The sequence below is a fragment of the Anolis carolinensis genome, chromosome 5 (assembly GCF_035594765.1).
Source record: "Anolis carolinensis isolate JA03-04 chromosome 5, rAnoCar3.1.pri, whole genome shotgun sequence".
In the NCBI taxonomy this organism is placed as follows: domain Eukaryota; kingdom Metazoa; phylum Chordata; class Lepidosauria; order Squamata; family Dactyloidae; genus Anolis; species Anolis carolinensis.
Genome location: NC_085845.1, coordinates 191,345,976 through 191,634,333, shown reverse-complemented (window position 1 = coordinate 191,634,333; position 288,358 = coordinate 191,345,976). Strand labels below are relative to the sequence as shown.

The following is a 288,358-nucleotide window of genomic DNA, read 5'->3' as shown; positions in this document are numbered from 1 at the left end:
CAAGTTCTAGGCAAGAAATAATGTCTGACAGTATTAGCTTTTTCCTATAACTTCTGTATAGCCAGAGTTTTGCATGACTCAATTAGCTAGGTCAATTGAACGGGACATGCTCAGTTACCATGGGCAGCATACACATCCCAGCGAGATGTCTGAGATTTCAGCACAGAATGGATCTGAAACCAGACAGTGTCCCACTAGCGTTTATGCTGGCAGATACAGGATTCAGGCTTTGGCTTTGTCTCGTCTGCTTTTCTTTTTATTTCTCCATGGCAGACTCAGCGTGCTTCCAAGAAAGTATCAGTTTCCATAAGTGGACTATAGGATCAAATTCTGTTTTTACTCCTTCTCACTTGGAAGCATTTGCCAATATAATACATCTTACCAGCAGCTGTGGAACATGCCTGTAAGGGGATATCTCATTAACAATGAAGAAAATCAAAATCTAATTATTAAGGAGCAGTGTGTGTGTGTGTGATAGGAATGGAATGATTTTTCTAATTGCCTTGCCTTTGGAGGTATTCCAGAAGTCTTTTACATTCTACAGCTTTTGTCTTCCAGATCTAGTAACCCCATTGACAATACAATTGAGGGTCAGAAAGTTCCATGTGTCAAAATTTCTTCCAGCCACTGAATAAGATGACAGCATACCCACTGTTCAAGAATGGGTTGTGAGCCTAGAGGATGAAAGCCATCTCTATGCTCTATGGGCTTTATCTGTACCATTTGTTGACTGAGATTATGCTTAGACTTTTTCATGCTTAACACTTGTAGTACTATGATTTCACTTTAACTGTCATGGTGACATCCCATGGTGTCCTGGCATGGGCAGTTTTTGTGTGCTTGTGTGCCTTCAAGTCGCCCGTCAATTTATGGTGACACCTATGAATTTCTTAGGGTTACTCAGATAAGTAATTCTCAGAGATGGTTTTGCTAGTTCCTTCCTATGAAATACAGCCTATAGCATCTAGTAGTCTCTCATCCAGGTTCTAATCCTGCTTCATTTCCAGGTTCACTCAATATCTATGACCTTTAGGGTATTTAGGAATATATATTTTCAATTGAAAATTTTGAGCCATATAAGTTCAGTGCTTTATCAAATCTGGCATTCCATAATACTATGCAGCCATGGCAGTAAAAAAGAAATCATAGTGTGAAAGGGTCTTATATCACCTTATATTGTCTATTTTGGAAGCATTATATTTTTTTTGGGGGGGCACCTCTCAAAGGAACAATTTGAAGCCATTTAAGGGTTGGCTGAATAACATGGCAATTTTGTTCGTATTCAACCAAAAACAAGGGAGGGGGTGTCGCAAGGGCCACAATGTCAGGATGTGGCACACAATTTTCACCCCTGCCATTGACTGACAGTTTCAGCCAGATCCATTGTGCCTAGGGTTTCAAGGCTAGAGAAATATTAGACCCTCCCACCACAAGTGGTAAGACAAAAAGATGCATGTCTCCCTCTTCTACAGCATCTTACCTCACAAGTTATGTCAGACCAACTCTTGTCAAAAAAAAAAGAGAGAGAGAGATAAGGTTAGTCTGGTGTGACTTGTTTTTGAAAACCTACATCAACTTTTTATGAGTATGACATTGCTTTCTAAGTTCTTACAGGTCTGCTCTAGAATCTTTCCTAGTATTGATGTCAGGCTGACTAGGCAGTAATTATTTGGGTCTTCTTTCCCCTCGTTGAAGTTGGGGACAACATGAGAGACATTCAAGTCATTCTATTATCAACAGCCTTGCTCAGATCTTCTAGGCTCAGGGCTTCCTTGATTGAGCCGTCTTGTGTGCTTTCAAGTCATTTCTGACTTATGGGTTCTTCTGGGACTGAGGTCATTGATTCATCCACTGTCATCCAGTGGGTTTCCATGGCTGAGTGGGGAATCAAACTTTGGCATCCAGACTAATAGTTCAATACTCTAACACTATGCTGGCTCTATCCACCTCTAACATAGCCTTTCTCTTTTCCTAGAGCAGTGGTTCTCAACCTGTGGATCCCCAGGAGTTGAAGGCCAAACATCTGGGGACCCACAGGTTGAGAACCACTGTCCTAGAGCCTTCTGTCTTATCAAATATCATTGTATTTTTGTCTTCTCAAATATATTTTTGTCTTCTCATCTATGTTTGTCTTCTCATGATTTGCCCAATATATGGATGGCTCAGCTTAGTCATCTTGGCTTCTAGGGGAGAGTTTAGGCTTGAATTGTTCTCAAACTATTTATTTGCCTTTTGGACAGTCCATGATATCTTTTTTCTGTGCTACGTCTCAAATGAATTGATTCTCTTCCTATTACTATTATCTTTAATAACTGTCCAGCTTTTACAACCATGTATAGAAATCAGAAATGCAATGGCACAGACATGACTGAGTTTGGTATTCAATGATATACAGTAATACACCTGCCTGCTATGCCTGCCGCTCATCCTCAATTAAAAGCAGATGGTTTGTGCTGGCTCGATTTGAAAAGTTCTTGTTCAAGCAAGAGGGAAAGAATGTGAGACTTTAAAAAAGGATAGTGGGGGAAAGCAAAATGGACTGATACAGCAACTACAATCCACAGGATGTTTAAAAAAAAATCAGGATGTTGGGCAGTCAGCTATATGAGATCAGAATTGAACTTTACAGAGCAGTCTCAAAGGGACAAATAAGCAACTCTCAGAGATGAAGAAAAATCCTTCCACCATTTAAAAGGACAAGTAATTATCCAAATTATCTTTTCCTGCTCAGTGATATTCCCATCTATTCTCCCCACCAACACCAAAAGGTGGGAGTAGTCTAGTTTTTTTCTTCCAAATGTAATTCCCCAAAGCTGGATGCTTCCAATATAAGAAATGGGTGAAATAAGGGTTACATTTTGCTGAGCTACTTCATGCTTGCCAGATTGCAAATGTTGTCAGATTTAAAGAATTAGGGATGCAATTACAACTAAAGCTCTAAATGGATGGGCAAGTCAGATGGGAGTATTTGTTCAATTTCCACTTACACTGGAGACATATCAATTACATTCTTCATTCTGGATACATCGCTCAGCTCATAAAGCTGGCATTGGAGCAAGGCCATCTCTAACATCCAAAAGAGTGAGCAAATGGTTAGTTATTCACATTGTTAATTTTTCACATTTATTCTCCCAGCAACAATAGTTGGCACCCAGTTAGCGACATACACGTGTGTACATCATACTATTTATGCTGAATGAATTATTCACCATTGTGCAACAGACATAACGGTGATGGAAGTGTGCAATAGTGGGCGTTATGGTAGGACACAGCAATTTCGCTTTGCCCATTATGTTTTCACAATTCACACTGTAGTTGCCCATTGTACCATCACGGTTACACACTGTATATGCCAGTAGTGCATTGCACAATGGCCCACAGTCATAGACATATGTTGTGCAATGTTGCTACTCTTCATGGGAATTGTATAGTGTAGGGAATATTGAATTTCAGCCAATGCCCTGCCATAAATTGTTCTTGTTGTAATCCAACAGGGATAGCTGTTGCATGATATGGGATTAAGTGGTCAAGAATCATTAGCTTTACAAAAGAACCACTCAGGCTAGAGATGAGTGTCCTACTCGAGATCAAAAATGCATGGAATGTCTTTTAAGAAAAAAATAGATGATAATAATAATAATAATAATAATTTATTTATAACCCACTCTATCTCCCTGACGGGACTCAGGGTGGAACAAAAGAGTCGTGTGTATTTTTGAACTGTTCTTTAGGGATATCATGATGAACTTATACACTTTGAAAGCCACAACTACACCACTGGATGGCACTATCTGTTTTTCCTACTCAGGCAGCAAAACGTCTTGGACTATCTGAGCTGGTCATTGACCGTAATAAAAGTTTACCAGTTTACCAGTACCATATACGTAATGCCTTTCTCAGCTTGCAATTGGCCATACAGGTAACCTAAATAACCCAAAGGCACCAGTTCCTGGCTACTCTTTGTTGTTGCAGGTGCTTTCAAACTATTTCAGACCAAGAAAACCAATCATGGGACTTTTTTGGCAAGATTTGTTCAGAAGGTTTCGCATTGTCTTCCTCTAAGGGCCCCCAAGTGTTTTGGCTTACAGCTCCCAGAAACCCCTTCCAGTTTACCTATGGGTCCCCAAGTGTTTTGGCCTACAACTCCCAGAAATCTCTACCAGTTTTCCAGCTGTTAGGATTTCTGGGAGTTGAAGACCAAAACATCTGGGGACCCACAGATTGAGAACCATTGCTCTAAGACAGTGGTTCTCAGCCTGTGGACCATGGCCCAGCAGTGGGCCTCGAGAATGAAAATCTGGTCCACGAACCTCCCTCCTCTTTATTTTATCTAATTTTATTTCTGCTCCTTTTCACAGAGCTGACCATTTCATTGGATAGGCCACATCAGCTCTAGATAGTTTTCTAGGTGGTTTTCTGTGGACAAGCAGATAGCAACTACCGGATGGCACATGTTCTGTATCAGAAACTTGAGCTGATGTGATCTATCCAATGCAATTTTGAACCCTGGTCTCCTCATTTGTTGGTCCAACACTCAAAACTACAGAAATACATTGGCTCTCCAATAGGATTTAGGACAGGAAGAGGGAATTCTGAAGTTGTGAACAAAACAGAGCAGCTTATGAATTGAAATCGGCTCAGGTTCAAAGTCTCATTAGACTCAGCGCAGCCTGAATGGAATTATTACCATAAGGTCAAAAACACATCAGAAATCATTACGACCGGAGGAAAATGCACTTCCAGCTGCATGAGCCAATTATGTTTCATTCACTGTTTTTATGTTTATTAGGACTTCTTGTGCTGTGTCTTGTGAAAGCCAATTTTTCTAACTAGAATCAAGGAGAAAGGTGAAGCAAGTTGCTTTCCTTCAAGAAGCACTTCTCTTCCAATGATTAACTTTTCTAATCCGAATCACCCCTAACCTGAAATAAATGGTTGGCAGGACAATTTATACTTTCCAAGCACACATTTCCCTTTCATCTGGCAGCCCATTTCAGAAACATTACTTAGTGATGGCTCATTACGTCCAGGCTGATATATGTACTAAGAAAAGTGGCATAAAAATGGCATAAACCCAAAACATCCGCTGCACTGCCCACACTAGTGTGATATAGTGCAAAGCATACAGGATTTAAAATGGTTCCAGTCCCAGCATACCAGTAAAGCTCATTGAGAGAGCATTTACACTGTAGAATTAATGCATTTTCAGATCACTTTAACTGCCATGCCTCCCCCCAAAACCACAAATGATGAAATTGCCCCCAAGGCACCTGGAAGGCATTGGGGATGTTTGGAGTCATTGACCTATACATGTCTCCATTCACAATTTTATTATAATCAGTATTGGAGGGGGAGAATTTCCATCACAAAGTTTTGTTCCAATGTAATGTATTTTCTTTTTAAAAATATTACTCTATCTTTCGCATTTTTATTCTGCTCCAACTGTACTGGATAACAGGTCAACAGATATTTGAATGTCTCTCTGACTAATATTTTGCAACCCAACGAATTTACAATGCACCACTGTTATATAAACAGTCCTTTAGCTTCAAGTAATTATATGCAGCTGCATAAACCTGTTTGCTGAAAAATTCGGGAAGTGACAAGCGTAGCTTTTATAGACGTTCCTGGATTCCTGTGTTGTTTATCCCAAAGTGTTGGCTGCTCCTAAGATTGCTCGATTTATTTATTATTTTTTTCTCCAGGAATCACTGTTCAGTTTATTTGACCTAATGTAGCACGTTCATGACACCTGGATCTTGTATTTTGGCACTGCCTTTGAAAAATCCTTTGCTAGCTTATAGAGGGAAGTCGAAAGAATGAATGATTCCAAGTATACCTAACATGTCTCAAGAAACATAGCATGAGTGCATATTTTGTAAAATTCCACCCTTTTTATCCTAGGTACGCTTTTTAAAAGACAGTAGATCCCATTGAACTGAATGCGCATCTTCGCTGCAGAATGATACCATTTTAACTGCCATGGTTCAATGCTATAAAATCATAAGACTTACACAGTTATTTATGATGATGTATGCCCACTTTGAGATTATTTTTCTTTGTCATGTTTCCATAATGGTATGTCTATGAATATACACTGTGTGATTCGATTTCCACTGAAATACAACATGATAGAGTAACATCTTTAGTGGTTAAGCCATAACAATTTACCAGCAGATATTAGGGGGTGGGAGAGAAAATCGAGTAAATTCACTTCTGCAGCCCAGTAGAAGATCACTTTTAATGAATTCAGAAAGTCCTATGTATTGCACATAAAGGATTGTTCATGCTAGAATTAGGAAAACCCCATGCTTAAGATTCTGAGGAGGCATTTCCAGCTCATTGATTTAATGACTCGGTTCAAAGTATGTTCTTGTGTTCAGTAGAATGACTCGGTTCAAAGTATGTTCTTGTGTTCAGTAGAATGACTCGGTTCAAAGTATGTTCTTGTGTTCAGTAGAACTTGAAAAAGTATGTTTCTGGTTCAAACTTCCAGAAAACCCCCCAACCATCATAGACAGGAAGAAGAACATTGAAAGGGAGGACAACTTTATGAATTAGAGATGGGCAACCTGTAGCCACAAGCAATTGGAAGCTTGTGTATCAAACCCATTTAAACAACAGAGGGTGTTCAACCTGACTGCAGGCAGATCTCAGCTTCCTGGGATGAGTCTTCTCTGGCCAACAAATCTGGAGCCACTCCGGAGTAGAAAGGCTCTGAATTGGTCCTGGAGGCAGCCGTATGCACACTGGTGAACTCACTGTAGTGGCAGGTTGGCATCTATACAATCCAACTAAGCCAAGGCCACATTTCCCCTACTGGATTGTCACCTCAACCTTTGTGCTGCCATTGCCATTGTCATCGCCATCCTAGCTAGCCACAGAGTTCTGTGTGAGCTCCTAGCCATTGCGGCACCTCTTTCTAACCTAAGCAGAAGTGATGGTGTGCTGGGAAGGCTTTCCAAGGAGCTGCTAGGCTAATGAGGAAGTTGCAACAATTACACCAAATGTGATGCAAACCCAACTGGCCTCTATGGACGACATCATAAAATTCAGCCCAGTGCATATGGCAACCATCATGGTCAATCTGAAGTATGCTATGGACTGGCGACAGATTAAGCACCCAGAAGAGGCATGTCCTGAGTACAAGGTGCAAAAGTAGTTTGCACTGAATAAACTCAGCAGATGAAAAGGAGGAGAGGAGGCTCAGGCAAAAGCAAACTGCTGCAGCCTCTCCTAGCTCGTGTGTTCTTCCTCTTTTACAATATTATGCTTTTGACTACCTTCTAGTGCTGCTTGGCCACATGGGTGCCTGTTTTCATATGTGACATTTTTTGAATGAGAAAATGTGATCTGTTATTAGGTCAACTAGGTGTGTGGAGATAGAGGAGACCTTTCATTCCCTCTTCTAAAAATTTTAATACAGATTTCTCCTTCAGTGCACTGCTTATGGTACGAATGAAGGCTCAGTGATCTTTCTGAAGGAGGAAAGAGAGTCAAAGGGTTAAAGTGGGGTTTTGCTGAGGTTTTTTTTTTACGCAGTAAAACATTTCAAGAAACAGAACACGAGTTTAAGCAGCTGTTAAGAGTCACAGAAAAATATGCACTCCACCTTTTCAATACGGCTTATATTTTGGATGCGAACATGGATGTTTCCTGAGCCAAACCTAAAGGATAGACATTTTAAATAAATATATTGAGTCTGGAATTTGGAGGTCATTTGCAAGAGGTTGCTTCTTAAAGGCCTCCTTCTCTTCCCAACAAGCTCACTGCTGTGGCCTGGCGCAATGCACCAAGTGACCTCTTAGAGCATTAAAAAGTCAAACAGAAAAACCAACACAGGTGTGATATAAAACTCCGTCTCCAAATACATGGACCTTTGAGAAGGTTACGGCGAGGGCTAATTAACTACAGACCACGTTTTGATTCAGGAAAGTAAGTAAATAAATATTGTTCTCTTGCTGACCCCATTTACCTATAAAACATGCAAAATCCAACTTCGTGTATAACATCCCTTAAATTTTCCACATAAAACCGTGCCTTAATTGCTTCCAGCAGGAAGTTTGGGCTGTGCTGCTCCTCTTCAGCATATTGATACGACGTGTGCCGTTTTGTACTGTAACACATCCTTCCCCAACATAACACTCAGCAGATGTGTTGGACTGTAAACGCTTGAAATGCAGTAGGCATTCTCCATTCACTGGGGTTAGGGATACAGGAGCCCCGTGAAAGTGGGGAAATTGCAAACAAAAATATGCTACTTTATTTTACCTGAGAGGACACTGCTCTAGGAATCTCTAAGTCATCCAGCTATGGTCAATTTCAGTCTGAAGTGGAATAAGGCTGAGCATGAACTGGAGGAGAATATGACACCTAAGGTATGAAAGTAGTAAAAACCAAATAACATTAGGGTTCAAAGACCATAATAGAGAAGCAAGTCAGAAGACATGATAAAAGGCAAGCAAATAGATAAAGCAGCGTTCTAGATATAGGAAGAAACCCGAAGACCAAAGATGGAGGAAGACACCAGAGTTCAAAATGAGGACCACTTCAACAGAAAGGAGGAAACCATGAAAATGAACAAAATCTGGCTACCAGTATTTTAAAAAACTCAAAAATCAGAACAGTAAATAAGAAGCAACACTCTGAGACATGGGAACTAGGGGCAGCTAACAATGGATGCCCCCAGGCAGAAAGCAGCCAGTAGATGAAGACATTCAATGCAAATTAGGGTGATTAACTGCAACATTCACGCTGGCCTCCAACTGACAAGAGTTCTTCCCTCACCCTGGACTTCCCACAATATATAAACCTTCCTAGCTGAGTTTCTCCATGCCTCACAACTTCTGAAGATGCCTGCCATAGATGTGGGTGAAACTTCAGGAGAGAATACTTTTCGAGCATGGCCATACAGCCCGGAAAACATACAACAACCCTGAGGACCGCACTATTTAAACAAACCTTAGGTCAGTGGTGTCCAACCTTTTGGTCCACCTGGTGTTTTGGACTTCAGCTCCCAGAATTCCTGAGCATTGGACAAAGTTGGCCAGGAATAACAAAGGTTGGTTGCCACTGTCCTAGGTAGAACAGCAAGTATGCTATATTCCTTCCAGTCCAGATAAGGTGGCTGTGCACACATGCAGTAGTTCATAACATAGGCAGATACTTAGGAAAGAAGACAGGCACAAGATGTAGAAAGAAACAATGGATAAGAAAAGAAATAGAGAAGGTGATCAGAACCGGCTCAAAGAACTGCATCCATGCCAGAGTGGGTTTCCCCCCACCTGAAAAGAAATTATAGATGAGGTGCCTCCAGGGCAATGGCTCGGAGCCCGGTTGGAAGTGCCACATTAATGTACTTAATCTCTCAGGCTGGAAGCAGTTACTGATTTCGATGAATAAGGCATACTTCTTAATCGACTTGAATACAAGCCTTGCCTCTAACCCCTCATGTATGGAAATCCTAGGATTTTCAACAATGAAAAATGTATGGGAGTGTGCCATTCATAAAAACATTCAATTACACATATAAAGCATATCCTGCCATGACCCACATATACACTAGGCTTTGGGAAATCGAACAGGCCTGTTTTAGACACCCTATCCTCACTATAAAGTGGTTAACCTATTAGGCCAAGGCCTTGGGTGCATTGTTGGGGCAGGAATCAATAAGCAGAACACAGAAGTTTAATTCAAAATAATTAACAATTGCGTCTAATTTTTTGGCAAAAAGTGTACCCGGTGACCAAAGGTTTTCCATTGTAGTGTGAGTCATCATTGGACAAATATGTGTGGATGTGCACTTCTCTCCAGCGGTGGGGGAGGAATCAGGATGTGCTTTCCAGAAGACCTTCACTCTTTCACTTCCTCTCCCTCTTTTCTTCTTTTTCCCCCCTGTCTTTCTTGTCCTGTGGGGTAGGAATTGTTTCCTTTTCTCCTCTTTCTTAGCTTCCAGCACAGCAAGGACTGTCTGGGGAAGCTTTGGATTTGCTGCTGCTATTGGAGAGAGTGGCTGGAAATGAATGGGGAGAGCAGGAGAGAGGAGCAGAAGGACAGGGGGAATCGGAGGAGATAATCCGGAGCTGACAGGGTGAATGGGACAAGGAGAGGAGTGGAGGAGCAGGGAAGGGGGAGAGGAAGGCAGGAAGGGGCCATGGCAGCTGCTCTTACAGTGATGGTCTTTTGGAAAGGCATGACCTTGTTAGGGATCGTAACCTTTTTTGAAAACCAGCATCTCCAAAGCCACCTGGAAGCGTGACCCTTTTTGGAGATTAATTTGCATTCACATTATTTGGAAAAATCATAAGCTTTTTATACAGTACTAGCTGTGCCCGGCCCTGCGTTGCTGTGGCGAAGTGTGGTGGTATGGAAAATAAAGTATTGAGGAACTGGTGGTCGTTAGTATATGTTATTTCCTAAAGCTTGTGAATATACAATATTTCTGGTTGTTCTTTTTTTGTCTGTTGGAAGCAAGTATGAATGCTGCAATTAGCCAGAAAGATTTGCATGTAATGACCTTTCAGCTTTAAAGCCTGGCTGCTTCCTCCCTGGGGGAATCTTTTATTGGGGGGTGTTAGCTGGCCCTGATTGTTTCATTCCAGAATTCCCCTGTTTTCATTGTGTTGTTCAGAGTGAACCCTGCCTGTCCCCTGGGTGCCATTGTGGCTGAGGGGGTTGGTATGACACAAAGGGGTTGGGGCCTAAAGGGGGCGGTCCTATCCTTTTTACTGGCAGCCAGGAGGAGAATGACTCTTCCTTGTCCTTTGTAATTTGGACTTTATTTTTCTGGGGTTTTTTTTATTGAAAGACATCAATTGGATGACTATGTTTTTTATGGACAAATTTGGTGTGATTTGGTTTAGTGGTTTTGTTGTTTACTCCATGGGAAAAATGGAGTAAATATGTATATAGATGATCTTCCTGAGAAGAGTTAAAATCTTGCTTGAGTCAATCTTCTCTAGTGGTAAACATCCACTAATATTCATGTAAGACAATTTAGGCTTCTCAGCTGCTAGACTGATATCCCTGGTTATCTCTTTGAACTGTTAAGAACAAAGATATGCCAATGCATAAAATGTATAGCAGAAGTGTTATTTCAGTTGCCCCCACCCAAAAAAATCTACTCTTCCATAAAATATATTGCTTTCAAATCATGCTCTCAAGAGATTAAAAATAAGTAGTTTTCGTTAAAAGTTAACATAGTTGATTTACTTACAAACTTCATGTATTAGCATACAGGTATATTGCTTATTAGTTTCATGTTTAAACTGAACATTAACATAATACAAACTGACTACTCATTGCAGCATACTGTACTATACTTAACTATACTCAACTGACTTCTTACATCAACTAATGCAAACAGACTCATATTCCACCTGACATCAACTGACTTAACTGACTTCTGATTCAAACGGATTCTAAAATGGTCTCACTCTGAACATTCTCATATCTGGGTCACATGGTCTGTAGTCCCTCCCACAATTTCAAACAACATAGAGTCAAGGGGAAACTGCATACCAATTTATTATTATTATTATTATTATTATTATTATTATTATTATTATTATTATTATTATTATTATTTCATTTCTATCCCGCTTTTCTCCTGTGGGTGGAATTCATATACATACAATATAGTAAGCAATTTCAATTATATACATAACAAATAACTAACATAGAAGGCTTGTAGAAGGTTGCTATTTCCAACATAGTCTCGGTGAGTTTTGCTATAAGAAAGGGAATTGTCTGATAACCAATTTTAAGTAACTGTGGAACTAACATTGGAAAAGCTAGGCCCGGAGTAGAAGCAACTCAAGCCTGAAACAAGAATGGTTTTTTGCCTCTCAGATTGCCACTTTGTTATTCAGCATTCTAAGGTCACCCAGAATACTATAAAACGTTACGTGTATTTTAGTAAGCTGCCTCTGTTCACCTCTCAAAAACAATGTTATCAACATCTCCTGAAACCACTTTGTCTCCTGTGCTAAGTCCTTTACTGTAGATTAGTCTGTTATTCATCATTAAAGTGCTCGGGTACAGTAGCTCTAGCAGAAAACGGGGGGATTGAGAATTTCATTGCCAAGTATAGAAAAGGCCATGGTATTAAATAGCCAAAGATACATGCATATCAAGTACAATCGCTCATGCAAAAATGATCATGGAAGATTACCCGCTTACAATCATCAATAAACATTTACCTTTGGTTGTTACCTAGATGAGGACACCAGTAATTTTTCAGGAGAATAGTACTGAGCAGGGAGAACTACATGGAAAATCTGAGCAATTTACTCCAAATTATTATCTTAAACTAAAAACAGCTGGTACCATCCACACTTGATTAAGATACAGAGTCCAATGGACTCTGAAAAGCATCTGAAGTCTTACTAGGACTTTATGTGGTGGACAAATCCTAAAAATAAATACAATATCCAAAATTGGATTTGAGTACATCTCAGGGCATACTCAAAGCAGAGCCCACAAGTAAACTGAGTTTGCACTCTTAAAACATGTCCCCAGACTCTCACAATTCACAGGGCTTCCTCTGCAGCAAGATCGGTGTAAAAAAAAAAAGTTGAGACAGGAGAGAAATTGGTCATACAATGATACTGCAGATAAGGTTGCTAGATCTCAGATCTAGATTCCATTTTTGTGAGGTATCTCCATTTGGGAGATGAGGGTGCAAATTTCCCAGTTTGGGTAGGTTCAGTTCTAGTCAAAAGGGAAAGCCCGTGTCCAAATATCCAAGCACTTCAGATAAGAGATACTCAGCATGAATTGTAAACAACTTTGGCACCCACTGAGAAAGAAAGGCCTGAGGGGGGTGTCCAGGACTCACTTGCCTCCTCCACCCCCAATGCCAGCAAGACCACCACCTGATGTCTTACCTCTATACAAGTGGGAAGAGCCGTGTTGGCCTAGCTCCGTGAAGAGAAAGAGAAGGATGGAGAGAAGTCAAGAGAGACTGCGGAGCCTGGTTGTAACAATGACAACTAAGTGCATGAGGAGGGCTTGAGGCAGGTCAAACTAAGGGTCAAAGCAACAGGCACCTTGACCAGAGCTGTACACAGATATGGAATCATAGAATCCTTGAGTTGAAAGACACCATAAGGGCCATCAAGTCCAACACCTACCATATAATAACACACAGCCAAAGCACTTCCAACAGATGGCCATCTAGACTCTAGAAGTTTAATAAATTGATATTAATTGAAACTTCCCTTTTTAAAATATGATTTGTTTAAAAATAGTAGATGATGATGATGATGATGATGATGATTCCATAGCCCACTTGTTGATGGATGTCCAGAATCAGCAACATCCACCGTGGTCCTTTTTATCCTGGGCGACGACTGAGCCAGTATAGACTTCGTTTTGGTTTGATTCTCCATAATGTTAATGGGTTAGGTGCTCTTAGTTCCACTCCTCATCTGAGACCTCTCTGGCTTGGTTGGACCTGCCGGAAGTTACACTACTGCCAGCACAGCCCTCAGCATCATTGGAGCAGTTAAGCCCCCCCACCACGACAAGGTGGTACGTACGGGGGGTATGGGATCATTGATGTCGCCAGACCAGGTGATAGTCACATTGACGAAAAACAACAGGAAAAACTCAGCCACTATCAGGACCTCAAGATTGAACTTCAAAGACTCTGGCAGAAATCAGTGCAGGTGGTCCTGGTGGTGATCGGCACATTGGGTGCTGTGCCAAAAGATCTCAGCCGGCATTTGGAAACAATAGACATTGACAAAATTACGATCTGCCAATTGCAAAAGGCCACCCTACTGGGATCTGCGTGCATCATCCGAAAATACATCACACAGTCCTAGACACTTGGGAAGTGTTCGACTTGTGGTTTTGTGATATGAAATCCAGCATATCTCTCTTGTTTGCTGTGTCATAAGAAAATAATAATAATAATAATAATAATAATAATAATAATAATAATAATAATAGTAATAATACTTTGTTTATAAACCACCCTATCTCCCTGAGGGAACTTAGGGTGGCTTCCAGATAAGAAAGAAAGGCAAACATCCAGCGCATAGTTTAATCAACTATATTTTTACTTAGAAAGTGAGGTGCTAAAATCCTATCTGTGGCCCAAAGAAGTTTAGTGTGTTTTAGTTTTGGCCCCTTACTACTGCCGTGTTGTGTAGGCCTGCCATTGAGCTTGGGTAAATTCTGTTTTCTTTTCTTTTTTACTTCAGTTCCCCAAATTCCCCAAGCAGCAGGTAATGTGTGCCTTGGCCTTATGTCTTTGTGGTTTGCACACAGCCCATCCATTAGGAGCAAAGGTGATGGTGACCTGGGACAGAGTCTTCCCTGTGAAAGCTCATAATTTTACCTCTTCCTTAACAGTCAAGCATCAAGTTAAAAAGAAATAACATTGCATTTCAGAAGGAAAGTAGATTAGATTTTCCCATTCCATTTTACTTTCAATTTCTCATTTGTGTCTCATTTTAAAGTTTTTAATTATAAGCCACATTAATTATTTTACATAAACAGAATACAAATATTCATGATTTTTTAAAACGTGAGTAAATAAGTGGGAAAGATGCCTCCCTAATAAATCCGGAAAGATGTTGGATGACACTAAAACCTGGAGATGCCTTTTCGAATAATTGTGGCGGCTGTGTAAATGCGCTTCTGGTCCCCTCTTTCCCCAATGCGCACTCTCATCCTTCCATGTTAGTGGTCTCCATGACAATTTTCCATCTGTTTTTGACTGTTTTCACAGGCTTTTTAAATTAAAGCTTAACTATGTCAGTGTTCCAAGATTAGCTTTCTCTTTGAATAAACCATATGCCTCCTTGACAAAGCTGCCTATTCCAATAACATGAAGGGGAAATGTTTAGAGTCGGTTTTCACACATCTTCTCTGATTAAAAACAAAGCAAGTGGGCGACAGAGAGGATGGGAATGTTTGCACAAAGATTCATTTGTCATCATCCAATAAAGCTCTCATGCCCTGCACATAATTGATCATTGTATCAGTTAAACACAGTGGAAGAAGAAAGTACAAATTACAGACAAATCTCTTCTCGAAGGGATTATACTTCTTTCTGTGAAAGACATAGATCTTTTTTCAATATGTGTTATGATTTGGTTCTCAAAATCTTTGGTTCCTTGGGCAAAAAGAAGGTTGAGATCACCATCCTGAGTTACTAGTTTGTAAATCAGATGAAGATTAAACAATTGATTTTGCAGAACAAAATTGTGGAGAAATTTAAGAAGAAAATAAGAGAATTTTTCAAACACAATTTGGAAAAATGAACTGAGAATGGTCTTAAGTGTGAATGAAGAGGGTATATTTTATTGAACATAGCAGTAACCATTTAAAAAAGAGGTATCAGAAGGTGTAATTGATTTTTGATGGGATACAAAAAAGAAGAATTACTTTTTAAAAATTTCTTTGAAGACTTTAGTTGATGTACAAATTAAATTTCTGCAGAGGCAATTATCAATTCTAATGGTGGATGAGATGGTGAAAAGGTTGAAATATGCTAAATATTTATATTGTAAGCCGCCCTGAGTCCCCTGATGGGTGAGAAGGGCGGGGTAGAAGTGATGTAATAAATAAATAAATAAACAAACAAAAATGTTCTGAATTTTCCAAAAGGCCAGGAGGATTGCTTTTTGAAAGTACAGAAGGATAATACTATGACAGGGCCGGTTTAACCTATGAGGCCTGTTAAGCTGCGGCCTCGGGTGCACGACGCTAGGGGCGCTGTCGATGCCTCCACAGCGCCCCGTAGCGACGCCGCTGCCGCCGTGCCGCCGCTCTACGGCAAACGGCAAAGCGCGGAAGTTGCTGGACGCAGGCGCAGATCGGCTGGCCGATCCGCGCGTGCGCCCAGCAACTTACGCCGATTTGGGCGATCTGAGCTGTGCGCATGCGCCTGTGCAGACAGCTCAGATCGGCCATGTCGCCCTAAGTTGCTGGGCGCACGTGCGGATCGGCCGGCCGATCCGCGCGTGCGCCCAGCAACTTGTGCCGATTTGGGCGAACTGAGCTGTCTGTGCACATGCGCACAGACAGCTCAGTTCGCCCAAATCGGCATAAGTTGATCTAAACAGAGCTAAATTTACTTGGTGACATCTACGGGCTATTGCTACACAGATAAGCACCATGTGCCATCTCAGTTTGTTCCTGCACCTCGGTTGGGAGTTGGAAGGAGAACACTTGGAATGGGACAGAAAGGGGATCTTCCAGTTTTTGAGAGGAACACCATGCTGCTTTCTAGCTGTAGTTATGGACAGGAAGTAGTTCTGAATGACAAGGAAGGAAACAGGAAATGTAAAACAAAGAACTTTTCATTATGTTCTTTTAAACAGCAGGTGGGTGGGAAAGCTTGATCTATGTTAATTATTATTATTATTATTATTATTATTATTATTATTATTATTATTATTATGACAAAAGCTGGATGGCCATCTATTGGAGGTGCTTTGATTGTGCTTTTCCTGCTTGGCACACTGGAGTTAAGCTGGATGGCCCCTGGGTCTTCCACTGTTAAATTTATGTTGATTAAATTTGTTCTTCATATTAAATATTGTATTGTTCTTTCTTTTTTTCCCTTTTTGTTTTTTTTGCACTACAAATGAGATTTATGCAGTGTGCCCAGCATATATGTGTTTTTTTTTCCCAATTAGTCTGCTCAACTAATTGTGGTGGCACAGAGGGTTAAACCGGTGAGCTGCTAAATTTGCTGACTGGGGATTGGAATCCAGGGAGCTTCTGCCAACCTAGCAGATCGAAAACATCCAAATGTGAGTAGATCAATAAGTACCACTCTGGCAGGAAGATAATGACACTCTATGCAGGCATGCTGGCCACATGACCTTGGAGACGTCTACAGACAATGCTGGCTCTTCAGCTTAGAAATTGAGATGAGCACCAACCCCCAGAGTCGGTCACGACTAGGCTTAACGTCAGGGGAAAACCTTTACCTTTCTTTTTACCTAAGCAAATGTGAAATGGCAGTTTCTGCACCCTCCATGGGAACCCTACAAAACTGGTGATTCAAGAGAGGAGTGGCAGTATTGTACTTATGTCATGCTTAGGAAAAAACATTGTGAAATCTGGTATGCAATGTGTTTTTTTTTCTAGTTGTTAGCATCAGGAGCAAATATCCTCCTTCTTAAAGTAAAATGAAGAATGTAGTTACTTGGCCAACCTTTATAGCTGCAACCATTGCTTTCTATAGGCTCAGATATCAAAGATACACATTATTATCTGTAACAGACACCTCTGGTCTGGGCCCATTTTTCTTTTCACCACTGACTATTTTTCCTGATTAATTGCACCCCATTCCACCTTCAAGCTTTTCCCCTTTCATGGACTGGATTCCAGACTTGTGTGTATACTTCTGAACACAAGCATCTAGAGTTTTGGGGTGATGAGAAGAAGCAGCTTGAAGTAAGGCATGACAGAAGCAGAGCAAGCGGCTAATGAGGAATGGGTTTACATGCAATGTCACAACCTCTGAGGATGCCTGCCATAGATGTGGGCAAAACGTCAGGAGAGAATATTTCAGGAACATGGCCACACAGCCCGAAAGACATACAACAACCCTAAAGGGTAAACGTTTTCCCCCTGACATTAAGTCCAGTCATGTCTGATTCTGGGGTTTGGTGCTCATCTCCATTTCTAAGCCAAAGAGCCAGCGTTGTCCGTAGACTCCTCCAAGGTCATGTGGGATGACTGCATGGAGCGGCGTTACCTTCCCGCTGGAGCAGTACCTATTGATGCACTCAAATTTGCATGTTTTTGAACTTCTGGGTTGGCAGAAGCTGGGGCTAACAGTGAGGGCTCACTCTGGTCCCCCAATTCAAACCTGCTGCGGCCTTTCGGTCCAGAAATTTCAGCAGCTCAGTGCTCTCACACGCTGTGCCATCAGGGGATATTATTTCTTAAAGGTTGTGAATATACAATATTTCTGATTGTTTTTTTTTGTCTGTTAGAGGCAAGTATGAATGCTGCAACTAGGAAAAATGATAAGGCTGTAATGGCCTTGCAGCTTTAAAGCCTGGCTGTTTCCTCCCCGAGTAATTTTTTTATTGGGAGGTGTTAGCTGGCCCTGATTGTTTCCTGTCTGGAATTCCCCTGTTTTCAGAGTGGTGTTCTTTGCGATATGTTATGTGCTTCTACCATCTGTGGCCGTGAGAAAACAGAGGATTTACCAGACTTTGATGATGGGAATACTTTGTTGGGAGGTGTTAGCTGGCCCTGATTGATTCATGACTGGATTTCCCCTGCTTTGCTACACCCATTACAATGGTCCACGCTGGCGTGGCACTTCTGAAGGACAAGAGTTCACTTCCTGAGAAAGGAAGTGTCTATTCTCCTGGGGCTGCGTTCTCCCAAACAAAACTGATCTGAAGCTAGTCCGAAGTCTGAAAAATCTTCTGAAGAGATATCATGACCAGGAAACCTTTGTGTAGTACTTGTAGACTAGAAATAACAAAAACAAATTAAAATTGTTGCAAAGTTTATTAAAATATTTATTTATTAAAATGCAAGATTGGCGTTAATTCTATGTAATGTTACTATATGAACATAATGTTGTTAATAAACTTCTGGTTGTAAGGTAAACTCTTTTATCCATTCTATTCACCTCTACCTTCTACCTTTTATTTCTCGGTGATTGGGTTTTTCTTTTTTGGGGGGGGGGGGGGGCGCCAAAATCCTGTTTCGCTTACACTTGAAAATTTCCTTGGGCTGGCCCTGTACTATGATTATTGATAATGAGCAATATGAAGATGAAAGAGGAAAAAGAATTGATGGGGGCAGGTTTAGAGCGGAAAAGAAACTGTATCTTGGTATTATGACAAAATTAAAATGTATGTTATTTCAAAATAATTATATTAAGGCACAGAATGAAACTAAGAAGGATATGTAGAAATGAAGAGTTTAAATTTATCTCCCTCTGTTAGGGAGAATCTCAATATAAAAATGAACGTGTTACTAAAATTACTGTTCCTGTTTCAGATAATACTGATTATTTCAAAAGCTTCGTATTTTTGTTCAAACAATTACAGAAGGACTTTATTATGTATTTATTTATTTCATTTATATACCACTTTTCTCAACCCCTGGGAGGGGGTTCAGAACAAGTAATGGCAAGATTCAATGCCTCACAAAATATAAAATACAACACATAATTAAAATAGCATATAACAATAGATTAAAACCAGTAAATTATAAAACATCAAATATAGACAATCTAAAACAGAACATTGGACATTGTACCATTTCTGAGGTTATCACGGCTGACCTCATCTCATGCTTCAAATGCTTGCTTAAAAAGCCAAGTTTTAAGTAGTTTCCTAAGCATCAGGAGGGAGGGGCCAATCTGATCTCGCTGGGAAGGGAGTTCCACAGCCGAGGTGCCACCACCGAGAAAGTCGTTTCTCGTCCTTATCAGTCGCATCTGTGAGGGTGGTGGGACCGAGAGCAGGACCTCCTCAGCCAATCTCAATGCTCTAACTGGCTCATAAAGGATAGGTAAGCTGGACCAGAATTGGTTAGGGATTTATCTTTTATATTTATATTTAAGAGATTTAGATTTATCTGGCAACATAAAAAGCAAGATTTCAAATGATGCCCTAGGCTAGTGGAAGCAAACTCAATACGCTTTGATACCAATTCTTATTTTTAAAAAGTTCTTTCATGAGTATGTACCTTTTGTTATTAATGACTTATTTATTCATTTACTGCCTTATTTTAGCTATTTTATTTGTTTAACCTTCAGCGTGGTGAAATGCTAGTAAATCAGGTTAACTGAAGCTGACATGGAAAGAATCCTTGAGGTATAAACAAATATATTATTAGGCGCAGTGCTGGGAAGCAACGAGATGGAATACAACATTTCTGCAGAAATTAAAGTTCAAGCATTTATCTCTGATATACTGAAAAATGATGAATTAGCAACTCTTTTGGTGGTGATATGGACTAATTTTGGTGCCTATTTTCATTTTTTGACTCTGCATTTATCCACTATAACATTTTGATTTGGTACCTTCTTGAGCCATTCTTGCCTAGTATTAGAAGCTATAAACTGGGATTTAAATGGTGGCAGATGGGTAAAGCAGATTCCAAGGGGTTGGAATGGTTATATTCCTTCAAGGTTTTTAAAAATGGTTCATTATTTTGTTGCTAAGAGGAAAAAGAGGGAGACTGTCCTACAAAATGGATTAATTCCATCAAGAAACACATCTATACTGTAGAATTAATGCAGTTTGGCACCACTTTAACTGTTATGTTTCAAAGCTATGGAATAATGGGATACTACAAAATCTGGTGAAAGTACAACTCCCAGGATTTCACAGTATTGAGCCATGGCAGTTAAAGTGATGCCAAACTGCATTAACTAACAGTGTTAGGGTATATTGCACCCTAAGAGATGTAGAAAGATAAGTAACTCAAAGACATTTCTGAGAAATTCGGTGGCATCTCTTTGGAAACTAGAGTGTGTGATTTTTTGGGGGCAAGGATGTTAGCTGAATGGAATGGGACTTTCCATCCCAGTAAGTTTGTGATACAGGGCAAATATAGCAAGCAGACAAAACCTTACCAGAATTCTATGCGGAATTGTGGTTGTTTGCCAAGGACAAGGATTAGTTACTTTGAATTAGGCAATGTCACTGCTGATTAAACAGTTTGATACACATTATGCATTATATGATGGAGATAACTAGACTCATTGAAAGGAACAATACTTAAGAAAAAAAGACAGTAGAAAAAGAGGGAAACGCCCTACAACATGCATTGATTCCACCAAGAAAAGCCATGGTCATGGGTTTTCAACACTGAAACAGGGCAATTGATGACCAGAGAACTTGAATGCCTGCCATTCATAGGGTAACCATAAGTCGAAGTCAAATGACATAACAACACCAAGCTCAGGAAATAGGTTTCTCAATGATTGGGAGCTAACCAAGGTTCTGAATCTACTGGGGGTATAAAATTGCACACTTCAGACAACTGCTGTAAAGTCTGGACTAAAATTTTGACTAGGTTTACCACCTTGATTGCATGGTATCCACCAGATAGCGAATAAAATGTTGCAGCCTGCCAACAGAAACAACCACCAAATTTGGTCAGATTGCTAGTCAGGTCAGCAGGGATGTTATGAAGCTCAAGTCACCACCAAGCTGCTCAAAGTTACATCTGACTTTCTCATTTCCCTGCTAGACATTATTTATAATAAATAGGCCAAAAACAACAAATGCTATATTTTTCCAAGAGGTCTGTCCAAGGCTAGCATCTAAAACACTATGTGTAAGGAAATTCTTGAAGGAATGAAAAAATACTGTGGAAGGGAGCATAGTCATGTTTGTTTTTAAACAGAAATAAGGCAAAGTTATAAGCACACTGGCCATATATTAGGAGATATAACAGTGCTGGGGAACTGGAACCCTCTAGACCAGGGGTCCCCAAACTAAGGCCCGGGGGCCGGATGCGGCCCTCCGAGGTCATTTACCTGGCCCCCGCCCTCAGTTTTATAATATAATATATTGTATATATATATAATAATGATAATAATATTATAATGTAATACGATATAACACTAATAATAATACCATATAATAATATTAATTATATATTCTATATTACATATAATATTACTAATAATATTACAGTATAGTGGTATAGTTCAATATAGTAATATATAATGCTAATATTGTGCTATGCTAATAATATAATATATTGTATGTACATATAATTTGTAAGCCACTCTGAGTCCCCTTTGGGGTGAGAAGGGTGTGATACAAATGTAGTAAATAAATGCAGTAAATAATAAATAAGTAAATAAATTTTAGACTTAGGCTCACCCAAAGTCTGAAATGACTTGAAGGCACACAACAACAACAACAACAACAACAACCCTAATTAACTTGACTATCTCATTGGCCAGAAGCAGGACCACACTTCCCATTGAAATCCTGATAAATGTATGTTGGTTAAAATTGTTTTTATTTTTAAATATTGTATTGTTCTTTCATTGTTCTTGTTGTTGTTGTTGTTGTTGTTTTTGCACTACAAATAAGACATATGCAGTGTGCATCGGAATTTGTTTATATTTTTTTCAAATGATAATCCGGCCCCTCAACAGTCTGAAGGATTGTGGATCGGCCCTCGGCTTAAAAAGTTTGAGGACCCCTGCTCTAGACATTAAATTCTAGGTCCCATCAGGCCTTGCCAACCATCTTGTACTATAAATCTGGTGCCTTGGCAGAGAAAGTTGTGTGGGTCAGTGTTTCTTTTAAGTTCTCCTGGAGTTGATTAATCTCTTGCTTTTTGACACTTTACTCAAAGAAGGGAGTGGTCCCTTTTTATTAGACTTAAGGAAAAACAATACTCACATTGACCTAAGGATGAGTCAACCCAGGTTTTGCAGGTTGACTCTGATTAAGACAGTTGCTTTATCCTTTGGGCTAGGCTTGATGCATTCTGCGCTTACTCTTCCTAATGGAGAAAAATGTTACACTGCTTATGTTTGAAACTGGATTTTAAATAATTTAGTCTTTCCTCAAGTTGAGTTTTTAAAAGCTTGTATTACAAGGTACCCTAAGCATCTGGAGAAGAACTGTTTTTCTTGAACAGCGCTTTTGTGGCTCTGGCCAATTACTAGCTCATTTCACTTTGAAATGGAACAGAGGCACCATTGTGATGCTGTTGTTTTCTTGAAAGGGCTCCTAGCCTGAAAGCAAAACAAGTGGACCTCCTTTTGGGTCAAGAACATTGATTCTTGCTAACTACCACCGATCATCTGGAATGACCTACAAGAGAACCTTTACTCCCTTGGCATGCTCTTTGGAACAGACACTACAAGAAGTCAAATAAATAAATCCACACAGCCTGGGTAGACCTCCCGCATCATTCGAGCTGGGATAATTGTTCCAGGGTGGGTGGTCCCCACCTCACACACATATTGCTGCTTATATTAATATTCCTAAAACTGCAGGCTTGGATTGTTTTAAAGAAAAGTAAGATGTGTGAGATGGATGGAGTTTGGAGGTACTCTATACGCCAAAACACAAGGCAAATAAACCTCAGCAGCTAGTGAGGGTTGTTTTGGTGCCTGCATTGTAGTCCCCGTCTCCCTGGGGTTGCTTCTGCCTCCATGTTAATGGCACTTTGGTTTTCCTTCGGGTAGCGTTGGACATCAAGCCTTACTTGTCCTTAATTACTTTCAGATGTGGTGTTGTAACTCTCAACTGGAATTGTGTAGTTTCTTTAGTTCTAATGCAGTTTGGAGGGATGCCTCAGATGTTAGTGACGTTGTAGGTTATTTGTGGAAATGGCAAAATGAAAGGCTTTTTCATGAATCAATAAAATAAAAATAGCACTATTCTATTTCGAGTAAGGCTGGGCCTTCCATCCCTTGGAGATCTGGCTGGTGCAGATGATGGCTTCATTATGGAACCAAGTTAAAATGTGTGTGTGTGCCTTCAAGTCGTCTTGTCAATATATGGTGACCCCATGAAAATTACAGGGTTTTCTTAGGCACTGAATAGTCAAAGGTGATTTTGCCAGTTCCTTTTTCTTTTACTTGAGCCTCTAGAGAAAACTAAGATTCTACGCCTTCCTCTCCTGTGGAATTATATCAATGAAAAGTACTTTTGTATTTTGAACTCATTTGTAGCAAGTGAAGTAAACAGAGGATCAAGGGCAGGGGGGGGGGGGGAGTGAGATTTTAAATATAGCTGAAAAGGCGATATTCATCAGGGCTTTTCTTATCAAAACCTTGTTTAATGTGTAATTGGAGGTTTCTGGGAGTGGCAACTTACCTTTTAGGGCCATTGCCCTCCAAAGGGAGGTATGAGGCATATTTTGGAGAGGCCTGGTCCCCCAGCATTGTCTCAGAGAACCATACAAGTTAAACTTGACTTCTGCTTGAGATCTTAAGAGATGTAGAGGGAGCAAAAGCAGCCTGCAATAGTGGAAGTAATTTACTTCCTTGACTTCTTCCTGCACTATAATACATGTTTGTGTATACACAGGCCTTAATTCAGGAGCACAGTCTGTTCCTTTTCATTCTCACTGTTCCTCCATTTTAGGGCATAATCAATCCACCCAAACTGAAAAGCTGAGAGCCTCCTCCTCAAAGAAGCAGAAACAAAGGATTCATCACTTTGAAGGTGACTGTCAGATTAAACTGTAGTAATTCTGCCAAGGGTCTTGGTTCATTTGGAAGACAGTAGCAGAGTTAAGTGGACCATCAATTGCATGTCTTCCTACCATCAGGCAGAAGGACTCGCATACAAAGGGTCATTCCTTAGAAGAAACTTTTTTCCTTCGCAGAAGCCTGGATTTTCCTGAGGTTGTCCTTTTTAAGTATTCATGAGGAACAGCTCTGAAGTACAGTACAGCAAAAGCAACTAAGGGTGCATCTACACTATAGACTGAATGCAGCTTGGTACCATTTTAACTGCCACGGATCAATGCTGTGAAATCCTGGGATTTGTAACTTGGTGAGGCATCAGCGCTTTTAAGTAGAGAAGGCTAAAGACCTTATAAAACTGCAACTCCTAGGATTCCACGACAACAAGCCACGGAGTTAATGTGATGTCAAACTGCATTGATTCTACAGTGTTGATGCACCATACATTCATTTATCCAAGCCTTTAAAGAGAGCACAGATATAGAAGGCAACTGCTTCCTGCAGGAGGAACAGATGAAAAGTTTGTGGATCAGTTTCCTCATGCTTGCCTCCTTTCTAAATATGACACATAGTGATATTCTAATTCAAAATATGTTGATTGTAAGGGATTTGTGTTAATCGCAACCTGCAGACAGAGCAATCTGCCAGAAGTGCCCCAAAAAAGTAGTGGGGTGTGACGCTAGTTTCAAAGCTCTTCCAACTCAGGGGCATAGCCACAATGCTAGGGTATGTAACTGGGCCAGGGTAATTGGAGGTACATTCCAACAGTTCTTGGATTTGTCCGTTTCATTGGGCTCTACCAATGGGAAAATAATGCATTACTTTAGAAAAAATTAAGGGCAACAGTAACTGGGACTATAATATAAACTCAGTGGGTTAAACCCTTCTGAACTGCTGACCTGAAGGTTGGGTTGCTGATCTGAAGGTTGCTGGTTCGAATCCATGAGACAGCGTGAGTTTCCGTCTATCAGCTCTAGCTTGCGGGGACATGAGAGAAGCCTCCCAGTAACACATCCTGGAGTCCCCAGGGCAACATCTCTGCAGACAGCCAATTCTCTTACACCAGAAGCAACTTGCAAGTCACTTCTGACTCAATAAAAAATTACTTTTAAAAGCAAGCTTACAAATTTCAAAATGGCTATCACCATTGTTATCTTGTGGGAAGATGAGAGTCATGGAAGTAGAAATTCTGGAAAGAGAACCATAAAAGGAACCCCAAGTTCCAGCTCTATGCTATGCAGGAAGGCACAACTAAAGCAGTGTATGTATCCAAGTACTGTTCAAAGACCTCCAAATAAGGAGAATCTGCTATTCTCAGAAGTAGTATATTCTGCTATTGAACAACTCTTACAATCAGAAACTTTCTTCTAATGTTTGGATAGTTTTTTCATGCAAAAAGAAGGGGACTAATTATCTAATCATTTTACAATGAGGAATCAATAACTTATGGATATTTCAGTAACTTATGGATAAACACAAGTGAGTTCTGCAGTTCCATAGGCAAGAGCCAGAAAAGTCTACCCAGTTTGGAAGCTGTGGGACTCCCTGAAATGACATCCCTAACCAAGGCCTTTGTTCTATCTAACTAAGGGCTGGGGCCTGGCTATGTGGAGCTGAGAACTATGGACCCATAAAGACAAGACCCAGGAACTTGGGTCCTCGTGCTGAGACTGCAATATATTCTGTATTTCTGGCAGAGAAGCCTAGCAAAGGTAAATTGCACCCTCTTGTGGCACTGTTTATAGGGACAACATGAGGCCCACATTTTTGTATTTTATCTGTACTACTTGCTCATCACTGTGAAACTCTACAAAGTCCTAGAGAATCTATTTTTTACTTCTTTTGAGTAAATCTGATACAATAACAGCATTAAAATGCAATGGTTACTGTTTAAAGAAGAAGTGGACAATGGTGGATCTCTAGCTATATTTTGGGGAGAATGCAACTACTTTATTCTACTTTGGGTGAAAAACTAAATTGAGTTGTTACGCCCAGTGTTTCAAGCTCTGACATCCAAGATTGCTGATGTTTAGTATTGCAACATGGCTACCCATTACCAAAACAACTGCTGTTGGCTCTAAGCTGTAACATGGTACCCAGGAAGTTGGCTTTTGATAATAGTTCATTGCCTCATTAACATAATAAATCCAATATACTTGACCATGGGCCATCTAGGCTTGTGAGAACTGCAGTTCCCAACATTTGGATAGCATTAGGACTGTGTTAAAGACTAGTTCTAGATTATTATTATCAAGGTAAGAAGAAAAACATCACAAATCACTCCTGGATTTTTTAAATACAGCAATACTCATAGTTAACTACACTTGTACGGATTATTCAGAACTACCTCTCACAAGCACTCTTCATCAGTAAGGTAAGTTGTTAATAGACTGCAGGGATATATAGGATTCTTTAAAACGGTAGTTCACTTTGCAATTATTTTCCAGTGATCTTAGTACCATTCCTTATGGAAAGAACAATAATGCGTAGAAATACTGTAAAGCAGCAGTGGGCATGTGGCTCATCAACAGAAGGCTATTTTTGGCACCTTGGTGAACTGCATCAGCATAGATGGCAATGAACAGGAATGATATTTCTAGTGACCAGAAGTTACTTCCTGTTACTGTATGATTTTATTTCAAAGGTGAGAGCCAAATCAGCAGGGTGTGTATTTATTTTTGGTTGAAAAAAAATTTATGGTCCTCAAAAGCTATTTTTGGCCAAAGAATGTGTTGGTGAAAGGCTTATTTTTAAAAATGAGACATAAGGGAGCCAAGGGGCACTTGCAGCCTTCAGGTCATCCCATTCCCTCCCTCATCACAGATCCACAATACACAACTGCTTACTTTATCACCATTAGTACTTGGAGGAAATCTAACAGCAAGCATTTGGAAGGAAGTAATTGTGAAAATTATAGCACACTAAATATTCGGAAAACTCAGAGAAGATTGAGTAGGACCCTACTATTATTTATGCAGGATACAGTAGCACTGCATTCAGTAACTTAAGATTGCATATGATGGATAATATAATGGATTAAATGAAATGTTCAGAAAATTCAGGAGTGTTCACGCTCAAGGATGTCAGATAAAACCTGGGTTCTTTCAAAGGTAGTGGAAATTGCCTTACAGCACAGTAAAACCAAGTTCTTTCTTGAATCCTTTGACTATACTTCATTACAGCAGTAAGAACTTTGGACAGACTTTCATTTCATTTGTCTGAATAAGGTGACTCAAACCTACGAAGACAGAGGTGATAATAATGTTAATGTAGTTTTTGAGCTTAAAACGGCTAATACAACTATTAAACATGGGAAAATTCATTTTCAATAATCCCATTTGAGAAGATGCAAGGAGAAGGATGAGGTCTCTACATTCAGTGTACTGGAACATTTAGAAATAATCATATATAATCTCCTTGATTATCGCATAGGATTGCAGCCTATATTACTAGAAGCACACCGTTGACTAACATTAATTTTAATAGTTCCCGAAGAGAAACTAATTATATACTGGCCTCTAAATTCTAAAACCCTGTTACAACAAAAAACAATGGGAAGCTTTAAAAGTGGTTGTATTTGCATGGTTTTATTAGAAAAAATACTTAGGCAAGGACTACAATCATCTGTCAATTATGCATGGCATAGAAGAAACTCATAAAGCAATAAAATTAAAAAAATACAAATACAAACTATATCTGAAAACACCTATTTGGCAATTATATATATATATATTTTAAAAAGAACCAAAGCAATTGCAGATGACCATAAGATAAAGATTAAGCAGTAACTGAAGTGCTCAAGCAAAATTAAAAACAAAAAAACAAACTGCATTTGTTTTAAATAGTTACATTGCTACAGATCTTTATGAAATACCATTGTTCAGTGTTTATTCCAGACCTATTCCATGTGAGCAGTGCTTATAAGATGCACATAAATATGGAATTTAAATGTTTATAGAACATTCTAAACTCACTGGGAGCCAAGAAAGCATCCCATTTTCATTAATGTAGACCTTTTGATGGCTTTGGAAAAAGATAACATCTCCAACCAGAGAGTTTATATTTATTTTTTTGCTATTTTATAAAAAAAATTAGTGTAAAAACAGCTGGTATTTATATTCACTGTAGTAATGCAAAAAATCCTCCTAAACAGGGAGGGTTAATCATGCAGTTTGACTGCATATAGCCACCATTTATTCATTTTTACATTTGTTCCTTCCAACAAGTGAGGAAAAAACTGATACATATCCATTATCAGCAATGAGTGCCATAAACCTCCTATGGATACTGAGCATACTTCAAAGACTTCTGGAAGGATGTTTCGTGTGTTTTGTTCTTACAAACAGTAGTATATAGCCTCTTAGAAATCCAAAAGACTTATTTTATTGTTAAAAAAGGTGCTTGCTTTTAAACAGATTCTTCTGGCAGCACTAGTGAATTACAATATCCTTCAATATTATTTCTACCATAATATATACATTTCAACTTCCATGCCTCTAGAAAAACATCTACATTTCTTAATATAAAAATATATTACAAATCTGCAAAATTATTTACAAGCAATGTCCCATCTATATGCAACTTTTTTGTCTCCTTACAAGACGAACAAGGTACACACATTTTTTTCTATTCCTGTAGGTTAAGAAAATCCATAATTTTTTTTGCTTAGTAAAGCGAGGAAGCAATTTAAATTTTTTTCATACCCAACTTTGGTGCATAAACGATTGTATTTTTAGATGCTTCTTTTTAAAAAATACAATTTTGACAGCTCAAAATATTTAGGCCAAGGGGAGGGGAAAAGGAGATAGGAGATTCTTTAGAAGCAAACAGGAGTTTTAAAGGCCCAGTAGTAAACAAAACAATGTTCTTACCTTTTATTTATTTTTCTGAAGTGATTATTAAAGTAAGTCTTACTAACATACAGTAATAGCCTTATGGAGAGGTCCGGATATACAGCAACACAACATTTAATCACCCTCTCTTGAATATATATTTCACTAGAACTGCAAATATGCCACCACCATTTTGCTTAAACATGATACCACCACTTAGGGATATGTGATATAACACCACAAATTCACAAAAGTGACAATTGATACTCTTCACCATACTTTTAAGAAAAGGATTCTCTCTAGTGTATGTTCATGTGTGCTAACTGTTTTACCAATGACAAGATCGCAATAAACTTGTTTTAAAAAAACTGCAGGGAGGGCCATACGTGGCAACTTCGTACTGACATCCCATCCATACAAGCTATAGAAAAGTATTAAAATAAAAAGCAGTAAGCATGCAAAGCCTTTGAGAGCACCCATTATATTGCTGGAAGAGCGCTTGCCCCATCTTCCATCGTACCATTCCATGAAGGTATGTCAATATATTATATAAAATATATTCCACGGATGCGTCAACTTCATTTTCAGAAAGTTATGCCAAGCATAATCATCACCTAAAGTTGGCAGCCGTATGGTAGGGGCAGAAGATGGATGGAAGGATTTGTCTAATGTGCAATTTCAATTCTAATTCCATGGTCAATGAATAAGATGGTAAGATGAGGTGCCCCCCGTTGATTCTACCTCTTCAACCTCTTCTGTGGCATTGTTCTAGGAAGGAAAAGGAAATACTGCATCGGTGGAGGAAAATCCAAAGAAATTCACCATACAGTGGTTTAAAAATTCACAAATTATGTTTTTGCTATGGTGGGAATCAGTCTGAAGTATACAGAAATGCTTCTATTGTTTGGCTATGTAACTGTGCTCTCTGAAAATACATCTGGATCTGAAAATCAATACACATTTGGTAAAAAGATATGTACGGTCAGAGGTGTGCATTTTTGACTCTTGATAATTCCATTATTAGGAAACAGATGTATCTCATTAGGATACTGCAATGGTATCCAACTCTTTTGAAATATTCACATTTTAGACCAGCAAAGAATTCCTTGGATTGTTCTGAGGAATTTTATTCCAATTCTGTTCCCATGGAATAGTTCCAATTATATAGCCAAGTGTGAAGAAGTGTAAGTGCAACAGTAAGCGCAAAGGTAGGTGAATGAAAAGAGAGCCAGTGTGTATAGTGGCTTGAGTGTTGAACTATGATGCTGGAGATCAGGGTCTGAATCACCAGTCAGCCATGGAAAACCACTGGGTGATTTTGAGCAAGTCACACTCAGCCTCAGAAAAAGGCAACAACAAACCATCTCTTAATAGATCTTGCCAGGAAAACCGTAAGTTCGCATTAGGGTTACAGTACGATAGAAACAAGAAGATTCCTGACAGCAATATGCACAGAAAGTGACTGCATGGTGAGATGGTAGCATTTCAGAAAGTACTGTCCCAGAGCTTCTACTGACCTTTCAGGAAACTTAAGAAAAAGTGGGAGGATTGAAAAGCCCCCATGAGTACGTAGGTAGGTAGGTAGGTGTGTATATACACACACACACATATTATAAATATGTATAGTTGTAGACAGTAGTCTGGGGCATAATCACTCATTTCAGTAGAAGCTTGATTAGGTTTGCAGTCTAAACCTTTGTACAATTTCTTTAGCACAGTTGCACTACATATATACCTGAAAACTAGAGAGCGTATGTTACAGGACAAATTTGCTTTGTGATTAATAGCTATGATTATTTGTGCTATTTCTGTTAAATGGCATTAGTGCACAGAACACATTTTCACAAAGAAAAATTTAAGTTGATTAATACAAATATGGAAAATAAAAGGTAATCTGAAAGGCTGTATCATCATCAAAACCTCACTCCAGTGTTCACTGTCATGTTTTGGATCGACTCTGAACATAACTTTTTTTTCTGTATCAGGAGTGACTTGAGAAATTGCAAGTCGCTTCTGGTGTGAGAGAATTGGCCATCTGCAAAGATGTTGCCCAGGGAATGCCTGGATGTTTGATGTTTTACCATTCTGTGGGAGGCTTCTCTCATGTCCCCGCACGGGGAGCTGGAGCTGACAGAGGGAGCTCTCCCGCTCTCCCTGGATTCAATCCGCCGACCTGTCAGTCAGCAGTCCTGCCAGCACAATGGTTTAACCCATTGTGCTACTAGGGGCTCCAATGAACATAACTGACATATAGTCAGAAACGTATGTAGACTAACAGTTCACTGGTCACGGAGTTCTTTCAATTTACATTGAGTTCTTACAGCCAATTTACATGATTTCAGACCAAGGTCTTTCCTAACCCTGCCTTTCAGATTACCTTTGGAAAAATGTTACAGTACAATTATAAACACCTAGAGAGCATTAATAAAAAGGAAAGAAATCAATTTTTGGGAATGACTTCTCTCATCATTTTCCAAGAAAAACCTGATGTTGAAATGAACTAAGTGAGATTTGGTCCCCTTCCCAAAAGTAGAAAGAAAAAGGCTTTCAATTTTTAAAACCTGAATGTAGGTTTTAATACTACATATAGTACAGGCTAATGAGTAAAAATATAAATTTGGACTTTAAAAATAACTTGTATACAAAAAATTGGTATACAAACCAGCATGTGATCTTAACAGAAGTGATCTATCAGGATTCCTCTGTATGTACCTCCATTACTAGACTTTCTGTACACCAAGCACAAAAAAGTAAAATACACTCGGTAAATACAGGCATTCCCTGTTTTTCAAACCCCTAGAGTTCCAGTTTGAGAACTGCTCAATAATCTCAGGCCTCAAAGCTTAACTTCTGGATGGAAGATGATGTATTGGGATATCAATATTACTATCCCTAACTTTTGGCAAACAAATATAAGCAGAACTTAAGGAAATGTTTAGGGGGTCCAAATATGCTGGGTATATTATTTAGCTTAATATCAGCTTAGAAAAGTCAAGTGAGGCTTTAAGGTCACAATGAGAGAAGAGAACAAATACTGGGAAGTTACCTGTATATGTTTGGGTCCAGAAGCAAGGCAGTATCTTTTGGTAGTTTTGACAAATGAACTACTTTTGTTTTTAATTGATGTCGCTCACTTTCATTTACCCACACATCAGGAAGACTATAAATAAAATAAAATATTTAAAAGTGAGCAACCTCATTTTCTCACTATAATCACATGGTAAAAATAATTGCACTGAATGCCTTTTAAAAATACAATCCTTCACATCTGACTGGTTAGAATCTACTTCTACTTTTGAATACTAACAGCTGTGTTTTATTGGCTTTAACATCAAGGTTAGAAATATGGCTTTGGACAATGAATTAATGAAGCTTGTAATGATACTTTTATTGTTCTCAGGGTCTAATATAGCATGGTATGCTGGCTGTATCAATGATATTCCTGGCAAAAGGAAGTATCCTCTGGGATATGGGCCATGAGAAATTAGTCAAAAGATCAGAGAACTTATTCTTCCTCTTTGAAGCCAATAATCGCAATAGGCTAACAGAATTACGATCTTGTACATTTTAAAATCCATTATGTTGTACTGCTATTTTAACTTATCAGAATAGAAGTTGAATTCCAATATCACACAAATGGAAACACATTCACAACGTAGATTTCTCTCCTCTGCCTCCTTCATACCCTGGGATTCCCCTTCCGCAATATATCTATCTCCAAATGTGTTGTGACTGCGCCTTCGGGGATTATGGTTGATGGTGATGGAATTTGAAGAGGAAGAAAAAACCCTCGTGATGAGGGTTCACTGGAGGAGTTGCGCAGGAAGCGACTTAGAGAGCTATATGGGGGATCTTCTGAGGAAGATTCAGATGGGGAGATGGATGCTGAGGAACAGGTGGTGGCTGGGGAAGTGGGCACTGAATGGGCACAGCTACCGGAGATGTCTGGGGATTTGGGGCCTATGGATACTTCTGAACCTGGGGTTTCTGCAGGAGCTGATCCCAATTGGGATGCTTGGAGAAGGGAGGATGGTTCTTTAAGTGTTCATGGGGCTAAGTGTGGGCAGGATGATTGGGACTCCGACGAATTGCTAGGTACTCCAGATCCACGAGCTCTAGCTGTGTGGAGTTCAGACTCTGAGTAGATTTGGGACACCTGGTGTTTGGGTGTGAGTGTTTGGTCACCCAGGAGGAAGGGGAATAAAATGGGAATGTTTGGCCACTGCACTTTGCGTGTGGCAAGGTGTTGCTGAGGCGCCATTGGGATCTCTGTGTTTCCATGAAGACGGGACTTGGACTATGATTTGAATCTGCTGATATCACCTAGCTTGGCTCTCGCTGTGTCTTATCGTGGACCTGTTTTGGATGACTGCACCCTCTTCGGACTTTGGATTGAATTTGACCTGGCTTCTGTCTACACCCTCTGACTGACGGCTACTCCCGGCTTCTGACTATTGGTTTGTCTTTCGGAATTTCTGCTGCCTCCTGACCTGACCTTGGATTCCTCTGACGACGGCTATTCATCATCCCTTTGAGGCTTTCGGCTTATCTGCACCGTGGAAGCAGCTTTATTGCTTTTCTAGTTTGTTTATTTTCCAGCAATTAACTCTATTTGTTTTCCAAAGCTGAATTGAAGCGTTATTTAGTTTTTTATTGAATGCCAGCATGGGAAATTAGCGTGGCTTGTTTTTGAGTTATTATTGTCCAATCTACTCTCGAAACACTGAAAAGTGAAGTGTTTCAAGGATATTTCCTGTGTTTATGTTATTTTCTGGCTTATCTTCGGAATAAACTCTGTTTGTATGTTAACTGGCGTCTGACTCTTGACAAAATGTGTTTGGAGCCATCGCAAATACCTCCAAACATTAAGTTAACCTTTGTTTTGCTTGTCCTCTTGTTGCACAAATATATTTTAATCCAGCCTAATGTAATTTCAATGCATGAAGTTACCCCTTCATCGTGACATTAAGGTCAAACATAAATAACAAAATCAACCACAAGTCAAAGATTAATGAGTGGCCTTCTATTCCTCTACTTTGTCACAGACTAATGGCACAAGAAGATTGTAAGAGCCATTCTGGGGCACATCAAAGGCTTCTTTAGTCCAATATTCTGTTCTCTAATAAACTGCCTACGGAAAGCACATTGGAAGAACTTGTTACAGAGATATCCTGTGGGAAAGGTCCATAAAACTCCATGGGTGGCTGCAACTGTGCGAAGCTCTCCCCACAGAGCCTCCAAAACTGCTTATAGGTATCTGCATTACAATAAACATTACAATAACTATAATCATTGCGCTTAAATAATGTTTCAATATATTTTATGTGACTTTCTACAGTTTGGCAACTCTGTCAGAGGAAGCAGTGGCAAGATTAAAGAACTTTTCAGTTCTTTGTGAGCTGGGTATTAAGCACAACAAACATCCCAAATGACATTTTTCTGAACCTATTTATTATTTTTATTTAGTTATTTGATTTATATCCCACTTTTTCAAAATATGAGTAACTTACATGTCCTCTGGTGTCCAGTGAAGCAGCAGCTTTATCTTTCCAGAATCTTCTTTTCTCTTTGCCATTACCTAAGAATAACCATTAGTGCAATTACTTGAAACATTTCTAAATATTGTCTTCACTCAACAGCCTGACCTTGAAACAACAAACAAGGTTTAGAGGTAACTTGAGACTTAGACCTGGGTTTGCCACAGAGATTTCCTTCATATTCTATGATGACCATTTCCGTCAAACATAAACTATATCTTAGCGATTACTCTGTTTGAATCACCAGACCTTGTTCATTGCACCCCTTCGCAAAATGCTGACTGGATGTTTTCCAGAAGGTGGTTCAGCCAGAAATCTCTATTTTGTTCCTCATACTTTTTTCTCCAAGAAAGAGAAAACAAGAACAAAGTGATCTCAGCTGGTGCTTCCAAGAACTTACTGAGCACTGACTACAGTTGTCCTGGCAATGGAAGCTCTTGCCTTCCGTGCCAATAAGGCTGTTAATCTTCTCTCAGTTTTAGCCAAATTAACTATAAGGGACTATCCAAAGTGCTGTACCTATTCAGAAGACAGGTTCAGCACCTTGCATTAAAGTTCAGACTGCAACTGGAACAGAGTCAACATCCCACTGACATGGAAGCTACCAGCCAACACTGGCTCATGGAGGCTTTGGCTGACTGTGCAGCTGGCTTTGCAAACCACTCACTATCCAGAGAAGGATGAGATACGGCAGGGATTCCTGCTGTTATCTCCAATCCTGCTGTGGGAACTTCTCTTCTAGCTAGTCTCCAGGAGAGATGGCTTGGCTGGAAGCCTTCACAAGCATTGCTGCTACAGAGCGCTCTGCATTGTGTTCTCTCCATTCTGCAAACCCAAACTTTAGAAGTGTTATAAATTATACAACTCAGACAAATTAAGAACACATATATCGCTTTCCCAAATCTGGTTACAATTTTCATGTAACTATGTTTCAGCGTTCTTGTCTTCAAGTCTTTTCTCCTTGTGAAATACTTTAAAAAAAGTAAAATTGTTGATGAGAGGAGGGGGAAGAAAGAAAAATCCACCTCGCCAGGTACAAAGAACACATATAAATGAGGTTCTGCTGACCTCTACTGGAGTACAGGAGAAATAACTCAAAATGAGGATTCCGAAAAACGGGCTTTAAAAATGCTGGCCGATCCATAACAAAAATTGTTTAAGTAGACCAATTAATAATGTACTCTCATTAAATAATACTAATATTCTTGACATAACTATTTTTTCAAATTTATAGTACTGCATTGCCAATACACTTTCTCGGTTTTTAAGATGCTAGAGGGATTGTAAGCTTGTTTGCAACTTACCATTTACAATTATTTTGACATCTGCTTTCAAATCCTCATCTAAACAATACTTTGACAACATGAAACATGCTGATGGCTCACTTGTTATTTCCGTAATTTCATATTTCTTGTCTAATACCTGTCACTAAAGCTTTCTGTTTGCTATATATAGCAGGCAAAGAAAGAACTAGGTCATAGTAGATTGAGGTTACCTCAAACCTCAAATTTGTAATTTGAAATAATAGTTTGCAATAGATTTACGAAGAGCTACACATTAAAAAATAGTTTGTCTAATTCAGGAACCACAACACACATTCTCTGTGAAGGAGTGGAAGTGGAAATGTGCTCATTAGCTTCCCCCTTTCATTCCATGTTTTACATACATTGAGGATGAACTTTCTACAGCTTACATGTGTGTGTGTATTCCTATGGAAATGAGCCATCAGGAAAGAAAGACATGGGGCAGAGTCAATAAACATGGCCATATCTTCCATAGCCACATAGCAAGAAACACTTCAGATGGAAACAAAAAAAGGGCTGATTTTCATAGGAAATGAAGCACATTCCCAAAGGAGGAGTCTCAACATGTAACTATGCAAAGCTGGGTGTACTTCTCCTTTTAAAAACGTCATGGCAATTAAGATAGCTGTACCCATTTCAGCAAAACTTTTAATCTCATCATAGCCAGCACAGGATAGCCTTTTGATCAGAAATACAATGCTAGTTTCATGAAAAGCAGGTCCCAAATTTTGCTAAGCCAAAACCCCATGTGCTACATGTCATTTTAGCTTAACCAACCTAAAAAGTGTTGCTGCGATTAAAGGAGGGAGAGAAAAGTTAATGCTGCATAATGGATCCTGAGATCCCTGGAGGAATGTCAGGCCACACATTTACTTTTCAAAATATGTTTACTGATATTCTTATGCATGAAACAAAAAATGAAATTTGTAGAAGGTTATGCAAGTAACAAAGAGAAGAGCCACTTTAAGAATGTTGGACATCATATTAAAACACAGGACTATTAACAGGAAGTAATACTTACAGTACTGTGGAATACAACACTGTGTCCTTTTCCTAAACTTTCTATGTGAGCAGAGAGATTAAAGCAAATGGCTCGATGTCGTATGGCATCCAGAGTTTGTGCATCAAAGAAATCATGTGGCCTTGCTAAAAAGAAATAAAAACAGTATTCAACTCCAAAACAAGGCTTCAAATATTGCACCCACAATTGGCCTTACTCAAAACTTTTTCTTTCTTTCAGCGCACATGTTAAAATTGTATTTAAAACAGTTTCCTCCGAACTCCGTAAACCTACTAAGCAACTCACTTGCTTGTAGGGTGATATGTGTTTCACCAAAGGCCGGGAAAATCCTCTTACTATTTTTGCAGATCTCCACTCTTTCTGAGTCCCTGTAGTTCTTTGCCTGCCTGCCTCAACCGATTTAAATAGGTTGCCAGGTAGCATCAATTCACATAATGCCAACTTCTCCAATCCAGATGCTGATTTCGAGCCACCTCAGGGTGATGAATTGTTTTTGCGCTGCCACAAGGTCCTGGACCCATAGTAATTGCCCATCCCACTGTGATCCATAGGGCATCTGTAGACTGTGAGAAAGCAGTCACAGCCCAATTCCCCTTACATAGCAGCACCTTTTGGGTAGTCTCCTCGCAACATAGACCATGATGGCAATGAAAGAAATAGGTCATAGTAAATATAATTACTAAAAAATCAGTAATCAAAAACCCTCAGTGGAAAATAGATTTGCTTACATATCTATGTTGCCTGTAAAACAGTATATTTTTTAATTAGAATGAATCTCATATGGCAATTGTTTAAAATTATAAACTGTAAAGATTTTTTAGTAATTATATTTTTAAAAATCCCTCTTCTCAACCAAAATATTGGTTTTGGGGAAAACAATTCCTTGATCATTTCAACTTTATGTAGTCCTCTTAGTATATACCAATCAGATTTTGTTGTTTAAGAAATATAAAGAAACGCTAATGATTCGTCTCCAGGACAAATGTAATTTTCATAATAAAATTAGCATAAAACAAAACATAACAAAACAAACACATCGGGCAAGATTAACATCAAGGACACAGAAAATTCCTGTATGTTCACTGAATTCTTTAGTTGTTTGCATAAAGCTACATTAGTGAACTGTGACACTGTGCAACTAAATGCACCATATTCAAGCATGTATAATGGTGCCACACTTATGCATACATCCCTAGCAGGATTCCAATCTCATTCTATTTTTATCTCATATTTTACTAGAGATAAAACTTGATAATCAGATTAACTATCAATACTGTATTAATCACATACTATTCCCTCACCTATGTTGTCTTAACTGTGGTAGCAGTTGTCTAAAATAACTTTGGCCAACTTGTAATTAAAGGATAGCCAAGAAATATATCCAAAGATGATGTTTAGTTGGTTAGATATTCTTGGAATTTTATATTTACAAAACAATATAATTATAAACTATATGTTCTATACAATCTCATATCACACACAGCAAAGATAAATTAACATAAATTAACATTTGATGGTCGTTTCCATAATAGCTGTCTTATAACTTACAGTTTTAGCTGAAGTAGATTCAACATCCTTCTATGACTGAAAACTCTTTAGCTGCAATCTATGCCAATCAGTACAATCTGTGTTCATTTGGTATTAAACCAGGGGAGGCCAAAGTGCAGCCCGTAGGGTGCAAGTGGCCCTAATCTCCTTTGTACAGTCCCCAAACCTACACCCTGCAATATTTTTCTAATGAAAAGACACCCAGAAAAGATAGCTCATTCTTCCTGGCCAATAAATGTGATTGATTTACATAGAACACTGCTGTTCCACCAAACCAGAAACGGCAACCAGAAGTTACTTTTAGTTATAAATCAGCCGACTGCAGATGCACTGGGACAAAACAAAAACAGTACCCCCCAAAAGCTGCTCAGTCATATTGACTCAGTTGAGAATCCCTTATCTGAAATGCTTTGGAACAGAAGTGTTTTGGATTCTGCATTTTCTTTCCAGATTTTGAATATTTTACATAATGAGATATCTTGGAAAGTCTAAACACGATTTTAATGCATGCTTCTAATTTACATAGCCTGAAGGTCATTTTTTTAATTAAAAAAACCATGTTTAATAATTTTGTACATGACAAAAGTTTATGTATATCAAATTATTAAAAAATGAAGGTACAGTGTTCCCTCACTTATTGTGGGGGTTAAGTTACAGGACCATCCGAAATAAGTGAAAATCCGCGAAGTAGGAACGCTGTATTTATTTTAATATTTATACATTATTTTAGTAGTTATACACTATTTTAAGTCTTTATCAACCAATCATGTGTTGATAAATTGCCTCCTTCTCCTCCTGTTGCCACTTGGGCTCCTTTACTCTCCCTTCAGCTTCTCCTTCCTCTCTTCCTTAGGCTGTAAAATGTAATTTTTATGATTTATAATATTCTTTTGGAATTTATTGAAAAACCGCAAAACAGCGAATCCGCAAAAAGTGAACTGCAAAGTAGTGAGGGAACACTGTACTGCTATTTCAGCCACCCATGTAGATAGTTTTGGATTTCAGATCCCAGAATTCCAGATAAGGGATGTTTGCTCAATCTGTAGTACAAAAATGATCTAGTTACAGTAAACCAAATTAATTAAATCCTAAAGCACATATATAACTCAGAAATAAATGCTTGTTAAAAACAACACCTTCGTTTAGAAAGAAATTTAGGGTTTCATATCTATATTTTGTGCGCTATTCTGGCCTATACACAAACCACACATGTGTGTGTGTGTAGTTAACAATTCTGTCAAATACACATGCGATCTAAAGTGTATATTAATTAGATTCCAGCACTATGGAAGTGAAAGTATTGGGTATAAAGTTGTAAAAAAACTATACCATGGCCTACTGTATAGGTAGAACTGCTCTTCAAAGTCCTGACCACAATTAATATGTAGAAGGAAACAGTTGCATATGCCCACTAGAAATGTGAGTCAAGACTATTTTTTGTGTAGGTCAGAAAACAGATTGGGTACCTACAAGCTTATAAGGAACCTTAATAATGATACAGCTACTGTATACAATTATTTTCATTCATACCACTCTCGTTTGCTATAAACAGTTAGAAATAAAAAAATTGTTAAATGTTACAGCAAAAACTATACAGAAGGCCACTGTGTTTTTTTTCAAATTACAACCAAAATTCTACTGAATAGATTATCCAAATGTCTTGTTTTCAGTTCAAAGACCAGACACAAGCTACAGGCTCACATAGTCACACTTGGCATGGTTTTACTTTCAGTTTGACACTAATCATAGTTTGCTGTAGCAAATGGTTTCTACATCTGGTTATTAATGAGAACAAGAGCTAAGCACTATTTGCCATTTTGGAGATCAAACCTACGTCTCATGCTAAGTAGAAAATTGAACATGAAGCTTTATACTTTCGAAATGTATAATGATTATTGGAAATATAAGTGACAGCCAGCAAACTAGGTTTAGTGTATTAGGAACAGCAGATCTGAGACTTCAGCTACAACTATATAAACATGGTTAACATTTTAATAGAGCAAATATCCATGTGACTGCTTAAACAATCAGTTGTGAGGGTATCTACAGCAAGAGAAAAGAGAAAGCATGTTGATTCATCTATATGCAACACTTCTTTCATCAAAAGACAACAAACATATCTGACAGTTATTTACTTTAGCTTTAAGGAAAACTGAGTGTAAAATAGAATTAGCTTTATAAAAATTATGTGCTGGGAATATAAAACATTTGTAACTGCCATTCTATGTTGTAAACTTAATACAGACATTTAGAAAAACTTTCATTTTTGGTTCATCACAGGCTACACCTCGTGTGTGGTTGTTTTCATATTTGCAAACTTGTATTAAACACATAAGAGTGGGAAGCATATATCCTGGATGCTGAGTATTATCGTTAATATGTCTGGAAAATGTTAGTGATGGAGAGTAATTCAAAACAGGGATAATGAAATTAATCTTAAATACTGAGATAGTCTGTAGAATAATACCAAAGCTGCAAACAAGATCTATTGGGACTACTGCCTAAAGAATTAGAAAGTAGGTACAACAGGCAGTTTTAAATTTTATGAAGTAAACCACAGAACTAGTAAAGTTGCATGTGCTTACGTAAAGAGCGCCTTCGTTTGTTCTTTAACTTCCTTCTTTTGTTCATTCCAGCTTTCGAAGGAGATTCTTCTTTTGCCTTTGGCTGATTCGTAACTTTTGAAGAATTCTGCTGGCTGAAGTGTGTCGGCACATGTCGAGCAAGCCCACTCTGAGATGCAAAACTAGCATTGCAACCTCCGACAACGCACTAAGCAAAACGAGGAAAACTTCAATTGAAACAGATATCCAAAAATGTAAGCTTGTTCATTTTGTTTGTATCCATGTGTAAGTGATTACAGAAAATGCTATCTTATTCAAACTGCAAACTCATGTTGATTCAGTATTCAGTTCAATAAAGAGACTACAAAGTTACCTAAAGTGTAATAAAAAAATCTGTTACCTTAAATGGTTTGTCACCACTGTGTGTAAGCATATGTCGCTGTAACCAACTCTGACTTGTTGATGGTGTGTTGTAGACTTTGCAACCTTTCCACAAGCAAACAAATACCTAAAGAGAAAAAAAAACAGTGCTTAGAATAGAAGCAATGTAATTGCATGTTTTCAATTCTCAAAACTCGGGAACATTCTAATCTCAGCTCTCAAGTGAAGTGTGAAATTGTTTTCTTTTATGAGTTCTACCGCTGTAATTCATTTTTAACATACAAAAATGAGACTGATTATGTTAGGAAAAACATGCAAACCTTTATGTTCAACACATTTCACAGTTGAAACTGTTAACTTCTGTGGCCAGCACTCTCCACTGGCATCATGCCAGTAAGACTCAACTACCCACATTTAATGGGAGAAACACTTTTAAATTAGCAACCAAAACAGAAATGAGTATCATATTGCAGAGCACCTTCAGAGTTTACAGATACTTGTAAAGTTCCTGTTTTAAAAAAATAACAGTTGCAATAGAAGGAAATGATCCAGAGCACATTGTCACTGAGTTTTTTTTAATGTATTAAGAGATTAGAAAATCATATAATCTTGCTAGAAGGGTTGGGGGGAAAATCTTTAAAAAGCTACTTAAAAAGAAGCATAACCAGACTCAAAATAGAATCGGTAATTCCAGATGCTGCTGCTGTTATATCCTTTTCCCTCATGCACATGCACTCTTTTTGAGAAGCTGAGAAATACAAAGAATGTAAATCTTTGACTCTCCCAAAGTCCTCTGTTCTTTCTAGAAGGGATGTGTGTGTGTGTGTGTGTGGGGGGGGGGGGGGTTGATACTTGTCTTCTTTCAAGCATAAACAAAATTCAGAAAGTAAGCAGATCCAGTATTTGCAATCTTCTGTAACTGTGCAATGGCACCAAAGAAAAGGTAATGCCTTTGGTTGACAAGTCTAGCAAATGAAAACCCCTCTAAATTAAACTCACAAGGAATCTGTAGACTCCACAAAACAGTGAATAAAATATTATCTGAAGTGTACAATATCCAACAAATGGGAAATGAATTTAAATCAAAAGTAGGTGCTACCTATTGCTTTCCTTTCCATCTCTCTCACCCACCCACATATCAAAGAATGTCACCATTTCATCAGATGTATTGCCATTTTTTAATAACAATGTTGTATTGTTCAATTACAGACTGCAACCTTCTGAATGAAACTATCGGAATTTGTTTTTCTAACACCAATGAACACAAAGGAGGAAGTCATTCAACATCTGGAATCTGATATGAATTTGAGGTGTGTGCGTGTGCCATACAGAATTTAACAAATATTCGAAATACAAAATCCGTAAAATATATGATTAATAGAAACCCCTTTTGGAAAGCCTGCACAATCTCAGTATTGTGGAGTTATAATGTAAGATCAAAATATATTGCATAAAAACTTTGTATTGTGGAGTTTAAAGTATCAAGGTTTACAGAAAGGGATGCTTACACTGTAATCCTAAACTGGCAATCTTTCTGAAACAAAGTATTAAGATAAACGTGGAAATTTTCCCTTGGGACTGCAAAGCTAAAGGCAAGCATACTTTGGGTCTCTCTCCCAGGACGTACACTGTGGAAAGAGGCCACACCCTGGCTCCAACATAGTGGGAACACTGAATATGGCATTAGTAAAATCTAGAAGAGAAATATGCCTCTGAACTAAGAGTCCACTGACCTATCTAAATACCATTCTGTTAAATTCTCTGAAGAATCTGAACACAACAAATTATTATTGTTATGTAACTTCAAGTTGTTTCTAACTTATGGCCACCCCAAGGCGAACTTATTATGGAATTTTCTTGGCAAGTTTTATTCAGTTTTTTCTCCCTTTGCTTTCTAAAATTTCTAATTTTTTCTCTTTTGCTCAAAGAGAGAAAAAGAAATACTACGTTGAAAAGGCAAACACACACTATTACACTAAAATAATATTATATGAGAATGCAAACTAACATTTGTTACATTAAATGATGAAAACAGTTCTGAGATTGTTAAAAAGACAAAACATTCGAGTTTGATTGCATACTCACTAAGAAACCCATATCCACAAATATTACTATGGCACAAATGTCTCAAATATCTTTGAGAATGGCTATTTTGTCATGCCATTTTAAATAGTCACTTTCTGTTACTGGGTCCCTGTAAAGATTTTTTAAAACTATTTCCATGCAGCATCTGAACAACTCTGTAATTATGTCTAATTAACTCAACACAGACAATGAGAGGTTATTTTCACTATTTATCAACTTCTATCATTTGTACAAGTCAAACTTCAACTTATTTTGACAAAACTGAGATGGGTACATTCTGAAATTCCATGTTTAGACTTCTCTGGAGTGCCAGAGGATGGTATCATTTCAGTTGCTATTTGGAGTGAACAGCAGTGATAATGCATCACTTCCATTTGCCTCCAGGGCTAATTTGGATTAGGCTTTTTTGATGTTTTGGAGTGAGAAGCTCCCTGAAACAATCTGGCATGGCACACAGAAAATACAATTCTCACCCGTGGCCTGAATATATTTCAACCTTTTTAATTATTTCAAAAACACAGAGACACATAGAGAGAGATGTGGCAGTTCTCAGTAAAGATTTCGGCATTTAGCTTAGCAGCAGGAATAGGTTCATTTCCAAAACACAGAATACAGACATCACAGAAGAGCAAAAAGAAAACAAACAAACCCCTCCTCGCTGGCCATCTACATGTATGGCGCGAATATGATCTGCGAGATCTGGGCTGGAGTTGAAGCAAGCATGGCACTGGTCCCAGCAGCAGTTATAGGCAATACTTTTTGCTGATGAAGCAGTAACTCCTTGTCCATTCATCATAACTGGAGTTGAACGTCCACTGGAAATTGTGCTGTCTACATCCATTATGGTACTGCTTATGCTACAAGAAAGGTGAAGGGGAAATAATTAATTAATTACAGCATTCTTTTCTTTTCAGCAAAGCATCAATTTCAAGCAGAAATATATTGTCAATATATTGGGCATCGCCACTATTTTCATCTGATGCCCAATATCCCAACACCTGCTGGAAATGAACATATGTTATTGATATGTACATGTAGCAAATTTGAATGTTGGTTCTGACTCAATATAGGACAGTGGTTCTCAGTCTGTGGGGACCCAGATGTTTTGGCCTTCAACTTCCAGAAATCCTAACAGCTGGTAAACTGATAATCAGAATTTTCTATTCACTTCTTTCAATCTATTAACAACTCTATATATTTCATGCATATACTGTAAGTAGAAACAGCAAGAACTCACAAGAGGGCTATTTTCTTACGTGGAAGTGATGTCTATAAAAACCATTCACATTTAGGGCCTTGTGACATATAATGCTGCTATCTACTGATGGTTATTTAAAAACACTTCTGAAAGGAGGTGCCCCAGATGCATTATGTTACAACTCCCATTGTGCTGTATCATGTGGGAAATAGCAAAATAATTGGTCATAATGGTTAAGGAAGTCAACAGTAGTGGGAAAGCTGCTGAAGACACTGAGAGTAAGCCATGGGCTTACATACTCTCTTTTCCTTCCCTGTTTTCCATGCTATATGACATTACATGTGCAGGGTCATGATTTACAACAAAAACTATGAGGTAATATATACAGAAATGTAATACTACAGCATGGTTAACCTCAGGAAGTGAAGAGGGCAGGCGTGCTAGGGAAGGGGCCTACTAATCTCAATTTCTAAGATTAATTTTACTTCTACACCAGTTCAATTCTGCTGCTGCTGTAGTATGACACTGGATTTGAACCATTTATTAAAGCAATGAATGGCCCACACGAGCTAGTACTATTTACTCTGACTGACAGCATCTCCCCAAAGTCTAAGCAGATGTGCTATTCAAAACATTAAAAAATCTTTACATGAAACATAAAGATCATAAATTTATATACATGGGAAGATATGCTTCTCATGGGCCACACAAATGCAGGAAAATTACTCTCGGACTTTCAGAATGATACACAGCAAGATAATGTTATCCTTCAGAGAGAGCACTAGTCTATACAGAACAAACTACAAATCCAATACCAAGTCATACCAACGGTGACCAAATCTCAGAGCAAACTACAATCATTCCAAAGCTTAGGTTGGAATCTTATAATTTGTTGGCATTACTTTCATTGCTCCCTAGGAAAAAATGGAGAAGCCCAAAAAATGACTGGCATCCAGAGATTACCACCATTTCCACTTTGAATCTACAGATGGTTGAATCTATGGGTCCTGATCCCAAAGATACAGTGGGTCCACTGTACTTAGGGCTTCTTTTCAAGAAATATGAGTGGAATTATACTGCATCAATTACTTTCTTTTCCAACCTCCTTGCTCTACTTTCCTCATGAATTTATTTGATATTGTAAATCTCTTGGTAGGGATTTCCAAATCCAATTCAATTTTTTATACTGCATACAAATCAAGTAGTTAGTGGCAGCCTATGCTGTAAGGATGGAAGTCTGCCATGGGGGGAAAAGATGAGGCAACATAATCTAGTATTGCAGACACTACTGAACACAGTGGATTCAAAGTCAGACTTTCCTGGGGTCTCTGAAGACCCCCAGTAGCATGGTTAAACATATCAATGTTGTGTTCTCATATTTAATTGGTTTTTAATTTACCGGTATATCAATTTTTATAAATGAATGGTTCCTAAAAGAAAAGTAGAAGTAACATTTGTCAATTTAATCGGATCACATCAGTAAAACAAATATACATCTCCAGACTGTAGTTCACTCCTCCATGGGAGTGGGTTTCATCATTATTTCTAACAATCCCTTTAGGTAAATTTAATAAATAGTCCCGCTTTATAAAATTCACTGGTAGGAGCTTCATTAATATTATAAGGGCAAACCTCAACTGCAGATACTGTTATCTAAATGCTGCTAGGGAAGCTCAAATAAAACATTAGGGAACAAAACGTACACGAACCCTTAGCAACTTGCCATATTGTTGTTCTCCTGTAAAAACTGCCCTTCTAAAGAGCCTGGCTAGAACTGTTTTCCTTCAAGCGCTATTCAGACCTAACAGATGGACCATTGCACCAATGGCCTTGGAGGTCAGCATGCAGGCTAGATTTGATCAATAGGAGCTTATTTTAGAAATGCAAATCTTAAACTAGTAGCACATATAAATGTCTGCAACCAAAGTCTCATCTGCCATGTTAGAGGAGATCAATATAGAAAACAATCTTTTTTAAATAAAAAGTATCTTCTAGAAACTAGGATTTATAAAATGCCAAAAACATACATATGTGTATTAAGAGTACTTAGTGAAATTCCCTTTACAGTCCAGCTCTAGGCATATTCTAATTGCACTATACTCCCTACCCAGATCTCTGTAAGACCGAAAAAACCACAGCCATTCTATTTTTTGCATTAATAATGTCTATTAAGAGCCACTGAACCAACAACCAAAGGAGAGTATGTTTTTTCCTGAGCTTCCTTAAGGGGAATTACACAATCTTATGTTATGTTCCTTTCCCACTGAAATCAGTGCCTCCTATGAACAGGACAAGAATGAGCTCTGAATGAAGAGGACTCAAAGAAGAATTTACAGAGAAACTTGCTATAGTATTACTATTAAACACTAAATGGACACTGTCTGCTCATCAATGCAAATTTCCTTGTTTTTAATTAGAAAAAGTAATGACTTTACTTCTGGAGGCAATCTTCATTTGCATTACTGTGACTAAAATTCAGCAACACACCTGTTATCAAATGGACTATTATCTTTAAAAAAATCTTGCCAAGGTTTGCAAGCTTTTATTGTCACCTGCATAAAATTAAACTTTTTAAGTGAACTTAGAAATTATGATGAAATTGGAACAAATTGAAGATGTTTTTACATTTTTAAAATACAGTGATAGGCATTTGTTGCTTGGGTTATGGCTACAGACATTGCATTTTCACTGCTTCAATTAAAAAAAGAGAAAAGCAGCTTTATTTTGAGGAATAGTACAAGAAAGTGTTCAAAAAGTTATTTCAAACGTCAGTCCATTAATTCTGACAAGAAAAGTGGAAGAAAATTTTTCTTCACAACAGAGAAAAAAATCTGTGGTCTTTATGAACTACAACAAAATGAACTACTTATGGTAATTCCACATGACAAAAAGAAAGCTGTCCAAAAAAGAACCAACTGCTTCAACTCATTAATAAATACTTCCCCAAATGTATCAAATCCTGTATTCTAGAAACACAGCACTGATGATACAGTAATGTAATCAATTGTTGATGCTCCAAAGCTGGATATAAAGGTAAATACCCAAAACATATCACCTTCAGCACAATTTAGTATCACCAAGTCTAAATTGTGAGTCATTTTTGATAGGCATAAACCTGCATAGTTGCAGCCTTCGTCTTTTGTTTGCTTATGAGGTATGTGATGAGCAGCCGAATCAGGGGGAGATTCATGATAGTAGGTATACAAGGCATCATTTTGTTCAATTCAAGCATTTAGGTCACACAGCCATCATTATTGTAACTTCAGGGAACATGTTTGTCAAGTTTATCTATATACTATTCCAGCTTAGCCATTGTTTTCTACCAACTACTTTTCCATTGTGGTGAGATATATGTATTAATTAGTAAAAGGGTATATAATCTGCATTTTGCTAAGAGGGCTGTAGCAAAGTAATTTAATGACTCCAGGTTTTGTTTTTTTTTCGTGTCAGGAGTAACCAGAGTTGCTTCTGGTGTGAGAGAATTGGCCGTCTGCAAGGATGTTGCCCAGGGGACGCCCGGATGTTTTGATGTTTTACCATCCTTATGGGAGGCTTCTCTCATGTCCCCGCATGGAGCTGGAGCTGATAGAGGGAGCTCATCCGCGCTCTCCCTGGGTGGGATTAGAACCTGGCAGCCTTCAGGTCAGCAACCCAACCTTCAAACTCCAGTTTAACCAATGACACCGTAGTCTTGCCACCCCAGCTGACACAGCCCTCCTTTTGGTCTCCCACCCTTGTCGCTAGGGATCCCTGTTAGAGAATGAGAGGAATAACCATTAACAACTATGTTCACTGTAGCCCAGGTCTCTTGAAGAAATGTGATTTCATATTTTAATGAGTCCTATAAAGGAAGGATCTAACAACTTTTTTGACCACCCTGCAATATTCCAGGATAGAGATTATAGCTGGAGTCTCTTCTGGTGGCACATTCTTTGTCAAGGGTCCCCTCAGGGAGAGGGCAGAATATAAATAAAGTTTTTATTATTTAAGGGGCTTTACAGGCACTGCACAATAAATAGAAGGGATTTGTCTTCAGTTGCGTGGGGATGCTCCTTTATAGTTACTTTCCCTATCACCTGGGCATCTAGACCCACTTCTAAAATTTCAATCGTATCCACCTGTGGGGTGAGTTAACTGACATTTGACATTATTGATACAATCTCCTTTGGTGGTTGATATGCAGATTTGCTGTGTTCCATTTATTGCTCTAATTCTTGATGCTCCAATAATCTCACAATGGTCCATGAAGGGTGTCTTACATTAAGTGCAACTGACATAATCGCAAGCTGCATAGTTGTATGGATCGAAGTTATAGTTTCTTTTGCTCTTATGTCCAAAGTAGATGTTTTAACCTATTTTAATATCTACATCCACAGATTTTAATCAAGTGTCATGTATGAAGCCAATTAGGATGATTGCATATCCTGGACTTCCCACTTTTAATGTTTTGAATTTCTGATTTAAATGTTTTTAAAAACCTCAGATTTTAATGTTTTAAATTCATGGTTTGTGACCATATAATAAAATTCATTCAGCACTGACAAGGAAAAACTGATTAACATATGCCCTATTTTTTATGTACCAGAGAAGCACTCAAGGCCACTAATATCCAAAAAATATAACCATCATTACACTATAAAACACAGAAATAGTGTTACAGGAAACATAAAACATTCCGTTAGCCTGAAGAATCAAGTTAATGAGCATCTCACCTGAACAAATCTGTTTTCACTTGATCATAGAAACTAAAGCAAGGGACTCAAACAAACCTCCTTCAGGAGTGACGGAGAAATAGTTCTTCTTGCATTCAGAACAAAGTAGCATCGACACACATACCAAAAATACCAGAGCTTTCCCATCAGATCTTAGGGTGCAAGATAGCAGCCTTTCAAATACCTTGGGTCAAAGTTACATAGAGCTTTAAAGGTAACAGCCAGTACTATGAACTGTCTGTGTTCGCGCGCGCACAGGAAATCAATACTACTTACTATGTTCATGCATGTGTGAATGCTAGCTGCTGCATTTAAGACCAAGTGAAGCTTCCGAAATCTCGATGGCAAATATCCCCCACCATTCAACTATGCTACAGCAAAGACAAACTCAAAAGTGCATGCAAACTGTAACCTTACCATTCAAGGGGAAAATACCACTTCATGAGTAATCTGAAATCTCAAATAAGGAGAAGCAACCTACACACAAACTCCACAACCAGGAGTACCTCATACTTGACTAGATTAAAATTCAATTAGTTAGTTTTCATATAAATCATTACTCTTAGTTCAGGACTTCTGCCTGTCTCAAGCCTACCCTCAACATTAAGGTTGACCTATATACAGATATAGATGGTAGTTTTGGCAAGTTTTGCATGTACAGACCAAACATTCTGAGCTTTTTGGAAAGCACCTGAAAGCTTCCAATATGCATCCAGGGATTATTACTTTTATTTACACTAGCCTTCATTTTCTGAGTTTTATTTTGGTGGTCAAACTGAGAAAAATAAATAATAACTGAAAAGTCTGACCTAATAAAGTAGAGTAACTATTCTCCCTCCCACACACCTCCAAATTTTTAACTTAAAGAATGGCTAGCAAAGAAAAATACTAAGAACAGCATTGTGACATCTAAATGACATAATTTCAAAGTACAGGCAGTCCCCAAGTTACAAACATCCAACTTACAAATGACTCATAGTTATGAATGGGGGTAAGAGAAGAGGAAGTGAGAGAAATCTACCCCTCAAGACGGGAAATTCACTCCTGAATGAGTAATCAAGGAGAAAAGACGTCTGAAACTTTACCACCAATCCTTGTTTCCACAAAAGGCTACATATTTCAAAATCCAATTATCACAGGGACAGAAAGTGAAGTGAAATCTTCTGAACAGGGGCATAGACAACAAAACAAGCTTCACAGGAGTGTTAACCCTTCCCTATGCTATCAAAGCTCCCCCCCCATATATACACATAGTGACTAGTTACTCTTAAAAATGCACCTGTTCCGATTTACAAACATATTCAACTTAAGAACAAACCTACACACCCTATCTTGTTTATAACTTAGGGACTGCCTGTACTGAGTAATACTGTATGGCTCTCTATTACTGTGCCACCATTTTCGGAGTCAGTGCAGAATAAAATCCATACATTCTGGCCCGTTTCACAAGATGTTTAAAAAGCATGAACTTTTTTTTTGGGGGGGGGGGTAATCTACTTGTACATTTCAGAAATTTGTCACCAAAAAGTCCCTAAGTTTTTAACCGTCTGGCCACACACAGGGAATTATATGCAACGTGTAATACAACACTCTTAATTTCCCTCATATTACAGATTGTCACCACATTCCAATTAATATGCCTTAATCATTAAAAATGAGGCTGTTTCAACTCTATGAATATTATGCATTTATAAACTATGTAAACTGCCCAAGGATAAAAGTCTCTATGGGAGATGCCATTCTGTGTACCAGGAGTGAGAGCAATACACTGCGGGAAAATGTGGGAAACTGACATTTGGCTATAGCATCCCAGTTCTGAAATATCCTTCCCTTAATTACTGTCATTGATATTATTCTGATACAAAGTAAAAACATAGCTGATTTCATCCCAATGTTGCATGTACACATCATTTTAAATTTCTTTAAACTATTTTAATTGGTTTTAAAGTGTCTTGTTTTAACTTGTTAGATTGTATAACACATACATATTTAGTTTGTTTCAGTCTTACTGTTTAAACAGCAAAGTTAAGAAATGATTCTGGTAACCGATAGTCATTTTATATATTGTTTTTCAAAGTTCTGTTTCTCTATTTCTCTATTCATTACAAGACACAAAAAGTCAAACCATGAAGTTTTAGAGATGCCACAGAAATAAAGTGTGTCTAAAGACAGGGTAACTTCAATCCCTATGTTCTTAGATGATTCTCATTATTCAAATTTTCTGAACCTCCTCAACCTTCTAGCTAAACTATAAGTTCAGTTTTCTACAATATTAATTAAAGTATACTTATTATGATTTTGATGACCTTGCCGAAGAAAACCCTGTCATTTTTGGAGGGTTGACCGATACCTCGAAGACATGTACACACCCACAAACACAATATTTGGTACAGAACAAATGAAGTCTGCCTAAAACAGTAAAATATTCAGTGAACTTCTCTGTACATGCTACATGTTTTTCAAAAATGAAAAACAATATGGTTAAATAGACTCTAAGAGACAGCATAGTATAGTGGTTTGCAGGATCTAAACCACTGCTTGATCATGGAAACACACTGGGAGACCTTAAATATGTCACACACTCTCAGTCTCGGAGGAAAGCAAAGGCAAACTCCTTCTGAACAAATCTTGTAAAAAAAATACCCTTGTGATAGGCTTCTTAGGGTTACCATTAAGTTGAAAACAACTTGAAGGCATTTAACAACAACAAAGACAGCACAACACTTCAAAAGAACAATCTGCCTGACGCTCCCCTAGAAGCTAAACTTCACATAGATGCCAGCGAACCTGAAATACATCACATGGGCTAAAGCATTGACTCCATATCTAATCTGCTGAACATTTACTGTGTCGCTCTTTAGGCCATGGGGATTTATCAACTTCTGATTGTGAGACATAAGATTTAAATTATTTAGTCCCCAGAAGCACCAATCCCGAATGCTCCAATCATTGCAAAACCATTGCTACGGCAATTCTACTGATCAGAACTGGCTTGATCAATTTAAATAGAAAACATTAAGTGTTTTCATGCCACAAGTAAGCACCTGATTCATACACTCTGACTAAGACACAGCAGCTAATCATACAAATCTTTAAGCTCCAGACAAGGAAAAACTTACATGTAAATAGCAAAGACAAATTAAAAATAGAATCTGTTTTGGGAAAAATAATTTAAAATGTTCATTTATTAAAATTGGATGTTTATGCACTATATAAACAGAAAATTAGCTTACAACTCAATTTTTCCTTATTCAACTTTACGCATTGACTGATTTTCAACATTATTAAACAGACTCAATAAGGCAGAATTTTGCTAAAATCAAGGGAATGAAATGTAATACTGATTAGTATCCACTTAATGGGATTGTCCTGATTTATCATGTAAAATAAAAAGAAAACACGTGCAAATTAAAATGTTAAGTTAAAAGTTATGTCAGTATATAGCTCCACTTGAACATAAATACTCCAAAAATTAAGGAATACTTCAAATTCTATCAGATTTTAAGAAAAAAAACCAAGTGTTGCAGAGAGGATAAATGAGACAACTACGAACCAATTGCCATCCAGAAACTTGTCATACCACATGAGCTCTTCTTATACACTTAGCCTTTTGTTTGGAAGTACAACTGGGCCTTCAGAAACTGCCTAAGCCAACTTGTGTTGGCAAATTCTACAAGCTATGCTTGTTAGTTACAGGTCTCACATTCACACAATACTTGCTGCCCTTCTTCACTGGGAGCAGAATTACACAGAGTAACTCCCTCCCTTAAGATGCTTTGTGAAGGAGCACTTCGTAGAGCAATAAAGATACCAAATGCTTTGGCGATAAGAGTAGCTACCTTTGGCAAAGAAGGATATGGGAAAGGGATATGATCTAACAGCACTGAGGAAGGGCGAAGAGAATAAGAAGATACACAGAGATGGATATCTAAGGCACTTACTTTTGAGCCAGGAGGGGGTCAATTTGGGTTTGGCTAAGGGGAGACTTTGCTTATACTGACAAACCAGACCATCATATAAACTGGAATAAGCTACACATAAAAAGTTCTTTCACAGACATGACAGTGGACCCTTGGTATTTGCTGAGCTTGGGTTCCAAGACCTCCAGATACAAAAATCCGTGACTGCTCATGTCCCATGTGTCTCTCATATAAAATGGCAAAAATCAAGATTTTATGTAGTTTGTTTTTAAATATTTTCAAATGTGCAGAATCCATTAATACAAAGGGCCAACTGTATTTCTGAGCAAACTATGTGGGAAGTAATCTCTAAGTATTCTCCAGCAAAACAACATTTTTGCTCTTTCTAGTTGCTGGGATAATTTGGGAGAGGGATGCTATTTTATCAACAAGTTTATGTGTTTTGACAAACCTTGAGCAGCAAGTATTGATAGCAGAACCTATTCATCAGAATGATTCTAAATCTCTGAAGGATGTGGTTGGAAGGGAGTTTCATCCCTACAAAATGGAAGTAATTTTCAGATGAACTGAAAATTCTGCAAAGTCAGGCTGCTCCATGTCAATAACACAACTTTTGGAAAGGTCCTTTTTTGGTACACTACCTTTCTTCTAACATATGTATTGTAATTTTCTTCCAATGATCAAAAAGTTATAAACATGGTATCCCTTCTTCCCATTTTATCTTTATAAACATTATGAAGCAGGTCAGATTGAAATAAAAAGTGAGTAAGAAGTTTCAGTGGGAACTGGAATCTGGATCTCCCAGGTCCCAAATGAACAGTTTAACTACTGCACCCTGTTGACAGGAGAGTGATTAAACCTGGAATATCAATGGAGCTACTGAGGTTAGGAAAGGGCCAAATCAATCTACATACTCCAGCTATTTAGAAAAACAGCTCTGAGTTCCCACCGAGCCATGAATTTGGTAGCCAGTTTTTGGGCCATAAATACACACATACATACACTTTCTCTGTAGGTGTTTCTCCTGCTTCACGGGATTGTTATGAGAAGAAATGGAAAAAAGGGAGGAAAAAGATGTACAAGTTAGGTATCCCTTATCTGGAAATACAAAATTGTCTATGTGGGTAGGTAAGATAACGACATCTTTTCTTTTTGATGTTTCAATATATACAACCTGTTTTATGCACAAAACTATTTAAAATACTTTATATAAAATTACCTTCAGAATATACATATAAGGTATATATGAACCAATTAATTTGTACATGAATATACTATGTATCTCTTTATGTATATGCATGTACAGCACTCCAAAATATAGAACACTTCTGGCTCCAAGCATTTTGGATAATATTCAATCTGTACTTTGCTTTCTCTGGAGATAAGAAGACAGGACAGATTAGAAAGAACAAGTTGAATATCCCTTATCAAAAACACTTTGGACCAGAAATGTTTAGGATTTCAGATTTTGGGGGGGATTATAGAATATTTGGGCATTCTACCAAGTCTGAGCATGAAATTCACTTATATTTCATACACATGATAGTAATTTTATACACAATATTTTTAATAATGTCATCCTGAAGCAAAGCATGTGTACATTATAAAAGCAAAACTGTCACTTTTTCAACCACTCATGTGGACAATTTTGGAGCATTTCAGATAAGGGATAATTGACATGTAATAAATGACATCACAGCTGCTCACTCTGTGTTAAGTGGAGCCCAAATTAAGGCTGTGTCAACACTGCAGAAGTAATGTAGCTTGACACCACTTTCACTGCTTTGGAACCCTGGTAGCTGTAGTTTGGTGAGGCACCAGCAGAAAAGTCTAAAGACCTTGTAAAATGAAAACTCCCATGATTCCGTGGCAGTGAAAGAGGTGTCAAATTTTAGTTTAGATGCACTCTATGAAATTAATGGGAGGGCAACACATACCAGGGAAGGAAGCAAAATAAAAACAGAGGGCGATGGAGGCTCAGGCCCCCTTTGGACATAACAGCAGCTTTTAAAATGTCTCGGGGTGCATCTACATGGCTCAAAACTTAGGAAGTCTCGGTGCTGGGAGTTTGGTGAGCACTTTTTGGACAGAGGAGGCCTATAAACAACTCCCATGATTCCATAGCCTTGAGCCATGGCAGTCAAAATGATGGTCAAATGATAATTCATTCTCAACTGTAGATGCATATTAAACTCCTATGAAACTAATGGGCGGAAGACACAAATCAGGGAAGGAAGAAAAGCAAAAAATGGAGAGATGGAGGTTCAAGGCCCCTTTGGACCTTGTGAAATGACAACACCCAGGATTCAATGGCAGTGAAAGTATTGTCAAAGTGCATCAAGTCTAGAGGGTTGCTGCACCCCTGGTGTCTTGACCTACGATAGAAATAGTTCTGGCCCCTATTTTGAGCTACTGTCTTTACTCAAATCTAACACTCACCTTTTTTGGCTAAATTATTTTGCCAAAATTAGGGTGAGCATTAGATTCACAGAATACAGTAATCTTAGTACTGAACCAAAGCAATCTGTGGGTACCCAGGTGTTTTGGCCTTCAACTCCCAGAAATCCTAACAGTAGGTAAACTGGCGGTGATTTCTGGGAGTTGTAGGCCAAAACATCTGGGCACCCACAGGTTGAGAACCACTGCAATAGCGGAAGCTGTTTCAGGAATACCTTGAGCTTGTATTTGAGGGGATGTCATCTGTGATTTAATTGTTATAGCACAATGCTATGTAATCCTGGCATTTATAGTTTGGTGGAGCTTCCACACACCCCATGATTCTATAGCAATGAACCAAGGCAGTTAAAGTGGAGTCATTCAACATCATAGATGCTGTGTTTGCGTGTAGTGTGGAGTATGCACGCTACATTTAATTGCCATAGCTCAATACTATGTAATCCTGGGATTTATAGTTCCAAATCACCCATGATTCCACAGCATTGAACCAAGGCAGTTAAAGTGGATTCATTCAACATCAGAGATTCATTCAACATCACAGAGGAGCCATGGTGGCGCAATGAGTTAAACCCTTGTGGTGGCTGGACTGCTGACCTGAAAGTAGCCGGTTCGAATACGTGAGACGGGGTGAGCTCCCGTCTGTCAGCTCTGGCCTGCAGGGACATAAGAGAAGCCTCCCAGCAGGATGGTAACATATCTGGGCGTTGCCTGGGCAATGTCTCTGTAGACAACCAATTCTCACACCAGAAGCAACTTGCAGTATGTACTCAAGTCGCTTCTGACACACACACACACACACACACACACACACACACACACACAAAACAGATGCTGTGTGCGCAGCGTTATGTATGCACCCTAAATCAGGGAGCACCTTCTTGCCTAAGAAAACTGTACAAAATTAATGGGAGGGCAAGGAGAAAAGTGAAAATATTCCATTTTTAACATATGCTGGTTGCAAAAGTGAAAGTGCCATTTTTTAAAGCCACCCATGCGGACTATTCATTGTGGATACCCAGATATGGGATTTCCAATATGTAATAAATAAAAAATCAGAAAAACTCACTTGCATGTTAAGTCAGCCCTTTTTTCTCATGTCAGGAGCAACTTGAGAAACTGAAAGTTGCTTCTGGTGTGAGAGAACTGGCCGGGTTTTTTTTTGGGGGGGGGGGGGCACTGGATGATTTACCATCCTGTGGGAAGCTTCTCTCATGTCCCTGCATGGGAAGCTGGAGCTAACCCCACTCCCCGGATTTGAACCCAACCTTTCGGGTCAGCAGTCTTGCTGGCACAAGGGTTTAACCAATTGTACCACTGGAGGCTCTAGACCAGTGGTTCTCAATTTGTGGCTCGTGGCCCAGCAGTAGGCCATGAGAATGAAAATCCGGTCACGAACCTCCTTCCTCTTCATTTATTTATTTTATTTCCGCTCCATTCTGCAGAGCTGACCACTGCATTGGATAGAACACATCAGGTCTAGATTATTAAATATGGTTTTCTATGGCAAGCAGATGGCAACTACTGGATGGCATATGTTCTGTATCAGAAACTACAGTTGATGCAGTCTATCCAATGCAATTTTCTGAATCAGCACCCCACATAACCAAACCAAATCTAAAGTTGACCAAAAACTGATTCTTAACCCTTTTGGTACCAGTGTTGGAGAGTGGTCCCTGGTCAAAACAAGGTTGGAAACCACTGCTCTAGGCCCAAATTAAAACCGGGGTATATCCTGAGCAATCCTTGCCTAAGAAAACCCTATAAAAATATGTGTGGACAAACTTCAGCCCTCCCTCCTTCCAGGTGTTTTGGACGTCAACTCCCACCATTCCTATCAGCCCTAGGTTGGGAGTTGCAGTCGAAAACACCTGGAGGGAGGGCCGAAGTTTGCCCATGCCTGATTTTAAAGGGTTTTCTTAGGCAAGGACTGCTCAGAGATGTGCTCTGGTTTTAATTTGGGTCTAGAGAAGGGGTTCCAACATTTTTGGCCAGGTGTTTTGGACTGCAACTCCCAGCCTAGGGCTGATCAGAATTGTGGGAATATGGTGCCGAAGGCTTTCATGGCCAGAATCACAGGGTTGTTGTGTGTTTTCCGGCTGTATGGCCATGTTCCAGAAGTATGCTCGCCTGACGCTTCGCCCACATCTATGGCAGACATCCTCAGAGGTTGTGAGGTATATCTCACAACCTCTGAGGATCCCTGCCATCAGGCCTGTAGCGGGAGGGGGGGAGGGGTTCAACTCCCCCACCCCTGAAATTTTTTAGGTTAAAAAAAACTTGGTTTACTCATGAATTTTAACTGGTTAACCAAATCCCCATGCTAAATCTATGAGATGCAAAAAATTAAGAGTCCCTCCAGGCACTATCTCAAGCAGATACTGACAGGTCTGTAGCCCGGGGGGGGGGGGGGGGTGTTAGGGTTCAACCCCCCCCCCCGAAATTTTCAAACCCCCCTCCCAAAAAAATTTTCTGGCTACAGCCCTGCCTGCCATAGATGTGAGCGAAATGTCAGGACAGCATACTTCTGGAACATGGCCATATAGCCTGGAAAACACACAACAACCCCAGAATGTGTTGTCGAAGGCTTTCATGGCCAGGATCACAGGGTTGTTGTATGTTTTCCGGGCTGTATGGCCTTGTTCCAGAAGTATTCTCTCCTGATGTTTCGCCCACATCTATGGCAGGTATCCTCAGAGGTTGTGAGGGATGGTGGAAGTTTAAGTCCAAAACACTTGGAGGGACTGTAAAACCGACTTGGGGGGGGGGGGGTAAAGTGGGCATCTACACTGCAGAATAAATGCAGTTGGCCTCCAGCCCTCTTCAGCAGAGAAGGATAAAGCCCTAGTGCAGCTCCCATGCTTCTACAAGGCTGACCCCATGACAAACTCAGACCTGTCCTCGGAGTCCATGCGGCTGAGGGGCTCCCCGTCGGAGGAGGAGACCTCCAGGCTGCCCCTGCGGCCTCCCGACGAGGCGCTGCACGTACTGCCTCCTCCTCCGCCGCCTTCTCCTCCTGCTTCTCCGGCTCCTCCACTGCCGTCCTCGCTGCCTCCGCTGCGGGTGCTGTAGCCCTCGTCGCCGCCAGAGGAGGACGAGGCGGAGGACATGCTGCTTTCTCCGCCAATGGGGCCTCCGCCGTCGCTCTTGCCGCTTCCTCCTCCTTCGATGACGGTCTGGATTTCCGTCAAAGGCCCCGCCAGGCCTCCTCCTCCTTCGGGCCCAGCCTTGGCGTCGCCTTCGGGGCTGAAAGAGCGGGTGTCGTCGCTGCAGCAGCCGCTGGAGGAGGACAGGGAGGAGCCGGCGTTGCTCACGGCCTCGGCCTCCTCGTCGTCCTCCTCGTCGTCGTCCTCTTGCACTTCATCCTCCTCGTCGTCCTCCTCCTCGTCGTCGCCGTCGCCCGCCTGGCTGGCGCTCTCCGGGCTGGGCTCCGACATGCTCTCCGCCCCTTCGCCATTCAGCAGCGGCGTTGGCGCGGCCTCGGCCTCCATTTCCACCGGCGGCGAGGGATCCTCCTCAGCGGCGCCTGCAGGAGGAAGAGGAGGAGGAAAGAGCAGCGGGGTGGCGCTTTCGGCCGCCATGTTGTCACCGTCTCCGTCCCCTCCCTTCTCCGCCTCACTCACTCACTCGCTCGCTCGCTCACTGACTGACTGAAGAGGAAGGCGAAAAAAGGGGCGGAGCCTCTTCCCACTGCAGCGGACACAGGGAGGAAAAGGAGCGCGCGCGGCGGAGGCGGCGGAGGTGGTGGTGGGTGCGCATGCGTGCCCGGCCCGCGCGCGTTATGGAAGCCGCCCGGGGACAAAAGTGAGGCAAGGACAGCACGTCACGCGCTTGGGCGGGCAGTTGGGAGGAGCGCAGTAAAGGCAGAGGCAGAAATGGGATATCCCAAGAATGTATGAACAAGTTATAAAAAGGTAAAGGTTTTACCCTAGACGTTAAGTTCAGTCATGTCTGACTCTGGGGGTTGGTGCTCATCTCCCATTTCTAAGCCGAAGAGCCGGCGTTGTCCGTAGACACCTCCAAGGTCGTGTGGCCACTGGCATGACTGCATGGAGCTCAAGTTATAGGTCTGTGTATACTCCCTTCACATTATAGTTCAGGGTGGGGAAATATAATTATTGCTGGGTTGTTGTATGTATTCCGGGCTGTATGGCCCTGTTCTAGAAGTATTCTCTCCTGACGTTTCGCCCACATCTATGGCAGGCATCCTCAGAGGTTGTGAGGTATAGAGAAACTCAGCAAAGATGGTTATTTTGTTCTTATGTTGTTTGGGCCACTGTCCCATGTAAGCCGCCCCGAGTCCCCGTGGGGAGATGGTGGCGGGATATAAATAAAGTTTATTATTATTATTATTATTATTAATATAATAATAATAATAAAAACTTTCTGGGAGCTGAAGGCCAAAACATCTGGGGACCCACAGGTCGAGAACTGTGGGGGTTTGTAAAAGAGGCACCATGATGTGGTGAATTGACTGGAAAGGCATGTGTCGACAACTGATTGGCTGAGCCAGGGGGAAGCCAGAATTCCCATTTGCTCAGGGCCGGTTTGACCTATGAGGCCCATTAAGCCGTGGCCTCGGGCGCACGCCGCTAGGGGGCGCTGTCGATGCCTCGACAGTGCCCCATAGCACCGCCGCTGCCGCGCTGCGCCAAACGGCAAAGCTCGGAAGTTGCTGGATGCAGGCGCAGATCGGCTGGGCGATCTGTGCCTGCGTCCAGCAACTTAGGCCGGCTAGACCAGGGCACGCTGGGCAGGAGGCGGGGCACTGTCAGGGCGATGCCCTGCCTCCCGCCCAGCGTGCCCTGGCCCCGCCTCCCATGCTGCGTGGGAGGCGGGGTCAGGGCAAGTAGTGCGGGAGGCGGGGCCAGGGTTGGCCCCGCTTCCCGCGCTACACACCCTCATAGCAAGGCCAGCCAGGCCACAAGGCCAGCTAGACCAGGGCGCACTGGGCGGGAGGCGGGGCACCGTCAGGGCGGTGCCCCGCCTCCCGCCCAGCGTGCCCTGGCCCCGCCTCCCACACTGCGTGGGAGGTGGGGTCAGGGCAAGTAGCGCGGGAGGCGGGGCCAGGGTTGGCCCCGCTTCCCGCGCTACACACCCTCGCCCGTCTGGCCTTTTCCAGCTGTAATCTGGCCAGCTGGACCTCCGCTGTAGTCTGGCCAGCTGGAAAAGGCCAGACGGGCGAGGGTGAGTAGCGCGTGAAGCGGGGCCAACCCTGGCCCCGCCTCCCGCGCTACTCGCCCTGACCCCGTCTCCCACGCAGCGTGGGAGGTGGGGCCAGGGGAAGCTATGCGGGAGGCAGTGCCAGGGCGCGGGAGGTGGGGCCCGCCGGCGCCGCGGGAGGCACATGGCCACGCCTCCTGAGGCGCCGGCGGGGGGGGCGCTTTTCCCCAACCCCGCTTACTATTGTAAATTTTCTCCGGCCGGCCCTGCATTTGCTCTAGTTAGCTGTAGAGAAAACGATTTCAACTGCCAAATTTCATCTAGGAGAGAGAGGAGAATGCAGACTGAAATTGTCTGGGATGAAATGGCTGCCATACTCTCCAAAACCGAGTTATTTATAAGACAAATGAGGCATATTTAAAGCGACTGTTTATTCCCATGTTCTCTATGTGAATTCAGAAAGACACACACATACATATATATATATACAGTAGAGTCTCACTTATCCAACATAAATGGGCCAGCAGAATGTTGGATAAGCGAATATGTTGGATAATAAGGAGGGATTAAGGAAAAGCCTATTAAACATCAAATTATGTTATGATTTTACAAATTAAGCACCAAAACAACAAATTTGACAGAAAAAGTAGTTCAATACGCAGTAATGCTATGTAGTATTTACGAATTTAGCACCAAAATATCATGATGTATTGAAAACATTGATTACAAAAATGCGTTGGATAATCCAGAAGTTTGGATAAGTGAGTGTTGGATAAGTGAGACTCTACTATATATATATATATATATATATATATATATATATATTGTTGCCCTGTTTGAACTTTTGAAATAAAGATACAATTACCTGTTGCACACGCCTGAGTGACATTTTATTATACTGCAGGGTTTATCTTGCTTCAGAAACTGTGGTAAAACTTCTATTTATTTATTACTACAACCATCAACAAGAACCACTGGGATAGACTAAGGGTTTATGTAGTCTTCAAATCATTACCAGTAACTAATATAGAATCATAGAATAATAGAGTTGGAAGAGACCTCATGGGCCTTCCAGTCCAACCCCCAACCAAGAAGCAGGAAATTGCATTCAAAGCATCCCTGACAGATGGCCATCCAACCTCTTCTTAAAGGCTCCAAAGAAGGAGCCTCCACCACAGAGAGTTCCACTGCCGAACAGCTCTCACAGTGAGGAAGTTCTTCCTGATGTTCAGGTGAAATCTCCTTTCCTGTAGTTTGAAGCCATTGTTCCGTGTCCTATTCTCCAGAGCAGCAGTTAAAAAGTGTATGTATTTTGACGCCCTGTATAAGATATAAAGATGGAAGTAAAAAAGAAAGAGCAGGGTTTTTAAAAGCCTATTTTCTAACAGTCGCATCTGACACACTTTTAAATAAGGGCTAAAACAAAACATTTCTCCATACAAGCAACTCTTCATCTATTTCGCCTTGGTTCATTAACAAATACTCAGGGTGGAGGTTGATGCCCATGGAGGCAGCTCTTGCAATGTGGCGGCTACTCCAGCAGATCACAGACACTTGCAGATTCATTGCCCTGAGGTCTCAGCTTCCAGACCAGGCATGGGCAAACTTCAGCCCTCCAAGTGTTTTGGACGTCAACACCCACAATTCCTAACAGCCTATCGGTTGTTGGGAATTGTGGGAGTTGAAGTCCAAAACACCTGGAGGGCCCAAGTTTGCCCATGCTTGGCTTAGACTATTTATTTACTATATTTATACCCCGCTCTTCTCAACCCTGAAGGGGACTCAGAGCGGCTTACAGATTACAAATCCTGTCCCCTTTTCCTATGAGATCTGCAGTTCAGATGATAGGAACAGAACAGTTTGAAAGGAATGAATTATCAGATAATCTATGCTCCTTCAAATAAAAAAAGTCTCAGTGCTCCCAGTCTGTAAGGCCTGTTTTCACCACATTACTGTCGTTCATAGTTGAGATGAGGATGCAGATGGTTGGAGGTGTTGTCTGGAAAGGAGCAGCAAGCTGGTTGGGGAAATCATGTTAGAGCTGCAGATGAGTTTTTACATCCCTGGGTGCAGTTACAGATGCAGAAAATGTTAGAATCACCTGATCCCTGCCTGGAGGCAGCTAAAAAAGCCAATGGGATTTCAGCCTGCATTAAAAGGAGTATAGTGTCTAGATCCAGGGAAGTCATGCTACCCCTCTATTCTGCCTTGGTCAGACTACACCTGGAATACTGTGTCCAATTCCGGGCACCACAATTGAAGGGAGATGTTGACAAGCTGGAAGGTGTCCAGAGGAGGGCAACTAAAATTTATTTATTTATTTCGTGTCAAAAGCATTGCATAACAAATACATTTTAAAATGATAAAAAAAGGAAATCACAAGCAACTAAATAGTTTTAGACCAAAAACGGGCAACAGCAACCGCATTGTCTATAGCTTTAAACAACTCCTCCTCCGTGCATGAGGCAGGACATTGTGGGCAAGCATACATATGCGGAGTTGTTTGTTCTGTTCCACAGTCACACAAGGTGGAGGATTCCTCCAGGTAGTGCCACCTTGCCAAGTTGTCTTTAGATCTGCCCACTCCGCTTCTGAGTCTGTTCAGGGACTTCCAAGTTGCCCATTCTTGGTTTGCCTCTGGAGGAAGACCCTCATGGGGGGTCATCCAGTTAGAATTGCCAGGTTTAGCTGCCCAGAGGGACACCCTTGCTGTTGCTGGAGTAACATCAAGAGGAGTGCTGGTTCTCATGAAGCCCTTCCTTGATTTGAGTCTGGTGGGAGGAGGCTGATAGTCATGCAGTGGGTGGCTTTCACAGTGTTCAACCTTATTTCTCTCACCGTTAGCAGCAACTTCCCGTCGCACGTCAGGAGGGGCAATGCCAGCTAACTTGTAGAGTTTATCAACAGGTGTAGGTTTAAGGCATCCTGTGATGATTCTGCATGTTTCGTTTAGTGCTATGTCCACCTGCTTCGCATGGGCAGACTTGTGCCAGACAGGACAGGCGTACTCAGCAGTTGAGAAAGACAAGGCCAGGGCTGATGTTCTTATTACTTGTGGGTCTACGAGCTGCCAGTCAGTTTCCGCAGGATGTTGTTGCGTGCAGCTACTTTGTGCTTGGTGTTCATGCAGTGTTTCCTATATGTTAGTGTTCGATCTAAGGTGACACCAAGATATTTAGGATGGAAACAGTGTTCGAGCTCTTGGCCTTCCCAAGTAACTTTCAGTTTCCTGTTGGCTCCACAGTTACGTAGGTGGAAAGCACACACTTGTGTCTTGGCAGGGTTAGGCTTCAGGTGGTTCTCTTTGTAGTAGCTGGAGAGATCTTTCAAGGCATTAGTGAGTTGCTTTTCAACTGTTTCAAAATCTTTCGCTTGTGTTGTAAGGCCAAGGTCATCAGCATATATAAAACTCTTTGTGAGTGGTGGTTGTGGCTGATCGTTCGTGAAGATGTTAAATAAGGTCAGTGCAAGAACGCTGCCTTGGGGTAAACCATTCTTTTGCCTCCTCCATCTGCTTTTCTGGCCCTGAAACTCCACATAGAAGCTGCGGTTTTCTAGGAGGATCTGGACAGTTTTTGTAAAATCAAAGTCCCTGGTAATATGGTAGACTTTATGCAGCATTTTTCTATGTTGCACCGTGTCATAGGCTGCCATAAGGTCCACAAAAACTGTTCCCGTAATGCAGCCTTTCTCATAGCCTTCCTCGATATGCTCAGTCAGATGAAGAATTTGACCTGTTTTTCCCTGGTCTGAAACCTGCTTGTTGTGGAATAAGCTTGGGTTCGATAACAGGTCCTAGTCGATTTAATAGCACCCTCTCATAGACTTTATATAGATGACATAAGAGGGAGATTGGTCGATAGTTCCTGGCATTGGAGGCATCTTTACCAGGTTTTAAAATGGCAATGATCTTAGTTTTCCTCCATGCTCTGGGAATCTGTTTGTGGAATTTCAAAAGCCAGTTTTCAGCTTTGGGGCCCAAGTGTTTGATTTGCTCCATCATCAGGTCGTCTAGGTCAGGTGCTTGATGGCTTCTCTGAGTTCTTTCAGGTTTAGAGGAGAAGACAACTGGTGGGTTTCAAGTTCTGGCACCCTGTTGATTTTCATCTTTATTCTACTGTGGTTGGTTTTCCCATTCTGAATTAGCTGGTGAACTATCTGGTCTGGTGTCACATTTGCGTGTCCATGGTTGATCACAGGATCACTATCCAGGCGTCTCAGCAGTTGCCAGGCTTTTCGGCTACTCTTGGACATGTCAAGGTTCTCAAGCAGCTAAACTAAACTAAACTAAACTACAATGATTAAAGGTCTGGAGAACAAGCCCTATGAGGAGCAGCTTAAAGAGCTGAGCATGTTTAGCCTGCAGAAGAGGCTGAGAGGAGACATGATGAGGGCCATGTATAAATATGTGAGGGGAAGTCATAGGGAGGAGGGAGGGAGCTTGTTTTCTGCTGCCCTGGATACTAGGACACGGAACAATGGCTTCAATCTACAGGAAAGGAGATTCCACCTGAACATTAGGAAGAACTTCCTAATGGTGAGAGCTGTTTGGCAGTGAAACTCTCTGCCCCGGAGTGTGATGGAGGCTCCTTTTTGGAGGCTTTTAAACAGAGGCTGGATGGCCATCTGTTGGGGGTGCATTGGCAGTGGGTTGGACTGTTTGGCCCAAGAAGACTCTTCCAACTCTATGATTCTATGGAGAACAAGTGTGAGTGGCAACACAGTGCATTAATTTCCTCCTGTGAATCTACACATTGCAGACTTACCGGACTGAAAACTGGGGAGACCTTGGCATCTTTATTGGTTGGGTAGAAGAGAGGATTTCAGGTTGTGATGCCACCAGGTCATAAGCTACACCTGCTAAAGTCCCCTCCTGGGCACAACTATTAAAGGTACAGAAACCCTCTCCTGTGTTAGCTCTGGCAACCTGACATAGTAGTCTGTATTGTGAAGCAAAGGTTGCAATCATAACCCACTAAATAGAACACATCTAAACTGGTATTTACCAGCATTGAGTTAGATTAGTAGACCCCCCTGTGTCTCTTCCAGCTGTAGAAATCTGTGATTCTATGACTCCCAACAAGTGAAATCTTTCCCAGGTTCATGCTAACTGTTGCATAAACAACCCATTCTTTGTGGGGCTTTCTCGAATCTTCCATGCTGCACATGGTTCTATCTGTTAATTGGATCCCATAGACTTCCTTTATGGTGTCAGGTTTCTCCCAGCCAGTCGAAATTGGCCCTTGTCCATGGGCTTGAACTGCTGGTGACCCTATCCATCACGCAAGCTTGACTCTGTCTACACAGATTACTGGGCAAAACCCATGATTGGCTTGGATTTCATCCCAAAGGAGGAGAAAATGGCAGATTTCTACACTATTACAGTGGGAACGACTTGGGGCTTTACTTTCATATCTTGAAGTTGTTACAGAGTGCAACAAATCTTCTCAAACAAAGGGAAACAAGACACTCACTCATATCGTGAGCTCAGCAAATAACAAGGCCATATAGAAAAAAGTACATCCACATACACTTTAAAAAAAGTTATAGCCTACACCCATCTTCCATAATAGTTCAGACAGTGTTTCTATACAGATGTAATCAATAAAGTCCCACTGGACTTGCAGGATTTTGCTTGGAATAGGCCTGCATAGAATTTCATTGTAAACTTTTCATTAAATGGATAATCTAAACCTGTTATTTTAACATCCTTTGGGGGGTAATACCTCGGAGTATATTAAATGCTAACTTATTACGTAAGTAAAAAGTTCAAAGGCCCTCTTGGGTTTCAAAACCCTTTTGTCTTTGATCCCAGCCACCATCGGAGTGCCAACCATCTGAGAACTATTCTACAATTAAATGAGATTCTTGGGCTGAAACAAGGTCTCAACTGTTAAACTGAGAACCAGTGTGGTATAGTGGTTTGTGCCTGGACTACAGCTCTGGAGAATAGGGTTCGAATCCCCACTTAGCTGTAGAAACCCACAGGATGACTTTGGGCAGGTTGCACAGTCTAAGCCTCAATGGAAAGTTAAAGACTGGATGAATGCTGCCAAGAAAACCCTGTGATAGGTTTGCCTTCAGGCAATGCTGGACTCAGCATTGTAAAATGACTATGTTTCTACTGCTAGCATTAGTGCTGCTTTACGGATTAAATTAGGCCCCTTCCACACAGCTGAATAAAATCCCACATTATCTGCTTTGAACTGGAATATATGGAAGTGTGGACTCAGGGCCCTTCCACACAGCCCTATATCCCAGAATACCAAGGCAGAAAATATGCTTTGAACTGGGTTGAGTCCACACTCAAATAATATGGGATTTTCTGCCTTGATATTCTGGGATATAGGGCTGTGTGGAAGGGCCTTCAGATAATGATGAATGCTATAGATATTTCCAATGCTTTCTGTTCTAACACAAGTCAAAAGTAAACTACCCAGGCCCCATATAATAACAGGAAAAACTCAGCTGCTATCAGGACCTCAAGATTGAACTTCAAAGTTCAAGATTGAACTGGCAGAAACCAGTGCAGGTGGTCCTGGTGGTGATGGGCACACTGGGTGCCGTGCCAAAAGATCTCAGCTAGCATTTGGAAACAATAGACATTGACAAAATTACAATCTGCCAACTGCAAAAGGCCACCCGACTGGGATCTGCACGCATCATCCGAAAATACATCACATTCCTAGACACTTAGGAAGTGTTTGACTTGTGATTCTGTGATAAGAAATCGAGCATATCTATTTTGTTTTCTGTGTCATACAATAACAACAACAACAACAACAACAACCAGTCATAGTATTTCTACCCCAGTTTCTCTCTCTTAAAAAGAGATCCAAAGTGGCTTAGAAGAAAAACAGTATAATATATAATTTAAATTGTAAAAAAAAACCCCCATTAAAATGGAATTAAACAGCATAATAAGGCTGCTGGTCTTATCCTCACTTCAACCTCTTCAGCTAATTAATTTTTTTTGTATTAATGAGAGTTGCATGGGCAACTTTTTGTGCCACTTCTTGGAAATTCAGAGGAAACTTTTGCTTGGAAAAGGGCAAAGGAGGAAGGTGGAGAAGGATTTGGTGGAGACAGGGCTGAACTCCCCCTTTCTCTGTTTTGAAAGAGCATTTTTTACTTTTCCTTTTCTGAGCAGTGAGTGACCAAACACACCCTCCTTTGTCAGGGCCCTGATGCTCCGGGGCTGACAGGCTTCCCAGCTCCATTGTGCCTCCTGCTCAGGCTGTGGCAGCCACAGCTCCTGGGAGCCAATCTGCATTCCTATGTAAGGTGCCATCCTGTCAGCCGTCAACACGCACCAGCTTTCATTCCCCAAACTGGATGGACAATGGCAAACAGCAGGAGGACAAAAGCTCTCAGGGAGGGAGGGAGGGAGGGAGAGAGGCAAACTGCTGGAAAGCAGCAGCTGCAATTGCTGTTTTTTTCCCTTCAAAAGAGAAACTAACCTCATTCCTTAGGGCCCCTTCAACTTGTATTTCTTACAAGGCTCCTCTGCTTTCCCTCCCTACATGGTTTTTCAGCCTCTGCCATTAATCTCCTTGGTGCACAAACTGGGAATGGGCAGGGACTGACCCGCTTCTGCATGACACTTAACAGGCCATCCTTTGAGACCATCTCAAAGAAACAAGGAAACTTAACTCATTTTTAGCCCGATGATCTGGGGTTTTTGGGGGGAGGGAGAGAAGTAAGAGTTTCCAAGAGAGCTAAGACAAGCGAGAGGCCCAGCCTCCTGGAGAAATAGATTTTGAGAAGTGCTGATTTCCAGGCCAAGTCTAGCCGACTGATTCCTCCTCCTGAATTATGTGCAGGAAATTCAGTAAGTGTGGCCTCAACATGGGATTTTGCACAGACAAATGAAAGAAATGTTTTTAGCTCTGAAAGTGAATAGAAAAATAGAAAATAGTGTTTTTTTCGAGGCAAACAAAAGAGTTTATTCAGGTGGCTATCCCTAATTTTTGTTCTTCAGGGTAGCTCCTTCCTCCACAGGTCCCTTGATTTATCTGAGGGTTTTTTTCAAGCACATGTGCATACAGTCGGTCCTGTATGCTGCATCTATGGATTCAACCAACTATGGCTTGAAAATACTTGAAAAAATTAAAAAAAATCAAGTTTGGTCTGACAATTTTATATAAGGAAAGCCATTTTATTATGCCACTGTACATAATGGGATTTCAGCATCTGTGGATTTTGGTATCCATAGGGTTTCTGGAATCTCAACAAATACCAAGGGCCCATTACTTATTTTCCCCCACAGTTCAATTTCTATACAGAAGAACCCAATTCCTCTTTTGACCAACTGGCCCTGCTAACGTGGAGATTCTGAGCCTTGTCTTCCAAAGAACTGTTCAACATTCTCCTGCTTTGTAAATGGAGTGTTCTAAATCCTAATCCCACACCTTGTACACATTTGAATGCTGAGATGTAAGAAACCTCTACAATATAGGGTGTTGGATTGGGTTAATTAATCTGTATCCTGTGGACATCATTACTTCTGCTAACAGGGTTTCTAAACTTGTTGCCTTTGTATCTGTTTCCCACCTAGTAATCTTGAGACGTGAGAATAATCACAGGATGTCTTAAACCTACACCTGTTGATAGACTCTATAAGCTAGTTGGAACTGCCCCCCACCAATGTACGATGGGAAGTTGATGCCAATAGCGAGAGAAAGAAGGTTGAACACTGTGAAAGCCACCCACTGTATGGCTATCAGCCTTCTCCCAGTAGACTTAAATCAAGGAAAAGTTTCATGAGAACCACCACTCATCTTAATGTTTCTCCAGCAACAGCAAGAACATCCCTGTGAGCAGCAAAATCAGGCAATTCCAACTGGATGGTCCCTCATGAGGATCTTCCTCCAGGAGAAAATCAAGAATGGGCAACTTGGAAGTCCCTGAACAGACTCAGAAATGGAGATGGCAGATCAAAATCTGGCAAAATGGCACTGCCTAGAAGAATCCTCCACCTTGTGGGATGGTGGAGCAGAACAACTCAGCATCTGTATGCTTGCCCACCATGCCCTGCCTCATGCACAGAGGAAAAACTGTTTGAAGCTACAGACAATGCAGTAGCTGTTGCCCGTTTTTGGTTAAAAAAAAACACTATTTAGTTTCCTGTAATTCCTTTATTTTATCAGTTTTAAACTTATTTATTTATGCAATATTTTTTACATTAAATAAATAACCTAGTAATATGAGAGACAAATGCTTGGCTACACTGTGATCCTTACAACAACCCTGTGAAGTAGGTTTGGACGAGGAAGAGTTATTTTTCTTACTGGGTACGCTTTGTATCTACATCTCCTCAATCCTAGTGTCAAACTAGTTGTGGCAGTATTCCTGTTGTTAGCCTTGCAATTTCTTGGGAGAAAGGACAAGAAGGAATGGGACTATCAAAGAAGAGGATGGAAGCTTTAATTGACATTTCCCATAATAGCAAATGTACTACCCAAAGGAGCCCCCAGTAGTGCAGTGAGTTAAACCACTGAGGTGCCGAACTTGCTGACCGAAATATCGGCAGTTCAAATCTGGGGAGCAGGGTGAGCTCCCACTGTTAGCCCCAGCTTCTGCCAACCTAGAAGTTCAAAAACATGCAAATGTGAGTAGATCAATAGGTACTGCTCTGGCGGGAAGGTAATGGTGCTCCATGCAGTCATGCCGGCCACATGACCTTGGAGGTGTTTAGGGACAATGCCGGCTCTTTGGCTTAGAAATGGTTAACTGTATTCCAATGAGCACCAACCCCCAGAGTCAAACATGACTAGACTTAATGTCAGAGGAACACCTTTACCTTTACTACCCAAATTTGGATTGGAATAGTTAACCACCTACGCCAGTCTTAATTTATCTTTCTCCTGCAAGCCAGCTTTTAAAGTTTCACAAGGCAAAATGACTTGTACAATACCATGTCTAGTTTAATGCCTGACATTAATTACTATACTTCTCTGCCACACTTGGTGATGATAAAAATCAGATGAGACACTCTGTGCTAAAGAAGCCAAAGACACAACTAAACAGAAATTAACACAGCTGCGATGATAGGAGTCCAGAAGAAGTGGGCAGAAGTTTCGCTTGACTTTCTATGAAGACTGTAACGTGATCCTTACTGGATTTTTTAAAAATTACAAGCACTTCTAAAAACAGGTGAGCAATCTCACAAGTGATTTTCAATTTGGAGAAAGAATGAACACATGGAATATGCCATCAAAGGGAAGGCCTGATGTGAACATCTTCTAAAAGATATGTGTATGTACTGTTTAAAAATCAAGTATTTAAAAATCCCCACTGAAAATTTAAAAATGTTCTCATGTTTAATAAAGATCTATACTACCAATCAATTTAAGGTTTCTTTAATGCTGTGGCATAAACTAACAAACAATCAGAAAGAAAGTTACCATATTGCCATACAGTGGCCAGGCATAGTCTCACCTAGGATTTCATGGAAGGAAAAGGAGCTCTGCTACCTGGAAATGAAGTAATGCTCAAACCTGAGAACTTACCATTTATTAAGTTAGGGGGGAAAGCAGTCTTGATCATTCTGCAAATGTAGTAACATGATGGAGCCGAATCATCTCTGAGCACAGAATGCGGAATGACTTCTCTTCCCCCTCCCATTATTATTTTTTTTTGAGGGAAAGGGAAGGGGATGTATTTCCACACAAATGATGAAAGAAACAAATTGCTACCCTTCTCAGAACAATGAGTCCAGATGGAAGGAGATGTAATTGATTTTGAAGGGCATGAACATCTGTAGAGCGTGTGTGTCCCCTTACCCTAATGGGTCACTCACTGGAAAAGAACACCCGCACCTCCTGGTGTGTACTGTATGCAGAAACCAACACAGCAGTCAGTCATTTACTGTATGGATAACAGCATCCTAAACTTTTATCAAAAGGAGAAATATAGGAGAAACTGCAAATGTCCCGTGAATTTGATGTAACTGAGAGTCTTGGGATGCATAAAAAAGATTTCCATTTGATTTAGGTTGAGAACTAAAGCCTTTAAAAATAGATTCTGAAACTCTTTTTCATTTAATTTACAAATGGATAGTTTCAGAAATTAGTTCATTAAAGCTTTTTGTTGTTGTCAAAAATCCAAGTCAACAATGTATGTTCAGGCTCACATAAAGGAGACCAATTTTGATAAGAAAGGAAGTAAAAACCTTTTTGGAAGATTAAAAGCCAAGCTGACTTTCACCAACGCTGCAATTTGTCTATAGAGAGCAAAGGCCATATGGTCCTATTATCAGCTTTGGCTCTTATGCCAGCTGCACCCCTTCCTAGAGCTGGGAGATCTATAGATGATAGTGTAATCTCAAGACTGAACTTCTGCAATACACTGTACATTGAGCTACCTATGTATCAAGTTTGGAAACCAAATTAGTTCAAAACGTAGCAACCAGAGTGATATTAAAACCACTGCACTGGTTACCAATTAGTTTCTGAACAAGGAATAAAGGTTACATATTACCTTTAAACCCCTATATGGTTTACCTATGGGATTGCTTCCTCCAGTATAATCTGCCCATACACTCAGGTCCTCTGGGAGATGTTTATCCTGGATAGCCAGGACTAGGCTGGTGACAACTGACCAGAGGACTTTTCCTTCACCTGTCCTTAAACTGTGGAATGGCTTACCAGAAGAGATAAGATGGCTGAGTATACTGTGTGAATGTAAAACAGCAGTAAAGTCCTTTATCTTCCAACAAGAATGTACTAGTTATTTTACTATTTTGAGTGTTCTTTTAAACTGATGATTTAACCGAGTTATGGGTTTTGTGATATGGGATAGTCAAAACCTCAAGTGCTTCAAAATCAGCTGGGTGAAATTTATCAATTATCAATTGCACTTAAGAGGACTGCAAACTGATGTAGTCATAATTATACCTCAGTTCTTCATTGGGATGATAATACTGCTTTACTACTTAATAATGAATTACCTATCACCTATCATTTCTTCTGCTTGGAGGGCTGGCAATAGCAGCCCACAATGACACAGTCCCTCCCCAGCATTTTCACCCATGGATTTGCTGTATGATCGTGCACAAACCAGCTTCCCTCTATCCTGCCATGCAAGGATGGTGTTAGTACATGAAGCATTTTTAGCATTTAAAAGCCACTACACATTATAGATACAGGCTTAAATCCAACTGTTAGTCCCAACGGACCAAGAGTAATTGAATCATTGGATTTAAACTGCTCAAGAGATAAGTTTTCCAGAATACTCTTGGTTCTTTCTGTATATTGTGTGCTTGCAACACAGTAAAATTGCTTGGCCTTCATTACTTGACTGTCCTTACCACCCCATGCATTCTTCTGCACAAATCTAGGAGTCTAGCCACATTGAATGTGAATTCTCCCCTTTCTCTCATTTTGAGACTTGTCTTAGGAAGGAATGGTCCCCAGATCCCCAGGACTTGTCCATCTCTGCTTTAAGCGATTAGACTCTTACTGAGTCAGCCAACATTTAGCCAGGGGACATCTTATTGGTATCTGAACCAAGTAGTTTTCAACTTAATTGTAAGGTTGTGCTTCTTTTAGACATGGAAAATGCCACAGCTGTGTGTGTGGAGGGGAGAGTTTCTGATTCAGCCAGGTCCTTAATTCTAGGTAATAAGCATGATGCTCTGATTTTATTCTCAATTGAAAGTGCGCTAAACTGCACTTTATTCCTACTGCCTTCTCCTTTGAACTCCATGAAATGGAAGAAAAGAGTCTTCACCCATTTCCAGTGCTATGAAAAACAGATCCCGAGTCAAGGATACAACATCCAAACCATTGCTTAAGAACATCAACATTTATTTATAACATGATATAAAAGAAATGAGATATGAACATTTGCATTTGAACAATAGTAAGTGGCTCCTTATACTTACATTGGTTGTGCTCATTGCATAATATATACACAATGAACATAATTACATTTGTACACAAAATTAACTGGGAACTGAATACCTGCTTATTGCTGTACACACCCTTTTCCAACAGAGGAAGAGCCCAGTACCTCAAGATTCATAACCCTTCATTGTTTAAGAAGAAGAAAAAATAAACAACTAAGCTTTATGTTTATGTTGACAACAGTATAGCAGTAACGGACACTGCAACTTGACCAAGAAATAATTACAGAGTAGAAACAGGGCACACATGAACTTGGAAATAGCAAAAGAAAAAATGGCACATTTTAAATAGCTATTAAAACATTTACAAATCAAAAGATAAAGACAATACATGATCCATTTTTAAAACCAGAAATGAGGTTTAAGTGGTGATCTATAAAATAACCCATGAGGAAATCTAAAAAGGAAGCAAAACTTAATAGAAATGATAACTAAAAACCTTACACCAGGGAAAGCCCATAAGTGAAGGTTCTGATTGTAGGCCGCACATTGAAACAAACTCTTAAACGATGTGGATGGCATCCATAGCAGCAGACAACAGTGTTAGAAGAACGAATTCCAAGTTGTTGAAGGTACCGTGGGGGTATTTAAAGCTCTCTTGGAAGAAACATTTTCCATGAAGTGATAAAAACGATGCTCTGTGGCCAAAAGCATCAGAACTATGAATTTCATAGTTTTTATAAAACTGACTGTACAGTATCTTATTCCCACAGGCCCATGCTGTAATTCAGCCATGAATTGTTTCCGCAGAAGCTGGGAGAGCTGAAAAATATGAATAGATGTTTCTGTTTATTCCAAAGAAGTATCTGGAAGAGACACATTGTTCTTTATAACAGATGAGAAGCAAGAGTAAGAACCTCCAGCAAACTCTGATATACAGACAGCGCTGGGTAAACAAAGGACAATAGAGAAAAGAAGGGACTTGTCGCTGTCAGTTATGGGGAGAACAGGACAAAGAAAGAGGCAGCTCTCTGACCAACTGATTTCAAAATGATAAAAATATAGCAGGACAATAGAGAGTTCAAACCAAATGATGTAGTAAAATGCATTTACATTAATTTAAAGAGGATTGCAAATACAAAAACCAAGGAAGTTGCTACTACAGCAAAACCTTTCAGTTTTCTCTCAGTTGATGAATGGAGATCCAAATTCACAGTGATAAAAGAAAGATGCCCAACTATTCTCCACTGGAGTTTTCTGTTCTGAATCTAGCTCTCACTGAAAAACTGTGAAAGGGCTGCACTATTTGAGACTCACTAAATAGAATATTTCTCTGTAGATAACACAAAAAAAGCCCCGAAACCAAAAATGTCAAATACATCAGTAACTAGAAAGCTCAGGGACAAAATAAAGCTAGACCCTCTCTTCCTGGCATGATAGCTTTGTATATGGTAGGAGGTTTTTTTTTTTTAATGTACAAGTAGATTCAGCCACATGAGTTTACACATCTAGGCTGAAATAAACATTAACATGTTAGTCTTCCTGATCAGCATCTCATTTCCAGAAGTCCTGCCAATGAGAGACCAATGCGTCAAGTCCCTCCAGACAATCTGGCCTAAAATTCCCATCAGTAAAACTACCTACTCAAGACCCAGTCTGGAGAAATCTGGACTACATACTGGTAGCTCAGTGGTAACCCACATATTTCTCAGATTTAGTCCCTAGAACCTTTTGCTAAAATATCAAATAGGAAATGATGGGACAATTTTGAGCCTGTTAGCAGCAGCTTGTACGTTACCCTAAGGTTAACTGAACATTTCAGTTTTTACCTGGACACAAACTGATCTGCTAGTTTATGTATCTCACATTGGCACATGCTTATGACATTAATGAATTGTGCCAGAACTCAGGACAGATAAAAATGAAATTGAAAATGAATGTATTTTGAATCAAACCTGCTGCTGTTGAGTTTCCTCTTGAAGTTTGTGCAGAAATCTCAAAGGAAGACAGAGTATCTTCCTGAAACTCGGGCAGGCTAGTTTCTTCACTCTCTTCTGTGCTGCTTTCAGGTTTGTGATTTACAACTGGGGCCTCGCTCTTTGGGCTGAAGGGAAAATGAAAGATTAGTATTTCCTCCAACTCCTAACTGGATTAACTGATACTGTATGCTACCTAAATAAAGATTTATAATATAAAAATAACACTGATATGTAACCCAAGCATTTCTGAATTTAACGTTTTTGAGAGGAGAAAAAAACCCCACATTTTTATATTAAAAAGACTTCAGGAGGCCAAAAAATATCAGCTTAAGTCTTTCTCCACTTTATATAGTCTGAGAATAATGAAAGCAAGGCCCTTATAAAGTATTGGAACCTAAGTAAAGACAAGTGATATTCAAGCATGTTTGTCTTTCTGCTATGGAAAAGAAACACAGACTCAGAATGTTTTTAAAGAAGGGATGTATTTGTTCTCTCCAAGCTGTGGGGCAAGAAATTCCAGCAGCATGCGGAAGAATGAGGAAGTAGTCCATCAAGGACTCGGTGTCATAAGTGGATGGTGAAGCGGTAGCTCCCCTGTGGCCGGAATCGAGCATACCCTCATGAAGCCAGAAGCTGGAACGTTAAATTGCCTCTGTGTCTGTCTATATGTGTTTGTCTATATATGTCATACGTCTAATGGCACTGAATGTTTGCCATGTATATGTGCATTATGATCTACTCTGAGTCCCCTTCGGGGTGAGAAGAGTGGAATATAAATACTGTAAACAAACAAACAAACAATTTGATAGTAGTAATATGATGTTCTAGCTTCCAAAAAAACGTTAGTTTTCATTTGTCTGGAAGAAAAATGCCACCTGCAAAAACGTCTGACAAAAGAACTATAAAAGTTACTTTCTGTTATGAGAGGAGTTCTTGTCTAAGAAATGATACACCAACAAGACATCTTCTATGTAGTGCCTTCTCTTATCTTTTTGACAGCCGGCTTCAAGAAGATCCGTGTATTCAACATACTTGACCGTAGCTTGGCCCAAATGAAGTTTTTTAAATGAGTGGCAATGAAGTGAATCTGACTGTTTCATTTCATCACAATTTTTCAAAATGTTTCATAACACAGGACTGAGTATTCTGTTTTCTTTCATATGCCAAATAAGTGGTCTGTAACTGATTACATTGGTGTTTATTTTCAGCAAAACCACTTCAACACTTTTAAAGAAAACAAAACATTTAATGATTTAGTTACTGTGCCAAAAAAACTTGGATAATGTTAAAATGAAGGTATGCTTTAAACCTGTTCTACAAGACATTTAAGACCCATCTATAAAATGTAACAGGAAGGGACTAGATTACCCTTACAAGTTTTTAAAAATGATGGAACTATGTTGGATTAATGACAGCTTTGACTACAAATCTCAAATGTCTCCTGCCACCAATACATTAGGTTTACTCTACCTGTCAACATCCTGTGTGCCTTCTGTTTCTGTTGGCTTTTCATGAACTTTTTCCACAGTCTCCTCCTTTTGGTCTACTATATCTGGGGACAGCCGATCATCACTTTTTGATAACTGGAATGTAAGTGAAAATATTAATTAAAATGCAAATGATCATGGTTAATTATTCATGTTACTAAGTGAAAGGAGAAAAAAACAGCTTTGTTAAAAATATCACACGGACTGTAGATTTACTTTGCACCAATATGTCAATTTACCACTAGTAGTTAAGTTAACACAATTTCAAAAAGAAGGCTCTAATAAACTATCCCAGTTAATTCCAGACAAAACTAGAAGACATAAAACAGGAGTGCAGAGAAATCAAGGGTTGTTTGGGGGGGGGGGGGGGGGTTAAAGCTTCATGGACAGCTAGTAGAATACCACTGTGATAATATCTTTTCCATTTTAAAGAGATCATGATGAATGAATTTAAATATATTTGTACACTGAGTCCTTATTTCCTCTTTTTCCTCATGTTTTGGCCAACATTATGTTGTTTTTCCAAACCTACTCACATACATATTAACTGAAATAGCAATTTGAAACATTGGCCAGTTGTTCAAAAGCTTTATGTCCATTAAGGCCAATATAACCAAGGAAGAATTTTAGAAAAAGAGTTCTGAATTTTTTGTAAGTGCTCAGAGAGCAAGTCAGAATTCTGGCTGCATGATTCCAATGCCTAAAATATATACTGATATTATCTACTGCTAAGGAGATATCAGTACCTGTCTGCTAAAGCCACCTTTATGTTCATTTGCATGATCATTTTCCTTCAGCCAAGATATATCTTCAACACAATTCTGATGACTTTGGCTGACATCATTCACTCTAATGGCATGTTCTAATTCATTGGTAATGTATTCAAAATCATCCTTCCTTTGGTTCTGCAAAAAAGATTTTATGTTTTCTGAATCAAAAAGATTATCATAATGAGAACAGATATTGGACAGTTAGAATAGATGTACAGGTTGTTAACATAGTTGGGAAAGAAATCAAGGAAAATATGCATGCAATATTGGAATCTTTCTGTGTATGTATGTGGATTTTCAATGCAAACATGACAGAAAAACTACAGCACAGGAAATACAATGATAAATGTTTAATATGCACCAAATAATTGAGGCTTTCTTTAATATTATAGGCCTATAATGGCCAGTGCAAACATATCAAAGGTGTACTTCAGGGAAACAATAGGTTTTGCCTAACTTTTATTATAAAGAGTTATGTTAAAAGTATGCTCAAAATTCTCCAAAACGTCAGAAGCACCAAAGGGGGAAAATTCTTTGGTGGGGCACAAGCACTGGTCCTTCTTTTACAAAATACTTTCTATTAAAAAAATTAAAATACACTAGACTACATTGTGCAAAACTTTACAAAAAAGAAAGCAGCAACAGAAAACGAAACAGCTAGAATCAAGAAAATAAAAGAAAACCACAACTTCTTTCTATTTTAGCAATGATAAAATTAAGTATTAATCTGACTTCTTTTAATCTTACACAGAATTCCCATACCTTTTTGGTTAATACAAGCTTACTGATTATCAAAACTTACAGTTTTCATTCATTTTTTCTGCAAAAAGACAATAATGGGTTCCCAATTGTTACAAAATGTCTTTAATGACTTGCTCTAAATGTCTAATCACTCAAACTCAAGAATGTATCCATCAAGTCTTCATTAAAAATAATCTTTTTTCAGACAAAGTGTATACCAGAAACACCATAGTTTCACTTCCTTGAATATCAGTCTGGAGCCCTACATATCTATCCAGGTAATCCTCTATCTTTTCTGAAGATAATCACCTGAGATGGCAATTGTCAGGAAACCGTAAGCAAAAGCTTTTATTTTCTATTTCCCATCTATTTAGAGCTTGTTTTTCTTTTAAAGGGGGGGGGGGGTGTTTTAAGAATAGTGCTTATCTTCCTGTCAGGACCATTCTCTTTCAGCATTTGTGGGAATATAGTTTAACTGTTTAGGGACCAGAGCATTGGTCCCCAATGTTTCCCAATTTTGATGATTTCCACTTTTGGACAATGCTGTGGCCCCTAACATGTTGACTACGTGGGAGATGTCTGTAGCTTTCTCCCTTTCAAAAAATATGCTATGAAAGAACCAAACAAGTAGTGTACCTGGGAGCATCTAAAAGGATTCTCTCTGACAAGGGATGGGCTTTGTGATGGGGACAGATCTGTGACACCAATGATATTCAGTCCTCTCTTCTTCTCTTTCAGACAAGCCTGTTGGTGTCTCTTTATTCTTTCCATCTGCTCCTCCACAGTCATTCGAGGTCGAGTGGTCTCTGCCAAGCATAACTGCTCCACTGCACTTCTAGGCCTTTCCTTGAAATGAAATCAAAAGTATTGTAAGAATACATTTTCAAAAATAAATAGTATTTGAAGAGCAGGCCTCTGTCTCTGCACTGGAATGCATTTTACTGATATGAAAACTTTAAAAATGGGCACAGTTTGAAGCACTTAAAGCTAACTATATAGAGGGCAAGATTATAACATTTATGCCATGACATTTTCTCATCAATATGTTACACTGAACTGTGAAAAATCCCATAATCATTATTGCCTGTAATCACAACACATAATCTAAAATGATGATCTACAGTCTTGGAGAACTAGAACTTGATCACTATAATAATGAAAAATTTCTCATCCAAATGTCCAATACTGTACAGAATGTCATAATGTCCAATACTGTACATCTACACATATTGTTACAGAAATCATTGGACCATTGCTGCGATAATCAAACTATTTTTGAATTCTGTGCAAATAACAAAATGACACTGTACTAAACAGTGGTGGTGTTAAGAGCAACCAAACTTTGCTGCCCTGATGTGAAACCTCTGGCAGACAAGGTATGCTGGTGGAACATTATGATGGGAAGGAAGTTGAATGGTGTTAAATACCGTTCTTAGATCAATCTTCTTAGTTTTCCTTAAAGTCACATATGATGCTATCGTTGAAGACTCTGGAGTTGGTGACTTCGTTCTGGGAGGCACAACTCCAATAGGAAAATGTGAGCCTACAAAATAACAAAACAGCATTGAAAGTGCATTTAAGAGGTCGTAATACAAGGCAATCAATGTAATTAATGAGAAAAGCATATTTTGCAGCTATCAGATATCCCCACATGTCTAGCAGAACTCCTGGTTTTCAGGCTTTCATTATATTTCAGCCTGAAAACTAATAATCACAGCTAAAAGCTGGAGCTGGCAAATAAATAATGGACTATCCCTGGAAGCACTGCCATCCCTTTTAGATCTGTATGTAAGTAGCACAAGGTTGGTGCCAATGGGCATTAGATCATCGCTTTCTGTAGGACTCAGTTTCCATATGTGATGCTCTTCTACTGACCTTGCTCTGCCAACAGAGTAAAGAGAAGGACAGATGGTGATGGGTTCGCTATAGCAGTTACTAAAACTAGGGCAAACACATGGATTAAGCAAGGACTATGCAGCTATACTGGCTTGGGGGTTTAGCTGGATTAACTATAAAGTGAAAGTATCACTTTTATACCATGCTGTTAAGCAATTATTTGCTGAGAGTCACACTGTTTTTCTTGTTTCCTTTTAAAAAAGATTTGTTGTGATCTTAAACCTCCCAGTTATGACATTCAGTTTACATTATCCATGTTACAAAGTCCTTTCAGAACTACTGAAGCTGTACAAATATTGAAAAAATATATTATAAAATCTAGGTTCCTCCACACAAAAAGATTCTGGCCATTTTTCCTCTCAGAGTAATGTTTTCACACAATTCACTTCTTTTACCAGATGTTATCCCAGCATATCTCACTATTACATTGCAAGAGTGCTTTTCAGAATCCTTTCAGTTAAAAGAATGCAGAGTCTTGAGGTACTGAGAAGAGCTCCCCTTCAAGGAACACAAGCATAGATACCATCTTTCAGGTACACTGAACTGTTTGTACAATTTTTCAGTTCTGGTTAGAGATTAAAATGAAATCTATCAGTTATTTTATCTAGCCCTAAGAAAGGTATATTCAACATATCTGCAGTTTTCATAAGTGACAATTTTGCATTTCTTGCATGGATGCTACCATACAAGTAGTGTATCTCGCATTTCCTGAGAAGCCTAGAACAAGGTTAGCATGCAGCTTTGGCCTATTTTTGCCCATTTGACCCACTACTGCACATCCAGTCTTTTACATTAAGAAATATCTTCCCCATCACACTTTAAAATTAACTTCCTATAAGGGATGCATGCAATAATAATAAATAAAAAAGTCCCCACTTGTAGCTAATCATGCTACAAAGGCAAAAATCACTGGAATTATATTGAAAAAGTATTCAGCCCATTCCTTTCATTTACAGTGGGGGGGGGGAGTATTTAGTCAGATACCAATTGTACAAGTTCTCCCACTTAAAAAGATGAGAGAGGCCTGTAATTGACATCATAGGTAGACCTCAACTATGGGAGACAACATGAGAAAACACATCCAGAAAATCACATTGTCTGATTTTTCACAAATTTATTTGCACTGAGAAGGTAGGACAGAAGGTAGCTCATATTTTAAAAATAAGAGAGGACTGAGCAGCATTCATCAGCAATCATGGGATATTGCAACACAGTGTTTGAACTGTTAACTGTGAAAATTAATAGAAAAACATGCACCTATTGTCTGCAAACTACTATAACCGCAAAAAAAAAAAAGTTCAGGATTCCTTCATGGTCAGGAATGTGGAAGGCTAAGGAAGCTTTAACATGCTTTACTGCACTGCTTTATATTATACCTCTCTCAAGCTTCCTGCACAATGATTTCAACAGCTTTGTTGAAGTGTATGCATATAATTTGTTGATAACTGTTGGGGCTGTGAATGAGATTAGCAGAATAAATACACAGGTTAAGGTTTCCTACCTAAGCATCTAAATCTTTCAAACGAAGCTAATAGGATTTATTCTGAGCATTCAGCTCACCACTTCCTCACCACAAGCAAATGGAAAGGCAATCATCTTATTCAAGTATCAATTCTGCTTTATTACATTGTTGAAAGAAGTTGCATTTATTGGCCTAATCCAACAATATCCTCTAGGCCGGAGTGCACAGAGTTCTGAGATAAACAAAATCAACACAACACGTCCCCTTTTTTTTAAATTCAAAGGGTTCCCTGTAAAGTGTACTTGTTTCAGAAAGTCACACCGAAGTAGGTATTGTTTTATTATAGACTGCCATTCTTTCTCAGTTTAGATTCTCAGTGCAACCCCCTAATTTGAAAAAGGGCACTACTGATATCAGAATTGCTTTTTGTGTGTGTTACGAGCGACTTGAGAAATTACAAGTCACTTTTGCTGTCAGAGAATTGGGCATCTGCAAGTATGTTGCCCAGGGGACGCCCGGATGTTGGATGATTTACCATCCTTGTGGGGGGCTTCTCTCATGTCCCTGCAAGGAGAGCTGGAGCTGACAGAGGGAGCTCATCCACGCTCTCCCTGCATTTGAACTGGTAACCTTCAGGTCAGCAACCCAACCTTCAAGTTAACCCATTGCACCACCAGGGGGCTCCTATCAGAATTGCTGAGACTATAAAATTTACTTTTAGGAAAACATATACTAAAGGAATGGATAGTGTGACATCCTCTTAAAGGCACAATTTATACATCTTTCAATCTGGTTACCAAAAACCATATTCAGAAATAAGCAATATAATAGAACTCTCTCTGAATCAATTTTCGCTCAATTTTACTTATTCCAAGACACAGTTACCGGAGTTTCTCCATGCTATGTAAAATCTTTAAAATCAGACTGAATAAGATATTCATTAGAATATCTAATAAGGTCATTGCATTCTAAAATAACAGTAAAGACTCCAACAGTACACTTACAATCTGGTCAGTCAAAAGGGAGACAATGAAATTCTGGAAATAGTTAGGTAATGAATTGGTAGAGAATATTATTTGCCTAATGGAGTTGGAAAACTTGACAAGGATAACACCATATTTTTCTGTTTTTAAAGGCGACATTTTGTTTTCAGTTTTCTGACAAATCAAAAAAAACATGTGGTGATGCCTTTAGGGATATTCTAGCAAATTGATTCAGGAAGTTGGATGAACAAAACTGAAAAAGCATTCAAGGTTCAGAAGATGAACAATTGTTTGAAGGAATGATGTACGTAGAACATGAGAGCTACGATTAGACACAGCGTCAATATAGATTTCAGGGCTGATTCTCACTTAGCTGTGCTTTTCTTTCTTGCCTGAATGCCTTCTCTGGTCACAGTTTAAACTTAATGTTACTGCTGTAGCCATTTCCTTCATGATAAGGTAAAAGTTATTCTCTTTGTAAAACTGTAACAAACTGTGCTATCGCTCAATGAATTTACAGAGTTTCAAATTTCCTTAGGCAGAAATAAAAACAAATAATTTTGTGGCAAAAAAGTTCCTTACTAACCTTTCATTGTAGAAGTTTCTGACTCAGAAACTGGATCTCCTTTTTCTTCCCCATTGGATTCATCAACTTCTGCCACAGTTGTTAACTCAGGCTCACTTTTGTAAAGCCGGTAATCTGGACCCTAAAAGTTGACCACATCATTGTTACATGAAATCATCTCACAGTAGGTATATTAAGACATTACAGCAAAGTGGATGCCCACAACATATGGCAATGATGACATGATGTTGAAAAAACTTTATTTTAAAGGTTCAGGAAAACTCAGATTGTCTACATTCTGTATCGATTTATACCTAAATACTTTTTTTTCAAGTTAAAAAGGCTATCTTGATGAGGGTCCATAATTTCAGTGCATATTTAAGAAAGATAATATATTAACCCACTCCATTTTTATCCTCTGATCTTCAGATAGCTCAAATCTACCAAAGATCAGAAGAAGTATTCTAAAACAAATCTTGTGCTGTTTGCAAATAACATAGCAAATACAAGCCAAGAGGCTGAATTATTTTCCAGAACCTATTTTCAAAGATATGGAAAATATTTTTAGATTTTAGATGAAAGCGAGCTCTCTGATATAATTTAGAAACATTGGGAAGGTATGTTCTTCCTGCTCCCATTTCTTTTAATTAAATATGAAGTATTAACTGCAAAATGATCTGTTTTTGATTGCTTGACCTGCTTAAGTACTGTGTCAACTAGTGGCTCTGAATAAATGAACATTATTTTGCAGATGGCTTCAGAATATGCTCTTTAAAAAGCATTTCAATGACATATAAAACAGGAAAAGCTCAAGCTACTTCTAAATACTGGCATAAAGAGATATGAGTTCACGAAGACACTGAGATTTTGTTTAAACCTAACACAAAATGCAACCAAATCTGAGTAACTGGGAACACAGACATTCACCAAACACTGATGAAAATGTCACACCAATAATACAGCAAGAAGTTAATAGTTGTGCTAAGGAGGAAAAATAAATCACCACAACATAAAAATAGCGGAATGCCAAAATAAAAGGGCAATTGTGCAGGAGGTGGAATGGGAGGGGAATGCTTGATGAACAGCGTGGCAATTGTGGCCACTTACACAGTGAGCTCCGTTTCTTTGGTATCCTTGAACCTGGTGGATCTTCCTGTCTTCAGGTAGATGGACAGGGCCCCTGCTATAACAGAGCAAGGAGCTGCTATCACTGGGCAGAGGGGGGATTATGGGAGGATGCTCTGCAAAGTCATAGGACCGAGGGAGTGGAGGACGAGGTGGGACTACTTCCTCTTCCTAAAGATTGCAGAACAGTCACCTTATTTAGACATGTTCATCCATCACAAGACTTATAACTTATAAATGTTTCACAGCAGTTATATTACATTTGAAATTAAAGGGACACTGCTGTTGTGAGAGGGACAGGATGAAATCTGAACCAATACTATCATCCATAAAGAGCAAACATTTTATGCCATGTGAACGTTTTCCCCTTCCCTTCAAATAAATATCAGGATTCTCCAGCAGTCAAAGGAGCTTCACTTAGGAAAGGGTCGACTTTCTGCATGAACAACAATCTATGTTAATTTTTTCCAGGCAGTCATTTGTCACTTTCCCTATACTTTATGTACTGGTGGACCATGTTCGTGTCCATTTTATAACAACTGACTCATTGCACAGTTTTTATGAAAAAGTTAAAACATGTAATCACTAATAATATTAACTTCTATTCAACTTCTTTACACACTGGTCCTCACAAGTCGTTGACAGTGTCCCTTTAAAACTACCATTTTTGATGTTATTATAGTCTCAAAGATACTGAGCACTCTCAACTCCAAGTGGTTTCCAGCTCAGAATTGTGTGCTCAGACCTTACTTACACATATAACACAGCATTTTTTCTATGTGAAATGTGTATCATAGGGAGTGGGGGGGGGGGGGAAGGAGAGAAAGGTTCACATGTATGGAGTAAGAGCCTGGATAAAAGGAAAATCAGAAATGAGAAGAGATTACAACTTCATTACAATGAGAGGTTATAAAACAAACAGAGAAATTGTCACTTACACACTTAGCCTTTAAAACAAATCTAATTATGAAATGTTCTTATCTGAGTTTATCTAACACTATTTCATCTATATTTAGTGATTCTCGTATCTAAATTTAGTAAATACACATGTAAAGAAACCTTTTGAAAACTGACAAGTAGGAACTTCATCCAGAAAATGATTAAAAAGAACTTTTAAAATCCTAAAAACCTACCTCATTTTTATATTTAGATGTAAAGGCCTTTGATGTTACAATACCTATTTAAAAACAAACAAGAACATAAATGTTACAGTGAGCACTGAATTATAGCTTTGCTAATCACATGTAAGTTTGCAGTGATAAACAATGAATGTGAAAACAATGGAAATAACCTCATCATCATCGTATCATTTCACATTTCCCTTTCTCCAAGGACTGGGGTGGGGAATAGCAACATATTAAAATACATCACTAAATCAAAACAAGAATAAATTTGATATTTATTCCTCATATTCCCCATCAAGCAACCCTAGCCTATACTTCACATTTACCTGCTTCTGTGGTGCTGTTTCTTTGCTGTTTATGTTTACTGAGACCTTCCATGACATCCTGAATTCGCCAAAGCTCCTTCTGAATCTGAGCACGCTGTATGCCAGCTGATTCGCTCTACCAAAGACAAATGCTTGCATTGAATAGGGTTTCTTCAAGAAAATTTTGAAGAGACACCCAAGAATCATTACCATTAATTAGAATAATACATATTTGGTTCTAGCTGTACCTGAACTTCCCCAAGCCGCTCCAGCTGCTCCTGCATGTGGTTCTTTGTTACTGTTACATCGTACTCTAGTTTGTCATACTCTCGCCAAGCTCTTTCAAGCTCCTAATAATACATATAAAATATTACATAATTTAGTTTGAAGGGTCCACTGACTATAAGTGAGTCTTTTGTTAGCATGCAGGAGACGGGGGTACCTAGAGCAATCCTCCTTTCACAAATGTCCTTGCTCCATGGAACCTTTGGATGTAACTCATTGCCCACTGACATGATATGTACAATATTAAACTTCTTTAGAGTTAGTGAAGTCTGACCTCCCATTGAAGTGGAGAAATAATTATGTGGTCCCCAAGAATAAATAACAAGCAACCAGGGCCGGCCCGAGAAAATTTTAATTATTAAGCGGGGGGGCAAAAATTGCGCCCCCCCCCCCCGCGCTGCGGGAGGTGTGGCCATGCATGGCCAGACCTGCCCCTGCCTCCCGCGTCCTGGCCCCGCCTCCCACGCTGCTCGCCCTGGCCCCGCCTCTCACGCAGCGTGGGAGGCAGGGTCAGAGTTGGCCCCGCCTCCCACACTGCTCACCCTGACCCCGCCTCCCACGCTGCGCAGCGTGAGAGGCGGGGCCAGGGCGCAAAGGCCAGGAGGTGGGGCTCCGCCCAGATGGGGCCTTGCCTCCTGCCCCGCGCGCCCTTGCCTTTTTTCCAGATGGCCAGACTGCAGCGGAGGTTCCTCCAGGCCGCGATTGTGGCCTGGAGGAACCTACGCTGCAGTCTGGCCACCTGGAAAAGGCCAAATGGGTGAGGGTGAGCTGCGCGGGAGGTGGGGCCAACCCTGGCCCCGCCTCCCATGCTGCTCGCCCTGACCCCGCCTCTCACGCAGCGTGAGAGGCGGGGCCAGGGCGCACAGGGCGGGAGGCGGGGCTCCGCCTAGACAGGGCCCCGCCTCCCGCCCCGCGCGCCCTTGCCAGGCTGGCCTCCATGGCGCCCCCGGGACTGTGCGCCCGAAGCAGGCGCTTCAGTAGCCTCCGCCTTGGGCCGGCCCTGCAAGCAACTGCAGTATGAATTTTTGCACTTTTATTTTATTGCTTTATCTCAGGGGTCCCCAAATTAAAATCTGCAATCCAGATGCCCCCCCCCCCCAGGTCATTTACCTGTCTCTCCACCCTAAATTTTAGATTGAGGATCGCCCTAAGTCTGAAACGACTTGAAGGCAAACAACTAACTTGGCTATCTCATCAGCCAAAAGCAGGCCCACACTTCCCATTGAAATACTGGCAATTTTATGTTGGTTAAAATTGTCCTTCATTTTAAATATTGTATTGTTCTTTCAATTTGTTTTTGTTTTTTTTGCACTACAAATAAAATATGTGCAGTGTGCACAAGAAGTTATTTAGGGTTTTGTTTTTTTTCCAAACTATAGTCTGGTCCCCCAACAGTCTGAGAGACTGTGAACTGGCCTTCTGCTTAAAAACCTTGAGGATCCCATATTTATCTGAAGACTAGGCACCTTCTTCTCAAGTAATGAAAGTCTGATCACCTCTCAGGTTTTATGACATTTTTCGGTATGCTAGTGAAAAAAGACAGCAGTATGCAGGACTGGCATATGGAAAGCATGATTTCGTGAGGAAATGTTTTTGTGCCTCATTAATGGCAAGGAAGGATCAGTTCAATTCTCTGCTAATGACATTCCAGAATTTTCTCATCACTATGGAAGACCACCTGGTCCCTCCACATCTTTTCAGATATTTGCAGATGAAGGCTCGAGTACTTATTGTGCAGCTTTCTCATTGCTAGCCCCTTTCCAAAATAAAGACATTTTGTTGCTCTACTATACTGTACAAAATGAATGCTGCTCCTTCCCACTGCACTCTGACAATCATAACAAAGTAATGTAGGCTAGGTTGTAATAAAGAACAAACTTGTAGACAGCCAATTAAAAAAATACCTGCACAAAGAACCACCACTTAACACACTGCTGAGTTTTACTAGCAAATGAAAAATTGCATTACTTACTGCAGTAGCTCGAGACACTTCTCGACAAGTGCTAAGGAGTCCATTCTGTAAATCATCCCTCTGTAAGATGACATTTTGTATGGCAGCTGGGTTTTCTGCATTCATTTCTATCTCTTGGCTGGCTGATAGCAAAGCTTGCTCAAGCGTGTACTAGGGTAATAAAAAGAATAATTTTAATGTTCTGCATCATTGAACAGATGTTCCTTTTACTTCACTTATCAGTGTTCTGATAACAAAGCATGAAAAATAACATCCAATTGGGGCAATAAATATAATTATCCTACTTTTTCTTTGTGCAGCTGCTGGAGTTTCTCTTCAAGGGCTTGTACCACTTTGTCTTGTTCACATAATCGGCTGAGCTTAGTCTAGTATGGAGGAGAAGATGGGGATAATTAGAGTCAGCAGTTTCTTGGGACATTGACAACAGAGGTACTGCTTGCTCTTTTAACTACAAAGAAACACACCCTGATATATATCATACCCAAATTATTCACATATTATATACTGAAGCCAGAGTAAGTTACCTTTATTTAGTACTTTGAGCCAGCTGGAGTCTATGTACATATAGCAACTTACTTGTCTATTCTCCATGGTGTGTAGGGAACATTAGGCTTCCTACTCATCATGGAGGATCAATAGTGCCTGCACAAACTCTTCACGTAGGTGATTGTACACAGAAACTGGGACACTGCAGAAAACCAGAGGGTGTCCAGTGTTGGATGATAAAAGGGGTTGTAGAACCTTTGAGCTCTTCTATTTGCAAAAGGTTTCTGCAATCGCTTGTTTATAAAGAAAGCAGAGATATTCCAGTAAAGTTAAGTGGATGGGTAGCTATTAGTCTCGTGCATTTGTATGGAATCGCTATCCGTTTTTGTTTGTCCCATTCGTATTGCCCCATTTCCGTTTCCACCCACTGCTTCTGGAAATGGGCACCTATTTGAATGAGCTTTTCCGTCCAAGGTAAAAGAAAAGCGAAGATTTTCGGCCCATGGGCAGCAAAGCGCCAGGGCCTGTATGGCCCTTCCAGCTAGGGCCTACATCTGCATCCGGTACTCAGCTGTAAGCCCTACAAGCCAGGGCCTGCCAGCCGGGCTTACAAGCATCAAGCGCTCGGCTGTAGGCCCTGCAAGCCAGGCGTATGAACGTTGGGTGCGTAGTGCCTGGCTGTAGGCCCTGCCAGTATGCCAAAAATCAGCCAACCAAACGGCTACCTTTTGCACTTTTTTCCGTTTCACTGATATTTCTGTTCTGGAGGGAGTGTACTGTTTCGTGCATTCCGAATGAACGGCACAAAACAAAAACATGAATTAAACAAATGGGACAAATTTCGGGCCCATGACTAGCAGCTATGTATAATACAAAACTTTACACTGAAGGCACATTTACCTTAGCATTGCACACATTACAAAACACAAGGTAATATGGTTATTGATGATCTGGGATAGAATGATCAATGTATTGCTAATATATTGGATCAAATATTGCTTAGTTTACAAGAGGAATCAGTAACGTGCATGTATTCCCAATGGTGAAACAACATATCCTCATACAAATATTATTTCACATGCCTTTAGTACTGCAAACAAATGAAAATGTTTATTTTAAAGTATGGGTCTGGCCACCTAGTCACATAAAAATGTGTCTCAGAACAGTTCATTTTTGGTGCCCTGTTTCTGAAAAAGCATAGGGAGCTCTGGATGACATTCTACATTTTTACAATCTTTCAAACACAGATAACTCAGAGTACTTTTCAACTCTGTTGTTTCAGAAATTCTGGCAGATGTAACAAGCCAATGTCATCTTGATCCCTTACTTTTTTCTTTTCTTTTTTTTAAAAAAAGTAAAACATAGCAGTTTAAAGAAAGCATACCAGTTCCACATACAGCAATACAAAAGTACTCACATCAATATCCAGGTCTTCTGATCTGTATTTGTACAGAGTACCCCTACATTCATCTTGTGAGAGCTATAATAAGGAAGAACACTGCCATTAAATTACTTCACTAAAATCATGCAAAACAATGTGTTGTCAAAAGTTAGCATTTAATCAAGTGTAAATGACTTCACATTGAAATGTTAAGTCTGAATGCATTTAATCAACACACCACGTTAAACTCAATTTTTAATGGAATGCAAAATAATGATTGCCAGAAAAAGAAATACACATCCAGAACTATTTATTCTAGAAAGGAAGTTAATCAAAGCTGAGACAGGAATCACAGCCCATTTGTAATCTTTAGATATCACAGAAATGATATAAATTTAGTTTTGGTAATAGTCCAAACATGCAAGAATCAAATCAAGCAAATATGGAGGAGTGGATAAATCAGCTACACTAATACAAACAATTTGGTACCATGCAAGTGGAGAATGACGAATTGAACTCCTTATGAGAATTCTGAACACTGAACTCCATCTTGCATTTGTTTTATCTCTTAAGAAAAAAATCAAGCAGAATTACTTGAGAATTTCAAAGGATGTTATCTGTTTGGAGTTACAAGAATGGGCAGCATGAATATACTGGCTTTATCATGTAGATTCACTTATTTTGCTGCATTCCTCTCAGCTTTGTTTTAAAGACTTTCAACATACCAAGAACAGGTTTAAACTACAGACTACGTTATCCAAATGTACGGAAGATATAGAGAATTTTTGCAAATTACTGGATAGAGAAATAACATTTATGTGAAGTTACACGTAAGGCTGTATGAAGGATATACAGCCAACTCAGATAGTGGATGATTAGACAATAGAGATTCTGCTGTGGCCTGGAAAAATAATTTCAGATTTCTAAATGACTGTAGGAACTTTAGAATAATTACATTTCCCAACCTTTTGTTCTACTACGTACAGGCCCACTTTTGTTGTTTATACCTTCCTCATTATAAATATATGCTTAATGGAAAGGCGGAGTTGTAAAGACAAAATGTCTGCACATTGACTTTGTACCACCTCTATCCTTTAGACTGCTAGCAAGACAGTTTAAAAATATACAGGACAGAATCGCATGGACATTTTGAGCAATTTTCAGAAGAATAGCTGTTTTAGTTTATTGAAGCAAAACCTATCTTATCACACTGCAGAGGTACAGTGTCGTGACTTCACTTTAACTACTGTGGCAAATCTGGTGTTTGTAGCTTACCAATTAGCTAGAGCTCTCGCATTGAGAATTCCAAATATTCCTCCCTAAACTGAAAGTCCCAGGATTCCATAGGAAGTTATGATAATTAAAATGGAGTCATAGCACTATAATTGTGAGGCATGAAATAATCTCTTTATCCTGAATCAATGAATGGGGAATTGGTTTAATATAATTGGAATATCCACAAACTCCTAATCATGGTGAGGAGATTGGGAACAAGTTGCTAGCTCTATCACCTCCCTACTCTGTCCTATTGTTTAACAAAAATATGGTCTGCATCAGCAGAAAAGGTCTGCTTTAGTGAAAAAGAGTGCCATAGTAAACAATTTAAACTGAATGTGTGTAAACTCTAGACAGGAGACAATCTATTTAGTTTCACTAATGGGTAGTTTCAACGTAGACATAGTGTTATAACATGTTTAAAGCAGACTGGACAACCAGAAAGGAAGGAGAGGAAAACTGGAAAGCACACTTCTGATTGTTACCTTTGTATTGGGCCACTGCAATGAATATTTTTAAACGTTTTCACATTAAAACATAACTGTTCATTTCTCACACACTAATCACCCTCCCTATTGTCACACACACATACATACAGACAGATAGACATACATATTATTGTATTCAGAATAAGATTATACACCTTATCTCTACTTTTAAGGAAGAACTACAAAAGCAAGGATGAGGGAAAGGTTTAGCCATACAAGCATTCCAACTGCAGAATAAACCCTAAGAAAACTTTTTAAGTGTTTCATTTCAAGGCATATTCTCATGCAAATGCATTAGGTGACAATCTGACATTATGCACAGTGTATTAAAGCCATAGAAGTAGCCTTGATTTGAAATGAACATTTAATGGGATGAGTATCAGGAGGATGAAAAAGCCACAGCACTTTTTGCGTGTCATGAAGTTTACAAGTTTTAATTTGGTATTGGTATTATATTTAATACCTACCAAGACTTTCCCATTTATAAACCCATTTGAATATATGTATCATAGATTCCATTTGATAAGAGAAAGAATTGAAGAATGGAAATATTTATTTTTAAAAAATAATAAAATACATATATGCTCAAACATGGCCTATGTATATCTGGCCAATAAAAAGGTATGCACTTGTTTTCTAGAATCACACTGTGGATGTGTAACATTTCTGAACTGGCCTCTAGATCTCATGTTCAATGTTGTTATAAGTAATTCTGAAAACTTTACCAATTCTCACATTTTCAAAATTCAAGATCTATTTTTACATCAAAAATACTTGTTGATCAATTAGATTTCTTTAAAAATATATAATGTACTTATTTAAAAATGGCAGAAGCCTTGACTCGTTTTTTCTGTGATGGAATTTCAAACAGAATAATGTTTTTACCCATGGCTGATATACAATATATCATCAAATCACTGCTTAGTATTACATAAGAACGATTAGGTCTTATATTTATTGTTAATTCCCTAGTACACTAGACCCAATTAATCAATGGGACTTTGGTAAATCAATACAAATCACATTGATTCAATACGTCTACCTTTGTTGGAATTAACCATTCTTTGTATGCTCATTACTCTTTTGCACTTCGATTCACCTTATTGGTTTTTAACAAACCAGAGTTTTTAACTATACTGAAAGCAGCAAGTCACATGGTTTGATGCTATATGTGAACTGAACCATAGCTTTGGTGTCAGAAACTATTATTCCAATTCCTTTGTATGCAAAGAGTGACAGGAGGTTATTATTGGCTCCAAAACTGCAGACTGAATAAGCAGTTAATTTGCAGAAAATGAAAAGAGAAAAAAGCTTTCAATCATTCTCAGTAATTTATACTCTTTAATGGGGAACCATGGTGTACCTCTGAACAGTTATCAGATTTCTTGGTTTAGAAGATTAACACTGACAAAGATGTGTGGTAGCCATATACAGAACTTGCTCAGGTATGGAATCCAGGACATATACAACATGTATATCTCCATATCCCGAAACTGCACTTTCTTATTAAATCAAATTTTGTCCCACAAAATGCTCCAGAAACCTGTATAACAAAGAGGTTCTACTGCTGATGGTTCCCAAGTTCCATAGAAGCAGTACTGAAAAGTCTTACCTTTCAGGAAATTTGTCTGTTCAAAGACAGAACTAAATTCTTTCAATTGAAAGCAGCAATGAAAATATAATTTAATTTCAAGATCCTAAATCAACAAAGTAAAAATACTGGAAACTTTACAGGCTAGCTGTGGTAGATTAACACTAAAACTACAGTGGTGACTGACTTAGGTGACTTAGTTTCTAAGACAGTTTTTTAAAAAATAGACAAACAAAAACACAGTATTATGATTAACTGAAAGATGAAGGCACTGAAGATATCACATATGATATCCCATAGTAGAATCTAATCAAAAGACAGGCCAAGAATTTCATTCTATTATCCAAAATGCTTAGAATCAAGACACCTGAAGTTGATTAATTTAAAATCACACTGTAATAAAAACATATTTTAAAAAATTGAAGATCAGGATACGGATTTAAGAAACAGTGCCACCTAGTGCCAACACAGAAGCACTGATTATCAGAAATTCCGTTTTAATTCAAAAATCTCCCATCTTTAACTGTAGAGGATTTTGTTATGGTGCAGGAAGTCTCTAGAGACAGAGTTAGTTCTTTCAGTTCAGGAACTGTTCACACTGGAAGCAACTCTCTGGAGTTTCTGATGGGGTCTTTCCCAGCCCTACACAGAGATGATGGGGATTGAATGTAGGAACATGCCACTGAGGCATATTCCTACATTCAATCCCCATTTGCATGCCTAGTGAAGTATCCTGCCACTGAGCTGTAACTTCACATACTATGGACAGCAACAGTACATTAGGGCAAAGGAAACTCTGCATTATGTTGAGTCAGATCACTCGTCTGTTTCGCACAGTATTGCAAACTATGACTAGCAGTGGGTCACCAGGATTTAAGGAAGGATTATTTCCTAACTGTACCTGGAAATCTTAGGTATACGCTGGTGAATATAAAATATTCTTAAGTCAGAGTTTAGAAATGTTACTGGGGTGGACTACATCTCCTAGAATAGTCTCAGCTAATAAGGATATATTTTAAGTTTTGAATAAAATGATTTGGCAACTTGGAGAGGGAGTGAGGAGACACCAATATAAAACTCTGTGTGCAGTTGGAAAAGCAGCATGTATTGTAATTAAACTATTTTTTACTGAGCAGAATTAAAGAGACTGAGACTTTGCTAAGTGGCATTTTAGCTCATAATAATTTGATAGGGCTACAGTCTCAAAGATATAGAAGAGATGGTGGTAAAATATCTTACTTCAAAGTGATGCCTGAAATCTATGACCTGTCCTCAGTAGTTCTTAACCTTCGTCCTCCAGATATTTTGGAATTCAGCTCCCACAATTCCTAACTTCTGGCAAGCTGTCTGGGATTTCTGGGAGTTGAAGTCCAAAACACCAAAGAGGCCCAAAGACAAAGAACCACTGATATCTCATTCTGATAAAATGACTGCCTCTGAGTTCAGTGAAATAGAACACTATGTTTTTAATGTATTTTCGAAAGAAAATCTGACAACACTGAAAAGATGGGACTGGTAAAGGAACATGGCTCCTTCAGAAATGTCTATCCTTCCATTAGGAGGCTAGATAGATGTAAGCATGTACGTGGCATCCAAAGAGACGTGTTTTGGACAAAAACACACCTCTTATGATCATATCTAGTAACGATGGACAATGACAGGCACTTTCTGTGGTAGCAGCTTGAAAGGATCCCCCATGCAGTGGCTCTGCCTGCATGTGGAGTTGATCCTCTGTAGGCTCTAGTCATGCAGAGAGCACAGTGCTACCATGCACCTTCCCATTTCCATGATTTTCCAAGCAGTTGTGGGAGTATGATACTGGTAAGGTCAGGCTCACCATCAGGCTGGGGCTTCCACACATTACAGGCGTCCACCATATGGCAAGCGGCTGCCTGTTACCAAATTTAAAAATAAGTTATTTCTGTTTTATAACTCATACAGAAGTTTTACGTATCTAGCAATCCAAAACATGCAATGCAACTCAAGTAAGGAAGCTTCATGAAGTCATGAACAAGGAATAGAAAAATCTTTTAAATCATTTGGCTCAGAACCTTAAAAACCACCCAGAGCTCTGTGAATTGCTTGTGGAGTTAAACCTGTCGCACAAGTAAAGTATTTGCTTACCCCCTTTTTAAAAAAGCACCTACTGACTTTACATACCCATTTTCAATCTCTCTCTCCTCACTTTAACTGAACTCCTGATTTTTTCACAAAGCTGCTTTGTAACTCATGTTAAATTTTAGAATGGATGGATATTCAGTATAGGATATTTGATATTAATGAAGATGATTTGCTGGAAAGTTGTTGCTTCAAGTGTTTTTGGTATTTAAAAAACATACAAAGATAAAAACAATAAAACATTTCATACCTGTGTTTTAGCTAAATTAAGCTCCTAGAGGAAACATGCATCCAAAAATGATCAAGCATATCAACTTAGAAGAACTTCCCAAAGTGAAACAATTAAGTATGGATTAATTTACTTTAAAATGATGACAAGATTGCACTTTCCCTAACTTATGAATAATTAAACCCATGAATCAGGTTGGTAAAGTAAATGAGAAATACTGTGCTCTAAATGAATTTATTGACTACAATAGATTTAAATAATCTATGTAAATTACTTACCTATCAGGTAAGTGGGCCTATGTTTATTGGAACAACCAATTGAATTTAGGACTATTTAGGCTTATACAAAGACTCTTTATGTTTCTACTGCAACTTGAAAACCCTTTACTTTAGTGTTTATCTTCTATTTTAATAATTAACTTTTATATGTTTTAATTCTCTGGTTTTAATGTTAGTTGTTTACCAATTGTATGTTTTAAGGCAATGAATTATTGCTAATATGTGAGACCGCTCTGAGTCCCCCTCGGGGTTGAGAAGGGCAGGGTGCAAATTGGAAAATAAATAAATAAATGAGCCAAATTGTCTGTAACCTATGGATGTAATCTCTAGTGCCTCAGCCAAGTAGCAGATAGTGAAGCCAACATGTTTCCTCCATTTCAATAATATAGCACACTACGGTTGCTGTTGAATTTATATGAATTATTACTCACAATGGGAAGCAAGGAAAAACATGTTAACCTAAATGTTAACAAAGCACATGTTTGAGCAAAGTTGTAATGGCACAGAGAGTATTTCATCACAAAATTAGATACAGGAGGCACCCAACTGTTTGCAAAAACTGTGGACATTTTTTGCCCACATTGGAAAAAGGTTACCAAGTCTTGTCCCAATAGTGTGGCTTTTGTATTTAACAGCTGCTTAGTGCAGAGATATTTGGCAGATTCAGGTTCTCCCACCACAGCTGCAATGACAGAAGGTGCATCTGCCTAGTTCTCTGTGTCATGCATCAATTGCATGACAAGCAAATTTTCTCCAGGGACATGCATCAATGACCTTAACATGCTGGTCAAAGCTTGAGTTAAGAGATTTACTTTGTTTAGGAGCTGGCGAGCTCTTAGGTTGAAAAAATAATAATGCCATTCATTTTAAAAAAGGTAAAATCTAACAAAATGATGCCAAATATGTTATTTAACACACAGTAAAATCTGTTGATAATGCTACAGTGCTCTGGATAAATTATACTAATAGATTTCTAACAGATATGTTGATGTTATATTTCCATTCAGCACATTTCCCCTCTGCACATTTTAATCATGACTGAGACTGACTTTGTTTGCTGTGACTTTCTGTACACACTGCCCTCAGGAGCTATAACCCCCAGATCAATGTTTTGATCCTTTTTAACTCCCAAGGGCAAAAAAGCGTCTGGTCAGGAACCTACAACAATTAGTAAATTCATTGCTAAAATGAGAAGCTGCCAGAAATGACAAGGTAAACACCGCTGGCATGCTTTTGCAATAAATAAAACGAAGACGTTCCTTCAAAGGACAAAGAAAAGAAAGAAAACGGATTGCATAAATCCATGCTACAAATGTTGGAAGCTTGTTGGCATTTTGATTAATTTACTAGATTATCTTGCTGAAAACAGCAATTTCCCAAATATCCTGAAACAGATAAAACTTACTGAAACGGGTACACTCAATATTCAATGACAAGTACGTTCAGCAAAGCCATGCTAGCGATATTGCAACGTTTTATAAAGCACAGATGACTTGTGGTTTTCCAAAACAAATAGGAGGAACACCAATGTTATGGGTAAACTGGAGGGGACAACCAAAAACTGTCACTTGAGGAAAAAATTTGCAATGATAAAAAGCAATTTCATTCACTATCCAAGACCTTACTTGATGGTACAGTTGTGGTCTAAGCGCCGAGTTCTCAATCATAGTGTGAACCATGATGATTAAAGGTTCATTCTCTTTCATCTATTTCAAATCAGGAGGAGCATACAGCAAACATCAGTTTACAGCAAGGCTAGATTTGAAAGACGACACTGTAAATATAGCCTCTACTTTAATTGTTTTCTGTTAGTGTAGCAATTCAAACTTCTGAACATTGGAAAGGGTTGCTAAAGCCAAAACTGGAAACCTATGCATTTAAACTGGAGCGGCCTACAAACTAGAGTAGGTTTAAAGCAATTCATATCACTCAATACTTTAGATGATTCCTACAGAAATTTCAGTTAGAATTTTTGAAACATCTCTAAGAAGCTGGCAAGTGCTAGCTTCATTAAATTATTCCCTCACCTAAATAAATAGATTTAACAAAGTAAAAATAAACAAACTGTCTCAAAATAGCTACTGGGCAAAACCAGAATTTTTGAAGTCAATCTGATGAGCAATATGAGAAGAAACACAGAAGTCTATCAATGTACTCGGCAGGTTGTTTAATTCTGTAGTTTTTTCCCAATCAAAAGCCTATTAACTCCCCTGACCTTGTAAATATCGTATCACTATAATTTCAGCCCACAGTTGAATCCAATAGGAATCCAATAGAACCGTTTTTATGAGCAGAATTAAGAGCATGGAAGAAGGAGAAATTTCTGTTGCACTGGTATACCAGCACAATGCCCGATTAAATTCCAGTGACTGTGCTTCTTACATCTTTTCACAGTATGAACTGAAATGGATTTAAGCTTTTGTAGTTCATGAATGTTCATCTGATAGTAGTTCTCAGAAATACCTTATGATTGCTCAGTGTAATAGCATAACATGAGATTTTCCTAGCTACTATATTCCCTTGGCTGTAAAACCTGTCTTTTGCACATTTCCTATAACTATAATATTCATGACTGCACTATAATTATTTGCACTAACTGACTCTTAAAAAATGTTTGGAATGCCTGTCTGCTGATAAAAGTTAATCATAGATTTTAGAAGCAGCTACCAAGCTTCATGGCTGAACACCTCTCAATCATTAAAAAAAAGCAGATAGATACTTGGGCCTATAATACAGAATTAGGGCACGTATGGTTCTCCAGATGCTGTTGGACAGCAACCCCCATTATCTCTCACCACTGGATTTGTTGCTCAGATATGAGTTTTACATCAATATCAGGAGTAATTCAGGATACTCCCCCCACACACTCTTACTTTAAGGCTTTAGATCAGTTATAATTTTATATACATCTTTAAACCATTTCATTAAAATTCACTAAGTTACATTTAGCCAGGAAATGTTGATTATTGCTGCCCTAACCCTATTTAGAGAGCAAGTGTTTAATGGTTCTTATGGAAGTCAAATCACTGGTATAACTACGGAAACAGGAACGGCCTTAGTGGTCTAAATTTTGCTGTGGGTTCATTTATAGTTATACTGTCACAAGCCTGATAGGTCTTGACAGGATCCATATATTATTTTTTTAGCTGTACTCACTAATCAGGGATGGGAAATTGCTAATCTACTGACCATGAAGGGTTTCTCCACATGACTGGCTACTTCAAAACCATGTTAAGTGTCTCACAGGCAGAATTACAGTGCAAATATACATTTCTATATAAGATAACAGTTTTCCTAAACAAATTTATCTAGTGTAAATTATATTCCACATACAAACAATTACATATACTCAATCAAATGGGGGAAAGACTGGGTCTTACAAAAGCCCGTTAATATTTTTTACCAGGTTACTCTACTGTATGCAACAGGAAAATTAAGATTCTACCCATCAAGATGAAATTGAAAAAATAATTGAAGTTTTATTGGATTTTTATTCTACAGTTTATCAATTTCACTCCTGATTCTATGAGACACCCTTGACAATACTTAAACAATTAAGGGGCAGAGGTATGTGTGAAGATAATCCCAATATTACAATCAACACTGCAGTGAGCAGGAAAGCTTTAAGACAAGAACGCTCCATGATCTGTATTTCCATGCATATAAGTAGATTCTGGAGCAGGCTGCTTCTTTAACTTTAATGACATCTGTATGCCAATCAAGCCTAGGCTAGATTAACATTTTCTGAGATCCGCTCATGGTTATGCATAATGGCCACTACTTATGCAAAATAAGAGATAGCATTCTTTTCTGGATTATATAGAACTGATCCTACAAGTAATCACAACTACAATTTACTCAAGGACATTTTTAGAATTGTTCTAGGGTCGAAAGGGGAAATGAATATAAACATAAATATTTAAGATACCCAAAGATTAGTATAATTCTGACTTCACACATAATAATAATAATAATAATAATAATAATAATAATAATAATAATAATAATAATACTTTATTTGTATTTCACCCTATCTCTCCGAGGGGACTCAGGGAGATTAGATTATTATACAACAAATACACAGTATTAATCTAACCCTGATTCAGATCTAAATTTGAGCAGCAAAACTAAACATTTGAATGGTTGGGTACTATACAGATTAAACTTGGCTATGGAAACTTTCAGATGAACAAAAATAAATAAAAACATTAAAGACCTGCTATTGGCATGAACTAAAAATTATGAGCTTCCTCATATGTCAGCAAAAATTGGCAATACACCCTACTTTATGCTACTGTTGGATGCACAATGCACCATCCTCTGCACAGTTGCCATGCACTGGGTTGTAGATGATGTGCAACATTATGAATACTATGTGAAGTAAAATAATGCATTCTAACTTTAGGATGCAAATAACGGAAAAGGGAAAGTCTAGAAAAATCTCACAACTCCTTTGCTAATAGCTGGATAGAGATAAAAGATGGCAGCTATATATAACATTCTTAAAGTTTATTTTTCTTCAGTTTTCCTTTGATAGAAAAAAATACTATGATGAAAAGTATATACTTATGTCCTAAACAAAAATGTTAGTATTTTATTTGGAATGTGGAGATGACATGAGCAAAATCCAGATGTTTATGTATTTTTTTTAAAAAAAACCCTCAAATTTTAAAATGCAGTGTACATGTTAAAATACTAGGTATGACACAACCTATTCAATTATTGGACCTCAAAAGGCACATTATTTTTGGCATACTGCATACAGCAGTAAGAATTAGTAATTTTCTTAGTAACTAAAACTATACTGTTTAAAATTGTAAAAACATTTGTATTACCTCACTATAAAAATTTAAGCAAAGAACACCAATAAAGCTTAATAGAAAATCTAGAATCAACATTTAATTAGACATAAAACATACAAGAATAAGCTATGAATCCCACCTGATGGTCCAAATATATGGCATTCCTTTGAAGGTGATGAGAAAGAATCTCATTCTAGCAACCAGCATTCAAAGATAAAGCAGGGAAGAAAGAGACACATACAAAGACGTGGAAAAGTCAGTAAGAAAAGAGAAAGAACTAAATAGTTGAAATTAAATCATGTTTAGATTATACTCGCATATATTTTTTCACACACACATAGAAGCAGCTGTGAAAATTATCTGAATTCAAGGAAGGATTGAAGATGACATTTTGCATCTTCCTAAAATTTACATTAACAGCTTGAAGAGCTAATTAAGACATCAAGAATACAAGCAAATATGCAACCAAAGATCATCTCGGTTTAATAAAGCATTAGTTTGTAGTTGCAGATTTAGAAATTTTAGGAACAAACGCTTTTTTGTGAAAATTTCACAAAATGAAGGGAAAAAAACATAATGGTCATATTGAATTTACACAGACAACTATAAACCCTTTGATACATTTGTGACCATCTCCTGCTTTTCAATACTGATTGCAAGTTATTTCAAAGATCAGAAAACGAAATTGCCACAGTTATCACTGCTCTAACCTACTCTGGCTTCATATTTCTGTGCAATCGATATAACTTTAAAATTTAGACTCAACTCAGGTCAACTGTATTTGAAAGCATTCCTATCACGGTCACGGATTTTAATGTATTCACATATCCATATCAGAATTCAAAGGGTTAATAGTAGACCACCACAAATGCCAGGAAAACAATGATACTCTAAAAATCTACATTAGAGGAAGTCAGCACCATTGGTACAATGCAAGCTTGGATTAATGAATGGCTAAAATTAGTGAAGATGGCATATGACAAACATTACTTCATAGCTGACCTTTGGGCTGCTGGCCTCAAGTTTTAGTTGCATGAGTTGTGCTAAAGTGTGTTCCCGGATACTACTCAGTTCGGCTTGCTGCCTTCTCAGCTTTATAAGCAGCAGCGTGAGCTCCTCTGGCTGAAGGAGTGTCGTGTGAGAAGCCAAAGAGTGGAAAATAGGTTAATCTTTGTCCTGAACAAGATTTAATATTTATACTTGCATTAATGCTGTCTGTTATGCTACATCCAAACTGCATTAAACACTTTGATATAAGGGAACCAAGAACATTTCCGTATAGTATTTGAGGGTCAGATGGCGTGGCAAAAATTATATGTGCATATCATGTTAAGCCAATGTTTTGGTTGACACACATGAGCAGGATAAAATAACACTATGTAACATGACTTTTGTTCCTGGGTTATAAATGTAATTTCCTAATTAGTTCTATCATAAAACATGGAAAAAGTTTATTGCGGGACATCCTGCAGCATATTGTGCTATAGTTTTACAATGAATATCTCATAAAGTCTCAATGGATTCAATAGTTTGTAGCAGCCACAAAAATGAAGTTTCTGGAGTATAACAACTACTTTCAAAGTAAGTACTGCACAATTAAACAGGAATAACACTTTCAAACCAGGGGCAGAACGTTTTTCAAATTTTGTTACATAGTGTTATAGAAAGCCTTAATCTCACGCCCACCCTTTCCTTCTGTACACAGCTGAAAGAAAGTTTTAAAGTTTTGCTTTTGCCTAGCTGTGATTTGTCTTGTGGCCTTAAATGAAAAACCACGTTTAATGTGAACTCTTGATTATTTTCAGACCATGATTATTTCAATCCACTGTTTTCAATGCTAGGTTGTAATATTAATTCTGGGCCTATGTAAATTCTGTAAAAGATAAACACTCTGAAATTCCAGATCATCTGGCATATCATATATTCCATGGCTTTAGCATGATGTATGTGTGAAGAGGTGCCATGACTACATTAAAAATATAAAAATAATAATGAAAGCTGAGAAGTGCATTAACAAATTTGATGTTGTAAGAGAACTGGAAAATATAGAAACTAACAATCATATCTGAAAGTTTAATCAGATTGAATATTTTAAAAACAAGAATCTATAAAATGCAGCCCTGTAAAAATACATGTTTAAATTAGGATATGCAGAACATAGCCCACTTTGTATTTTGTCTCCACTAGAAGACTTACAATAAGCATTTTCAAAAATACATTTTTTTTGCTAGACCAATCAATTATCCCACTAAATTGTATGTTCAAAGAAAGCTACTGATATTTAAAAATCAAACATGAAGGAAAAAACACAATAGCCCATGGAGAACGAAGCCATGACCAGGAACGTATCCAATCACTTGCGCATTAATACAGCATGGATATAAAATTGGGTCTCCTCTGCACTGGAACCAAATCAACTATCAAATGCTCAATGATAAGTAATGTTCTTGGACTTGTGGCAATTTCTGAAGACGTCAGGATAGCACTTAGAGCAAGGCACAAATCAGAAATTTTCTCATCAACATTCACTATAGGAAACCACTGCAGCTTCTTGAAAACCTCAAAAATGTTTATCTCATTGGGATGTTCTTCACTTGTCTCTTTCCTAACAATTTAAAAATGTTTTCCCTTACACTTTCTCTTTCTCCCCACATACACACACCTTTTGCAGCACAAAGGCAAAACCGGACTTGTTTCATCAGCACTGAACTTACAGTGGAAATCTCAGTTTAAACTATTCCTTTTATGCTATGCAAGAATTACTTAGTGCTATAGCCTTATATAGGCAATAGGAAATTTCACCTTGTTGACTGGATTCGGTATGGCTGATCTGAGATGGATTTAAACAATTGATTTTAAAGTGGAGATAACTGATTTTAATGTTTATGTATTTACTAGCTTGGGGATCCGGCGGTGCCCGGGTCATTTGAGAATGGTATTATTTGTATTCTGTTTGGAGTGGGTGAACTACTATTCCCAGAACTGTGGGTCAATCCTCCCCAAATCCTGGGAGTATTTAAAGTTGGCCATTTTCAGGCCTGCGTAGCAAGCGTGGTCAAGATCTGTTGTTGGGTGGTCATCACCTGGCTGTGGTGCTCTCTGGATGGGGGAGAAGGAGTACAATTCCTAGACTCCCGGGGCAATTGCCCTGAAAGATCTGTCAGTATGTACAGTAGGCAATGTTCACTCTGTGTGCGAAGTTTGGTCCAGATCCATCATTGGCTGGGTTCAGTGGTCTTTGGATGCAGGTGAATTACAATTCCCAAAATCAAGGCCCATTCCCACAAACCCTTGCAGTATGTTCAGTTGGTCATGAGGCTTCTCTGTGCAAAGTTTGGTCCCGGTGCATTGTCGGTGGTGGTCACTGTTTCTCTGGATGCAGGTGAACTATAAATCCCTTTGCCCCAAACTTGTCCAATATACTCTTTTGGTTATGGGAACTCTGTGTGCCAAGTTTGGTGCTGGTCCATCATCAGAGGGGTTCAAAGTGGTCATTTATTGCTGGTGAACTATAAATTCCAGTACCTACTCCTCCCAAATGTCCAGGCCAATTCCCCTCCAAACCCACCAGTATTCAAATCTGGGCATATCGGGGATGCATGGCAAGTTTGGCCCAGACCCATCATTGTTTGGATTCATAGCGTTCTGGGCGTAGGTGAACTACAAATCCTCTACATTCCCCAGTAGGAGTCACAGGGCTCTGACTTGATGCAGGGTGAACTACAACTTCCACCATGTGCAGTCAATTCCCAAACTCCTCCAGTAAGTTTAGTTCCTGCTCAGTTCTGCTCTGTTTGTTATGCAGAGAGATTTGAAAGGGCAGGGCAGTAGGTGGGGTCATGCAAATTCCACAGCAATGGAGAACCCTGGGATGCCTGCCTGTGGTGCAAGGGGAGTGGGCAGAGTCATGCAAATTTCACAGCAGTGGAGAACCCTGGAATGCCTGCCTGTGGTGGAAGAAAAAGCAAAATCTAGGATGAAATGGTCCCCAAATGAAAGCATTCCTTGGGTGGTGGGCCGTAGTGTTTGAGAAGGACACTGGCAGGGGTTGGACTGCATGTTCATTGAGCTCGCTGTAACCACAATGTCAGTGGAAAAGAATGACTTGGTGGCTCCTCAGCACTGGGAACGGTAGCCTGTTTGCGGAGGCTGGAGGCTGTCTGTGTGAGCAGACACCTGTGCCACATACACACATATGGGTTTTCACTTTTATTATGGATTTAGATTTAGATAGATTTAGATAATTTATTTTATGTTTATGTTTCGGCATTGAATGTTTGCCATATATATGTTGTGCTCTGCCCTGAGTACCCTTCGGGGTGAGAAGGGCAGAATATAAATGCTTTAAATGTATTTACTTATTTATTCATTTAATTTATATACAGTACCGCTCTTCCCCCTAGGAGGGACCCAGAGCAGTCTTACACAATGGCAGAATTAGATGCCACATATAATGCAAAATGTAGTAAAACCAAACATAAAACACAATTAAAAGCCGGTATCCAAATCAAATTAAAACAATAAAAACCATGTGACCATTACAACAGGGGCAGTTTCGAGCCAAAGTCAGAGCCAGTCCATGTTCAACTTAGTATTAATTCACAGAATCCATCAGGTCATATCAACTCATATCTTAGGATGGGCCAAAAGATTGGTCCCACAGCCAGGTCTTCAGCTGCTTCCTAAAAGACATGAGTGAGGGGGCTTCCCTAATCTCCCTTGGCAAAGAGTTTTACAGCCACGAAGCCACCACCAAAAAAGCCCTGTCTCTTGTCCCCACCAACCGCACCTGTGACGGCAGCGGGACTGAGAGCAGGGCCTCACTCGAAGATCTTAATCTGCGGTAGGGCCCGCAGGGGGAGATACGTTCTGAGAGGTAAGTTGGACCAGAGTTGTTTAAATAAATAAATAATCAAACAAATAAATAAATAAGCTTTTAAATCCTTATTATTTTCTGAAACTTAAGCCCAAGCTAAATAGCTTGTAAATCAAATAGAACATTTGATTCTGATTACTAAAACATTGAACTAATAGACATTGAACTATAGACAAGAAGAATCTGCTCTGAGCTCTACACTGTCAGGACACCTGTGAATCCTCACAAATGGACTGATCCTTGAATGCAATGAAAATGTCATACTGTTCACAAGATGTACTGCAAAAAAAATTATGGCCCAAGTCCATTTCACATCCAAAAAACACACTGGATCCCCACAGAGTTTTAGAACAGTCCCCCAAGTGTGATATTCATAGCTGAACCACATGAGTTCTGAATTATGTAGTACAAATACTGAATGGAATGCCACAAAATATACAATTTTAGCATCCATGGCTGTGTTTAATAATATCCAGCAGAGGGAGCAACATTTATCTTCAGGAATAACAGGTTTCATAATGATTAATGCATATCCTACTTATATACATTATCCACAGATGCTTCATTTGGAGAAACCCTATTCGTAAACAGAAAAACATTACATAGAAAAAATAGAGGTTTCAGTTAGTAAAAGTAGTCACAGTTGAATAAAAGGTTTTCTTGAAAAAGTCTGCTAGTTAGTGAACTGTAAAATACTTTTAATGATGTGAATAAAAATGTGCAATTAACAGGCAGATACTTTCTTTTCCTGAGATAGCATAGTATATAACAGATGCCTACAGCACTAATTTTCTAGCAAACTGCAACTTCCATTCTAGAATGGTAAAAAGCTCCTCTAGAAATGAATTAATAATTTAGTGGTAGCTCAATTTGTGAAATGAACAGTAAAATCTCAAAGGTGCCTTGCTATTGTCCTAGACATAGCTAAAACAAATAGCTAGTGTGGGTAAAAATGATAATTTTCTTTATCAGAACCTGTGTTAATAAAAATGATCATTGCACCTAAAAAATAGCAGATTGCCCCTTGCAGAATGGAATGAAACTCTTTACTTATTCAAGCAAGCAAGATAAAAAGCTGTATTTAATACAGGCTCCACCATGAAAATAGCTGTTATATGCTGTATTTTATGGATTGTTCTTAAATAAAAAATGATGAGCTAAATATAAAAATGCCACTCACCGTTTTGCCTTGCAAGCTCTGGGGACTAATAGGCTGTACACTCAGACTCGCTGGCATCGACCTTCTGTCAGGCACAAAGACATGTTGCTATGGGAAGGAAAAAAAACCCATGTACATTATAATTCAGGGTGTTTGTCAAAGCTATTTGAACCAAAGGTTAAGTATGATATTCTAAATATGGTTTTTCCAGGGTTTATGAAAGGTGTCCAAAGTGAAGGTACCAGTTAATAAATTGTCAGTACAAACATAGTAAATTAACAAGACTTTCATCTTGAATTTCATAAATGTCAGGAAACCTCAACATTTATAGCTTTTTATCTACAATAATAAACTGTTTATTGTAAAACCCCATGACCAATCACACATTCCACTTCATTTTCAGGAGGAGCATAAGAAGGACAAGTGGAAAATAATATATATGCTGTATATAATATTTATAATTCCCAATACAATAACTAATCACAATAACAAGGCATGTGCAACTTCGAGATCCTGATGAACTATCTTTAAACACAAGTTACCAGAACTTGCTCCTATTCACTACTGCAACTAAAGCGAGACAAAGTTTTGCCTACATTCGATAAATATACAGCTTTAACAAATGATTTCTGTGCCTTTCTTTGAGACAGATAAGCTGATATTGATGAAATTCTTTATTGGGGAGCAATTTTAATCCCTGCTACCTAAAAACAACATGGGGAATAGCAGTTAAGGTCAGAGTAAAAAAACATGGTTGCTCTGGGAGTCAGTTCTCTTCCTCTGGGATCACCAAGGAGCCACAAGGACTGCAGAAAATATCTTTAAAAAATGTAAAACTGTAAATAAACAGAAATAAAGAATATAGGACAAAAAAAAGCTTCCAGAAAAGTCAGTTTATCCCTCTCTTTTTTGAACAGAAAAATGACACAGATGATAGCCAAGAGGTGTTAAGAGTGCCCCCCCACTCTGCTCATCCCTGCCTTAAAACTTCAAAGATTATGTGTGTGTGTGTGTGTGTGTGTATCGCTCATAGAGTAAATATTATCTGCAGAGTGGTAGATGAGGAAAAATACAAAACTGAAATATGGATTTAACTATGGTTTTGGGAGAAGATGAGAGGAGAGAATAATGTAAAATTTGTCCAAATAAATCTTAATTCATTGTCATGCAAATATACTTATCCTAAACCCAAAATACCGTATTTGTATTTGGTTATTCTTTTGTAAGCCATGTGGCATCAAAATGAAATGGAAATAATGTCTTCAAGTTATATACCACATCTTGTTAAAGCAATAGTTACTGCAGAAAAAGATCTATAGGAACATCAATCGCTCACCTTTGAATGATGTGACCTATGCCTGCGATCAATTGTTATATCTCCTCTTTGCACTGGTGAAGATACTTCTGACCTGTAGTTCCTCTGAGGGGAGTATCCTTGGAAACCTGCTATTGAACCATGGGAAGGTGATGTGGGAATCATATGTATTGATTGATCATTTATATTAATCATGGTTTTGGGACTACTTAAAGTACCATGTCTAGTAAGAGTTGATTGTTTATTGTAAAATTGCCGTTGTTGCCATTCATAGAGTTGCCACATGGTGTCATCTCGCATAGATCTCCTTTTGTCATCAGGAGGCAATGATCCAAGACTCTTGTCATAAATAGATGGTGTCACACTGCAGATGCTTTCTGGCCTAGATTTGGTGTTCCTTGGTAGGGTTCTGTATCCTTCTGGATACCGAGGTATAGCTTGGGCTCGATGGCTTGGCATGTTTCTTGGTAATGTCTGATATGAAATTATGCTGAAATAAAAATTGCTTTCAGTGACTCAAAATGTAAGTAGCCATAGACATAAGCATCACAAAAGTTTCTACTTCCTTCATCAATGTCTCTGGTTGATATGTATATCCCGTCTATTTGGGCATATTGCTCCCAATAATAAACAAATAAAATGTAGTACTTGTTCCTAATATACAAATGGTAAGTATAGGCAAAACAGAATTAGCCCAGTTAGAAATATAATGCCTATTATCACGTAATTATGCGAAGTACCCATACTCATGCTTGCAGAGGAACCTGAATCTTTGAAAGTCATATCCAATATTTAAATATATAGTGGTCTTAAAACATTATTTTCAAGTTTACAAGGTGATTTTATGAAAAAGGCGGCAAATATTGTAGGAGAAGAATAAAAATACGTATTTCAAAAGAAATGAGGCATCCTTCACTTCCTTGCAACCAATTATTAAACAATCAAGTGTCATTGGCAGTTGGTATATTTAGCACTGGCAATGGCTAGCTGGACGGATCAGGTTTTCACTATTTCTATTTATTATTTTTTTTAAAAAAATATTATGCATTCACTACATTACTTTTAATATATTTCAAGTATAATATACCAATAGTACATACAGAGATAAAAAATGTTCCTCCCTTATCCCAAAGCAATAAACAGTGGCATAAACGCTGCCCTTCTCTTTTACAAATTAGCTCTAAGCAAAGCCATAATTTCCAAGTATATAGCTTATGTTAACAATTTCATCCATATTTAACTAACAAGATGTTCTCCATGATCAAGAGGATTTGGATCCTGCCAGTTAATGTTTTCTTAATAGCTCTGGCCATTACAAAAACTCCTAGAATGGAATGAGCTTGTTTTGGAGCACAGCCAATGTAATAATGCTGTGACAAAAGCTAAAAGGGAATTCAAAAGGGATGTATTCACAGCTCCTATCACTAAAATTGAAAATACAAGCAATTTAATACAAATATAGTGTGATGAAATTCTCTACTGCAATGCCCAAATTACTCATTTTTTTGAGATGCGTTCCAATATGTATTGCGGGTTTGGCACATCTAACACTGATTGTATAATTGCAAGAATGGGGTGAAGCCATGACCATTTGCCTCCTTACATGCAATTTTCTTTTTTGTTTTTTTAAAAAATAAAATGTGGTTCATTGTTATTGCACTGATATTACTGATAAGGTTGGTTTACAACCAGGGCTTGTATTTTGCTTTCAAATCCTGGCTAAAGATACTCATAGCTTCTGTCCAAAATCTGTTCAAATATAATTCAGTTATCTCTCAAAGAGGAAGGAAGAGAAGTACGACAAGGAGAAAGGGATAGCTCTGCAATACATATCTTAAGTTCTAAACATTTTACAGAATTAGGCCATGCTATGTCTGTATCAGAATTTTGTTCTGACAGATGTTCAATTTCATTCAACAATTTAAATGCAAAAATTTGTACTTCACAAATACACAACAGCCTTCCAACAGTACTATTTAAAAATCCGACCATTCTATTAAATGCTAATGCCCCTTTCCCACCCAACCAGGATTATTTTCTCCGTGTTTATTAATACTTTTACCAAACTTAATCAATACAGCCTAATTTTCAAGACATCATTCTTTTAACTAAAACTGCTAAAATGTGAATAGGGTGATGTGGTTACTTATACAACTGTTTCATCTTGTTTATATGCACACTGCTCTCTATCACAAATATTTTATCATAACCTCCCACGCAAATACTAAAACTAGAAAAAAGGCCAAGGAGGTAGAGGAAAGCTTGAATGTGCACAGTCAATTTATCACACTGCTTAGAAAATAAAGATAGAACACAAGAAATATATTTTAAGGTCTGCAAGGCACTTCACTTGGTACATAGTCTCAGATCAGTCTGTGACTACTTAACTTTGACTAAGACTAAGTCACCTGACTAGTTTAAGAACAATATGCCATAGGTCTGACTTGTGCAAGTCAAAACAAAAAAATTCCAAAGAAAATTAATAATAATAATAATAATAATAATAATAATAATAATAATAATAAATCTGTATCACCATTTTGCATTTGATAGGCCAATTAAATTTAATACTCTCAGACTCTATTTAACTAATTGCTGGGCAGATAAAAACTGATAGAAATATATTTGAAATCTTTATTTTTATTTCCACTGGAGTCCAGCTACCTATCATTTGCTGAAGATCAATTGTTTTACTATGCCAATATTTATCAGATCTTACTTCTAGGGTGAAAAATACATGAACTGCATGGACAAACTCATTATCCTTTTAAAATATATCCAGAATCTGTAACAGCGGCTAGGAAATACATAAAGTACCACTGGAAAATAGGCTTGAGCATTTGTATAGAATCACTATTTGTTTCTGTTTGTTTCATTCGTAACCCCCATTTTAGTTTTCTAGTGCCTTCTGAAAAGGGGCATTTTTCTGAATGGGTATTTTTGCTCCGCATTCAAAAATATGAATATTTTTGACCCATTGGCCACTGTGGGTGGGCTTCCTCAGGCTCCCCTTCCTCTCAATTTTAGGGCTAGATGGGTGAAAATCGTCACACATGGAGAGCACATCTACCACTCTTGGCACACCAAGGTTTATAACGTTTGGGTCATCCCCAATTTTTAGGGATTTTTTTCTTTCTATAAATAAATAAATTCTCCTTAAAAACATTCCCTCTTTCCCCCTGTTGGCCCCACCCTCTAACTTTTCCAGGAGCGGCAGCAGAAGGGAGGCAGGCAAGATACCATTCCTTCCTGCCAAATGATGCACCACACACCCCACACACAGAGTCCAGTGCCCAGCCCTACTCACTTCTTTAACTGGCGGCAATGGGGGGAGGAATTCCCGTCCCCTTCTCATCATTTTTGGCAATGACATGGTTTGTCTTGGAGCTGCCGCCTTGGGACCTTGCTTGCTGCTGCTGCGCTGAGTGTACTCCTCCTTCTACCCTCTCTCTCATGCAAGGAAGTTGCTTCCATCCCCTCTCCTCTTCCTCCTTCATGCCTCTTACCCTCTCCTTCTCCCTCCTCCTTGGCTCTTGGAGCTGCCGCTGACGCCTTGAGTTATTGTAGCTGCTGCTGCCTGGCATACTCTAGAGTAAGAGGCGCAAAGGAGGAAGAGGAGGGGGCTGGAGGGAGGTGCCTTCCTTGCATGCGAGATGGAGGCAGCAGAAGTAGCAATGAATGACCCAAGGCGGAAGCTCCAAGAGCAGAGGAGGAGGGAGGAGGAGACACACATGCACTTTCCAAGGCATTTTAAGGAGGCTTCTCACTTCCAGATAAGGAAGAGTGATGACCTCCTGGAAGATGAGAAGAAATGAGGGTTTACTTTTTGTTTGCTGGGAGATTAATAAAAAAGATTAAACTGTGTTCATAAAAAGCAGGCAAGGAAACAGTACCCACTCCTGCTTTCTTTTGTTTCAAGCTAATTTTTGTACCAGAGGAGGGTGTTCCTGTTTCGTGCTACCATCTAAAATGAAAGGCACGAAAGAACGAATGAAACAGGAGAAACGGGTTCCGCGCACACCTCTACTGGAAAAGTCAGCTTTAATGGGTTTTCTTTCTTGCTGGTTTAGATTACACTCTTGTAGTGACATCATGAATGTTTTGTTTAAACTGAATGACCGTAGTGAAATATTTTATCACAGAATTGAACAATGAACACTAGATTCCTTACAAGGTTTTCTGCAAACAATGTCCTTCAGTCCCTTATCATGTATAACCACCAATACTCATCTCCAGTAGCCTTAACAATGTCAATCATCCAGAGAATTCAGTGCTTGAGGTTTTCTGGCATGTCCAATGCCACCCAGTTACTTTCATGCCTCCTTAGAGACTCAAATTTGAAATTCCAGTTAAATACCCTACCCAATAAAATGCTTAACTTTGAATGTAATGGTGTGAGAGAAAATAAAAAAGTAATATGCCAGGATCACCAACAATGACAGTAAGACCTTTATCTTTCACAGAGAGTTAGTGATAGAACTGCACTAGTGGATTTTACAGTTGAGGACAAAGAATTGGCATTAGCTTCTTCATGAAAAAATGCCTACTTAGAAAAGAGAGCTGGATGAAGCAGCAGATAAATATGGAAAGTCTTTCTACAGAATTCATACTGTTATTAGTTGTTTTCTTAACTTTTGTATTGCTGTTTGGAAATTGTTTAGTTTGGATAGCTGCCTGGAGTCTCCATGGGAAGAAAGGCGGGATATAAATAAAGATAAAGATAATAATAATAATAATATCATCTACTTATATTTAAGAAATGTATAAATCAAAATTAAAGTTAGTTTTAGATAGCATGTCAAGTTTATTTACCATCTTCTTTCTATGTAACCAAAGCCCTTACAACTCAATTTAGATTTTACATTAAAATGAAATTGAAGCACAGTATATACTGAGACTGTGAAAGTAGCACAATTACTCACCCTCTTGTTTCTTCATCATGTCCCTTTCCCCTCTGTATTTTAATCCACTGTTCCAACTGCAGCATTGAATTTGTTCTCTGTATTACACGTTCAGATTCTATGTGTGAGTGAATGGCATTGTGATGGAACCCATCTCCGGAGTCTCCCAGAATAAGGTTGACAGCTTTCTCTGACCCATTAAAATGAATAGGTCTGTAGTGACCCGGTGGAACTGCGCTTAGTGGCAAAGTCCCATAGTCTGAACCCAAAGAATTCAGTTTTACACTGTTAATTTTTGTTAAGGGTCTATCACACCCAACTTTTTGAAATCCATATTTTTCTGCTTCTAAAGCCTTTTGATCTTCCACTCTGCTCACTTCTTTGTTCCGTTGGTTATTCTGCGCTTCTGGTTTTATTAGCACTCGGTGGTTTGCAATGTTATTTGCTTCACGAGGTGATGTGTTTTCAACAGTGATCTTATCTGTTCTAAAGAGAGAGAGGAAAAACACACAATGGATAACAATTTCACGAGAAATTTCCTGAAATTTGCTTTCATTGGCTAAACAGTATGACTTTTTTTCAATCTTGCAGGTCACACAGTATTGAACAGGGAGCACAATAGTACCAACTACAACGTTAGAGGTCTCAGCAAAAGTGCTGACCTCTGAGCTGTCTTGTCTACAGCAAATTCTCCCTGCTTGAACAAACCCTGAATCACACTGCCTTAAAAACAGAAGGTGTGAGAAGTGAGGACTGATTGTGCAAATCCCACTGCTTGTACAGAGTTGGGGAGCATAACACATCCACATACTCTACCAATGTCTGAGCTCCTATCCCACTTCTGTGTTTGTGGGAAACATGTTGCCATCTAATTTCCATAGCATATACCCCCCTTGCAGTCTTGCAGGAGCAATAGGTGAAAAAAACATATTGGGGCTACTATCCCACTCTGAAACAAATATCGTTCTTTTGATATCTATATGCTAAATATAGATACACAGGGTGAGACCAATTTTAATGCATATATTTTCCCCTGTGACCTAGAACTTTGAATGAATGGGGTTCCAGAACCCATGGAAGCCTATGGCCACAAAGAAATCTATGATAATGTTGAAGCACAGGAAAACACATATAACTGAAGCAGGACTCCATTGGTGTTGAAAAGGCTTATATATGAAGCATCCAACATGGTTAAGTACACAAGTACTACCCCACATACAATCTAGGCCTAATAATTTTGATTTTTAATATGTAAGTATAATCTCATAGTCCAGTGGACCTTGAGCCCACTCATATATAGATGCTAAATTTGTTAAAAGGGCTCTCAACCACTACTCCATAAACTGGCCTCTTCCATTTCAAGGGGGTGATTTCTTAATCTGAATGTATGAAATTTGTATTTTATACATTTAATGTTATCACCTTCTCAGTACAGCTTACAGGCAGAAGTTTTCTTTTTTTAAAAGCAATATGATACAAAGAAATAAAAATAGAATGTTTGAATGAAGTGACCATTTACATGGCCAGCAATAAAAGTCGAAAGAGCACAGAGGATAAAAGGACGATGGCTGGTATTTTGTTTGGGATTTACATAATCTTAAATGGCAAATCTTAAACTGAACATGAGTAGTTCTGCAATGTCATACAACATATGGCCATTTGTTGTATAATGGCAATAAGAGGACTGACTGATTCACCATGGCGATACACATTGGGGTATTCCTGAGTGCACATCAAGACACTGGTCAGATCACAATGGGAGCACCTTACTTTTAGTATTATTTGTGTATTAGAAGTGTCCAATGTGCATCTTCACAATTTGGTATCAGGATTTCACTGTATTTCTTCAATGTAGCTATGAATCTGTAAAATTATGAAATGGTGGCTGGAATGAAGGAAGTTGGGCAACCACCAGTATTGTATGAAAGCCATGTGGTTTGAGTCTTGGACTTTGACTATGGAGACCAGGATTCCAATTTCCACCCACTGACCGGCCCTAGGCAAATTATACTCTCTTAGCTTCAGAGGAAGGAGATGGCTAACCCTCTCTAAAAAATTTGTCTAGAAACCCCAATAAGTTTGCTTTAGGGTCATCATAAATCAGAAATGACTTGAATACACAACAGCACTGCTCTATACCACTGCTAAAATTCTTATTTGCGTATTAAATGTTTTTTTTAAAGAATTCCTCTATATAATGAATCTGGAAACTGAGGAAAAGCACCCAAATTCTAGATCACATTTCTTAGAATGAAGCTGGAAAAGCACACTTTGTCATTTATTTTTTTGTAACCACAGCCATTGGAATCTTGCTTTATTTCCAGCCAAAGACAGTGAAACAGACAGAGCTGTCAAGCTCACAGATGCCCTGTGCCAGCTATTTCGGCATATAAAGGGGAATATTATTCTATTTTACACTTCATATGGTCACTGACATCATCAATTCACTTCATTTTGTGGGTATTCATGTCAGTTATCATTCATCTATTGAAAAACACTTGTGGCTTCTGTAATTACAGCCGCTGAAATATGTGCTGACTTGAACTGTGGTATAAAATAATTGAGTCTTTTCAAAAGCTGTAACAGCTGCACAGTTAGCATATTTACCCATAAGATATTCTGATTGACTGATCTGCCAATTTTTAGTAAATTCCAGATTTCTTCCTCTGCTTTATGCCATTTTCTCTGTCATACACATCTTCTATTTCAACTCCTAGCCAGAACCCCAATTTCAGATCAATCCTATAACCTGCTGTATTCCGATCTTCTCATAATAACCACTGTTGTGTAATCTCACACATTTTGTCATCTGGTCCCTACTTCCCACATTTATTTTTTTAGTCTTCATATATCCCTCTTCCTCAAATGTTCTGCATTTCTTTAGCACCACATTCAAGGCAGTTCTCTCTCTCTTTTTTTAAACCTCATATGTCTCCTACTGGTAAATTAAGTCTGGCATACACCCACAGAAAGGATTTCTTCCAAGGACTTCAAGGAGATTTTTTGCCAAAACTAATGGCCAATTCCTCCTTTCCCATCTGTTAGCCATCTTTATGTCATGGGACTTTTTTTCGGATGGCTGTTTCTACCTAATAATCTTCCAGTTGAAATCTTCCTGCTTTCTGGAGTCCTCAACCTTCCCTACATTTTCATTTGTGTCTAAGATGGTGATGGTGATGATGACTGCCCCGTTTTCCTGTCTTAAACAAGACACAAAGTGGCTCACAACATTAAAAACACTGCAATTTAAAACATGCAGCATATAAATGTTTTAATTACGATCTTCTTTAAGAACAATTTTTGTAATATGAGTACTACTCCAATTCTGTCCCTTTCTACATTCAGAAATGCAACTTTTTCTAATTTCCTCTCTTGGACATTGATCACAGAGGCATGTTTTTTATTTCCAAGGAGGTCATAACACTGATTCAAGGTGTCACCCCTTACTGATTAAACCTACTGAAAAAATATAAATCTAAAAGGATTTTTCAAGGAATCACATTAATATGGATTCATCTGTTGAAGAATGTCTGAGAGATGAAGGGCACTAATACTCTGGGACAATCAACCTAATTTTAAAAAAACATTTAACATCTGAACAATTATTTCAACCAGCCTGTATGTTGGTTTGTGTGCATATTGTTTTTATGCCCTGCCCTTCCCAAATATCATGGGATTGCCACAAGTGTTGTTGATTTTGTAGTTTTGGCTTGCTCCTTACCACTTCTGAAATACAAAACCTACATGCACGGAATGCAGAGGAAGTCCTTGAGTTGCAAACATCAGATTTACAAACTACTCATAGTTAAGAACTGGGGTAAGACAATAGGAAGTGAGAGAAATCTACCCTTAAGATTTGTCATGGGGAAACATGTCTCGTGAAACTTTATCCCCAATCCTACTTTCCACAACAAGCCAAATTTTTCAAAATCCAATTATCACAGGGACAGAGAGTGAGGTTAATACCATAGGGGTGTTAAAACTTCCTTATGCTATCCAAAACTAAAATATATTATATACATTTGGATGGAATTACACTTGAAAAATGTACCTGTTCCAACTTACAAACAAATCCAACTTTGTGTGTGTGTGTGCGCGCACGCTCTCTCTCTCTCTTACACACACACACACACAGTCCCCAAGTTACTATATACAGTATAGTTCTACACACAAACTTTTCATAAACATACATGAGCAGTTAGCAGTAGGTATACAAAATTCACCTGTATTGATTTCAGCATGAGATAAATCGATGCTAAACTGTGTAAATGTAAATATGTCAAATCATAATTTCTTGCTCAATAGGCTAATTTCCCTTTTTATGAAGTGTAGCTGAAGCATCTTCTGCGCAATCTACTGTAAACACTAGTCATTTGCACAAAATTTGTTTCATTCGGAACAATGATACAAATATAAACACGACACAAAAGCAGGTGAGAGTGGGTACCAGTCCAAGCCTGCTTTTCAGCATCACAGTTATAAAGGAGAGAAGAGGGATTGCACTCAGGGAAACCTACCTTGCACCACTGCTGAGGTCTTTTTATCAGAGCTAGGGGCGGACCCATAGTGGGATACTAGACGTGGGGATGGGATGCATTCTCTGGAGGCTTGCCATCCATTGCGTTTTCTGGCCGCCTTGCTCCGTGACCGTGCAGGCCCAGAAAGGGCCTGTGTGTGTGTGGTGTGCGGGCCCAACGTGCCCACACTTGCCAATGACTGCAGCTGAGCACCAAGTAAGAAGTACTCAGCTGCATGCCCTGGTACTTTGGGCCTGCAATGCTACATATCCACTCTCCTTGGAAATACAGTGGAGCAAGGTTACTGGCAAAGGCGATGGAGGGCAAACCGTCAGCAAACATGTGGCGTTCCATCCCTGTGCCAAAGATCCCACCGTGGATCCACCCCTAGCTCCAACGAAGAGACCTCAGCAGTGTCTCAAGGTAGGTTTCCCAATATCTAATTCAAAGGGGAAACAACAGCAAGAAATGGCAGTGGAGCTGGATAGTTTCACCTCTCTAGCCCGAAAACTGAGAGGAGGCGGGGGGGGGGGGGGGGTGGAAAGCCTGCCCACTGCCACCAATGGGATGAAAATATTCATTTTTTTGGATGTGGGACGAAAAAACTCATTCGGAAAAGCACCCATTTTTGGGAGAGGTGTTCAAAAACGAGGCCTTACAAATTAAACAAACAGAGATAGTGATTCTATACAAATGCACAAGACTAGTTAACGCTACACAACAGATTTGTGTAAATGTCTAAAACAGCCACTAGGTAACTTTCAGAAAACTTTTACTGTTGCCAATTTTTTTTGAAGCCCAACATTGAGCAAAGGGGAGACCATTTGGGGTCAAGACCCACAGTTTAAGAAGCAGTGGTCTAGACCAGGGGTCCCCAAACTAAGGCCCCGGGGGCCAGATGCAGCCCTCCAAGGTCATTGATCTGGCCCCCACCCTCAGTTTTAGACTTCGGCTCACCCAAAGTCTGAAATGACTTGAAGGCACACAACAACAACAATCCTAATTAACTTGACTATCTCTTTGGGCAGAAGCAGGCCCTCACTTCCCAATGAAATCCTGATAGGTTTACAGTATGTTGGTTAAAATTGTTTTTATTTTTAAATATTATATTGTTCTTTCATTTACTGGTATTGTGCTATGGTAATAATATGATATATTGTGTATACATATAATATTGATAATAATATTATAATGTAATACAATATAATATTTATTTATTTATTACAGTATTTCTACCCCGCCCTTCTCACTCACTCAGGGCGGCTAATAATAATAATACAATATAATAATATTGTATAATATAATAATATTAATTATATATTATATATTAAATGTATAGTATAGTACCAGATAGTAATATATAATGCTAATATTGTGCTATGCTAATAACATAATATATTGTATGTACATACAACTTGTAAGCCACTCTGAGTCCCCTTCGGGGTGAGAGAGGGTAGGGTATAAATGTAGTAAATAAATAAATAAATGTTGTTGGGGGGGGGGGGGGTTGGTTTGCATTACAAATAAGACATGTGCAGTGTGCATAGGGATTTGTTCGGTTTTTTTTTTTCAAATGATAATTTGGCCCTTCAGCAATCTGAGGGACCATGAACTGGCCCTCCACTTAAAAAGTTTGAGGGCCCCTGGTCTAGACAAACCTGAGTGTGTTGGCTTTTTTTCTTTCCATCACCTTTTTCATTCAAACAAATGCAAAATTTGCTTACTAAAATCTTATTTTGTGCTTTTTTATCATGTCAGAAGCGACTTGACCTCATACTGCAAGTCGCTTCTGGTGTGAGAGAATTGGCCATCTACAGAGAAGTTGCCCGGGGGACGCCTGGATGTGTTGCTGGGAGGTTTTTCTTATGTCATCGCAAGCTAGAGCTGACAGACGGGAGCTCACTCAATCTTGCGGATTCTCTATTTTCTATTGCATATGATAAACCACAATGATTCTAAGTGTTACTCTGCTTCGTGAACATTTTCAGTTGATAGTACTTAGATAAAATTGTGCAGAATTGCAAGCAGTGAATACAGATGTATTCTCAGTACAATTTTGTTGTTGTGGAGAAGAAAAAATTAACATGGGAAAAAAACACATTTTACGATATTTTATATAATGTGGAAAGAGTTGATACACTATTTTGAATTATCTAAAACAAAGTACCGATATAATTAGAAATGAAACTACAAAAGCGGTTGCTTCATTCTTTGAGCGAGAGGATTAAATGACCATTTGCTTACTTAATAGACCCCCTCAGGATATTATTAAAATTTGGTGGTATTAGAACACACACACACACATACCCCTAGCTGACATTGTTATGTAAGAGCACATACAATGAAGTCATTAAGGCAAAATACATTAGCTAGTTTAAATGTGTAAAACCGAAAACCTAGACATTATGGGACAAAATCCGCAAAGAAAGGAAGCAACTGATTCTGAAAAGCTGTTTAGGTCTTCATTTGAATACTGAAATACAGTAGAGTCTCACTTATCCAAGCTAAACGGGCCAGCAGAATGTTGGATAAGTGAATATGTTGAATAAAAAGGAGGGATTAAGGAAAAGCCTATTAAACATCAAATTAGGTTATGATTTTACAAATTAAGCACCAAAACATCATGTTATACAACAAATTTGACAGAAAAAGTAGTTCAATATGCAGTAATGCTATGTAGTAATTACTTTATTTACAAATTTAGCACCAAAATATCACGATGTATTGAAAAAAATAACTATAAAAATGTGTTGGATAATCCAGAACGTTGGATAAGTGAATGTTGGATAACTGAGACTCTACTGTAGTATCTGTACATTATGAAACACCAAACTGATGTTTTTGACACAAAAAGGTAATAATAAAGAAGAATAAGCAGACTAAGAAATCCTGTTCTGTGTCCATTCCCATGATACCTCTCTAGCTATGGTTCAAAATTAACACATCAGTAGAAGTTAACTACATAAGCACTTCCAGTTTTTAGTGCAATGTAATTCTAGCTTGAGAACCGTCTACTGCATCTCACTGAAAAGAGTATTTCAATAAATGGGAGGAAGAAAGGAGGTTTTGAAAATATTATCTTTTCTGGTGTTTTTCCAGATGGCACCTTCCATTTTTCACAGTTCAGAAGGGTAACTAACATGTAAGTAGAAAATGGAAATCCTTTCAATCAAATCTAGAGACATTGCTTATTCAAAGAATGCATCCTACCAACAACTCCTACACTTTCTCAACAAAAACAAGATCTAGAGCGTGGTTGTCTTTGAGAGGTACCTCTCTCAAACCATGTGAAACAAAGGAAGCTTAAATGATTCCACCTAGATTTACTGAATATAATGTTAATGGACTGTTTTCTAAACAATCTGATTCAGCCTTCTTCTAGTAAAGAAATATGCTTTTATACTGAATCTTGTAAAATAGAAAACATTTCAGCCTAGAAGTTTCTCTTTTATCTTAAAATGTCTTCCTTTGTCTTTTTAAATTCCTCGGCTCAAATATGGGAACAATATTGCAGATGAGGGTTAATTATTACTGGAAAACCATCGTAAGTCTGTACTAGTTTACGGTAAAGTATCATTCTATCGAACTATTCTATAAAGTAGGATAACGGGCCATTCAAATATGCCTATCATATCTGCAATTCATCACCTCATGAATGACTAACTGGATTCAAGTTCTAGCCACATACATCACAAATGGGTACTGAACATTTACTTGTTTTCTTCTCCAGCTCCAGAAGACTCCAAAGCCATTTCCTTGAAAACAACTGAACCTTGGCAGAGAGGCAAGAAAATTCAAAATAGCAATGTACAAATGTATCATAAATGTTTTAAAATACAAAACTATTTCCTTTTTTCATGTTTCACAAAACAGTAACAGTAACTTCAAGGCATATCTACTCAAGATAATACAACGAAGGCTGGGATTGTAATCTGACCAAGATTTTATGGAATTGTCAAACTGCTCTACCTTTTCACAGGTTCAGTTTGTACAAGTGCTGCGTCTATCATGGCTTTCATCCATAACTCCATTTCCTTCCCTGTATCTGTGCAGAAATAATAGGTCCTCATGTTTGGATGAGCTGCCTAATTGGAAATGATACAGTCATTTTGGTGGGAAAGAAGTGAACAAGGGCCTATGAAAAAGAGAGAAAAAGATATAAATTACATCATGTTACTTGCATCCTTGATCAGTAATTCATTGATTTCAAGATGCAGGTTGACTCCAGAAACTCATCACACGGTAACTAAAACAATGTTATTCCATCATCATGCTCATCTTTCATGACAATTATAAAAGAAAAATAATATAATACTGTTAAATTTGTAAGGGTTGTTTTTTGCCTATACAGTGCTATATATCTAAGTGAGTTTAAAGAAATATAGGGGGAAATCGGCTGGCACCTGGGATACATATGTACATATCTCTATATATAAAAATGTAATGTTCATTTTTACGATGCACATAACTAAAAAACCACTGGATGAAATGACACCAAATTTGGCCACAATACAGGATACATTTGTGTGACCATCACTTAAAAAACAAACAAACAAACAAAAAACCCGGCAAGGATTTAAAAACCCCCAAAAGCAAGAAGATGTTACAGCACATGCGTAAAACTACTGTCCTGGATCCGCCCCCTCCTGCACGAGGGGAAAAAAACAACAACAAAAAAACCACCAACCATCCATTGCGAGGGAGCTGGCCGTCCCTGCTATGGGAGTAACTTGAGAAATTGCAAGCCGCTTCTGGTGTGACAGAACTCTTTTCTGCTTTAGACAAGTGTGAATGTCGCAATTGGCTAACTTCAATAGCACTGAATAACTTTACAGCTAGTGGTGTGCGTTTGGGACTTACCTTGTCCCATTTCGTGTTCCAGCTTTTGGTGGGGCCCTGTTCCATTTTCGTCTGACCTCCTGAAACTGGGAGGTCAGACATGTGTTTTGTCTTCTGGGCCGAAAGATCTGTTTTCTTTCGGCCCAAAGCACATGGGCCTATGGATGCAGGCTTTGGGCCTATGCACCTGGGCCTCGCAGGACCCGCAGCCGAATGCCGAGTAAGGAATGCTCCTTACTCGGCAATCAGCTGCAGGCCCTGCGAGGCCCGGGTCTGAAGGCCCAAAGCCTGTACCCGTAGGCCCAGGAGCTTTGGGTCTACAGGTGAAGGCTTTGGGCCTATGCACCTGGGCCTCATAGGGCCTGCAGCTGATCGATCCGAAAAGCAGGCTTGGTGCCGATACCGGCTCACACCTGCCTTTAGTTTTGACTGCATTTTTGTTTCAGAGGGACCCTTTCCATTTTGTACCTTACGGAGGGACGGTATGAAACGGAAATACAAATGAAACAAATGCAACAAATACCGTGCACATCTCTACCTGCAGCTTCAAAGCCTGGCTGCTTCCTACCTAGGGGGATCCTTTGTTGGCCTGCATAAAGAGCATTGAATAATCTTGCAGCTTCAAAGCCTGGCTGCTCCCTACCAAGGGGAATCCTTTGTTGGCCAGTGTGATGTCTCATGGGCCTTGTAGTCCCGTTCCTAGTACTATTGTGGCAGACACAGGAGGAGGAGGAACATGGGATTTACACCGTTTCAGCCAGAAACGGAGCCCTTGCACCTGGAGGATGTTTGCCCTCAAGAAGTCAGCCAAACAAGCCTTGGGCAGAATTCTCCCCCGTTTTCTCGTAAAAATAATTATAATAAAGATAGAGGCGCTAGGGAGGCGAATCGCCGAAGCGCCAGAATCGCAGCCAAACAATTAGCTGATTAGGTCTGCTTCCCTTGGGAAGTTCTAAGGAGTTTTGCATCTGGACTAAGTTGAGTTTCACTTCTAGTTCTCCAGGGAAAGTGTTCTTCTGGCGGGAAACGAGACCCTATTTAGGTGTTTGCCGCAAAGGAAACTTTGCGGAGTCAATTCGTCAGCTGGAGGAGTGAGATCGTGTGTAGACTTCGTACTCCAGTTTCCTGTTTCCCGGATCAAGTTTCCAGCCTTGCCTTGTCCCGCGTTTACCACGGACCTTGTTTTTGCTCTTGTTGCCTTGTTTCGAGTCTTGTTCTAGCCAAGTATCAAGTTTGCTTCCAGCCTATTTGCCAAGTTTCTATGGACTTAAGGACCTTGTCTTCTCCTCACACTTTGCTTGGCAAAGTGTGTGTTTCGGTTATTGGATTATAACTTTGGACTTTAATATCACATATTGGACATTATTTTCCTGGACTATATTTGACCTTTCCTGAAAGGTCTACTTCTAAACTATATTCTACACTTGTTTTTATTGACTTTATATATTTCCTTAATAAAGATATTAGATAGATTCTGGTCTCTGCGCATGGTTATTGGTGCTCTGCAGCCTGGGTCCTGACAGTTTGACTCTGCCACCCTAAGCACCAATTAACCTAAGACCAGAATGTCTACAGGAACCGGGGCGGAAGCCCAACCACTCAGCTACACCATTTCCAAGGAAGAATTCGACAGGATCCGAGATACTCTCCGAACACAGGAGGGTGAGATTCTGGGCTTGAAGGAACGCGGAGCACGCCTCCCTGCCCTAGCGCTTCCAACCAAGTTTACTGGAGAAGCCTCCAAGGTTCATGTTTTCCGTCGCCAGTGCCAGGCATACATAGAAGCCCGCCAAGCTGAATTTCCCCAAGAAGATGTCAAAGTGGCGTGGATTTACAGTCTCCTAGATGGGCCTGCGGCCAATTGGGCGACGGCGCTGTTTGATGCGGGTTCCACGCACCTAAGCTCCGCACAAAGTTTCTTGAACCACCTTAGGAAGACCTGGGGGATCGAGGACAACGAGGAGGCGGCCGGCCATAAACTCCGGCGACTCCTTCAAGGGGACATGCCGTTGTCCCGGTACATAGCCGAGTTCCGGGTGCTGGCTCAGAACACCGGTTGGAACGATATCGCCCTTAGAGGGCAGTTTCGTGAGGGCCTTAACTTCGAGATGCAGGAAGAAATTTCTAAGGTGGATCCTCCAGAGACTCTTGAGAGACTCATTAATCATTGTCTACGAGCCGAAGTCCTGCTTGCCAACAAAAAACAGTGGCTCCGAGGTCAGAGTGGAAGAGCCGGAGTGAGACCCCCCGCTTCTACCAGCATTCAGCCGCGACCAGTATGGAAATCCCCACCGCCAGCCCCAAATCCCATGGGAAGCGAGGAAGAACCGATGCAGTTGGGCAATGTGCGCCCCAGATTGGATGTTGCCGAAAAGGCCCGCCAACGTTTGAATTTGTGTTGGTACTGCGGTAATGGGGGCCACCTCGCCAGAGAATGCCCAGCCAAAAGGAAGCCCGCCGCCCGCCTGGCAGCGGCGTCCTCCGTGGAGACGGAGACGGCCGAGGCGGCTGGGGCCAAGCCGGCGGGGGAAGTCAACGACCGGGCGTAGAGAGGCTCGCCAACCCGGTCAAAAACCCCACTCAAGAGCCACAGACGGGGGTCCTATTTCTCCTAGTGGTCACGTTGTGGTCAGCGAAAAAGGGACCCGTCATGATCCATGCCATGATAGACTCAGGAGCAACAAACAATTTCATCGATAGAGAGTATGCCGACTCTCTGGGATTACAATATCATGATTTCAAGAATGCCCGAGTGGTGCAGGCTATAGATGGTCGTCCCCTAAAGACGGGCCCAGTAAGCCAATGGACTGAACCCACCAGAATGTGGATAAGGGAACACATGGAAGAGATTTCCTTCTTCGTTACCGAGGTGCCCCACTTCCCTGTGATTTTGGGAATTCCATGGCTGACACTCCACGACCCAAGCATCTCCTGGACCAACAGAGAACTACAGTTTGCTTCAAAGTATTGCCAAAACCATTGTCTAGTAGCCAAGGTCTGCCATGCCACAGACGCTGAGCCCATCATCACCTTGCCCAAGAAATATTCAGACTTTTGGGACGTTTTCAATGAAAAAGAAGCCGAGAAACTACCCCCACATAGACCCTACGACTGTGCCATTGACTTGGTGGAGGGGGCCCCGATCCCGCGAGGACACCTCTACTCCCTGACTGAACCAGAGCAAGAAGCTCTCAGGTAGTTCATAGAGTCAAATCTTCGCAAGGGATTTATCAGACCCTCTCAATCCCCAGCTGCTTCCCCGGTGATGTTTGTGAAAAAGAAGTCAGGGGACCTACGCTTGGTTGTGGACTATAGAGCATTGAATAATATCACGAAGCGGAACCGCTACCCCCTGCCTTTGATCTCGGACCTTTTAGACCGGCTTCGAGGGGCCAAGGTTTACACCAAGCTGGATCTCCGGGGGGCTTACAATCTAGTTCGCATCAGGGAGGGGGACGAGTGGAAAACCGCTTTCCAGACCAAATTCGGATTATTCGAGTCCCTGGTCATGAATTACGGATTATCCGGAGCTCCCGCAACATTCCAGCATTTTGTCAACGATATCTTTCAGGATTATCTAGATCGGTTCTTGATCATATACTTGGACGATTTTTTGGTGTTTTCTAGATCACAATCGGAGCACGAGAAACACGTCAGAATGGTGCTACAATGATTGCGGGATCATGGACTATATGCCAAGTTAGAAAAATGCGCCTTTGATCTGCAAGAAGTAGATTTCCTGGGGTACCGCGTCTCGCCACAAGGGCTCTCCATGGACCCGGCGAAGGTTTCAGCAGTATTGGAATGGCGGGCGCCAACCAACAAGAAGGAAGTGCAACGTTTCTTGGGGTTCGCGAACTACTACCGCAAATTCATCCCAGACTTTGCCCGCTGGTCTGACCCAATCACCAGCTGCATCCGTGGAAAACAGCCTTTCCGCTGGACGGAGCAAGCAGAGAAAGGGTTCCAACAATTAAAGAAGTTATTCACGACCCAGCCAATTCTACAGCACCCAGATCCTAAAACCCCTTTTGTTGTGCAGGCTGACGCCTCTGATGTGGCAATTGGGGCTATACTCATGCAACCAGTGGGAGAGCATCTTCATCCTTGTGCCTATTACTCCCGCCAACTAACAGCCCCAGAGAGGAATTACACTATTTGGGAAAAAGAGCTCTTGGCCATAAAGGCAGCCTTTGAAAATTGGAGACATTGGTTGGACGGGGCCAAATTTCCCATTGAGGTTCATACTGATCATCGAAATTTAGAGCACCTAAGGACTGCACGAAAGTTAAATCAAAGGCTGCAGCGCTGGGCTTTGTTCTTTGAACGTTTTGACTTCCAGATCCATTATGTGACCCCGGCTCAGACCAAGCAAGCAGATGCTCTATCACGGAAACCAGAGTATGCTGCAGGACGCAGAGAGACCTCAGAATCTAGACTGCTGCAACCCGAAAATTTTGCCACGCTCACAGTGGGAAACACCAAATCCACTCCAATTGAACCAACTCCTTCCAACCCAGAACCCCTTTGCGCTCAAGAAATTAGAGCCAGCCAGCAGGCAGATGCCTGGGCTCAAGAACAGATTCGCCAAGGACTACGTTTCCCTTTCTCACTTAAGGATGGGCTATTGTGTTACCGGAACCATATTTACATCCCTCCAGGCCCCGGCAGAGAAAAGGCACTTCGTCTGTGTCATGACAGCAAGCCCGCAGGGCATATTGGACTCTTTAAAACCATGCACCTGATTCTACGAGATTTCTGGTGGCCCAAGATCCGCAAGGATGTAGAGAAATATGTCAATACTTGCCCGGTATGCCAGCGTTCCAAGACAAGAAGGGAAAAGCCCTCAGGACTACTGCATCCCCTTCCTACTCCATCTCGTCCATGGGAGATAATTTCTGCGGATTTTATCACTGATCTACCACCTTCCCTTGGATTCACCACGATCCTAGTGGTGGTGGACCTTTTTACCAAGTTGGCCCATTTCATTCCCTGCGATGGCCTCCCCACGGCCAAAGAGACTGCAGATTTATTCCTTCAGCATATTTTCAGACTACATGTATTGCCCAAGAGTTTAGTCACGGACCGTGGATCTCAATTCACCTCTCATTTCTGGAAGGCACTACAAAAACTATTGGGCATAGACTCTCGTTTATCTTCAGCTCACCACCCCCAAACGGATGGGCAAACTGAGCGCACCAATGCCACTTTGGAACAATACCTACGCTGTTATGTAAACTACCAGCAGGACAATTGGGCTTCCCTGTTACCGCTATCGGAGTTTGCTTACAACAATGGTGTCCAGGCTTCAACTAAAGAAACCCCGTTCTTTGCAAACTATGGCTTCCATCCGCGTTTCTTCCCTTCTGTTATTGAAACTTCAGAAGTCCCTGCAGCGGAGGACTGGCTGCAAGAACTCACAGCGGTGCAACAACTCTTGCACCAACAACTGGATCGCCAGCCGGGCCCCGAGATCAAGGTAGGAGACCGGGTTCTATTGTCCACTCGTTTTTTGCCCTCCCACCGTCCTTGCCGGAAGCTAGATGCCCGTTTCATTGGTCCCTATCCAGTGGTGGCGCAACTTAACCCCGTGACTTTCAAACTCCAACTTCCGCGCTCTATGCGCATCCATCCAGTGTTTCATCGCTCCCTGCTCCTTCCAGCGGATGGTGTGCGCCCTGATGCAGACTGGCCGGCCCCCACCCCTGTTTTGGTGGACGGGGAGGAGGAATTCGAGGTTCAGGACATTTTGGGTTCTCGCTTTCATCGCCGCCGCCTTCAGTATCTCATTGACTGGATGGGTTTTGGGCCCGAAGAACGCTCTTGGGAGGACGCTTCCACAGTCCATGCCCCCGATTTAGTCCGCCGCTTCCATCAGGCCTACCCTGCCAAGCTGCGGCCCCGCACCTTGGGAAGAGGGCCCATTTTGGAGAGGGGCCTTGAGGAGGGGGATAGTGTGATGTCTCATGGGCCTTGTAGTCCCGTTCCTAGTACTATTGTGGCAGACGAAGAGGAAAACATGGGATTTACACCGTTTCAGCCAGAAACGGAGCCCTTGCACCTGGAGGATGTTTGCCCTCAAGAAGTCAGCCAAACAAGCCTTGGGCAGAATTCTCCCCCGTTTTCTCGTAAAAATAATTATAATAAAGATAGAGGCGCTAGGGAGGCGAATCGCCGAAGCGCCAGAATCGCAGCCAAACAATTAGCTGATTAGGTCTGCTTCCCTTGGGAAATTCTAAGGAGTTTTGCATCTGGACTAAGTTGAGTTTCACTTCTAGTTCTCCAGGGAAAGTGTTCTTCTGGCGGGAAACGAGACCCTATTTAGGTGTTTGCCGCAAAGGAAACTTTGCGGAGTCAATTCGTCAGCTGGAGGAGTGAGATCGTGTGTAGACTTCGTACTCCAGTTTCCTGTTTCCCGGATCAAGTTTCCAGCCTTGCCTTGTCCCGCGTTTACCACGGACCTTGTTTTTGCTCTTGTTGCCTTGTTTCGAGTCTTGTTCTAGCCAAGTATCAAGTTTGCTTCCAGCCTATTTGCCAAGTTTCTATGGACTTAAGGACCTTGTCTTCTCCTCACACTTTGCTTGGCAAAGTGTGTGTTTCGGTTATTGGATTATAACTTTGGACTTTAATATCACATATTGGACATTATTTTCCTGGACTATATTTGACCTTTCCTGAAAGGTCTACTTCTGTACTATATTCTACACTTGTTTTTATTGACTTTATATATTTCCTTAATAAAGATATTAGATAGATTCTGGTCTCTGCGCATGGTTATTGGTGCTCTGCAGCCTGGGTCCTGACAGCCAGCTTGGATAGAACTGAATAACCTTGCAGCATCAAAGCATGGCTGTTTCCTACCTATGGGAATCCTTTGTTGGCCAGCTTGAATACCACTGAATAGCCTTGCAACTTCAAAGCCTGTCTGCTTCCTACCAAGGAGAATCCTTAGTTGGGATGTGTTACCAAACCCAGATTGTTTCATGTCTGGAATTCCTTGGTTTTCTAAGGGCCACAGCCTTTCTTTGTGTGTGTGTGTGTGCGTGTGTGTGTGTGTGTGCTCAAGCACTGCATATGGCTACATCTACATCTACACAGACAGTAGGAGAACATGTTTCAGAGTAGGAAAACCAAACAATCTCTACCTCAACACTGACAAAGGAACAACAAAATATTGTTTATCCACAAGCATAAAGAAATAACATATATTAAATACCAGCACTTTCTCATTACTTTATTTTCCATACCACCAGACTATGCTACGCATGGCTGGGCATGGCTAGTAAATAATATAAAGCATTAAAAAGGAGAACAGAATAGAAAATTATAAAACAGTACTCACCCGTTACAACTTGCAGTGTGATTCAGCTTACTCATAAATCAAGAGCAGCCCAGTGAAATTCCAATTGAAAAACAAAATAAACATTGAGAAATATTTAACAGTTTAAATGCATAATGCATATATTAAAAATATCCTGAAAAACTGATGATAGTATTAAAGAGCTCAAATGAAATATTATTTTGTTTCTTCAAGTCAGCAAAAAGCAGTTAGAGTGCTAGACAACAGAAAAACAGTCACCCCCACCTTGCAATCTAGAATGCATAAATCTAGGATTACTGCTTGTTCTTGAACTAAACTCCATAAACCTAAAAATTAATAATATCCTCACCTTAAAAGCATATTTACGATTGATGTGATCTTCAGCAGAAAGCATGGATATCTGAAAGCTGGGAAGAAGAATGCTCCCCAAAATTCCTTCTTCTTTTTCATCTGGGGAGGATATACATATGGATATACAAAAGGAGCAATATGGCTGACATTTTAGTAGCTGTCTGTTTTTAAACTTTACCGAGAAACTTGAAACTTTCATTAAAAAGTAGGACAAATTACTACATTTAGCATTTTCACAACTTTTATAATAAGATTCCATATTTCCTAACAGTATGGTTGTAACAGCTTTTAAAGAAAGTGGTCTTGTTTTTGGACTAAGGATCCGCAAGTGGATAACATGTTTATAATTCCAGTGTCCACCACTTGTCAAAATGAGAGGGGTATGGAGAAGCCAGTGGGTATTGTAACAAGGATTGCTGGAAGCCTCCTTTTTGGACAATATGTGAGGAAGGCCTCATTCATCACCTTTTATTACCTCCTTCAAGCCATTTATGGAACCAGTTGCTGGCTAGAACAGAGACTGAATGCTGGACCTTCAGACTGTTAAATAAAAATAGGGGATTGTACATATGCGATTAAATCTTATCAAGTATTCCTGAGACAGAAACAATATGTAGGAAAGCTACAGGGATCAGCAAGAACATTGCAGAGTCTTTCACTCAGCGTCAATAGAGAACACCCCACAGCTATAGCCTTTATGAGTTTTGACTGCCTGTGGCTCTCTTTCTGCAAATCCTGAGGGAAGGGTATCAGCAGTGTGGCAGCATTATAAAGCTTTCCCCCCTGATCAAGAAGAAACATTTTACTAAATAAATATTTAGTTTTCCTAGAACATCCAAATTAAATATGGATATTACTGGACTATAGAAGAGGATTTTAACTTCATCTAAAGACAGCATTAAGATGGAGTAGTCAAGGTGAAGCAGTCAATAGAAGGGTTCTGTAATACATGAATGCAGACACATAATTCGTAGTTCATACAGCCGCCAAAGATTCTGCTAGGGACGTTGCAAACACTGACACACAATGAGGACCTGCCATATACAACAGCAGAATGTTGAGTATTCACATGCAGTATTTGCTATGTCTGCTTTCAATGACTACTATGAATTAAAATGATGCTGTCTTTCTAAAGTGAACATGCAGCCTATAACACATACCATAATAAAAAGGACTATGTCATTAATGCCTAAACATAAATCCATTTGAACCAAACTGATTTATGACTGCAAAGATTTTAATTTGTGTAGACTTTTCAGTATGATAGAGGCAATATGAGAAAATCCAGTTGCCACATGAAATACAGCAAAAGCATAATCTCAGAATGTTTATTATATTTTAAAAAATCAACTGTCTTTGCTTCTCTTTTTAAAAGCAGTACTTATATATGTGGAGATAGAGACTTTGCTTTATGCATTATTTCCATGTAATATCCTCATTTTGATGAAATACATTTGAAGCGTGAGCGCGTGTATCTTATATTATCAACATGATTATTTCAGATTCACTGTACAATTCATCAGTCATATGACAGTCCTCATATGGGCACAGTTATCAGCCATGGAATATACCTAGCAATGTCAATAGTTAAGATTTAGAAAGAAGAGTGCACAGATCCTAATTTGACAGAAATATCCAACAACTGCTAATGGCAGAGTCTCAGTGTTGATATTTTTGTTCTTTGAAAACCATAATTTTTCAAAATTATTGGATTCAAGTGTTCTTTTTCCTGCTATTGCTGACGTTAACAGAAGACAGAAAACATGTATACCAAATCAGACCATCAAGGCCAGGACTGTCAGGCAGTAGACCTCAAGGATTTCAGGCATTAGCATTTCCCAGCTGAACTGCAGATGCCAGGGATTATATTCCATGTATGTGGTACACACATTGAGCTACAACATGAATATTAATACAAACCATATTATGCTAGTTCTTTTGTAAGCTTTTTAGCAAAAGGGCCAACATCTGATGGCGCACTTCTGTATCCAATATGAGCAGAATTGGGACTTACCCTCCTATTCCCTTTGGACCTCCATATGGCACCAAAAACTAGTTGTGGGAAGTTCCCAAACCTCCAAAGCAGGTTTTTAGGGTCCAGAGGTGCTTTTTTAAAAGGGTAGGGAGATAGCATATTCTTGTAGAAACAGTGGGAGTAAGTCCTGGCTAGGATTATAAACCCACTTTATGTTTTTAAATTCTGGTTTTATGAATATTATGAATATTCACGGTTAAAATTTGGAAATGAAATGATGACATGATTTATTTGGGAGATGTGAGTACTACATGTATCTCTTGAAATTGCAAGGGACTCTTTATTTGAGCAATAGTGTGTTAAGAGCATCTGTGCCATAGACAACTCAGAGATAGGAACCTAGAAAGGTGTAGAGACTCCTGCCTTGAGTATATTTCAATGCAAAGTTCCAAGTAATATGATCTCAAATTTGTTTGAAATACGTGCTTTATGGTACATAGCCTAACATGCATCTCCTTCCAATTACGAATTTAACTCAGAGATACTAAGCAAAATAATATTAAATCTCGGGCAAAAATCCAAAGTGCAAAATGCAACTGCATTTATCCTTAGACTTTTAAAACTACTAAGATTTTTGGAAGACATTCCAATGCCACTGCATAACTAATGGTTTCACTTGATCACTACATCCAACAAGCTATTTCAATGTGTTTTGGCAGCTTCGAAGCAATGCCAGTCAGACATCTCTAAATGACATGAAATCACTGCCAATTTTGAGCACAGGTGGTACAGTAATCAAGGTTCATAAAACTCCATAATTTATCTACCGATTCAATAGGTACAAAGGCCAATTTCCACTTTATGTGCCAGACCAGTTTGCTTCACTGAACACCAAAAGATGTGAAATATAGATTCATGTCTCATCACTTAGATGAAAGCTTTGTCAGTCGTATTCCTGACACATTTTCCCACATTAACAGAACACATTTCTCTTCAACCACTGATACTGATAGATGAAATAGGCACAGCAAATGCACCTGTTTTGTGTGGTATAAATTGGCCATAGGCTATTCAACTTTAAAAAGTGTTTAATTATAATACTGCTGAATGGAGAAACAAGACAAAGCCTATAAGGTTTTGTCATGAATCAACAGTTTCTTAATACAAAGGCACAGCACCAACATTTGAAATCTATACCTAGAGGATAGAGTTGTGAAATCTCTAGTTCATATTCTTCAGGTTCCCTTAATGAATAAAATGGCACACATAGGAATATACTGATACATTTTCCATGGTTGGTGAGAATATTATTAAGAGAATGTATGTGGAATGCTTTGAATGCTGAACTGTTAACAATTACCACTTCTTTTATAGTCCTTTTCCTAATACAGGTAGTATGCTGCAATGCTCCATCTGCTAGCTCTAAAAGGAGTCTTTGTGAGTTTTCCATTACGAGATTTTAAAATGGAAAGAACAGACCAGTTTGTCTTTATAAAAAGATAACCGTTTGGATGTATCCACCAATTGCAGGTCCAACAAGATGGAACCAAAATTGGTAGTGGAGAATCTAAATCTATCTAATCTAAATCTAAATCTATCTATCTAATCTAAATCTATCTAATCTAACTCTATCTAATCTAAATCCATAATAAAAGCGAAAACCCGTATGTGTGTATGTGGCACAGGTGTCCGCTCACACAGACAGCCTCCGTCCTCCACAAACAGGCTATACCTTCCAGTTCTGAAAAACCAGCAAGTCACTCCTTTTCACTGACATTACAGTTACAGCGAGCTCCATGAACATGTAGCCCAGCCCCTGCCACTGTCCTTCCCAAACACTACAGCCCACCACCCAAGGAATGTTTTTATTTGGGGACCATTTCATCCTACATTTTGCTTTTTCTTCCACCACAGGCAGGCATTCCATGGTTCTCCATTGCTGCGAAATTTGCATGGCCCCGCCTACTGCCCTTCCCTTTCAAATCTGTCTGCATAACAAACAGAGAAGAACTTACCTGCAACTAAACTTACTGGACAGAACTGAGCTGCAACTAAACTTACTACAGGAGATTGGAGATTGACTGCACAAGGTGGAAGTTGTACTTCACCCTGCAGCAAGTCAGAGCACTGTGACTCCTACTGGAGAATGTAGATGATTTATAGTTCATCTATACCCAGAACGCTATGAACCCAAACAATCATGGGTCTGGACCAAACTTGCCATGCATACCTCATATGCCCAGATTTGAATACTGGTAGATTTGGACTGGAATTGGCCTGGACATTTGGGAGTACAGTAGAGTCTCACTTATCCAACATAAACAGGCTGGCAGAATGTTGGATAAGCGGATATGTTGGATAATAAGGAGGGATTAAGGAAAAGCCTATTAAACATCAAATTAGGTTATGATTTTACAAATTAAGCACCAAAACATCATGTTATACAACAAATTTGACAGAAAAAGTAGTTCAATATGAAATAATGCTACATAGTAATTACTGTATTTACGAATTTAGCACCAAAATATCACGATTTATTGAAAACATCGACTACAAAAATGCGTTGGATAATCCAGAACGTTGGATAACTGAGACTCTACTGTAGTAGGTACTGGGATTTATAGTTCACCTGCAATGAATGAGCACTTCGAACCCTACCGATGATGGACCAGGACCACACTTGGCACACAGAGCCCCCATAACCAATACAACATATTGGATAAGTTTGGGGGAAAGGGAATTATAGTTCACCTCCTCCCAGAGAAACAGTGACCCCCACCGACAATGGATCAGGACCACACTTCGCACAAAGAAGCCTCATGACCAACTAAACATGCTGCAGATGTTTGGGGGAAGGGACCTTTATTTTGGGAGTTGTAGTTCACCTACATCCAAAGACCACTGAACCCAGCCAATGACAGATCTAGACCAAACTTGGCACACAGACTGAACATTGCCTGCTATGGATACTGACAGATGTTTCGGGGCAATTGCTCCGGGACTCTGGGAGTTGTAGTAGTTCACCCCCATCCACAGAGTATTGCAGCCACCCAATAACCAGCCAATGACATATCTGGACCACACTTGGTACACAGCCCCAAAATGGCCAACTTTGAATACTGGCGGGGTTTGGGGAGGGTTGAGCCACGATTTTGGGAATTTCAGTTCACCCACTCCAAACAGAATACATAACATTGAAAGACAAATAATACCATTCTCAAATCACCCAGGCACCACTGGGTCCCCAAGCTAGTACATAATAAAGTGAGGCTAATAAGTAGCTCTATTGCCCAAGTTGAAAAGGTTTTGACAGTTCTATAATTGGTGGATTGGCAAAACTGCACAATCTTCTATCCTTACAGAAAAAATCCAGCCATTCTCGGTCAAAATCAAACTACTTGATTTAGTGTTAATAACTAGTATGCTTATGTAACCCTATGTACATAATAAGCTCTTAGTCTCCACTAGGGTTTGGGGCCAGGACTCCCCATAGATAACAAAAGCCGTGGATGCTAAAATCATATTAAATACAATGGCATAGTAGAATGGCATCGCTTGTACAAAATAACAAAATTAAGGTTTGCTTTTTGTAGTTTTTTTGTAGAGGAAATATTTGCAAGATGTGGATGCTTATTATATTTATTTCTATCCTCCTTCATCTCACTAAAAAGAAACCCAAAGCAGATATTGATTCTGCTTCCATGGACGATTGACCATGGAAGCAGAATCTATGGATATGGAGGACTGACTGTACTCGGTTTATACTGAACAATCTCATTTAAAAGCCTCTTATCTACAGATTTCCTTGGCTCCTGCATCTATTTGTATTTGCTCACAGAATACAAATAGGACAAAAACAAATATAAGATTTTTTATCACAGGACTACAATTAGAATGTTTATTCAATTAGAGTGCACTATTGTTTGAAACAAAGGTGAAATTAATATTTTATACTATAAGCAAAACTGAAGGTTTCATAATATTTGAATGCCAGAAACAGAAAAACTACTTGAAACTTCTTGAGCATAAGGTTCGGTGTGTTCTTGGACTGAGATGGTCTAATGTTCTGATTAATGGTCTGATCTGCACTGAAGTCAAGTTTAGTAGCTGAAAGTATGAGTCAAAAAAATCTAAGCTTCAAAAATAACATTAGCCATGAACTCAGAACTCTCTCCATAGGAGGATACAAACACTGGCCTAGCTTACTCAAGTATTATAAGGATTACTGATAGATACGCATGATTTGAATATTCCAGGGAAAATGATATTAATGTAAGTCTGCCTACTGCTACCTCCTGAGGTGTTATACAAAAACAAAAACAATTTGTAACAAATTTGAGTGAATCTGCAAAATCTTTGACAAAAGGAACACATTGTGTACAATATTTAAAACTTCCCACTCCAACAACTTGAAAGGGCGAGGGTTAATATGTTTGGTGTGTTCTAATAACCTTTTCTAAGGCTTGCAAATGATTACTAGAGCATCTGGTTATCTAACTCCATCTGTTTCAATTGCTTCCCAGAGGAAGAGAATATAAATAGCTTTGGTTTATTTATTTACGCAGTCAATGCAAGTCAGCTTTTATATTTCTTATCTAGTCTAATGGAAAACATTAAGAAAATTAGCAACACAAATAAATAAACCTTTTGAACTTGACCATGATTAATATTCTCAGCTCACATCATGGGATGTTTCTCAAGAAATCTAAAATGGTTGCCTTAAATAAGAGAGTTGTATACTTGGAAAAAGACAACTGTGCTGACTTTGTCTTTTGAGCTGTAAACCCAACCAACAATGTAACCAACCCTCTAATTATAGAATAATTTTAGCTCAACCAAAGTCTCTATGTTTAAAATTATAGTACTACAGTGGCTTGGCTTTTTCAACAATCTGTAATCTTTATGAATAGTTCTGAATTTGTAAAATGAACACAAAATGAGAACTTTGTACTTCAAATTATGTTGGTAAACCTTCAGATATGATGAAACTTTTTTAAAACCGCTGCTATGGTTACCTTGGAAATATTTGGCTTGTATCTCATTATTTTGCCTTGAAATTGTGTATTATTTTCTTCATTTCAGTTTTATTACCAGCATCTTCATTTTACCACTAGCACCTTTATTTTCCTGAAGCTTTAAGATATTTTAATTCCAGCAGAGCACTGGTCCACTGGATGTTAAAGTTACACTCTCAATTCTCATTGTTTTTCTCCATCATTACTTGCCTATTATTGTCCAAAAAGCTTTTTATTTATTATAATTTCATAGAATCAGAGTTAGGATCACACATATTGGTAGACTACAACTTTCTTCTGCATATGAAACACTCCGAAGTTCCTTTTCATTACAGGGAAGTCTCAAAAGCAGTCAAGAAGGAAGAATTCTTTCGTTTGATATTCAAGACTATAAATCTTATAAAATTCCAGTTACTGTTATTTTTCTTTTCTGCAAAATCTCAATTATTGCTGACTCATTTGGCAGCAAGCAAAATAAGATTTAGTTAGAGAAATTTAACTGAGAATTAATGCAGTTTTTTAAAAATCCCTATGAACTCCCAAATGCTTTGCATATGACTGCAAATAAGCTTGTCTATAATTTCCAGTAAGCCTCCTTGAGAGGTTATCCGACAATATTTTCCATTCCTCAGTGGTATTGTGGCCTGCTTCATCATTTAACAATACTTAATTCAGTTTTCCAACAAGTTCACTGCTTTTAGCTAGAATGGTCATCTAACAGATAAACATGAAAAGAAAAAAAGCTTTTAATAAATGGGCTGGGTAAAGAACCAACAGCTTGGGCTGCACCTCGGGTGAGAGTGGAAGAGGAAGAATCTAAAAGGCTCCCATGGTTTAGTTGCATGACATCACTGCATCTATTTTAGTATATAAGCATGGCCCCCATTCACCATATAGTACACAGCTTTTCAAGTTCTAATTAGTTTTAAAAGAACGCTGTGGATTAGCCAAAACAGCTCCAGTTGGGGGGTGGGATATGTTGTTGTGACCCAGGAATTTGATAGTAACCTGACATGTCAGTAAAGGAAATAAAGTTTTCCTATAAACTCCACTATTTTAATGTTTATACTAACAAGAGAACAAAATAAATTCTATTTATTTCAACAATTTTATTAAGTATATATATACATAGGGAGAATAAAATTCTCAGTAAACTTACCCCGATAGTAGAAAAGACACAAATCCGAAAGAACAAACCAGCGTTTCTTCCAAAGTTTCATGCCTGTGCTATCCTGAATGAAATCAAAAACACAACCCACAGTCATGGACAATATACATATTTCTATGTAGTTAAACAAATGGCAAAATCAGAGGCCATGTTCCCCTTCAGTAACTTCAGGGATGACATGTATGCCTTTCATTGCAAATAAGTTGCAGGTCCCCCCCTCTTTAATGGGAAGAAATTATGGAAAGTACTTGCCACCATGTAAGTTATGTGGTATGTAAACACAACTAGGAGTCTCTGGACCAGCAAATTCTACCTGAAACTAGAAACTTCAGTCAGGATCTCCAGAGCCAATGTGTTCACTAAATCTAAAGAAGGTGAATTAGTTAACTCCTTCCAAAAAGGATAGCCTTATGGCAAATAATGTAGCAATTTTGAATGAGCAATAAATACACATATAAATTAATAACATAATTACTATTTCTGAATGCCAAACTCTGCCTGCATCTGCATTTTTACGAAGAACTCTTTGCCCTATGCTACGGTTGGGACTGGCGGATTTGGGTAATGGTTCATTCTGTAGATGCTTCTTCATATATGATAATTGAAATGGATAACAATTACATTTACCCAGAAATGGGAACAGCCAGTTTAAAATTTCCAGTCATTAAACCCACCAGCTAAACCTGAGATAGTCGCTATTTTTCTTAGCACAAGTCCACCTGAAAGACCTATTGTAAGATTAAAATGAAAGGAGGGAAGATTTCCGGACGTTGAGGATAGGTAAGTTCCCACCTCCAGAACTTCAGAGGTTTAATTTCATAATCCCTGGCCATAGGCAATGCTGGTTGGGCTTATTGATAAAGGTATATCTCATCTTTGAGGAAAAGGGTAAAAATAAAAGTCAAATCAATGAAGTATGGAAAGAAACAAACATTTAAAGGCACCGTGCAAGCTTTCTTTTCTTTCAGAGACTTGTCTTCAGTCTTGTTACTAGTAACATTGTTACTGTCAAGTAAATGCCTCCAAATATATATATATAACTATATCCCTGAAGCAATTTTATTTGCTTTTATGTCTATAACCAATTTGCAATGCATTTTCAGAGTGAATGGCTACCACCACTACATCAGTGTGTTCATCCTGAGATAATAAAATTTAATAAATATGTTAATCTGCTGAAAGGAGAAAGGGTATTAGAGAATTTTAAGTACTCTCCTGGTGAATGGGCTTGAGATGATATCCAAGAGCGGTAGAATGCCAAATCCCTGAATATTTCTAAACAGAAAAGGGCAGCCGATAATTATTTTGTTAAGATCATCCAGCAGATGTGTTGGTTGTCTTGTTTTCAAGATCGGCACACCAGGTAGAATAACAAATACTCAACATCTGCTTTTACTAAGGAACTTTCTAGCTTCTTAGGTCCAAATACCATTCAAGGTTATATAATTTCTTACACTGACAAAGAACTTGTGCAAAACAGATAATTTAAGGCAAGTATACTAAGCTACAAAATGTTCAAACTGGAACAACTGACTATATTTTGTCTTTTGCTGCCAGTACTATATTTTTCAGCTGATCTACCAGTGGTAGAAATTATCACAAAACAGTTGGAGAGGACAGTAGACAGAACTCCCCTCCTTCTGAAAAGGAAGAAAATGTGAGCTCTTTAGACATTTTATCACTATACGATAGCACATGGAGTCCCTCTACTCTGAGTGAGATCACTTGTTCAATTTGCACTGCGCTGCACTTGAGGCCCTGAGAGCAGCCGACTGCCAAATGTCTCTTCCTTAGCCCTACCGCTTTAACATATTCTTCTGGAGGAGCAAAAACTGAGTCTGCTAGACAAAAAGCATATATTCTGTCACTGAATACTTGTAATCCTACTTAATCCCCACACACATCCTGTATCGAATGGAAGCAGACACTGGAAACAAATGTATCTCTAAGACTAGGTGGCTAGCAATGTGTGAAAGGAAGAGCAAATCATTCCAGTAGACAAATAAGGAAAAGCTTGGTGTTTGTCCACATAAATGTTTTATTCTTTGGGAATCCCACTGAGCACTAAAAGGAGAACACAGAAGCTACTGAGACACCCCAATTACTAACATGCATTGTTGTAAAAGTGAACGCAAACAATACCGTTTTTAACTCTTATTAATTCCAAATGGACATCTCAAGATATTTTAAAGACTTCCATATTTTTCTCCTTTTTATATATGAAAGTAACAACTGTAGCATATAGCTTTCTACACCTAGTTTCTAGTTTCACTCATTAAAACATGTATCTGCTTATACATCTGCCACCACAGCAATTAAATAAAGAGAATGTAGCATTTACCAACAGGCAAAGAACTGGTGAACCCATGTTGCCAACTAAACCCTATGAAATTCATGGTTTTACATACATTGACCAGCAATTTGAAGGCACCCAAAAAGCTACAATACAAATAAAATGGCTTAATAGGAGGCTAGCCTTTTCCTGCATCTATTGTTCAAGTAGGATGCCTTTTATAGGTGACTTTACCCAGCCAAAGAATAGTTGCCACCTTACATAAACATGAAAGGTACAAGACAGGTTTTTTTTCTAGAAAACAGATGAAAATATCTTTGTTATGACAGAGCTGGGTTGGCAAAAAAAATACTGGCACAGGATTCAAAATAAGCAACCTCCCACATATGGCTAAGGTTTATGAAGAATGTGTCTGTCTAGCACCTGCTTAACATTTTAAGGAGCCGTCTTAGTGCAGTTCTGACAGGTAACCAATAAAAAGAGACACTGGCCTGCCACATATGGGCACAATGTTGCAAACAGGCCAACTTTTGTATGGTGACTTGGATGGTAAGTTGGTTGGCAGACAATGTTTAAAAAGCTATTGTGTCAGATGGCAACAGAAATAATACCTTGTCCAAGTACAACTTTATAAACATAGCTTGTAAAGTAACAGCATTACACATAGTTTGATTAATGCACACAGGGATCTTAACAAATTACTGATTTGTTCCAAATGACATATTCCCCTTAGAATATCACTTAGTTAATTTTAGCAAGCATGCAAAATAGAAGACAAAAATAACTATTCTTTAATATTTTTGCATTTCTGAATCCAATAATAAGTCAAACAAATAATTACATGAATCACTTACACCACATTTGTTTACAAGGAAGGGCTATTATGACATATTATTACTGCATGCAGTGTGCAAGATTCAAAGAAATAATCTAAGTATCCATCTTATTGCAGGGAATAAGCCAAATTCATTGCAGTACCAAACTCATAACTAATGCACAGGCATTCTTTGCCAGTTATTTATTTATTTATTTACAGTATTTATATTCCACCCTTCTCACCCCGAAGGGGACTCAGGGCGAATCACATTATATACATATAGGGCAAACATTCAATGCCCATATACACATAGAACCGAGACAGACGCAGAGGCAATTTAAATTTAACCTTCTCCTGAGGGGATGTTCGATTCTGGCCACAGGGGGGAGCAGCTGCTTCATCATCCACTGTGACGGCACCTCCTCATTCCAACGTCGTAAATTAGTTAAATTTGCCTCCCCACTTTATAAGTGGTACCTTATTTCCTACTTGATAGATGCAAGTATATTTTGGGTTGCTAGTTCAGCAACGAGCAGGGGCTATTTTTTATTTTTTAATTGACGGGTGCTCACCCCGCCACGGGCTGGCCTCGAACTCATGTCCTCATGGTCAGAGTGATTAATAGGGGCCACAGCCCGGCCCCTATTAATTATTAAACGCTTCACAATGCAATTTACCTTCCTATCCTACTAGGGTAAATAAGCTTAGCAGCACTACACTTTAAAATACGCAGAAGGCAAAATCATTAATCTGAAACGACCAGATTGTTTTGGGCATGCCTCATCATACAACAAGGGACAGTAAAAGTCAACAATCTGTGCAATTAAAAGGATGATGGTGGTATTCCAGCAATGCATTTCAGATGGAAAGTTGTTGTACATATTCCATTCAGTACGAGAGACAGACAATACCTGCTTATAAAGCCAACCTCGTCTAACAACAGGTGCATTAGGGTTCCTTTTTATGGAATTGGACCTCTTTCCAAAATTATGAACCTTCTTTGAAGAGCGTGATGTCTAAAAATAGAATGAAAATATTAGAAAATGCAACATCAGTATCTGTTATATATAGAGAATATACATGCATGAGTTTCCACAGAGACACAGCTAATCCTCATCATTTGTTCCCCTCTGGACTTATTAAGAAACAGCTTTCTTCCTTTTCAGATAGGTTGTTACTTGCAGATTCTGCTGGTTCAGGTCTTTACGTTCTCTACAAAGGGACAGAGACAACTCCCAAGACTTAACTGGATCAAAACATTTAAAACTGGGGCTAAATAAGATATTACATAACCATAGCAACATTTCTTTACAAAGGGCTGGAACACATAAATTCTACCTTTAGCAAGAGATGGGGGGTGGGGAGAATATTATACAACTGAAATATTAAAACTTTTTTTTCTTTTTTCCCCTTTAAATGTGAACTTCAATAACTATAAGCTCAACTCATAATGAGATTTAAATCTTTCTTGTTATAATGCTATCACATGTGTTCTATCCAACCAGACTTTCCTGAAGAGGCACAAAACTCTGACTGGATAAATGCATAACTTAAGGTGATAATGATCACTCTCTTTTAGGAGGTTCACCAAACTTCAAGCCTAGCATAGCATTTCTAGTCCTGCTAGAATGGCAGGATTTGTAAGGAGTTATATTTGTCTCACTCTGCTATTTATTTGATGAGCAGCCATTTGCAAAAGGATAAAAGCAAACTGGGTTGCAGCTGTATGATTCAAGGTAATAAACATACAAGATCAAACTTCAGAAATATTTTCAAGGTTATGTACAGTCTGTCTTATTGTGCACTTGCAGAAGAGGACATAATGTACTGTCAGCCACACAATTGATGCTATGATTTAATATTTTATAAGCTGCTGAAGGACTATCTAGGGAAAACTGGGATGTATGGCAAATATGCAAATTATAAAAAAGAAACAACTTCATATTGAATGAAGTACCAAACTCATAACTAATGTACGGGCCTTCTTTGCAAACTATTAAAAGCTGCACAATACAAGCCACTTTAATTTTTGTTCTACAGCTGAAGGTACATCAAGACAGCAAAGGAAAAGTATGCTTTAATTTTTGTTCTATGGTTGAGAATACAGCAAACCACCTCGGTTCATTCTAACTGCAGGAAATCTAAAATTAGAAATTCAAAAGCATATTCTCACAGTTACTCTACTTTCAAAATGATAAAAACATATTTTTCTGAGAATGGTTAAGATTTGTATTACATTATATAGCACCAAAGCAACTGGACAAAGCTGACTTTGGTCATAATAAGCCCATTCAATTGTTTCCCATCTAGGCTCACCCCTGAAGAGCTTTGGCAAGGAATCTAAAAATGCAACTTTAGTGAAATCAAATTAGTGCAAGATCACCCACATTTGGCTGTTCATTTGTCTTTTTAATGATAGCAGGCAGAAGAACTGGGATGGACAAACTTGAGGTCTATCACCATTCTCTTCCTGAGCACTTTTTAGGGTGCAGCAAACAAACAAGCATCTTAGAACACCAAAGAAATAGAAATTATCTAACAAATAAACTATGTAGCAAATTGAATGTTAAAAATAAACCATTTGTGGGATAAGGCTCTAGAAAATGTAGGGATTCCAGATGAAATTGACCAAGTTGATTAAATATGGACTCTATGGTATGTCACATATCCAGAATTTATTAATACCCTGGAATATTAAATAATATTATTTTATTCATCCTGTAACTTCAGATATTTAGATCTTGCCTTTCAATAGCTCTATTGGAAGACTATATTTGGATCTGCACAATCAAACTCCATTAACTGTTACAACTATTGTAGATATTTCTATGATACATAGTCCATTCGAGAATTATTGGCAATCAATGTTGTGAAGCATATCCTAAAATTAGAATGCGATTTAACAAAACAAGCCTGCTTTTAATGGGCAAAGATACAAGTAAAATGGTGATACCACACTTTCTTATCTATTCGATATAACAGACAAGTAAACATTAATGAATAAATAATGTATGATCATGACAATTATACGTTTATTGGAGCAATACATGAGTCTTATTACCAATCCACATTTTAGCAAGAATTGTGAATATGAATTTTGGCTAATGCATCAATGCACTGTTAGTTTTCTACACCTTGCAATCAGCTCTTTTGCAAAGTGAAATAATTACGCATTTTTGAATTTGCAATGAATTATGTGATTGCAGCAGAATTTTTCCCATGGGTTAATGATAAAGCATGCTAAAATGTATTGATTTTCTTATTGAATTTAAATTTCTTTTTTTTTTCAAAGACTGCAAATTATGACTATAACCTTATTGTACTTCATATGAAGGCATTTTTGAACTGTGGTCAGAATAATTTCCCTAGGTATAACTTTCATAAGCCATTCTGATTAATGCCAAAGGGAAACTAACACTGTAAGGCTGAACATCATAACATAATTCCCCCCTTCAGGCTTTGTTTAATTACTATTGTTGCCAACTTTCATCAAGTCGATGAGATTTAGATTCTGGTGAACTAATGAAAACTATTCCCACCTGGTTGCACTTCAGATGTAGGTTGCATTTTATGCTTGACCTACTTGACAGCATGTTGTTGCTGTTGATCGGCACAAAACTCATTATGGAAACAAAGAAGATGAAAGCATTAATTGGTCTAATTTTTCACTGCTGAAACTGCAAAGTTCAGATGATTGCTAATTCAGCTCTCTTTTTCAAACAGAATTGAAAAGTCTAGAGCTCTTTATCAAGAATATGATGCCCAGTTCAGAAGACTTCCTAATATTTTCTAGGAAACACAGCAATGAAGAATAAAACAAAATACGAAATCCACAAATGAATGCTACCATTATTAATTAACTAAAATGCACAAAATACATCACTTAAGCTTTTGAAAAACCACTGGCTTCTTCATCAGGGACAACGTGTTTAAAAATTATACAGGAAAAGAATGATGATGAATGTAGCATCGCAAACCTACATTTATATCAAATGTTGCTTCTACTCTACTTCGGTTGCTCTGGAGGGATCTCAATGCAGATAAAAACAACTCCCCTTCTTGGCCATGTAGGCACTAGGGACAAAGGATAATAAAAGAGGGGTAATAATACTGTCCTTTGTCCGTGTGCACCACACAGCAGTGATATTTGAGGCACACTATGGATTCCCAAGAAAGTAAATCACAACTCTGTTTCCTGCCCATCTATGAGTTGTAACTGAATTTCTTGGGAATCCATAGTGTACAGAGTCTACTGGAAATATGATACTATTAACACAGGCAGCCACAGGAACTCCAGCTATCTTCAAAAGTGGGTACTGAAAAGTCTGGGAACATTTCTTAGTATATCTCACTTATGCCAAATTATCATAAGAGAACAATTATCAATTAACACACTAATCTAGCTAAGAAAAAGATGTCTGTGCTGAGAAGTTCAATAGAAAAGTGTCTTTCTGTAAGCTACAAAGAGATATTAATCACTCCCACGTGCACATTCTCAACCTATAACATGAGGGAGGAAGCCTCCAAAGACAGAGAACACATGGATGTTGGTGTTGAAGTCTGGACACTGTGAACTCCAATGCTGCACTGTAGTGTGTAGTATGAAGCCTAAAAGACCTGGTACCTATTCAAAATCTGTAAAGCAACAGAAGGTGTAGAGCTGCATTTCCCATTTGTGTTTTTGGAAATAATTTGATCTGTGCCCACGGCAGTTTGGAAAGCAAAAAGGAACAATTCCATTCTCCAAGGAACTCCCAGTCTAGGCTCTGACAAGTAGAAAACAGATTTTTGGATTTGAGAAAGAAAGAAGAACTATCTATAATTTGGGGGAGCTAAAATAATGAAATATTAATGGTTGAATGCATTTTTCTATTGTGTTCATTAAACCTATTCTTGTGGTCGCTTTAAACCTGTCTCTGGGTGACTATCAAGTCTTAACTGGAGTCAGGAAATTCATTCAGAAAGTATGAAGAAGCCACACATCAACACAACTACAAGTCTACATTTAGAAGTGGGCCTCTCTGAGGCCTAATAACCCCACCCAATAAGGGAATAATTGGGGGAGCAAGGGCAGGGTGTGTGACAGGATCCCTAGGGATTGGGATTTGAGGGTCAGCATGGACACTCTAGTGCAGTGCAGACAGAATCGTTGCTTACTAAATCTGCAGTCAACTATGTCTTCAGGCTTTTTATTTGCCACAACTATTATGTAACATTTCTGCTGCTCTGGTGCATGAATGCATTAGTAATGTAATAACAATTAGGTTCATTTTACTGGCTCTGTGATAATTAGTTCAAATACAAATAACTTGAAAATAACTTGTGTTTAATAAGATAATTGGAAAACATGAGAATGCAGTTTATAAACAAGGCTAGGGGAATTACACCGATGGGTCACTACACCAGAGACAAGGGTCATTTACTCACTCTTCTCACATTGTTTGCATGCTAAGAAAAACCAGAAATGACATGACATCACTTCCAGTTTCATTTTCAGTCATATTTTCAGAAACTTGGATATGGGGGTTTAGCACCTGTTTTGATACCTTTTTGGCATCTGGAAGCTTTAAAAGCCTCAAAAAACTTTATTTATTGTGGGGTCTCGCAAGGGTATCATACATAGCATCAAGGAATAAAAAGGTGGGTTCAGGTACGGCTTTCCCCTGAAATCATAGGAACACAGAATTGAAAGAGACCACATGAGCATCCAGTCCAAACCTGTTCTGTCATGCAGGAATACAGAGTCAAAGTACCTCTGACAGATGGCCAAACTCTGCTTAAAAATCTTCTAAAATGGAGATATCACCACAGGCCAAGGCAGCATATTACACCGTTAAACAGCTCTTACTTGTCAAGAATTTCTTCCTAATGTTTATGTGGAATCTCTGGAGCAGCATAAAACATACTTATTCCATTCTCAATATGATATCCTTTCAAATATTTAAACATGACTATCATGTCACCTATTAACCTTTATAATGCTAAATATATTCAAACCCCTACATCTCTCCTCATAGTGCCTGGTTTCTAGATCTTGTAGAATTTTGGTCAAACTCCCCTCAGGCACTTTTCACCTTGTCAATGTCTTCCTTCAGTTGTGTTGCCTGGAACTGAGTAGTATTCCAGGTGAGGTCAGACCAAAACAGAATAGAGTGGTATTACTACTTCTCTTGATCCAGATGCTATACTTTGATTTATGCCGTCCAAAATCTCTCTGGCCCTTTTAACTGCTGCATCACACTGTTGACTCATGAAAAACCAGAAATGTTGTCTATTAAGACTCCTCGATCCTTTTCACGTGTACTGTTGACATTTCTTCTAAGTGTTGTATCTTATCTTTTTCCATACTAAAATTTGTTTCGTTGGTTCCCCAAACTGGTCTCCAAACTGTTAATGACATTTCTGATTCTGATCTTATCCTCTGGGATGTTAACTAGCTCTCGTAATCTATACTGCTAATAGAAAATTTGGGGAACTTCCAGAGATGAATTTGAACTTCTTTTTCACTCGTATTTAACATTTCGTTTGAGGCTTGGTTTTATTTTATTTATTTCGTGTCAAAAGCATTGCATAATAAATAAGTTAAAAACTGATAAAATAAAGAGATCACAAGCAGCTAAATAGTTTTAGACCAAAAGCGGGCAACAGCAGCTGCATTGTCTGTAGCTTTAAACAATTATTCCTCTATAATGAGGCAGGACATTGTGAGTGAGCATACAGATGCAGAGTTGTTTGTTCTGTTCCAGTCACACAAGGTGGAGATTCTTCTAAGTAGTGCCATTTTGATCTGCCCACTCCACTTCTGAGTCTGTTCAGGGACTTCCAAGTTGCCCAGTCTTGGCTTGCCCCTGGAGAATTACCTGATTTTGCTACCCACGGGGATATTCTTGCTGTTGCTGGAGGAACATTAGGAGGAGTGGTGGTTCTCATGAAGCTTTTCCTTGATTTGAGTCTACTGGGAGAAGGCTGATAGCCATGCAGTGGAATGCTTTCAATATTCACCCTTATTTCTCTCACAGTTAGCCGCAACTTCCTGTTGCACATCGGGGGGGGGGGGGGGGGGGGGGCAATGTCAACTAGCTTGTAGAGTTTATCAGCAGGTGTAGGTTTAAGGCATCCAATGATTATTCTGCATGAGGCTTGATCTCAAATGGATAAGAACTTTTAAAAATATGGGTGCATGAAAGTAGAGCTGGATGTTTTTCTCCTACTACAGATTAACAATTTGAATAGTAAAAAATAGTAGGCTGTTTCCTTTTAATTAAAAACTAACTGTTGCACTTTAGCTGCCTGAAAAAAATAACATTTATTAAAGTACAGTGTGTGTGAAAAGTTGGATTTAAAATATGCTTACACTGAAATAAGAACCACTAAGTCTCAGGTCCATATGCACAGGATAGCAGTTTTAGAATCAAATTATATCCACTAGAAAACAGCTGAAAAAGAGAGATTTCTCCCATTCACTCTTTTCTGAGTGCCATTCTCTACATGCTATTTTTAATATAAACACTGGGGACTTGAGGCCATTTTAATGAATTCTTGACCATTCATTTAAATTTAGCATCTTGCCAAATTTTGGATTTTGCCAATACACATTAAAATATGAAAAACCTGATTTCATAATGGACTGTAATAAAAGATCAAATTTAAGTATAGATTTCCAAAACCATTGGCAGAAAGTTTTAGTGATCCATTTTGGGGGAAATCATCTATGAAGTAAAACCTAGATTAATAATCAGACGATCTCCAGATATTATGGACTACAATTCCTTTAATTCTGCAGCCATATTTGAAGGGCAACAAACTGAGGAAGGCTGATCTAGTCCATGAAAATCCCAGCCAAAGGAGAAAACAAATGCCAAAGCCTAATGTCCAGACTTTAATAATGCCCCAGGAGAGGAAGTAGCAATGGCTGTCTTTTAAAATCTGGGTTGAGAATGGGAGAGATAACCAGGTCTGCCTCTTCTCATTGCCTTTGCATTGGATTCCCAATAGAGGCAAGTTCCTTTCCTTGCTCTTCTATCCCCGCCTTTTCATACTACATTCTCATTCTTTTTCCTCATATATATTCCTTTCCCTATCTGCATTTGTATACATATAGATATTTTAAGATCAGCAATGCAATTTAAACACATACTCCTTGTAACCCCTCAAATGAACAGACTCACTCCCTTTCTTTAGCTGTTTCTAAGTATGCTCCCTCTATGTATTTTAAAAGGAGATAAAACATTTATTTGTAACATGTCCCCAAACCTGTCTTCAACTTATGCATGGCATGCAGCTTCATCACTCGATACCTATGTTGGTAAGTGACAAAGGCACAGGACCACAGTACTTCACAGCTGGCTAAAACATTACTTATTTTCTTATCTGGAAAGTTGGGAAGCAACTTAAAAAGGTTTTTACCTTAAAAATGCCAGATACATTAATCATGATAGTGATGACAATGATGATGATAGCAACAATAACAGCAATATGAACAGCAACAACACAGAGCCAGTGCCTTAACATCTGAAAATGAGATGACTTTCCTCAAACTGTCTATGTAATGTTCAGTGCCATGCTGCACTGACTAGCTGAATAATTTTGTATTATAAATAATGCATGATAGATGGAACAACTTACTCTGCCCAGAGGACTCATTGGATGTGCAGCATAATCTGATGTCAAATTATAGTGTGCAGCTTCACTTATCATGTTTACTGGTCGGTCTTTCTTTTCTTCAGATGTCATAGTTGCTGCAGACCTGGAAACAGAATATGCAATAAAGCTAAAATCTGCTGTCCCTGCAAACAACTAAAACTATCCCTTTAATAAATGTTGGATATGCTTACTTGTTCAATTTCACAGCATGCAACTTATTCAGAGATTATGGCAAAAAACAACAACAAAAGCTCAGATTTAAAAAATGCCTAGTAGAATTTTGCTGGGAAGGTTCAATGTCATATGAACGTGTTCTCTCTATAAGGCTTTCCGTGGATTCCACCCGCGACCCCATTACTCAGGCCTCTGGCACTGGGGGGGGGGGGGGGTTAAGTGTTTGATGGTGTATACAAATTTGATGTGTACACTCTTCTGAATCACTCTTTAAGCAAGTTTAATACACAAACTCAGATTAGCAGAACAAATGCAGCAAGGCAATTGCATGCAAATGGGAAGAAAACCTATGCAAATAAGCTATTGGTTCTGGAATGAATGAAGTCAAGCATGCCTACAGCAATCAAGAGCTTGACGAAACTTCCATATTCCTTAAAGTCTTTGGATGGATACCTTCGAAACATTTCAACATTTTCTTTAGTCAATGAAAGCCAGCAGATGATACTGCCAGAATTGCTGTTTCTACTCTTCTCCCTTCCAAGACGTTAATTGTTTGGACAATTATAGCAAACTTATCATAGTCAGATAAGGAGATTTTTAGGTAGAATTTTAAAGGAGTAACAGACAAACTGAGAAGTTATTAGGGAACTCTTGATACGAGTTAAATGTATTACGGATGACAATGAGCATGTAAAAACCAAAGATAAGTCATGCTATGGGAACAGACTCAGGTGAAAAATATCACTTGACTATGACAATGAATAGGTGAGTATGATAGACTCTGAAAGATATAATCTCCTGTAGGAAGAACAAAAACTGGTATATGAGAGGAATAGTTGGGATGAAACCTATAGTTTCAGACATTTGGTTAGGAGAAGAACAGAGTGTTGACAGTATCCATAAGGGCATTAACAAAAAATGAACTGGCACGCTCATATATTCTCATTTGACATGAGGTATGTGTGATGACTCATGGGCCATGTAGTCCCGTTCCTAGCGCTGTTGTGACAGATGAAGAGGAAAACTTAGGTTTCCCACCGTTTCAGCCAGAATTGGAGCTTTCACAGCCAGAGATGGAGCCCCTGCACCTGCAGGAGATTTGCCTCCCAGAAGTTTCCCAAACAAGCCCTGAGCCGAAATCTCCCCCTTTTTCTCGCCGTGATTATTGTCAACAACAGAGAGGAGCTCAACAGGCTAATCGCAGAAGCCTGAGAATCGCGGCCAAACAAATGGTTGATTAAACCTGCTTCCCATGGGAATCTTTAGGGAGTCATGCATCTGGACTCAGAGAATGGCTTTCGGTTCTGGTTCCCCAGAGAATTGTTCTCTGGCGGGAAAACGAGACCCTACTTAGGTGTTTTGCCCTCGTAGGAATCTTGCGGAGTCAATTCGTCAACTACGGGAGTAGGTTGTGTGTGGACTACGCTCCCGTTTCCAGCCTTGCTTTGCTTCCCAGGACCTTGTTTTGCTTCACGGACCCAGCCTTGCCTTCCGGACCTCGCCACGAATTTACCACGGATCCTGCTCCTTGTTCTTTGTTGCCTTGAATTAAGCCTTGTATCCAAGAATCAAGTTATTTCCTTGCCTTGCCTAAGTTTCATGGACTAAAGGACCTTGTCATCTCCCCTCACTTTGCTTGGCAAAGTGAGTGTTTCGGTTACTGGATTACAACTTTGGACCTTAATATTTCTTATTGGACATTGTTTCTCTGGACTAATTTTGACCTTTCCTGAAAGGTCTACTTCTGAACTATTTCCTACACTTGCTTTTATTAACTTTATATATTTCCTCAATAAAGATATTAGATAGATTCTGGCCTCTGTGTATGGTTATTGGTGCTCTGCAGCCTGGGTCGTGACAGTTTGACTCTGCCACCCTAAGCACCATTTAACCTAGGCCAGAATGTCTACCGGAGCCGGACCGGGTGACCAACCACTCAGCTACACCATCGCCAAGTGGACAGGATCCGTGATATGCTCCATGCGCAGGAGGGAGAAATACGGGGCTTGAAGGAACGTGGAGCCCGTCTCCCTGCCCTGGCGTTGCCCACCAAGTTTTCTGGAGAGGCTTCCAAGGTTCATGTTTTCCGTCGCCAATGCCAGGCATACCTAGAGGCCCGAAATGCCGAGTTTCCCCAAGAAGACATCAAGGTGGCATGGATTTATAGTCTCCTAGACGGGCCAGCGGCCAATTGGGCGACGGCACTGTTCGATCAAGTCTCCCCGCACCTAAGTTCCGCGCTAAACTTCTTGGATCACCTTAAGGCGACTTGGGGGATCGAGGACAATTTAGAGACGGCCGGCCTCAAACTCCGGCGCCTTTCCCAAGGGGACAGGCCCTTGTCCCAGTACATAGCCGAGTTCCGAGTGCTGGCCCAAAACACCGGCTGGAATGACATAGCCCTCAGAGGACAGTTTCGGGAGGGTCTTAACATCGAGATGTTGGAGGAAATCTCCAAAGTGGACCCTCCAAACTCTCTTGAAAGACTCATTGATCAATGTTTACGAGCTGAAGTCATGCTTGCCAACAGGAAGCAGTGGATCCGAGGCCAGAGTGGAAGAGCCGGAGCAAAACCTCCTGCTCCCGCCGGCATCCAGCCGCGTCCAGTGTGGAGACCCCCGCCACCAGCCCCATACCCCAGAGGAAGCGAGGAGGTGCCGATGCAGTTGGGCAATGTCCCAGATTGGATGTAGCCGAGAAGGCGCGCCGCCAACGTTTAAACCTCTGTTGGTACTGCGGAAACGGGGGCCACTTTGCCAGAGAGTGTCCAGCCAAAGGAAAACCCACCGCTCGTCTGGCGGCGGCGTCCTCCGTGGAGACTAAGACGTCAGAGGCGACTGGGGCAAAGCCGGCGGGGGAAGCCAGCGACCGGGCGTAGAGAGGCTCGCCAACCCGGTCAAAAGCCCCACTCAAGAGCCGCCAACCGGGGTCCTTTTTCTCCTAGTGGTCACCTTGTGGTCAGCGAAAAAAGGACCCATCATGATCCATGCCATGATAGACTCAGGAGCCACAAACAATTTCATTGATAGAGAGTATGCCGACTCTCTGGAATTACAATATCACGATTTCAAGAACGCCCGGGTGGTGCAAGCCATAGACGGCCGCCCCCTCAAGACAGGTCCAGTAAGCCAATGGTCGGAACCCACCAGAATGTGGATAAGGGAACACATGGAAGAAATTTCCTTCTTTGTTACCGAGGTTCCTCACTTCCCTGTGATTTTGGGGATCCCATGGCTGACACTCCACGACCCTAGCATCTCTTGGACCAACAGAGAACTGCAGTTTGCTTCTAAATATTGCCAAAACCATTGTCTTGTAGCCAAGGTCTGTCACGCCACAGACGCTGAATCCATCATCACCTTGCCCAAGAAATACTCAGACTTTTGGGATGTTTTCAATGAAAAAGAAGCCGAGAGACTACCCCCGCATAGGCCTTATGACTGTGCCATTGACTTGGTGGAGGGGGCCCCGATCCCGCGAGGACACCTCTACTCCTTGACTGAACCAGAGCAAGAAGCTCTCAGGGAGTTTCTAGAGACAAACCTCCGCAAGGGGTTCATTAGACCCTCTCAATCCCCAGCCGCTTCCCCAGTGATGTTTGTGAAAAAGAAGTCAGGGGACCTACGCCTGGTGGTGGACTATAGGGCATTGAACAATATCACTAAGCGGAACCGCTATCCCCTGCCTTTGATCTCGGACCTATTAGACCGGCTTCGAGGGGCCAAGGTTTACACCAAGCTGGATCTTCGAGGGGCTTATAATCTAGTTCGCATCAGGGAGGGGGACGAGTGGAAAACCGCCTTCCAGACTAAATTCGGATTATTCGAGTCCCTGGTCATGAATTTCGGTTTATGTGGAGCTCCCGCAACGTTCCAGCATTTTGTCAATGATATCTTCCAGGATTATCTAGATCGGTTCTTGATCATCTACTTGGACGATTTTTTGGTGTTTTCTAGATCACAAACAGAACATGAGAACCATGTCAGAATGGTGTTACAACGTTTGCGGGATCATGGACTTTATGCCAAGCTGGAAAAATGCGCTTTTGATCTACAAGAGGTAGATTTCCTGGGATACCGTGTCTCGCCACTAGGGCTCTCCATGGACCCGGCAAAGGTTTCAGCAGTATTGGAATGGCGGGCGCCAACCAACAAGAAAGAGGTGCAGCGTTTCTTGGGGTTCGCGAACTATTACCGCAAGTTCATTCCAGACTTTGCCCGCTGGTCTGATCCAATCACCAGCTGCATCCATGGAAAGCAGCCTTTCCGCTGGACGGAACAAGCAGAGAAAGGGTTCCAGCAACTAAAGAAATTATTCACGTCCCAGCCAATCCTTCAGCACCCAGATCCTAAAACCCCTTTTGTTGTGCAGGCTGACGCCTCCGATGTGGCAATTGGGGCTGTACTCTTGCAACCAGTGGGAGATCATCTTCACCCTTGTGCTTTTTACTCCCGTCAACTAACAGCCCCAGAGAGGAATTACACTATTTGGGAAAAAGAACTTTTGGCCATAAAGGCAGCCTTTGAAACTTGGAGACATTGGTTAGAAGGGGCCAAATTTCCCATTGAGGTCCATACTGACCATCGGAATCTAGAACATCTAAGAACTGCCCGCAAGTTAAATCAGAGGCAACAGCGCTGGGCTTTATTCTTTGAGCGTTTTGACTTCCAGATCCACTATGTAACCCCAGCTCAGACCAAGCAAGCAGATGCTCTATCACGTAAACCAGAATATGCTGCAGGGCGCAGAGAGACCTTTGAATCCCAATTGCTGCAGCCTGAGAACTTTGCCACGCTCACAGTGGGAAACACTAAATCCACTCCAATTGAATCTACTTCCTCTTCTCCAGGGCCCCTTTGTGCTCAGGAAATCAGGGTCAGTCAACAGGCGGATGCCTGGGCTCAAGATCAACTTCGCCAAGGACTACATTTTCCCTTCTCGCTTAAGGATGGGCTACTTTGCTATAGAAACCACGTCTACATCCCTCCAGGACCGGGCAGAGAAAAGGCACTTCGTCTGTATTATGACTGCAAGCCAGCAGGGCATTTCGGACTATTTAAAACCATGCATTTGATCCTAAGAGATTTCTGGTGGCCCAAGATCCGCAAGGATGTGGAAAAATATGTCAATACCTGCCCGGTATGCCAGCGTTCCAAGACAAGAAGGGAGAAGCCCTCAGGGCTACTGCATCCCCTTCCTACTCCATCCCGTCCATGGGAGATAATTTCTGCGGATTTTATCACTGACCTACCACCTTCCCTTGGATTCACCACGATCCTAGTGGTGGTGGACCTTTTTACCAAGTTAGCCCATTTCATTCCCTGCGATGGCCTCCCCACGGCCAAAGAGACTGCAGATTTATTCCTTCAACATGTTTTCAGATTACATGGTTTGCCCAAGAGTTTGGTCACAGACCGTGGGTCTCAATTCACCTCTCGTTTCTGGAAAGCACTACAAAAACTATTGGGCATAGACTCTCGTTTATCTTCGGCTCACCATCCCCAAACGGATGGGCAAACTGAGCGCACCAATGCCACTTTGGAACAGTACCTTCGCTGTTATGTAAACTATCAGCAGGACAATTGGGCTTCCCTGTTGCCGCTGTCGGAGTTTGCCTACAACAATGGTGTCCAGGCTTCAACTAAAGAAACCCCGTTCTTTGCAAACTACGGCTTCCATCCACGTTTCTTTCCTTCTGTCATTGAAACCTCAGAAGTTCCCGCAGCAGAGGACTGGCTGCAAGAACTCACAGCGGTGCAACAACTTTTGCTCCAGCAACTGGATCAAGCCAAGGAGGACTATAAACGCCACGCTGACAGTCATCGCCAGCCGGGCCCCGAAATCAAGGTAGGAGACCGGGTTTTTCTGTCCACTCGCTTCTTGCCCTCCCACCGTCCCTGCCGGAAGCTAGATGCCCGTTTCATTGGTCCCTATCCAGTGGTGGCGCAACTAAACCCCGTGACTTTCAAACTCCAACTTCCGCGCTCTATGCGCATTCACCCAGTGTTTCATCGCTCCCTGCTCCTTCCGGCGGATGGTGTGCGCCCTGATGTAGACCGGCCGGCCCCCACTCCTGTTTTAGTGGATGGGGAGGAGGAATTCGAGGTTCAGGACATTTTGGATTCTCGCTTTCATCGCCGCCGCCTTCAGTATCTCATTGACTGGGTGGGTTTTGGCCCCGAAGAACGCTCTTGGGAAGACGCTTCCACAGTCCATGCCCCCGATTTAACCCGCCGCTTCCATCAGACCTACCCCGCCAAGCCGCGGCCCCGCACCTCGGGGAGAGAGCCCATTTTTGAGAGGGGGCTTGAGGAGGGGGATAGTGTGATGACTCATGGGCCATGTAGTCCCGTTCCTAGCGCTGTTGTGACAGATGAAGAGGAAAACTTAGGTTTCCCACCGTTTCAGCCAGAATTGGAGCTTTCACAGCCAGAGATGGAGCCCCTGCACCTGCAGGAGATTTGCCTCCCAGAAGTTTCCCAAACAAGCCCTGAGCCGAAATCTCCCCCTTTTTCTCGCCGTGATTATTGTCAACAACAGAGAGGAGCTCAACAGGCTAATCGCAGAAGCCTAAGAATCGCGGCCAAACAAATGGTTGATTAAACCTGCTTCCCATGGGAATCTTTAGGGAGTCATGCATCTGGACTCAGAGAATGGCTTTCGGTTCTGGTTCCCCAGAGAATTGTTCTCTGGCGGGAAAACGAGACCCTACTTAGGTGTTTTGCCCTCGTAGGAATCTTGCGGAGTCAATTCGTCAACTACGGGAGTAGGTTGTGTGTGGACTACGCTCCCGTTTCCAGCCTTGCTTTGCTTCCCAGGACCTTGTTTTGCTTCACGGACCCAGACTTGCCTTCCGGACCTCGCCACGAATTTACCACGGATCCTGTTTTTGCTCCTTGTTCTTTGTTGCCTTGAATTAAGCCTTGTATCCAAGAATCAAGTTATTTCCTTGCCTTGCCTAAGTTTCATGGACTAAAGGACCTTGTCATCTCCCCTCACTTTGCTTGGCAAAGTGAGTGTTTCGGTTACTGGATTACAACTTTGGACCTTAATATTTCTTATTGGACATTGTTTCTCTGGACTAATTTTGACCTTTCCTGAAAGGTCTACTTCTGAACTATTTCCTACACTTGCTTTTATTAACTTTATATATTTCCTCAATAAAGATATTAGATAGATTCTGGCCTCTGTGTATGGTTATTGGTGCTCTGTAGCCTGGGTCGTGACAGTATGGGAACATCAGGATGTTCTTTGTAATCTTAATGATCACAATGCCATTAATAACAAAAATGAAAAATGAATATTATAGTGAAGACTGAGTAATAGAACTTTGCTACCCTAGGAGAATGACAACAGCTTGAAATTTCAGAAAGTTATACCATATGTTTTTCAGGCATTAACTTCTGATCAGACAAAATATATTTATCTTATTTTTCTCTACAATATAGTATTTATTACCAGAACTTTGATTTTTTTTCTGCTACACAAGAAGAATGACAACAGCTTGAAATGTAATAGGACACTTCTCCACAATATGGCCTTTCCCGAAACATAACAAACACTGGGAATGCTTGGTGGAGAGAGTGATCTTTCAGTTGGAGGGGAGACAATATTTGAAAAAAAAAAATGGAAAATGGAGTGGAGAGATGGGATGGGACCATAGTTTTGAGGTAAAGTGAAAAGATCTCCTTTTTTAGGTAGAAAAAAACGAAACACAAAGAATGGGGCATGTAGTATGATAGAAATAAGAGGGTAAAAATACTAGGAAAAAATAGAAAAAGCAAGAAAGTATCTGGTGAGCAAAAAAAAATAATAATAATGATGTCAGTCTGCCAGTGAATAGAGGGAAACTGAGGGGATAGTGGTTTGGTAGCCTGGGATATGTGCGGTATATGAGAGAGATGTGGGTGTCCCACCAAGCTACTCTGCTCTATAAGGCTCTGAATGGGGCTTCTGTGCAGGTGCTTTTTTCTGTGAGGAACTGTGACCAAAAGAAGAAACTAGAGCGCCATGTACAGCGATCATGACTAGTAGTCACAGTTAGTCTTAAGTTCAGTCTGACAGTCATTGCTACATCTGCAACCAAAGTGCATTAAGAACAGACTGCCCATGGCAACTTGCTTCATTAAAGAACTAATGAAAGTCCAACTTGGATAAATGCATAGAGGGGTGAATCAAATGGTACAAGAAATAATGAACAATATCTCACATACCAATGGTCTCATGCATTATTGTACCTCACTGCAACTGTCTTATTAGTTTTATGACTAAATAAACAGGATGAGACAACACAAAAACAAATCTAAATATAAAATACCTCATTCAGTATTGTTTATGTGAAACTGGTTTGTTTGCTTTTGTGAACGTAAGGATTAGTGTAATCTCAAATTTAAAACATTTAAATGGCACTTTTTTTTGGAATGACAACTTTAGCAATTATTAATAGTCCCAAGAAATATGTGAATTACAGAGAATCATCTGTCAAGTTTATGTAATTAGCTACTAGAAATGCAAATGACAGATGAAAAGTGTAAGTAAATTAATTTTGCTGAATTTACAAAATAATGCAACTATTTCCACTATGTGCATATATGCATGGGTTTAGACTGACTCCCGAAGAAGGCTGGGGAAACAACAAAGCCCCTCTGAGTTTTGCTATGAGATCAAATTGAAGAAATTGAAAACATGGACTGATTTACATAGCATTCTTAACTATGTGGAATACTTTTCTGCAGTCAGATAATAAATTAGTTAATTGGATGGTCAAGTGACAGTGCTTAAATAGTCAACCTTAATATGAATAATAATATGAATGATTTCTGTAATTACTAAGCAAAACAATCACTTACTGTTCATTCACAACAAAAATGCAGTTGTCCTGTGATGGCTGCCCAGTAACAGGATGCTTGCAAGTCACTTTTCGTTCATTATGACTGTGAAGAGACAAAAAGGAAAAAGAAAACACATAAGCACACAGTTCTTTTCTATACATAACTGCAAGGTGTAGGAGGAAGCAAGCAAGCAAATTAATCACAGTCTTAATTAGTGCCTACGTGCAGCTTCTCACAGGGATACAGTAACACCACCTAATGGTTCTTGAAGCCGGATATTTTAAACTATTCAGCAATCCTTTAAAGCTTAGCATAAAACATTTCTGGTAAACACTTATTCTATCCACCCTAAGCCTGGTTATCCTGCTAAAAAATTTTTTAAGCAGCAGACTAATGTATTATGTGAAGGCTGAATATAGGCACCAGTGTGTGCAATAGCTATTAATACAAATGTTGACCAGCAATACTCTTAACAACAAGCTTGTAAGCCATGTGACATCTCAGTTTATATCCTGATCTTTCAAAAATCAATTTACTTTATTTTTTGTAGATACACTGCCTACATAGGTTTGTGGTAAAATTTCTTCTTATATGCACATGGCCTAAGAGCACACATAAGTACTACGTGTATGTTTTTAAGGAAAAGGAGATGCCTCCTGGAAAACTTGATAGAGGCCAGTTACCCTTTGTTTTAATAATTAATCAAATCTTCTACTGTAAGTAATACTTAAAACCACCTCCGTAAGCTTGCATGGTGTATGGTATTTGTATAATACACATCTTGAAATACCTTGGAGATGGGACCCAAGTCTTAGAAAAATTCAACCTAAAAGTAAACATTTCCTGGAGTTTTGTAATGTTAAATATGGTGTTTTAAGAGTATGTTACCAACTTTTCTTCCATATTGTTCAGTAATACAGTTGCTAAAAGAAAAGCCTGCATTCGATACGCTGCTCACCCCAAGAGTCTTAAATTCAGCAAGATAATCTTAACAATTCCATGGTTGGTACTTTTGTTAAAACTCTTAGATCTTAATCACTTTGCAATTTCACACAGCCATGCTCTAATCATAAGTCTCCTTGCATACAAAAACATACAGTACAAAATTAAAAGCTTTGTTCCTCAGTAAGGATGATAATACATACTAACTACAAAGAGATGAACATTCTGAAACCTCTATCTCTTACGAAGAATTGCAACATTGAGTGATTTCAAAGAAACTGCTTCTACCTACTGTGATAACACAAAAAATTAGAAATGAACAAGCCCTAAAAACTGAACATGACTAAACAAGTATAATTATCAATGTTTATCTAGCAAGTAAAAGAGAGATTAGTGCCGGTTAAGGTTTCTTCTAGTAAACTGCTTCTATAGCCTGGGTGCATTCATTTTGTCTAAATCCAGGAAACAAAACAAAATGCAATCCACTGTTGATTAAAATCACCAGCTAACACCAGGGGTATTTGTCTTGCTTGCTTATTGAAGATACAGATTAGGATATAAATTAGTTGACCTGAGTATTCAATATTTTAAAACAAAGATTGGCAAATTAAAATTCTGGGATCAAATGAATTCCTCACCTACCCCAGTTGCTTTTGCAGCCTTGGTCATTCCAGATTCTTTCCACCACCCTTTCTCTGCCTCACACCAAAAGATGAATTGTCTGTCATTGACTTATTCCCTTCGCAGATGTAATTCATCTTTTAAATAGGTTGGCGCCCCAACTCTCAAAATGCTCAACATCAAAATTATTATTTTCTGGAAAGACAATAGGATGTCTTGTAACTTATTTTGTTTTACCATTTTGACAGTTTATATGGCATCTAGGAAGGTTACGGTAAGAAAATTGGCCCATGGACTTGCCATGTTTTCCCACCCCATATGTTTTTTGAACATATGCCTCATACACTAGTTTTTACTTTTATTAATTTCAAAATTGTTTCTTCAGAAAGAATCTCAGCATATCTCCAAGAAATAGGTCTTTCTACATTTTGATGATCTCAATCTCTGAGGTGTTATCTCTCAAGGGCCACGTGTCAGCAACATGTGTGTTGGGGGAGCCACATCACGGCAATCAATGAAACTACCCCTTTCTATGTATCTTCATCTCTTTTGGGTCAAGTAAATTATTTTTTCAGATGAACCTGTTTCTGATGGTGGTAGAAACTGAGATTTTGTTTGTTGTCTCCATTTCATCATGCCGGGCGAGTACAGTATTTCTGTTCTCCTGACTGTCAGAAGTGTCACACGAAGTGTCAATTCTGCAAAATTATTGAAATGTGACAGATAAAAGGTTGTATATTCTGTCTGAATGTTGGCATTTTAAAGAGTAAACAAACCATATTTTCCAAAGGCTTCCTTGTAACTACATACATACACTCCCTTTGCTTTGTTTGAAGGTTAAGTTCTGGACTTTTAAAAAAAATCTGATAGATTTTTCCATATGTGGTGGTCTTGCAAGAAGACAAAAAACTTTTGGATTGAGATCCATAAAACTACTGAAAAAATATTAAAGCTAAAAATACCTATGTACCCAAAAATACTCCTACTTAGGAATAACAAACAGGTCACTGCTCAAGTCACATGATAAACTCTTCACCTTGATGATAACTGCTTCGAGAATCATTTATGCTTGAGCCTGGAAATTTGAGGAAACACTGGAAATGGAGGAATGGATCGTGAAAGTGGTGGAGGTGGCTGAGATGGACATTCTGAGGGGATATCTCCAGTCAAAAGACCCTTCAGAATTTAGGAAAGACTGGGAACACTTCAAAAGGTTTTTAGAAGGAAAAACTATTTCAACGTGGAGGTTTCAAGTTTGACTATTATACAATCTAAATTTTATCACATTGTTTAACTTCCTTCTGAAAAAAGTCATGATGAATCCTTTGGAACTATTCCAACTATTTAAGAAGTACATACAAAAATATGCAACGAAAAGACAGATAAATGCAAAAAAAAAAATCTAACAGGAGGGATAAAAGGGCTTTAACCATCACATTTTCTATGACCATGCTTCAGAGGGTGCTTTCCACATAGAGAATCAAATTATTATTTCTAATGATTACATAGAAAAGCCTTTCTGAGCCTCTCCTCCCTCTATAGAAGCACTGGGCGCTTAGACCATGAATTTGCTTATGAGGGGAAGCCAGGAATGCAGAAAGATGCTTCCACTAGCTTCTAAGGCAGGCATGGGCAAACTTTAGCCCTCCGGGTGTTTTAGACTTCAACTACCACAATTCCTAACAGCTTACTGGCTATATCTCGAAGGATAACACTGATACCACTCATGCATCACCACCCTAAAATTATTTTAAAATACCTTAAATGCTCTCTCTATACCTTTGGAGGATACTGGAGCAGTTTTATCACGTGCCCTCTCCCCTTCTGCCACAGAACACACAAAACCCTTTTCTGAATGTATAAACAGGAAACAGTAGTTTGTTTTGCTACTTCTGACACCATTTTTAAAGGAAAAATATCACAAACAATTATCATTATAGAATGTAAAAGAAGACAACAAAAATGGTTGACCTCTGAGCTCCTATGAACATTTCCAAGAGGAGAAATATAGTGAGTTCAACACCTCATTTTATTGAAATTATCTTTTTTCACTAATGCTATATACACTGCAGGCCATGCAATGCTCATACTTATACTCGAAAAATAAATTTTCCCATCCTGTTTAAGAAATCTTATGGGAAAACACAAAATGTTTTATGTATCTATGTTATACCTCTCATTCCCCCCCCTTTCTCTCTCTACACACACACACACATCTCCACACAGACAGAAATATACCACATCAAATATATTATACATATACACTCTATCTGCTTTTATCAAAATAGGAAAAATCAGGTCATAATACATACATTTTATTCCTGACGTACAATAAGAAGATACTGAAATGCTGGGGTTTCAAGCCACAGAATTAACAGCTACCACCTGTACCCAACAACCAATTAAGTCTGTCTGATAAACAGCATATTTTATTCTAACTTCTCCTTTACACAGATGCCTGGTTTCAGCTGATCAATAAACACTATGTCCTTGATCCCTCTTCTTTGGAGGATATATTCTCCTTCTAGCACACAGAGCTTTAATAAGGCTACTTTGCTGGCACATCTTTCCCTTCTACATTATCCATTGCAAGCTGTGTTAACAGACAGAAAGTCTTTACGAATAAATAATGGTTCATTTTTAATGAAAATGGAAGAGAAGAGCACAGTGGGAAAAGGGCGTGTTTCAACTGGGAAAAACATGCTCTTATGTTCACCCCAGTTTCTAGAGCCCCATTGTGAATATACAGAAACTCTCCACACTCTGCATGGAGGGGATAATACTAAGCTGCAGAAAACAGGTAAAACTGAAAAGGGTATACAGGGTAAAAGACAAATCCATTAATGCTTCTGTGTCCTCTGAGATTGCACCCAATACAGTTTTTGAGTATGCTGGCACAGAGTATAACCAAGAATTCTGAAAGGAAGCTGGCTTTTGTAAAACACCCTCTGCATGCAAAAACTCTAGGATTTAAGCCTCTAATCCTATGCACTGATGAAAATCAGCGAGACCACCCAACTGAGTCATTCCAATCCTACAAAGGCCAAATTTCTTTTACGGTTTTGATAAGTCATTACAGAAGCCTGAGTGTACAATTCCCACATTCGTTCTTCATAATAGAGGAATACTATTTGTTTGTATCCTGAATACACTAGCAAAATCAATATTAACAAACAATACTTTGTATTTCAGTAGTTGGTCAGTAATGTCAATGACCAACGATGTCACTGTACAGCTACAGAGCTGACATCTTCACTAATTAAAATCACAATTACCTTTTTAGATATCAGTATACTTAGGTTCTATTTGTATGATGACCTAGAACTATAATGCCATCTTTTATTATGCTGTTAGTCTAGCAGTTGCCTCTGAAGTCTGCTAGAAAGAAATAATTCAGGAGCTTTCCCAGGCAGTTTGTTTATTTGCTGAACTGTTCCCTGAGTCTATGCTTGACTGCACATCACGTAATTCTAGTAGGTACTCTAGCAAGTTAATTAAATATATCTGCTTGGAATTTTAACTCACTTTTCATTGTCTTCTCTAAAGCAACAAGCATTTTATATCCTTTTTAATTACATACTATCTGTCAGTATGTCACTTACCAAGACATCTATTCTCCAGGCTAAACATCAACAAACACATACTACCTTCGACGCCAGATTTTTTTTAAAAAAAAAAAAACACACACAGATAGATGTATCTTAATATCTTGTTTTACAAGCATTCTTTTCTTTACTCTTGTTACTCTATGATATAAAAGTAAAGATGACCATATTATCCAAATCTAATGCGCACCCTAATTTTGGTGAGGTCATTTAGCCAAAAAAAGTGAGCATTAGATTTGAGTAAATACTATATTTCATAATATTAAAAAGGAGAGTCAAGTATTTTATTCGTATGCAAATGTATTATTTCAAAGCAGTATGAAAGAAGTACATATACATTCCCATTACTCATACACAGACAGACAGACAGGAAATCTTCAAAAGTGTGCACAGCTGGCTGAGACATGTTTTCACCAGAAACTGAGACAGCACGCATCATAAATCCTCTTACTTGCCGGCTTTTTGTTACAGAGCTGCAGACTCAATATTACATTTTAACACGAGACACTTTTAGCAGCATCTTTGTCAAAGCGACACTTAAATTTAACCCTTTCGATCCATGAGCAGATAACACTGTGCATGTGCTACTCTGACAAAAAGGTTTTGCCTATTCCGGAGAGCTGTTGTCTAGCAGTCACTCATGTGATAAAGGAGTAATATGTGTGAATTAAGTTACTTGGAAGTAGAATCTGTAAATCTAAATGCGTGTCTTCCGGATTAGACCAAAGTCTACCTTGCCCAGGATCTTATAATAGCTATTCTGAAGAACACTGTGTCTGAAAATGGAGGTTTGTCATAATTAATAGTCACTGTTGCACTTGACCTTTATTGTTCTAGAGCAATGGTTGTCAACTTGTGGGTCCCCAGGTGTTTTGACCTTCAGCTCCAAGAAATCCTTACAGCTGGTAAACTGGCTGGGATTTCTGGGAGTTGTAGGCCAAAAAAATCCGGGGACCCACAGGTTGACAACCACTGCTCTAGAATGTCTTCAAATGCAGTATTACTAGAGGATATCACCATCTCTTGTTGCTGATAAATACTGTTATTAAATAGTATTATCTCAGGTTTGTCATAATTAATAGTCACTGTTGCACTTGACCTTTATTGTTCTAGAGCAATGGTTGTCAACTTGTGGGTCCCCAGGTGTTTTGACCTTCAGCTCCAAGAAATCCTTACAGCTGGTAAACTGGCTGGGATTTCTGGGAGTTGTAGGCCAAAAAAATCCGGGGACCCACAGGTTGACAACCACTGCTCTAGAATGTCTTCAAATGCAGTATTACTAGAGGATATCACCATCTCTTGTTGCTGATAAATACTGTTATTAAATAGTATTATCTCCTGCTATCCTAAATCAATGGCCATCCAAAATGGCCTAAATCACTGAGAAGCAAACCTCTTCCTATCTACACAGCCCTGCCTCATCCAACTAGGAAAAGTGTTCTAGTTTACAGAAGAGAATAGTCTGTTTGAAGAGCTATCCAATCTAAGGCAAACTTAAAGATGAGAAATTACAAGAAGCAAAAGCAGGACCCTTGAGGTTGCCTAAGGTCCTGAAAGCAGGTTGAGCAGGCACACAAGTTACCCAGCCTCAGTCTTCCTCAATGTCTTTCAAATTATGGCAATTATTCCTGAATTTACAACATTACACAAAAATAACCATATACAAATATTCTGCAAATCTCTGTACTATCTTAATCTTACTTTATTGGTGCATTTCCTCTTTTCCAATGATAAATATTCTAGTATCATTTGTACAGCCCAATATAAATTATGTTTCCTACTGTGTTAGGAAATGCTGGAGAGAAAAATGCCATAGTGCCAACATTTCCCATTTGCTTGTCTCTTCTATGCCTGTTTTCAAAACTTAATGAGTTCTGCACTATCAAGCTTAATTTTCATTAAACAGACAACAGTAATTATTGAATTTTTAATTTACCCTAAAATATTTATCACATTTTATATTTTCTTTGCTGTTTACTTAAGGGCTAAACTACAAATTACTCCAGTATCACAACAGCATTTGTTGTACTGCTTTAAGAACAATTTAATATACAAAGAAAGAAAGCAATAGCCCTCTAATTTTTGCAAATGCATCAGGGAATGTGAGGCCTAAAATTAAGCAGAAGGGGCAGTGCAACCTAATTTCAGCATAAAGATATTTCCATTCTGAAGGAACAAAAAGTCAGCAATATTTTTGTTCTCTGATTTTTTTCAATGAGAAAAACGCAACACATGAAAGTAAATACAATACTACATGGTCATGGGGAAAATGTAATAAAAGAATAATTCTATCTGTAACTAGAAAGGATGTGGTCTGTGGCTATGCAAACTCCATCCATTTTTTTAAAGTCATTCTAAATTGCATGCATAAGCCCTTTTGTACATCCAAACATATAAACTTTCTCCCCAATTAATCTATTTAAGAGAACAGTTTGAAAGCTTGGTACAAAGAACATTTTCCTGGAACACAGCTGACTATACAGCTTCACAATAAGAATACTAAACTAGAAAGGTAACAAAGGGCCGCTATAGTGAACACTGAGTAATTGAATTCTCACACAAAGGTAGTCATTTTAGCTGTTAAACATCAGGATTTAAAATCCACATTAATCATCTCTCCTGCTCCCACACAATTTGATATGCACATCTATGATAATAATTTTCCAGTTTGCTGGAAATAATTAAGGAACATACTCTCAGAGGGCGGAAGTTTGCCACTTGATCTAGATTAGGAGTATTTTTTCTGTCAAGGGCTCAGTTTGCCAGGTTGTGATTTCCAATTCATGGCAACTACAAACTTTTCATGAGATTTTTTTAGACAAGTTATGTTCAGAGGGAGGTTGCCTTTGAGGCTGTGAGAGCATGACTTGCCCAAGTTCTCCCAGTGGATTTCCCTAGCTGAGCAGCTATTCAAACCCTGATCTCCAGAGCCATAGTCCCCACTGAATAGACCATTTCACCACACTGGCCTATGGTGTGCCAGATTCCTAACATTAAATTCTTTTTTTTTTAAAGACAACATTTAGGTAAGCCTAATCCTTAGCAAAAAAAAGGTGCTGGCACATCAGATAGTGCACTTACTTGCCTAGATATGGCACATATCTTTTCCATCATGTGCTGAAGTGCCACCAAGATTTCTTAAAATTGAAAAAAGTCATGAAAATGCATTATATACATCTAAAATCCTTTTTCCTGAGTCAGCACACAGCAAAAAATGCTAAAAATGTCTTTTTTAACATTTTCATAGCTGCTTGTCATAAAACATCAACAGCAGCAAAAGACATATGCCCAAAACGTGTTGCCTAAGTCCAGGTCATGCCACCAAAAAGCCCTCTCCTCTTCAGAGCACGGACTTCTTTCCCAGTTGTGCTTCCCAATAATAATAAAAATTCCTTTTTATTGGGTTTTTGCAGCTTCTAAGGAACAAGCAAATGACGGGTGAGAATATACAATACAGTGTTCCAACACTACTTAGCGGATCACTTTTTGCGGATTCGCTGATTTGCGGTTTTTCAATAAACTCAAAGACTATTATAAATCATAAAAAATTACACTTTACAGCCTAAGGAAGGGAGAAAGGAGAAGCCAAAGGGAGAAAAAAGGAACCCAAGCAGCAATGGGAGGAGAAGGAGGCAATTTATCAACACACAATTGATTGATAAAGACTTAAAATTGTGTATAACTGCTAAAATAAGGTATTATTATTAAAATAAATATAGCATTCCTACTTTGCGGATTTTCACTTATTGTGGGTGGTCCTGGAACCTAACCCCAGCGACAAGTGAAGGAACACTGCATATTTGGGTAGTAAGGAAACAAATTTGGCATTAATCCAGGACAAGCTATCCTAGGAGATAGTTTTATTTATTTATTTATTTCAATTATTTATACCCCGCCCTTCTCACCCGAGGGGACTCAGGGCGGCTTACAAGTGGCAACTGATGCCGTTACACTGATATACAATAAACTAAAACGATTAAAACAGTTAAAACAGTCATAAAATAGTCATAAAATACAATATACAAAGTTTAAAACAATGCAAAGTGCTTATGCCATTCATCCACCAGACCTTATACAAGAGCCGTAATTCAGACCGCGTCGAAGCCAACACATGCTTATTCTTCAAATGCCTGCGTACATAGCCAGGTCTTCAGTTTTTTTCTGAACCCCAAAAGGGATGGGGCCTGCCGAATGTCACTGGGGAGGGAGTTCCACAGCCGGGGAGCCACCACCGAGAAGGCCCTGTCTCTCGTCCCCACCAGCCGTGCCTGTGAGGCGGGTGGGACAAAGAGCAGGGCCTCTCCAGAAGATCTTAAGGTTCTTGTGGGCTCATAGGGGAAGATACGTTCTGACAGGTAAATTGGACCAGAACCGTTTAGGGCTTTGTAGGCCAAGACCAGCACTTTGAATTGGGCTCGGTAGCATATTGGCAACCAGTGGAGCTGGCTTAACAAGGGAGTAGTATGCTCCCTGTAAGCTGCCCCAGTTAACAATCTGGCTGCCGCCCGTTGTACTAATTGGAGCTTCCGGGCCATCTTCAAAGGCAGCCCCACGTAGAGCGCGTTGCAGTAATCCAGCCGGGATGTGACCAGAGCGTGGACCACCGTAGTTCATATGTTTAGTTCAGTGTTGTGTGAGTTCCCGCAATAATAGGGTAAGTAATAATAGGGTAATGTAATACAATATTATACTAATTAATAATATAATAATATAATATAATAAATAATATTAATTATATATTATATATTAAATGTAATATTACTAATAATATTACCATAAAATTATATAGTACAATATAGTAATGTAATTGCTTAAATTGTGCTATGCTAATAATATATTGTATGTACATTTGATTTGTAAGCCGCTCTGAGTCCCCTTCGGGGTGAGAAGAGCGGCATATAAATGTAGCAAATAAATAAATAAATAAGTCTATATTTATGTTAGTTTCAGTGACTGAATCAGCCTGTGGTAGTTGAAACTAACAAAAAGATTTAAGCCAAAAAGATTTTCTGTCTGGGATTTATCTGCATGTTTTTGAGCACTGTTATTCTATTGCTGAAGCTTCCATAATATAACAGATATCTGCACACATTTTAATCTGCAATGTATAATGAGAATGCCACACTTCTACTGAAAGGGACATAATCTTAAAGAAATTTTCTACTCTCAAGTTTTTGGGAGATTTTCTTGACAGATGTCGCATTTGATTTACACAGCTGAGGATGCTGAAGAGAAAAAGTGATGACTCTCGAGAAAGAAAAAATAATTTTGTATAACTACATACAGTAGAGTCTCACTTATCCAAGCCTCACTTATCCAAGCCTCTGGATAATCCAAGCCATTTTTGTAGTCAATGTTTTCAATATATCGTGATATTTTGGTGCTAAATTCGTAAATACAGTAATTACAACATAAAATTACTGCATATTGAACTACTTTTTCTGTCAAATTTGTTGTATAACATGATGTTTTGGTGCTTCATTTGTAAAATCATAACCTAATTTGATGTTTAATAGACTTTTCCTTAATCCCTCCTTATTATCCAAGATATTCGCTTATCCAAGCTTCTGCCGGCCCGTTTAGCTTGGATAAGTGAAACTCTACTGTATACAAATAGACATTCTATGATGATTAAAGGCTTGTCATTTCAACAGAGTGACTTCAGCTCTGTGGTTTGCAAACCAATTTTGATTTACAAAAACCAACAACTAATTTTGGTAAACAGTGAAAATATCTGGTGCTCATTTCCATTGACTTTTTCTTGAAGACTCAAAACTTGAATCTTGCTCAATCTAAGCACACCTAATTGTTACAATCAACTGTTAAAGTACGAAAATGTATGAAAATATAAACAGATTATTTTTACAGATCATTCCAAAGACTTGTAGTAAAGATTTGTAGGTTTTAAAAAGACCTATCACAAAAATATTATATAACTCAACTATTATAGCTTTGAACATCATCTTTCCAAAGCTAGCATTAGGCATTTTGCAAATACTAGAGTTCTGTGTCATCTCTCAGAATATGTCAGTATCCTACTCTAAACGACTTGACATAGTGTTCAGAACTCTCATAAACCCTTTTCTCTGCTTCATTCATTACCCCCTTGTATTTTTTTATACTGAAATTTTGAGCATGAATATTCAAGAGCCAAAACTCAAGATTACAACTTTATATGGCACATATTTCAAAATCATAAATGCAGTGCTGCCAAGCAGCTTTAACCTCATTGAAAACTGGCGGGCACACAGATATTTCCTAACTTGTTGTGGATCCCTGTTGCATATGTGTTTATGAAAAATCTATCCCCCCACACCATAATATATTAAAATGGCCCTTGAAAATCATGCTGAGGTGTGGGAGTTATTGCTTCAATATAGAATTACTTCAAAACATAAAATATTCAGTTCCAAGAACAATATATTACACCAAAACAGTCTGTATTTGAGAATTCACTGCTAACCTCTCAGTTAAGAATGTCAGATCCCCTAAAAAAATCTTCTGACTACATTTTAGCTGTAGGCATATTTGTATGGAAGGGAGGAAGTTTATACATGCCAAGAACAGTTCACAGGACTGGGAATACTTCATTGCCAACCGAGGGGGGAAACGTCTTTCTGAAAATGTACATCTTCAATGTGTCAACAATGTATAATCTCTCTCAAAGATATCTTGTGATGTCCTGAAATAAATGTAACAGCATCACCAACCCTTAGGACTTTGTGGAAACATACTTGTATGTTGTTTCCCAAGTATGTCTTTCTTTTAAAAAATTCCATAATTTTTGTAGAAAAAGAGGAACAAATCAAATTGTATTTTTTTTTCATTATTAGAACTTCCAAAAGAGAAAATGACCTTCACCATCTGAACATCTACATGCTTAGCATCTTAGCAAATGCCAAACATGGAGCTCTGTTGACCTGTAATTATTACTGCAACTATTTCAAAAGGATAAACATAATTTGGTGTATTTGAATAATCAGGATTATAATCTACTACTAAAGAGAGCAACCCAGTTACTAGCTGTTTATTGGACAGATTTTCTTTTTTCTTTTCTTCTTGTTACCCACTCATTTTATTAGATGCAAGAACACACAGTGGTCAGGGACTGATGGGGGATGGAGCAGGGGAACTAAAGAGAGTTCGTAAATAATTGTAGTTTTTCAACAGCAATGGCTCTTAGAAGTAAGGAAATGGATTCTGATCATTGTTCCTGGATGCTCTGACAAAAAATCCCTAGGTGTACCCATTAAAATGGTACCCTCAGCAATATTCTCCTCCACATAATTTGCTGGGAACCAACCAAACCGGTCATAGATCTCTCCCTTCCACCAGACTGGTTGCACTTTCTTATTCAGAATCCTTATATCTCCCTCTGTGAGGGGCAGTTCGGTCACATTTTATTTTATTTATTGGACAGATTTTCAATGGGGTAAAAAGGTTGACTTTTGATGCATAATGATGGCTTGGGTTGTGGGTACATGTTCCATACTGCCTCAAACTTGAAAAAAATCTCAAGTTTTTTTACTTTCTCAGGATGAAGCCAAGAGATAATAATAGTTGAAATCATGTAAGCGAAAACATATGGCTCTTATGCAAATCACTTCACTCATCAACCAAAATCCACCCAAAATGGAATGAGGCTGAACCAGCTGTTTAGTAATACAGTAGAGTCTCACTTATCCAACATAAATGGGCTGGCAGAACGTTGGATAAGCAAATATGTTGGATAATAAGGAGGGATTAAGGAAAAGCCTATTAAACATCAAATTAAGTTATGATTTCACAAATTAAGCACCAAAACATCATGTTATACAACAAATTTGACAGAAAAAGTAGTTCAATACGAAATAATGCTATGTAGTAATTAGTGTATTTACGAATTTAGCACCAAAATATCACAATTTATTGAAAACATTGACTATAAAAATGCGTTGGATAACCCAGAACATTGGATAAGCGAGTGTTGGATAAGTGAGACTCTACTGTATTAATAGTGAACAGTTCAGTTTGGGGGAGTAAAAGATATAAATGTTTTAAGTCATTTAGGTATTGAATCAAAGCTTTATGGTGGTAATTCATTTAATACTATTTATGGCATGCACTATTTTTTTATTTAAGGTATTTATATTCCGCCCTTCTCACCCCGAAGGGGACTTAGGGCGGATCACAACACATATATACATGGCAAACATTCAATGCCATTAGACAATACAACATATATAGACAGACACAGAGGCAATTCAACATTCCAGCTTCCAGTTTCATGAAGGTATGCTCGATTCCAGCCACGGGGAGCTGCCGCTTCACCGTCCACTTGTGATACCAAGTCCTTGATGGAGTACTATAGTTCTAAACAAATGGTAGAAGGGCCATTTGATCCAATTTATACCTGGCAATCTTCTTTCCAGCTATTGCCACCATAATGTAAACATGAGATATATATTTTTGACTTTAAAAAAGGCACCTGAAATTTTGACAACTGAATATTTTTTCTGCTCTTTTCTTGTTGCAGAAAGCAAATGCTTGGAAGAATGGGACACACAGAAGCAAGACTATCAAGAACCATTATTCCTTTGCCTTGTACAATGATTCTAGGCTATGGGAATAGGAGCAGTAGGATTCAAGAGCACGCATCAAAATGTTAACAGCATTCCTTTTCTCTGATACAATACAGTGATAATATATAATCCTACATAATATAAAGCATGCATTCTCTTGCCCATGCCTGCACTAGAGTCTCGTCTTATTCCAGAATAAATGCTGTTTTAGTCTCTAAAAAACAGACTTCAATATGCTGATTGTCCACTGGTCAAAATGTATATCAGATCATTCACTTGTAATGAAATCTAGCCCTCCTACAGCATTGATATGGCAATTTAAAAAGAAATGGTTAAATAGTGAGGTAGAATTATAGAATCCTAAAATTAAAAGAGTCCCATCCAATCCAACCCCCTGCCATGCAGGAACACACAATCAAAGCACTCCCAACAGATAGCCATCCAGCCTCTCTGAAAAACCTCCAGAGTAGGAAACACTACCACATCAAGGCAGCATATTCCAATGCTGCACAGCTTCTTCATTTGAGGAAATTTCCCCCAATGTTTAGGTTGAATTTCTTTTCCTGCAGTTAATCCACTGCTCTATGTTCTAATGTCTGGAGCAGCAGAAAACCAGCTTGCCCCCTCCTTAATGTGGCATCCTTTCAAATATGGCTCTTGTGACCCCTCTCAGCCTTTTTTTCACCAAGCAGAACATCCCAAGGTCTCTAAGCCGCTCCTCATAGGGCTTGGATTCCAGATACTTTAGATCATTTCTGTCACCCTGCCCTGGACAAGTTCAAATTTGTCAGTCTCCTTCTTCAATTGTGGTGCTCAGACTGGACAAAGCATTCTAGGTGAGGATCAGATCACATTTTAACACTATATTATCAATGTGTATTGAAATAAAACTGATACTGAGCATTCACTGGGATGGTATGGCTTTCTTTTAGAGCAGTGGTTCTCAACCTGGAGTCCCCAGATATTTTTGGCCTTCAACTCCCACAAATCCTTACAGCTGGTTAACTGGCTGGGATTTCTGGGAGTTGTAGGCCAAAAACATCTGGGGACCCCAGGTTGAGAACCACTGTTTTAGAGAAACCCATGGGTTTATTTTCAGAGAAAGATCCATATGATCTAACTGTATGTGTGATAAATCTTTAAAGTAATGTTAGTATAAACAAATCAACAGGGAAAAAAAATCAGGTTCTTTAAACAACTACAGGCCAAAGGTCAGGAGATGAGCAGCTCAGAGATTGTTAAAATTAAGAAAGCACTTCCACAAGTATTATGAGCATTCCAATAAAGGCTCTAGGGCCAGCATGTGCAAACAATGCCTTGGGGCCGCATTGTGGGCCCGGCCAGGAGGGAGGGTGTCCGGGAATGCTATGGGTGGGGCGGGCGCAGGAAGGGGAGGGCCTAGAATAAGGTGGGGCCAGGAGGGGGTAGGGCAAGGCCCGAGTCATCCACAGGTTGTCCTCCTGGCATAAGGAGGGAGGTAAACGAAACATGTGGTGACCCTAACCCTAACCCTCCTTCCCTGATCTTCAGGCTGTCCTCTTGGCATTTTGCCAGGAGGAGGGTGAGACATACGGTGGCTGAGAGCACTCTCAGTTGCAGCATGTCTTCCTCCCCCGTCCTTTCTACATCCTTATGCCGAGAGAATAGGGAAAATGAGGAGGGACTGAGGTAAGCACCCATCTTGCCCCCGGGCCTTAGTTTGCCCATGCCTACTCTAGGGATTGCTGGCAGTTAAATGTTCTAGAGAAAGAAATAGGGCAGTATCTGTATTTAGGATAAACGAAGTAATAAAACTTTTGATGTAAAGGCAATCGCTGAAATATTTTCTGCTTATTTTCTTTTTTAATTTAAAAACTGTTATATAGAAGATATTCAAAAGTATCTTAGTAAAATTCCTATGATGCCATTTTCTTTTAAACATAGGGAAGAATTAAACAAAAAATCATTGAAAAAAAAGTGATATTGCTTAAAAATTTCTCAGTACTGAGTCAGACTCATGACCATCATGTTAGTTACACACAGTTTATCAACTTAAGTAAAAATATTGCACTGTTTTATTAAATTCCAAAATAGAAGATAATACTATTTTTAGATGAAGAACTTTAAGGAAAGCATAAAAGAAATAATGTACCAGCATATACAGTGAACTGCCTTATCTTCTAGGAAGAGCTGAAGGTCTTAGTTTTTACCTATTAAGAATATGTTTCACAATGCCCTAAGATGGAGCACACTTCCAATACCACCTATGCAAAAAAAAGGGGATCCAAACTCACATTAGCGGCCACCCTCCTACAGATTCAAATCAACTTGTTTATTGCATTTATAACCCATATTTTCCCTGGGACAGAACTCAAGGCAGCTTACTTCAAGTTACAACAAAGTACATTGACGCAAAGATTTAAAAGAGGTTAACAATGGCAGCTGCTCCTTCTGTTCCTGGCCTCTTTTCTCTCCCTGTGGCTTCTCCTTCTTTCTTTCCTTAGGCTGTAAATTGTATTTTTTAATGATTTATAATTGTCTTTTAGAGTTTATTGAAAAACCGTGAAACAGCGAATCTGTGAAAAATGAATCGCGAAGTAGTGAGGGAACACTGTACTTGCGAACAGTGGAAACAACTATTCAAAGTCAAGCTTCATAGAAAAAAATGTGAATTATCCATAATGCACACACAAAGCAAATTGTGTCATTATGTCTGCATACATCTCACATAAAACTGAAAATATAATCAAAATTTTATACTCTGCAAAGCACAATGGTTTCTTCCCAATAACCCAAAGCTAATTTTTGTTTTCCATAATATGCTACATGGTTGATCTACACCCAACTGTGACTTTACTGTTCAAGTCTGTTTAAGGATTGTCTCCATATAATATATAGTATTTTATTTGTTAGGGCCAAGTAGGTGGGTTGGTGAAGGCTAGTTAGATAAAAGTACTAGAGTATAACTTGTTTGAAAGCCATAGCACAAGCCTAAAATATCACAATGCAAATTGAATTGCTTTGTAACAAAAGATGGGGAATATGTACAGGCCAATCTGAAACTCAAATTTGAGGACATAATTATTTTATTTTGCTGTGTTTTGATATTTGATTGTTTTATTGGGCAAGGCCCCATGTAAGCCGCCCCGAGTCCCTTCGGGGAGATGGGGTGGGGTATAAAAATAAAGTTGTTGTTGTTGTTGTTGTTGTTGTTGTTGTTGTTGTTGTTGTTATTATTATTATTATTATTATTATTATTATTATTATTATTATTATTATTATTATTATTACAGCTTACATAATATAAAATACATTATTAGTGAGTAATGTTCCACAACTAAAATAGTGATTGCTTAAATAGAATAGTCCATATACTTTATATTGTTAGTGGGACTTATTTTGAAAAAAACCCCACATTTTTGTCAACTAGGGCATCTAGCACACAAATGTTTCCAATCAGAGCGGCTAATACAGATCCATTTCAAAAGCCTTAATGAAGCAAATCAAAAACCCAATCACCCCTCCTAGGATCACTTTTTGAGCCCCTGCTGAGAAGCACTTATTGGCTCACAAACTCAGTGTGTTATGACTCATCGGATAAGTTCTTCCGTGAGGCAAGCAGCTTAAAAATGTAGACATTATACACCAGTATTTCTTCTCAGTGGGTAAAATAGTAACAGCATCTATGGTTAAATCAGAGAAACAGTATGGGACAAAAAGTACAGGGTCCAGAAGATTTGAATTAAAGCTAAATACTATGGAGATGACATCATGGATCACTTTTATGGAGGTCCATTGTCTTCTTATGTTTACCTTATTGTTATTGTAAAAGTTGAGAGTATACCATTTGCCTTATGTAACAGTATTTCATTAATTTCCTCCCTCCTGAAAAACACCTAAAGAGATATATATATGGACAGCATGAATTAGCCAAGATGCAACAGTCCACATATACAATCTTTTTTACTAGATTCCCACTTAATTCAACAGGTTATAGACCAGAGCCTTATCAAAAATCAGTAATCATCGAAATACAGAACCCAGTCTATAAGTGTATAAGTATGAATGGTTTAATGTTTTACAGTATAAACATACAACACCACAAACAACCTCTCTATTGTACAGTACATATATTGAATAGCCATGGGCTCGGTATCTGTATCATCCATTTAATTCCATTTGGATGGCATAGAACGGGAAGGACCCTCGTGGAACCAAAATTAACTTGATACGAAAGCAGGCGGGAGTGGGTACCAGCTCCAAGCCTGCTTTTCGAATCCTTGGCGTAGGGCTGGCAACTTGCTGGTTGCTGGGGCTTGCTCTCCACTGCTCGGCAACTGTACAGGCCCAAGGCCTTGGCAAGTTCGTGCACTTTGGGCCTCTGTGCGTGGGCCTGCAGCTGAGCACTGAGTAAGAAGCTTACTCGGAGCTCGGCCGCAGGCCCTGGCAGGCCCGCGAGCTTTGGGCCTACATGCCACATGTGCACTCTCCTTGGAAAGTGAATCCACATGTGGCAACTGGCAAGCCATCAGTCCCGCACCTAGAATCTCTGATGAAGAGACCTCAGCAGCAGTACTGCAAGGTAGGTTTCCCAATTGAAGGGAGAACAGCAGCAGCCTTAAAACTATGGGGAAGAGGTACATTTGTATAGGATCGCCCACCCATTGCCACCAATGGGACAAAAATATTTGGTTATTTTAGATGTGTGACAGAAAAGGTCATTCAAAAAGGTACTGTTTTCGGAAGCAAAGCTTGAAAACAAAAATGGGGCCATACGAATGAAACAAACAGAAACAGATAGCAATCCTATACAAATACACAAGACTAATATTGAATACAAAGATGGTGCCAATATGAGTGGAAAAAGTAGCATGCATGTGGTTGCAAAACTTGAATGCAAACCATCAAGTTATTTGTTCTAATTGCATACTTTATACTTCATGTGCTAAAACTGATGTGCATCATGTTGCAAATCAGGGGGACAGTTGCTAGACAGTAGCTTAAGAACAGGGTGGCAAGGAGAAATGTGAAATGTCTCATGGAGAAGGGCAGGTTACAGATGCAAAAGAAAACAGTGCTGCTGCATCTGTTTTGGAGAACTGCAATGCTGAAGTTACTGAGGAAATTCTGCTTTTGGCAAGGAAACAAATTTTGGCAGCATAGTAGGAGCCTCTGTCGCTGCTGTGAAAGAAACAGTGTGCTGCATTGGGAAGTGGGATTGAAGCCAGTGCAAAAGCGAAAGGTTAACAATGGCAGCTGCTCCTTCTGTTCCTGGCTTGCTGTGTTTTCTCTCAGAGGTTAACTCAATGGCGTCAGTGGCTGAGACTCAGCTCCTCCAGCAGCCAGGTGCATCCAAGAAGTTGAATATTTTGCACTTCTCTCCTGCAACCACCATATCATTTGATTAAGTGAAAAAAGCCAATCAGGGCCACTCTCTGACAGGAGAACCTTTTGGACTTATAACAAGGTTAGAAAGCTACCCTATATACTTGTGTATGTCAAAAAACTGTAGTCAAAAATCAAACCTCCAAACTGTGCCCTTAACGAGGAGTCAAGGTGAGTACTGAACCTGACCTTTAGACACACCCACTCAGACATACGCGTGCGCTCACACACGCACACACACAGAGTAGAGTGGCAAAAGGCAAGTGCTTAATCCACCTCAGAAGAACCTAAAATAAACACTAACCTCTTTTATTTTCTCTGTCATGATGCAGCTTTTAGCCTTTTTGAATACCTGGGCCGGCAACAGCCAGAGCAGAAGACCTCTTAATGCAGCATTAGTGCTTTCTCTCTCTGCGGAATGGCTCTAGACTTGTCCATGGGTCATATCCAAATCCATGATTTTAGTTTCAAAACCTGCCCTTGACTTATACATTTGATTGGCTGTATATGAGTATATACAGTAATTGCTGGGGTTTTGAAATTCTAGTATTTCAAAAGACTGATCTGTCAAAGAAAGTTGGCTTAAAAAACAAAGGTCATTTAAGTAACTTGTTTTTATGGAACCTTTAACTAGAACTTTACCATAAAAGTCTGTTTCAGATTTACCCAGTTTTGGGTTTACTTAAAAGCATCACTGAGATGTTCCAATCTCTTATTCCTCTTGCAAAATACTCAAGTAGATTAACCTAAAAGTCAATTGTCCCTACAAGATAAAATGAATTTAAAGCCAGGTCTATTAAGTGAGCCAAATCTGTACCAGTAAAGTTAATCTTAGGAATGCTCACTCCCTCACTTTTTCCTCCAAATTGGGTGAAAAGGAAAAGATTTTTCACTTTTCTTTTCACTTCTGTGATTTTAAATCTCCACACAGTCACAACTCTCCACATCTGTGACCTTTTAGCTATATAATTCTTCTACTTTTAAAAAAAATAGTAATCTACCCAAATGGATTTACCAGAATGGGAACCACACTGTAAACAGCAATTACAGGATTCATTACTCTGCAAAATATATGCATACATGGAAAAACAGAGATATATTCCACTCCAGGTCTAATATAGTGCATTTCCAATATGTTACTAAATATTTCCATTAGCATATAAAATGACAAAAAAAAATCCTTTATAAGAGATGGTATGATTCAAGTCAATGCTATTTAAAGCACTGATATTAAAATCTCAAGAGGAAAAAACTTGTTCAAAAACTGATTTAAGTCTTCTCTGTGCTTCAGGCTTCAATTCCTAGAATCCTGACCATTAGCTCAGCCGCTAAAACATTAGGAACTGGGTCTAAAACCTCTGCAAGAGATGAGCTTGAGAATTACTGATTCAATCTATTTGGTGTGGAAAATCAAATGTGTGTTTTCCCCTCGATATCTTTTGTCAATTTTCTGTTCCATCTCTAGGACATTTCAAACATATTTAGCCATCTCATTGCAATCAGGTATTTACGGTTAGGGTGAACCTCCAAACCATGGTTTCAAAGCTATAATTTAGATTTAGCACAGAACACAGAGTTGGTTACTACGTTGACAATACAAGGTATACCCAAAACAACATGACAATTTCAGGCCCCTTCTAGACTGTCATATAATCCATATTTTCAAAGCAAGTACTCCACATTACCTGCTTTGAACAGGATTATATGAGTCTACATTGCCATATAATCCAGTTCAAACAGATAATCTGGATTTTATATGGCAGTGTAGAAAGGCCCTTAGTAACGAGTGAGTTAACATAGCAGTTATGAGGGTTGAATGAAAAGTAATGCCTCCACCTTCGTAACTCCTCAACACATGGCAGTACTGGTATGCGGCAGGTACTGGCTTGTTCAATAGACTCTCCTCTACAGTTCTATTTGGCGAGAAGCCTTAGCATTGAACAGTTGTGTTGTTAAAGTGCGAAGTATGGAACCCTGCGCAGAAGGTCGGTCAATGCGACTTAAGCAACGTGCAGTCATTAAATTCTTGACAGCAGAAGGTGTCATCCCAAAGGAGATTCATCAGAGAATGCAAGCTGTGATTGTGTTGATGTGAGTACTGTGCATCGTTGGGTGAGTAAGTTTAAAGGTGTTGAGGTGGGAACATCTGACTTGCGTGACAAACAAAGAGTTGGACGTTCTGTGACAGCAGCCACCATATTTCACAAGCAAAAGGTTGACAGATTGATTCAGGACAATCGTTGAATCACTCAGAGAGAAATTCCAAGCATAATCGGCATTTCACAAGAACATGTGGGTCACATTATTGCTTTGCTTGGCTATCGGAAGATCTGTGCATGATGGGTACTGTGAGACGCTGGTTGTGGAAACAGAGTGTCGACTTCTTCCGTGATGGCTTCAGAAAACTTGTTCACCATTGGCAGAAATGTATCCAATTGTCTGGTGATTATGTGGAAAAGTGAATACTGATAGTTAAAGAGCACATTCTAAGGATTATTTCTGCATTTGATTTATTAAAATATTCCCATCCAAACCCAAGTAATGAAGGTGGAGCCATTACTTTTCATTCAACCCTTGTAGATAATGTTAGTCTTTGAATTTAATGGCCCTTCTCCTGGGATGGGGAACATATGGCCTTCCAGCTGTCATTGAATTTAATTTTCATCCGCACTAGGAAAAAATAGTCAGGGATGAAAGAAGGTGCATTCAAATAGTATCTCAATAACCAACCTACATCTATGACCCTCCCTTTCTCTCCTAGTTTAGTATTGGTTTTCCTGAATGATACCCTAAATATCAGCCCTAAATGCCTCATCACAGCCAGATTGACGCTGGTCATATCATTTCAACGCATCTTAAAGTATACTTAGTCATTCAAATATCAGCTCACATCATTTATTTTATTTATTTACTGTATTTTTACCCCACTCTATCTTACCCTGAAGGAGACTCAGATCAGCTTCCAAACTAGCCATAATTCAATGCCATATGAACATAAACATACAAATACAATATACACATACATTACTTTTAATAGAAAACATTGGCACATTTGAAAACTCACATTGTGAAATGCTCAAATAGAAGTAACAATAACCATTGTGTAGCCAAAAGACAAACTGGTTAATGATAAGCAAAGGAGAAGACTATTGGGTGTATTCAGAACAGGATGATAGGTGGCCAGATAAAAGTGTCAGATAATTTTTCTTTCCATCCTGATGTATAAAAACATTGGGATTGTAGCAAATGCTAATATGAATGAAGTGTGTGATTACTTAATGTAAAGCTAGTGATAGCTCAGTTAAAAACAATATCTGGAAGATGATATACTGATGCCCATATTCGGAAGCAATAACCCTTAAGTGTCTGTTGCTTTTCATTTTAAAAAAGCTTACTGTTGATATTGGTTTCAGTCGTCCCAAGTCACCAGGATAGATCTGTGGCTTTTGAGATAGAGTGTTTAATAAAAATCTATCTGAAATTGCCAGTGTCCCATATCATTTTATAAGCTGAGTACAGAATAACTGTGTCCGAAGATTTATTACAGTCATTTTTTGCCCTTAATTGGAGACTTTCATTAAAGGATAAACACAGTTATTTTATTCCATTATCCCTACAAAAATCATGTGAGGTAGAGTAAGGCAAGAATTTTCTATTGACTTTTACGAGCCTTATAGCTTACAAAAATATGAATAGGCTTACCTGTTTGAAATTGACATTGTTCACCATACAGCAGTAATGCTCTAAATGCTTCAAAACTGATATAAATTAGTATTGATCTTTAAAAAATGACTTATTGCTTTGAAAAAAAATTAATAAAAACATTGTTCTACTTGTACTTTGTTTTAACCTATCATGTGAGCCATTTTGGTCCTAGGTGGGGAGAAAAGATACAAACCCAATATATAAATGAATATCTGCTGCAGCTTATATTACATATGCAAAATGTACTTGAATGCAAGAAAGGGGTAATTGCATCATCTAATTGGGAGGAATTTTTTTTCCTTTCACCTTTTCCACATATTTTTTCCTTCTACCTTTTCCTAACCCACTGTCCTGGTAGAAATATATAGTCAGTCCTCCACATTTGCGTATTTGAACTTTGCAGATTTGATCGAAATGTTCTCTCTCTAGGAATCTAGATCCTTTAGTGCGATTCTATGTTTTAAATTCTGGTGGAAACTGATCCCAAAGTCTTTATAGAGGACTATACATTCCTAGAGAGGTATTCTTTCAGGCAAATAAGGAGGGGTGGCTGTGGTTTTTCACTTTCATTGGGGTGCTGTACATGTAGCCCCAGAGAATCTAGTGATGACTGTAATTCAGATCTATTATGAGTAGATTTGAATAGTCTGACTTGGGAGGCTTAGAAATCTACCAACTTGATCTCAGAATTCAGTTACTGGCTTTTCCTTCCTGCTACTAGTAGATTTGATCCTTACAACCATACAATTATTATCTCTAGCTCCCTCCAAGAGAAAGTGGAGTCAATCAGTCACCACCTGAAGGTGTTAGAACAGCAATGCTAATGATGTACTTGGTGTTGAAACACCTGTACTATAAATAGATTATAGCAGAGAGAAGCGCTGGTACTTTGTAATGTGATTCTTAATTCTAAAGACCGTATCTTATGCTGCCATTGAGACTGCAACTAGTAGAATGACAAATTGTAATTCAGATTTTAGTTTGAAGAATAAGGATGTGTTAAGCAGAAAATGGAACTGCATAAAGCAAAAATCCTATTTTTTTCAATCGTTGACCAACTAAACCAGAGGAGAGCACATAGTCCAATTCCCTGGAACATTAAATGTGAACCTTCAGTAATGTTTGTACAGCTGTCTCATGATTTTTTTAGTATCTGGAACTTGGTCAAGAGAGCAGAGAAACCTGTAATGTTCACACAATTTAGCTCCTTGGCCTTCTCATTCACTGAACATGTAAATGTTGATTGTTCTAAGTTTATAACAGGGTTACCAATTGAGAACTTCCTAGTACTGTACTGCTGCTGTGGTTCAGTAGGGAGTTGTGAATCACGGTTGTTTAGGCAAAATTTGATGTACTGTTGCTATGATAATCATTTTCAATCTGCAAATTGACACTAATGAAAACAACAAAGGATATTTAGCGCAGTAACTGTGGATACAAACTAGGCAGCCAAAAGAGGGGACAAGTCTTTGCTTCAGCAAAGCCACATGTATTATTTTCCTTGGCAAAAACAATAAGCAATAAGCAAGATATGATGAAATATTATAGCAAACTAGAGGGCAATTGGAGCCACTGGTGGAGCAGCGGATTAAACTGCTGAGCTGTTGAACTTGCTGACCGAAAGGTCAGTGATTCAAATCTGGGGACTGCTAGCCCCAGCTCCTGCCAACCTAGCAGTTCGAAAACATGCAAATGTGAGTAGATCAATAGGTACTGCTCCAGCAGGAAGGTAACAGAACTCCATGCAGTCATGCCGGCTACATGACCTTGGGAGGCATCTACAGACAACACCAGCAATTCAGTTTAGAAATTGAGATGAGCACCACCCCCCAGAGTTGGACACGACTAGACTTAAAGTCAAGGAGAAACCTTTACCTTTACTTGAGGACAGTTACCAGTTCCAATTCATCTTTGCAGGTTAGAAAAGAAATGGGGAAATGCTAAATTGATCTTGCTTAAAACCTGACAGTTAAAGAAAATTATTTTAAATCTAGGTTTGAACTGTTGTATCTGATGTAGCTTATGTTAACTTAGAGAGAAAATGAGCATGGAGTTATGACTGCTGATAAGGGCAAAAACCTCCTGAATATTTAATGTTCTATGAGCACAGATTTTTGTTGTCATTTCAAAGAAAATATCTGTAATTGCAAAACACTAAAATGAAGCTTACTCATTTATTTTCTGAAGCAAGTGCTTCAGATTTTCTGTGGGAGTGTGTAGTGGCAAAGAAGAAATGAGTAATGGTAACATATGGCACAATGCAATTAATTTGAAATGTTACATGAAAATTACTAATTGCCAAGAAGTCAGTGAAAGACATTTCAGCAGAAAAGAAGTTAGGATTTCTGGATCAGTTTTTACTCAATAGTAAATACAATGAATTCTACAAAAGGAATACAAAAACCTAGAGAAGTGGGCGGGGGGTATTGTGACTTGTTCATGCCAACGTAATATTTTAGACAAGAGGTGGGAAACTGTCAAGGGTTGGGTTACTACCCAAGACCCTAAGGAGCTGGAATTCCATTTTGCCCACTTCCTTCCTAACTGTGGTTGTCTATGTCTGTCTGTCTGTCTCTCTATACATACCTTCCAAAGGTACACTATAATTTCCCAAAGCTGCTGGGGGATGATACCGGCTATTTAACTGTACATGGTACCTCCTTCATCTTTTAGTTAACATCTTTCCACTCTATCAATAGAAGATCCGAGATGGCTTTTGACTTGATGGGGACATATTTTCAAATAGGAAATAGCTATACTGTAACTTCCTCTGTGTGTGTGTGTGGGGGGGGGGGATTCTTAGGTTTAGTAAAAGAGATTGGAAGTTTGCAGCAACCTACAGGTTGTTTCCTCAGTCTTGTTTATTAGCAAATGAATGCTGTTCTTGGAAATTTTTAAAATAGATATTTACATTTTTATTTCCAAACGTAAGCATGATTTGACTGTGAGAAAACATTTTAGATTGTAACTGCTTTTTGAGATCAGATCAAGTAGCATGAAGACGTCCAAAGCATGCTATTCTAGAGGCTAGGTAGATACATTACTTCTAAGAGATAATATATGTATTCGGTATTAGATATATAATTACACACAATAGTACACACTGTCTATGTTGGTTTGGGCTAAGCTCAAAGTAGGCTTTCCTCGATTATTGATCGGGATTTGTTGCTTTCCCCAGTTCTTGTATCCTCCATTTAATTAGCAACTGCAGAACAGGTTCATCCCATAACAACTATTGTTGCTCCAAAATTGTTACTAAATTTGACTTATTCCCACATTTAATTTAATTTTACACTGAAGTTGTAGTTGAATGGTGAGATTTAATCACAGTGGCTATTTATGCTAAATCTGTTGTACGGTCGCTGATGTAATCATTATCAACTGCAGATGGCCAGCAATTGAATTCCTCAGCCACATTAGTTCTGTATTACAAACAGAACTGTCCTACAGAAATCCTATTTTAAAGGTTTTGTGGGACATATTAAAGTAATCCATACATTACAAATATAATGCTAGGGGCAGGCAAAAAAGACATTTTTACACATACTCCTGATTACTACAAGTTTCACCTCAGTGCATTTTAACAGAAATCATTCATCTATCTATCTGACAATATTTTCTCCCACAAGTTACATTTTGTTTGTTGTTTTAAATATAAAGGCTATAGAACTTCCAACATTAAACTGAAATTTTACAGTACACGTCAAAAACCAATCCTTTTGCACTAAAGAATGATTTAATTCTAGCTTCGATAATAAATATCACTTTGGTACAAAGTACACTGAGTGAATCCATTTGAATTCCAGCCACAGTTTCCCCTCCAACCAGAAATTGATATCTAACATTTGTACAGATCAGGAGCTTAACGCTACAGGAATCATAGAAAAAATGGATTAGATGCTCTTAGTATTATATTTATTCATGAAGCCCTGACATTGTCATCACAATAAATTCAAATACTTCACTACAGACCATTTTAATTTTCTTAAATAATTGTAGAACTTTATATGCAAGCAAAACTAGCTTTGATGTGGCAAAGTTTTGAATGAACAACTACTCTGGAAATTACAATGACAAGGACAATTTTCTTTTCAGCCAAAAATGCAGTAGTCTGAATTCTGTTTCCAAGATATGAGTAAATCCATTGAATCAATGAGATTTACTTATGTGGTACCTACCTAGCTATTCAACAACTCATTCCATGGGTCTACTCTGTTTGGGACTAACCAACAAGATTCACTCCAGTTTATATGATTATTTCATGAGGCTTGAGAAAGCAGTTTAGAAGCAGAAGGTGGGGGCAATATGTTAAGTGCTTGCATAACGAAATAATAATTTACCACAACACTAAAACACATTTAAAATTAAAATCTATAAACTGCTTTTGCATGATACAGGTCTTGAAAATTATTTCATAATAACTATATTATATTATTGAATCAGTTAAAAATAGTACACTAGAACTGCAGTGTCCTAATATATGTACATTTTTAAAACAGTATGGATTCGAAATGAGAATACTGAAACTTCAGTGTTAGGAAAGGTTTACATATTCCTCTGTCATGGGTGACACTGCAGTAGATGAACTTATTCACTGTTGGATGAGGACTAGTTAAAGATCTACAGAATTCTTAATTTAGCTCCTACATTGCATTAATTCGGTGTCTTCACTGAGAACCGAGATCAGCTATGAAACCAATCTTTTTTTCTCTACTTGAGTAGAGCATACCTCCTTTTTAAAGTAATATTAATTGGATCAGCTGATTTTTATAATATCACACGTCATTATTTCCTGTCCTAGGTATTTATTCTTTGGAAGTACTTTTATTTCTATTTCATTTATCTGATAAAAACAATAGGTATAATTCAACAATCTACCAAAAATGTCAAAGTCCCATTAATACTTTCTATTGCATATATCAGTGCCTTAGAACCCTTATCTAATCTACTTAACAATTAAGAGAAAAAGGAAGGTAGTAAGCACTGTTTGTAAAATTATTTTCCCCCTTCTTTTTCACTGAGCCATTTCAATTTCAGATTTTTTTCACACAGAATGTAAATTATCAAACCTGTGATTCATTTTTTAAACTACACAGCAATCTGTTTTCAACAAAAGTCTTCCAGTTATGTACAATTAGCAAGAACCACAAATAATCAAGTAAAGCTAGTGAACAAACAAAACATTATGCATCTTTTCCAAAATCGAATGTGGAGGCTAAAGCACTTCATAGGTATGCAAGTTCAAAAGATGGAATTGTTTATGCAATGAAAGAAAAAAAATCCCTGTTGTTAAATGAAAACACAAGCACATACAGACTTACCAGCCTCCAGATAAATTAATTCTTCACAAAAGCCTTAATGCAAAAAGTGCTTGGAGAGATAAAGAAGCACAATTCTTTTGTCTTGAAGCTGCTTCTCAAGTGAGCGGTGCACAGCCCTGACACTAAGAAAAAGCATCCTGGCTGAGCAAGTTGCTAGCTTGCCTGGGAAACCGATACTGGAGTGATGTCACACAGCTTCTGAAACATTACCAAACCTCAGAATCATCGGCACCGTTCTCTCAAGTAAAACAGTGTTAGCTAACAGAGATGTCAGGAGCACATACAGTTTTCAATGAGACACATCCTTCATCTCCTACTAACATCAAAGGCCTTGATTACGTTTAGCATAGATTCCTTGCAACATCTAAAGAGCAGCTGTGTGTTGCTGTTGTTTTTAAAGAATGTACTCATCTTCTTATATTTGGATTTAAGGCTGCTATATCAGTTAGAGAAAATGTCATTTTGCAATTTGGGAACAAGAGGGATGATCACATAAATTGCTTTGTTTACTGTGAACATAGCATTCCTTGCTTTCTTCAGGTAAATGCACATTCCTGAATCTTAATATCATCCCTCCCCAACAGAGTTAATAACTGAAGGCCTGATGTATAACAAGAAAACAGATTAGCAGGAATATAATTTCTGCTCAGGTTTAGAACTACAGTAGAGTCTCACTTATCCAAGCTAAATGGGCCAGCAGAAGCTTGGATAAGCTAATATCTTGGATAATAAGGAGGGATTAAGGAAAAGCCTATTAAACATCAAATTAGTTTATGATTTTACAAATTAAGCACCAAAACATCATGTTTTACAATAAATTTGACAGAAAAAGTAGTTCAATACGCAGTAATGTTGTGTTGTAATTACTGTATTTACTAATTTAGCACCAAAATATCACGATATATTGAAAACATTGACTACAAGAATGGCTTGGATAATCCAGAAATTTGGATAAGCGAGGCTTGGATAAGTGAGACTCTACTGTAGTAACAGAAGGAGAACTTTACACAAGCTGAAAGGGTGACCATCTCATTTTCAAAAGAAGACTTACTAGAACTAGAAATTACTGTTGTGTGAGCTTGATCAATCAAATTATGTTCCAGGTTCCTAAATTACTGACTGATAAAGAAAAGACTAAGAAATACTCCATTTTCCATTACTGTTGGCCATATCACTTGGCTTTACTATTCTGAAAACAGGACCTGCATTGTTTTCTTTAAAGGGGGGGGGGGTATGCATTCTTAACATAATGTTCTAGCCTTTGTAAACCTATTTTGCTACTTCCAAGGAATGGAAGAAATATAAAGAAGAAAAGCCTTTGTAACAACAGGAACAATGTGCAAAGTGAATAATAAACGATACTGCATTGCCAACTTGCATATATACTAGAACAACAATTAAACCTGCTACAGAACTAACACTCAATCTTCTAACCACAATTAAGGGATGACAAGGAAGATGAGGATATGTTTTCTCCCTTCTCTGATGCAGAGTTTCCTCAATGGCTTTAATCAGGATTAAGGATTAAATGAAATATTAAATTACAACCATGGCATCCACCTTGTCCTGTAATGGCCCCTTAAAATCATCAAAAAAGATGATAAAAGACAGCTACAAAACCATGCATTTCTCCTACAGTTTTGCACTTCCAGACTCTTTCAACCATTTTGCTTCTTCACTGTGAATGTGTAGTCTTGTAGCTGTATGCTAGTACCACTCAAAACATCTTCCTCCTATCCAGCCTTTCACCCATTATTTTCTCTCTGATTAAATTCTGATGTTTCATTACTTATAATTTTGGGGTTGGTTAAGGTACGTGCTACTGGGCTAGCACCACCTCTAAATTCTCATGTTAGTTCTTGTGTTTCCCTCCTAATGTTTGAAAGGCCCTTTCGAGAGACTAGCCTGTGGGGTCAGACTCTCAGAAATCAGAGAGAGGTATCTTTTGAAAGCAAAGTTTTTCTCACAAAAGATGCATTCACCCATTTGTCAAGAATCCATCCTTATATGTCCACCCTTTTTGGGAGCATCACCTGATCCTATGTAGCAAAGGAAAGATCTTTTACTGGGAGAGGAATGAGAATGTTTGATTTTACCAGCCCAGAGCATACACCAAAAGCTGGACTGAATGCAATAGGATCATCAAGTACATCAGAGATGTGTTGTGTATGGATAACACATGTTGTGTGATCAATGTATGTAAGCACTACTAAAATTGGGAACCCATAATTCTGCAGAGTTTGGTTGTTCACTCTGTTGAAAACATCTTTTTCTCTAACCCAGATCTCCCACTGTTCAGTTTCAGTGAATGGATGACCCAGAGTCAAAATGAATAATTTAATAACCTTATATGATTTTTCTAATTAAAATTTTCCCCATCCCCAAGTTAAACATATCCAAATTTTGAAACTTTTCTTCATAGGGGAGCTCTTCTCCTCAAACAGAAACTGGGGATTTTGCCTGCATTAATTATCATAATCAGAAATCAGTCTGCCAGTATGACATCAAGCCATGTTGATCAGCATCATCAACATGTTGATCATCGTCATCCCCTTAGCCTCCCCCAAAAGGTCTTGACCTCTTTGTGGAAGGCCAGCAGGGATGAGGCCATTCTGGTTTCTCTTGAGAGAGTTCCACAGCCTGGCAGGAGCCACCAAAAAGGTCCTTTACCGTGTTCATACCAAGTGTGCTCGAATGGGTGGTAGGACCAAGAAAAGGCCCTCCCCAGTAGATAGTAGATGTCTCCCAGGTTCAAAGAAAGAGATGTGGTCCTTCAGATAACCTGGACCAAAGCCATAGGTCAAAACCAGCACTTTGACTTGTGCTCAGAAATGTGTTGGCAGCCAGTGGAGCTGTCATAAAAGAGGGTTTGAATGCTCCCTGTAACCAGCCCCACTTAGCAATCTGGCTGCTGCTCTTTTGGACCAACTGAAGTTTCCAAGCACTTTTGAAAGGCAGCTCCATGTACAACACATTGCAGTAATCCAACCAGGATATAACCAAGGCATATACCATCGTGGCCAGATCTGACTTCTCCAGGAATGGGAGCAGTTGGCGCACTAGCTTTAAATGTGCAAAAGCACTCCTAGTTACTGCTGATACCTGGGCCTGAAGGTTCAGAGCCAGGAGTGCTCCCAAACTGCGAACCTGCATTTTCAGAGGGAGTGTAACCCCATCTAACACAGGCTGACTCACTATTCCCAGATCTGTTTCATGACTAACTAGAAGCACCTTTGTCTTGTCTGGATTCAGCTTCAATTTGTTTGCCCTTATCCAGTCCCTTACTGCTGCCAGGCACCGGTTTAGCACAGGAATCACTCCCTTGGAATTAGGTGAAAAGGAATGATAGAGTTGGGTGTAATCTGCGTACAGATGGCACCACACTCCAAAACTCTGGATGACCTCTCCCAGCAGTTTCATGTATATGTTGAATAGCATAGGGTACAGCAGAGAGTCCTGAGATCAATGGCTAAGGAATTGAATAGAAGTCTTCCAACACCACCTTCTGAGAACGTCCCTCCAGGAAGGAATGGAGCCACTGAAGAACAGTACCTTCAAGCCCCATCCCAGAAAGGCGACCGAGAAGGATACCATGGCTGATGGTATCAAAAGCCGCTGAAAGGCCCAGAATAACCAACAAGCACATACCCGCCCCCCATCCAGGTCTCTATGTAAGTCGTCCACCAAGCTATCCTTGTCCCATAACCAGGCCTGAAACCAGACTGAAATGGATCTAGATAATCTGCTTCATCCTGGAACCCTTGGAGTTGAGAAGCCACCACATGCTCCAGAACATTGCATAAAATTGGGAGATTGGAGACTAGTCTGTAGTTGCCCAGTACAGAGGGGTGTTGGTTGTCATCCTGGACTACACAAGTCTAAACTAGTTATGCAGAGGATAGGATTAGACTGAGGGAACCCTCTCTGTATTCCCAAGCATGCCTAGATAGGCTTTTGCTGTTTTCCCTCTCTTGCTTTCCTGTTTACATCTACTTCCTCACCTTGTTGTTGTAGCAATGTGATCCTTTAGGGATGAGGCAACTTCCTCTATCTAACTGGAATGTTAATTGTCCCCAAGGCTTGGACCATTTGGTCAGCCATGCTCTCTTCCTCCTTTGTCTTTGACCTAAGAAGGTCACATTTTGCCCTATCTCCTGGCAAAATGTAGCTATTTAGATATTTTGTTATTTTTACCTTCTTACCTTCCTTAGTAGCTAGCCTAGAGAGCTAGTTAGCTCCAAGAACCTTTTCTATCTACAATGGGTTTCTTTTTACCTCAATAAATGATTTTTGAACTTTCAAGGAGACTTTGCAATCCTTTGCCATCCTGAGAAACAAAGGCCTCTCCAAGCTCACCACACGTAAGTTTCTGCTGCTTATGAAACGTGGTTTTACCACCCAAAAGAGGGTTATTTTGAGTCTAACTGCTCAATAGATTCCCAACAAGGGGTCTATGGAAGATTTTTTAAGATGTCTTATCACAGCTTCCTTGACGTCTGTAGGGACCCTGTCCTGATGTAGGTAGGTTTTAATCACTTCCCTGACCCACTCCACCAGTCCCCCTCTGGCCTGTTTTATGAGCAAGGAAGGGCAAGGATCTAGAGCACATGTGGTGGCTCGCACCTCTCCAAGAATAATAATAATAATAATAACAACAACAACAACTTTATTTTTATACCCCGCCCCATCTCCCCGAAGGGACTCGGGGCGGCTTACATGGGGCCTAGCCCGATAAAACAATCAATATCAGTAACACGACTATAAAACAATTATACCAGTAAAACATCAATAGCAATAAAACAATTGTTAAAATAGGCAAGAATCATACAAAAAACATACAATATTAAAACAGGAGACTCCCGTTCACATCCTCAGGCTGCACAAATTGAAAGGTATCTGTCAACACAGGACAAGCAGGTACCAAGGTTGCATCCACTGGAACTGTATCAACTGTGTCGTTAGAGAGGATCTGAGTGATCTTATCTGCAAAATGTGGGTAAGCTCCTCACAGTGTGCTGTTGTATGGTCAACATTCTCTTTTGAGCCATGTTGGATTAGGCCTCTAACTACTACCCGAAACAGCTCTGCTGGGCAATTTTGTGCTGCAGCAATAGTATTTGTAGAAAATGCTCTTTTTGTTGCTTTTATTGCCCTACCACAGATCTTCAGATACATCTTAGCTTGTTCTTGGTCGCAATCACTCTGAGTTCTCTGTCACTCTAGTCCCTGTCCCACGTGTTTCATTGCTGCCAACTCCTTAGTGAAACAGGGGGCTGGTTTAGCTCCACTTCATAAGAAGGAACACTTTGCAGAATCGTGTCTACCACTCTGGTCATGGCTACATTCCAGAGATCAACCAGAGTTTCAACAGGATCACCGGAAAATTCCCCAAGAGCCATCAGAAATCCATCTGGATCTATAAGCCTCCTGGGGAAGACCATCTTAATGAGTCGCCCACCCCTGCAAAGGTGCTGAGTCCCAGCCAGTCTAAACCTGATCAGTTAGTGATCTGTCAATGACAACGGAACCGCAGGGAGCTCCTCCATTCTCACAATAGCGTTCCCACCTTGTACATGGCAGACATGAAGTCCTGAGCCACTCCTGACAGGGCAGTCTCAGCATGGATGTTAAAGTCCCCCAGTACTGTGAGCCATGAATTCTCCAACACCAACCCTGATACCACCCTGGCTAGCTCAGGAAAGGAGACTGTTGAGCTGCGGGTTGGGTGGTAAACCAACAAGATCCCTATTCTGCCCTGGCTACCCACCTTTAGGTATACACACTCAAACCCTGTAGACTGAGGGATAGGGCAGCTGGTGGGCAGAGCTGAAAGAGATTGACTCCCCCAGTCTTATGCAGCCAAGTCTCTGTAATATCTGCCAGGTTGGTATGTTCATCCAGGATCATGTCCTGAATTGCAGCTGTTTTGCCATTTACTGACCTGGCGCTAAGCAGCAGCATTTTCAGCCCACAAATTTATCAGGGCATCCAATTTTTTTAGAGGATGGCCCAGAGAGCATTGTGATTCACTGTGTCCATTCACTGTAGAAGGGCACATGAAATGTCATCATGTTCTGCAGCATTTTTTTCTGATTCGGAGACATATTTTCGGCAGAGGAAAACATTCAGTGTTGTTAAGATTTGAAAAAGGTTTGCATCAATCCCATCTCCCATCTAAAATAAGCTGATAGCGGCTGTTAGATGGAAACTGATCAATTTTTTAAAAATGAGTCCCTTTGAGTTCAATTTGGATTTAAATCCAGGCAAAAGAAGGTAGCCACAGGGTATCTCAATATTTACTGTGTATCTATTCATAGAAAGGTAGGTTGGGTATTAACTAGGGTTGTTTGGCAAATGACTCAGAAAATAGTTTCTGGTCTCCATGGCCACACATCGTTCCCCAGACTAATATAAGCTTCAACACTTTTCTCCTCCATTTTCGAGCATATATTATGACTCATAATCTATAAAGAGTGTGCTCTTTTTCTTCCAAAAAAAGCAATCATGACATCTAATTGATTTTTTAAAAGTTGTATTTACCAATATCTAATGTTATTCAAACATTAATACTGAGATAAAATACAAATAACTCTAGCAGTTGGATACACTGTATTTGTTTGAAGGAATGAAGGAAGAGGACTGGGAGAGAGAAGCTTTACACTAAAAATTTAACAACATTTGCTCCATCTTGTGGTGAAAATCTGTAACTGATTTGCCAACTTTCAGGAAATAATGCAATTCAATTAAAATGTTTTGTTATTCTCTATGACTGGAGTTCTCAAGTCATTACTTAACAACAAACCTAATCTGTTCCATATCAAAGAAGGATTAGATCACATAAAGCTTCCTACCAATAATTACCCTGTACGTAAATGAGCCTATTCTCAGGTGGATTGTTCCACTGAGAAAGCATGGGGCATTTGAGTGCAGTTTTGCTATAACAATTCAAGCGGCAAAGAATTCTTCCAATATTTTTGCAGTTTAAAAAATATACATAGCTCAAGAACCAAAGTTAAGCATGTAATATCAAATGATAGTCCAAGTAGAGTACTATGCAAATGGACCTGAAGTTCTTCTATTCTACATCTCTGCAAAAAAAATACCAAGTAACCCTATTGGTACTTTAAAAGGTTGTGGTGAGAGCAGACACTGCCATCAGAAACGCCTGCCAACATACTGCTCCAAGAAGTAAAAGCAATTATTTTACACAAAGCTTATCACTGTACAAATATGTGATTTCCATACCGGTAGGAAGCTTCCCGTTAACAAGGTGTAGAATCATAGTGATGAAGATAGAAAATAATGTTGGGGCAATAAAGCATGCCTGTTTGACACTGGATCCCACCTTAAATGGGTCACTCTGGGAGCCATTCTGTCTAAGACAGTTGCCATCATGTCATCACGCAAAATGTTCACAAATTTATCAGGGCATCTGGTTTTCAAGAGGATGATCCAGGGGGCATTACGATTCATGGTGTCAAAGGCCTTTGCAGGGTTAATGAATGGTATGTACAGAGGTTGATTTTGCTTCTCACATTTTTCTTGGGAGTTGTCGTGCAGTGAGGAATATAACCATAGTTCCTCTGGAGGGGTGGAAGCAATTTTGGGATTCAGGGAGGATATCTTCCAAAATAGGTAGAAGGTGGTTTGCTAGGATCCATACAAGGAGGGAGACACCTTGATAGTTTCCAGTGTCTGTTATTTCTCCCTTTTTGAAAAGAATGATGATAATGGTGTACCTGAAGTCTTCGGGAATCTTCGCAGCCACCCACATATTTCAGTAAGTCAAATAATAGGTAAGAACATGATATTCCCCTGCTCTCTTATAAGGGGGCCGGGCTGTGGAGCAGGCTGGTTACTAGCCAGCTGAGTCATGAGTTCGAGGCCAGCCCTTGTTGGAGTGAGCACACAACAATTAAAATAAAAAATAGCCCTGCTCGTTGGTCAACCCGAAAGACAGTTGCATCTGTCAAGTAGGAAAATTTAGGGACCACTTATGCGGGGGAGGCTAATTTAACTGATTTACAACACTGGATGAGGAAGTACTCTACCAAAAAGGACTCGTCGTTGTCACAGTGGATGTTGAAGCAGCAGCTCCTCCTGTAGCCGGAATCAAGCATACCCTCACAAAGCCAGAAGCTGGGAAGTTAAATAGCCTCTGTGTCTGTCTGTGTGTTGTTTGTCTAATGGCATTGAATGTTTGCCATATATATGTACATTGTGATCCGCCCTGAGTCCCCTTCAGGGTGAGAAGGGCAGAATATAAATACTGTAAATAAAAATAAATAAATAAAGAACAAATCACACCTTAGCTGTGTTTGGGTGAATCCTATGTTTTACTGTTTTCACAGTTTCTAGAATTGTACTGTATTTGTTGTGTAAAGGGTATCTGTAGGTGTCCCTGTTAAGCCCAAAAAGACATAAGAGTAGAACAGTAGAGTTACGCTATCCTATATGAGTGTTTTTCTCCCACGACTCAAAAATCTTTAACTGCTAATATTATTAGCCAACATTAGGGCTATTTACAATTCTTTAAAATCCAACACAATATTCCTTTGGGGAATATTAGTAAAATATGAGCAAAATATTTAGAAAAGGCCTGGCCTTTTTATGTGGATAAGACAAGCCCTAGAGCTAGTTGGAGCCACAGGTTACATATGGATTGTGACGCTCCACAAAGTATTTTGAAGATGCATCATAGAGTTGTTTTTGTAAAAGACTGTGTATTCCCAATTCTCTTACAAAATCAGGAATTCAATTTCCTCTTAGGCACAGCACTAGTCCTGTTTTTCCTCTCTCCCGTAGTACATTTTCTTCTCACCTTGGTTCCAGACCATCACAGATGCACAGGTTTAAACTACAGATAAAAAAAAACAACAAAGGCGCAGGTGGAAAGTAAGATAAACATCAGTATCAGCTCTGAAGGGAGAAGTGCTTGTCAACAAGCAACTCCAAAAGTGAGTGAAAGCCCAATAAAGAACATTTATTTGACATCTGCAGCCATATCACGGGAAAGAAGCTATCCTAATGGAGTTGGATGATAGGCAGTTCTGATACTTTATTTTTGTTTTGCTATGTTTTGCTTACATGTTTAAGGGCCTGTCTAAATCCACCTCATACTTCTAAAATACAAATAAAAATAAATCAATAAAAATAAAACAAGGAAATCAAAACAGATGATATTAAAGTGATTGTCTTTCTGGACATAAAACTACAAAGGTCAGTAAAGTCCTCTATGGCTCATGATAAATCGGAGAGGAGGGGTCTAAAAGGAATACCACTAATCCACTGCAATTTGATTTTCAACTCACCATTAAAGCAACTGATGAAGCGATAAGGAATTTATCCCTAATTAAGTCCCTGGTCTGCTTCCAGAGCTGTAACCGTTTTTCTAACCGTTTTTCTTACTATAACAGCTTTAACTCACCATCATAATATCTTCTATGGGGAAAGAAAGAGAAACACAACTAGTTTACTTCAGAGTCATAAATCCATCACAATTTTGCATGAAGATGAATCTTCACATGTGGAATAGTGGCTAAGAAGGGTGGATTGGGATTTAGGAATACGGGTTCTTGTCCCCATGGTATCATAAAAGAAACAATCTTGAGCCCACTGCCCTCTCCATTTGTTCCTCTTTCACAGGGTTATTGTGCCAAACACAGTGCCTTACATTCATTAAAGGAAACAAGGCTATTTCTGGTAACAATAAAAGTAAATATTACGGGAACAATAATGTAGCAGCAGCTCAAGACCTTTGCTTCTAACCACAGAGCCTTCAGTGTAAATCTAGGGCTTCATGCAAGTCCTGGAGAGGTGGTATGAATATTGGTACACTGGAACTTAGCAGGTTGGGTCCCTAAAATCATTCCATTCTAGCTGGAAGTTTTTGATTGGATTAACAAAATAACTGATCAAAATATACACGTTGAAGTACTGGCCATATCAATTTATGTACAGAAATGAAAATGTCTTATATAAAGATCTTATATCTACCTTCCTTTATGGCAATAGCCAATTCATGGTTGGTCCATCAAATCTTGATTAGACAGAGTTTACATCCTTGCATTATTAGAGAAAATGACATAAAATTAAAAGATCTTTCATTTGCTCAGTCTCTTTGTACTCCTAAATCACTCATTTCCTCAATCTCTTTACACTTTCAAATCTTCCACTTTCCTTGGAATGTTCTCTCCGGAAAAGAAAAAAAGCCTGTCTCAAAAATGTTTTACTCTTGTTGCTCAGGATTTATATCCAAGCTAGCTGTAGGAGGTGGCACTTCAGATACAATATTTTAAATTAATAAAATAAACAATTGCTAAAGCATTGTTTAGTGTTACTAGAACTGGCTCAGCTACCCCTAGTCCTTTATCTTCACTTATAAAGCAGCTATAAGACTAACAATTAAAGATAGTTTAGGAGCCTAAACTATGGTTGATGACAGGTAAAGTCTATGTCATATAGTGTGATATGAAGGTGTGCTGCTTCCACTATTCATTTTTAAGATTAACCAATTTGTCCTGACCAAAGCAACATGGCAAACTAATGTTGATCTCCAATAAAACTCATAAGTGATGAAAAACCTAAGCAATTCTTGTTATTATGATAAAGATGCTAGAATTAGATTTCTTTTGTTTTCCTACTTGAGCAATACTGTTGTAAACCCAATTAAAATCAATACTATCTAGGAAGACTACTCTGCATTCTGGAAATTATAAGTATGAATTGAGCATCTGGGAACAATGCAGATAACTGCACAAGTGACCGAGTGTATTAAGAAGAGCTTTTCTGTCTTCCTTTGAAGCATTGACTATTGCCTCAGCCAAAGGCAAGATATAACATTTGATGAATTAATGAGCTGATTCAAGAAGACATCTTTTATCTTACTAATCTATACTAAACGATCAGTTTACTAATCTATACTAAACAATCTTACTAATCTATACTAAACGATCAGTTTAAGTGTAGTCCATCATTATGTTATCTACTACTAGAGCACTCAGTACTACAAAGACACAGGAAAGACCTTGCCAAAGGAAAACAGTGAAAATACAAGGTGCTTTCATTCCCATGTCAAAATGCTTTTAATATATGTTCCCTGTTCTCTCTAACGATTCTTAGATAATGGCTACATGCATTCAACACACAATGTTTATGGATTTTCATTCAATAAACTGGTGCATTATGTTTATGCATCACATAGTCTAACCAATTCCTTCACAGGATAATGTACAATGAAAGGCATATGCCTCAAATGCATACTGCAAATGTTGAAATTAATATGCATGCTTTAATTGTGGGGTCCCCTTAGCTCAGGCCTGCAGAACATACAGCCCACAGGTAAGCTCACACCTCCCTCCCAACCTTGCGCTGTTTGGCGGGGCTTCCCGCTTGATACTCGGCCCTTCGCATGTCTGGTAAGCCAAGGAGAGCCCTGGGGCTCCCCCATGGGTTGTTTGGCAGAACCTCCCCTTTGGTGATCAGCCCTTCTCATGCCTGCCCATGGGAACTGCACAAGGATGAGGAAGGCCCAGGGTCCCCCCCCCCCCCCACACACACACACATCTGCCTACCAAGGCAGACAGGCATGTGAAGGACCAACTATCCAGGCTTCTCCTCCCATGGGAATGGTACAAGAGTGGGGAAGGGACGGGGCTTCCTCTTTGTGTAGCTTGCAGACGGGTTTGTGGGAAAATATTGGCCCTTCACTATGGCCAAGTTGTGCAGGCCTGCCTTTGGTCAATGTTGAGTCCCAAAATTTGGCAGCTGTAAAAGTTTTCTGAACATCACCTAGTGGTTAGTTTAGACATTTACATGAATCTGTTGTGCAGCGTTTACAGTGAACACTGCAGAAGATGCTTCAGCTATATTTCATAAAAATGAAAATCAGTCTGTTTATCAAGCCTTACAAATGTTGATTTGTTATCATTAAAAGTTTGATTTTATACGTACGTGTATTTTATATACCTATCTATATACCTGGAGTCGGGTTAAAGTACCTTGGTCCAGAAGGAGTGGAAAAGTTCAAGTGGAAAAATTTCAGAAGCCCTGGCCTATTTAAGCTGAAAATATAGTATATGGTATATCTGTGCAAGTTAATCCATTGTTCAGTTTCACACAAAATACAATTTCAGTATTGAATATTCAGTACTGACTGCTATGCAATACCTCTGAACAGAAGGCAAGACTACAGCCTTTATTCACATTCATTTTCTAAAAATCTTTGAACTTCTAGAAGCTGTAATATCTTGCTGAACCATATGTTTGTATACCATCTAAGCCAGAGATAAGCATATAGGTGCATATAGAGAACCTTTGAATAATTTCCATCAGGTTTAGCCAACAAAGGTCATGCTATGGGATTACAGGAACTGTATGCATCCATGCCTTAATTATTTGCTTGTATTCTGCAATTAGCAAGTAAGAAAATGTTGGAGTAAGTGTATGAACCAATGATCTTCCAAGAAAGGACTATTCTCTCTAGATTTTTTTCACTGCCAAAAATGAATGTAGACTTTTTATTTTAAAAAATCTCATTTTAGGTATGTCTCCATAGGATTTACTAAGCCCAGGATCATTGAAAAAAAATGCAAAATAATAGGGAGGTAGAAGAAAATGTTCCAGATTTATGTATTCTTGCAAGCCCTGATTTTTCTCAAACCACCTGAGAAAAATTGGTAAACCCCTTTCCACAGAATACATCTATTCTTAAGATCCTCCTCCACCCTCATAAGCTGGGCTGTGCATTAATCAGCAAACAGTCTTGTTTTCATTGAAGCATTCACCACTGGTGTGCTCACTATTTATGTTACAATAAATTTTCTACAAAAGTATTTATCATGTGGCTTCTAGTGGGAGCAACAGCCTATTAGGTACTCAGTCAGTCTTGGTTCATGATTTGGTTATATTGCTTGAACAGGCATGAAAATTCTGAATAGCAGCCAACATATGATGCTCATCTGATTATGAAAAGAGGCTTTTCCAACCTTTACTTATTAAGAATTACTAAGTTGAAACATGGTATCCCACATATGGAAACCAGGGATATGAAGCTACAATGCTGATTTCAACTGTTTTTTAATGTCAGATTCTGACTCCTTCATAAATGTCAAATGTATTAGTTAGGAATGAATAATAATATATTTACTGTAGTAAAATAGTTGTTCAAAGCATTCTATTACTCCTACATGAATCATCAGTCTATTTAGGTTGACATAACAAAAGCAGACTTAGTGTAAAATGTATGAAATGATATATTTACCATATATTTTATAATATTATAAATTTTCATTTTGAAGATTTGAGTCAGTATATCTTTCAAGTCTGACTCTTTTGCTTCCTACTGTAAGATAGTGTTGTGACTGCGCCTTCGGGGATTATGGTTGATGGGGATGGAATTCGAAGAGGAAGAAAAAACCCTCGTGATGAGGGTTCACTGGAGGAGTTGCGCAGGAAGCGACTTAGAGAGCTATATGGGGGATCTTCTGAGGAAGATTCAGATGGGGAGATGGATGCTGAGGAACAGGTGGTGGCTGGGGAAGCGGGCACTGAATGGGCACAGCCACCGGAGATGTCTGGGGATTTGGGGTCTATAGATACTTCTGAACCTGGGGTTTCTGCAGGAGCTGATCCCAATTGGGATGCTTGGAGAAGGGAGGATGGTTCTTTAAGTGTTCATGGGGCTAAGTGTGGGCAGGATGATTGGGACTCCGACGAATTGCTAGGTACTCCAGATCCACAAGCTCTAGTTGTGTGGAGCTCAGACTCTGAGTAGATTTGGGACACCTGGTGTTTGGGTGTGAGTGTTTGGTCACCCAGGAGGAAGGGGAATAAAATGGGAATGTTTGGCCACTGCACTTTGCGTGTGGCAAGGTGTTGCTGAGGCGCCATTGGGATCTCTGTGAAGACTGGACTTGGACTATGATTTGAATCTGCTGTTATCACCTAGCTTGGCTCTCTCTGTGTCTTATCGTGGACCTGTTTTGGATGACTGCACCCTCTTCAGACCTTGGATCGGAATTTGACCTTGCTACTGCCTTCGTCCTGTGATTGATGACTACTATCGGCTTTTGACTCCTGGCTTGCTCTTTGGACACCGCTGTTATCTCCTGACCTGACCTTGGAATCCCGGACGACGTCTTTTCACCATCCTTTTGGAGCCTTCGGCTTTATCCACATTGTGGAAGCAGTCTACTGCATTCTTAGTTTGTTTGTTTGTTTCCTGACCAATTTGGTGTTTTCTTTTTGGAACTGTTCCTTTGAAAACTACAGAGCCGGCTGGCAGGGCTTGGACTCAGTAAGTGCAGTTTGCACTAAGTTTGTTTAGCTTTGTTTTTACCTGCTTGTGTTGCTGAATTATATTTTTTGTTTGAACTGCTCTTGAAGCACTGATAGTGAAGTGTTTCAAGGTTTTTTCTGTGTTAACATTACCTTTTGGCTTATCTGCTGAATAAACTATTTTTGTTCGCTAATTGGCGTCTGACGCTTGACAGATAGTGCCACAGCCCTGATAGAAACAACCTTTCAGATTTTCATATCTTTTAAAAAGTATAATAAACCAGTGTTTATAGAAGCAAGTATGCTACTATCTTGGTAAATTTTCTGTTATTGTAATTATTTGAGTTCTTTTATTTTGCAGGCAACAATGAGGATCAGAAGCACAGCCTTCATAATTTGACCTGTATCCTCAATTTTGAATTAGTACCTATTTTCATCATTACCTCTTGCATGGCTATAATTGAGAGAGAAGCTTCTATCTTCTTCATTTTGCATCTACTCCTCATTCCATATACATCCTTTTTAAACTGTTTTGGAGACATCTCCTTGTTTTTCTCAATATTTATCAAGTAAACTACAATGGAAAGTCTGAGACTCAGAGACACCCTTAACCTATAGTTCTGAACTACCACAGGCATTGGAACAGGGTTTATATTCATTTCTAAATCTGGACTGATTTCGATGATTTACATGACACCTGACAATGAAATCTTTAAAAGTATATCTGGCAATTTAGTCTTTAATGTAAACAAACCAACCACTTCTTCAAAAAAAAACAATGCAAAATATTACAATTTTGAGAAATTTGTTGAGATAGCCCTTGCTTACAATGAAGAACTATTAAACATGCTTAATAGGAAAGCTTTTAAAATATATTAAACTCTTTGCAAACATTACTTGATCAGTTCAATACCAACACACACAGAGCTACCTAACTTCAACATTTATATCAGGTATATTTCCAACTATTTGCTGCTCTGTATTGCCAGTGTATTCATATATACAGTGCAGCGAAAACTCTCCTCCTTTCTGTTAAGTAGAGAATATTAAAATTTAGCAAATCTCTTCAAGTTTATAAGGCTGCTTATTCTAAGAGCTAGATACAAGCACTCAACAAGTTATGTGATCCACCTCTGTAATTGTTTTTAAAAAACATTTCACATCATGCTTGCAATGCATTCTAACAGCATGTTTCCATTTAAATAGATTTAAATTGTACTGAATTTAACATGCAGACAATCACAAATTTAAAATAATCGCAGTTGTAATGCATAAGGCAATAAGGAAGGTGCAGTTCAATGAAGGGAACAAAAATTTCCCAGGATTTGATTTTCATACTATAGGCAACTCTTTTACAATTAGTACTGCTGGAAATATCCACATGCAGGAATTAAATTACATTTTTGCTACTGTCAAAACGAAAGCTCAGTTTACACAAAATCAATCTGTTCTTTTTCAAATAACCAGAAAGGAAAATGAACGCCAACACTTAGGGCTAGGACTGGAAGAGAAAGGAATCTATCATCAAACATAAGACACAAGGGAGAAGAAATTCAACCTTTATTAACTTACCTGGAACAGTTTGCTGCTGAATTCGTGCTTTCTCCAAAATGAGGCTTATATCCGTCTTAAGCCTTCGGTTTCTACCAATAAATCATGAACTCTCAAATATAACAATGACAAAAGAACATGCTGTGTTCTTTTCCTCTCTACTTCAACAACTGTTCTACTGACAGATCTGAGAGATGCTGCAGAGTAAATATTCAATAGGAGCATGCTCTGTAACTACTTGAGAAAAACAGCCTGATGGTAGGCATCTCTGCATGTGATGGCCTACTTCCAAAACAAAACAGAACTGTAAATCAAATCGAAAAATCAGTAACTGCAATACGTCAGAAATACCATGAAATATTGATTTTTCTCTTCTCTCATGGCCTCCCCACCACCTTACCCCAACTTAATTGGGCCACTGTCATGTACAGCTGCTATTTGACATATGTTACTGAAATATACACCCCATTATCATTGGATGTGTCAATATAACTGTGTGATGTCTTTTGACAGGCCAGAAAAGCATTTACTTGGTTACTGTTTGACCTCAAATCCAAGCAAAATCTTATGCTGTGACCCACATAAAGCTTTTACCAAAAGGTTTTCTAACTGATATTAAGTGTTCAAACATCTAATGCATTTTTGTATAAAGTACGGTATAAGTGACATATCACAGGTTGTAGAAAAATAGTTTGGTATCTGAAAAAGTGCTTATGATTTTTATTAAGATAACACTCAGTGCACCTCAATATTGCCATGGCTACAAAAGGTATTTTTATTTAAAACCAATGAAGCAATACTTGAGTATTTTGCAATAATCTGAAATAAAAGGAATCTCATATATCACACTCTCATTCTAATTACTTCATTAGGACACACAGTTCTCATTTATTTCTCAGTTTTTTCTTTTTTGTTTAGGAAACATTTGAGAAAGAAATATCTATCGAATGCCTTCTTTTGTTGTTGTTTTTGAAACCAAAGGAGAGGCTTCAAGGAACTGAGCAAAAAGAGATCAATGCCAATAAAGACTGCCATCAGATGAAAAATAATTTCAAGTTGCACTCCACCCACACTTCATAATTGACAATTACTCACCCATCTGCCCATCAAAGCTACTTTCAAAAATGCAAAAAAATGAGCTTTAAAGCACTGTTAAAATCTTCTCAACATTGATATCTTATTAAAATATAAAAATCAAGTTCTTATTTAGTAAAACATACTTAAAATTCTAAACAATACTTCATCAAATCTTGACAGTTGTTAATAAAATCCAATTCTTGCATTATTTCAAAAACTTATGTAGCACATTTAAAAAAGAAATTCAGAAGATGCAAAACATTTTAAGTCAAGACGCTGCCTCAAAATGACAAAAAGAAAATTGAAAAATAAGTATTTGCAAATAGAAACATCAATAAAATAACAAAAACACCCCAACAGAAATTTTAACAACCTTAAGAAATAAGCAGAAGTTGTGGTTTCTCATGCTGTGCTCTACTTACCTAAGCCTTCCCCAACCTATCCTATTCTCCTTCTTATTCAGAAAATATAGAGACCACGTAAAAGAGTTACTCTCACACATGTACTCTGCATGCTTCCCTCTCCATTTTCAGAGGGAAGAGGAGCAACTTGGAGAGCAAATAAAAATCAGCCCACGGAGAAAATCCATAGCATTGCTATGGAGACTCAGCACAGACTTTATCTCTTTCCTTGGCAGGAAGACAGGGAATAGATGGGAGACAGAAAGTAGCTAAAACCATTCCTAATCTCCAGATAAACACAGCACAACTAGATCCCAGTCTTATGCTTGTCTATGTTCCTAGAAAGAAGAGTCAAGGAAAGTCGGAAGGAAGCCAGGGGAGGCATGAGTTTCCAATTTTATAAATGGAGGAAGACTTCCATTTAGGAGTAATCAAACTATTCTTCTCCCACATCAAGAATTGGAGAGGGGAGATCTGCACACGAGTTTTAGTGTGTGTGTGGGTGGGGGGGGGGGGGAGTACTTCAACTCTGGAGACAGAGAATGTAGCTCCCTTTTATTCTTCCCAGAGATTCTTTCCCCCTTTCACACAATCATGCATGCATGCACTCTCTCACTCAGTTGGTCATCCCATTCCAAGAATGCTGCTTCAAGCAGTGTCTTGGAAGGGGGTGGTCTGACCTCCTCAATCCACATTCACAGACTGCTGCCACATTAAGCAAACTGCATCTGTTCAGGTTGCAATCAGGCTGCAAGTAGGATGAGGTGTCATCCAACAATGAGCAAGGCCACAATAGAGAACTGTGACAAAGGTTTTGCTTCTGGTTATCAAAGCCTGGCTCACTGGTGGAAGGGAGTCAGAAACATCAGCCTCACTGCTTCCCAAACAGCGCATGAACAGACCTCCTTTGCCTGAGGAGGCTGCTGGTTGCTGAAGTGAGCTGGAGAGGACATTAATGCCATCTGAATGTATACAGAGCAGTTGTAGATCTAACCTAGAATTCTAGGTAATGAATCCATAACTGCAACAGAGAAAGTCATGTGTTATTTATAAATGAGCCAAGAAAGATTATTACAAGATTTAAGTTGTATTTTATATTCAAATCCCGCAAAACAGCACCAGCACCATCTTAGACAGCCATGGAACATCAACAACAGGGAGCTTGGAGGAAAGGGCAGTGTCTGTTTGCTGCAGGCTGCCTTTGACCTCAGCTCCTGGTGACTGGCTCCTTGCAGACTCTGGCCCTGACTGCCTGGCTGAAGCAAGGCCCAGCAGAAACACCTGCTGCCTTCTGAGGCTGGGGCATAAAAGGAGGATGCTGGCAAGGGCCCAGTGCATCCAAGAGAGTCAAAGAAGACATTAAGACCATGAAGGGGGAGGAGGAAGGTGTACCCAGATGCTGTTTTTATATTTTTATGTTTTAATACCTTAATGTTAATGGTTTTAAATTATATTTATATGTTGATTGTTACTATTGATTTTTTGTTATGTTTTATTTGCTTTGTATAATGTGGCATTGCATTTTTGTCTAAATATATGTTGTACGCCGCTCTGAGTCCCCTGCGGGGTGAGAAGAGCGGGATAGAAATGAAGTAAATAAATAAATAATAAATAAAACAGACAATTCAAATTAGATTAAAAATAGATTTTCTTCCAGTTCTTTGAAAATGCAAGTCGTGCATACAAATGGCAAGACACAGGCAGAGGGAATTTAAAAGAAATCCTGGCTATGAAATAATTTCTTGCATTGAATGTTTCTGCATAACGTTTCTGAGCACAGTGTGGGCTGGAAGCTCTGAAACATCACATTTTAAAATGTAATGAGAAAGAAGGTGGTGCCCTCACCTGGCCAGAACAATTTCTGCAGTTTCATAGACTATTTTTCTAACCATAGCTTTGAAAGCAGAAGCAAGCAACTCAAGCAACATCACATCAGGACTATCCAGGAGAAAGGCTAATGTGGGCAAACATCTTCTTATCCAAAATGCTTGTAGCACAATGAAGAATGCTAAAACAATGACAGTCACAGATGGTGTATTTCTAAAATGATAATTCACAGACATTTTATAGAAATATACATATTTTACTGACTTAACAGTTCAACTCCAACAGCTGCAACTGAAATACAATGTGTCATCACCAGTAAACTCTGTTTATAATTTCTCAGGATAAAGAACGGTCCAGATGTTTAGAAACTATGCATTTCATATTAAAACAACTTCTTAGTGTCAGTTACTGAGTTGCAAGGAAAAAACCTGCTATGTGCAAAGCTTCATAAAAACTCTAAAAAAGCCTTAAACAGATAATTCTAGTTTTAACAACAGAACACTAGGAAACACCGGTGGTGCAGTAGGTTAAACCCTTGTGCCGGCAGGACTGCTGACCAAAAGATCAGCGGTTTGAATCAAGGAAGCAGGGTGAGCTCCCGTCTGTCAGCTCCAGCTTCCCATGCGGGGACATGAGAGAAGCCTCCCACACGATGGTGAAACATCCGGGCATCTCCTGGGCAATGTACTTGCAGATGGCCAATTCTCTCACACCAGAAGTGACTTGCAGTTTCTCAAGTTGCTCCTGACACACACAAAAAAGAACACTGAGCTTAGAGGAAGGGTTGGACAGGATGAGCAGTGATGCTCCTCTTTCTACCCTAAGACATTCTAACTGAAGTGGAACTTGAATCCAGATTCCTAAGCCCAAGTCTGCACCCAACCCTGAAGGTAACACTGGGTTTAAATTATTCCTATTACCAAAAGGACAAATAAGTTATATAGGGATACAACAGAAATATTATTTTCTAAGTGAAATGCACAAATATTCTACTTTCTTTACCTATTAATCTCTATGGAGAGGAACACAAAGGAATGTTGTTCTGCATAATGTTTCAGCACATGGCAGGGACTGGATTCCAGTCTCTTCTAATTCTATGACTTTGTAATTCTATGATTTTTACATCAACCTTTTTGTCTCCTCTCTATGGCAGTACAGTACTGAGCTTTGCCATATGTTGGGAACTGAAGTGATTGGAGATTATATGTATCATTTTCTGAATGTATTACAAAAATTGTAGCACCAGGAGGATAAAATCTCACCTGAAAACTACAGCAGCTTTTGGAAGACATGCAATGTTCAAGCATTTGAATGCTAAGCCTAAAATTATCTAAGAAAAATAAACTAAAAGCTAAGTCCCTGGGGAGCAACATCATAAAGTCAATCTAATCATTCTTCGTCACATACCAATACTTCTTTAGGTAGAATCCCCAAATGGTGACTCAAGAAATAATGTGTAGGATGATGTGAATGCATCTCTTGGTTCCCTAGTATCAGTGTCCTGCGCACAACCTAATTAAAGAAACTAAAAAGAAGTTGGACTTCCTTGGTATAGGCAGAAGTTGAACTTCCTTGGTACAGCGGTTCAGAAGATTTCACATCTCTGTTTCTGTAAGAATTAGATTTTGAAAAAAAATTGGCTTGTTGTAAAAACAAGGATTGGCCATAAAGCTTCAGTGGAGACCCCTTTTCCCTGTGGTAACTTCCAGGAGTGAATTTCCCTTCCGAGGGGTCGAATTCTCTCTCTGCCTGTTGTCTCACTCCTGGTTCTTAACTAGGTGTTGTTTGTAAGTCAGATGTTTGTAACTCAGGATTGCCTATATTATATTGTTATTCCCCAGTAGGGAGGTGCAGATGCGGAAGAGCCATTGTGTTCATGCCTTGAACAACAAAGGAACAAGGAGAGATTGAGCCACTCCCAGCAGTTAATAAGTAGTAAAGGTAAAGATTTTCCCTGACATTAAGTCTAGTCAAGTCCAACTCTGGGGGTTGGTGCTCATCTCCATTTCTAAGCCGAAGAGCTGGCATTGTCCAGAGACGCCTCCAAGGTCATGTGGCCAGCATGACTGCATGGAGCGCCGTTACCTTCCTGCCGGAGCAGTACCTATTGATCTACTCACATTTTTATGTTTTCAAACTGCTATTTGTTGGCAGAAGCTGGGCCTAACAGCAGGAGCTCACCCTGCTCCATGGATTCGAACTGCCGACCTTTTGGTCAGCAAGTTCAGCAGCTTAGCAATTTGACCCGCTGCGCCACAAAGGGGTCCTAGTTAATAAGTAGATGTTAATAGGCACCTGTACCTTGGAAACAGCCTACAAATACACCCTTCTCCCTCTCTTGTTGATTTCGACGCTCCTTGACAAATAGCAGTACTTTTTGGTATTCATGTTTTCCTGAACTTGGACTGGCCATGGTTTACAACTTGTTTTTGTTTATCTGGACTACTGACTTGCTGAACAACTTTTGAACTGGCTGACAACCACTCTACAACAGATGAAAAGGAATTGAGAATTTATATGGGAAACACTGAGACGGCATGTGGAGAGTGGACAGTTACCCCCAAAATGCTTATGTAAGAGCACTAGATAGTTCCAAATAATGCAATGTGCAGACACAGCTAATCGATTTCTGTGAATCACAGATATCATAAAGAACAACAGACATGTTATCAAAACCAAAAGCTGAATTTTAATTAATACAGAATATTAGGCAATGTGCACCTTGTTAAGAAATCTGTTTTGGCCACACTGATAGGAATCTTTCAACCAGCTGTTTTACCTAACTAAATCATACAAGTGTGTTCTCCAAGCTTAATTTTCCAGTCATTAAGATTGTTGACCAGGCAGTATTGATTTTTTCTATATGGTCAGAACAACAGCACATTAATAGTGTCTGAACCTGCCTCCACTACAGCTCTTACTGAAAGCTTCTGTTAAAAATGTATTAAGAATTTTTGAAGATTACGACTGTCTGAAATATTTGTTGAAAACACTGTTTCATTTCAAACAGAACTGCATTGTTGCCACCCTCACAAACAGGTATTCTGATAGGTCTTTGTTATCTAACAAAAAGTTTCTCCAGCTGGGTCTTTTTTATTTTAGTCATTACGCTACAGTACACATCTTCCTTCATATCACTGCTTAGATGAATACTGCTGGATTCCTTATGTTTGGATTCAGAAAGTGACTCACTCTACAGAATGACTGATGGGAGCCTCAGACACCCTGCTGGGGCTTCAAAAGATTTTGAGAATGAGACTGCCCTTGATTATTGTATTTTGACCTACTATTTCAGAAAGAGAAATTTAAAACACCAGACACATAGTGATTTAAGATGACAGAATTCAGCGGCTCAGTTCTTTTGGACCAATAAAAAAATTTATAAAATAAAACTCAATAGTAATATATTATAGTTGTACTTAAACTCACCATCTCTGCAATACAGTTGTCTTAATGTTCATTGGGTTATCAATTATATGAAACCATTAAGGGATGTTGTCTCTCTAAATGATGAAGCACTGTAGAGTACTAAATCAAAAGAGCGTTTTAAAAATTATTTACTATTAAACAATACTTTTAACTTTGTTGCAGGTAAAAATAGCAGGTTAGACGAACACACATATCTCTGTTTCACTGGACATCTGAACCCGGAACCTTAATCAGTGGCTGACGTCGGATGAGAGACTCCCCCCTGGGCACACAGAAGACTGGGCAACTTGGAAGGCGCTGAACAGACTGCGTGCTGGCACCACGAGATGCAGAGCCAACCTAAAGAAATGGGGCCAGAAAGTGGAGTCTGCAACATGAGACTGTGGAGAAGAGCAAACCACACACCACCTACTGCAATGCATTCTGAGCCCTGCTACATGCACAATGGAGGACCTTGTAACAGCAACACCAGAGGCACTCCAAGTGGCCAACTACTGGGCAAAAGACATTTAGTATTAATGCCAAGTTTTTTTCTGAAAAAAAAATCCCTATGTTTGCAAATCCATTACAACTTGTACCCTCAGTTCGCTTCTGACACGAGAAATAAATAACTGAGGGACTATTTTTACATGTCTGACATGTAGTCACAGTCTGCCTCTCTCAAATACACTTTCGAATGGATGACACGAACACTGCAATAGTACAGGTCAACAACCAAGAGGCAAATCATGTTCATTATGAAAGAGTTTCAGTTACAACATACACTGTCATCCAGCATCACTTATATCAGATTCTTGTTTGAATGCAGGCAGGGAGACATATAATCAACAACTGCACAAACATATTCTATGCTTCAAGTCAGAATACAGAGAAGCTGAATTTTAGAAAGAAAGTGAGAAATTTAATAAACGTTGCTCCTGAATCTTTGAGGAAAGGACAGAAGTCACTCAAGAGACATCTTCTTAGGAAGACCTGTCTCATATACTGAAAAAATGACAGGTGTAGAATTGATGTTGGTGTTGAAAGAAAGTAAACATACCACATATGCTTATAACAGTCAATCATTTTCAAGTTTATATCAATGTGCAGAAAGGTTACACTTGAGGTCTTGCCTCATTAGAGCTATACAAGGAAGGAGAAATTTTGGAAGTCCACTACTCCAAAGAAGAAAAAGGAGCAGCTTCTTTGCAATGAGATTTCCAGTAGCCAGCGCTTTAAGTAATCCATTTATTCTCTGCTAACTTTTGCTTATTTTAGAAGAAATACAAACCAAACTGACCATGAGAAGCTTTGTTTTGTTTTACATTTCAAGCTTGAAGAGAAAGTTCTAAAAGAGTCACACAAATCTCCAGAAAAAGAGAATCTTTTGCTAAAGATGACCAGCCAGAAAACAAGGCCCAAGGTATTTGGACATTCCTATTTTCAGTAGCTAATCCTCACTCCATTGTGACAAGGGGAAAAAAGTCAAAAATCCTAAGGCAGTTTTGCTGGCCAAAAATAGTTTGACAGACTAGAAAAAAATGTTGGCAAAAAAGCCTTTGATGACACAAGAGCAAGAAAATGTCAGTCAGATTTTCTGCCACTTGCCTGATAAGATTTGTTAAAATATTTATAAACCACCTTTCTATGCTGAACAAGCCCTCCAAGGCAGCATACTTAGAACATCCAAACAAATTTGCAATAACAAACCATATGAAGAAGAAGGCTATAAACCATGAGAACAGCCTGCTTTACATAAACACTGAACCTTTGATTTGCTTGCTGCTCTCCTCACAACAGAAAATCTTTGCAAATAAATTATTATTCCCATATTAGAAAGTTCTAACAGAAAATGAAAAGGTGGCATAAGCACACTAAATGAGCTCCAAATTCAAATCCCACTTTTGACATGGATTAAGGTGGCCTATACTGGCCACTCAATTTGCACAGCCTTCCCCTAACCTTCCAGGTTCCTGAGCTTCAATGCCTACAAATCATATCCAACATAAACAATGTCCAGAATTAAGGGAGCTGGTTGGGGAAGAATTCAAGTCAGATCTTCCAGGAGTACTTCTTCTCTGTTCCACTATCAACATAACCACATTTTGGTAAGGACCCAGAAAGCAGCCTTCACAGTGGTTGGCTACAGGCTGCAGTACTCTTTTCCATAGGAAGTTGGTTAGCCCTCTTCCTGCTCACTTTCCAGCAGGTTAAGACATTTCTGTTTAAGCTGGCCTTTCAATTTTAATCACATGCCCAAGCTGTTCTTGAAAGTGGGATGCTGTGTTTTAATTTTGAATGTTTTGAATGATGTTTTAAAGGTATTGAGAACTCTTAGCAATGTGCTTTTAATAGAATTGTTGCTTTTAAGCTCTTGTAATAACAATTTAGCTAAACTTTTGTTTACATCTAGCTTGGGTACCCGGTGATGCCCAGGTTATTGCTTGTTTTTGGATGTTAGGTAATATTAGTTTGGTAATTTCTAACTATTTTTTAGGGAAAACGTCAGCCTTTCCTTTTGTTTTTTAGGAATGCATAAGCATGTGGGTGAATTACAATTCCCAAAAATTTCCAAACCCTGTCAGTATTTAAAGTTGGCCATGTTGGGTTTGTGTGGCAAGTTTGGTCCAGATCCGTCACCAGCTGAGTTCAGTGCTCTCTGGATGCGCGTGAACTATAACTCCTGAATCCAAGGTCAATCATCCCCAAAGCCTGCCAGTATGCAAAGCTGGCCCTGCAAATCCCATTGTCTGTGATCCATCCTCCCCCAAGCCTGACCAGGACATAAACTGCATCATTGGGGGTGGGGGGGGGGTCTGTGTCCCAAGTTTGGTCCAGTTCTGTCATTCGTGGGGTTCACCGTGGTCTGTGGAAATGGGTGAAGGGGTACTGCAAATCCCATCATCCATGGTCCATCCTTCCCCAAACTTCACCAGGACATAAAGTGTGACATGGGTGGTCTGTGTCCCAAGTTTGGTGCAGGTCTGTCATTTGTGGAGGTGGCAATGACCTGTGGAAACGGGTGAAGGTACTGCAAATCCCATCATCCACGGTCTATCCTTCTCCAAACCGCACCAGGATGTAAAATGCATCATAGGGGATCTGTGTGCTAAGTTTAGTCCAGGTATATACACAGCCCCACCACAAAATTATAGGGGTTTGAATGTTTTTCCTCCAAATACCCAATCGTTCCTGTACATCTCTAGAGATGTTGCTTGTTCCAACAAGTCATTTTATTTTGTCCTGAAGAGGCTTCCCTTCAGCTCATAAACCGAGCAGTAATTTCTTACTTTGAAAAAATATGGATGTATGGAAATTCTCATACAAGTTTTAAAAATGCGAGAAAGCATAATGTTCCCCACAGATGTAAAATATCCAGCAGCAACCTAGAGTTAAATGGCATTGTTCTCTTGGAGGGGGGGGAGAGAATGGAGATGTCTCTCATCATTTTTGTACAGTTAGATGGGACATAAGGGCTTCTGTGATCTGCAAAAACTAGTTTAGTGATGGCACCGCATCTTGCCCAACACTGTATTAGAATCTGTCTATGTTAATATAAGAAAAGATATTTAACATATGTAATGATTAGGGATCTGACCCAAAGTTGGGTTGTACTTGAGCAGTACTGAATTGTGAACCAGAGTAAGCTTCAAATTGTAGTTATAGGAAAACATACAAAAGGGTATGCAAATATACCAAGTATTCACAGGACCGCTGGCTTCATATACAGTACAAGATAACTTGTTTCAACATGTGCGCTGTGGTTTCTGTAGACAAGCATACTGATGGGTTGTACAACCAGTTCTCATGATTAGTGAAACCTCTGAAAAGATCTAGAAAACTAACAGCTGCCTGAAGCTTGTGATCACTGGAACTTAAATTGTGTAGAATAAAGATCTAACTACATATGAAAGCAGGTGCATTTTAAAATGTATGTCTGACTCACTTGAAAGTTGGTTGAAGCCTGCATCAAAGCACTGACACTTCAATTGCAGTCCTTCCTTTTAACTGAGAAACATTGTTTTAAAGCATATTGTGTTAGTATCCTATGGTTGGCAAAACATGGGTAAATATTTTGCAAATGCAACATCAGAAAGCATGTAAACCATACATAAAAGTTTTCAAAAGCAATGAATATTCTTAGTTGAAATGGACAGTCTTGACAATCTTTATCAGGATAACAAAACAGAGAAGTTTAAGGAAGAATGGCAACTGGCTGTGACATACATGAGAGAAAATTGGAGCAGATAATCAGTTATAGTGTTTGAAGAGTAGGAGAAATCGTGTTACACTGATGTACCTATATGTTACCTAGTTTGAGAAATAACCAAGGTAATATAGTTGGCATTAGAGGATGGGTAGGTCTCAGGACGCTAATAACAAGCCTAGGACTTTGGAAGCCAAAGCCTGTTTACCCCGTTGTTTTTTAAACTGTATTGTAGTATAATATAAGTGAGTAACTTATTTGTTTTAATCCTTATATGTGCAATGGCTAATTATGTCTTCATGGTTTAAGGCAGAGGTCCCCAAACTAAGGCCCTGGGGCCAGATGCGGCCCTGCAAGGCCATTTACCTGGCCCCCGCCCTCAGTTTTAGACTTAGGCTTGCCCAAAGTCTAAAATGACTTGAAGGCACAACAACAACAATCCTACTTGATTATCTCATTGGCCAGAAGCAGACCCATACTTCCCACTGAAATCCTGATAAGTTTACAGTATGTTGGTTAAAATTATTTTTATTTTTAAATATTGTATTGTTTTTTCATTTACCAATATTGTAAAGGAAATATTGTAAATGAATGATATGGTAATAATATAATATATTGTAATAAAAATATAGTGTATACATATAATATTGATAATAAATATTATAATGTATTACAATATAATATTTATTTATTTATTACAGTATTTCTACCCCCGCCCTTCTCACCCAATAGGGGACTCAGGGCGGTTAATAATAATAATAATACAATATAATAATATTGTATAATATAATAATATTAATTGTATATTATATATTAAATGTAATGTTACTAATAATATTACGGTATAGTGATATAGTGCAATGTAGTAATATATAATGCTAATACTGTGCTATGCTAATAATATAATATAATGTATGTACATACAACTTGTAAGCCGCTCTGAGTTCCCTTCGGGGTGAGAGAGGGTGCGGTAGAAATGTAATAAATAAATAAGGTTGTTGGAGTTTTTTTTTTTGTTTTTGTTTTTGCACTACAAATAAGACATGTGCAGTGAGCATAGGAATTTGCTCCGTTTTTTTTTTTTCAAATGATAATTCGGCCCCTCAACAATCTGAGGGACCATGAACCGGCCCTCCACTTAAAAAGTTTGAGGACCCCTGGTTTAAGGCATGTTACAAACAAGACCTTATTTAAGGAATCTGTAACAAAGGTAATATGGTTACATCTATTATGCCAGCATATTCTTGGTGTCCTAGGACAATTTGCTATCCTTTGTGGTTTTTCATTCATACCATGCATAAAACAATATAGGAGGAGTGACAGCATAAACATTTGTAGATACAAGGAGAAGGAACAAAACTAAGTGAGAAAACACAATATGGCTTTGTTCAAATGCTCGTCCATGCACTAAAAATACATTTATTTGTACATATACTCAGTCCTCTGTATCCAAAGATTCAATCATCCATGGTTTGAAAAAAATATATTTTTATTCCAAAAGGCAATGATTTTGCCATTTTATATAAAGGACACCATTTTACTATGCCATTCTATATAGTGGGTTTAAGAACCCACTGATGCGACTTAAGCATCTACCAAAATGCCAGTGGATACCTTGGCTGTATACTAAGTCAAAAGTTATACTAACCCAAAATACATATATTAAATTGAAAAGTTAGAAAATTGCTCTCACAATTTGGAATTCACCAAGTCTTAGATGAAAAATGTGCTGCATCCTAAGAAGGAAGTATCTACAACACAAATGATTGTAGATGTAAATGCCTGCTCTCCCTTCACAGAAAATTCAAGTCATATCTATCCTGCCATATCCACTGTTAAGCACTACATGGATGAGTGCAGGTATGGCTTTGCAAAGAAATCACTTCACTATATACTGTATAGATAAGGTCTTAAATTCAATTTCCCTATCATTTTTAGCAATATAGAGTGAAACATTATTTAAGACAGTTTTGGAACTTCTGATACAAAACCAATTCATATATGTATTTTGTAAAAAAAAAAAAGAAAAAAAAAGGTAGAGTTGTAAAGTTGTAAGGCACTGCAAGGGTCATTAGGAAATCCAAGTAATATAAACGCCACCTTAAGATTTACTTCGTAAAAAAGCTCATGAGTAAACTAAATATTATCTCTCTATAGTAGTTATATCATACCAAAATTCCTATGAAAGACTATAAACGTACAGTGCCTTACGGATGTAACTTTTCCAGACATAAAACTGTATCATGGACTTCTTTAGTTTTTCTGCTACAATAATATTTTGCATCTTCAAAGTGTTGAATATCTCAAGTACATAAATTGATTACAATGTCAATTAAATCCCTTTCAATCTCAGGTTGTAATGTATCAAACTGTGGAAAGACTGTGTGTGTGAAAACACCTCTGCATGGCACTGTACAGTAGAGGAGTTTGGGGTTAATCAGGTTTCCTTATGGCTAAGATGATATTTGAATCTAGATTCCCTGAATAAGATTCCAGTTATCATACCCACTTCATGATATTACTAGAGCAAAAGGGGAAGGGGTACTTCTGCATATTGCATCTGTCGTAAGCAATCTTGGAAAGAAGTTCTAATCTTATCTCCAAATTAAAAGTAGAAAGGCCAGATAATCTTGTTGCTGACTGAAACTTTAGCATAAGACACTCCTACTACATTCTTCTCCATATCCAAGGAACTTTGTTTTTCATTAAAAAGGTAATGAGATCTTCAAGTTAAGTAAGATATGCATAATTAATTCTATGAGCCCATGTGTGGCGGTGACTAAATCTTGATGCTCACTGATCGTTTTCCTTAGATACAAATTTCACGGAATAACATGTTTTCTCAATGTCCTCGTAGAATGGTTATGAAAACCTGTGAAGAACAAGGAGAATAGCAATACAATGAACACACTCTTAGGGAAATAAATCCTTCAACTTTAGAGCACAACACTTTCATTTTAAAGACAGAAAATGTTATATACTACAAAAACCATCTTCTCCATACCCAGTTTAGTTATGAAGACTACATATCTCTAGTAGTATAAAGAATAGATTGAATACCCCTTATCTAAAATATTGGAAACCAAACCGAAAAACAGTTTCACAATTGTGTTGTCGAAGGCTTTCATGGCCAGAATCACAGGGTTGTTGTATGTCTTTCGGGCTGTGTGGCCATGTTCCAGAAGCATTCTCTCCTGACGTTTCGCCCACATCTATGGCAGGCATCCTCAGAGGTTGTGAGGTATCCATACCTCACAACCTCTGAGGATGCCTGCCATAGATGTGGGCGAAACGTCAGGAGAGAATGCTTCTGGAACATGGCCACACAGCCCGAAAGACATACAACAACCCAGTTTCACAATTGACAGTATTTCATTATCACTGTAGTCTTGTTCCCTGGCTAACCTTCACAATTCCTCATAACCAAATGAATTCTATCTCAAAATATTTACTTAATATTCCCTAGTCAGTATCCAGTGTGATATCACATTTGGAGCTATCAAATATAGTTCAATTTATTGTGAAAGGAAAAAGAAAATACTGCATCAGGCAGAAATAAAGGAGGGAAGGGAAAGAATTACATTTTGGAATAAGTGCAGGGGTGTGATTGAGGATAATGGAGAGATGTTAAGGAAGTCAGTAAGGTAAGCGGGGTAAGCAAGATTGAGGATAAATAGAACTACAGTAGAGTCTCACTTATCCAAGACTCGCTTATCCAAGCTTCTGGATTATCCAAGCCATTTTTGTAGTCAATCTTTTCAATATATCATGATATTTTGGTGCTAAATTAGTAAATACAGTAATTACAACATAAAATTACTGCGCATTGAACTACTTTTTCTGTCAAATTTGTTGTATAACATGATGTTTTGGTGCTTAATTTGTAAAATCATAACCTAATTTGATGTTTAATAGGCTTTTCCTTAATCCCTCCTTATTATCCAAGATATTCGCTTATCCAAGCTTCTGCCGGACGGTTTAGCTTGGATGAGTGTGATGACTCATGGGCCTTGTAGTCCTGTTCCTAGTACTATTGTGGCAGACGAAGAGGAAAACATGGGGTTTTCGCCGGTTCAGCAAGAGCCGGAGTCTCTTCACCTGCAGGATGTTGATGTTTGCCCTCAAGAATTCAGCGAAACAGGCCTTGGGCAGAACTCCCCTCCGTTTCCCAGGAAGCTAGAGAAAGGGGAGTCAGAGAAGCCCAACGAAGGAGTTTACGCATCGCTGCCAAAAATCAAGCCGATTAGGCCTGCTTCCCTTGGGAAATTCTAAGGAGTCACACATCTGGACAGAGTTGGGTTTCGTTTCCCGTTCTCTAGGGAAAGAGTTCTGTTGGCGGGAAAACGAGACCCAATATAGGTGTTTGGCGCGAGGGATTCTTTGCGGAGTCAATTGATCAGCTTCAGGAGAGAGATCGTGTGTGGACTTCGTAATCCCAGTTCCTTGCTTCCCGGATCAAGCTTCAAGCCTTGCCCTGCCTCGCGGTTTTGCCACGGACTCTGTTTCATGCTTCATGTTTTGCCTTGTCTCCAGTCACGGATCTAGTCAAGAATCAAGTTTATTTCCAGCCTTGTTGTCAAGCTTCATTGGACTCTAAGACTCTGTTATTTCCCCACACTATTGCTTGGCAAAGTGTGTGTTTCGGTCAAGTGGATTAAAACTTTGAACTCTAATATCATTTATTGGACAATACATTTTTGGACTATATTTGACCTCATTTGAAAGGTCTGCTTCTGAACTATATTCTTCACTTGTTTTTATTGATTTTATATATTTCTTTAATAAAGATATTAGATAGAGACTGGCCTCTGTGTAAGGTTATTGGTGCTCTGCTGCCAGGGTTCTGACAATGAGACTCTACTGTACTACCAACAAAGAGAAAGCAATGAAGTGGGAGATAAGCAAAATGTCCCCATACAAACAAGCTTTAGAATCTTGGTCCTAATATCAACAGTCACATTAAGCTCAATTTAAATTACCAAATCACAAGAGTGTGCAAACAACTATCAAAACAAACACTAGTTACTTCTGTTGATCATCATGAAGCAGAGCACATACAAACAGCCCTAATGTAAAAGATGAACATTTTATTTCCGTATTGGACAAACAAAACAAACGTTGGCTAATCACAGGCTTTTCCCAGATGACTTTAAACTTTATGGACTTCCAAATAATTTGCTTGAACGACAGATACTAGTAGATAACACTGACAGTAGTACCTTATGTTTGAGTGAGAATACAAACTTTCAAATCACACTAGACTGTACTTTAAATGACTGGGCCTTCTTATCCCTTTCTTTCTGATGGGGAAAAATGGCTGAGCATACACATAAATCAAGGTTAACAAATAGTGCAAACACATTTATCAACTGTTGTAAACAGTGGCTTAGAACTAAGCATTTTATCAGACCAAGTTTGACTTAAAACAAACCATAGGCATGCACAGAGAACCAGGAACAATTTACTTCTATCAAAGATAGCAAAACTTTTGCTAATCAAACCTCTCAAATGACAACCAATTCAGAATTTCCTTAAAAGAAATGCAAGCATTAACAGAACAAAACTGGGGAATGGCTGCAATCTGGATAGAGAAAGAAAATGAGGTGAGTCTGCACATCCTTACCAGCTTACTGAAAAAGCAGCAAGAACAAATTAGTGCAATGAGATAGCATAAAGCTTATTTAGTCAGGTGCAGCTCACATGCTGCATATGATGGGAGAATAGATGATGGAAAAGCACATGGCCTCCTGATTCAAATGATATCAATTGGGATTTTTGCAAAGGAAATCACATCTTTCTTTGTTAAAACCTTGGTGACAGGATTTTCTGTATTTTGAGGACCATGGTTTCTAGAACTATTACTGAAGCATTAGATTCATACACTTAGTGAGAAGATATATATAAGGAAACTTCTCAAACTGAGAAGTTCTGAGAGAAAACAGCATTCACCAAACGGTAATTATGGATGGTTCTACTGCTTCCCTCTCTACTGCCTCTAGGAATTCAAGCGAGTCCTGTCAAAGCTCAGGAATTCTGGGAATTACATGCCCAATCATCTGGAGGATCAAAAGTTGGAACCCACTGCAATATAGAGTAAACAATGATCTGTCCATTGATGAAAGTAAAAAATGTCTAATTTCTTTACAGAAAGATTATATATAGAATTAGAAAAGAGAGGGGAATCATTAGGGAGCAAGCAATATATAGTTGGCAGGCGGTGTTTTATATTAAAATGAAAGACAGTATTCTATTTACTTAGAGACATCTAGTATTTCATTCTCAAAAATAACATTTTCTGAAGAGGACCATTATGACTGAAGTATTGCATTTACTGTGTTAATGAATAGAATGAATAAATATATTCTATGAATATAAGTGATGCAAAAAACCTGTAGACACCTTTAGGTGAGAACAGTCTTTGTTATGTGTCATTCACATTTTATTCATTACAAGCCAGTTGCATTAGATTCTAGATGCAGATCTCCACTGAACCACTGCCCATTTCCCAAACAGGTGGCAGATTCCCTAGTTTTAGGGTGAGATATTTAAAAAGAGTAGAGCTACTTGTTCACATGCTGACACATGTGGTACAAAACCACTTTGAGGGCACTTGCTTTAACAGGTAAATTTTTAAGAACAGTTAAGGTTTGAATGTAATAACTGCTCATAGAGCTCAGCACTTGGGATCAAAATGTAGATTAAACAACACAGACACAAGCTATTCAGCTGTTACACAGAACAGTTTGACAACTGTGATTTTGCTGTGCTCTCAGTAGTGGAGCACTGTGTGAACTGAAGCTTTCAGAAAATAAAGGATCATTACCTTCAACAGCTAAAACCCTAGGCAGTTGGCAGCAGATTAATAAGTCTCATTAAAACTGCAGCTTTCTTGAAATTATTTTCCAAGTTACTGTACTACTGAATTAATTTTTTATATTTTGCAGATGAAGCCATTTCAAGTATAACTGTCTGCGACTTAAAAAAATTAACAATATATTTCTTCCTATTTTCATACCATCCCCTCAGCTCCCAAGAAAGTTTGGGATTCATACAGAACAAATAGTATAAAATAAAATAAAAATGATTTGGTGGAATTTTATGTCAGGTACCACTCTGGAGAGAATAACAATTCATAAAAACCAATAGCAATAATTAACATTAGTATGAAGAAAGCAGAACACACCATGCAATACAAAATAATTTAATGTGGGAGATCAAATCATAATAATTTCATTGCTTGATCTCTGGGCACATCAATTAAACTCTGGGTGAATTTACATTGTAGAACAAATTCAGTTTGACACTTTAACTGTCATGGCTCAGTGGTATTTGAGCTATAGTTTTCCAAGGTCTTCAGCCTTTTCTGTAAGAGTCCTGGTGCCTCACCAAACTACAAATCCACACATACCATAGCAGCATTGAGCCATAGCAGTTAAAGTGGTGTCAAAACACATTAATTCTAAAGTATAGATGCACTGGTATTGAGACACATATGTATTAAATTTCTTCATTCAATATTTTCACTCAAATAAGACAAATCTCACATAATATCATAAAAGGATATGTGGTTTGTAAGGTTTGCCTCCTGATTAAATTCTGTTAAATGGTAGCCATTAATATTCTTAGATAAAAAGTGTTTTTGTTAGATTTAAATAGTTAAGTTCACTTTGAAACCCTCATGAAGGTATTTATTTAATAGTGTAAAATATATGAAATCAGATAATATACATTTATTAAATGATTTAAATACTAATTCTCATTTTGGTTTATTAAAGCCAACCTCAGGGTTTCATAGTGTTACACAAAAACATGTTGCAATTCAATTTATTAGCAATTTGGCCTATAGCCTTTACATGTGCAGATTAGCAGTAAAAATAAAACTCTGCTAAATGTCCACTAATATGTAAATGCAACTGGTATTCAAAGGTCTGATATCTTTGATTCTGGTATTAATGATGGCATGACTGCTAGTCATAATATTTATGTTATGATTGAGCCTCATGGCTCTGTTACTGACAGACGTGGGCGTAAGACTCCTCGAGAGTCAGATACTCTCGAGGAGCGAGAAAGAAAAAGACTGCGAGACATTTTTGCAGCACCATCTGACGAAGAGTCTTTTGAGGGGTTTACGGAGAGAATGGAGGAGGGGCTGGTTAGCTCGGAGGAGGATGAGATGGATTGGACTCGGGTAAGGGAGGAATTGGGTGCCACTGGTCATGATGGGATAGAAGATGAATGGGGACTTTCAGGATTAGACCCATGGCTTAGCTGGAGGGATGGGACGGGATCCACAGCTGGAGATGCTGTGGGGCGTAGTCAGAGGTGTTCCAGCTCTGATGAGGAAAGTGATGAGGAAACGCCCGGGTTAAGGAGGACAGCTGACAGTGATGAGGATTTGTAACTGGCATAAAATGGGGCTTGGGAGCAATTGCAAATTGCGTTGGGCAAGGTAATCTGGACAAACGCTTGGGATCTGTGTGGGACGCTTTCCTGAAGACTGGTGTGTTTTCCTGTGCTGAGACGTAAGTGGTTTTGAAATTCAGGGTCAGACGGCGGGAGGAATTGTGTGGGCATTTGTTTGTGCAAACCTGTGCTTACTCTTATTAGCTTGACCTTCCGTCGTCTTCTTGACGGACGCCATCTCCTGCTTTGAAAACTCGGATTGAACTGACCACGGCTTGTCTTCCCCCTTCTGGACTTGGAAACTACAAACGTCTGCTTCTGGCTTTGAACCACGGAAAGGAACTGGGTCTACTCTTCTGCTACAATCCTTGGCTGATCTGTTCGTGTTGGAAATCCTGTCTGCTGTGTGTGTGGGAGCGACGCAAGTTCCTCTAAGCACAGTGTTGGCAGCAGAGAGGAATCTGCTGCCAATTAGTTGCATTCTTTTGTATCTTTTGTTCCTCGGCTTTTGTTTTGTTTACCCTCAGGCTGAAGCAAGCAGTTTGTTTTTACCCGGATTAAACTTCGGTTTAATCCGGTTTATCTTTTGTACGTTTTTTCCTTGTCCCTTTTTTGCTCTTAAAGGCTAAAATTGCCTGGCCCTTGTGTTTTACGGGCATTTTTGAGTTCTGTAATTAAATAAACTCTGTTATCTTGAACCTTGTGGCGTTCTGTCCTTGACAGATTGCCCAACGCCAATAAAAAGTTTATTGCAGCAATAAACCCGTCAGGAAGACGATGGATGAGTTAAGAGCCAAATTTGATCAATTACAAACGGCTTTTACCGTTAGCCAAGCTGCTCATGCTGTGAAAGGACATGTTTTGACTCCTGAACGCTTTGATGGGACCAGGTGCAAGTTGCTAACCTTTTTGGCACAAGTGGAGCTTTATTTTTCCCAGCTCAGTGCTCATGCTTTTCCTACAGACACTAGCAAGGTGGCATTTATTTTGAGTTTGTTGACCGGTCCCGCAGGACAATGGGCCACTAATTTAATTTTGGGAAATGACCCAGTCAAAGACAATTTGGATAATTTCAAAAAGTTATTAATTGACACTTTTGGGGATCCTCTCCGCACGGAGAATGCTGGGTGGGCTCTGTATCGGTTGAAACAGGGAAAGGGGGCTGTTTTGGATTACTTAAATAAGTTTAACTTGTATCGCCACCAGCTGGATTGGGGGGAAAATGCATTCATGCTTTTATTTACTGCCGGGTTAAGTGATATGCTCCAGGATGAATTAGCACGCTTGGAGCCGGCTGAAAATTGGGATGCCTTAGTAGCTAAGGTGCTGCGTTTAGACGCAAGGTTCGAGGCTCGTAGACACTCGAAAGCAATGTGTGCGCCACCCATGCATATTACCAGGGCACCTGTGGTGATGGGGGAAGAGCCTATGGAGCTTGGGGTCTTTAAAAAGCTGTCTACAGAGGAAAAGAGCCGTAGGAGGCAGCTGGGTTTGTGTTTGTACTGTGGGAATGCGGGGCATTTTGCCAAAACCTGTAATGTGAAACCTTCCCAGCTTTCGGGAAAAGGCCAGCCCTAGTGCGACGTGAGTCCAACGCACTAGGGCTCCTCAAGCAGTCAACTGAGGGGAGGAAGCATGTTTTCATACCCATTACATTATCTGTTGGGGGAAGGGAACTTGTTTCTACTTTGGCACTGCTGGACTCAGGGGCTACGGTCTCTTATGTAGATATTGAGTTTGCTAGGAAGCATGGCATTCCTAGAGTGCGCAAAGCATGCGACGTGTGGGTGGAAGGAGCAGATGGGAGACTGCTGGAGACTGGGGTGGTTAACCATGAAACCTCAGCAGTAATGTGGGAGGTGCAAACCTGTGCTTACTCTTATTAGCTTGACCTTCCGTCGTCTTCTTGACGGACGCCATCTCCTGCTTTGAAAACTCGGATTGAACTGACCACGGCTTGTCTTCCCCCTTCTGGACTTGGAAACTACAAACGTCTGCTTCTGGCTTTGAACCACGGAAAGGAACTGGGTCTACTCTTCTGCTACAATCCTTGGCTGATCTGTTCGTGTTGGAAATCCTGTCTGCTGTGTGTGTGGGAGCGACGCAAGTTCCTCTAAGCACAGTGTTGGCAGCAGAGAGGAATCTGCTGCCAATTAGTTGCATTCTTTTGTATCTTTTGTTCCTCGGCTTTTGTTTTGTTTACCCTCAGGCTGAAGCAAGCAGTTTGTTTTTACCCGGATTAAACTTCGGTTTAATCCGGTTTATCTTTTGTACGTTTTTTCCTTGTCCCTTTTTTGCTCTTAAAGGCTAAAATTGCCTGGCCCTTGTGTTTTACGGGCATTTTTGAGTTCTGTAATTAAATAAACTCTGTTATCTTGAACCTTGTGGCGTTCTGTCCTTGACAATTTATCTACTTCTGTTAGTAGCTAATTCCTATTTAACTATGTGTCCAGAAGCTCTCATCATTCAAGTTTAATAAGATTCAATTCTAATAACACAAGACAGGGAAGAAAACATCTCTCCTCATCTTGTGATCTTTGCCTATCTTGGGGCTTTTCAGCTGATGTTATATTCCTTTATGCATCCCAACTACTCATCACCCTGCTTGTAAAGCCTTTCGGACTAAAACTGGCAACTCTCACATTTTTATTTCTGTTCATGTGCAAGATATAGTTAAATGTTTATGATTCTGATGAAAACAGAACATTGTCTCCTGCATTTTGTATGTGGAAGTTACTGCAACAGTCCATTCCAGAGTCCCCCTGGGGGAGAAGAGCGGTATATAAATTAAATAAATAAATAATAAATTCCATGTCAATGAAGTCTTTGGGTCATTCTCAATGGAACACCAATCTAACTGTACATGAAAAGGTGTTAAGGTTCTAATTAGTTGTAATGTTGGCTTTTGGGTACATCTACACCTTAGAATTAATGCAATTTGACACCACTTTACATGCCATAGCTCAATATTATGGAATCAAGGGAGCTGTAGTTTGGTGAAATACCAGCACTGTTTGGCACAGAAGGCTAAAGACCTCCCATGGTTACATAGCACTAGGCCATGGCAGTTAGAGTGGTGTCAAACTGCATTCAGTCTAGAGCAGTGGCGTCAAACCTGTGGTCTTCCAGGTGTTTTGGACTTCAGTTCCCAGAATTCCTTACCACCGGACAAACTGGCTATGGCTTTACAAACTGGTATGTAAATGAACTATTTGTGGTACCAATACTAGGGTTCAAACGAACCCATTAACTAGAAAAACTATGATTAGAATCACAGAATCACAGTGTTAGAAGAGACCATATGGGCCATCTAGTCCAACCCCCTGCCATGCAGGAAAAGCACGAAGTACCCCTTGACAGATAGCCCTTCAGCCTCTGACTAAGTGTTGTAGTAGAGCCTGTGAGTAACGTTACAAACAGTAGTATGAGTGCCAGAAGGGGGAAAAGGGTTACTCGGGAACAGGAATCTGATGAAGAGCAGCAGAGAAAGAGGATCCGGGACATACTTACAGCACCTACAGATGAGGAGTCGTTTGAAGGATTCTCTGGGGATGATGGGTCAATGAGTGAAGGAGAAGAAGGAGATACCATGGACTGGACTAAGATAAGAGAAGTGCAAGCTATTTGTGAGGCACCAACAACTAGTGGTACCTTTATGGGGTTCTCTGGGAGTGAAGACTGGCAATCAGGGGATCCAACTGATTCTTGGGGGGATCTAAGTCTTGACAGGAGATGGAGGAATTGGAGGAAGAGTCAAAGGAATTCACGTGAAGAGCTGGGAGCAGCTGTGGGAGATGATGATGGGGCAGTGGTCAGTTCATCCTCTGATGATGGTTTGTGGATAAAAGTGGGTTCAGGGGTGAAGGGGTCTTTGCAGAAGGCAAGGTGTTGATGTGCGTTCATGAGCTGTCTATTGGGAAAGTTTCTTGTAGTCTTGCTGCTGCTGTCTGTTTCATGTTTGGTTCTGCAGTTTGGACCTGAACTGGTTTGGCTGGAGACGCTGCTTCTGCAGACATTAGAGCTACGCTGCTTTGGATTCTTCGTGCTTCGATCCTGGACTTCGACTGACAAAACTTATCTTCTTGCAACTCCCTCTGTTAACCATTTGTGTACTGTGCCTTTTTGTTTTGCCTTACAGCACTTTGTTTGACTTGTTGCTTTCTGCATCCAATTGATCTGGGTTACATTTCTGTTTACCCTTTTGAACCAGGTCTGGTTTGGGTTTTTGAGTTTTTGACCAGTGGAATTGCATTTAAGTATCCCTGCGTCCTTTTCCTTTTGTTTCAATAAACTCTGTTTTGAATACACTTTTAAGTCTGGCCCTTTAAGGCGTCTGTGATTCCAACACTAAAAGCCTCAAAGGAAGGTGCTTCCACCATTAATAAACTGTTAATACAAGACCTCAGCATGCATTGGCCAAAGATCCTAAAACTTAAAGTTTGTACACTGGCAATTCGGTCAACTATAGAATTCTCTTGCACCTACCATTCAAAAATGAGAGACAGAACACTATAGAAACCTTTCAAAATGGAAAATTTCCCAGTACTTTATATTTCCAGCTAAAAACTTCCCACATCATAACTGTGTTAGCCACATTTAAGAGATGTCAAATGAAATATATTCTGCTATATATTTTTCAGATGATTAAGCAAGCGTTTTCATTTCCACCACCACCCAGATATTTTAAGCCCAAATAATAGAATAAATTCTCAATACAATATTGTATTTCAATAAAGAAATGACTGTGGGCCAATTTTTTTGTTTTGTTGTTGAAGCTTTTTTTAGCTTTGTCATTTCCTACACAAATATTAAATAAATATGCTAAATTAGATCACTTTATGAAGCAGATGTTTTAGATTGCAATTCCCATCAGCCCCAGGCATTACAACCATCAGTTACATTAGTTTAAAGGACAAGAAGGGAAGATAGCACTGCAATGAGAAAATCAGCACACATAGCTTAAACCTGCCTTGCTTCATTTGTGCTCTCTTCAAATAGCTTTCAAGCTGTCAGATTCCTTCTTCATATGGACATTTACATCAAACATTCAGCCTCACTTCTGGTCCCAACGTAGAAGAGTATGGAGGTGGAAAGATTTATACCATACAGGATCAGTGTCCATCAGGCTCTACTTCGTGAGAAAAATCAAGCACCGAAAACTGCACCCACGAGAAGAAACATGCCTCTCCTTTACTCCGACAGACTGAGTTCAGGACACAGTCAAGTACCGCTCAAGTCTATGCTGAGATAAAAGATAAGTTACTGAAGTAAAATGCAAATGGTATTGCAAAACCTATATACAAGCCATGCCAGAAACCTGTTGCCTCCTTGTAAGACAGGGCTGGTCTGAAGATTTATGAAAGCCCTTCCCATTGGTATCATTATTGCTTTGAAAACTGCAAAACAGAGAAGGTGGTTACAAAATGGAATGACTCCCCAGCCTGGGATCACTGAAATATCTATAGTGAAATAAAATGGCAGAGGAAAGAAGGGCTGGTGAGCCTGTGTGCCAAGGAAAGCTTAACCTTTTATTTGAAATATTTCTCATATCAAAAGTTCAACTTAAATTTACAACTAAACCTTGTTTAGAATTTCACCAGACTGACAATAGACTCAATCACGTGTAAAAATGCTTCACAGACTGCAATTAAAAACAGCTAAGCGTTCAACTCATATTTCCTAAATAAAAATAATAGTTCAGCATGAAGAATATGTCAATGTACTCAATGTTTTCAAACCTTCATTTAAAACAAAAAGCCACTATTAATTCGCAGAGCACCTGGTAAGACTGAGAAGAGTGAACTTTCCTAACAGTCCTACAGACAAGCCACTTTCTTTCAAATTTAACAAGAAAAAATATGTACCCAGTACAGAACTATGGTCCCTGTGGGTATAGACTTTTATAGGATAGCAGTTTAGTTCAATTTATTCTTCTTTGGAATCAAACCAAGAAAGAACAAACATAGAGCTGGGCGGCATTTCTTTACTTTGGGTGAGGAAATCTTCCAAGCCTTATAAAATGCTCCTCAGTATTTAAAAAAACAAAACTTATTTTCCTTCTCTTCCATTTATATATTTGAACAGAAGCACATTTGTAATCACTGTCGATCTTATAAGGCCCTCCCTACTTGTTTAACAAAGGAAACCACCCTATTTGGGTGGGGGGGATCAAACAGCTATCAAATTACAGTGGGGGAAAAAGTATTTAGTCAGATACCAATTGTACAAATTCTCCCACTTAAAAAGATGAGAGAGGCCTGTAATTGACTTCATAGGTAGACCTCAACTATGAGAGCAACATGAGAAAACACATCCAGAAAATCACATTGTCTGATTTTTCACGAATTTATTTGAAAATAATGGTGGAAAATAAGTATTTGGTCACCTACAAATAAGCAAGATTTCTGGGTCTCACAGACTTGTAACTTCTTCTTTAAGAGGCTCCTCTCTCCTCCACTCATTACCTGTAGTAATGGCACCTATTTGAACTTGTTATCAGTATAAAAGACACCTGTCCACAACCTCAAGCAGTCAAACCCCAAACTCCACTATGGTGAAGACCAAAGAGCTGTCGAAGGACATCAGAAACAAAATTGTAGCCCTGCACCAGACTTGGAAGACTGTATCTGCAATAGGCAAGCAGCTTGGTGTGAAGAAATTTATTTATTTATTTATTTCTGATATTTCTACCCCGCCCTTCTCCCCAAGGGGGCTCAACTGGGGGAAAATGAGATACAAGACCACTAATAATCTCCCTCGATCTGGGGCTCCATGCAAGATCTCACCTCGTGGAGTCAAAATGATCACAAGAACGGTGAGCAAAAATCCCAGAATCACATGGGGGGACTTAGTGAATGACCTGCAGAGAGCTGGGAAAAACGTAACAAAGGCTACCATCAGTAACACACTACGCCGCCAGGGACTCAGATCCTGTAGTGCCAGACGTGTCCCCCTGATTAAGCCAGTATACATGAAAGAATAAATGGGGCCATGTATCATGAGATTTTTGAGTGCAAACCTCTTTCCATCAGCAAGGGCACTGAAGATGAAACGTGGCTGGGTCTTTCGGCATGACAATGATCCCAAGCACACCGCCAGGGCAACAAAGGAGTGGCTTCGTAAGTGGCCTAGACAGCCTCCAGATCTCAACCCTATAGAAAACCTTTGGAGGGAGTTGAAAGTCAGCGTTGCCCAGTGACAGCCCCAAAACATCACTGCTCTTGAGGAGATCTGCATGGAGGAATGGGCCAACATACCAGCAACAGTGTGTGCCAACCTTGTGAGGATTTACAGAAAACATTTGACCTCTGTCATTGCCAATAAAGGATATACAATAGAGTCCCATTTATCCGACCTCCGCTTATCCAACGTTCTGGATTATCCGAGGCAGGGGGCTCAGCTGTTTGTCCAGCCCAGCAGGCCTCTCCCGTTGGAGTGTCCGGCCTGCACAGGCCATGTCTCGTCCCTGCCGGCAAGCATGGAGAGGCCCACTGCGTGTTGCTGTCTAGAAAAACTTCTCTAGGCAGCAACATGCAGCTGGCCTTTCCGCTCACCAGGAGGAGTGAGAGGCCCACTGCATGTTGCTGCCTAGGGAAACCTCTCTGGGCAGCTACACGCAGCGGGCTTCTCCACTCGCAGGGGCAAGAGGCCCACTGCATGTTGCAACGACCCTGGCTTCTCCCTGTGCTGGGTACCCGCTGGGAGGGGCGCAGACCTTTCCCATCAGGCACAGCATCCAGCCTGCACTGGCTACATCTCGCTCCTCCTGGCAAGCGCCTGGTGCATGGAGAGGCCCAATGTGCATTGTTGCATAAATCACAGAGGGCACAGAGTATGGCAAGGGTTTTTTTTTATAGTAATTACCATGTATTGAACTATCTTTACTATTGATTTGTTGTAAAACATGTTTTGATGCTAAATTTGTAAAATCATAATGAAATTTGACATTTAATAGGCTTTTCCTTTATCCCTCCTTATCAACATTCTGCCAGCCTGTTTATGTTGGATAAGCGAGACTATACTGTATAACAAAGTACTGATATGAACATTTGTTATGGACAAAATAATTATTTTCCACTATTTTAATTTGCAAATAAATTCGTGAAAAATCAGACAATGTGATTTTCTGGATGTGTTTTCTCATGTTGTCTCTCATAGTTGAGATCTACCTATGATGTCAATTACAGGCCTCTCTCATCTTTTTAAGTGGGAGAACTTGTACAATTGGTATCTGACTAAATACTTTTTTCCCCACTGTATATACAATATGTGGTTTATTCTGAAATCAACTCATGGAATTTTGGCACAAGGAGAAAATGGACAGAGGCAGTCAGTCATTTCAGAAGTACTACATCTTCATTTCCTCATATGTATTTTAATAATAGCAGATTCTTTAGTACTTTTGAAATCAGTGTGCTAATACCTGTGTTTTTATCTTATGGATTTTAAAGGGTGTCATTTGATTAAAGTATAGATATGGAAAGGCAATTTTTTTAAAAAAAAAATTATGGCTGAACAACAAAGTCTGAAGCAATATTTTATTTCTTAACACCCTCTGTCTTCCCTCAATACACCCACTTACATTAGACGTTCTTAAAAAAAAACATATCCAGTTGCCATCACACAGTCTCAAAATAAGAATAGATTAGTAATAAAATATTTAGTCAAATAGAAAAGCCATCTTTCCATCAAGTTCCAATAAAAAAGGATATTAACCTTTTCATTTTAAATTGGTTTATGCTTTATATCATGGATTAGTCTAGGAATATACTTTTGAAATCAATGCATGAGTATAACATGCACAACAAATATTTCAACATCCCCACTGGATAATTGAAATTGCTAGACACAAAATTTTTCAAACTCATGAAGTCACTATATGACTCATTACACAGTTTGTGAAATAAGTATATATTCCCACAAGGAAGGAAATTAACCTTTGACCCATTTAACAGCAACACTAGCTATACTGTGTATATAGGTTCGGTCTGAGGCAGTCAACCTGCCAAAATCTCTGAGGCATTGAGGGGGCAAGCTGTTCTCACAGAAAGCTAATTTCAGCACTCTTTGCTCAGAAAGAAAGCATGAATCTCTTACATTCCAAGAGATCAAAGGTCCACAGTAAAATAGAAGCAAGACATATATACCTGATATCATATAATGAAATTATGACTTCACACACAGAAGATGACTTAAAGCTTCTCATCCCAATAACATTTAAAAAGTTCCCTTCCCCCTTCAAAAAACTACACTGGAAAAGAAAGTATTACAAACATTCTCTGATATAGCACAGTCAGTTAGCATTGCAACTGAAGGATGGCATGCCCTCTAGCTGTGGAAAAATATCCACAATTTCACACACCACTGGGTTGGGGAAGTGCTGTGGGCTCTCAGGCCAGGAAGATTTCAGTATTGTCCAGTGGACTCCTACTTGTACTACAGTTGAGAGAAACAAGAAAACACAATGAAAGATTATTTCGGTTATTTAACATATCCATTGCTCTGCACACAGAACACAGCCTAACTACAGTCGGCACTGCACATTTGCTGAGGTTAGGGGCACAGGACCCCTCAAAAATGGAAAAACCATGAACAAAAAAAAATAGCTATTTACATCTCAAGAAATCTTTAACTCCTCCAGTATAACTCTATGGTCAACTTCTGCTGGATATTGACCACAGAATTGCACTGGAGGAATTTGTAATCAAATCCACATAAATCAACCTTGCAAATGTGGAGAGCGCTAAGTGCATGTCTTATCTGAAACTCCACACAGATCTCTACTCACTCCCTTTCTTGTCCTCCAGCGCTTTACAGAAAACTTGGGGAAAGGTAAGGAAGTCTTTTCTTTCTTTCACTAGTTTGGAGAAGATAAGAAATAACAAGAACTCATCTTACTTAAACTACAACCCAAACTCTCTTTAAACTGTGAAGTAATATTCACAGATATGTTTGGTAGGACCTTCTTAATGACTACCCCCAGATATTGAAACTTTTTCCTTACGGAGGCAAAAATAACCCCTCCTTGCAGCCAGCAAGTGAAGACTTTTTTTAATTCATTCAGCCTATTAAAACTGAAGGCTTTTAAAGAATAGGCTATAGGAGGGTGTTGCGCTGTCTTATACTGTATTGTTTTAATTGATTTTAAAATATTTTTAAAGTATGCATTTTAAATAGGTTTAAAATTATTAATAGTTTAAGTTGTTTAAATATTGACGCCTTAAAATTACAAACAAGACAGGTTCTGTAGGTTTGTTCTTAAGTTTAATTCATATGGAAGTCAGAACAGGTAATTTTTGAAGTGTAACTCCAGCGAGATATAGATAGATAGATAGATAGATAGATAGATAGATAGATAGATAGATAGATAGCTTTGGATAGCATAGAGAAGGATTAACACCCCTGTGGTGTTTGTTTTGCTCTCTGTGTCCCTGTTCAGAAGATTTCATCTCACTTTCTGCCCCTGTGATAATTGGATTTTGAAAAATGTGGCTTGTTGTGGAAACAAGGATTGGTGATAAAGCTTCAGTGAAGACAACTTTTCCCCATGATGACTCTTTCAGGAGTGGATTTCCCCTTTGAGGCATAGATTTCTCTCACTTCCTGTTGTCTCACCCCTGTTCTTAACTATGAGCCATTTGTAAGTCAGATGTTTGTAACTCGGGAACTGCCTGCAATTATTTTAAACTGTACACCACCTTTAGTTCCCATATTGAGGAAAAGACAGGGTATTAATAAATTTAACAACAATAACAACCTGTACATACTAGAAAGCAGGAAGTGGATGACAAATGGAAACTGGTTAATATTTGCTGTCTGTCCCCTAGCAATCCTGTGAATCTCTTTCTATGGGTTGTTTCATCCTGATTCACATGCTATGATTTCAGAACTGGGTGGCAAGCACTATTTTACTTTTATAAGTTATAAAATAGAAAGCACAGGATATATTCTCATCTCACACTCTGAGACCCAACATGAAAAAGAGCTCACTTTTGATCTTGATAGTTCTTGATTTGGATCCATTGACAATTATTTCTAATTATTATTATATAATTCTGTTATTACCTCAAAAAAATTCTTTCCCAATTTAAAGTTTTAACAGCCTTGGGATAAATACTGATGATTTACAGAGTTGAAGGCTTTATAGACATCCAATTTTATTATCAATAATTTCTCTTTCTTTAATGTTGCTTGGTTGGTTACATTTATTATGTTCCCAATTGCATCCACCAGCGTCCCTTTTTTAATGAATCTATATTGGTCTTCTTCAATTAAATTGGGAATAATCTCTTTCAGTCTGTTAGTTAATATTTTTGTAAAACAACTGTAATCTACCGGTATGTTGTATAATGTAATTTGGTCAGTATGAATTGGGATTATCTTCCTCCTTATTTGGATTTAATATTATTATTGCGGATCTTTTCCATGTTTCATGGACTATTTTGTGCCTCATTATCTCATTGAAAAGTGTATAGTAAATTTGGGACAATTTCAGCTTGAAAAGTTTTATAGAAGTTTGTGGTGAGACCATCTGGTCCGGGAAATGAATTTGGTTTAAGATTCTTGATTACCTCATAGATTTCCTCGGTAGTTATTTTCCCTTCGAGTAGTAGTTGTGGTTGAGGGACTACCCTGAAGTTCTTAAAGCCAAGATATTATATGTTAAAATGCATCAGCATTTATAATTGAATTAAATAGCAACCAAATAATGGAATGCAATTGCTGGTAAATAATAATAATAATAATAATAATAATAATAATAATAATAATAATAATAATAATAATAATAATAAAAAATTACGATCTGCCAACTGCAAAAGGCCACCCTACTGGGATCTCGCGCATCATCCGAAAATACATCACACAGTCCTAAACGCTTGGGAAGTGTTCGACTTGTGATTTTGTGATACGAAATCCAGCATATCTATCTTGTTTGCTGTGTCATACAACATCATGTGTCAATAATAATAATAATAATAATAATAATAATAATAATTTAAGACGGAATATAAGCAGAGGCATAATACTGTTGCTAAGATCCACTAGAACTTTTTTAAAAAAATTATTTATGATTTTGGATATACATAAAAAGTGGGGGAACAATGTAATAAAGTAGAGAACAGATTGGATTGAAGAAGCAGAGAGACAGTAAGAAAAAGAGGGGGGGAAAGAATAGAAAAGAAAATACCCCACACAAACAAAGTTTTCCTTCCAGATCTTCTGCACAGCAAGACATGTTTTCTTCAATTCTGAACATCTACCAGCAAACGTCCGAATACATCTTTGGGCCTAGGGTGATTTCTGAACATATTTTACAAAAGTTTGATTTTTTCTTTTAACATATATACTTTCAACTTGGACCAATTTGTCTTTTGTCTTGGAGCATTGTTCTGTGATATTATTTGTGATAATAAATCCATGTTTTTAATGTCTAGTAATCTCAAAAGCCATTTTTCTGTTGAGGGAATTGTTTGTGTCTTCCACAATTTTGCTAGACATGTCCTGGCTGCCGTTACCATATATGTGAAGAGCTTTTCCGTGTTAAGATCCACTGGAACTTGAGCTACAAATAACATAGGCCTGCAATAAAAAAAAACTGGTGGAATCACAATCCTGAAAAGGTTACACAAAATGAACACAACAAACTACTCTGGGACTTCTGAATTCAGATTTACAGAGTTTTGAAGCACAATACTCCTGATCTCACGATTGTGGGAAAAAACGAAGTATGGATCATTGATGTTGCAATCCCAGGTAACAGCAGAATTGAGGAGAAGCAACTGGAAAAGCTTATATGATATGAGAATTTAAAGATAGAACTGCAAAGACTCTGGTACAAGCCAGTAAAGACGGTCCCAGTGGTGATCAGCACACTGAGTGCAGTGCCTAAAGACTTTGGTCTGCACTTAAAAACAATCGGAGCTGACAAAATTACCATTTTCAGCTGCAAAAGGCCACCCTACTTGGATTGGCAAGCATTATTCACCGATACATCACACAATCCTAGACACTTGGGAAGTGTCCGACGTGTGATTGAATACAAAAGCCAGCATAGTGATCATGTTTGCTGTGCACTAATCTTATTGTATATCAAATTATATATATATATATACACACACACACACACACACATATATAATGATTATAATAATTTATTTATATCCTGCACCTATCTCCCCGAGGGGACTCAGGATAGTTTCATTAATATCCTTAAGTGTCCCACAATCCTCCTAACTATAAACAATTCCAAACTTTCTTATACATACTGGATACATTTTATCTCTGGAGCTTGCCGTTGGCACATCCACAGCAGTACTTACACAGAAGTTTAATGGCTGACATAACAGATTCAAAACTATTTCAGCTACAGCTTGTTCTCTAAATCAACTGCTCAATATTCAAAACAGAAAAATTAATTACCTTAAGTGGTAACACAGTGTGAACATTAGCAATTGATATATAAAATTAGAACATTAATACAGGAATCCAGAAAATAGAGCAGACAAAGTTTAATAAGGTCAGTGTGGCTTATTTTAAAGCTGAGATGCTAGAACTAATGGAATAATAATGAGTCACGTTTTTTTCCATCTCTGAAACTGCTATGAAGGTGTGAGAGTGTTAACTAAGACAATGTAATTAGTAATAACACAATGTGACTCACTATTTTCTTCCAATAGTCTCCCTTGCCAAATAAAAATCATATCACATTTATGTGACAACTGTGAGAACATCAACTAGTTTTCACTTCAGTTTCTCTAATCAATAGGAAAAGTCGATAAAGTAACTTGAGTTCCAATTCTAAGAGGAAGGGGGGGTCAATTTTTTAAATAAAAAGTGTAATGAACAATACTAGCTTTGTGAAACGCGTACTGTTTTGTGGCGAAGCTCTAAAGTTTAATTTTTGTTTGATCAGATGAGGGAAAATTTTCCTGTATGTTTGATGTGTTCTTGCACTCCATTCTAAAAATTTCAAATGAAATTTCAAATGGGTTTGTTTCATGGCCTCTTCATACCCAATGTTCCCACCACTCTTCCAGCTCTGTGTAGCACCACATCTATACCGTAGTTATCGCATGGATGGTTTCTCTCATTTCAGCCATGGATATCCCAGTTCCTTGAGTTACCACTGGTCTCAACATAGATCAATAATTTGTTGTTGCTGCTGGTTATTTTAACATTTCTGCCAATTAAATCCATTTCACCTTTCTAGGTTGTCACATAAAGAAACACTGAGGGGTGTGTGTAAACTTATGCAAGGCACTGTATATTACTCAAATCCAAGGTGATTTCAGAAGAGAATTACCATCTTCATGAGTAAAGCATTGCTTTTTAAAACACAACAGAATCAAACTTTCTGGTCAGAGTCCTATTGGGAACTACATTAGTGTAAGAATAATTTGTGAGCCGGTTGAAATTTCCTTGAGTGGAGTAACGACTTCATAGGAAGGCACTGGCGAACCCCTTTGAACAAATCTTGTCAAGGAAACCCTTTGATAGGTTGATCTTAGGGTTGTCATGAGCTGGAAATAACTTGAAGGCACACAACAACAAAGTACGAGGTTCAGCATCTTTCTTCAGTAAAGATTGAAGCTAGCAATAGGTTCAGTAGGTACAAAGTCAGAAGCTGAATGTATAATCTCATAATGTTTGGAATTCTCATTTATGGTTGCTAACAACCAAATATGACTCTTAAAAACAAATATTTTTAACTAGACAGGTCAGAAACTAAAATATTTTCAATGTGGTGCAGATCAGAGCGCTGGGAAATTGCTTCCTTTGTACTCTCCTTGAGTGGAACTGTAGTGGGGGGACAATGAGGGGTGTCCAGCTTTTATAGGACAAGAAAAACACTGCAGATGTAATTTCCTAGCACAGGCAGTCCCCAAGTTTCAAACAACATTTTTTCTTAAGCAGAATTTGGATGTAATTTTTAAAGTGTAACTCCAGTCAAAGATATTATGTAGATAGCATAGGGATGGGTTAATGATGTTTGTTTTGCTGTCTGTGCCCTTGTTCAGAAGATTTCACTTCACTTTCTGTCCCTTTGATTCTGAAAAAAATTATGGTTTGTTGTGCATAAGGGTGCTTGTGAAAAACTGGAAATAATATTTTCTAGAATTATGATTAAATAACATTAAATGAAATTCTTTGTCATACGCTATCAGCAATAAGGTTGTGAACAAAAGTTTAAAAAACTGGACTGTTTCTAACACCCTACTTCTAGAGTAATGCCTTTCAAGAGCCAAGGGAAATTCTATAGATGTTTGAATAAAAATCACTCTGTTCCAATTAAAACTGCAAGGGAGTTAGGGTAGCTAGAATGTAATTACTTGTAATAAGAATTTGGCTAGGATATAGGAATTAACTCCACTAATCTTGCACAGTGCACCATGGGATCTTTAATAACCGTAAGCATTCAAGATCTTCATCTTAAATCTCAGCCACACATACTTTGATTACTCATGCAGCTCCAATCTTTTAAGTTCCTATATGCCAATTACAATTCAGAAAGGTGACTTATAATGTGAACTCATTTTTATTTCTACCGTTTTGCATTTTTTGAAGTTTTTTTTCATTATTACTTAAAAGTTCATTTTCACCCCTATTTTTGGACCTTGTTTCTTAACATTAGACATGCATGTCTTTTCAAGGTTTGACAATCTGAAAGCTATTGGGGACACCTGAAAATAAGATGGTTGGCATCTGAAAATTGAATACAGATCTTCAGACACAGATTTAAGAAACATTTTCAAAAACTCCAAGATTTAAAAGAAAACTTGGAAGAGAGGATGCGTATCTCACATACCATACCACATGGGTTTAGCTAGATGAGTTTATATCACTTCTTGTATACTTGTTTCCAATAGATTTACAAATTTTATAGAATCAATTTTTCCTTCTCGAAAGGGAAAATCCCTGTGCAGAAACATTGGATTTCTTTGAAACTATGACTGGATGCATATGCACCTGCATGTTGCTATAATGCATTGACATTACCTGCAGATACTTTACAGCTCAAGAATAGAAGTATCTACCTATATAAAGATTATTTTATTTGCATATAGGGACTCATCTAATAAACCAGGTGTTGTAGTAGAGCCTGTGAGTAATGTTACAAACAGTAGTATGGGTGCCAGAAGGGGGAAAAGGGTTACTCAGGAGCAGGAATCTGATGAGCAGCAAAGAAAGAGGGTCCGGGACATACTTACAGCACCTACAGATGAGGAGTCATTTGAAGGATTCTCTGTGGATGATAATGTTGCAGACAGTAGTATGGGTGCCAGAAGGGGAAAAAGGGTTATTCGGGGAGCAGGAATCTGATGATGAGCAGCAGAGAAAGAGGATCCGGGACATACTTACAGCACCTACAGATGAGGAGTCATTTGAGGGATTCTCTGGAGATGATGGGTCAATGAGTGAATGGGGAAGAAGGAAACACCATGGATTGGACTAAGATAAGAGAAGTGCAAGCTATTTGTGAGGCGCCAACAACTAGTGATACCTTTATGGGGTTCTCTGGAGGTGAAGAATGGCAATCAGGGGATCCAACTGAGTCTTGGGGGGATCTAAGTCTTGACAGGAGATGGAGGAATTGGAGGGAAAGTCAAGAAAATTCACGTGAAGAGCTGGGAGCAGCTGCGGGGGATAGTGATGGGGCGGTGGTCAGTTCATCTTCTAATAATGATTTGTAGATAAAAGTGGGTTCAGGGGTGAGGGGTCTTTGCAGAAGGCAAGGTGTTGATGTGCGTTCGTGTGCTGTCTATTGGGAAAGATTCTTGTAGTTGCTGTTGCCTGTTTCGTGTTCGGCGTTGGATTCGGATCTGCAATTTGGACCTGGACCGGTTTTGGCTAAAGACGCTGCTTCTGCGGACACTGGAGCGACGCTGCTTTGGATTTCTCCCGCTTTGACTCTGGACTTTGGCTGACGACGCTTCTCTTCCTGCGACTCCTTTTGTTAACCATTTGTGTACTGTGCCTTTTTGTTTTGCCTCAGAGCACTTTGTTTGACTTGTTGCTCTTTGCATCCAATTAATCTGGATTATAAATTCTGTTTTGAAGTCACTTTTAAGTCTGGTCCTTTAAGGCGTCTGTGATTCCAACACCAGCGCTCTTTTAACTGTACAAGCAGTAACACTTTTGCTCTAATACGCAAATATATGGTCATTCTGTTGAAGTTTGTCCCACCACTAAGAACATCTTTAAAGATCTTCTCACATTAATCATTAATTATTTGTTTTCTTAGTAATAACTTGACTCCACCCCCACCCCCAAAATATGTAAAGGGGATGTGCCCAGCCTGGCTTTGGAAAAGATTAAATAATACTGCTTAGAAATGGAGATGAGTACCAACCCCCAGACTCGGACACAACTAGACTTAATGTCTGGGGGAAACCTTCACTTTTACCTTACAACTATTCAGCCTCATAAAATCAAGCTGGGAAATAATTTAAATTGCTCTGCAGAGACAAGTCACTTTAAAAATAGTCATTCTTTGTTTATGGTTTGACGTTTTTATAGATCTTTTTAGTAAATGGCACTTAAATGCTGAGCCTTATCCAGTGGAGTCACTCAATGTGCTGCTCCTAAGCAGTGTTCTATAGAAGAAAAACATTATCCATTGATATCCACAAAACTGTTAATTGGTTATGAAAAATGCTGCAATATTCCTGAATCTATTGTAAAAAGGACATAATTTGAATCATTTCTGATTAAAAATACTTTAAAGGCCATACTTGGGGGTTTCTTTGTGGTTTCTTTGTGTGCTAAGAGGAAGGAGCCATCCAGAAAAAAGTTAATTCCAGGCACCGCCCAGGCAAGGCAAAGGATCACATGTTAATATGAAGGGATAGTATTCTGTAAAATTACCTTCAAGCTATGTGTACAAGATGCATATGAAATATCAATTAAGTTCACATTTAGATCTCTCTCTATATATATATGTGTGTGTGTGTAAACAAAGGCATTAAAAATCCAAAACAATCTGAAATCTGCAACACCTATTTTGCTTTAGTGCTATCTTGAGTTTCCATGTAGGTAAAAACAGTTTATAATTTGTTTAGTTATGATGTTGCTGGCTGAATTCTATTTTAGATTTAACTTTTTTATCATGTTAATTGTAAACTGCTTAGAGAACTTGGCGTTTTCAGATGACAAAAATTACTGAGAATAAACAATGAAGTCCTGTTATGATTCAGCGCCCCATGGTACATGATAAGACTATGGCTCCCCACTGTAAGATCTATTCATAAAAAAAGTCACAACAAAACCAGCTGCATAAACTCTTTCATTATTAGTTCATGACTGGTTCTTGCTACCAACGTAAAATTAGTTCTGAGTTTGCAGTCAGTCAGAGAGCTATACCTGAGCAATCATCCAGAACATTGCCAGAGAGGTCCATTTCAAGGCAAGACAAACAAGACATCAAATATTACTCTCCAATTATGGGATGAGATCCAGATACCAGCATAAGATTGCACTGCTGAGTTAATCCACTCTTTCATCAAGGCACAACCAGCCATTTAATAATGAAAAATTAGAATGGATGCTACCAAAGCAGTTTTAATAGATGGCCAACAAAGTATTACACCTTACCAAAATATTATCCATAATACCTGACATAACTTTTACTACACGTCACAAAAAGAATGGGTTATACCTTCATTGCTGTTCTCTGGACCCCTAAAGTGAAATATGTGCTTCCTAACAAATAGATGTACTAAAGAATATCAGATTATTGGTACTTAAAATAAAGTTTATCTGTGAGACTGGCATTTTTTCCTAATGTATCATATGTGTGCTCATGAACTCCAATTGTATCCTTTCTGGAAACCCTTTGCAGAACAACACCAAATGAGGCTACTGGGACATCAACATTTTTTTTTTTTGCTTATATGATATTTTACCATCTGTGCCTGAAGAAGCCTATGAAGATTCAAAATCTAGCCTACGTTACACTGTTTTATTTATTTATTTATCAATAAATGCATTATCACAGGATGTATTTTGGTTCTTGTTTTGTTTTATGTCCAACAGAGCTACCACTGGTATTTATTGTTGACTCCTATGCTTTTCCACTGCTATCACAGAAAAGAGTAACAAGGTCACTATCAAGAACATTACATAAACAAGTTCTAAGTGTCAGACAATGGAGAGGTCTTGAGTTGGGGCTTTCCCCATGAATTTTTTATCAATATTGTAAACAAGGATACTCAAGAGGTGGTTTTGTCAATTCCTTCCTCTAAAAATATAGCCTACAGTAGACTCCCATCTATTAGCTAGCTAAAGTTTACATATTCAGATAGGATCTAGTGCCTTTAGACCAGTGGTTCTCAACCTGGGGTCCCTAAATGTTTTTGGGCTACAACTCACAGAAATCCCAGCCAGTTTACCAGTTATTAGGATTTCTGGGAGTTGAAGGCCAAAAACATCTGGGGACCCCAGGTTGAGAACCACTGCTTTAGGCTATTTAGGCCTGCTCTAATATTACTGACTGCTTAATACTAATTTTGGTTTTCCCACATACTGATGATGTTAAGATCATCCTCCTCTAAACACATTCTATAGAGTGCCTTTGAACTGAGATAGACAAAGTGCAACCCTGGGTAGCATATACCTCCTGGCTATTTTTATAGCACTCCACCCCACATAGATGCATTTGACCAACATCACACACCTCTAAATGGGCTGTAAAAACTATTTGTTTTCAGCTGCCTTCTCTTAAAAGCTTTTTTAATGTAACCAATTTAAAATATTGTTCTTTTTTAATATCTAGTATTATGTCTTATTTAACTGGAATCTAAGCCTCTGTTTTATTAATGTTTTGATTAATATCTGAATTGATATGATCTTTGCCACCATTTCCACTCTGGTGTTTTGTAACTGTTTGGATTTTCTTCCTTTAAGCTGCCCTTGTGAATGCTATGCTAAAACAGACTCATAGTGTGTATATAAACAAAATAATCCTACCTTATGTGTCTGTTTCTAAGCTAATGGTAATGTAAGTGAAGTTCGCTGAATCATATTGCTGTTATGCAAACAGAAACAAAATATAATAAATGATATATTAGGAAATGAAATAGCATGCTGCTGTCAGATATTTAAGCCGCAACAATATTAAAATATTAAAGATTTACTGATGGTAAGACAAAGCTATAGGTAGCCAGTGCAGTAACTGGCAAGAAAGGATGAATTTCAATATAAGAAGCAAGGGTTCAGTTCTTTACTCAGCTATGAATTATTGTGGTAACCTCAGGCAAGTAGTACTATCTTTACATAAAGGACCATAGGAGATGCTCCAAGAATATCATTTAGAAGACCATTTTGGAGCCCATGCCAGGAAAAGTTGTAGTGAAAATTGAGTAGATAAATAAATAAGTAAAAAACAAAAATAAAACAAATATGCCAGAAAAAGGTTCTATGTAAAACTCCTATAATAATAATAGACTACAAACAGAGGCACAACTATGTGGCCCAAATGATTCATTGGAACTTATGCCTCAAGTACCACCTCCCAGCAGTAAAGAACCGGTGGGATCACAAACCTGCAAAAGTAATGGAAAATGAACACGCAAAGATACTGTGGGACTTCCGAATCCAGACTGACAAAGTTCTAGAACACAACACACCAGATCTCACAGTTGTGGAAAAGAAAAAGGTCTGGATCATTGATGTCGCCATACCAGGTGACAGTCGCATTGACGAAAAACAACAGGGGAAAACACAGCTGCTATCAGGACCTCAAGATTGAACTTCAAAGACTCTGGCAGAAATCAGTACAGGTGGTCCCGGTCGTGATCGGCACATTGGGTGCCGTGCCAAAAGATCTCAGCTGGTATTTGGAAACAATAGACATTGACAAAATTACAATCTCCCAACTGCAAAAGGCCACCCTACTGGGATCTGAGCGCATCATCCCAAAATACATCACACAGTCCGAAACACTTGGGAAGTGTTCGACTTGTGATTTTGTGACATGAAATCCAGCATATCTTTCTTGTTTGCTGTGTCATACAACATCATTGTGTCAATAATAATTTCATTCCCTGAAGCCCAAAAAACCCTGTTCTCTCACCATCACCAAAGCCACTATACATCTGTTACCATTTCTAGTGATGAGAAAAATAAAAACATCTGCACTTGTTAGACTGTAACAAGTAATTGGGATTCTCTCTCATTCTCCATTAACACAACCTCATAATTCACAAAGTGCTGATTATTTTTAAGAGGACTTTTTCCTAATGTCTGTTTTGCAGCTACAGTACTTGGTGGCATCCAACCAAAAAAAGAGTGTAAAAGTAAAAACTTAAAAGTACAAATTGTCTCACACACACACACACACACACACACACACACACACACACAAAACTTGCCTAATTCTACTTTCTGGTTTTTCAAAAGCAGCTAACATATTAAGTAGCAATTAATATATTTTTTTAAAAAGAATGGTATAAATTACTGGACTTTTATCCAGGATGTCTTCACATCAACAACCACAAAGGAGAATCAGGCAGAAGAAGGTAGCAATTTAACCAAGTAATATTCTTCCTACATTATTTAGTGAATCCACACCTTCAGTTATAAAGGTAACTTTAAAAATGCCAGGGACTTATTAATCATTAAGTTACAACCATAATGTAATACAACTATGCCAAAGTAATCTGGGACGCAACTAGTTACTTCCAAGCTTTGACAAAAAGTCACTTAGAACCAATTTTTTTTATAAATCTATCATTGTGGATGTAAAATAAACCAAATTAGTATACTGCTTTCTCTCCACACTGTGTCACCATCTGACAGAGTATCTCAAATAGTTAGAGGAAGATAAGCAGCACTTAAGTTTAAGCATATCTCCTAGACAAGTAGTAAACAAGAAGCCGAAGTCCAGGCCAGGACCTTCCTTCCCAGTGGTTTTCTTCTGGAAATATAATTATAACTTGTCAAAGAACGTAACATTTTCTAAAACTATAAAGAGGACATTCTATTGATTAAAGGTCAGAAGAAAAACGTCAATAGGTAAACTGGTTACTGGGAAGCTAGATTTCTTGCCATCGAAACTCAAGAAGGAAGACTTCGAAAACTTGGGAAACAGTTAACAAACAGTTCTAGATATCTTACATTTGGTAGTGTGGGACCAAGTACCTGTAGGTTTTAATACTCAAGGTGATTACATGTTCTCTATATAGAAACCCATTGTGAATGCTTTCCCAGACATGCAATTTTAGAATTTTAGATCTTTTATTTTGACCACCATTTACTTTTATTTCAAGGAAATTTTTGTAAACTATAAAACATATAACTTTTTAAAAAGCGAAGACAAAAGACTTCCCAATAAACTGTAGGTGCTGTTCCATTATTATATTATTATATCTACCAAATAAACCTAAACCTAGTGTGCCAAGTATTCCTTTCCTTTTGCAAGGCCAGCTAAAACCTTTATTGTTCATGGATCTTTAAACCAGGCCAACATTTAATGGGATTAATGGCAATTGGATTAAAGGTAAAGATTTAATAGTCCAGGCCAATTCTGCAAGCAAGAATTGCCCATGTGGATGTCTCGACAGCTGCCAGTTTGGCTTCAGTCTTCAGTCATCTCCTAATCTTCCAGTGCACACATAACACAAAAACATGTTGCTATTCTTGCAGCTGGATGTCCTCATTTATGTTCAACTATTGATGACTACATGAGCAATCCATCTCTCCCCTCAATGTACCTGCCTTGTGCCTTTTGAGGGATGACACAACGCTCAGTATGAAATATTGGCATAAATCAGACTGCTACGTCAGTAACATCTAGAAATGTTAGCAAGCTCCAATTTATTTAAAAGGCCCATTTACACCAGTTATTTTTTCTGAAATTAAAATAAATCATTTACCCATCAAAGCAATATTCAACAGGACTCACGAAAAGATTCATTATAATTGTGCTAAAGCAAGTTTAGTGGATGTCTGCAAACTTTCCCAGCAATGAGAGCAATATAGTGTCTATAAAAGGAGCCTCCGATGGCCTAGGGGATAAAAGCCTCGTGACTTGAAGGTTGGGTTGCTGACCTGAAAGCTGCCAGGTTCGAATCCCACCCGGGAAGAGCGCGGATAAGCTCCCTCTTTCAGCTCCAGCTCCATGCGGGGACATGAGAGAAGCCTCCCACAAGGATGGTAAAACATCAAAACATCCAGGCGTCCCCTGGGCAACGTCCTTGCAGACAGCCAATTCTCTCACTCCAGAAGCAACTCCGGTTGCTCCCGACACGAAAAAAAGTGCCTATAAAGCTTTTCACCTGTTTCCTATTGCTCCAGAGTAGAGTGGTGAAGAAAACAAAAGTCAAATGCAAGAAATGGGCAGAGAAAATTATCATATTATGGTATGACTGCACCATAGAAACAATCATTATTTTCAAATATTGTTTGTGGATGCTAGGTAAGCATCCACAGGAAATCCTGACAGGAAATCTCTCAGATTAGAATTAGGAGGTTTAGCTATTACAGACAAAACTCACAATCAAAATTCCAGAAGTGTCCTCTCTCACTTGAATGTACCAGACACAGCTGTCTAACTTGTTCTGCACCACAAGGTAGTGTCTGTTTTACTTTATAAAGAAGCTAAAGTGCCCAATATGCTGCAGACAGAAGCTGAAAAACACCACCTCACTGTATACACCTCATGTCAAGAGTCAGACGCCAATTAGCGAACAAAAATAGAGTTTATTCAGCAGATAAGCCAAAAAGTAATGTTAACACAGAAAAAACCTTGAAACACTTCACTATCAGTGCTTCAAGAGCAGTTCAAACAAAAATATAATTCAGCAACACAAGCAGGTAAAAACAAAGCTAAACAAACTTAGTGCAAACTGCACTTTCTGAGTCCAAGCCCTGCCAGCCGGCTCTGTAGTTTTCAAAGGAACAGTTCCCAAAAGAAAACACCAAATTGGTCAGGAAACAAACAAACAAACTAAGAATGCAGTAGACTGCTTCCACAATGTGGATAAAGCCGAAGGCTCCAAAAGGATGGTGGAAAGACGTCGTCCGGGATTCCAAGGTCAGGTCAGGAGATAACAGCGGTGTCCAAAGAGCAAGCCAGGAGTCAAAAGCCGATAGTAGTCATCAATCACAGGGCGAAGGCAGTAGCAAGGTCAAATTCCGATCCAAGGTCTGAAGAGGGTGCAGTCATCCAAAACAGGTCCACGATAAGACACAGCGAGAGCCAAGCTAGGTGATAACAGCAGATTCAAATCATAGTCCAAGTCCAGTCTTCATGGAAACACAGAGATCCCAATGGCGCCTCAGCAACACCTTGCCACACGCAAAGTGCAGTGGCCAAACATTTCCATTTTATTCCCCTTCCTCCTGGGTGACCAAACACTCACACCCAACACCAGGTGTCCCAAATCTACTCAGAGTCTGAACTCCACACAGCTAGAGCTCGTGGATCTGGAGTACCTAGCAATTCGTCGGAGTCCCAATCATCCTGCCCACACTTAGCCCCATGAACACTTAAAGAACCATCCTCCCTTCTCCAAGCATCCCAATTGGGATCAGCTCCTGCAGAAACCCCAGGTTCAGAAGTATCCATAAGCCCCAAATCCCCAGACATCTCTGGTGGCTGTGCCCATTCAGTGCCCGCTTCCCCAGCCACCACCTGTTCCTCAGCATCCATTTCTCCATCTGAATCTTCCTCAGAAGATCCCCCATATAGCTCTCTAAGTCGCTTCCTGCGCAACTCCTCCAGTGAACCCTCATCACGAGGGTTTTTTCTTCCTCTTCGAATTCCATCCCCATCAACCATAATCCCCGAAGGCGCAGTCACAACACCTCATATATCTTTATTAAAATTAAGCAAGTAGAAGCCCCAAGTAGAAGAGATATTTTATAGATTTCTAAAAACAAATGTGGTCTTCAGGTTTATCGTTAGGATACCATTATGTTTACCAACTGTGATGACTCATGGGCCTTGTAGTCCTGCTCATGACATTGTAATGCCTGATGAAGAAGAAAACTTGGGTTTTTTACCTTCCCAGTCAGAACTGGAATCTTCTCAGCCAGATCTTTCCCAGGCAGATCTGGGAACCTTGCACCTGCAAGAAAGTTGTGTCCCAGAAGTATGTCAAACAAACCCTGAGCCTACATCTCCCGTGTTCTCTCGCCATGAGTTTTGTAAACAACAGAGGGGTTTGGAAGCAGCTTCGCGCAGGAGTGCGAGGATAGCAGCTAAGAATGTACCCAATTAAGTCTGCTTTTCGTGAGAATCTTTAAGGAGTCAGACATCTGGTCTCAGAGTTTAGCTTTCGTTTCTGGTTCCCAGAGAACTGCTTCGGCGGGAAAGTTAGACTCTATATAGGTGTTTTACCCGCGTAGTAACTTCGCGGAGTCAATTCGTCAGCCTCCGGAGCGAGTTGTGTCTGGACAGCGCGCTCCGATTCAAGCCTCGTTCCTGCTCAAGCCTTGCCTTGTTTCCAGCCTCCGCTCCTGTTTCCCAGCCTTTGTTTACCTACGGATCTTGCCTTGTTTCCCAGGACTAACCCTTGCCTTGTTTCACGGATTTTACCAAGTTATTCCACGGACCTTGTTCTTGTTCCTCGTTACCTTGTTCCACGTTTCAAGCCTTGTTTCAAGTATCAAGTTATTTCCTAGCCTTGCTCAAGTTCATGGACTAAAGGACCTTGTCATCTCCCCTCACTTTGCTTGACAAAGTGAGTGTTTCGGTTATTGGATTACAACTTTGGACCTTAATATTTCATATTGGACATTGTTTCTTTGGACTAATTTTGACCTTTCCTGAAAGGTCTGCTTCTGGACTAACTTTTACATTTGCTTTTACTAACTTTATATATTTCCTTAATAAAGATATTAGATAGAATCTGGCCTCTGCGTATGGTTATTGGTGCTCTGTAGCCTGGGTCGTGACAGTTTGACTCCGCCACCCTAAGCACCAATTAACCTCGGCCAGAATGTCTACCGGAACCGTACCTGGGCCGAGCGGCCAGCCGATTACCTACACCATCGACAAGGATGAGGTGGACCGAATCCGTGATAAGCTCAATGCACAGGATGGGGAAATAAAGGGTTTGAAGGAACGCGGAATCCGTCTTCCGGCCATGGCGTTGCCAACCAAGTTTACTGGAGAAGCTTCTAAGGTTCATGTTTTCCGTCGCCAATGCCAAGCTTATCTAGAGGCCCGTGATGCCGAGTTTCCCCAGGAAGACATCAAGGTGGCGTGGATTTACAGTCTCCTAGACGGGCCAGCGGCTAACTGGGCGACGGCTCTGTTCGACCAAGCCTCCCCACATCTAAGGTCAGCGCAACATTTCTTGGACCACCTTAAGGCGACCTGGGGAATCGAGGACAATTTGGAGGCCGCCGGGCACAAACTCCGCCGCCTCTTCCAAGGAGACAGACCCATGTCTCAGTACATAGCCGAGTTCCGAGTGCTGGCCCACAACACCGGCTGGAACGATGTTGCCCTCAGAGGACAATTTCGGGAGGGTCTCAACATTGAAATGCTGGAGGAAATCTCCAAGGTGGATCCTCCCCAAACGCTGGAAGCACTCATCGATCAATGTTTACGGGCTGAAGTCATGATTGCCAACAGAAAACAGTGGGTCCGAGGCCAGAGCGGTAGAGCTGGGGCAAAACCCTCCGCTCCCGCCAGCGTTCAGCCGCGTCCAGTGTGGAGACCCCCACCACCATCCCCATACCCCAGAGGGAGCGAGGAGGTGCCGATGCAGTTGGGCAATGTGCGTCCCAGATTAGATGCCGCCGAGAAGGCCCGCCGCCAACGCCTAAATCTCTGCTGGTATTGCGGGAATGGGGGCCACTTCGCCAGAGAGTGCCCAGCCAAAGGGAAGCCCGCCGCCCGTCTTGCGGCGGCGTCCTCCACGGAGACGAAGGCGTCTGAGGCGGCTGGCACACAGCCGGCGGGGGAAGCCAACGACCGGGCGTAGAGAGGCTCGCCAACCCGGTCAAGAAACCCGTTCAAGAGCCGCCAACCGGGGTCCTGTTCCTTCTAGTGGTCACCTTATGGTCAGCAAAAAGGGGACCCGTCATGATCCACGCCATGATAGACTCAGGAGCTACCAACAATTTCATTGATAGAGAGTATGCCGACTCTCTGGGATTACAATATCATGACTTCAAGAATGCCCGTGTGGTGCAAGCCATTGATGGTCGCCCTCTCAAGACGGGCCCCGTAAGCCAGTGGTCGGAACCCACCAAGATGTGGATAAGGGAACATATGGAAGAGATTTCCTTCTTTGTTACTGAGGTTCCCCATTTCCCTGTGATTTTGGGGATTCCATGGCTGACACTTCACGACCCAAGCATCTCCTGGTCCAACAGAGAACTGCAGTTTGCTTCAAAGTACTGCCAAAATCATTGCCTCGTAGCCAAGGTCTGCCATGCCACAGACACCGAGCCCATTATCACCTTGCCAAAGAAGTACTCCGAGTATTGGGATGTATTCAATGAAAAAGAAGCCGAAAGGTTACCCCCACATAGACCTTATGACTGTGCCATTGACTTGGTGGAGGGGGCCCCGATCCCGCGAGGGCATCTCTACTCCCTGACTGAACCAGAGCAAGAAGCTCTCAGGGAATTCATAGAGACAAACCTTCGCAAGGGATTCATCAGACCCTCTCAATCCCCAGCCGCCTCCCCAGTGATGTTTGTGAAGAAGAAGTCAGGGGAATTACGCTTGGTGGTGGACTACAGAGCATTGAATAATATCACCAAGCGGAACAGCTACCCCCTGCCCTTAATCTCGGATCTACTAGACCGACTTCGAGGAGCCAAGGTTTACACCAAGCTGGATCTTCGGGGAGCTTACAACTTAGTTCGCATCAGAGAAGGGGACGAGTGGAAGACCGCCTTCCAGACTAAATTCGGATTATTCGAGTCCCGAGTTATGAATTATGGATTATGCGGAGCTCCCGCAACGTTCCAGCATTTTGTCAATGACATTTTCCAGGACTATCTAGATAGGTTCTTGATAATCTACCTGGACGATTTTTTGGTGTTTTCTAGATCACAATCAGAACATGAGAACCACGTCAAAATGGTGTTACAACGATTGCGGGATCATGGACTTTATGCCAAGCTGGAAAAATGCGCTTTTGATCTACAAGAGGTAGATTTCCTTGGATACCGTATCTCGCCTCTAGGGCTCTCCATGGATCCAGCCAAGGTTTCCGCAGTATTGGAATGGCGGGCGCCAACTAACAAGAAGAAGGTGCAGCGATTCTTGGGGTTCGCGAACTACTACCGCAAGTTCATTCCAGATTTTGCCCGCTGGTCTGACCCAATCACTAGCTGCATCCGTGGAAAACGGCCCTTCCGCTGGACTGATCAAGCAGAGAAAGGGTTCCAGCAACTAAAGAAATTATTCACATCCCAGCCAATCCTTCAGCATCCAGATCCTGAAACCCTTTTTGTGGTGCAAGCGGACGCCTCTGATGTGGCAATTGGGGCTGTGCTCCTACAACCGGTGGGAGATCACCTTCATCCTTGTGCTTATTATTCTCGTCAACTAACCGCACCAGAGAGGAACTATACCATTTGGGAAAAAGAACTATTAGCCATAAAGGCAGCTTTTGAAACTTGGAGACATTGGCTAGAAGGGGCCAAATTTCCCATTGAAGTCCACACTGATCATCGGAATCTAGAACATCTAAGAACTGCCCGCAAGCTAAATCAAAGGCAGCAACATTGGGCTTTATTCTTTGAACGTTTCAACTTCCAGATTCATTATGTGACCCCAGCCCAAACCAAGCAAGCAGACGCCCTGTCACGTAAACCGGAATACGCTGCAGGACGCAAGGAGACCTTTGAATCCCAACTACTACAACCCGAGAACTTTGCCACGCTCACAGTGGGGAACACCAAATCCACTCCCATTGATTCAACTCCCCCTAATCCAGGGCCCATCTGTGCTCAAGAAATCAGGGCTAGTCAGCAAGCAGATGCCTGGGCGCAGGACCAACTTCGTCAAGGTCTGCACTTTCCCTTTTCGCTTAAAGATGGACTGCTTTGCTATAGAAATCATGTTTATATCCCACCCGGACCGGGCAGGGAAAAAGTACTTCGTCTGTGTCATGACTGCAAACCAGCAGGGCATTTCGGACTATTTAAAACCATGCATTTGATCCTAAGAGATTTCTGGTGGCCCAAGATCCACAAGGATGTGGAAAAATATGTTAACACCTGCCCAGTATGCCAGCGCTCCAAGATAAGAAGGGAGAAGCCCTCAGGGCTTCTACACCCCCTTCCTAACCCATCTCGCCCATGGGAAATAATTTCTGCGGATTTTATCACTGACTTACCACCTTCCTGTGGATTCACCACGATCCTAGTGGTGGTGGACCTTTTCACCAAGTTAGCCCATTTCATTCCCTGTGAAGGCCTTCCCACGGCCCAAGAGACTGCAGATTTATTCCTCCAACATGTTTTCAGACTACATGGATTGCCCAAGAGTTTGGTCACAGACCGTGGATCCCAATTCACCTCTCGTTTCTGGAAGGCACTACAAAAACTATTGGGCATAGACTCTCGTTTATCTTCAGCTCATCACCCCCAAACGGATGGGCAAACGGAGCGCACCAATGCCACTTTGGAACAGTACCTTCGCTGTTATGTAAACTACCAACAGGACAATTGGGCTTCTCTGTTACCACTGTCGGAATTTGCCTACAACAATGGAGTCCAGGCTTCTACAAAAGAAACGCCGTTCTTTGCAAACTACGGCTTCCATCCACGTTTCTTTCCCCCTGTCATTGAAACTTCAGAAGTTCCCGCAGCAGAAGATTGGCTGCAGGAACTCACAGCGGTGCAACAACTTTTGCTCCAGCAACTGGAACAAGCCAAGGAGGACTATAAACGTCACGCGGACAAACATCGCCAGCCGGGCCCCGAAATCAAGGTAGGAGATCGGGTTTTTCTGTCCACTCGCTTTTTGCCCTCCCACCGCCCTTGCCGGAAGTTAGATGCCCGTTTCATTGGCCCCTATCCAGTGGTGGCGCAATTAAACCCCGTGACTTTCAAACTCCAACTTCCACGTTCAATGCGCATTCACCCAGTGTTTCACCGCTCCCTGCTCCTTCCGGCGGATGGTGTGCGGCCAGATGTAGACCGGCCGGCCCCCGTCCCTATTTTGGTGGATGGGGAGGACGGGTTCGAGGTTCAGGACATTTTAGATTCTCGCTTTCACCGCCGCCGCCTGCAATATCTCATTGACTGGGTGGGTTTTGGCCCTGAGGAACGCTCTTGGGAAGACGCCTCCACAGTCCATGCTCCTGATCTAACCCGTCGCTTTCATCAAACCTATCCCGCCAAGCCACGACCTCGCGCCTCGGGGAGAGAGTCCCAGTTTGGGAGGGGCCTTGAGGAGGGGGATAGTGTGATGACTCATGGGCCTTGTAGTCCTGCTCATGACATTGTAATGCCTGATGAAGAAGAAAACTTGGGTTTTTTACCTTCCCAGTCAGAACTGGAATCTTCTCAGCCAGATCTTTCCCAGGCAGATCTGGGAACCTTGCACCTGCAAGAAAGTTGTGTCCCAGAAGTATGTCAAACAAACCCTGAGCCTACATCTCCCGTGTTCTCTCGCCATGAGTTTTGTAAACAACAGAGGGGTTTGGAAGCAGCTTCGCGCAGGAGTGCGAGGATAGCAGCTAAGAATGTACCCAATTAAGTCTGCTTTTCGTGAGAATCTTTAAGGAGTCAGACATCTGGTCTCAGAGTTTAGCTTTCGTTTCTGGTTCCCAGAGAACTGCTTCGGCGGGAAAGTTAGACTCTATATAGGTGTTTTACCCGCGTAGTAACTTCGCGGAGTCAATTCGTCAGCCTCCGGAGCGAGTTGTGTCTGGACAGCGCGCTCCGATTCAAGCCTCGTTCCTGCTCAAGCCTTGCCTTGTTTCCAGCCTCCGCTCCTGTTTCCCAGCCTTTGTTTACCTACGGATCTTGCCTTGTTTCCCAGGACTAACCCTTGCCTTGTTTCACGGATTTTACCAAGTTATTCCACGGACCTTGTTCTTGTTCCTCGTTACCTTGTTCCACGTTTCAAGCCTTGTTTCAAGTATCAAGTTATTTCCTAGCCTTGCTCAAGTTCATGGACTAAAGGACCTTGTCATCTCCCCTCACTTTGCTTGACAAAGTGAGTGTTTCGGTTATTGGATTACAACTTTGGACCTTAATATTTCATATTGGACATTGTTTCTTTGGACTAATTTTGACCTTTCCTGAAAGGTCTGCTTCTGGACTAACTTTTACATTTGCTTTTACTAACTTTATATATTTCCTTAATAAAGATATTAGATAGAATCTGGCCTCTGCGTATGGTTATTGGTGCTCTGTAGCCTGGGTCGTGACACCAACATTTTTATTTATTTCTAGAGATAGCACTTGTTTCCAGCAGATGCTATCATAGAGGATTGGTACAGGCAAGCAAGGCAATTCACTGTTGAAACCCATGTACACTTAATAATGAAAGAGTCCAAAGAAGTCAGTCAGTGGGAGTACGAGCTGCTGCTGCTGTATATGGTGCACTACAAGTAAAAGAACAAGATAGTTCCATGCCCTCAGGTTTACAATCTCATTAAGCCATGACACAAATGAAAAAGCAGATAGCAGCATAGAAGGGGATTACGCTCATTGCCTTTTCTTCTCTTCCTCTGAGGCCACAATAGTGACCATTGGGATGGAGGGAGGCCTTTCATCTCCTTTGGGATCTAGGCATGATGGAGCTGTGCTTGTTTCTTCTCTCCATCCAAGGCCAGGGTAATCAGGCTACACAGCAACCTCATGTAAACCCACCTGGAAATAACCCTCAATGAATTCAGAGAGTACTCTTCTGAGTAAACATAGACCAGGCTGTACTTACTCTTTCCTCTACTGTATTGCCTGTGAAAATATCTGCTGAAAAAAATCATCCTGTCTCACCCATTTTTCTAAAAGGCTGAAAACAAATTACTTGCTACTTTCAATGCATCACGTCATATTAATTTCCAATCACATTTTCTTCAAATTTTCATAAACATCATACTAAAATTCATAAAATAAATTACTTCCCAGTGACTGCTTTTAAACAGAAATCATACTGAACTCATCTACTATTATTAGAAATTCAATAAACAATTACAACTAAGATTGAGGATGAAACATCAGCCTTAGAAAAACAATGGAGCAATTTAAAAATTAAGGACTGTTAATTGGCTTCAGAGTTGTCAGCATCCTCCCAATTAATCCAATTTCATTTTAGTCTCATAACATTAAGCAGCTTTAAATTAATTGAATTGACTATAAAAAGGAGAGTTTAACTTTCATATTATTGATGATTATACCAGATATTACAGTATATTGCATTTTACATATTAAAGGTTAAAGAAAAGGATCTTGCATATTATCTTTCAAGCTGCAGTTCTCAAAACTCCGACATAAGTCAATTGAACACAAGTCAAGTTATACACACATGAATGTATGCACATACAAACAGAAAAATTCATCCCCACTAGCATATCAACACACACACACACTTCAAGTCCCTAACTATCTATCAGCAACAGGTAAACAGATTTTGGGAGCCAAAGATCAGAGTTTTCCCTGGTCAGTTTGACAGCAGGGGAACACATATTTCCAAAGGCTAACATACAAACCTGGGGCCAAAAATCATATACCCCAGGGTAAGTCAATGACTCTGAAATTGTGAGCTAGGTCATGCCATATTTGGTGGAGAACAGAGGATCTCTGCCATACTGACCATTTTCTCTCTCTCCATAATTACTGAAAGCGATATTATCTTCAAAGAGGAATCAAGTAAATAAAGGAAAACCAGCGCGGCTGTACAGAGCTACAAAGGAAAAAATCCTTCCTAATTCTAGATTGTCTAAGCTCTTTGCCAAAAGGACAGAAATCTTGGGAGGCAAATGCTGAGCTGTTCTAGAGTTGTAAGAAGTATGCCTATCTCTCGCTCCTTTTGGGGGGGGGGGACAATAACACTTATATATCTTTGAGTGAAAGTGAAGTGAATAATTCGGTAAGTCCCAAGAAGAAAATCTATTCCCAGGTAAAATAAATCTAGAAAAAACTGTTATAATCTGAAACACCTACCATCAACATAAGCACATATTAATAGTTCAATGATCGGACTGAAATTGAATGTTCAAATGTATATTTATATCTATTTTCTATTTTACCTTAACAGTATCTAAGACAATTTGTGAAACTATACTAAGGTTGTTTCACAAATGAAAGTATTTCAAATATTGGGTATTTAAGTCCAGGCACTGCTTGGACACTTTAAAAAGAAACTTTGGCCCAGGCAGAACCAGCATACATGATGAAATAGTTAAGTAAATGATCACAAATATTACTGTAGTGGTGGGAGACCCCAACCAGGACCTGACCTCAGGTACCACATTTAGCAAAGTAACAGGACTTGTCAAGAAGGGTTTATAATTACATAATACCAAAGGATATGTGTTCCCTGGGAAAATGAAAGGTGTTTGCATGTTTTAATTAACAACATTTCACAAGCACAGACAACTGCCAACAAGAAACCAGTGAGATGGCAAACCATGAGGAAATCAACTCTAGTCTCCTATGCCTTGACTAAAACTAGGTGCAAAGTAGATCTCGGCACAGCAAGTTGTTTTTAATTGTCCTTTATTACTCATATTTTATTTATTTATCATGTCAGAAGCGAATTGAGAATACTGTTATAATGTATAGAAAAAACACAAATAGTTAAAAACTTGGCATTATACTAAATTTCCTTTAACCAGTAACTGGCCATTTCGACTGTCTCTGGTGTTGCTGTAATTCCTTTAATTAAACCAGACACACAGACACACACTATTTCTTAATAGTTCACAAGATTACCTTTTACATTAAATGTTCATTAGCTAATAAACCTCTTAAAGAAAAACAATATGGCAGTGTCTAGAATAGATGAAGTGATGATAAGGTTAGACCAATATGCATGATCTATCATGGCCTCTGCCTTTTTATTGACCTCTACGGGCTCTCCAACTATAAACTCTTATCCTTCAAGAGTATGCACCTGTCAGTTTTTATCTATATCCAAATTTCATCCACCACCATAACTGCTTAGGAACAGCTTACTGTTATGCGTCACTAGCATAGGGTCACAGAACAGTCTCAGTGCCAATTACTGTGACAAGTTTCCATACCGGTATCTCATACTTATATCAATGTCATCTTTTTCATGTGTCAACAAACCTTGTAACTGTCAAGTCATCTGGCCATTCCACTCTTTTCTGAAATAAGAAGGGGAACTAACATAGCCAACAGAATTTGAAGCTTATGAATTTATTTGGGACACTTATACGCCAAAAAAGAGCACCCAAAACAGCAATATGATGCAACTCAACCATCAGAAATATAGATTAATTGCTTAAAGTGCTACCGTAGATGGATTTATGTATCCAGTCCACTACTCAACTGACACTGTTCACTGCCCTTGAACACTTACGTTTTCATTGCTATATCAAGATTCCCTGGTGTCCATATACTTGCATAAGAAACCATGACCTGTTCTAAAGAAATGTTTAAAAGTGCTCAAGAAAAGAAGCTTATTGTGTGTATTTATATGTGTGTGTGGAATTTTAAAATACAGATTGATATTTAGTGAGCCCATGTGTATGTATGTGCCTTCAAGCTGCCTATTAACTGATGACAACTCCATTAATTTCATACTTAAGTCTGATTTCTCCAATTCCCTCCTTTCAGATATAACCTACGGTATCTAGCATTTTTTGGTGGTGTCCCATCCAAATGCTAATCTGTTTAATTTTTAAGATCTGACCTTTAGGGTATTTAAGACCTGAGCTTATTGTAAGCATTCCTTTTTTTAAAAGTACATATATTAAAACATTATATACAGATCCTACATAAGGTATTGTCCATACATCTAAAAATAAATAAATAAATAAATAAAACAAAGTTTCACCGTTAGAAACTTGATTTAAGGTAAGCTGTTGTTTTCAAGACATAAAATTCCCATTTGATATTTCAAATAAACAAATCTAAATTTCTAGAATTCACTAATATTCAGTCTAACCCGATCTACTGCCAAACATTTGGCTACAAGGCGTATATATTTATCTAAGGTTTTCAAAATACCACCTAGTAAATAAAACCATTTTAACTTCCCCAAACCTGAGATATTTACTGTTTCAGTTAGAAGTAGTCAAGTTTTAAGTATTCATAAAAGCCTTTTATTTAACTCATACTACTGAATTGCAGATTTTATGATCTTCTACTAATCCAAATTACAAAATTTGAAATCCTTTACTAAGCTCATTAAATACAAAATGATGTCACAGCCTTCAGACAAAGCCTTATTACCCAAACTAAACATACCTCTATTTACCAGTCAAAGTTTTAGACCTCACCTCTTATTCATAATTAACATAAAGCAATGCCAGGAAGAAAACAGATAAGAATATAGATAATAATCACCTCAGTCCTGAATATGCATAATTGTATGCTCTTAAAACAAGTGAAAATAGTAACATGTAATTTGAAACACTTATCCAGCATCTGCCCAAAGATCATTCTTGATGTTTGTTTTCCTAAGACCTCAATTATCCAGCATGTTCAAATGATTCAAAGTCATGAAACTACAATATAAATGTCAGCAACACACTCATTCAGCACACCAAAAGCTTATTAGAGAAATCATTAAGGAGGATTTTCAATAGGCTTGATTTTAAACATGGATGAGCTCAACATATTACTTACATTGAAAGCAAAATCATTAAATATTCTTATTCAACCAGCCTGTTCAATTATACTTAATATTGTAAACAAATTTCCTAATCACATACATATTTTCATCTGGCCCTCAAAAATTCTATGTGCATAAATAGTATTTAACAAATTCAGAGAAATAATACATTGAGAGTACTATTAAAAACATTCCCTCCATCAATGAATATTAATTGAAGAATAATTGTAGAATGAAAGAAACGCAGTATCTTTAATTATATCCTCAATGGGTAGAATACCATATACACAAGTAGTCATACCGTGTTTCCCCGGAAATAAGACAGTGTCTTATATTAACTTTTGCTCCCAAAGATGCTCTAGGTCTTATTTTCAGGGGATGTCTTATTTTTCCATGAAGAAGAGTTCACATTTATTGTTGAACAAAAAAATGCACATTTATTATATACTGTACAGTAGTTGTCATTACAAACCAGCATAACCAGACAAACTGTGAATCCTATCAAGAATTTCTTGTTACTACCATTATTTCCATGTACAACAATCTATGGTACGTACATTTACCAAACCTGCATGCTCTGGTGTTCTGTTTGGCGGGCATGCTTCCAAACACAAACGGTGCTAGGTCTTACTTTCGGGGGAGGCCTTATATTTAGCAGTTCAGTAAAACCTCTACTAGGTCTTATTTTCTGGGGAAGTCTTATTTTAGGGGAAACAGGGTAGCAGTTTGTGAAACATTAAACTACTGTATATGGGAAACAGCAAACTGTGGAATATTTATTTATTTAATATCCTATTAAATGGCAGATCACTCTGGGTATCAAACCATGAAAGGGAAATTCTCTCTTTCTATGCAAGACTGCTATCCATCTATTACACCCACTCCAGGTTCTTAAATCCATTAAGAGACCCAGTGATTGTAGGTCAGTAAGGAGGACACGTAAAGGAAATGTTCACCATGTGTTCAATCTTCCTTTCAAAACCAGCTACTTTTCTGTACATCACCCATTTCTATGCCCTCTTCTCATAGTGGCGAGTTTTCAGAAAAGTCTTACAGATCTTTTTTTTTTTTTGTAGTTGCTGACCAGCAGTTGCACGCCTTTCTCAACACAAATACTACTTGCAAAGAAAGCTACAATATTGAAAACATTCAGTGGCCTAGGTATCATCATCATAAGTGATCCCTTGTGGTCGAGTACGATTGTCTTCCAGAAGTAGAGTCTTGCTGATGTGTTGGGTCTGTAAATGACTGTAGAGACCTATTCTGGATCCGTATGTTCTATTACAATAAAGACATCGATTTCCAGATGGAAGGGTTTGCTTGATATGCCTTCCTCTTGGCACATTTCTCCCTTTCACCTTCTATCAGTGCCTTTTCAAAATGAATCGCACTGTTGCCCTACTTATACTCAGTTCTTGGGTCAGCAAAGGACCCTTCATATGTCTCTTATCTGTCCCACTGGCTAGCAATCTGTTCCAGAGTGTGGGAGATCTAGGTTCCAGTCTCTCCATTTTCTGATTTACCACTCTTAGTAGAAGGACTCTTAGAAACAGTCTGTGTCTGATTGAAGAGTTGTGTGTATGTTCAGTGGATAGGACTCAAACCCAATTGCTTTTCTCTGGTGTCTTAGACCAGGTCTTCTTAAACTTTTTACATTCGAGACCCTTTCCTGCCCGAGAAATTTGGTTGCAACCCTGGGTATAAAGGTATATAAAATAGGCATAAAAATTAAAGTGTTGTCAAAGGCTTTCATGGCCGGGATCACAGGGTTGTTATGTGTTTTCCGGGCTGTATGGCCATGTTCCAGAAGTATTCTCTCCTGACGTTTTGCCCACATCTATAACAGGGATCCTTGGAGGTTGTGAGATAACCTCTGAAGACGCTTGCCATAGATGTGGGCGAAACGTCAGGAGAGAATACTTCTGCAACATGGCCATACAGCCCAGAAAACACACAACAACCCCATATAAATTAAACATTTACTGACAATAAATCAGCATGTCCAAGGTTTGCTAAACAGGGTGATTTTCCCTTTTGTGGAGTAGAACTAAGGCATTTTCTATAGAGTCCACTGTAAACACTGCATGTTGTTGCTAATTTGCGTAAGTGTCTAGGTAGTATTCAGAAACCTCTTCTTCCAAAATTTTGGTAATCCCAGCATTGAGCTACTTGAGGTTGGGACCTGTAGTTTAAAAAAGCAGTAACTTAAGACAATTGGTACATGTCATGGACTGACTCTTTCATTTACTTTGTTTTTAGACTAAGTGGCCCCAGTTGTAGGGACAAAACATAAAAGTATTTAACTTCTCTCCTACTTTATATGAACTTGATACACACATTTCATTGCCACTGAATTAAAGAGATGCCTCATTCTTGAGACTTACAGATACCATTTCATATGTGGAGCTGCACATTTATCAACATAATTGTTTTGTGGTGTCTGTATTCAACTTCAAGAGATTTTAACTCCAATTTGAGGTGAGTTTTTGGTAAAAGGCATAGATCCTTGATCTCCTGACCACAGTTCTGGAAGAGACACTGTGGGGATTATACATGGAAAGAATTATGACCTGGGTTTTCTGACATAATTATGTTCCTATGTTCATTGAATGGGTGACTGTGTTTAACCAGGTTAGCTGTGGAAGGAAGGAAACAAATTACTTTATGGCTAATAGGCTACATGACTGTTGTCATGGACATAATGGGTAATCCTGTGCTTTTTGACATTACAAGTGTGTGAAAAGAAGAGCTCGACCAGTTAATGCAATATAAGCTTCCAGCTTTGCTAGACAATAGGAATGCCCTTGCCATTTAATAAAGGAGCTGATTATTCGGCTGCAGAGACAAAATAAATCTCCAGGTAGCAAGGATTAAAAGGAACTCCTGTCAAAAGATATCATCTCACATCCAGCGATTAGGACATTCTTGCACCTGCCTGTGAAGAATGTGAAACTAAGCAGATGGACTGCCAGCCATATACAGGACAGTACTGAAGTTTTAAATACATACCCAGCAAATATATATATATATTTAATCTAATACATTTCCCAAGATATTGAAATTTTAAAGTCAAAAATTTAAGCCAATGACACAATATTCCAATATGATGACAAAATGCAGAAGAGAAGATGATTGCATGCTTTCAGAGTTTTGACACAATATTTAGACAATTATTTAAACAACAACAGAGCAATTGAATGTTCAAGTACCATCAAAAAAAGTCCTTCAGCTAGCAGATCAGATAACATTTTCTACTTAAGATGCCACAAAAGCTGAAAAAGTGAATGATGAAAATGTGTTCCTTTTATCACAAATAACCCAGATGAAATCTTTTAACAGGTGTATCAGTCACATCAGAATTCATTCCCTTTGTATATTACCTTATTTTTCTCCGATTCCATAACAGCAGATGAATAGGAAAAATTTCATTTTTTAAACAGATATTTATAGTAAAACCTTCTCACCAAAGACTGCAAGATGTGTTCTCAATGTCTAGGGTTTATTTTCCAAGTGCCAGTAATTGATTTAGGAAGTAATCCTTTTAACATACAAATATGTATTTTGACACGACTTGTTTTCTCAAGCAATAGTGAAAATCACATGGCCTGCAAGTCGCAACCTACCCTTTGGCATCTGGTGAGGTCCTAAACCCTCCGTTGTCTAGTGCACACAGCCCAAAAAGTGGCCCCAAATCACTCCCACAACATACTGAAACATGCTGTTTCAGGCAACCTTCACCAGAAAAAGAACCATCCCTTAGAATTGAAACTGACCAGAATAATGTGACATTATTGATTTGCCATCACAACACAGGCCCCATCTTCACTGCCATTTAATCCAGTTTCTGAATCCAGATTATCTGCTTTGAACTGGATTATATGGCAGTGTAGAATCAATTCAAAGCAGATGATCTGGATTCGGAAACTGGATTATACGGCAGTGTAGATCCAGTCACAGTCTTCAACAATTTTGGAAATCATTGATATGGAGAGGTACAGCTCTCGGGGTTCTGGAATGTTCCCAGCACTGCTCTAAAGTAAGTCTAAACACATGTTGATCAAAGAGTAGTCTCGTGCATTTGTATGGAATTGCTATCCATTTCTGTTTGTCCCATTTGTATGGCCCCATCTCTGTTTCTGTCGGCCGCTTACAGAAATGGGCGCCAATACGAACGAACTTTTCCATTCAAGATCTGAAAAAAACAAAGCGGCAGGGCCTGCCAGGACCTATATCCAAGAGGGCCTGGCACTTGGCCGTAGGCATCAAAACGCTCAGCATCAACCGCTCAGTGGGCAGGGCCTACAGCCGAGTGATGGATACTCCTAGGCACAGCAGGCAGGGCCTACAGTCAAGCGCTTGACGCTTGACTGTAGGCCCTCCGAGCCGTTCTTACCAGCGTCGAGTGCTTGGCTGTAGGCCCTGCCTGCTGGGCCTACGAGCGTCGAGCACTTGACTGTAGACCCTGCCTGCCAGGCCTGCGAGCGTCAAGCGCTCAACAGTAGGTCCTGTGAGCCAGGGCCTGCAGCCAAGCGCCGAAAATCAGCCAACCAAATAGCTACTGTTCCCCCCTAACTTGCTAGACAAAGTGAAACTATCTAATAGAATTAATTTTGTTCAAAACAGTTCTGCAAGCATACTTCAAGGTAAACCCAATTAATTTCCACTGGATCTAATGCAGGATTCTACCCTCAAGAGAAAATTAACTGACTATTCAATTATGATACAATTGCAATATTAGTAAGTGACTACACAAATACATTCTATTTGAGATTCATCGAATGTTTTGCAAATAAAGTATTCTAAATAAGTCTTTACACAAATATTGGACATTTACAGTTTCTTACCTCAACTGCCCAACAATAAATCTAACTGCATGCTTCCTATTGCGCTGCACTTTTTTTTAGAATGTCAGCCTACTGCCCTGTTTTATTGACCTTATGTAAACCATCCAGGGAGACTTTTCAGCTGAGGACATGGTAAAATGCTTTAATAAATAAGGTTGCAGAAAACTCCTCTATACAAAACATGATCAGTGGCACAAACAAATCAATGCTGGACAGTTACTTGTATACAAATAACAGAAAGCCTTCCCTATGCATGACTTTTCTAGGCATAACCAGAGAAGTCAGAAATCAATTCTGGTACCTTTTGCATTAAACTATAATTCTCCAAGTCATATTTAATGGACATTTTTCCAGCACCAGAGTGTTAAACCAACAGCCACAGTGACTCTTGTGCTAAACTTCTCATTCTTAACATTTCGCTCCAAAATCTATCTGCAGAATTACAATCCCATATACTCAGAACTACAGGTAGAACTGGGCAAAGGACACATTCACTACATGTGGGGAAGAGTGGTGGAAATGCTGAGAAATCAAAATTCAAAATTGTAAAGGTGAAACAGTCTGAAGATGAAGGATGTAAGCAATCATTCCATGATGTTTAAGTCTTCACTAACCCAAAGATAGCTCACTTTAAGAGCAGATTCCACCAAGACAGTCTAAACAATTGTGTAAAACTCACATCATTTGGAAGTGTAGCATAAGCTAAAACAACACCAAATTGAATCAAAGGAACATTCAAAGTCCCTCAAACATCAATTGCTTTGGCATTCAAATATGGTAAGCAAAAGACATTTTACAGCAACAAAGGTACACTCAGAGCAAAAAAAAATGAGTAAAGGAAAAACAGTCACTAGCTCTAAATTGCTTTAGCTTTAGCTTCATTTAGATTTTCTTGAAAAACTCTCTAACATAGCTACAGTGTTCCCTCACTACTTTGCGATTCACTTTTTGTGGATTCGCTGCTTTGCTCTTTTTCAATAAATTCTAAAAGACTATTATAAATCATAAAAAAATACAATTTACAGCCTAAGGAAGGGAGGAAGGAGAAGCCAAAGGGAGAGAAAAGGAGCCCAAGCAACAATGGGAGAAGGAGGCGATTTATCAACACACGATTGGTTGATAAAGACTTAAAATAGTGTATAACTACTAACATAATGTATAAATATTAAAATAAATATAGCGTCCCTACTTCGCGGATTTTTACTTATTGCGAGTGGTCCTGGAACCTAACCCCCGCGATAAGTGAGGGAACACTGTACTGAGATAGCCCTTATACAAAACTGCCTTTCCCTGTGCAAAAACAGCAAACTTGATTCTAGCCTAATGCTTTTAACAACATAGAGTACAGTACTCTATTTGTTTAACCCAGCATGATGTAATGGTTTGAGTAAATGAGAGTTAAAATCCCCACTCAGCCAAAGAAAGCCATTGGGTGACCTTGGGCAACTCAGGCTCTCTCAGCCTCAGAGAATAGAAACCCCCTTCTGGACAAATTTTGATATAAGGAAACTCTGTGATAAGATTGCCTTAGGATCACCATAAGTCATAAAACTACTAATTTGCTGAAGAATAACATGAACACAAGCATGAAGTACATACCAAGTATGTACTTCTTGGGCATTACTCATACATCTGCAGCCTGAGATTCACCTAAGGATACTATTTTCATTTACAACTCTGAACGGATCTGAAGTATATATAAAAGAATGTCCGTGCATCTGTATCTGTCATAATTCCAGATCATGGGTTTTAGAAATTTGGTACAGTGAAACCAGAAAGCCTTCAGGCTTTGCTCAAATGCTTGGCTAGTTCATCTTGGCTAGTTCATCTGACAAAACACATTAGGAGTTGTGGACTTCCGATTCGGTACCCAAATCTCTTAGAAGAACTAGACCCAAAAATAGTTGCTCAATGAGTACTGGATATAGAAGCTCAAAAAGACATTGCTACCCTCAGTAAAGCTGTCTCATTAAAATGGCTAAGTCGCTTTAAACATACTTTCCAAACAGCCCAATATCTAAAGACAGAAATGCTTAAACACCTCAGGAGGGTATTTACCAGAGCTCGATTTGAGCAGTTGGATACAATTGTTAAATATGGAAGATTTAATCAAGTCCCATACAACGAACGATTTTGTATTTGTGGAGCATCAGAGGTGGAGGATATCGCACATGTACTGTTCAGCTGGGCCATACATTATTCACAAAACATACTGGGACCCACATATTAAAACTACATCTTTGTTGGCCAGCCAGAATCCTAAAATAACACACAAAAGAGCCCTTTTCCTATTCAAAGCAACACAGCTGAGAACTGCTTATTTGGAATCAATTGGGGTAAACTGTAAAGGTGATGCAGATATTTGACCTGGATGGGATCTAGCCTGTTTATTTTAACTTCTTTTGTACCGCGGGTTGTATGTGTATGTATGTCTATGTGTTAAATGTTTTGATACGGCCGATAGGCTAATCAATAAAACGTACTACATTGCTTGCAGCTGACTTGGGGCAGGGTCCCAGAGGATATTTAAGGTTCTAGTTCCTCTCATTTGTGGCACTTTTCATTGACAGGAAAATGGTTTTTACTATGCATCTCAGCTGCCTGGTGGTCTTAACAACAATTATGTATGGGGTCAGGTGTGTATATATTATATGTTTACTGCATATCAGTATCTCTGTGTATCAAAGAGAGAATGAGAATACTTGCTGCCTGATATGTGAAGAGGGAAGAGGAAAACCTGAATGAGCAATGGGGCTGGTAGAAAAATAGAAAAAAGGTCAAAAGACAACATCCTAAGGTCAAAAGAGTCAAAAGAATCCTGGGACGTGTAGTTTGGTTAGGGACTTACAAAATAGCAAGGTACTCTAAGAAAAGAACTGGGAAGTAAGAGCAACTTAATTATATCATGAAGATTGTACTTCTGCTACCTTGGAAATTCTAATTTGGAGAATGGATTGCGATTCTTCTTGCCAAGAATTCTATGTACCTCGCTGAACTATAATTCATTGGGGAAAGCATCACAATCAATGCACATGAAACTGATATTGTGCATGACCATTATGTAATTGTCTCTAACTTCCAATGAAATTGAGATGGGCAACAGCCATAGCGTGTTATGTTGAACCTATTACCTTCCAGTGTGGTCAATCAATGGGTGAATCTGGGTACATGGAAATATAATCCAGATGCAGTGCAGAGACTCGCTGATCTCTGTGCTGCACGTGTGCAATGTGTGTGCTCACACTAAATAGCACTAGTATTAAAAGGTTAACATAATACTATAATTGCTAGAGCAGCTGCCTTACCATGTGAGCTAATCTTTTAGGATATGATCAGGTCCATAACTACCTAGGAGTATGAACCACTAAAGTCAATGGTACTTACTTCTGAGTAGATACATATAACATTGCACTGTTAAATGACTTTAAACAAAGAAAGTACAGTACTTCCGCAAAGGGGAAATATTCTGGAGAAGACTATGAAATTCTGTCACTGATTTCATATAGTATTGCTACTATTAACTCTTATTTTGCAGCACTTGGACATATTCGTATTGAACTTAATACTAGGGATTTAGGGAGTTGCAGTCCAGAACATCAATCTAAATGTTAGGCTAGGGACAACCTTCAAAACACTAAACTATGTCAATAATGAATCAAGTGATCACGAAGACTGCCCCTATTTTGGATGGGAGAGCAAGAAACTGAGCACATTGGCAGGTTCCAGGTCTACACCTGTTAATTTTCCTGCAATTAAAAGACACAGGGGCTTTAGAAGAAAAGGATATAGGACGCAGGTTGAGTACACTCACTTTACTGCAAAGTAACTAAGAAAATGTAAACTTCTTTTTTATCTATAAATGATCTCAGAAAACAGTGAGGTGTGTGCAGGTCAAACCGCCTGTGACTCACCACATGATCTCCATAGTAAGAGAGACACTGGTAGAGAGAAAGAGATCAGCTCAGAGAAAAACTTTGGGTGTGGAGAAGAGAGAATTAAGGAATTATCCAGGCAAAGATTATAGTGGTTCCATGAGACAGAGAAACGGGACAAAATAAAAGGCCAAGCTGCTTTAAGTCCCAGAGAGTGTAAATAAAGTTAACAGTGTGCTTGAATGCAGCAAAACAGAGTAACTGTATGTAATAGAAGCATATGCACAAATAATGTATATAGTATTTGTAAAACCAAAACTTTAAAACAGTGATCAAAGTCAAACATCAGAAAGTGTAGGGTTTTGTTCTGGGAAATTAAGATTCTATTTTTCACTCATTCAGCCACAACACTTTACAAATACAATAGGTGTGAGTGACGTCAGACAAACTGCTGTTTGTCAATCTACTCTACTTCGAAGAATCGCTTCAATTAAAAAAACCCTTATGCTATACCATCCGCCTTGCCATCATGAAAATACTATGCTTTAACTTCCATAGTCTCACTCTCTGTAATATTGTCACATGTACAATTATGCTTTACTTGCCATAATCACATTTCTTGCAATATTTTTGACATAGTCAAATCACCAGGACAATGAAATGACTTAGGACAATAAATGTTCAAGTTGAGCACAGAATTCTTCAATACTCTGCCTTACTTACTTTATGTAGTATCTTGCACCTTCAAAAGTATAGGCTTCCTCCCAGCCTGTAGGTAGGTCTAGGGGAAAAAGATAAATGGAGTATGATCACATGACTGAGACCAGTTCACAGCACAAAACATTTACAAAAATATTAAGTGTAGTTTCTACAGCGTTAATTAAAAGGATGGGTATTGGATTCTCTAGAGTGAGATTATAAAGAGCCAAGGACTTTAAAATGGTCCCACAAAAACAACTGCAGCGCACTTCCACTCACTCTTAAACCTAATTAGTTCAGTCCAACTTATTCTTGAAAATTTTGGACAGTCACTTTAGACATATATCCCTTAGACTTCATGTCTGTAGTTCACATTGTCTTGTACACTACTGCACAGAGAAAGTGATTTTTTTCTTGCAGAATCAGGAACAAATCACAACTTTTGTGAGAAAACATTATTTTGGACATTCATATTCATGCAACTTCTGTCCAAATCATAAGACATAAAGGTATTTGAATGAAAGTCAGTTGGAGAAAAAACTGGACTTGTCTCATATATTCAGAATGTTAGCTGATTAAGAATCTCAACAGAAGCTATCTGTTGTGACAGCATAGTTGCATCACCTTGTCTTGAAGTTGCTCTTGCAAGTGTTTATAGACCAGATGATACCACAGAGATTTAATTTTCACTACTCATCTAGTGGCAGAGGGAAAGAGAAAATGAATTTCTCCCTAGTCAGCAACTAGTGAGAAATCAAGAGTATTAACTGCCTGATACCCCCTTAAAAAAATCAAATCTTGTTATTTCTTGGGAGTGGGGGGGAGTTCAACCACTGTTTTTTCTGATTTAAACAATCAACTGTAGCTCCTTAAATAACCATCTGTTTTTCTTTGTTGTATAAACACATTGTCCGTCCTTCCTTCATTTATTTATTGTGATATATAATAACATATCAATATGTTTTCTGAAATGTTTATGAAAGTAAAAATCTTCTGGGAAGATATTATGCTAATATGTGGTATTTTAGGAATTTGATACAGTAAATGCCATGCAATGTAGACCTACTGTTTAAGATTAGTGCATAAATTTAGAAATACATATTTTAACCCAGATAACAGTTCCAAAATACAACTGGGAATATTATGCAAACCACAGTGAAAGAGCTTTCCACATTTATCTCCCTGTCAGAAAAAACAGCAGATCTGGTTGGTGTATTAGAACAATCTGTTGTCCAAATATTTTTATAAAACCATTCAGAATTCACCATGCCAACACTACAAAAAATTCTATTTGCCAAAAAACAAGCTTGCTTCATTATGTAAAATATTTTAAACACCAACAAAAATGATTTATTGTGATAATGGTAATATGTTTTGGCACAACTGGCAATATGTAAATCAGAGCAAAAACACACACAGTATAAAGAAACAATACCTTTAACAATTATTTGGAAAAAAGCTGAAACCTAGCATAGGCACATGCTTCTACAACAATATATATGGAAAGCAAATATATTAAATAGCAAAATTACTCTCGGCACATCTGTCACCCCCTTTCCTGCTCGACCTAATGAAATATAAGCATTAATTATATAAATATTAGAGAAGGAATTAAGAAGCAATTCTGGTTCTCAACTATGAAACACATCTAGCTATTAAATATTCCAAGCCATCACCCACAAAAATGACTAGGAATCAAGACAAACAAAATGCAAGAACCTCTCCTCCCAAATTGTTCTCAGTTCACACAGAATAAAAAGCAAGAGTGATGCAATATGTAAACAGACATCAAACACAATGAACAAGGTTCTCCTAAAACACACAGAAACAAAAACAATTGCAGTGGTAAATGCCCACCTTTTGTGGCATTGGTAACCAATGTGCAGTAGCAGCAGCTATTTTATATTCCCAGAGAGCTTTTAAATCCTTTCCCCCTACTAGCTCCTTTTCCTGCAGTTTCTCATCTCCAGAAAAGTAAATGGCAAGGGAGACAGTTTCTACATTTCACCTCTCCCCAGTAGTTATTCAAGCTCCTACTCTCTCAAAAGCATATCATCTTTCCTTGTCATTTAGAAACCACCCATTCTCTTATTATGGATGGAGAGGGAAGGTTTTTAGGTTAACACACTTCAAGTATAATTCAGGAATGTCTAAATGCAGACAGCACGATCCCATGATAACATTTCTGAACAGATATGGGTAGGTGGATATTCATCATTTGTTCATTTAAGAATGTCTCTATCTCCAAGAAAGTAGAGGAAGAGGAGTAAACAGAATGCAGAATATTTTTAACATCTGCATGTTTGTTAGAATATCAAAGCAGTTATAAAGGGAGGAGAATTATACACCCACAAGACAACAAAATGTGGGGAAAATATGTTTTAAAGCTAAAAACATTATTGTAGGTGTACTTTAAAAAAACACAAAACGTCTAGGCCTGCTTGGAGACTGAGCACTAGCCCTGTATTTTGGTGGTAAAAACTAAATGCAATGGCCCCACAAGTGCCAATGAGAACCTGAAATAATCCCATTAGGCCCCTATCTCATCGTATGATTGTTTTACCTTCATCAATGAAGGCAAATAATTCCTTCTAAAATTCCTAATTTGTTTAAATCAACACAAAAAGATGGGAATGTCTTTAGGATGCAAGCTGGGGGAAGCAACTTTTGCTAAAGTAAGACCAGCTCTGTTAAAGGCCTCCACGCAGTTCAGAAAGCTTTCCCAGTGGGTGGAGATTTGGCCACTGAAGAAATAGTAAGAGGACTGCAGAGGTGTCTGCAGCTCAGCAGTAGCAGCTAGATTTTAGAAAAACATAACTGAATTCAGAAGAAAACTGATAAGAAGATTGCTGAGCAAATGCAGAGACTGAAATTTAAAGGAAAAAAGATTAGTGAAGAGACAGAAGGACTTGGGAGTTAGTTACTGGACAGACTGTGTACAGCAGACTAGCAGAAAAGGATAAAAACAAGGGGGAGCCACAATCAATGAAGAAGATATTAATTAGGTAAACAAGATCAGATTAGATTGAGTATGCATGAGAATAAATACCAGTTTGTATGTGAATTCAAGGAAGAACTAAAGGTTCAACAGAAATATAGCAAAGGAATTTGTCTATAATGGACTGATGAGATAAAGAGTAAACTAGAAGTATAGATCAGAGGGATTTAGCTAACTAGGTTAAGCATGGCAATATGGAAACAGCAGCAAGCAGCCGGAAGACGAAAGGGCTTAGGTATCAGCTTTCTTAAAGAATGGGATGTCAAAGTAGTTTACAAGTCATATGAGTTAGGGTGATAACTGAGCAATGTCACATGTGTCACTTTAGAGTGTTCAGGCTCTTGTGTGACATTTTTGTATAGTGCAAATATAGGCATACTTATAAGGGGAAAAAGAAATACATCCTAGCAAGCGTAGGCATTACATTCACACTACAGGGAAATTTATACAGAAGCCAAACTAAACCTTATGTGTGAAGACAACCCTTAGTCTGCTACATGACTGGATGTGTGAAAAAATACAGCAATAAGCTAGGATGTAACCAAGAAAAGTCTGTGAAGAGAGGGTACAGGGTAGGCACAAGATCAGCTGGTGCTAGGAATGCAACCACAGTGAGAAATCACTAGAAGGGGCATTAAAATGGGAAGAAAAAGAATGTACACAAGGTGAAAGGCCAGGTGGGCAATAGTACAGGAGTTAACATCATTCAAGGTAAAATGAGAGTATCAGTGAGTATAAGGGGCCAAGTGACATCAGATATGACTACATAATAGGAAGAGACATCTTATAAACTGGAAGACCAAAATACTAGAATGATAGGAGCATGTGAGGAAACCTTTAGTTGGTAACCGGCCAGACCCATGAGGACAGCTAACACTTTGCAAACAATACAGAAGATACCAAGATGCCACCAGCGAGATGCATATGACCTCAAATATGTGTGCCATAGAATGCCTTGGAAGACTGCATGATATTGTATTGCAAAGTACAATATCTGGGCTACTATGAGAATCAACAGTACAGAAGGCATACCAGAAAAATACTCTTAAGCACTGAATCAGTGGGATGACAATTGAGAAATCTGTGAGAAAAACAAGAGCAGAGACTACACTAAAGATGAGTTTTCACTGATGATGTGTGAGAAAAGAGTGGGCAGAATCACGTTACAAGTGGCAGAACATGAGACAGAAGATGTACAAATGTGCAGGCTAGAGGAAAGTAATGCTTTTTAGCAACTGGAGGTCAGTTGAGGTTATCAGATGGACAAACTGTAGATAAGGAAAAAATAAGGGTCATCTAGTCCAACCCACTGCCCATTAAAGCGTATCTTAGGAGTGATGGAGAATACAAAATTTCAGATTCAGATGAGATCCAAACCAGAGTATAAATTGGAGAATATTGCTCTGAAAATGAGCAAAAAGCATTCCTTAGATCAGGATGGGCAACTGCACAAGAGGAGGGCATTTTATCAGAACGAGAAAGGAACATGTCATTTATGGTCACCATTTAAGTGGACTTTCCCTCTATTTTTGGTGGTTTTGGAGATTTGGGGGGGGGGGGGGCAGTGTTAGGGTACGAAAAACACTGCACTATTTTGAAACAGTTTCAGGCTAAAAAAATGGCAATATTTTTGGTGAAGTTAGGGCTGTACAGGTATTTGGGGGGGGGGCTGAAAGATGCACTTAGAGGTCTCAAGATCTGTATGTGGTGCACACCAACATTAGACAACAAGAAAAGTGGAAGAACAGGAGAGGAAAAATGGGAGCTATCATCTGCATTAAAAGATGGTAGATATAAGAAAAACAGGGCAGCACTTTAGAAAGATAAATTTTAGTGGAGAGCACGGGTTCTCAGTACCAGATATAAGGTAGCCTTCTACCCATACCTGCCCCACAAAGGAGGGCAAAACCAAATGTTTTGGGCACAAGAGATATTCTTCAAATTATGATGAAACAACAGAACAAATAAAGAAGCCAACCTGTAGTATGGGGTGGGGGATAAAACTGAAACAAGAGGAATCTGAGACAGGGCTTTTTCAAATAGGTGAACCGGGGACAGGATGGGATAGGAGGAAGATTGAAACTGAGATTTCAAGATCCAAGTGGTCCACAAGGATATGGAAAACAGGTTTTTGTGGAGGGAGGGTGAGTTGAAGAAGCATTAAGAAGAATCCCTTCTAGCTGACAGGTTGGAGCAAACTAAAGCATTTAAATCTTTAATTAAGGGACTGGGGAGGAGAAAGTGAATAAATAGCACATGCAATTCTGGTGATTGTTCTTTGTAAGCTGGGTCCACCCATGAGTTAAAAGAGGGATGAAAGAAATAGCAAAAGAGCCTAGACAGGTGAACAAGGAATGAAAGAAATGGAAACCTACCACCACCACCCTGTACAGGTTGAGTATCCCTTATCTGGAATTCCAAAACACTCCAAAATTGTTCACATGGGTGGCTATTAGTGACACCTTTCCATTTCTGGTGGTTCAGTGCACAACCAACTGGGTTTGTGCACATAATTCTGCAAATTTTTATAAATCAAATTCACTACCAGGTTATGTGTAGGAGGTGTCAAACAAACATAAAATGAATTTTGTGTTCAGACTTGGATCCCATTTCCAAAATATGTATAAGCAAATACTCCAAAAACCCCACACACTTTTGCTCCCAAATATTAGGACAGGTTTAAAATTCATAAAAGGAATTTCATATGTAGATCCATGTCCCATCTCCAATATATTTCATTATGTATATGCAAATATCCCAAACACTTTTTCTCCCAAGCATTAGAAGATGTCTAAGAAACATAAAACGAATATCACATTTAGACTGGGATCCAATCTCCTAGATATCTGATTATGTGTGTGCAAATATTCCCACATACTTTTCCTCCTAAATATTAGGAGATGTTTAGGAAATGTAAAATGAATTTGGTGTACAGATCTGGGTCCCATCTCCAAAATATCTTATGATCTTATGCTATTATCTCAAAATTACACACATTCCTGATCTCAAGCATAAAATGAACGTCACGTGTAGGCATGAGTCCCATCTCCAAGGCTTCATGTATTTACAAATATTCCAAAATCTCAAACACTTTTGCTCGCAAGCATTAGAAGCTGTCTAAGAAACAAATAAATTCCCATCTCCAAAATGTCTCATGGTTTGATCGTAAATATCCCCAAATCCCCATTATTGTGGAATCCTAGGAATAGTAGTTTTGCACGGTCTTTAACCTTCTCTGTCAAGGAGTGCTTGCTACTGGTGCCCCACCAAACTACTACTCCCATGATTTTACAGCATTGAGCTATAGCAGTTAAAGTGGTGCCAACCTGCATTACTTCTACAGTGTAGATGCATCCTAAGAAACATAAAATTAATTTTGTATGTAGGCTGGGGTCCCATCTTCACAATATCTCATTATATGTTTGCAAAAATGCTCCCAAGAATCAGATGTCTAGGAATCACAAAACGAATGTAATGTTTAGACTGAGGTCCATCTCCAACATATCTTGAAGTGTATGCAAATGTCTGACATACTTTTCATCCCATTAGGGGATGTCTGTCAAACATAATCATGTGTTTTGTGCATAGACTGGGATTCCATCTCCAAAATATCTCAAGATGTGTATTAATCAAATATCCCCAAAATACTACGGAATCCTGGAGTTGTAGTTCCAGGAGTTGTCTTTAACCTTCTCTGCCAAAGAGTGCTTACTGCTGGCCCTTCACCAAACTGCAAAACCCCACAATTTTCTTTTAACTGAGCTATAGCAGTTAAAAGCAGTGCCAAAGCTGCTTTCTAAGAAATCCTAAGAAATGAATTTTGCGTGTAGACTTGTGTCCCATCTCCAATGTATTTCAAGATATGTATTATGCAAATACCCTCAAATACTACAGAATCCTGGGAGTTGTAGTTAAAGAGTTGCCTTTAACCTTCTCTGCCAAAGAGTGCTTAATGCTGGCCCTTCATCAATCTGCAAAATCCCTTGATTTCCATTTTATTGAGCTATGGCAGTTAAAAGCAGTGTGAAAACTGCCTTCGTTTTACCGTGCAGATGCATCCTAAGAAACATGACATGAATTTTGTATGTATCACATGACATATATTATGCAAATATCCCCAAATCTCCACACAGTCCTGGTCCCAAGGCATTCGGAGAAGGGAGACTCAAACCTGTCCACTTGAGACAGAAGGAAAGAAAGATGGAAGGGAAAGGAGCCTTCCTCCTCTTTCCCATCCTTATATATATATATATATATTTCCAAGTATCCTGAAATCCCATATAGTCCTGGTCCCAAGCATTCTGAATAAGGGAGACTGGGCTTGTGTATTAGAGAAGGAAAAGGGAAGGGGAGGAAAGAAGAGAGAAGGGGAAGGAAGGAAGGAAGAGGAAAGGGAAGAAGGAACGAATGAAGAGAGAAAGGAAGGAAAGAAGGAAGGAAAAGAAGGAAGGGAGGAGGTAGGAAAGCCCTACCACTCTTCCCCATCCTTATATACAGTAGAGTCTCATTTATCCAACACTCAATTATCCAACGCATTTTTGTAGTCAATGTTTTCAATACATTGTGATAGTTTGGTGCTCAATTCGCAAATACAGTAACTACAACATAACATTACTGCGTACTGAACTACTTTTTCTGTCAAATTTGTTGTATAACATGATGTTTTGGTGCTTAATTTGTAAAAGAATAACCTAATTTGATGTTTAATAGGCGTTTCCTTAATCCCTCCTTATTATCCAAGATATTCGCTTATCCAAGCTTCTGCCGGCCCATTTAGCTTGGATAAGCGAGACTACTGTATTTCCAAGCATCCCGAAATCCCACACACTCCTGGTCCCAAGCATTTCGAATAAGGGAGACTGGGCTTGTGTATTAGAGAAGGAAGAGGGAAGGAAAGGGAAAGAAGGAAGGAAGGAAGGGGGAAGGTAAAGAAGGAAGGAAAGAGGGAAGGGGAAGAAGGAAGGAAAGACAGAAGGAAAGGAGGAAGGAGGGAAGGAAAGAAAGAAAGGAGGTAGGAAGGAAAGAAGAAAGGAAGGGGGGAAGGAAGGAGGGAGGAAAGCCTTCCTCCTCTTTCCTATCATTATATACAGTAGAGTCTCACTCATCCAAGCCTGGCTTATCCAAGCTTCTGGATTATCCACTCCTGGTCCCAAGCATTTTGAATAAGGGAGACTGGGCTTGTGTATTAGAGAAGGAAGAGGGAAGGGAAGGGAAAGAAGGAAGGAAAGAGGGAAGGGGAAGAAGGAAGGAAGGAAGGTAAAGAAGGAAAGAGGGAAGTTAAAGAAGGAAAGTGGGAAGGGGGAGAAGGAAGGAAGGTAAAGAAGGAAAGAGGGAAGTTAAAGAAGGAAGGGGGAAGGGGGAGAAGGAAGGAAAGATGGAAGGAAGAAAAGGGTAAGGAAAGGAAGAGGGAAGGGAAAGAAGGAAAGAAAGAAAGGAGGAAGGAGGGAAGGAAAGAAAGTAGGTAGGAAGGAAAGCAGGAAAGAATAAAGGAAGGAGGGAGGGAAAGGAAGGAGGGAGGAAAGCCTTATATATTTCCAAGTATCCCGAAATCCCACACACTCCTGGTCCCATGCGTTGCAAACAGGGGAGACTGGGCTTGTGTATTAGAGAAGGAAGAAGGAAGGCAAAGAAAAGAAGGAAGAGAAGAAGGAAGGAAGGAAAGCTTTCCCCTCTTTCTCATCCTTAAATATGTTCAAGTATCCCGAAATCCCACACACTCCTGGTCCCATGCGTTGCAAATAGGGGAGACTGGGCTTGTGTATTAGAGAAAGAAGGAAGGAAGAGGGAAGGCAAAGAAAAGAAAGAAGAGAAGAAGGAAGGAAAGCCTTCCCCTCTTTCTCATCCTTAAATATGTTCAAGTATCCCGAAATCCCACACACTCCTGGTCCCATGCGTTGCAAATAGGGGAGACGGGGCTTGTGTATGAGAGGAGGGAAGGGAAAGGAGGGCGGGGGGGCAGGAGGGCATTCCGGCTTGCGTGGGGTTACCTGGGCTGCGTCGGTGCCCGGTGATGACTGCCTCTCCCGTCAGCGGGTGCAGCCAAGTCGTGCTCTTCGCTTCCTCGCTGTTTGTGGGGAGAAAACAAGGGATCAGAAGAGAAACCGAAGCGAGGAGGGAGCGAGCCATCAAGGGCCGGACCCTCACCCCCCTCCTGGGCCCTCACGCCGGGCCCTCCCCTCCTTCCCTCAGAGGAACCTTTTCGCATTATTTTGCCCGCCCGCCTACCCGCCCGATGTTTTCTCTCCCTCATGAAGAGACCCTCAGAAATAAAACAACCAAGATGTTGTTGGGCCCGCTCGCTCGCTCGCTCGCTCACTTGATAAAAAAGATGCGTCCGCCGCGGCTGACCCCGTAGCTCCAGCTGGACGGCAGCGAGCGCAGCCGGTCCGCGTTGAGATCCGTCGTCGGCGCCGCTGCCGCTGCTGCCGCCGCCGCCATGTCCGAGGCGAGGAAAGCGGCGCGCGCGGGCCCGCGAAGAGACAGAAGGAGAGCCCGGCGCGCGCCTCCGCCGCCGTGCCCAGCGCGCGTGCGCGTTCCTCACTCACGCTCTTTCTCTCCCTCTCCCTCCAAAAGGAAAGAGAAGAGGTGTGGCCAAATGTCATGCCTCGCCTCTAAACTACGGCGACGACCAATCAGCGCCCACGGTTTTGTTTACGCTCCGCCTCTTTTATTTCCTCCCACGCTCTTAACTGGGAAAGGGGAAGCGCGCGCCGCCTCCGTCGTCGTGCCCACCGCGCGTGCGCGCACTCTCTCAAACAGGAAAAACAAAAAAACAAAACAGCTTTACCTGTATAGGGAGGGAGAAAAGGGGAAGCCCCGCCCCCAAAATAGAGCACCACCAATCAGCTTCTGCTTTTTTCCAAACCTGCTCCGCCTCCTCGTTGCCTCCACACCTCTCATATATATAACCCTTCCCTTTCGGACTGTGAACGGGCACTTAAGAAGCCCCGCCCTTCAGAGTTCCAATAGTAAAGAACTCACAGCACCGCGCCTCCTACCGGCGGGAAGCGGCATTACTCTTTTATTTTTGCTGAAAACTCCTGAAAGGGAGGGGATTTTATGGTGGTTTTTATTTCCTCCTCTCTTTTTGCATGGTTCCTTTTTTTTTTCTTGCGCGCGTTGCGATGCAGCAGGAATCCTGGCATGCACTTATTTATTATATTTATTTATTTATTTTTTAAAAAGTGCATGCACGCGCATTGGCGCTTCCCGTGTAAATAAATTAGTGTATTCAAATGAGCTTCCCACTCGCTTTTGCAGCGCCCATGGCAGTTCCTTGCAGGTGGAATTGCAACACCGCACTCCATTCTTTTGCAAGACGGAAAACCAAGTTGTTCAGACGCTCCGACACAGCATCCCCGAATGCACTTGCAGCACAAACTTCTGCCTGTTTTATTTGGAAGCAAATTGTGGGATTATGACTCCGGAGGGGGTTTCTACACTGTAGAATTAATGCAGTTTGTCAGCACTGCCATGCTTCAATACTATGGATCCTGGGAGTTGTCCTTGTCCAGGGAAAGTCTTGAGCCTTTTCTGCCAAAGAGTGCTGGTGCCTCACTAAACTACAAATTCCAGGATTCCATAAAATTGAGACATGGCAATTAAAGTGGTGTCATGCTGTATTCATTCTAGAGTGTAGATGCACCCAGAGGTGTTCCTTTATGTGTTGAAGGCCCAAGTCATTCAAGATGTTAAAAGTCATTCCCAGCACCTTGAATTTAGACTAGATAATGCATCCCCAGGCTTTCATGGCCAGAATCACTGGGTTGTTGTGCATTTTCCAGGCTGTATGGCCATGTTCCAGAAGCATTCTCTCCTGACGTTTTGCCCACATCTATGGCAGGCATCCTCAGAGGTTGTCAGGTATATTGGAAAACAAAACAAGGAAGGTTTATATATCTGTGGAAGGTCCAGGGTGGGAGAAAGGACTCTTGTCTGTTGGAGGACAGTGAATGTTGTAATTAATCACCTTGATTAGTATTAATGGCCTTGCCAGCTTCATGGCCTCGCTTCTTCCTGCCAGGGGGAATCCTTTGTTGGGATGTGTTCGCTGGCCCTGATAGTTTCATGTCCAGAATTCTCCTGTCTTCGGAGTGTCAGAAGAGAATGCTTCTTGAACATGGCCATACAACCCAGAAAATGCACAACAACCCATCCCAGGTAACCTCCAACTCTTTTGGATTACAGCTCGCATTCCCAGGAGCATGATAAAACCACCTTCCTGCCTTCATTGATTCTGTAGAAATTATCCCCCCCCCCCAATGCATTTTGCTTTCTCCTTTTGCACAAAATGACCTTAAATAAGGTTTCATGTTATAACATTATGGCCCATTCCACACAGCTGAATAAAATCCCACATTTTCTGTTTTGAACTGGAATATATGGCAGTGTGGACTCAGATAACCCAGTTCAAAGCAGATCTTGTGGGATTTTCTGCCTTGATATTCTGGGTTATATGACTGTGTGGAAGGGCCCATGTAACACCTTTTTTTTGTTCCTGGGTTATAAATGTCATTTCCTAATTGGTTCTATCAAAAATCAGTGGTGGTCCCTCATCTGTGGAACTCCCTCCCCAGTGATATTTGATCAGCTCCCTCCCTTCTAGCCTTCAGAAAGAAAGCTGAAACATGGCTATGGGACCAAGCTTTTGGAGAACAACTGCAATGCAGTAAATGAACGTAGAATCTGTACAATGACAATTGGAATGGGCTAGATTATGACTTTGGATTATGTGATTTTAATAATTGATGCAATTGCTTTTATATGTTTTAATTTTCAGATTTTTAAGGTACATGTTTACCAATTGTATATTATTTTAAGGCATTGCATTGTTGCCAATATGTGAGGCCACTCTGAGTCCCGCTCAGGGTTGAGAAGGGCAGGGTATAAATATGGTAAATAAATAAATAAATAATATTTTGCAATAATTTTTCAAAAAATATCTCAGAGAGCCAATTCAACATAGTTTGTGGTAACCGCAAAAATGAAGTTTCTGGAGTATAACAACTAATTTCAAAGTACTGTATATACTCGAGTATAAGCCTAGTTTTTCAGTCCTTTTTTAAGACTGAAAAAGTCCCCCTCGGTTTATACTCGGGTGAGGGTCCTGGTTGGCTTATATTTGGGTCAGCTTATACTCGAGAATACATGGTACATTTATTATTTTTCTCTATTATTATTTGTATTATTATATTTATGACTTTTCTCTATTATTGTTGCTACTATTACATTTATTTTACTCTATTTTTATTATTATTAATACATTTATTATTTCACTCTGATCTTATTATTATTATATTTATTATTTTACTTTATTTATTATTACATGTATTATTTTACTCTATTATTATTAAAAGGATACATAAGCACATTTACATTGAAGAAGATGAGAGTAATGATTTAATCAGAGTTGGACAATCTTAAATTAGAGCTTTATGTAAATATTCAAAAACATTTAACCTACTGATGCTTCAGTTATTGTAATTTTATTGGTATCTGTTTTTATTTCTGAAATTTACCACTCTCGGCTTATACTGTAGTCAATGTTTTCCCAGTTTTTTGTGTGGTAAAATTAGGTGCCTCGGCTTATATTCGAGTATATACGGTAAGTGCCACACAATTAAACAGGAAAAACAGTTACAAACCAGGAACCGCAAAAAAATTAAAATATTGTTGCATAGTGTAATATGTAATTAGTGCAAAGTTTAGCCTTGGAACGTTGTAACTGAGGGCCCTTCCACACAGCCATATGATCCAGAATATCAAAGCAAATAATCTACAATATCTGCTTTGAAGTGGGTTATCTGAGTCCACACTGCCATATAATCCAGTTCAATGTAGATTTTATACAGCTGTGTGGAAGGGGCTTTAGTAGCATCAGTAGATCTGCTCTAGTGAGCAAACATAGGTTTGAAAGTTGGTCTAAGACACTGGAGACCAGAGTTCAAATCCCTCCTTGGCCATGGAAACACAATGGGTGGCTTTGTGCAAGCCACACACTCTCAGGCTGGATCTGCACTACCATATAGTCCAGTTCAAAGCAGATAATCCGAATTTTATATGGCAGTGTGGAACAAGCTTCACAAAGGCAATGGCAAACTGCCTCTGAAAAAATCTTGCTAGAGCAACCCCATGAGAGTAATCATAAGTCAAAAATGACTAAGGTACACAACAACAGCTACACAGCTGGGTCTATTCTAGTTGGGATCAACATGAGATTTAGCCCAGTGGTGGAAATTGTATGGCTCTTCAGATGTTGCTGGGCTGCAACTCACAGCATTGGTTATGTTGTCTGGGGAGGATGGGAGTGACAGTGCACCATCAAGAGAGCCTTGTGAGGCTCATTGCCCGAACCAACATACAATCAGCCTTCCATATTTGCAGATTTGATTATTCATTAAAGTATTCTATCTAGGAATCTTTAGGTCCTTCAGTGTGACTATATAGTCAACATCTGCTGAAAGTTGACTTCTGGAGAACCTAGAGATTCCTATAGAGATCATCTTTCTCAAATCACACACACAGAGATATGTCCAGTTTTTCATTTTTGCGGCGGTCCTGTGCCCCCAACTCCAGCAAATGTTGAGTGCTGACAGTAACCAATCATCTAAGCAGTCACTAATAGATCTAACCTTCAAGACAGGCCCTATATCCCAGAATCTGATCCCAGGTTTTCTGCTTTAACTTAGATTATATGAGTCCCCACTGCCAGATAATCTGGGATAAAGAGAAAACCTGGGATCAGATCCTGGTATGTAAGGCCTGTCTGGATTTGTATAAATCTAAATTAAGACCATCTGAACCAGTTCCTCTTAAAATGGGCACAGGTGTAGTCTAGCTTTGATAGGTGTCAGGTGTCAAGATTTCTGAACATGATTAAATACACAGGATAGATATAATTAAATCAAAGACATTTTACTTTTGTCTTAATAGCACTGAAGCTAAGGCCAGAGTCATGCAGATTAATTTTATGCACATATAATTGTAATTCAATTCCACTCTGTTCAGCTATCAGTAATTGTGCATAGAATTGTAATTTTAAATATGAATACTTGGGCCGTGTCTTCAGAACAAATATCATTAGAATTAGGCTATAACGTGAAAGCAAAGTACCCATAAAATACTTTGGATTATGTTGCAACTTAAAATAAAGGATTTTTTTAAAAAAACGTGTTTGTGTTTATTTGTTTTTATGTACACACACTTTTACTCTATCAGTGTGTATAAAAGTTACATTTTTATATTGTAGGTATTTAATATATTTTTCAAACAATGCATTAAATATGTTGTTGAAGGCTTTCATGGCCGGAATCACTGGGTTGTTGTGTGTGTTTCCGGGCTGTATGGCCATGTTCCAGAAGCATTCTCTCCTGACATTTCGCCCACATCTATGGCAGGCATCCTCAGAAGTTGTGAGGTATACCTCACAAAGTGGTCTCAAACTCCATTAATTCTACAGTGTAGATGCACTTATTCATGACTAATTTTTGAATAGTCCCTTTTAGCTGGGTTTGTAACAGACTTTTAATCTGGAACAATTAGGAAATAATTGATCTGTAATTTCTTGCAAATATAACCAGCTAATTCTTCAAACCTCTGTTGAAATACAAGAGCAGGCAAGGCTGGGTTTTCTAGGCAAATTGCCCCGACAGTAGACTTAAGCTTTAGAAGGCTCTAATTCACACATGTCAATTTGTTTGCCTGCATATATTAATTTTTTCATTGTCGTTTGGCAGCTGGGAAGGGCTATGTTGTAAATGGTGTTTCACTGCAGGCAGGCCCCAAGTTACGAACAAGATAGGTCCTGTAGGATTGTTCTTCAGCTGAATTTGTTAAGTCAGTATAAGGAACTTCTTGAGAGTGAAAGCCCATCTACATTGTAGAGTGAATGCAATTTGACACAGCTTTGGATACTGCTTCCACAATTCCTAACAGCTGGTAAACTGGCTGGGATTTCTGGGAGTTGTAGGCCAAAACACCTGGGGACCCACAGGTTGAGAACCACAGAGGCTGGACAGTTACCTGCTGGAGGTGCTTTAAGTGGAAATCCTGCATTGAGCAGAAGGTTGAACTTAATGGTCAAGAATCCCTTGCTACTCTGTGCTCAGATAGGATCTGGTGCTTTTCGGATATTTAGGCCCTTCCAGTTTTGAGTCTATTTTATGTCCATAGTCCAAAGTATCTTGTGGTTTTGTTTGGTGTTGAGAGGTTGTACTTAGCTTTGAAAATAATGTTTATATTTGAAGACTAAATACTATTGCACGTGAAGGCCACTCCTGTTGTTATAGACAGGATGGTATTTACTATTATCTGTAACCTCACCCAGCACCTCCCCTGTTTTTGCTGATGAATTAACTATGTATGCATGATATAGTTATGCAACTTCATATTACTATATCTTGAGTTGGTACCCTAGTAAAGTTCTTACTCTGATCTATTATCGGATGAAAATACAGTAGATTGTCGGTGAACCAGCACTTATGAGGATTGGTAGATGCCGAACAAGTGTATTTTCTGTTTGCTAGAGAATTACTGTACTATTAAAAATAGACCTAACTAATGCTATACCCCATACTATATCATCCCATAAACCCATTTCATATTAATATTGAAATACAGTAATTAAAAGGAAATAAAGACAAATAAAGACAAAGTTAATGTAGCACAATTTTACTGTATTATCAAAACAGCTTTATATATACAGTATGCAATATTATTTTTTTGCACTGGTTGCTTGAGAATTCCATTTGTTTGAGTTCTGGTTAACTAAGAGTCTACTATAGTGAATATGCAACTAATTCAAATACTAATTTTGTCCCTTTTTAACTCGGCCATCATACTATAAAGCCATGGAGTTATTTGGATTTTCTTTGGATAAAAAATTAATGTGTAATTTTAGGGATGGAAAGAATATTTGAAAATATTCCAAGAAATGTTCACATATTATTTCCATCCCTAATAATCTAAATGATCTAAATACATATATCATAAGTATCAAGCAGCTCTGACTTCCTGAACTAAAAAAAATCTCTGTAATTTCTGACTCTTTTTGGTTAAAAAAAATTACACTTAGTTGTTTTGTACACAAAATAATCACACACTGAATTTGTTCAGCGCAAATTCCCAAATGCAAATAGTTTACGAAAACTAAAATAGAAACAAAATTGCTAAAATGCATGTTGTTTCCTTAGAAAAGAAAATTAGTGAAGAATTACTCCCCTAGACACAATGATCACATTTCCGCTTTTAGGTCAATTCCTACAAATTGTCATAAAAAGAGACAGTTTTGAGATGAAGAAAGAAAGAAAGATGTAGGGTGGCTGAGATAAGTGGGAGATACTTAAGATGTTGTCTTTTGTTGAAAAAGTCTTGTTGAAAAGGTGAACAAGCATTCAAGAAGATAAGTGATCTCCAAGTCTATAAAGAGTAGATGTCACACAGGAGCAATTGCTGAAAAGAACCAGTCTAGATATACTAAATCTAATGTAGAATCATAGAATCATAGAGTTGGAAGAGACCACATGGACCATCTAGATCAGGGGTTGACTTAAGTCTGAAACAATTTGAAGGCACACAACAACAATCCTAATTTTGGACTATTTCATCATAGTCCAGCCCTTCTGAGGGACCATGAATTGGCCCTCCACTTAAAAGTTTGAGGACCCCTGATCTAGATTCAGGGCCGGTCCTAGGTAATTTTCAAGTGTAGGCAAACAGAATTTTGGCACCCCCCCCCCCCCAAACCAATTACTGAAAAATAAAAGCGTTGGATAAGTGAAAATGTTGGATAATAAGGAGAGATTAAGGAAAAGCCTATTAAACATCAAATTACATTATGATTTTACAAATTAAGCACCAAAACATCATATTTTACAACAAATTGACAGAAAAAGCAGTTCAATACATGGTAATGTTATGTAGGAATTACTATACAGTAGAGTCTCACTTATCCAACATAAATGGGCCGGCAGAATGTTGGATAAGCAAATATGTTGGATAATAAGGCGGCATTAAGGAAAAGCCTATTAAATATCAAATTAGGTTATGATTTTACAAATTAAGCACCAAAGCATCATGTTATACAACAAATTTGACAGAAAAGGTAGTTCAATATGCAGTAATGCTATGTAGTAATTACTGTATTTATGAATTTAGCACCAAAATATCATGATGTATTGAAAACATTGACTACAAAAATGCGTTGGATAATCCAGAACGTTGGATAAGCGAGTGTTGGATAAGTGAGTCTCTACTGTATTTGCAAATTTAGCACCAAACATTGAACTGGGATATAGGGCAGTGTGGACTCAGATAACCCAGTTCAAAGCAGATATTGTGGGTTATTCTGCTTTGATATTCTGGGTTATATGGCTGTGTGGAAGAGCCCTGAGGGTCCTTCCACACAGCCATATAACTCAGAATATCAAGGCAGATAATCTAAATTATCTGCTTTGAACTGGATTATATGGCAGTGTGGACTCCGATAACCCAGATCAAGGCAGATATTGTGGGTTATTCTGCTTTGATATGCCCAGATGTGTTACCATCCTGCTGGGAGGCTGCTGTTACCATCCTGCTGTTTTAGTTGCTTTAAAGAAATTGGAAAGAATTTGAGATATGCCTGTGTTGATAACTGTGCTAAATAGTTATTTTGGCTTGCTTGGAAGAGCAACTTGACAATTGCCATAAATTTAGCAAGCTCTGGATTAGCCCAAGTAATTCTGAGTATCATGTTTAGTTTTTTAAAACAAGATCTGAAACTTTTCCTTTTTGATTTTTCCCTTTCTTTCTTTCTTTTTTTCTTTCTTTCTTTCTTTCTTTCTTTCTTTCTTTCTTTCTTTCTTTCTTTCTTTCTTTCATGTTCTAAATGACACAGGGCATGTACATGTCAGGGTATTGTGTATTGTGAAATGTTAAAATCAATCTGGATACAACAATTATGGAGTTAATGAGAGTCTGCTATGATTGATGTATCACAGGACCAATGGGGTCAAGTGTGTTTTGACCGGGACTTACTATCTGGTTCCTGTGGAATGTAGTGGGAGTTAGTTTCCTGTGTAGACAGGAGAACAGCGATGAGCAATGTGCTGTGTGTGTGCATGGGTGCTTTCGGCAAGCACTCATGGAGGAAAGGACTGAATTGACTCTATTTGTATATAGATCATGTAAATAAAGTTTAATCAACAGTTGGACTTCGTCTGCTGGAGTGAGTTTGTCCAGTGCTGTTTTTCCACATGGGGAAACAGTCTGGAGAGAAGGAGGTGAACCGGGATGGTGAATTTTTTGGATTTCACTCTGCTACCCATCATCCCCGCTGACAGTACACACCCATTCTGGAGACAGCTCTCACAAGATCATCTCCATCTGTTACCCATAAAGAATGACTTTCCCTCAGAAGGCCTCCAGAATTGACTGAAAATAAGTAATTGCAGAGGTCATGTAAGAGTTCATGTGAAAAAAGGGAGGAAGTCAAGTAAAACACACACACGCACACACACACGCACGCACACACACACACACAAGGAAATTTGCCCATTGGCACTGAGTGTCGCCATTAATTGACGGGAAACAACATCAACCATGTCACATTTCATTTACAGATCTACATTGTGTGCTGCAAAGTCATTGTAACACTCTCTCATCTCAGTGTGGCTAAGCAGGTCTGGGCGTGTTCCTCGCCTGGAGGGGATCCTGCCTGGTAGCTTGTTTGTGAGATGTTCCAATCTCCGTCTGGAAACAAATATCAGCAGAACATAATTACGTCTGCTTTTGGTTGTGCAAACAGGTGCTTAATGTTACTTAATTATTCCAAAAAAGGAATCATTAACTATTTGGAACAGCAATACAGAGACCAGAACATCTTCAAATCTTCAAGGACCACAAGCTGGAAACTGCAATATCTGGAGATTCACATATGCCTTACACTTGGTTTACACAAAGTTCATTGAAGTCATATTTAGATCTTGAATATCAAGGCTTTTCTGCAGCACTAGTCACACCCAATCTGCTTTTCTGGAGCTAGAACTGAGGGTGTATCTACACCATGGAATCCATGCAGTTTTACACCATGGCTCAATAGAATTATGGGTGTTGTAGTTTCACAAGATCTTTAGCCTTCTCTGCCAAAGAGTATTGATGCCTCACCAAACTACAACTTCTAGAATTCCATAGCATTTAGTCAGGGCAGTTAAAGTGGTGTCAAACTGCATTCCTTCTACAATGTAGATGCAACCTGAGTTTTCCCATATACTCTTTTTGGGTTTCCCCGGCCTCTTGATATTGCAGTAGCCCCGTTCTTTGGCTGCCCAGCCTTCATGCACTTGAGTTTTTCTTGAAAGCCATTCATAATGCATATCTACACTTACAGTAATGTAACCAAACTGGGATGTTGGATGCATTTACACCGTAGAATTAATGTAGTTTGACTTGACTTTAGCTGCCATGGCTCCATGCTATTGTTGTTGAATACCCCCGACTCCCCCCAATAAAATATTAACATGAACTGGGCTCCGTGAGCTATAGTTCCCCCAAGGACAGAGGCAATAATGAACTAGAAACAGCCTCTGTTCCTCACAGTCCCCTGAGACCCTCTCAAAGCCAGCAGCAGCTCACCCCATACAACCCCCCCCCCAACCCATACACACCTATACCCACACCCACAGCACAGCTATCCGGCCCATGATGCTGGTGATATTTCCATCATCACCAGCCTAGAGCTGTTACACATAACATGTTAACATAGTTGAGCTATCAAATGTGCTAGACATCCCCCCCATTGTGCCATGGATCAGTATCATATTCAAGTCCTCCCTCCCTTCCTTTCTTGGAAACATGGAACAGTCTATAGACCACTGTTTTAAATAACACTGACCTTGCTTGGGAAAGGATTAGCATAGGCATAGCAATTGTGTCGTTGGAAATAATATACCATAACTATTCATGGTTGCTTTCTCCATATTACAAATCATGTGTACTTCTCAGTTTTAGGTGTTACTTTGGCGAACTAAAAATGAAATTTGTTCAGGCTTTTGTCCCAAATGTTAGGTAACTTCCCAATCTTTTAAAGATAGAACTAAAAAGTAACCAAAACAAAATGTACAAGCAAGCTGCTTAAAAAGTAATGGAGAACTTTGCCAATCATTAAACAAGACTGGGCTGGAAGCAGAGTTATGGAAGTTCCTTTTAAGATGTAATTTGTTTCTTTAACTCATTGTGTGTCTATGTGTGTTCAAATCACCTGCCAACTTATGGTGACCCCATGAATTTCACAGACAAGTAATTGGTGGCTTTGCCAGTCACTTCCTCTGAAATATAGTCTACAGCACATGGTCTATATTCATTGGTGGTCACCCATCCAACGGATGGCTCTTCCTAGCTTCTAGGATCTGGTGTCCTTAGGATTTATACTATGGTGTTCCCTCACTTATCATGGGGGTTACGTTCCAGGACCACTCATGAAAAGTGAAAATCCGCAAAGTAGGGATGCTATATTTGTGTTGTTTACAATCTCACTGGCAAGTAGCGTCTCTGTCTGCCACGGCCTTGTGAGGCGAAAACAAAGCTGGTTCAGCCTCCTTTTCTCTCCCTTCAGCTTAGGCTTCTCCTTAGGAAGGAAGTAGAAAGAGGGATTTATAATATTATTTTATGATTTATACTATTATTTTAGTGTTTAT

At 39.3% G+C, this 288,358-nt stretch overlaps 2 protein-coding genes across 22 annotated transcripts; both read right to left on the bottom strand.

Annotated features, from left to right (window-relative positions):
• Positions 1-27,739: 27,739 nt before the first annotated feature.
• aebp2 (AE binding protein 2) lies at positions 27,740-59,484 on the bottom strand. 2 transcript variants are annotated; one of them, XM_062983164.1, is made up of 8 exons: positions 58,624-59,480; positions 44,094-44,301; positions 41,379-41,486; positions 41,000-41,186; positions 36,867-36,991; positions 34,515-34,582; positions 32,051-32,164; positions 27,740-29,772 (listed from the first exon to the last, which is right to left on the bottom strand). In XM_062983164.1, the coding sequence occupies exons 1-8, from the start codon at positions 59,307-59,309 to the stop codon at positions 29,742-29,744; spliced, it is 1,527 nt and encodes a 508-aa protein (XP_062839234.1). In that variant the 5' UTR covers positions 59,310-59,480; the 3' UTR covers positions 27,740-29,741. The 2 variants fall into 2 exon arrangements, with proteins under 2 accessions (XP_062839234.1, XP_062839235.1); XM_062983165.1 differs by lacking the exon at positions 32,051-32,164 and having other exon boundaries at positions 58,624-59,484.
• A 14,199-nt stretch (positions 59,485-73,683) lies between these two features.
• plekha5 (pleckstrin homology domain containing A5) lies at positions 73,684-277,574 on the bottom strand. 20 transcript variants are annotated; one of them, XM_008110373.3, is made up of 29 exons: positions 277,003-277,159; positions 276,674-276,750; positions 267,713-267,770; positions 159,294-159,377; positions 150,253-150,373; positions 142,539-142,643; positions 138,509-138,581; positions 130,358-130,458; positions 121,818-121,933; positions 113,353-113,817; positions 108,452-108,920; positions 107,137-107,223; positions 102,083-102,202; positions 101,220-101,273; positions 97,904-97,984; positions 90,336-90,398; positions 88,717-88,797; positions 88,433-88,582; positions 86,424-86,525; positions 86,197-86,311; positions 85,880-85,923; positions 84,729-84,917; positions 83,643-83,763; positions 80,143-80,258; positions 79,352-79,561; positions 77,951-78,109; positions 77,188-77,300; positions 75,694-75,842; positions 73,684-74,560 (listed from the first exon to the last, which is right to left on the bottom strand). In XM_008110373.3, exons 1-29 carry the CDS (start codon positions 277,122-277,124, stop codon positions 74,526-74,528), a joined length of 3,780 nt encoding a protein of 1,259 aa, XP_008108580.2. In that variant the 5' UTR covers positions 277,125-277,159; the 3' UTR covers positions 73,684-74,525. The 20 variants fall into 20 exon arrangements, 16 of the variants coding, with proteins under 16 accessions (XP_008108580.2, XP_062839221.1, XP_062839217.1 ...); XM_062983151.1 differs by lacking the exon at positions 84,729-84,917; XM_062983147.1 differs by lacking the exon at positions 97,904-97,984.
• Positions 277,575-288,358: the final 10,784 nt, after the last annotated feature.

Coding starts and splice junctions, on each gene's coding strand:
- aebp2 (XM_062983164.1), bottom strand. CDS start 59,309: ATGGCGGCCGAAAGCGCCACCCCGCTGCTCTTTCCTCCTCCTCTTCCT. Junction 32,165..34,514: donor CACTGGACACCAGAGGACAT/GTAAGTTACTCA, acceptor TTTTATTTATAG/TCTTCCTGATGTGTGGGTAA. Junction 29,773..32,050: donor CTGGACCCAAACATATACAG/GTAACTTCCCAG, acceptor TTTCCTTCCTAG/AACAATGCCACAGAAGAGGT.
- plekha5 (XM_008110373.3), bottom strand. CDS start 277,124: ATGGCGGCGGCGGCAGCAGCGGCAGCGGCGCCGACGACGGATCTCAAC. Junction 97,985..101,219: donor CCATATATTTGGACCATCAG/GTGGGATTCATA, acceptor GATTTGAAATAG/ATGAAAGAGAATGAACCTTT. Junction 77,301..77,950: donor AAGGTGGCTTTAGCAGACAG/GTACTGATATCT, acceptor CTTACATTCCAG/TTATCAAAAAGTGATGATCG.